At 38.6% G+C, this 226,447-nt stretch overlaps 20 protein-coding genes, 1 long non-coding RNA gene and 1 other non-coding gene across 44 annotated transcripts; 10 read left to right on the top strand and 12 right to left on the bottom strand.

Moving 5' to 3' along the window:
* The first annotated feature begins 802 nt into the window (after window positions 1-802).
* On the top strand, window positions 803-12,692 carry gpr161 (G protein-coupled receptor 161). Its single transcript, XM_014468431.2, has 6 exons — window positions 803-1,029; window positions 3,851-4,237; window positions 5,889-6,610; window positions 7,709-7,816; window positions 9,303-9,428; window positions 9,556-12,692. Exons 2-6 carry the CDS (start codon window positions 3,894-3,896, stop codon window positions 9,822-9,824), a joined length of 1,569 nt encoding a protein of 522 aa, XP_014323917.1. The 5' UTR covers window positions 803-1,029; window positions 3,851-3,893; the 3' UTR covers window positions 9,825-12,692.
* Window positions 12,523-39,136, bottom strand: dcaf6 (DDB1 and CUL4 associated factor 6). Of its 5 annotated transcripts, XM_023336740.1 has the most exons (21): window positions 38,761-39,136; window positions 34,649-34,710; window positions 31,100-31,192; window positions 30,053-30,238; window positions 29,851-29,964; window positions 28,505-28,640; window positions 27,611-27,822; window positions 25,836-25,929; window positions 24,482-24,601; window positions 23,897-24,247; window positions 22,255-22,452; window positions 19,642-19,701; window positions 18,356-18,542; window positions 17,289-17,398; window positions 16,166-16,484; window positions 15,971-16,012; window positions 15,403-15,541; window positions 14,993-15,149; window positions 14,810-14,898; window positions 13,510-13,615; window positions 12,523-13,430 (listed from the first exon to the last, which is right to left on the bottom strand). In XM_023336740.1, exons 1-21 carry the CDS (start codon window positions 38,846-38,848, stop codon window positions 13,372-13,374), a joined length of 2,922 nt encoding a protein of 973 aa, XP_023192508.1. In that variant the 5' UTR covers window positions 38,849-39,136; the 3' UTR covers window positions 12,523-13,371. The 5 variants fall into 5 exon arrangements, with proteins under 5 accessions (XP_023192508.1, XP_023192509.1, XP_023192510.1 ...); XM_023336741.1 differs by lacking the exon at window positions 15,971-16,012; XM_023336742.1 differs by lacking the exon at window positions 22,255-22,452.
* Window positions 39,137-40,565: 1,429 nt separating this feature from the next.
* On the top strand, window positions 40,566-46,709 carry mpc2 (mitochondrial pyruvate carrier 2). The gene is made up of 5 exons (XM_005798067.2): window positions 40,566-40,911; window positions 43,936-43,976; window positions 44,221-44,305; window positions 44,607-44,718; window positions 45,617-46,709. The coding sequence occupies exons 1-5, from the start codon at window positions 40,818-40,820 to the stop codon at window positions 45,654-45,656; spliced, it is 372 nt and encodes a 123-aa protein (XP_005798124.1). The 5' UTR covers window positions 40,566-40,817; the 3' UTR covers window positions 45,657-46,709.
* Window positions 46,710-47,623: 914 nt separating this feature from the next.
* Window positions 47,624-52,049, bottom strand: rpl24 (ribosomal protein L24). The gene is made up of 6 exons (XM_005798066.2): window positions 51,987-52,049; window positions 51,785-51,860; window positions 51,113-51,223; window positions 48,923-49,059; window positions 48,096-48,159; window positions 47,624-47,754 (listed from the first exon to the last, which is right to left on the bottom strand). The coding sequence occupies exons 1-6, from the start codon at window positions 51,989-51,991 to the stop codon at window positions 47,674-47,676; spliced, it is 474 nt and encodes a 157-aa protein (XP_005798123.1). The 5' UTR covers window positions 51,992-52,049; the 3' UTR covers window positions 47,624-47,673.
* LOC111609392 lies at window positions 49,880-50,060 on the bottom strand. Its single transcript, XR_002753104.1, has one exon. It is a non-coding gene; the product is annotated as a small nucleolar RNA SNORA23 (small nucleolar RNA).
* Window positions 52,050-52,336: 287 nt separating the features above from the next.
* Window positions 52,337-58,379, top strand: cep97 (centrosomal protein 97). The gene is made up of 11 exons (XM_005798118.3): window positions 52,337-52,593; window positions 53,094-53,236; window positions 53,547-53,705; window positions 53,805-53,906; window positions 54,019-54,132; window positions 54,663-54,829; window positions 54,926-55,090; window positions 55,193-55,371; window positions 55,907-56,558; window positions 56,693-56,768; window positions 57,424-58,379. Exons 1-11 carry the CDS (start codon window positions 52,557-52,559, stop codon window positions 57,895-57,897), a joined length of 2,268 nt encoding a protein of 755 aa, XP_005798175.2. The 5' UTR covers window positions 52,337-52,556; the 3' UTR covers window positions 57,898-58,379.
* Window positions 58,380-59,502: 1,123 nt separating this feature from the next.
* nxpe3 (neurexophilin and PC-esterase domain family member 3) lies at window positions 59,503-69,363 on the top strand. Of its 2 annotated transcripts, none has more exons than XM_023336613.1 (6): window positions 59,503-59,620; window positions 60,680-60,860; window positions 64,197-64,978; window positions 65,344-65,411; window positions 65,502-65,723; window positions 65,812-69,363. In XM_023336613.1, exons 2-6 carry the CDS (start codon window positions 60,768-60,770, stop codon window positions 66,372-66,374), a joined length of 1,728 nt encoding a protein of 575 aa, XP_023192381.1. In that variant the 5' UTR covers window positions 59,503-59,620; window positions 60,680-60,767; the 3' UTR covers window positions 66,375-69,363. The 2 variants fall into 2 exon arrangements, with proteins under 2 accessions (XP_023192381.1, XP_014323910.1); XM_014468424.2 differs by having other exon boundaries at window positions 59,504-59,620; window positions 65,499-65,723.
* Window positions 69,364-69,777: 414 nt separating this feature from the next.
* Window positions 69,778-79,376, bottom strand: LOC102231048 (NADP-dependent malic enzyme-like). 2 transcript variants are annotated; one of them, XM_023336612.1, is made up of 15 exons: window positions 78,954-79,376; window positions 78,628-78,860; window positions 75,956-76,089; window positions 75,247-75,396; window positions 74,877-74,952; window positions 74,035-74,196; window positions 73,804-73,907; window positions 73,618-73,727; window positions 73,252-73,349; window positions 73,046-73,159; window positions 72,859-72,964; window positions 72,263-72,405; window positions 71,975-72,148; window positions 71,687-71,785; window positions 69,778-70,775 (listed from the first exon to the last, which is right to left on the bottom strand). In XM_023336612.1, exons 2-15 carry the CDS (start codon window positions 78,853-78,855, stop codon window positions 70,614-70,616), a joined length of 1,860 nt encoding a protein of 619 aa, XP_023192380.1. In that variant the 5' UTR covers window positions 78,856-78,860; window positions 78,954-79,376; the 3' UTR covers window positions 69,778-70,613. The 2 variants fall into 2 exon arrangements, with proteins under 2 accessions (XP_023192380.1, XP_005798121.1); XM_005798064.3 differs by having other exon boundaries at window positions 79,240-79,376.
* Window positions 79,377-81,277: 1,901 nt separating this feature from the next.
* On the bottom strand, window positions 81,278-87,897 carry LOC102222765 (immunoglobulin-like domain-containing receptor 1). The gene is made up of 8 exons (XM_014468407.2): window positions 87,631-87,897; window positions 85,966-86,136; window positions 84,619-84,768; window positions 84,286-84,405; window positions 84,040-84,186; window positions 83,613-83,735; window positions 82,524-83,368; window positions 81,278-81,516 (listed from the first exon to the last, which is right to left on the bottom strand). Exons 1-8 carry the CDS (start codon window positions 87,677-87,679, stop codon window positions 81,478-81,480), a joined length of 1,644 nt encoding a protein of 547 aa, XP_014323893.2. The 5' UTR covers window positions 87,680-87,897; the 3' UTR covers window positions 81,278-81,477.
* Window positions 87,898-89,274: 1,377 nt separating this feature from the next.
* ildr2 (immunoglobulin like domain containing receptor 2) lies at window positions 89,275-105,010 on the bottom strand. Of its 3 annotated transcripts, XM_014468436.2 has the most exons (10): window positions 104,895-105,010; window positions 100,514-100,843; window positions 99,713-99,832; window positions 97,074-97,130; window positions 95,387-95,533; window positions 95,127-95,300; window positions 94,679-94,792; window positions 93,380-93,575; window positions 91,836-92,502; window positions 89,275-89,861 (listed from the first exon to the last, which is right to left on the bottom strand). In XM_014468436.2, the coding sequence occupies exons 1-10, from the start codon at window positions 104,935-104,937 to the stop codon at window positions 89,826-89,828; spliced, it is 1,884 nt and encodes a 627-aa protein (XP_014323922.1). In that variant the 5' UTR covers window positions 104,938-105,010; the 3' UTR covers window positions 89,275-89,825. The 3 variants fall into 3 exon arrangements, with proteins under 3 accessions (XP_014323922.1, XP_023193350.1, XP_023193349.1); XM_023337582.1 differs by lacking the exon at window positions 94,679-94,792; XM_023337581.1 differs by lacking the exon at window positions 97,074-97,130.
* A 1,096-nt stretch (window positions 105,011-106,106) lies between these two features.
* gpa33 (glycoprotein A33) lies at window positions 106,107-111,828 on the bottom strand. Its single transcript, XM_023336426.1, has 7 exons — window positions 111,655-111,828; window positions 111,230-111,384; window positions 110,077-110,290; window positions 108,856-109,020; window positions 108,638-108,754; window positions 107,773-107,896; window positions 106,107-107,656 (listed from the first exon to the last, which is right to left on the bottom strand). The coding sequence occupies exons 1-7, from the start codon at window positions 111,704-111,706 to the stop codon at window positions 107,035-107,037; spliced, it is 1,449 nt and encodes a 482-aa protein (XP_023192194.1). The 5' UTR covers window positions 111,707-111,828; the 3' UTR covers window positions 106,107-107,034.
* A 4,256-nt stretch (window positions 111,829-116,084) lies between these two features.
* pou2f1 (POU class 2 homeobox 1) lies at window positions 116,085-139,724 on the top strand. Of its 11 annotated transcripts, none has more exons than XM_023336446.1 (15): window positions 116,090-116,135; window positions 125,117-125,182; window positions 125,696-125,781; window positions 126,489-126,584; window positions 128,139-128,327; window positions 128,429-128,543; window positions 128,629-128,720; window positions 128,814-128,987; window positions 129,855-129,996; window positions 130,186-130,331; window positions 131,055-131,243; window positions 131,388-131,502; window positions 132,352-132,682; window positions 132,776-132,861; window positions 133,568-139,724. In XM_023336446.1, exons 1-15 carry the CDS (start codon window positions 116,090-116,092, stop codon window positions 133,834-133,836), a joined length of 2,142 nt encoding a protein of 713 aa, XP_023192214.1. In that variant the 3' UTR covers window positions 133,837-139,724. The 11 variants fall into 11 exon arrangements, with proteins under 11 accessions (XP_023192217.1, XP_023192221.1, XP_023192214.1 ...); XM_023336443.1 differs by having other exon boundaries at window positions 130,177-130,331; XM_023336447.1 differs by having other exon boundaries at window positions 128,426-128,543; window positions 131,058-131,243.
* On the bottom strand, window positions 136,914-147,943 carry cd247 (CD247 molecule). The gene is made up of 8 exons (XM_023336454.1): window positions 147,925-147,943; window positions 147,693-147,838; window positions 142,767-142,861; window positions 141,764-141,796; window positions 141,604-141,627; window positions 141,459-141,518; window positions 141,354-141,383; window positions 136,914-141,162 (listed from the first exon to the last, which is right to left on the bottom strand). The coding sequence occupies exons 2-8, from the start codon at window positions 147,796-147,798 to the stop codon at window positions 141,085-141,087; spliced, it is 426 nt and encodes a 141-aa protein (XP_023192222.1). The 5' UTR covers window positions 147,799-147,838; window positions 147,925-147,943; the 3' UTR covers window positions 136,914-141,084.
* Window positions 144,588-145,736, top strand: LOC111609229. Its single transcript, XR_002752996.1, has 3 exons — window positions 144,588-144,888; window positions 144,998-145,105; window positions 145,197-145,736. It is a non-coding gene; the product is annotated as an uncharacterized LOC111609229 (long non-coding RNA).
* A 2,565-nt stretch (window positions 147,944-150,508) lies between the features above and the next one.
* Window positions 150,509-157,173, top strand: LOC102230526 (lysosome-associated membrane glycoprotein 1-like). Its single transcript, XM_005798062.3, has 6 exons — window positions 150,509-150,874; window positions 154,600-154,793; window positions 154,873-155,001; window positions 155,120-155,186; window positions 155,927-156,097; window positions 156,186-157,173. Exons 1-6 carry the CDS (start codon window positions 150,814-150,816, stop codon window positions 156,323-156,325), a joined length of 762 nt encoding a protein of 253 aa, XP_005798119.1. The 5' UTR covers window positions 150,509-150,813; the 3' UTR covers window positions 156,326-157,173.
* A 1,497-nt stretch (window positions 157,174-158,670) lies between these two features.
* On the bottom strand, window positions 158,671-164,292 carry LOC102222252 (growth hormone-regulated TBC protein 1-A-like). The gene is made up of 8 exons (XM_005798115.2): window positions 164,137-164,292; window positions 163,607-163,752; window positions 162,105-162,263; window positions 161,301-161,425; window positions 160,130-160,226; window positions 159,584-159,756; window positions 159,306-159,491; window positions 158,671-159,191 (listed from the first exon to the last, which is right to left on the bottom strand). Exons 1-8 carry the CDS (start codon window positions 164,196-164,198, stop codon window positions 159,090-159,092), a joined length of 1,050 nt encoding a protein of 349 aa, XP_005798172.1. The 5' UTR covers window positions 164,199-164,292; the 3' UTR covers window positions 158,671-159,089.
* Window positions 164,293-168,015: 3,723 nt separating this feature from the next.
* Window positions 168,016-176,097, bottom strand: LOC102230260 (DCN1-like protein 1). Its single transcript, XM_014468417.2, has 7 exons — window positions 176,020-176,097; window positions 173,897-174,113; window positions 172,311-172,479; window positions 171,861-171,991; window positions 171,698-171,780; window positions 168,959-169,055; window positions 168,016-168,867 (listed from the first exon to the last, which is right to left on the bottom strand). Exons 1-7 carry the CDS (start codon window positions 176,020-176,022, stop codon window positions 168,788-168,790), a joined length of 780 nt encoding a protein of 259 aa, XP_014323903.2. The 5' UTR covers window positions 176,023-176,097; the 3' UTR covers window positions 168,016-168,787.
* A 4,082-nt stretch (window positions 176,098-180,179) lies between these two features.
* On the top strand, window positions 180,180-190,365 carry tfdp1 (transcription factor Dp-1). 3 transcript variants are annotated; one of them, XM_023336209.1, is made up of 12 exons: window positions 180,180-180,267; window positions 182,329-182,409; window positions 184,528-184,594; window positions 184,776-184,891; window positions 186,072-186,193; window positions 187,125-187,290; window positions 187,392-187,538; window positions 187,638-187,706; window positions 188,227-188,378; window positions 188,612-188,778; window positions 188,977-189,052; window positions 189,142-190,365. In XM_023336209.1, exons 2-12 carry the CDS (start codon window positions 182,398-182,400, stop codon window positions 189,278-189,280), a joined length of 1,233 nt encoding a protein of 410 aa, XP_023191977.1. In that variant the 5' UTR covers window positions 180,180-180,267; window positions 182,329-182,397; the 3' UTR covers window positions 189,281-190,365. The 3 variants fall into 3 exon arrangements, with proteins under 3 accessions (XP_023191977.1, XP_014323916.1, XP_023191978.1); XM_014468430.2 differs by lacking the exon at window positions 180,180-180,267 and adding an exon at window positions 181,413-181,511; XM_023336210.1 differs by lacking the exon at window positions 180,180-180,267 and adding an exon at window positions 181,583-181,944.
* Window positions 190,366-192,913: 2,548 nt separating this feature from the next.
* LOC102229735 (rhodopsin kinase-like) lies at window positions 192,914-197,910 on the top strand. Its single transcript, XM_005798059.2, has 7 exons — window positions 192,914-193,784; window positions 194,816-194,943; window positions 195,523-195,680; window positions 196,058-196,141; window positions 196,474-196,598; window positions 196,697-196,898; window positions 197,599-197,910. Exons 1-7 carry the CDS (start codon window positions 193,086-193,088, stop codon window positions 197,886-197,888), a joined length of 1,686 nt encoding a protein of 561 aa, XP_005798116.1. The 5' UTR covers window positions 192,914-193,085; the 3' UTR covers window positions 197,889-197,910.
* A 1-nt stretch (window position 197,911) lies between these two features.
* Window positions 197,912-203,824, bottom strand: LOC102221992 (protein-lysine methyltransferase METTL21C-like). Of its 2 annotated transcripts, XM_023337363.1 has the most exons (5): window positions 201,639-203,824; window positions 201,093-201,215; window positions 200,800-200,963; window positions 200,306-200,423; window positions 197,912-199,214 (listed from the first exon to the last, which is right to left on the bottom strand). In XM_023337363.1, the coding sequence occupies exons 2-5, from the start codon at window positions 201,208-201,210 to the stop codon at window positions 198,817-198,819; spliced, it is 798 nt and encodes a 265-aa protein (XP_023193131.1). In that variant the 5' UTR covers window positions 201,211-201,215; window positions 201,639-203,824; the 3' UTR covers window positions 197,912-198,816. The 2 variants fall into 2 exon arrangements, with proteins under 2 accessions (XP_023193131.1, XP_014323892.2); XM_014468406.2 differs by having other exon boundaries at window positions 201,093-203,824.
* Window positions 203,825-204,298: 474 nt separating this feature from the next.
* Window positions 204,299-209,864, bottom strand: LOC111609344 (brevican core protein-like). Its single transcript, XM_023337362.1, has 6 exons — window positions 209,732-209,864; window positions 208,427-209,452; window positions 207,799-207,881; window positions 207,553-207,687; window positions 206,525-206,627; window positions 204,299-205,024 (listed from the first exon to the last, which is right to left on the bottom strand). Exons 1-6 carry the CDS (start codon window positions 209,766-209,768, stop codon window positions 204,957-204,959), a joined length of 1,452 nt encoding a protein of 483 aa, XP_023193130.1. The 5' UTR covers window positions 209,769-209,864; the 3' UTR covers window positions 204,299-204,956.
* A 3,933-nt stretch (window positions 209,865-213,797) lies between these two features.
* Window positions 213,798-222,355, top strand: LOC102221722 (junctional adhesion molecule B-like). 2 transcript variants are annotated; one of them, XM_023336466.1, is made up of 10 exons: window positions 213,798-213,980; window positions 217,260-217,325; window positions 217,681-217,791; window positions 217,910-218,059; window positions 219,126-219,307; window positions 219,420-219,528; window positions 219,613-219,642; window positions 221,458-221,476; window positions 221,563-221,605; window positions 221,760-222,355. In XM_023336466.1, the coding sequence occupies exons 1-10, from the start codon at window positions 213,944-213,946 to the stop codon at window positions 221,796-221,798; spliced, it is 786 nt and encodes a 261-aa protein (XP_023192234.1). In that variant the 5' UTR covers window positions 213,798-213,943; the 3' UTR covers window positions 221,799-222,355. The 2 variants fall into 2 exon arrangements, with proteins under 2 accessions (XP_023192234.1, XP_014323891.1); XM_014468405.2 differs by having other exon boundaries at window positions 219,613-219,720.
* Window positions 222,356-226,447: the final 4,092 nt, after the last annotated feature.

Below are 226,447 nucleotides of genomic sequence, written 5' to 3'. Positions count from 1 at the left end.
TTTCCAGGGAAATGTTGTTAAATTTGTGTTTATTCACGGAATGTTTTAGAAAAGGTAAAAATACAAACACACTTTTGGAGGACTTGTTTTCATGTGGACAAGGCCTAAACATTAAATTGAGGTGTACCTTACTGTCAATTTAAATTTTTCCTACATAAACGAAACACATGATTAAAATAACACAAACTGTCTCCCACTTATAGAAACCCTCATTATACTTAATTAGTGAATCTGTCTCTCCTCTTCTCCAACCTCAGATCTTTTTTACTATTATATCTGTATCATACAGATATAGGATATTTGCGCTATTTTTTTATACAGACTGTATGCTGTGAGCATGTGAAAACAAAAACAAATTTGTTGATTATACACATAAACTGACGGCCCTCATTTATGTAATGAACTGGCAATTAGAGCCGGCTCAGTTGCGAGCTGCACACTTGTAGCGGGAAGCTATGATCTCCGTGTGTGGTCCAAACCAATCAAGCGACGCATAACAGTTCATTCATAAACAGTGCCTCCGTCAACATGTACCCATTCATAAACATTATTTTATAAACAAAGCATCAGAAACACACTGCCTGTGGTTCTTCTGGAAAAAAAAAAGAATCAAATCCACTTTTTATTTCTTTAATACACAAAGCATAACGATGATAAGACGTAATTTAATTAAACAAATTCGTTTTAAAAACAGGGTTTTAACAGCACCGCTTTAATGGCGAAGCGAAAGCGGAGCATTTTTCCTCGACGACCACCCACACAGAGAGAGGGTGGCAGCTCGGAGAGGGAGCCGGAGCTCCGGGTGGGAGGAGGCGGCGGAGTGGAGAGGAGGAGGACGCCATTGCAGCCACAGCTGGCCGCCCGAGATAAATCTCATACCATCCCAAACTCTTTCCATACTCACTGGCTTTGCCGTTTTCCTCTGGTTCATCCCGCTTCTGTCGGGTCTCGAGGAAACACAAAAACAAGATGGACGGTTCGTCTTCGCTGACAGTCGGAATGCGGAGCCCCAGCGCCGAACAAAAGCAGGTAAAAGAGCCGAGTTCAGGGGGGGACAATGGGGAAAGTTTTAGCCAAACTTGGCTAACTAAAGGTAGCTGTACCGCTATGGAGTCTGGAACTGGACATTATCATCAGTTCAGAAAGCTAAAAAAAATAATAAAATAAAATCAAAAAACGCTGCGCTTTGGGGTTCACTTTAACTACTATTATTACGTAAAGTTGTATACATACACAGTAATTAAGATCGGTTTCCGGTGTCAACATATTGAGATTTAAAGCCTCAAGTTTCGTTCGAGTTCAATCTTTGGGTGCTAGTGATTTACAAAATAGTTTACATGTTGCGTTGTAACAGCTTCACAGTCTGTGATTATCACGTGAAAGACACAATAAAAGACATCTGAAGTTTTGTGAAGCTTTTAAGACAAAATCAAAATTAATCCACCATCTGCAGTGGGTAAGCTGGACAAATTTTAGTTTGATGCTTTCATGATGTTTCGTTATAAATTCACCAAAATCTGAAATAACTAGTCTGTAAAGAAACACGGTCAAGCTTTATCTAAACATTTGTTTTTCATCCCATCATCCACCCATCTAAATTAGAAACTTAAATAACTGCTGTAAAATTTTCTAAGTACACAAATTTATAAGAAAAAGTGTATGAGACCTTTATATTCTTTGGCGTTGTTTTGCTCAAATATACCGTAGTGTGTGAAACTTCTCCTCAGATTGTATTGCTTCGATGAACCACATGCAGTGAGTGACTCACTACCTTCAAACTTGTTGCCTATTTTGAGTTTTGTAAGTACAAATTTACGGGTTTCACATTAGACTTTGCTTTTTTGATTTTCACAAATATAACTGTAACTAAGGCAGCACAGTTTATCATAATTATATCGTCATAGCACTATCAGTGTGTGCAATATTCATGTCGCAAAGGACAAGTTGGAGTGCAGTAATTGTTGGCTAATACACTGCCTGGCCAAAAAAAAGTCGCCACCTGGATTTAACTAAGCAAATAGGTACAAGCCTCCTATTGGATAAGCACTGCATAGGTGATTATCTTTCACCTGGCAACAAGTTATTTAACCCCAGCTGATGCAATGAGTAACTCCTCATTTCTTAAACAACCATGGCAAAAGACACATCCTGTGGTCGTGGAAAAGATGTTAGTCTGTTTAAGAAAGGTCAAATCATTGGCATGCATCAAGCAGAGAAAACATCTAAGGAGATTGCAGAAACTACTAGAATTGGGTTAAGAACTGTCCAAGGCATCATTAAAAACTGGAAGGATGGTGGGGAACCATCGTCTTCCAGGAAGAAATGTGGTCGGAAAAAAATCCTGAATGATCGTGATCGGCGATTACTTAAACGTTTGGTCAAATCAAATCGAAGAAAAACAACAGCAGAACTCAGGAGTATGTTTAATTGTGAACGCAAAAGCATTTCCACACGCACAATGCGAAGGGAACTCAAGGGGTTGGGATTGAACAGCTGTGTAGCCGTAAGAAAACCTCTAATCAGTAAGGCTAACCAGAAAAAAAGGCTTCAGTTTGCTAGGGAGCATAAAGATTGGACTCTGGAGGAATGGAAGAGGGTCATGTGGTCTGATGAGTCCAGATTTACCCTGTTCCAGAGTGATGGGCGCATCAGGGTAAGAAGAGAGGCAGGTGAAGTGATGCACCCATCATGCCTAGTGCCTACTGTACAAGCCTGTGGGGGCAGTGCTATGATCTGGGGTTGCTGCAGTTGGTCAAGTCTAGGTTCAGCAACATTGTGTGCCCAAAGAATGAGGTCAGCTGACTACCTGAATATACTGAATGACCAGGTTATTCCATCAATGGATTTTGTCTTCCCAAATGGAACGGGCATATTCCAAGATGACAATGCCAGGATTCATCGGGCTCACATTGTGAAAGAGTGGTTCAGGGAGCATGAGACATCTTTTTCACACATGGATTGGCCACCACAGAGTCCAGACCTTAACCCCATTGAGAATCTTTGGGATGTGCTGGAGAAGGCTTTGCGCAGTGGTCAGACTCTCCCATCATCAATACAAGATCTTGGTGAAAGATTGATGCAACACTGGATGAAAATAAATCTTGTGACACTGCAGAAGCTTATTGAAACAATGCCACAGCGAATGTGGGCTGTAATCAAAGCTAAAGGCGGTCCAACAAAATATTAGAGAGTGTGACCATTTTTTGGTGGCGACTTTTTTTTTGGCCAGGCAGTGTATATTCGAAGTGGTATGAAGTTGCATCTCACATGCAATTAATGAATTATTTAGCCAGTTGGGCAAAGTCTCAGGGCAGCAGATGCTCACACCGGACACAAACTACATTGCCCAAAATGCAGAATACCACAGAATGTAGGAGCCATGGTCGAGAAAGAGAGGAAAGAAGAAAATATGTGTAGCAGCTGATCACTGCAATACTTACCAATATTATCGACCTTAACCTAACAGCATTTTTGCTTTTGCCTTTTCAGTTTAGACCTCCATGTTTCTCTAGAACCCTAAAAGGTAAAATAAAACTTTGCTAACTGCAAGGGCCTACATGTTTAGATTGGTGGATTTTACCAGTTCATACTTAGTGTTAAAATATGTGTTGTTTTGTGTCAATCACATGATGACACATGCCAACACAAACCAATCATAAGTGCTTAAATAGAAGTCATCTGGACTTAGAAAACTTTCTGATTAGTTTTTATAGATTCTTTGCAGGGTTAGTCATGTTAGAAGGGTTCAGAAGGCTTTGCTTTCAACTCTTTGTCTTCTATTTCAAGCAGAAATATTCTCAAATAATACTTTTCTGGTATATTTGTGTAATTTTGAGTCCCTTCTCTTCAGACTTCCACAGTTGCCTCGCTATCCGGTGGTCCAGTCTCTCACCATGAACGCCAGTAGGAACTGTACCTCAGTGGGGAACGGCGATGGTCTGGCAGTCCTGGAGTCGGTGTCCATCTTGACCATCACGCTCCTGGCCTGCCTGGGGAACCTGCTGATCGTGGCCACCCTCTACCGCAGGCCGTACCTGCTCACGCCCAGCAACAAGTTCGTGTTCAGCCTGACCCTGTCCAACCTGCTGCTGTCCGTGCTGGTGCTGCCGTTTGTGGCAGTGAGTTCAGCGAAGCGAGAGTGGGTCTTCGGGGTGGTGTGGTGCAACTTCACCGCGCTGCTCTACCTGCTCATCAGCTCGGCCAGCATGCTGACCCTTGGAGCGATCGCCATCGACAGGTTGGTGCCAGATCAGCCTGGAGTTGCAGTTAGATGAATTCTTCTACTGTTTTTATGTTTTCTGTATTTTGCCTGAAACAATTATGACATATTTCTTATTAAAGTGTTGCAGATGGTCCTTGTGTGCATTATATTATCCTAAATCCTAAAACTGAAAAATCTAATTTGTTCATATATTTTTAACATTTTGATGGCTTTTTGTTGTGTTTTTTTTTTGACTGCACAAACACAAATTTGAATGTATTTTAATGAGATATTCTGACACAAAATGTTGCATAATTGTTAAGTGGAAGGTAAATTTTGAATAGTTTTGAAAAATATTTACTGAAATATGTGGCTTGTATTTCCAATCAGTGCCCTTTAGTCTGATACCCCTAAATAAAATCCAGTGGAACCAAGTGCTTCAACATGTTACCAGATTAGGAAGTTGAGTCGACTCCTGTGCACAGTCGAAATCCAGCTTTTCTGTGAAGCCCTCAGAGGTGGTGGCAGCATCATGCTGTGGATATGCGTTTTTTTGATAGTTGAAAGTGTGCAGATCAGAGTTGATGGGAAGATTAATTGAGCTCAATTCAAGTGAAAACCTTTTAAAACCTTCAATGAGGCAGGACAGCCACACTAAACACACAACTTTAACTCCAGTGAAATAGTTTGGATCAAAATCATAGTTGTGTGTTAGTAAGCTTTAGTGCAGACCTTAATCTAATCTGACTGAATTTAAGCTATTTGTCAGGGAAGAATAGACAAAACTTTACTCTCTAGATATTTAGTGCTATTAGAAAGTATGTTTAACACCAAGTCTCTTTGTGTTGGTCTGTCACATAAAATCAAAATAAAATAAAAATGAAGTTTGTGAACATGTTCAAGGGCAGCAAAAAGCAATATTTGATTTAAAGTTGCATGCCAGATTTCTCATCCTTACTTATTTTGTTTCTACTTTTTGTTTAGTAAATGTGCGAAGCATGTCGACTCTCTCTGGCTTCCTCCAAGTTTAGGCGCAGAACGGATTTGTGTCTTTTCTCTAATGGGAAATAATAAATGAGGAATCAAAAGCTCCTTTCTGTGGCACTCAGACACACTGAACAAACAGTCATTTTCCAATGACATTTTCCAGGATTTTTGATTTTTCTCTGTATTTAACATTTGAAATTCTTTGTGAAACTCTGGGAAGCAATCAACAGCTATTTATTTTACTTAAAAGTCTCTAAAGAGAATAAAGAGGTTTCTCATTAGGACTTATTATTTTCATGAACTGTACTTTATTTGAGCCAAATTTAGCATTTAAAGCTACTTGAGATAACCTGTGTATTATTTCCTTGGAGCTCACAAAGCTGTGACTGTAAATTTTCTCAGCAGCTCCCGGTCCACGGTGTTCTCACTGCTTTCCTAATTATCCTTTGCACCTTTGGGGATTTCTGGTTACACAGCAGCTTTTTTGTTCTCTTGCCAAACTCCCGTCTGTCTGTTGTTTTCATCTTTTACCAAAACGCATTACAGCACTGTTTGTGGGTTCGTGCAGCTTTCAGCTCCTGTGTCGCCCTCTTCCATCTCAGCAGTCTCTGAGGTTTACGGATCTGCAGTCTCCCCCGAGAACCACATTCAGCTGCTGTTTGACAGATTTCTCCATCTTGTTCCCATTTCATCCTGGCAGGTACTACGCCGTGCTCTACCCGATGATCTACCCCATGAAGATCACAGGCAACAGGGCGGTGGTCGTCATCGTCTACGTGTGGCTACACGCGCTGGTGGGCTGCCTGCCCCCGTTGTTTGGCTGGTCCTCCTTCGAGTTTGACTGTTTAAAGCGGACATGTGTCGCAGCCTGGTCCAGAGAGCCGAGTTACGCCGCCTTCTGGGTCACCTGGTGCATCCTCCCGCCCTTCTTCATCATGTTGGCCTGCTATGGAGTCATTTTCCGCGTTGCTCGCATGAAAGCCAGAAAAATTCACTGCGGGACGGTTATTGTAGCCCAAGACGACTCAACTGGAACTCAGAGAAACGGACGCAAGAACTCAAGCACTTCAACTTCCTCTAACGGGAGCAGACGGAGCCTTGTGTACGCAGGGAGTCAGTGCAAGGCCTTCGTCACCATCTTGGTGGTGATCGGCACCTTTCTCATAACTTGGGGGCCGTACGTTGGGGTGGTGTGTACAGAGGCCCTGTGGGGTCAGGGCAACGTCTCTCAGGAGCTGGAGACTCTGGTGGCGTGGCTCTCTTTCTGCAGCGCCGTGTGCCACCCGCTCATTTATGGCCTGTGGAATAAAACGGTGAGGAAGGAGCTGCTGGGGATGTGTTTCGGCGATCGTTACTACAGAGAGTCGTTTGCCACAAGGCAGCGGACGTCCCGACTCTTCAGCATCTCTAACAGGATCACAGGTGGGACAGCAGCAGGGACTATAGTCTTTAAGGTCATATATTTTCATGAGTTGGATGTTTGTAATTATTGGTGCGCTCATAATGTGTTGAAAATGTATTTACAAAGAAGTTAGAAAACAAAAGAGTGAAATAAGTGCAGCAAGTTCAAGAGGTGCCGGTTTTTCGGTTTACTTTAATTTGATAGCATAAAAACGAGCTGACCGGACTGCTTAAAATTTTAGTCACACATAAAATAAAATGTGTAAAATTTAATAAAAATAATTGCAATAAAAATATGCAGTTTAAGTAATCAAATCCACTTCTGCTCTCATCCTTTGCTCAACTCAAAAGCCAGAGAAGGTGCATGAGTGATTAGTAGATAGTAAATGATTCTCATCTAAGCTGTGTAAATATGTATCGTTTTAGAGCAGCCATGGCAAATTCACTTTAAACCACTTTCAATCTGGAAGCAGCCGAGGTGGCAGATGTAGCTCACTAATGCCGGCTGATTCAAATATGACACAAACCAAGGATTTGCTGCCATCTTGTGGTTGCCTAATTACTTTATGGCAGGGGGTCAAAGGTGCATGGATGGTTTAAGGAGTTACATTTTAGAAGTTACATTTAGGAATAAAGAAAAAAAAAATTCCTGTATTAATCTGTTTATCCAACTTTATAGAGCTGTCCAGTATTGCATTTAAATTCCTCATACCATAGTGGATCTAAGAAACCAAAAGCGTTGACTCAAACCAGCTCACCCATTTTCACCGAGGTTCAACTTTGTCCAATCTTGGTTTCATTCACACAGCCCAACTTTGGTGTCAGTGAATCTCTGCTGTTCAGTTCAGCTGGCAGGAAGAACTGAAAGTCATCTGCAAAATAATGAAAAGAAAGGTTGATTTAAAAAGAACTGTGGTGGACTGAGTATTGAACCCTGGGCAACCCCAAAACTGGTACCAACATATGTAACACCAGAATATCATATCAAAGTCCTCTTAAGCATCAACCTGTAAGCTGCTAAGGTTTTCCTATGAACTGTCTATGAGCACTTGACTAATGTGGGAACAAATTATTTTTTTGTGAGTGTGTGTTTTGTGAATGTGTTTGTTGTTTATTCAGACTTGGGTATGTCCCCGCACCTGACTGCAATGCTGGCCGGAGGAGGACACCTGTTGGCCCAAGGAAGCAGCACAGGAGACACCGGCTTCAGCTTCACTCAGGACTCAGGTAGGCAATACACACACACACACACAAGAAACACACTTTAGCGTTCATCCTAAAGAACGATATGATTTCATCACTTCATCCTTGATGTGATTATGTTCACATCAATCTCTCTTGTCCATGATGTGGTGCACACAGTCATGTTGTAACTCCAAACTGTTTCCAGTGACTCAGGAGCATAAAACTATCATAATCATACCAAAATCTCTCCCTACAAACTTTACTGTACACTTGACACAATGCAGTCACGTAATTCTCATTCTCTAAGGAAATACCTAAACCCAGAGAGGAATGATGCATCACTCCAGAGATCACGTCTCCTCTGCTCTAGAGTCCATATAGATTCACTGAGAGCAACTCATTCTTTCGCAAATGATTAGAGAGTCAGTCTGGATGCCTAATGTTGGATTTTAGACATGGTGGCCATGGAAGCAGTTGGATCACCTGAATCCAGTCATTTGGATGAATGAATCAGTACTTTAAGCAATATATAGTTCATGTAAAAACCTTTTGTTTTTGACAAGAAACGGAAAAGGTTCTGTTGTATTAGAATTTTATTAAGTCTGTCAGTATGGTAGTTTTTGTTATGAAAAACAACAACAACAAAAAACTAGTGTTCCTCTTCATATTTAACAAAGATAAAGATATAAGTGACCTAAACCAAGAAATAGGCCTGTCACTATGTCAAATCGTTCTGGATGATAAATTGTCCCAGAAGTTATTGCCATAAACAATAGCATTGTTGTTTTGGGACCAATTTAAAGTAACATAATTAGTAATGGCATAAAAATGCAAGTAAATCGTTTCAAAGAGCCATGAACTTTAATTTCCTCTTAACATTTAACATCGGAACTGGAGTACATTTTAAATATTCAAAATTAATAAGCAAAACAACCGAAACTGCAAATAAAATGCATACTAAAGTCTCTGTAAACAAAACTGTCCTTCAATAGAGGAGCTAGATGAGATCAACGCACCAGAATGAAGACGTTTGTCATCCAGGCTTTGGTAGAAAGAGAAAGACAAACACTGATGCAAATTGAAATTATTGAGCTTGGTTTAATGTATCGTGCGATTAATTGGTTTATTACTTATTGTGACAGGCTGACCAAAAAATCTATGCTAAGCCTCTTTGTTACATTATTGTTAAATATATTAAAATGCTTAGCTTATAGATTTCCCTCTACCTCAAATTCCAATTTCTTCTTTTAAATCCTTCAAATTGACAAAAAATTATTATTTTTTTTTTTTACAAATTTATCTATCTAGTTTGGAGCAAACCCAATTTCTACCATAACTGTAATAACTGTAAGATAATTGTGGCTCCAGGTTAGTCATGGTTCCTCATACATTCCTGTTTAACAGCTCATGTTTCAGCTGAAGAGCTGGCATTCAGGATGAGTAAGATCATGCGCTTCTTGTTTTGTTGTTTTCCGACTGGGAGATAAAAAAGGATCACAGGGAGCCGCCCTCTTTGCTTTACCTGCAGGCACCGACGTGATGCTGCTGGAGAACTCCTGCACAGACGGCTCCTCCTTCCCCTCACAAAACGGGAATCCATCCGGGAAGAGGCGGAGTTCGGTCACCTTCGAAGACCAGGTGGAGCATTCCAAAGGTATCCCATCATTAAGTTCCCTGGGAACACCCTAGAGAGGCAACCTTTTGTTGGAGATGAATGAAAAACATGGCTACACCAAACATGAATGCTGTTTTTTTTTTTTCTGAATTTCTTATTTTCTCAGCTGAAAACACATCTTCGGCCCAAGTCCACGCAGAGATTCACAAATCTCTCGACTCGTTCGCTTCCTGCTTGGCGAAGGCCATCGAGAGCGACGCCAAGCTCGCGCTGTTCGAGCAGAGTCTAGCGCCGCAGGGGGGAGGGCTCTTTGTGACGAGGGGGGCGCAGAAGCCCCGATACCCGGACGGTCAGAGACTGAGGCTGGAGAGCATCGATGAAGGCATCGTCAAGGACGACAGAGAAGAGGAGGAGGAGAAGGAGAAGCTCATCTAATCGCTGCAGGTTTGGCCTTCGACTGCATACTGAAACCCTGTGGTACGGCCGATGAAGTCTGGATTCTCCGAAGTTATTGGCAGACAGGAAGAGGCACTTTTTCACTCAAAGGAACACTGTCAGTGTCTGGACGAATTTATCTATCATGTTTGTACTTTTAATAGGAATTTTGTACTACTGTAACCTTACATGGTAATAATGTTTTGCTACACATTTTTTTATTATATATTTTTAGTATCTTAATGTGCTGTGGTCAGTTTTAGTAAAAAAAAAAGAGAAATTATTGAAAAAAAAATCTAGTAATCTTTCACCTCAGATTCAATCTGCTACAGTTTCTCTCATGCAGATGTTTACGGTCCAATAAGATTTTGTTGCAGCAAAGCTTCTTGACCCAGTTTTAGGTTTTCTGTGCTTGATGACTTAAAGGATTACCAGCAAAGGTAACCTGATCAGCACCTGGATAAACTATTATTTTTATGATGCTTCTAAGCCTTGGGAATATAAATGTATTTTTTTTTTTTCCAGGTTCGATCAGTATCAAAAAAAGTAACGTATTGATTCGAAATATTTTATTCATGCGTATTTTTTCTAAAGACCAAAATGAAATCCTTATTCTGACTTCAGGATAAAATAGTCATGAATAAATTTCATTTTTATCTCAACTTGGCTACTTAAAAAAACAAACTTTTCAGTCAGGCTTAAAGCATATGCATGAATGCACCAATCAGGCATAAACTCCTTATTGTCACTGCACTCCTCACCTCTATAGATTTGACTTGTTTGTCCAGTTTAACATGATTGCATTGAGATCTGGGGACATGGAGTCCAAGTAAACCTTAAAGTGATTCCTCAAACCATTCCTGAATCATTTTACCATTTTGTGTCAGGGTGCATTATTCAGGGAATATTTCCTCCACCCTTATTGATATGCAGCTTCTTATGCAACCCATCTGTTAAACTGAGCAACACAGGGCAACTTTGACATCCCATGTGCAGCTGTGATCTCTGGTAAACCACGGTTTCTTCGCCAGGCCTCTTTTGATGGACACTTGGTAATAATATGACCCAGTTTTGTAGCCATCACAATTCAGTTCTCATCAGACTATCAAAGGCTGAGTGTTTCCTGTTTTCCTGCTCTTAACACACCAGCTTTGAGGAAAAATTCACTTGTTGCCTTACTTACCCCACCATCTCTTTTTACGTTTTTCAGTTTTACGTAGAATTTCAACATAGTCACATAAAATAGACCTTATGTTAGGCTTATAAAAACCTGAACCTGAATTTGCAGATTTATCTTAAATGTTGAAAATCACCCCAAGAATCAGAAAGAGGATTTTTGAAAAGCCTGAAACTTTAAACATAATAAATATGTAAAAATGACCTTGAATTCAATACAAAACCTTTAAATATATTTGCTTCATCTTGTTCATGTTAATGACTTGGACTTTAATTACAGTAAATGCAGTTTAATATCAGGCCACTTCAGGCCAAACTAAGGCTGTAAAAGTTCCAGTTACATCATATTGTTTTTTATTTATAGACAAACAATCCAAAATTAAATCACAGCTAAAAAATAGTCAGTTTCATTAAAAAAATGTCTCTATATGGTTCAGTTTCAGGGTTTTTTAGTCCATTCAGACTCAGATTCAGCATGAGGACTTGCTGCTGTAGCAAGTCCTCATGCCTCCCTTTACATTAGAGAAGGAAACTGATGCAGTTCAGCAGCAGAGCAGACACAGAGGTACTAAAAAATAGTCTCTAGTCAGTCCTTAAACTGATTGCTGTAGCAAATATTTCAGAAATTAATTATACTGAACTGATGGTTCACAGTCAGCTTACAGAAATGTTTTCAGAGGTACATGTAGCTTATCCATTTCTACACTCTTAGTTGTATTGAAGAACCTCGGCTTATTTATGAAACTCGTATTATAATGTTATTCCCTCAGCGAAGACATGCCTGGAGTGCATTTATGAAATTCAGTTTTACTTTGTATGTTTTCTTATTTTATTAACTGGTACTTTTGTAGTAGGAAAAAAAACTACACACGAGAAGTGATATAATCTTCATTGAGGTTCATTTCATTTTCTATTGTAACTATGGATACAGATATTTGTATTAAACTTTTATACCATCAAACATGTCTGCTTTGAGTGGAACTCTATTTTTATTTGTGAAGGTTGTGTGTCTCTGCCAATTCAATTTAATTCAAAGTCAAAAATACTCTCTTTATTGACCTTAAAGGGAAATTAAATGTTGCTGTAACTCATATAATCAAAGATTGACAAAGATCTCCTGTAGCAGTCTGTATTACAAAAGTCTCTAACTGAAGACACTGTTTTTCTATGCCAGTTTCATGATGAGGATTCTCAGACTTGTCCATAATTTTCTTGATTTTATGTAAACTCATGAAGACGCAAGAAAAATGGAAAGAAGGAAGTATCAGTAATTTAGTTTAACTCCCAGTAACTTCTAGCAAACTCTACATGTTTATATTTTGGACAGTAGGACGGACGTCTTACAATCTTTTGACTGTTTATGATGCTGCAACAACAGATGGAAGTCATTGAAAGTGTTTCTTGTACATCTTTACCAGGGATGTCAGCAATAATGCAGGCGTCTATCTTTAAGCTAAATGTTTAAACGAAGCTTGAACCTGATTTTGCACCAAAACAAACAAACTCAAATCACATCTTACGGTTTGAAATACATCTGATTGATGTTACAGCTCTGTTTATTGTGCGTTTGGCCATATTAGCTCTATGGGTCACAATAACTTAACGCTCCATCTCTAGCAAAAAAATGTTGTAGAGTTTATCAGAGTAAAACTCTTCTGAAACTGTTTTTTTTTTTTTTTTTTTTTTAACCCAAGTCAAGTAAGAAAGCAAACAAACATGTTTAATGCATGAAAAATAAATTAAAAGGGCAGCTAAGTGAAAAATACTTCAGCTTTCGATATTTCCCAGACAGAGCCTGCGTTCAAACAGCTGCTAAAAAACCCAGCTGTGAGCAGCAACTCAGCAGCTGCTCTGTTACAGACTGCCGCGTTTCCGTCGCTGATCACAGTTCTTTCCGTCCAAACTCTATAAAACAACAGAATTAAAGCCTTTGTATTTTAATTAAAGTCTGTATTCACATGCTTTAAGTGCTGCAGCAGCACGTCAACATTTCATTGCTACAAATTCAAAAATGTCAAACATTAACACTGATCCAACTCTCACCTTCTCCAAACAAATAATATTGCACTTTAACATCCTTTCACACCAGCCGCTGTTATTAGCACTCTATACACACACTTTTATATACCCATACTGGCAAACTTTTGCAGTCACACAGCTGTAGTTTATCCTCCTACAGAAACATCAGTAAGAAAGTTCTTTAAAAAAGAAAGAAAGAAATAACACATGGGCCTAGAAATAACACTAATATCCAAAAGGAAGTATTCTACTAGTACAAATCTCAGGGGTTCTTTGCAAGTGCTATACAGCAACAACAAAAAGTGGGTTTTTTTTGTTTTTTTTTTTCCATGAAAATAAAATGCCAACTTGGCTACTGCTCTTCCTCGTTTTCCTGACCGGATCCTTCCGATCGATCGCCCTCCAGGCGATCTACAGGAAGAAGAAGAAAAGAAAAAGTTGATACAAGAGAAAGAGCGACGTTCTCTGGGTCGTTTGCGATGAGGTTTACCTGATCTGATGTGATTGAGGGACGCCAACATTCGGAGCATGAAGGAGGCCGGGACAGTGATTGTGTTTCTTGTTTCTTCCAGCATCAGCTCATTGCGGGTTATGACCTTTTAATGAGGAGATAAGAATGGTTTTAATATACGAGTTTTATTTTCTGAAACTAGTGGCAGGAACATTGAACCTTTTAATAATCAAAATTTTCGATTTATGTCTGTAAAGAGAGCTTTCTGGAAATTCTTATTATTATTATGTTTCATCTTCTGAAATTAACAGGGCTTCCAGCTGGACAGTGTTTAGCCCCAGGACAGAAGTATGAACTTTTCAAATGAAAATTGGATGTTAAAACAAATAACAGATTACGCGCTTCAATCTGTCAAGAATTTATTTTTTGGCTTCCACACTGCTTCACCTTTGGTGTCGTGTAAAGTTGTTTTAGGGCTGGACAACAAATCAATTTGATCAGTTTTATCAGTATTTTACCAATGATCTCCTTGGGTTTCCAAAAGTTCAAAGTGATGTCAGCACGCCCAGGGCGGCCATCTTGTTTGACGAGCATGCTTTACCACTTCTTTTTTTCTTTGAATTACGGTAAACTCAACAACAAAAAAGGTCAAGAGTTTTTTCTTATGAAAATAGAGTCATATTACAAAAATAGAGTCATAGCAGTATGAGAATAAAGTTAAAATAATACTAGAATAAAGTCTTAATTTTACTAGAACAGGGTCGTAGTGGTCCAGACGATGACCAAGAGTAGTATGTAGAAGATGTATTGTATGTGAATGGAAATGGTTATGGGGATGTACTGCTGATCTCACATTTGTGCTTTTATGTATTTTTTTTTTGTTTTTATGTATTTATTCATAAATACATCTGATGTATTTGTGTCCTTTTGGATGGGCTTTTATTGTTGTGTTGCAGTTTTGCCCCTGCTTAAAGATAAATTTCTCCTATGGGAGACTAATGAAATGATCTTATCTTATCTTTAATGTTAGGAGAATGTCGTAGTAATTTTATGAAAACAAAGAAAACCAAAATATTTTTTATCCAAACTAATCTTTAGACGTTCTTGTGGTGAAATTGCATCTTTAATCTGCTAATATTATGACTGCATTCTTGTAACTAAACAAAAAAAATCGTCGTAAAACTAACAAAAAAATTGACTGAAATAAAAGCATTTTCTAAAACTATTTTCTGTTATTTGTCATTTATTTGTTTTAGAAAATAGATCAGCAAAAGATGACTCAGCGATAATATTTTTAAGCTAAATCGCCCAGATCTAAGTCGTATACAATTTGTTATACCTCCTCAGCAAGGACTCTGTTAAAAGACGCCAACTGCTCCAGTGGTGACCAAATCTTGATGTCATAGTCTATCCCCGAAGAAGCCAAAACTGGAAAAAAAAAAAAGCATAAAAATACTAAATTACACAGCTGCATTCCTTTCGTCTCGTTCTATGATCCGACCACCACCCTGACTGGACTCACTGGGGTCGTACGGGTGCGGCTGCAGGCAGTTGACCACGTGGTTGTCGGCTTCCAGCAGCATGAGGTGTTCTGCGGTGTGTCTGTCCCAAATGAAAATGTGTCCGCAGTCCGAACCGCTCATCACAAAGTTGTTGCCCCAGAAACACGACTCCTTTATCTGGACACGAGGGCGAGAAGCACCTCAAATGTCACACAGACGACTGCTAGAGGATACCTAAACATTACAGGTGTCTCAAGTTCTTCTGCTATGTGTCATAAAAACAGGTTAGCTTTCAAAAAAGGATAAATAACCTTAATTTTCTAAATGCACGTACATGTGTTGATTATCTGCGTTGAGATAAAACTAATGGATTTACCTAACCTGTTTGTTTACCAGGTGTGTTGATCAGCTCGACCGGGCTGATGCTTACCATTGTTCTGGAGTTGCGGTGGCCCTTGTAAACCATTTTCACTGAAGGTCTCCTGATATTCTGAGTTTCACTCTCCTCCATCTCTCTTCTCTCTTTCCTCCTGCGAAACAGCTCCTGTATGCGAGCTGCTGCAGAGCGCCTAGCGAAGAAAAAGCAAGAAACCCACAAAATTTAAATAACTCAAAAATCATCCGCAAATTCATGCCGAGTCATGATTTGATTTACCCTAGATTTTTACATTTCAACCACTAGAGTATTTTATAGGATCTTTTTTTTTTTTTTTTTGCAAAATCACCTGCATGAAGCATCAAAACATGTAATTCTTTTGAAGTCATCATGCATACAGATACAATAAATGCAGCCATGGTGTTTTTATTCACGTCGTTTGTGATCACATGCAAACACTCCATACTCAGCTCTTTGTATTAATAGTTCGAGTCAAACCAAGTCAAAACAAAAAAAAAAGGTTAACTGAACACTGTGTGGTGCTTTTGGCTTTAGATGCTGTGCAGCAGATCACGCAGCTCCAGTGTTAGCTTGTTTTAGGTTTCCAGAGCGAGCGTGTTACCTGATCATCCTATCTCCTACTGCAGATCCTCTGGAATTAAATCTACATTCGTTTGAGGACAGCGAGTGTGAAAGCACAAAACTTAAATCAGAAAATCTATCCTTAAAAAGTGCAAAGATGTTTTTTATTTATATATATATATATATATATATATATATATATATATATATATATATATATATATATATATAGTACCTCTGCCCTTGCCCTCTGAATCTGGCTGGTGGGATGAGAATGGGATCATCGTCGCTGTCGTCGGAGTCCTGGTTGCTAGGCGCCGGCTGACTCTGACCCTCCACACTCTCCTCTCCAGCAGGCTCCGCCCTCCTGCAGTCGCCTGATGGGTCTTCGGAGCCCTCTGGCTGACTCCTTTCCTGCGGCGGAGACCCCGTGCATTCCCACTCGGCGGGACCCCGAGTCGTGGAGACGCCGAGGGGGCCGGCGCTGGAGGCGTCGCGAGGAGATTCTGATGTGGCTGCTGCCAAACTATGCTGCCCAGAGGACGCACAGGGACCTGAGGAGCACAGGAAGTCACACATGGTCCAATTTATTCTGCAGTAAAATGTGGAATAAATTTGAGGATATAGTGCCAGCTAAAAGTATTAATACCCCTCGAGCTTTTTAAGATGTCACATCCTGACTTTCAATGTATTTTACTGATTTCTGATGTGAGAAACCAACAAACTGCATAATTGTGAAGCTAAAGGAAAACAACCAGTGGTTTTTAGAGTGATGTTTTTTTTCTTTAGCAATTTTCTCTTTTAAAAAAAAAATAAAAGTGGCATCCATTTATTTTTAGGGCCACTTTTACTCTGATACATCCAAGATAAGATCCAGTGCAACCAATTGTTTTTTGTGTGATTTCCTTTGTTCTGTGAAGCCCTCAGATGTTTTGTTACAGAGTAAAGAGCAACAATAAAACCGAGAAACACAGCAGACAAGTCAGAGAGGAAGGTGGGAGGTTTAAAGCCGAGGAGCTGTGCACTTTATGGAAAAGCTGGAAGAAGAAATCTGTTGGTAAAAGAAAAACCCAACAACGTCTTTTGCAGTTTGTCACAAGCCATGTAGGAGACATGGCAAACATGTGAAAGAAGATGCTCTCGTTAGCAGACGCCAGAATTAAACAATCTGAGAATATACATTCCCCTAATTGGCTCTCGGCTCCCTAATTATGTACAATTCTGTTTGTTTCACGTTAAAATGCCAGTGAAGGCACTGAGGTTTACGGCTGTGACAAACAGTGACAATGCTCGAGTGGCGTCAGTACTTTTGCAAGGCACTGAACACTGCAACTATATCCATGACGGACGTGAATTACCCTGTTCTGACACCAAAGTCTCTGCTGACAGAGTCTCCTGCCTGTTTGGAGCCACGACTTCAGATGTTTTGGAGACTCCGGTGCCCATTGAGCTGGACGTGCTGCTGCTCCTGTGGAGAAAGTTAAACAATGACCAACTTAAGAAGAAAAGTTGTTTGACCATAAAGAAACAAACAAAAAGTGGTGAAGGATGGATTCTTGAGACCGAAAGATACATACTAACCTAAATCCTATGTCCGGAAACAAGTACGAACTCATTTAAGTAGGAATAAAGTCAAAGTGAAGAATCATAGATGCAACATCTTCCAGGTTAAAACAAAATAAACCTGGAATCATCTGGCTTGTTCCAGAATCAGTTTATAAATGCAAACAGAACAGGTCTAAGAGTCACATCTGCCGATTTCCAGACGCCGTCTTTATCTCTGAAGGTTTTACTGATTTTAGCAACAATCTGTCAAAATCATCCACAATATGTTCCTGCAAAACATTCTGGATTAAAACTACTGTGGCTGAATGTTGGGTAAATATGTGGTCCATTATTTATTCAACTACATATTTGGATTTCTTTATGGTTCATAGAGGAGGCGGAAAGCTCTCTATGCTCAACGTCAAAACAAAGACAGACAAGGCAGAAATATTTACAATCATTAACAAATCCAAAATCTTAGATTTAGGTGAGGAAAAAAAAGCCAAAGTACCAGCGGATATACTAACAGAACATGAACAAGTCTTTCGATTTGAATTGCAACCACAGGTCAGTGCTGTGCTGTTTTTGGCAAATTAATAAATTAAACTGAGCACATGTTTCTATAAAAACACCATTCCTTCTTTCAATCAGTTACTTGCTTTGTCTTTTTCATTTACATTTAAAATCATCAAGGCATTAATGCTAATCTGATTTTAAACACAAACTCTAAAGCTTTTTCGGCACATCGAATCTGTTCGTCACTTATTTTAATCTGCTATTATATCCAAGTCATTTATCAAGTTAAAACACAGAGTGATTTCTGATGTAGTTGACACAATTTAAGGTCTGGACAGAAACCGTTTCTCTGCTCGTCTCTCACCACTCGTCGGTGAAGTCCAGCTTGATGGTGCTGGTGGTGGTTCCCTCTGAGCTGTAGTGCAGGCTGAGGACCGGCTCTGCTGCGCTGGGTCGGGTGGTGGACGGGGTGGGAGTTGGGGTGGTGGGGGTGCTGCTGGTTGCTGCAGTAACCGATTCCTCAGGATTTGAACCTGCAGCCTCTGCTGCTCCTGACGGCAGAAACAAAATGGAAAGCAACGGCGGTTGAACCTCTCATGCTTGCAGAATGAGCAGAAGAGCGCTGGAAATGTGTAAAGAAAAACAATTCTGAAAGGTTTTGAGAACATGCAGCACAGGTTAACCCAGAGAAAACATAAAAAGGTTCATCAACTCTTGGAGAAGAAGGTTTAAACAGATGAATTTAAGAAGAATTAAGACTGAGAAACAACCTTATAGCTTACAATATATGTGCAGAGGTGAAGATTCATTACTAGATTATCTAACTCTTAAATATTCTAAATTGTTTAACACAGACTGAGTTTGTGCAAAAACAAACTGGAAATTAACTGTTTTTATTTATTTAACATTTCCAAACTGCATAACTCATCAAAACACATTATTATTTCCAAATGTATTCAGAAAGCACAGCCAAACAAATAAGAGTCATTCAGATGTATATTACATTCATATAAGGCATTTAACAGTCACTATGCTGGTTAGCTTATTACCAGAATTGATCATTTTTCATGAACTCTGCGCTTAACATCTATTTTTATTTACGATTGGGGTTTCTGGTGACACCTAGTGGTCAACAGAAGTACAGATGAGCCAGTTAAAAACATTAATTGTGTGTTAGAGGGTCAAATCCTCAAATCACAAAAGAAAGTGTAAAATAAGGCTGTCAGTTACACTGGATCAGCAGTGAACATAACTCTACTCCACCTACTAATTAATTTGTTTTTATAATAGGTCTGCATCCTTAAATAAAAATATAATAAAGGAAATACCTGTCAGTTGTTTAGGTCATGGTAAGGCGTAAGGTTGGAGCCCAACTATTAACCCTGACAAACTAATTTGTTAGGATACGTTTTCACTCATGTTGAACTGCATCTCTTGCATCTTGAACAGGTTCAAGAAAAAATCTGCAGTCTGCTTCAAAATCCACACGTCTAATTCTAGTAATTAAAATCACCATCTCATTTGCTGCACGTTAAAGGTTATGTAGGTATTGGACAAGAGGATGAATAGAGAAAGAGCTGAAACAAGACAAACAGGACAGACGCGTTCTGAGACGGAGAGAGAGGACAGAGGAAGGATGGAGAGACGCACCCTGCTGTTCATCCAGAGTCATGGATCCCAGCTGTTTGTTTACCACAGACGAAGGGGAATCTGGAACACAAACCACACAAACTAAACACTTAACAAGGAGTTCAAAGGTGAAAGCTCACACGCTCAAGATGCTTAAGCTTCAGAAACGTCATTCGAGTTACACAGTGTATACGCAGCTACATGTAGGAACTGTGGCAGATTTTTACAAAGCACAAAGAGGGAGATGAGCAAACCTGAAAAGGAACAACAAAATCAGAGTCCACATCTGCTTACTGCACGAGTCCCAAAAGTATTAATATACCCTTACATTTTTTCACATTGGAATGTCCAACTTTAATTAAGTCCTGCCAAAGAACCTCAACTATATTCAGGTCTGGACTTGGACTGGGCCATTTAAAAAAGATGCTCTGATCCAACCACTCCACTCTGGCTCAGACGCATGTTGACGGCTGAGAGGTGAACACTTTCTAAACTCTTTTGCTGCCTGTAATATTTTTTTGCCTTTCATTATATCCACCCATCTTCCCGTCAAATCTAAACCCCGCAGCTGCCAAAGTGTTTCACTGTGGGGGCAGTGAGCTCACGAAGCATTTTGCATGCATTAGGTAGGACCTCTCATAATTAGCACTGCAATTTCAAATCGACATGTAACACCGTAACCTCTAAGGATTTACTAGATGCAAGATTACTATTGTTAAATTTATTTATTTATATTCTTCTGGATAGTGGAGAGTGAAAAGTTTAGAATAACTTATGAAATAATTATTTAAACGTGTAAAATAAATTATTCAACTGGAAATAAACGCAAAAATAATTTCGTAAATATAGAATTAATTAAATATATTGATTTTCTTCTAAAAACTAGATATACATTTTTTTATGACTTAATAAATTATTCCACATCAAATATTAATTTAAACTGTTGACTTCACCCACAAACGTAGCGGGCAGATTTACAGAGACCCTGACGTAGCACCGCCTTAAAAGTTTCCACAACTTTCTTCCTGACCAGCCTGCTGAGCTCCTCTGGTTTTCATGATGCAATTTGTTTATTAATGTTCTCTTCAAAGGACAGCTACAATTAAACCGAGATTAAATTAAACAACTGTGTAGTAAGTTTTCCTCACAGTCGGTCACATTTATTTTCCCTCCAATATACTCTGAGGTTTGTGGCTGTAATGTGACAAAATGTGGAAGGGCTCAAGGGGTGTAAATACTTTTGCGAGCCGCTAAATTATTCATTATGATAAATATTAGTATTCTGTATGTACTGCAGTCTGCTGGCTACACAATTATTATTTCTTACCCCCCCCCCCAAAAATGGAAATTATATCCAGCAAATGTTGGAATAACGACTACATGACAGCTGAGCAAAAGCAAAATGCAGCACCGAGCGTCCAATAAACGTCCCAATCAGACACGAAACATTCATTTGACCTTTGACCTCAGCTGAGCTGTCAGTCCACCTCAAGACAACTCACAACACTGACACATTCAGTGATTTTATTTACAGCTGAAATAATTAATCAGATTAATTGTGATTAATCAATTATTGAAATAATCGTCAACTAATTTAGTAATCGATTAATCGCTAGATCCAAAAAAAGAGCACACTCAAGACGCGTAATTATGCCAAAACTGTACAAAAAATATAAACACTTTGGATTTAAGATAAACAAAAACCATTATCTAAAAATATATTCTGCCTAGAACTCCTCAAACGGCATCATTTTTTTTTGATTCACTCGATTAAAACTCTTTAAAACATGTAATCTGGACACCTTTTGTTGTCCCGTTATTAATCAGTTAATCCAACAAATAATCACCAGATCCTCCCTGCACTCTGTTGATTTTAAGTCCAGCCAGTAGCAAGAACTGACATCAACTTTAACATGTTGATGTCAAGTTTTTTTTTTTCAGCTACAGATGCTACAAATGACCAAGTGTACACTAAAGAAATGCTGTGTTATTGCATTTTAGGCAATACTATGCTTATTTTATTATTTAAAAAAGGAACTGAATTATTTATCTGTACTTTTGATGTATTTATAATATTGTAGAAAATAAGCTTGAGTGGCAAAATGGAAAATCTGCAAAATGTTCCCTTTTTTCAATTAATCAATTAAACGTCAGAATAATAATGAGTTGTAGTCCAAATTTCATTCAACAAATTTGGTACTTGAAGTTTCATGTTTGACAGGGACTTTAGTTTCACGTTGAAGTGATCAAACCACAGGAGGGAAGCCAGTCGCAACCAATCTTTAACACGTCTTCATCATCAACCAGGGAAATAACCACATGAACCAAACCAATCAGAGATTCACAACCGCTGGTGCCACTCCAAACAGAGAGTCTGCAGATGAAAACCCAAAGCAACGAGGAAAAGAAGGGAGTGAGAGCGTTAATGAGTGAGGGGAGCAGAGAAGCTGCTGGCAGTTATGGGTTTGTGAAACGCACGGTGCATTAGACGGGGGTTAGTGCTGAGTTCTAGCAAGACCAGGATTTTCTGGAGCCAAAGTGAGTCTGCAAACAAACATGTCTGCCACGGTTACATGAAGAAGCTCAGACACAGAACTTGACAGGCGTTGCTGCAGGTTTGGAGGGAGGGGTAACCTGTATGGGGTTGCTTTGGAGCAGCAGAGGCGGCGGCGGAGGCGGAGGCGGCAGCAGCTGAGGTAGCCCTTCGCTCAGAGGCTGCAGAGGAAGTGGAAGCGGTCGCTCGCTGACCCAGTCCCGGGGGGTCGGCCAGCCGAAGCAACCTCTGCAAACGCCTACACACTAAACTTATGGGCAGCCGATGAGGACTGTACTCTGACGGAGAGGCAGAGGGGAGACAGGGACAGTGGATGAGCCATTAGGAGGACAGAGAGGGGAGGAGGAGGAGGCGAGGAGCAGAGGGACAAAGAGAGGGACAACAGGATGCTGAAGGAGAAGAAGGTGAAGCTGCTGCTGCTTCTCGAGTGGAGTGGCTCCAAAGCAGACGCTCAAACACACTCACAGATCCATTATCGCACATACTGCATTACAGAAGCACTCACACTCCTTTAAACCATTTCAGTTTGTTACATAACCACAAACTCTGATGCATTTTACTGGGATTTAATTGGCAGGAGAACAGTTCATTAGTTAAATTACAAAAAAACAAGTCTGTGTAAGTGTGGTGGGCATCTTACTCAGATCTCCCGAATCAACGCTTTGCAGACCGTCGTCTCACTCCACAGGCAGAGACATGTCTCTACCAGCTTTTCATGTCTAAAAATAATCCCCCCCCCAGCTCTTAAATGTTAAATAGTTCAAACTTAGTCAGACTGGACAGATCTGGCTACGGATTCTCAACTACATGTAGGTCTGGACTTTGAATGGACCAGTTGGACACAGGACCAGAGGTCTCAGAACGCTGTGTTGAAGCACAGACTGCTACAGGAGACAAGCCTAAGGCCCTGATCTAAACCATTCAGGTCCCATCAGCTCTGAAGCGCGTTTCTTTATCTGCTGAAGAACAGCATCAAAGTATTTATAGTGGAGATGGTGTAATTCCATCAAACATAAGTAGATTTTCATTTGTTTCCCAAAATGTTTAGCTTTGGTCTCATGTAACTAGAGCAGTTTCTTGTTGACATTTGGTGCAGCTGTCCTATCAAGGTCTCTGCAATTTCCTCAGAGTTAAAATGAGAGTTCTCTGATTAATACAGCACACCTCAACACAACTGAATTAATGCGATGCTAGGGAAAGTATCGCATTAATGTATTTTTTACTCACATTTCACAACTATGAACTAATTAATTCATTCATGTCCACTTTATAAAATACATAAAAATTCATGACAAATGCAGGACTTTAGTTTATTTAAATAAACAAACTAATATATCAGTAATATTTTTGATCTATTTTTCTTGTTAGGTTGTGCTTTGTTTTTCCTTTTTTTGACACACATTTCCTTTACCACAAAAATATTCCCAGTAGAGCTTTATCAAAGATCAAAAATTGCTCTTTTTAAAGCGTCATGCAACATTGAGGTTCTCTTTAGCTGAAGCGAGGGCAAAAACATCTCTTTGCGTTGTAAAGGTTCCAGGCGCCTGGTCTACAAAATTGCAAATAAAACACAGTGAGATTTGTGGCTGTAACAAACTGTGAAACATTTCAGAGGGTGTGAATATTTCTGCGAGACATTGTAAACAGCGGGCCAAGTTACCCCTGAGTATGCCTTCACAATGAACTAAAGTGACGCCAGTCAAAGTATAACTAAACTCTCACCCGATAGTGCAGGTTCAGAGGTGGGCGTGGCTGTGGGCGTGGGCGTCCCGGTTGTGTCCCCCTGACTCCTTTGCTCCGAATCAAGGGAGGAGGTAAGAGGAGAAGAAGAAGGGGCCGAGCTCTCTACCAAAGACGAGCCGGAAGTAGGAGGCGCAGTGACTGTTGATGACGACCCTGAGGAGGAAGAGGAAGTGGATTTGGACATCGGGGCTTCGGACGTGGCTGCAGGACTGGAAGGGACCTCCAGGGAGTCTGTCTCCCCGGGCCTCTCAGGGGCCCCGGACTCCTGGGTGGAGTCTGCACCCGAGGCGGCAGGAGTGTTTGCTGAGCCCTCAGGCCGGACAGCAGTTCCTAGAAATGAGGCAATCAATTAATATAAATTGATTGCCTCCTCAGATTAATAATTGAGGACAACTTATTAATACTTACTGAATAAAAGACTAAGCTTCAGACTGAAATGCGTCACAATTTTACAGTTTTGTTTTAAATATGACTGCATATAATCAAGTTTTTGGCATGTTTTTAAATTTTTTTTTATTGTACAACACACTTAAACTAAGAAGGAATTAAAAAGCGAGACCTCACCTCTGGGCCGAGCCTGAGGTCGGCTTCCTCTGCTGCTCTGAGCTTCGCTGGCCTCTTCAAACCACCGGGACAACATGTCCGACATTCTCTGCATCAGGGACACATTCGGACTGTGCTCCCCTAAAGCGAGAGGAGGGGAAACGTTTCAAAATAACATTTGATTCTGCTCCGACAATATAGGCACATCCCAGAAAATGGTTTTTAGACAGGAAAAGCATTTCTCCAACGGTTGCATTGAAAACCAAAAGCATTCCAACATCTGGGGCCCTTTCTACCACTACGCCGTGCTCTGCCCCAACCCAGTTCATGCCAGTCCTGACCTTGACAACATTGTGTTTGACTGTCCACAGTGAAGCAAGTTCCATGTTCCTGTGCAATGAGAAGGTCCCACCAGGAAGGAAATGCCTTTTTCAAAACCGATATTAGCAGCTTTTTCTTTACAAATGTGCACAAAACCTTTCTGAAATTCTGCAGATGTCAAAAAAAAATTACAATGTTGCAATAGCAATGTTTCCATTTAATAAGATATGCAATTAGCGTAATTAAGTGTGTTCACATGGTGAGTCATCATGGATGGATGGAAATACTTCCATGATATATATTCATATTTCAGCCACCACTCCAGAGAAAATCAGAGATCAGAGGAGAAGTCGGTATTCAGGAACTGAGGTAATACTTGAGAGAGGCTACTTAACTATGCAGAATTTTGGGGAACTCAGTCGCTTCTGTGAAGTTTGCAATTTCACAGAAGCGCTATGGAGTAATGACAAAAACCAAACCCAATTTATACCAGAAGATTGTTAGTGACAAAAAGCAGATGATAAAGATGCAACGAGCTAAGTGACTCTTCCATGATTTAATAAATTCAAGGTACTGAGCTAAAAACAATTATATTTCTGACAAAAAAATAACATGATTTTGTTCCCCTGGTTGCTAACGCACGCTATTCATGCACAACAGCAAATCATTGTATGGGTTCATGTTATTTGTACCACATCTTGACAGAAAGCTACACTGGTTGCTCAACTTGTTTGATTATCGTGCTGAATTATTTTATCATGTAAAGTGTTATAATTGTACATTTATGATTTAAGATGCTATGTTATAAATGTCATTAAGTGTGCATAACTGTCGTTTTGCAACGTGAACCCCAGGAAGAGTAGCCATTGTTAAGGCAATAGCTAATGAGGATCCTAATAAACAATCTTCTGTGTTTATTGGGGATTGTTGCTCGAGACTTAGAAGATGAAAGTGTGAAGAAGCATGAATGAAAACATTTGGGCAGGCTTGGCGCTCTCTCCTGAAATGTGAGAGGTCTGCTTTAAACGAGGAGCAGAACATTCTGTGATCTTACCATCTCTTTCTCTTTCGCTCTCAGGACGGGCTCGGGGTCCGGTGTCGGACCAGTCCCCCCGCAGCCGGAGTCGCTTCACCGGAGGCTGCCTTAGCTGTGGAAACACACACGCAGTCAAAGATTAGCGGTTTGTCAGTCAAAGCACAGTCAAAAATAACTCTGCTGCCAAAGCAAAACACTGCCCGTCTCTGTCGGCGTCCTCTCCCACCCCTCTGGCAGCACAACTAAGGCTGCCCCCTTTTTTCCAGTCCCTCGGATGCTTTGCGGTACAACCGACCGAGAGCCAGAAATAGAAAATCAAGGTCTTAGTGGAGGGACTTTCAACTGCTTCGCACAGGAAATGTCACAGGGTCTGGACAGGTGGTGAGAAGCAGCGCAGACGGGACAAGACAGGAGGAGGAGATAAGAAAGAAAAAGACCAGGAACTAAATGAGGTCAGAGGTGGAGGAGAAAGACAGATAAGAGAGGTGCCTGCGCCCCCCCCTCCGCCCCCACACCCTGCACGCCTCGGCTCAGACTATTTCAGTGGGTTGAGGAACGCCGTCTGCGTCGGTCGCTGTATTTGGAAAGGAATGTGTGAGTGTGTGCACCTCAACACAGCTGAAACCCAGGCACCATGATCAGGCACATTTAGACGAACAACCGGAGCACAGATTTCCTCACTGGTTGTCACAGTTTCATACTAACATTACACAGTAAAGCAGGGAGGAGGGGAAATGAAGAAATTATCCTTGGTGCTCTTCCAATTCTTCACTGCAGCTCAAAAGATGCGACTCTTTTTCCAATCAATAAACCTTCCATACCTGAGCACTAACAGGAGGGAGCAACACTCTTCGGTGAGGAAGTTGCTAACAGGGGAAGATTCAAAGTTGCTAATAGCTGTTTAAATTTGAAGAGAGAGGAAGCACAGAAGCTATTTTAAAAAGTGAAACTATTTTCTGCAGGTTGAGACAAGTTTGTTCAAGCTGTGAGAGCGAGCCAGACTTTCAGGAGATAAATCTGAATAAGTTCCAGCAAGAATGATGCTTTTGTTTCATCCGTACGGAGTCTGTAAGGGAAAGTGCCACATTTTAAAATGTTGGCAGCCTTTAATCAAACTGCTGTTTTAGTTACCCTGAACTCTTCTCTCAAACAAACCATCTGACCTCTTCCCCTGAAAAATATGAACAATTATGTTTTAAATGATGAAATCTGAGGAATCTGAATGGGATAAAATCAACAGAAAAAAGGTTATACAGTAACCAAAGACTAGAAATTGATGATGAAACTTTGATGACATAACTTGAATAAAGTATGCAGACTTGCTCTTCACAGCATTTCATGACAAACATTTTCAATCCACTTGGATTATTGTTGTGTAAACCTGATGGATGGATAAACAGATGAGGGCAGACAGACGGACGGACAGAAAACAAAGTTTAAATGATTGATTAGGGAAAATTATCTGGAATTTTAAATATTTTTTCCATACTTTGTTTTCATTTTCAATACTTGTACAGAACTGGAAAATACATAAACTCCATGCTTTTCCAGACTGTGTAGGAACCATGGAGAATCGTTCTATAAAGCCACAACATAAAAAGCTTTCCTGACAGAAACAGATGCCGCATCAAAAAAAAAAAAAAAAAGTAAAATCTCCCTGTAAGAAATGAACACTACATTCAGATGCTGCTGCGTAAATGAAGACCACAAAATGTTGAATGTTCAGTGTTGAAAAGTGACAAAGGAATCAGGAAAAAAACAAAAGGCTACAAAGCATTGCAGTGTAACCTCACCTCCTCCCTCCTCTCCTCCGACGGGCCCTTGAGCTCCCGGGCCTGGTCATCTTTGGGGTTGAAAAGGTAGATGTAATCCGAGGAGTAGCTGACTAGAACCTCTTGACCATCCCCGCTGTAGCAGAGAGACGTCACCCTGCACGACTTGTTGGACAGGTGGGAAGGTACGAACCGCACACACATGCCCGTCGTTCCCCGGCCCATGTAGTTACCTGAGTAAGAAAGGAAGATGTATTGAATACGTGACTATCCGTTTAATTAGTCCAAGTAATCAGATGTGAAATGGGTGCTTAGAGTTTGATTGCTTTCATTTTCCCCCACATATATTACACAACAAGCATAATTTATAATGTAGAGACAGACTGTATTATTCTGAAAACCATAGAAGAGCTGCTTTGTCACTTAAAATCCAAATAAGATGCAGCTTGCCACACACCAATACATTCGTACATCTTTGAAAAGCAGAAGTGGAGCCTACTGCACAACCATCGAGCATGCAGTAAGTGGTTTCTGTATGGTAAGTCAACAACAAAACACTTACCTTTTCCAGCAGCCATTGTATAGCGCACACAGCAGTAAAGTCATCTGACCAAATATGCTAGTGCTCCACTTGGGTTGCCAGGTGACAAGCTCGGCTTTGCTGGGGTTGCAAGGTAATTGTAAAATCTGACTTAACAATCGGTTTTGTTTTTTTAAATGGCTCATTTTCCATAGACTATAAAACATTAACTTGCTGCCACAAAATGGCTGAGTGTTTTTTAAAGCCCTTGAGCTGTGTTCAGAAACAGTAGAAACCCAAATGGGAGCACAAAATGTGAACTTTGCATAATACGTTCCCTTTAAATCTTACTGAAATCAACATAAATACAAAGAATCGAAACAGGGGCAGTTTACCTGTGGCTCTGGTTCCCAGCATGCGTCTGTCATAGATTCGCACTGAGCTGTCTGAGCAGCCCACAGCCAGATAGTATGGCACCAGAGGTGAGATGGATATGGAGGTCGCCGCTCTTCGGCAGTTAATCAGAATGTCCTGGGATCAAACCAAACGCCACAAGGTGAAGCTCAGAACGACATAAACTGGTATTCTGTTCAATAAAGTCTAAAATTTAAAAAAAACCATGGAATTAAAAATATAAATAAACATCCAGAGTCTAACTTCCCGCAGAGACTGCTGCAGGCAGGAAGTGAGACTGGTTTGCAGGTACTGCAGAGGAATAAACCTGCACTTAAATGCATTCTGTCACAAGTTTTTGTAAGAAAAAAATGGCATAGAAGACCAACGTGTGATGATTTTTTTTTTCAGCTGATGTGTTTAAACTAGAACAAGATTTTATAAAACCGGAAGAGCAAGCTTGCAGTGCTTTAATGTAGCTACAAATACACATTTCTAAAAGTTAAAAAGTTAGACTAATTCATTTCTTATAACTAAAGCAAAGCAATATGTGGATAAGGGCAGTTTCTTTTTGGTAAAGCTGCACAACATATCAAAACAGAGCATCAGTGTTTGCAAAATGTATGTTATAAAGAACTCCTTAGAGTGCAGTAATTGTTGGTTAATATCTTAAAGAGAACAGGAGAAAAGTAAACATGCTTGTACAGACTAAATTGCGAATGCTACAATGAAATAATCAGTATTTAGCATCACGATACATACATTTTTAAAAATGTGAAATGGTTCATTTTCCAGAATTTTAATCTCCAACGTACAAGAGCAACTCTGCTTTCAGCTTATCCATACCGTCTCCAGACTGGGATAAATCTCAAAAATCTAAAGTATCTAAAAAATATTAAGGTTGGTAAATGTGATCATTTTTAAATTTCAGCCTGACATCTTTTGAAAGAATGGACTTCACTACGCTAGTCGAGCTAATCGAGCTAATGTGACGCTTGGTTGTTTTTCCTCCTTCAGATTAGTCACTGACGAATCTCCTCTCATAAGGAACGGCACCAGGGTTAAGCAAGGCAACGACGACGCCACCTGGTAAAACTATTCAAGCAGTTTTAAGGTCATGGGTTCTGATCTGAAGAACGAAACATGAGACAGCAGCCACGCAAAGGCTTCTGCAACGCAGGCAGCCTGGACTGAAGTCAAGAAAACAGTTTGCCGAAGTACTTCAGAAAGAAGCAACAGCGCCACAAGGTTGACCTTCAACACTATGAGGATTTAGTAAAGGCTCAATTATTTCTGCAACTTCCTACTGATATTACTAGAATTAAAAACAGCCCAGTTGTCAGCATACATCCTTGCAGTCTTCTTTAGTGCAGCTGGTTTTTGTGCGAAGGTCAAACCACCGCACTGTTCCGTCCTCCCCACACGACAGGAAAGTGTAGGGATCATTTGGTACAGTCATAATCTGAGAGGAATAAAATAAACACGGTCAGAGAAGAGGTCATTAAGTAAAAGTAGCATTTCATTGGCGGAGCAGCACGGCCGTTCAGCACCTCGTAAGCTGTGCCGTAGTGGCAGGTGAACTGACACTGCCGATTGTACTCGGGACTCTTTTCGGTGTGGGTGTAGAAGATGACGCCGTCTCCGGAGCAGGAGACGATTTCCTGATCGTTTGTGTGAGGCATGAACTTCGCACTGAAGATGTTCGCTCGATGGCCAGAGCGGATCGACTTCTTCACCTGAAGACGGGAAAATAAAAGTGGACATTTATGGTTAATTTGTGGTACCTAAAGCGCCTGTTCAGCTTAAACTTTAATTTTTTAGATATACACGCAGTACTTAATTGTTTCTAAATATTATTTTCGCAATGTTTTACTGTCTGCATATTGCAGCCTTTTTTCAAAGAGAGAAATAAGCAGCAGTTGATGTTTACATACGCTGTATAAAAGACTTCTTTTTCTTACTGTCTGACATTAAATCAGAGTAAATATTGTCTACGTTAGGGCATTTTGCTAAATAAGATGGAATCATCTAAACCTTTCTCAAATTCAGAAGCTTATATCCTTTTCCTTAGCACAGTCACGTTCAACAATTTTGAATATTCACTCCAATGAGGCTCGTTTGTCAGATTAAAAGTGCATTTAAAAAATAACCTATAAACAGGTATTAAACACGCTTTTCCACAGACCCATATTTTTGTATTAAAAATACTTTTTATTGGTATAATATAATATCCTGACCTTAAACGTCATGTTTTCATTTGCTGTGAGAGGAAAATCATTATGATTAGCAGAAATAATGATGCCAGGATTACAGCTCGCCTCAGCACCAAACGTAAACTACTGAAACGGTAAAATGAATTATACCAGAAAATCTAACAGGTTTGTTTGCTTCTTTGGTGCCACATCATATTTTAGAATTTAAATATGTTTTATATTCCTGCTGCAATAACCTGCTCATATAAACTGCATTTCATGAACTCCAACAGCAAAGTAAGTAAGTTGTGTGAAAAGCAGGGCGACGTAGAGCTCCCTTTTTGAGGTTCAATTTGTCTCCGACTGTTTCTGTAATAGTGGTAAACGTCACAGGTTACGACCAACCTTCTTGTTGTACGGGTTAGTGATGACCAGAAAGGTGTCGTCTGACCCCGACAGGATGTATTCGCCTGTGTCGTTCCAGGATATTGTGTTGACCTGAGAGGAGATGAAGGAATAAAGTGTTTACAGGGCTGACAGAAAACTAATTTGGAAACTTCATGACTGCATTCTGGCAATAGGAGAGAATACTAAAAACTGTAGACATCTACTAATAAGATTTCTTTATCATCTTAAAGTTCCTTTTACTTGTGTTTCTCTCTTTTATTTTGGATTCTTACTCTTCGTCTTGTTGTTTAAATCAAATAACCATCCACATACTTGTGTGGACAGCCACAAATATCAAATTTTACAAGACTGGTTTGAATTGAGTTAGTATAAATATCCACATTGATGTTTAAATAAAAACATAACACGCAAGTTAACACAGTAGCTTCTCAAATCTGACAATTAATTAAATGTTTCTGTATCACAACTGAACAAAAAAAGAAGAAAATTTTACCATTTAACATGTCTACTGGTTTTGCAGACTAAGCAAACAGATTTCAACAGGGAGCTTTTTTTGTAAAATGCGGAAGAAAACACTTGTCTTAAAATAAGTTAATTATTTCCTCTTATCTGTATGAAAATCACAAGAGCAACCGTATAAATGATGACACAGCCAAAAATGTTTACGCTCCCTTTAGTCCACTTTATTAATCCAAAAGGAGAGTTATTTTAAACTTACAAAAGATCATTTTAAACCAAAACGGGACAAAAAAAATATCTGCATTTTTAAATAAAAGAAAGATGACGTTCTAAATCAAATTCAGCTTCTAAATTTTCACTCAAATCCTAGATTTATATTTGTGTTTTTGCTCATATTTAGCTGAGCATCAGCAATAATTGAACAGCAATTGCTCCCAGGTTCTACGTTCCCAGCAGCAGAAACAGAACAAAGCCTCAGATCTGCTTGTTTTCTGTTTGTTTGCGGATCAATATTTCATTACGACCTGCAGCCTCGTTCAGCGCTCCGTCGTGACAGAGCGGCTCGCTGCAATCAGTGAGATCACTCTGGGCTCAGAGCTGCACTGCAAAACAAACCCACACCTCTGCAAGAGCCGACGCTTCAAACTCACTAATGAGTAGAGATGAGCCGATTCCAGTGAAAAATCATGGGTTTCATTTATTATGATGTTTTGTTTTTTTTTTATTTAAAAACACGGCATTGACTATTTTTTTTATTGCCTGATCGTTCACTGGGAATCTCCCGTAAATCAGTTTCTGTCGCTGATGATGAATTAAAATGACTTTCGATGTTTTCTTCCTGTTTTGTTGTGTTTAAGCATCTTACATCATCATCTGGTTTCCTGGTTTCCAGTCCACAAATAATAGCATAAAATAAAAATCCACCTCAAAGTGGAGGAGGAGCTGATTTTACCAGAAAAACATGTTTTTGATTAAAACCCTTAATGACACCTATTTTTACATATTTCCTTTCTTTCTCCGTGTAGAACTTTAATTGTCTGATATTTTAATTTCTCCATCGATTTCAAACACGGCGAGGACAAACACTGACTTCTTATTTTATCTGTAAATACAATCATGTTGCTCAACGCCAAAAGCACTAAAACATAAGGCACTGCTCTTAATAAAATGAGAAGAAAATCGGATAATGAAGCAACTCCTGGTAAAAAGGCTCACTGGAAGACAGGGCAGCTTATGGAAGTATTTTTTCTTTACCAGTAATTAAAGCAGCTACCAAATTCAGAGCAAATATTCATCTCATCCAATAGCTTCTCTTTATAGCAAAGCTGCATAAAAAGTCATTTTTAAAAAAAATAAAAATTCCTAACTAACTTTTCTGTCATATTTCTGCGCTGCATTTAAATTAATATTCCTGTGTTTCCTAGAAGAAGAAGAAAAAGAAAACTCAAATCTAAACGAGAGAAAACCCCAAAGCACAAATGCTTTATTTAGTCCTATTACTGAATGCATATCGTCTTGCTCAGCATATGTTCTGACTCAACACATTTAAAGGAACAGAAACACCACAGATTGTGACTGCCGACGCTCCTATATTTAGACAGACTGGATTTATCAAATAAAAAGGCTGTACAGGTAGTAATATCAGAAAACATGAGTGCTTCCATGACTTCAACGTTCAGTAATCCTGGGTGTTTTAGGCTGTGTGACAAATGACCAAACAAGAAGCAGATGGCGCTGTCAAAAGAGGGTTAATGACTGGTTTGGCTTCATCTCTGCAATATTAAAGACTTGTGCATTTAATCAAATGGATTAACTGGAACCTTTAATCCATTTGATTAAATGTTTCAGTTAATCAAAAATAGAAACCTCTTTAAATAGAAACATATTAATGCTATAATTATATTTTTAAATGTCTTTTCTTGAATATTTTGTATTAAACAATCTTCTAAAAATGCTGCATGTCGTACTGGAAGGTGAAACTCCCCTTCAGTCTAAACTCTGCTAGCAGTTTTCCTTCTATAATCCTCCATATTCCTATAAAATGTGACCAGCTACAGTGTCCCTGCAGAAGACGACCATCCCCACAGCATGATGCTGCTGCCACCATGTTTGTAATGTAGTGTTCATTTCCATCAGATACAGTTCTTTGCATACAAGCCAAAAGTTTCCTGTACAACCAGAGAGCCATTTCTGCCCTCAGTCCAGCTAAATAAAAAAAATTTGAGTCGTGAATATTGCATGATCTTTTCTGAAAAGACAATCTGAAATTTTTAAGTGAATATCTACAATAGGAAATTTGTGGCTGTTTTTATAAGATCACTGTTTTGTTTTCAAGTTTCAAAACAAAGAAAAACATAAATCACTTACATAAAGCAATTAGTATTGAGGAGAACAAATGTAACAAATATTACTGATATTTGTGTCATTCTGTTGTGAAAATTTAATGCAGGATATATTCCGTACAAAAAAACCTAATAAAAACTGCTGAAATCCGCGTTTGTTATATTTATATAATCTATATTTTTCTGCACTGTTTCATGCAAAGTAAGAGGAATGAATGCAAAAGCACCACAGCTTTTAGATTTCTTTACGAAAAACGAAAACAAACAAACTTGAAAATCCTTCGTCATTCAGTACTTTGTGTTAGACTATCAGCTATTAAATACAATTAAATTTGAGATGCAATGTGGAAAATTTCAAAGAATATGCTAACTTTTAAGACAACACATATAACCTGACAATGCAAAGAACAACAAAAAAACATGCTAAAGGTTTAAAAAAGAAAATTAAAAATAAAACTTAAAAAAGGTAGGCAGCTCTCTTAGGTTGTTCGAGTGTTGCTGCGGTGTTTTGGTCGGACTGAAGTCCTGCCTGAAAGCGTCACGAGACGCTGTGTGACTGATCTGTCAGCTTCATGTTTCCTGTAGGCATCAACCACCTGACCTGCAGCCAGAGCTCTGCTCGAGTTTACATACCGACCGAGGGGAAAACAACATACAATGCGGTTTTCTTCAAGACAAAATAAACTCTTAAAACGGGACAAAAAAATGTTTTAAAAAAAGGAGCTCAGAAATGCAGGACACTTACACAACCATCGTGGACGTTAAGTGTCGCTTCTAGTTTCAGCCTCTGGACAAATTCTCTTCTACCTGCAGAAATGACAAAAGCGCTTTTAAACCCGCTGACATTCATTTGGGTCGGTACTGAGAGCTGGAACACTTTGACACATTTAATATTTGTAATAAATTAGTGTAGAGTGCACTGTATTATTCTTGTTTGCAGAAATTCTGCTGCTGCAGAACGAGCGCAAGGAAGCAGAAAGAGGACGGCGTGGTGACTCGCTGATCTCGGTTTGAAAGCCGAGTTCTGTCAGGATCTGCAGAAGCCGCCACGTTCCTGAGATCAGTCTGGGGATGTCGGCTTTGTACTTTGAGTTTGAGCTGTGAAATTCTGCAGCTGCTGTTTGCTCAGACGGAAAACTGAACCTGCATTGCCTTGTTTAAAATTCAGGAGTCCGGGCGGCGTGGAGAGGCATGTCACATGTGAAGGTGCTGAAAACGTTGCCATGCTGGAGACGCCAGAATGTCCAACAGCATTTATTATAATAAATACTGAGACATTCAGAAATTCACACAAAAATATGTATTTGTTAATAATTTAGGATTGTACTCCGAGTCACAAGTCAGTTGAGAGCAAAAAGTAAAGTATTGTTCAAAATACTTATAGTTCCTCTAATTGGAAATAATTATTATGATCAATAATTTTCCTCCCTTTTCTTTCTTCTCTGTTGTTAACTATTTTCTATGAGCTTTAGCTTCTCTAAAATATACATCTGGCATTAAAAGGGAAGTTGCCCTCTAATACTACCAAAATTTGACATAATGACAAATTTTGCTGGACGACAAACAGTCCCAGAAGTTATTGAGATAAACAATAATATTGTTGTATTGAGATCATTTTCAAGTGGTATAATAGTAATGGCATAATAATGCAAGTGTACATTCTCAAAGCTCAATAAACTTTAATTTTTGATAAACATTTAACACTAAACTGGAAGACATTTTAAGTCTCTGTAAACACAACTGCCCTTCACAAAAGGGTCTATTAGAGACTAATGCATCAAACTGAAGCCATTTGTCATAAAGTATTTTACAAAAAGAGAGAGAGAGAGAAACAAAAACAAAAAAAAACTAATTAATGATTAAAAGTTAATTATGCAAATCAATCTCATTTTCATTTATCATGCGGTTAATTGATTTACTTCTTATTTTGACAGACTTACTATCAAATGATATTTGAAACGTCTAAAATCTCCAAACGCTGAAATTATTGTTGGGATTTTTACTTCTAATATTTTTTATCATCAACTGTTGATCATACGAGATTAGCCATAAATATCAATACATTTAGAAATATTGATAAATGCTATTACTGTGTGGCATTTAGCAATAGAATTGCACCATTTAATGTCATTGCTGTCCTGAAGAATTTTAATTTACTGTCTTGGTTTTATTTTGTTTTTAAGAAAATTTGGTGTGTTAACAACAGAGACGTGTAGTCACAGCCATACAAGCTATTGCCAAAAAAATAAAATAGACTGAAATTGATTTTTTTTTTAAATTCTTTTTAGCAGAATTTTTTATCATTATCACAATATAGGCTATAAAATACTGACATTTAAGTCTATATATAACCCATCCCTAGTGTCCACATATATTTTGGACATACACAGTGAGGTTGAATGGTTCTGGAAATATTATATCCCGACAGAAATTGCGTCCAAGCAAATTGAAAATGTAAGTTTTTCCCTCAGTCATTAGCGTAAAAAAACCAAAAAACAATAACAATTTGAACTTAGTGGAGGTGAAGAAATTGAGCAAATAAAGCTGCTCATAGAAGCATTTGTTCTGAATTTATTCCGTTTCTTATATTTAACAATCCATGTGGTTGAAATTGCAAAAGAACCAACTCAAATCCCACCGTGTCTTCAGCTTCGCAGTTTATCTCCCCGCTTCACCTTCTGATGCGCCGTTCTCAACACTAAATATATCTGATAAGAGGTGTGACCCACACATCCCTGCATGCATCCTCGCGTGCACAAACCCAGCGCTGACTTTATCTCGGCTGGGCTAAATACGGCACTGACTAAACCTCTGAGGCACCAGCTCCACCTCAACAGGCTCATATCTCCTCATTCAGGCCTCCGACTGAACGGTGTGACACAACAGGTCCTGGAGATCGACTGCTTCTCCCAACGGCGGCCATCTTTACTGATTGGTTTATCTGCGCTGTTCAAAACCAATAAAAGCACAAATGATGACAGGAAACCTTTGCTTTGGTGGACTGAAAGAACCTAAAGCTGGAATTTCAATCAAGATAAACCGTGTTTAGCAGCTGACTTTACATGTTTTAATCCTTAATGTGAATATGATAAAGGAATGTGAGCAAAGACAAACTTTTAACGTTAGATTACCCAAAAACTTAGCAGGTAACACTTTAATTGAGCAGCAGAAAAATTGTCTTTTCAAACCTTTTTATTTTATGTGCACAAGAAGCTCTAGAAAAGTCAAAATAGAGATGATATTAATCTGTTTCAACATGCAGCACAGAGAAAATCCCAGACTGTTGACAAACTTCCAATACAGGCAGACAGAAATGGAAATCTATTATGTTATCGTCTGTTTTTTTCCATTTTAAAATCCTTTTAAAATGCAGAAGAAACACAACAAATGGTTGCCTTTTAAATCATTTTAGACTGTAGGTTAAATCAGTTTCACATAAGCCAACTTAACCACGCTGTAAAACTGAGGATTTTCTTTTAACATAGGAGTTGGCTATTCTAAAACTTTTATCAAAATCTGATAAAGCAATCAAACATTGAGTTACAGAAGCATAAAGTTTCAGTCTTTCTGGAAGCCTTTGGGTTTTTTTCCTGTCTGCATCCTGAATCAAATTAAATAATGTTCTATAAGATTCGTTTCGCTAATGTAATCTGCCTGTTCCGGTTTCCAGCATTTTCCAATACTATTACTGTATAACTTTCCAAACAATCTTGAAGACACAATTTACTACCTTAGATTTACCATTAAATTAATTATATTATTCTCCTTTTTAACAAAACCTAAAAATGGAAATAGATAAGCTGGTTGCTTTATGCTCTGTATGTACTTTAACTGAAAAATACATATACTTCTTTTGTTAACTATTGTTTAACTAATTTTATTTTTGTTTTACTTTGAACCTTTAAATATTTCCCCGATCTGCAAAAGTTACATTGTTGAATGTCTGTGATATAATTTACATTCTTCTCTTGCTCTGCTCATTATTAAAGGATTTAAATTTGTTATTTTACTTTTTAGCTGTCAGAAGAAGTGAGTAAGGCTGCCCTGCCCCCACCTGTTGCTACACAAAGAAATTTTAGGTTTTTGTAAATTGCTATTAAAAATAACATTTAAAAAAAATTTATGAAATACTCTCATTATTTTGGTGCAGATTTGGCAAAACAACCTCAGATTTTCATACTGGTTCTGGATGTTTCAATTGTTTTGCTATTTGTAAAATATGCTTAATATTTGAAGGAGATCTGTAATGGCAATTATACATCAAAACTGCTTAACACACAAACTACATTTTTTATCTAATTTTTAATCAACAAATTAAAATGTTTCTGTTTGTTTGTTTTGGTAAGATGCCTTTGGAGGGTTTTTACAAATTGTTTTCCACATAATTGACGATACATTTCTGACACTAAACAAGTTTAAGTTCTGTTAAAACACCAGGACAACTACTTTTCACAATAAAGACCAATTTCTGAGTGCTGAAATACTCTAGGGATGTTTACTTTATGTCTCAAGCAGTTAATTGATCCGTAATTGATCCGTGATCATGAAACTAGATCATCCCAGAGTACTGCAATATCACCAATCTGTTGCCTGGCACATAGATACTGTGTTATGGATTAAATACTGTAATCTGACGTGCTAAATGATCTGGAATTCAGTAAACATCCAGCTTTAGCCTCAATAAAGTGGCTAAATTGATGGAATAAGCAGAATAAGATCTCGGTTGATACAAGGATTAGTTTGACTTGAGGAGCAATCCAACTCTGCTGCTTCCGATTCAGCTAAAAACAAACAAATCAACACACGTCCTGTCACATATGTCAGCGTTAGCATAGCGACTTGGTGTTTTGTTCCTACCTAAATAGCTGGTTCTGATGGAGTTCGGGTCCCCGTATCCAATCAGACGTTTATTAACATCCCAAACCAGGTTCCCAGTGCAGGACATTGCGACCAAGTGGGTTTGTTTTTAGCTGACAATAACATCTAAACTAAGCTAACCCTTCCTCGGACGGCGTCGTCTTTTTGTCTGATTTCCATCCACTTCGGTCCCTTTCTGTCGGGACGGCGCTAGCTGGATGTGGCGCTCAGCATCGCCGTGGAGGGAAAGCCGCCTCCGTCCGAGCCCCGCCGTCAGTCCCTCAGAGTCCACACGGTCCGTGTCTCCGCTCTACGGAATCCAAACTATCTGCCTTTCTAGCCTAGCCTGGTTTATTTCTTTCTGTGGATAGCGGTCAGCTGGATCAAAACAACGCGAGAAAGTGCGTGCTTTAGACAAAAAAAGGCAGGTGCGTTCGTTTTCATACGCCTGGAAGAAACGGCTGTCGGAGTCTTTGTAAATACAATATCAGAATCAGCTACATTGGCCAAGATTGTTTCAAATTCTGTTTAAAAAGACGCTCACAGGGTAAGGCTATTATTATTAGTGTTATTATTATTAGTTCTTCCTTCCTTGTAATAACTGGGTTATATTATTCATTTTCTGTGTTCTTACTTGAACCACTCTCACATCTGGATATTATGGATATAACATCTGGATATTATGGATATTTTGGATATTTTTCTTTATGAATGAAAATTAAAGACATGGAAATAATGTTCTATTACCACCAAATAATCCTAATACAAGTTCAGATTCATCTTAAAAAGAATTCAATACCAGAAAAATGTAAGAATCATTTTAATATTTTTAGACATTCTAAATGTACTTTACTGACATGCTTTTGGACACCGTCTTAATTCATCATTTTAAAATGTCCACGCCACTGCTAAGTTGTTTGTTTTTTATATTTTTATTTTCATATTTACAGATAAAGCCAATGTATTCATACAACTTGAGCTACTCCAGATTTCCTCATTTTATAATAAAATATTTTTTACAATAATTTTATTTCAAAGTCCAAATCCTAAGTGTAATGTGCATTTGTGTTCAGATAGTTTTTCTCTGATCATCCTAAATAAAATTCAGCTCAACAGAAAGATACTTTTCCGCACAAGTAGGAAATATAGTTCAACTGTGTGCAATAATCTCAAAATACAATATGCAGACGCAAGATAGGACATGGAACAAATGCAAACAGGATTAATCAGAAAATCAGCTTGAAGCAGAAGCAGAGATCCTCAGCTGACCCAACAAAATCTGTTCAGTGCAGAAATGTGAGTCTAATGGATGAGAAGAAATGAAAAGTTTGCATCTTCTTGAATAAGTAACATTTTATGACAACTTTTGACAGTTAGGATTCTTTTCCTGTCTTGCTGCTTTAATTGCAGTGAAAATTAGCTCTAACGTTTTGAATTTGGCGGCTGCTATTCAAAACTCTTAAAACCCTTTAAGATTTTTATTTATGAAAAAATAATGGAAAAATATGCATAATTTACCTTCCACTTGAAAAAAAATGCAGTACTTCGTGTTTTCTATCACACAAAATGAAGACAAATACACATAGGTTTAGGGTGTTATGTAGCAAAAAAATGAAAAAGTTCAAGAAATGTAAAGAAAATTGCCGGGCGCTGTAATTCTTTTGACAAGTTTATGTTTCCGCCTTTCTGGTACATTATGGAAAGGAAAACAAACAACCTCGATAGTAAACCAATCATCGCAGAGCTGTCACCGTCTGGACCAATGAGAACCGTGCAGCTGTGTAACCCCGCCCATCACGCGGAAGGTTGCGTCGAACAGAAAGTCACCTCTTCTTGTCGGTCAGGGGGAAGCTACTGACAGCTAACAGCAGCGGCTTCTACCGGGGAAAGGTCGACAGTAGGACAGTAGCATCCTCCTCTAACCTTAAACTCCCCAGTATCCTATTTAAACCGCATTAAATACCGTCTAGGGACAGTTCTGTGGCTGGTAAACGCAGATAAACAACAAGCTAACAGTTTATAGGAAGCTAGCTTCTGCAGTCGGAATAACCCGGATCATGGCTGCGCTCAGAGCGTCCTACCACAGGATTCTGGACCGGATCGAGCACATCCTGCCCGCCAAACTGAGACCTCTCTACAACCACCCAGCAGGTAAAGTACTGCTCAGCCTCTTGGTGATACTGGCGAGGTGTTGCTAGTGGTTCAGCTGTGGTGGTGTTGTTTATGAATGGGGAGCGCATCCTGAAGAGAAAATGAGAGCTGCTGCTGTCTCTATTCTGTCCGCCGCAATTTTACGAAAAGTCATTGTTTTTATGTAGTAATCTCACTCTTGGATAACTTTACTCCAACCAGAGCTAATCTTCTTAGATTTCTAAGAGTTTATAGGGAAAGTGTCTGCACTATAGGGTATGCTTTCTGGTTTGACAACAATCAGTTCGTTCAAGCACTTCTCAGCAGACACGCCTGTCAAGTTTCTGTGTGTTGTTTTCTGTCTTGGGAAGCAAACGCATGTGGTTATTGATTTGTGCAGCAAAAATAAAATTTCCATGAGCAAATATAGTTTGTTTTTTATTCTGGCAAAGAACTTGGAATGTAAATGTTCAGCTCTTTTAAATTTCTGTTTTTAATCATTTCTTGTTTTGAGAAGGTAAAATTGCAAAATTACAAAGTTTTCAAAGTAAACGCATGTCTAAGCCTTAAAACCTGTTAGGCTGCAGAATGTGAAGGTCAAAACTGATTCACTGCAAAATAGTATATTAAAAAAATTAAAAAACATGGAAAAACAAAAGAAAAAAACAATTCATTTGTTCCCAATATGCGTATCTGGTTTATAATTTATGGCCTGTTATTGTATTATAATATTCTGGGTGGCATTTTTATGTCTCATTAAGACCAAAAATGTTCAGCAAGTCACACATTTCTAAGGTAAATTTAATCAAAACTGAATATTTCTCAATATTTAGATTATTTTTCTATAAAAACAATTTAAAAATTAGTATTTTAAAAGCCTAATTTTTACTTCTGGTCTTGACTTAATGGAGTATTGCTCATTAAATGGCCTAAAAGGTAAAAATCTCACCTTTCATCATATCTTTATATGTTGCCTGCTCAGTGTCTATCAACACAGGTAGAATAATTATAGTACAAACACTGGGCAACATTTCCTAAACAAAGCAACAGCACTGATTATAAGTTGCCTAACTTAGTCTCCTATATGTGTAGCTAATGTTTAGTAATTCAAAGTTTCATTTTAAGCTCAATGAAGGAAGTCTGAGGTGAAACTGAGGTCACTTTTTTTTTGTTGTTGTTATTATTATAATTCAAGGACAACTTTCCTACGTGGTAGTGAGGGCGGCGACAAAAGCCACCTCCCTCCAACATGATTTGCAGTGACAGATGTCCCACTTTTTAGTTTGGTTCGCCACGTTTGAGAAGATTATTGACTGCAGACCAGCGGCTTTTATGATCAGGGTTGAAGCTTTACGCAGCTTTATTGTGTCATTCCTGTTTATTGGGAGTCAAACTCTCTGTGTGGTTTGATCTGTTTTGACACGTCTAGAAGGAGTGAAAGAACACTTTTAGTTATTGTCCAATTTAACATTCCTAACCTTCAATGTCTTGTGTTGCTGCAGTACCAGCTGTCGTGATGAAATACAGATTGCATCAGACACTTTTAGGGCTTTTTTTTTCCAGAGGTATTGCCATAAAACAAACAAATTAAACTCTTTAACTTGTTTAAAGCTGTTAGTATCTATCTGAGTGACTCTGAAATTTTTTTAAAAAGAAAAAAAAGGGGAAAAAAGTATTGTATTTGGATATTTACCAGTTCATCAGCAGGTCAATTAAAAAAAAAAACTTTTTTCTTTTATTGACTGTTCAATAAATTAACTAAAATTAAACATCATTCTCAAACAGCATATTCTTTGATATACTTAGTTTTGAGTTTATTCAAAGCCTGAGTTGCATAAGGATAAACTGGGATAAACCTTTATTTTCTTTTGCATTTAAAACTATTTCATCTGTCAAGAAAGATTGATCATCTCATTGCTGTGCGTCAGGTAAAAGTTTAAGAAAAAATTTCTGTAAATCTATTTTATTGCTTTTATATAAACTTTGTGAGTTCTGTGGTTTTAGCTCAGTAAGTAAAATTATATTAGGTGAGCACACTCCAAAATCACACAAAGTGCCATTAGTAATGTAGTATTGATTTTATAATGCCACATCACTAAATCAAAGTAACAAATTATAGTTAACGAAACAAAACCAATTGGGGAAAGGAGGAAATCAATATTGATATTTAATTTGATGTTGATCATTTTGGCTCCAATATCCAGAAGGAAATAGTTTACGTTATTACAATAAGCCTGTTGATCCTTTTTCTTGGAGAACTTGTCAACAATTACAAAACCTAACGAGTTTAAACCTTCATAAGTTTTGCATTTGTGCAACATTTCATGAATGGAGTCATTTTAGAAATGAGTATTTGTTCTCTCATGTTGTTCCTTCTCATTTGCCTTTAAAACAAGATAAATTAGACCTAATGTGGTCAAACATAAAAGCAACAAACATACCTACTGCTGCTAAAGTCAACTTAACATATTGTTACATTCAAAGTAATGTAATCTGGAACATTTTTATTTTGGTATATAGACTTACCAGTAATATAAAATAAGCACCTTATGAAATGTACATTAGTTTTTAGGAAAATATACTTCATTATACATAATATTATAATTTTAAATATAGCAAGCAGGTTAATTTGGGGAGATGTTTGCTCAGGCAGTCGGGTTTTAGTTTTCTCACTGTGGTTTTAAAGCAGTGATGGTTGGTGCGCCTTTCATTTCCACACATCACTGTAAAGATTTCCAAACCACCCAATTTGTCTTTCTTGCATTTTTATTGAAAGGAGTGGTGGCCCTTTCTCCTCCAGCTGATCAGTAGCATGAAGCAGCAGGTTGGGGAGGGGCAAGGCGATACTACTTTATGCCCTGATGGTGGTCTGACATGTCATTAAAGTGACTTTTAAGTCTCTGAAGGAAAGTTTTCCTGATTTTGATTAGCCAGCTTATGCGTCTTATAACAAGTTAATTGTTTGACAGGAACTGAAAGCTAAACAGAGTAGCTTCATCATGAATGGCCACATCTCACAGTTTCCCTCTCACTGTGTCTCTCCAGGTCCAAAAACAGTTTTTTTCTGGGCCCCGATGTTTAAATGGGTAAGTGCACTTTCACACACATTCATCTGTAAGCCTGCGAACTTAAACAGAGGTCGTTCCCGACCTTTGTTGGCTTTTGACAGCTTAAAACAAAGTTTAACATACGTAACCTTGCCAGTTCAGTACGTGAACATTGTGTACCTCAGATATTTTCTCAGGGGTCAAAGTCAGAGCTGAAACGTTGACTGACTGGTGTCGTAAATGTTTTGGATTAAAGAAAATCTCTTTTTTTTCTCTTTTTCAGGGCCTGGTCATGGCTGGTTTGGCTGATATGACCCGACCAGCAGACAAACTCAGCACCTCCCAGTCTGGAGTGCTGACAGCCACAGGTGGGTTTAAGTTGAATTCGTCATCACGGATCATTTTAGGGCATATAAACGTAGAAACATTGTTTGGTTGAGATAAGGTCTGGTTTGGTTTTTCTCAACAAAGACAACAAACCTTGTGGATCAAACTGCTTGATCCACAAGTAGTCTGAGATAGTTTGATTAAAATGTGCTAAAGGTTACCCATTGCATCTTCGTTTGCTTTAACTAATCTTATCTATCCGCCTTTTTTTGGCCAAAACATTGACTCTGTTCTGGTTTATCGTCACTGTGGACAAACATCCCTCCTGTTCTCCTCCCTCAGGGCTCATCTGGTCCAGATATTCGCTGGTTATTATCCCAAAGAACTGGAACCTTTTCGCTGTGAACTTCTTCGTGGGCAGCGCAGGAGCGTCCCAGCTCTACAGGATCTGGAAGTGGGTTTGCGTTTTTGTAAATTCACAACTAAACATGCAATTGAGAGGGATTCATCAAGCAAAGAGAGTCCAGTTTCCTCACCTTTTACTGATAATCTTTGGAAATATGCTCGCCATACATTTATGTGCAGTAACAGAGTAATGCTAATTAAAAAAACAGGCATAACATTACGACCGCTTGCCAGTAGCTGAGTCGGTTCCCCTTCTGTGACCGATGGACTCCTCTGGACCCCTGAGGGCGTTCTGTGTTGTCAGCAGCAGATCCTGTGAGACCCGTGGATCAGGCTCGTTAGTCCTCGTTGAACCAGTTTTGCTTTGCCCAGGAATGTTCTGAGGAACACAGTATTTAGCGTACATACTGCCTTCATGGAGAAAGTAAATGGTGTGTAACAATGCTGAGGCAGGTTGTACACGTAGATCCATATAAGAGGAGGAACCAAGGAGCACCAGCAGAATATCACCTAAACCTCTGATGCCAACATCCCCACTGTTTGTTCTTTAGGTGGCAATCAAGGCCCACATCTACTGGGACTTCCTGTTTTAACTTTAACTGTAAAATTGAGTCTTTTCAACTCAATTTTAATTAGTGTAGCTTAGCTCACTATTTATATGGGAATATTCTTTGAATTTGGCTTGAATAAAAAAATCTTTTATTGCTCAGTTTGACAGGTTAAAAGGCTGCATCCACAAAAACGTTGGACACTTTGGACTCTAGGTGGTGCTATAGTGCTTTTACTAAAGTGATTTTTATCTTTACAACATTCATGTTTTTAGCAGTAAAATCAAGTCTAGCATAATCCAGGTAGCAGACAACAGAAATGAATATATAGAAAGCTACAAGCAACAAAAGTGTTCAATGTTGATGTTTTCCAATACATTTTTCTCCTTCTGTTTGCAGCTACAAGCAGGAGCTGAAGGCTAAAGAAGCCGAGTCGTGAGGAAGTTCTCCCTGCGATGCTGCTGACACAAAGGGAGACTTTTATATCATCTCTGCACCATTCTATGCTGTTCCCATGACATCCATGCCATAACCACATTTTTGCCACATTAAGCCTGTTGTCCCTGAAGGAAATACGCTTTTCCCCAAGTTTCACGTTTCCTCAGGGTGTTTATAAAAAGATACAGATTTTTTTTTTTTTAACTCGTCAATACACGCTCAAGAACCGTGGTCATCAACGCACAAGTACCGCTTGTTCATCAAGTTTTCTGATTGTACAGTGCCTGATTTCACACGTCATGCTTTGCATCGTGTGCACTAGTCGGGGAAATTTTGCGTCATTTGTCAACTGACTTCTGTCAGATGTAGCAATCGGTACCTCAAGCAGATTTCCCAAAATTCACCTGTTGGATCAGTGCTGAATGTCACCATAAATGTAAGGATTTATCTTTTCATTCACATATTTATCATTTCATTGGTGTCTGTTCCTCAGCAGTCATTAGGCCTTTGATTACAATGGAAAGGATTCCTTCCATTTTAATAGCCCATTCAAGAACAAACCCTGATTTATATATTTATTTTGACAGAAGTGTGTGAGAAGTTATTCAACATGTGCGTGCAGCTTTGCGAGTCAACGAGCAAACACTGGGACAAACTGTAACAGTTCTCTTTAGACTTCCTCGTAAAATACTTGATCTGGGAAAATGTTGGGGTTTTTTTCAGTAATTGACACAATCAAACTGTATTCATGCAGTAACTCCCTAATTTAGCAATAATTTGTGTAATTAATCTGCTGACTGTTCAGACATTTAAGGGATGGTCATTAAATGTATAAAATATGTTGGTAATTGCTATGTATTAATAAATCAGATTAATACAGCTTGGTCACCTGAGTATTGACGATTAACTCTGGATATACACTTAGATGTGAATGGTTTCCAAAATAATATATGAAATGTGTTAATTATTTTACTCAGACTACAAATACAGATGAATCATTTGTATTTGTATTATTTTTGCTCCCTGCTGACATTAAATTAGATCAAACGTTTAATACCATGAGAATGTTTTTTGACTATTGTCAAACTCATAAGTTTGTTCACGTGCACTAAGATTGCTTCCCAAGGGAAGCAAAGATGATTATTTGTGAATCCACATTTAATTTAGGGGCACACATGTGGATGTATTTTAAGACAACCTCACACTGCGTTTTTTTGTGACATCATGAAAAATAATCAAATCAAATCAGAAATTAGCCAAAAATATTGAGACTCAGCATTTGAACATCTGGCTAATATTTGGGTTTAATTCCCAGAAGCCAGAAAGTGCCGTGCTCATCGGATTGATTACACTAGAGTTTGGGAACGTCCATTTATCCTTATTAGAAAAGATGACATCTCAAACAATGTGGACATTAAAAAAGTAGGGAGTTCAAAAGATGTGAACAAGTCAATTTACAAATCTCTCAGTTACATCAGTTCTGTGAGGAGGAATGGGAAAAATGTGACCTATACAGCTCTATAAACAATGGCTACCAGACACTGTAGAAATATGAACTTAAAAATTTGAGGGTAGAAAAACCTATTCATTCAGAAAATGTACATTGGTAATCCTAAAAAGAATTAAAGCAGGAAAAGTTTTGAGTTAATATCACTGAGGGAGAGTGCTTTTATTGTAGAGTAGGTTAATATCTGTCCAACTTGTAAATATTTCAAATCTTTCAAGTTTAATGAAAAAGTACTTTTTTTAATACTACTCGTTTTTTCCCCATTATAAAAGTTGGATTGTGTATGTGGCCTTCACAGTCACTTCTGAAGTGTTTTTCAACAGGATCCATACTTCATCTCAAGCTGCATCTTAATGAACTGAGGATGAATATTTAAGAGTATGGAAATAAAATGAACCACATCAGAGGTTTACCTTCATCTCAGTGTTGTATCTTCAAAAACAAAATTCCAAAACCAGACATGAGGTTTAACCACAAAACTTTATTCACAAGAAGTAATGTAAGTCCAGAGTTAGCGTTTTCCTCCAACACGGGGTGCGCTGATCTTCATGGGCTTGGCAATCTTGGGTTTCTGTGCAGTCTTAGCAGAAGTCTAGAAAACAAGAAAGGTGTTCAAAACACCAAATTTATCTAGAAACTGGTTAAATTCCAGGTGTCAAACTCCAGTCCTGCAGTTTTTAGATGTGCCACAGGTACAAAACGTTGGAATGAAATGGCTTAAAGCCTCCTCCTTGTGTAGATCAGTTCTCCAGAGCCTTGTTAATGACCTAATGATTCAGGTGTGGTGCAGCAGAGGCACATCTAAAAGTTGCAGGACAGTGGCCCTCCAGGACTGGAGTTTGACACCCCTGGCTAAATTTGCCCTGCAGTAAGCCTCAAACCTACATCAAGGTCATTGAGTAATGAAGTGTGGCTACATTTCACATTTCTCACCTTCGCACTTGGCGCAGCGGGCTTCTTGGCTGCCTGCTTCGCCTTCTTGGCCTCCTTGGCAGCTCTAAAATGAGAAAGAAGGTTTGAACAGCTGCTGCTGGATGATTTGGTCCATTATAATGTCATCTTTAAGTGATGACAGTGTTATTGTGACCTGGTAATGTTTAAATAATCAGTCTATCATATCAGTTCTAGTAAAGTACTGAACAAGAGCCACAGATACTTCCAGTTTGTCTGTCTCATATCGGGTTAATTTTTTGACATTTAGAAGTTTCTTAACTCCTGTCATAGATGTACATAAATTGAAATACACACTGTTTACATTCTTCAAAGCTTCATTTTAACATAAAATATATAAAGAGAATGGCAATCCTAGACTGAGGAACAGTCTTTATAAAAATTACTTATTTTAAGTGGGGTTTAGTCATGTTAAGATTTATGGACAGTAGAGTCCACACTCAGTCCATTAGAGACATAACCCAAAAGGAATTTTTTTTCTTCCATGTCCAATCTCTAAAACATCTTACTAAACATGCAAATATTTCTAAATCTTTAAGCCCCATTGCATTTTGATTAGATGGTTAATAGAAAATAAATGAATACAGTAGTTACTTTTGTTCAGGCCACTTCTACAAGCAGATAGCTAAGAATTATGTTTTCTCAAATTCAGGATAAAAAGGGAGTTTGGGCAAAGACACTGAATGATTGTGTCTTTTATCAAAACCACATTTTGATATTTAAATACCGTTTCCTCAAAACATACTGCAAACCACAGCCATACGGAGTTCAGAACATCTCAAAACTTTAATCATTACTCATCTTCTTACCTGATGGCCTGCTCCCTCTGGGCCTTACGGACCTCGGGTTTCTGGTTCCTCTTGGCCAGAATCTCGGCCAAGGAGGCCCCAGTGATGGCCCTCTGGAACTTCACTGCGCGACGGGTACGCTTCTTCGTCACCTCTTCCTGTAAAGGCAGACAAGACATTTATTAAAATCCCTGCAGATTGTAATACAAGAAGATACTTTTCAAGACACAAACAGGCACAACACCCATGTTTAAGCTAAGAGAAATAGCAATATTCTTCCTTAAATACTGTGTTATTGTTAATAAAGCTTTAATTCTCTAAAGCAGACATCCTTTTAAGGGTGCAGCACTGAAGTTACCTCGGAGCAGGAAGGCAGACAGGACTAAACATCTGCTGTAGCTGTATTTAAGTTGACTGGATATTCAGCACCACCAGGTGATTTAAATAAGCCGATATAAACTTTGACTTAAACAGAAGTAAACAGTACTCAGACGCAACAAGGTGATATTTAAGCACTGAACGAAAACTATACCGAAACATTGCTCCGAGAAGAAAACCGCCTCACTGCACTTCCAAGAGCAAAAGTACATCAAAAGGTAAAAAAATAAAATAAATAAATAACCCATTACAAGGTTCTCTAGTGACTCTTTGGCCAAAAAAGCAAACCTATTCTCAAAAAACTGAACATTAAACTGAGTCTGACTTAACTCTGGCTAAAAAGTTTTGAAGAGTTTTGTCTCATCATCAATACTAAGAAAAATATCAACATTTAACCAGACACTGAACAAGTGCTTGACGTGCTACAGACCATTTTTAACTACAAGCACAAAAGGTGGATTACTAGTCTTAAAAATAAAAAAACTGAACGATTCTCCACTTGACAAAGCAAACACTTATTTTGACATTAAACACCGTGCAGTGTACCAATAATACTAGCCGCCACTAGCTGATATATGAGCCGTAATGTGTAAATGTGTGTTTTGTTGGAGGCTTTGGAGGCTGGTCCATGATGAGATGTCTGAGAAGACCTCAAAGACCAGTACTATGATCCCCGATTGCTCTATGGCTGCAGGTGCGGAGTGAGCGTTGTGGCCAGGACCGCAAAACGCAGCCTAGCAACACCACATAACACAGACCTACACTGTGCACACCATTCACCCGCAGCCAAAAAGATGTTCGATCAACTTCACACACATTCAAAAGTCTTTTTAAAGGTCACCGTAAATGTAAGGGAGTAATTACTTTTTAAAAAATGTAGAAAGGCCTCACTAAGTGCTACAGTGCGTAACTCCAGAGGCCCATGCAACTATATATGTGAAGTTCAACCATTGTTTTTCCTGGTTGAAATGTACGACTAACATTAAACAAATTATTGTGCAAAGACATTTCTGTCTGAAAAACAGACAAAAAGTGCACATCTCCATGTGTCACCTCTACTTGTTATGCCTGCAGCTAATGTTTAGTCAGTCACCATTTTAGCCAGATCTATTCCCTCTTCACAATGTTTGGTTCATATGTTTAACTTATTAGATTCCAAGCAATCTGAAAATGTTTTGCCGAAAGTTTTAAAAGCAGAAAAACAACTTTTCTCCCTAAAGGACACTCTGTCCGAAAAAGAAGTGGTGATATGGTTGAGTAAATTTGTGTTCCCACAAAAAACTGTCAATCCCAGACATTTGTTCTTTTAAACAACAGAAACAATTAAGTTTGTTAAATTTGTTAATTACCACTTGCAAAAGAAGCACCCCACCCTAAAAAAAAAAGCTCCAGGCAGAAAGCAAACACTTATATTTAATGTTTGGCGACAGATGTTAACAAGTCTCATGTTCTGCACATCTCTGGTGGAGTTTTACAAAGAAATTACTTTGAACGTCTTTGAAATGGTTTTTTTTTCTTCTTTTTTTCCCGCATTTATTTCACATTTTCTATGCAGAGAAATGAAATCTCAACTGAATTCATCCTCAGGGACAGGGAAATGTACATATGCAATTTTGTGGTGGTAAAGGAGTTGTTGGGGCAATGCATCTTTCTAGAACACTTAAGGTCCAACTGTGCAAGTTCATACAGCTATAATTTGGACTGTGTGGACTTGCACATGACAATATACAAGTTTATATATTGCCACTGTGACAATATAGAAACATAAGCTCCAAAGTGAAGATTTTTTACATCAACCCAAATCAGGTTGTGTTTGTAAGCCCTGGTACTTACAGACTGGCCCTTCTTGTGCTTGCGTCTGTACAGCACAGTCCAGTTGATCTGTCTGGGGTTCCTCTTAGATAGAAAGGCAGACTCGCACTTGGCGTTCAAAAACTGGAACACCTAACAAAAACACAACAATTGCTATAATTTTAGTTTGTGTGCTAGAAACTTTACATTTACTAGTTCAATAAACATGTTGATACATTACACCAATCAATAATAAGGATGTAAATACTATTATAAGTCACAATTTATATAGTTACAATGAATAACTATACTAAATTGTTAAGAAGCACAATGCTAACAAGTTATTATTCAACACATTAACCTAAATATGAATGTATCAAGATGATTAATAAAAAAAGTCCTTAATAAAGCTTAGGGTATGCGTGACTGTAACATTCTCTGACTTCAAAAATACATACTATTCTCTTGGTAAGAACCTAATGTCAGTACAAACTTAAGTTTTACATTAATTTATATCTTCTTGCTAGAATGATGACGCTGGAAGCTAATGTTAGCAAAGTAAATAGCTTTCAAGAGGACCAAGAGTACCTATAACACAGACTTGAACTAAAACATAACCAACAAGCTATTCATTTTAAACCAAAAAAGCATTTACCCCGCAAAACAGCTACATTTGCAATGGTAAAAGGCCAAAATACAACGTGAAATTGTTACCTTTCCGTCTATCCTGGCGTATCGGCGGCCATGGCCGGGGTATATTTTATACCCGCTAAAACTGCACAACTCGACCCTGTAACCAACAAATATAACACATCACCGATAGAAGAGTGAACATCATATCAGTTTATGCTAGAAGCATCTTAAGAATGTTTATTAAAGAGTTCAGATTGCTTTTGATTATATTCTGTACACTCACTTCATGATGGCTACGAGAGGGCTCAAAACCGGAAAGAAAGATACCGGAAGCGGAAACTGATTTAAGGTTATTTATGTGATATTTAATATACAAAAAAAGTGAACGTATCCTAGGAGTTAACCGTATGCTTGCTTTTATATGTTTTAATATAATAAATTTAAAGTCATTTTTGGGTTTTATCAATGTCTTGGGTAAACGTTACAATTTGACGTCATAACTTAACCGTTGCCGAAAAAGCAGAGAATTTTTTTTTGATTAATCAAAATAAAAATAAAACAAATATAAAATTCTTATTAAAAATAATAAGTAGTTTCGTTCAGCATTATTAATCCTTTTTCTTTATTTTCTAATCAAAATGTAGTTGGCGGGACTTGCGTACAACCGCGGACAATCAATGAGTTGTAGTCCTATCGGGGGGTGTTTTGTAAAGCACCCGTATGAAAGAGAAAGGCACGTAGAACTACGTTTCCCATAGAGCCCTCCGTGCCGCAGTTTGGCAACCTAAAGATGCTTCTTGTCTTTCCCACTGTAGCTGTTAGCTAAAGCTTAGCCTTGTCCTGAGCCGATAGGATGGGTGTATCAGACGTAAAGTGTGATACAAATGCTGGTAAGTAGAATAAATTGTAGTTTTTAGTTGAGAAATAGATAATTTGCGGAGTTTAATAGAAGACGTCGCGTAGGGCGCATCAGATGACAGCCGTTAGCAACCTAACGTTATCAGTACATAGAAACACCCAGTCAGTTACTCTAAATTAGACAAGAAGTTTACACGTTTCATGTTTTGTTTTGCTTATCTGTGAATCAAATCAATGCATATTATATATAGGTATCTTGTACGTGTTGTAGGATTATGAGAAAATATTTGTTAGGATGGTATTTTCTTGCTGCCCTTATTTTGTCCTCTTGATGGAATTGCATCGACTATTAAGCTCAGATAAGCTTTTTAAACATTTAAGTCTCAATACATTTGTCAGTCAAACTCGTTGCTTTTGTTTTAAAATGAAAGCCTTGTGTCTGCTGTTGTCATATAAAGTAATAAAATAATATTTGTGTGTGGCTTTTCTGACTGCTCTTTCCTCATCCTTAATTTCCTCCCCCCTGCCCCAGCTCCCGTGGTTGATCTTTCAGCTCGCAGTATGCAGAAGCTGGATCACAGTTTCACATGCTCCGAGGACACCCACACCCTCATCTTGGACCGTAACAACATCATGAAGCTGGATCACCTGGAACGTTGCCCAAGCCTTCAGCAGGTAGTGTTGGGAAAGACACACAGCACTCACTAGCAGGACTCTCAAGTATAAAAATTGATTCGAGTATTTTCCAGTTTGTTCCCTATCCCGCTGTCTAAAATATTCCTCCATCCATTGAAAATATTTGCCATACTGTGTACATTCATAATGAAGCTTTGTACTTAACCTTAAAATTGGCAAAATTAAAGGAAAGTATGCAACTTTGACTAGAAAAATGTGTAGAACTCATAGGTTTTATACTCTATAAACATTTGCTTTGATCTCTGTTTAATCTCTGTCTAATTTAAACTAATTATTTTCTATTAATCAGCTATCTGTAGCCAATAACCGATTGGTGAGAATGATGGGGGTCTCCCAACTCAGAGAGCTGAGAGTCCTCAATCTTCCCAATAACAGTATTGGCTACATTGAAGGGCTGCGAGATCTGTCCCATCTGACATGGCTCAACCTGTCAGGAAACAACATTAAGGTACGGAAATATTTATTCAGACATTGGCTATGTTGTAATTAATATGGTTGTATATTGATCAGATGATAAATCTTTAACAGTCTCCTCTATCCATCACAGGTCATTGAGCAACTGAACAGCTGTGTGTCTCTCCAGCACTTGGATCTTTCTGATAATAACATATCTTCCATAGGAGATCTGACTAAACTAGAGACATTAAAGGTAAGTCTTAATATTTACTTAAACAAAAAATCCAATACAACACTTTAATGATTCTTGTGTTGGAGGGGTTTTTTCCCTTATCAATGTGATCCATTTTCTGTCCACTTTGCAGACACTGCTGCTCCATGGAAACAGCATTACAACGCTCCGCACTGTTCCTGCTCATCTACCTGCCCATTTATCCATTCTCTCCCTGGCAGAAAATGAGATAAGGGATCTTAATGAAGTAATTGTCTACCATTTCCTTCTGTCCTAATTAGGATCCTAACTGAAATAAGGCTTGCTACAATAACAAATTTAGCTGAATGATAAATTGTCTCAGACGTTATTGTGATAAATAATGATATTGTTGTTTTGAGACCATTTTCAAATAATATAATGATAGTGGCATACTAATGTGAGAAAAACATCCTCAAAGATCAATAAACTTGAAATTTTAATGAGTATTTGACACTGGAACTCGTAGACTTTTTTTTTTTTTTAAAAGCGCCAAATTAAATAAAGTATGAAGTTTCTGTAAAGCAAATTGTCTTTCAAAAAAAGAGCTAGTTGAGACCAATGAAAACTTCTGTCATCCAGTTTTTGGTAGAAATGGAGAGAGACAAGAAAAATGATAAAATGTGGAAATACAAGTTATTTTAAAGCTTATTTTAAATTATTATACGATTAATTTATTTATCATTTATTGCAACTGGCCTAACTGAAGCACACAAATATTGTTTATCAGTGACAGTATTGAGTGTTGTTGTTGTTTAGGTGTCATATCTGGCCCCTCTTCATGAACTGGAGCAGCTGTCCATCATGTGCAACCCCTGCGTCATGGCGACGCCCTCGTTGCCGGGTTTCGATTATCGACCGTACATCATGAGTTGGTGCCTAAACCTGAAGGTCCTCGATGGCTACATAGTGACGCAAAAAGAAGGGTGAGCCCGTTTGCTACACTGCTACGGTTTACTTGTGAAGCTTTGTCAAAACATTTGAATCTAATTTGTGTTTTCTTTATCTGTTGATGACAATAGTCTCAAAGCAGAGTGGCTCTACAGTCAGGGGAAAGGTCGCTCATATCGACCTGGGCAGCATGTTCAGCTGGTTCAGTACCTGGCCACTGTTTGCCCTCTGACAGCATCACCTGCCCTGGAGACGGCAGAAGATGCCAAACTGGAGAAGATCCTCAGTAAACAGAGGTATTAGTGTGAATGTTGTGTTGCCTAACACAAGCATGAAATGGTTATTTCTACTCGCTTTTACAACATATAATTACCTCGAATTTGCTCATTTTGTGTCAGATTCCACCAACGGCAGCTGTTGGAGGAGACGCGCGGAGACTGTCCCAGTCCTCCTCGTCCAACCCAGCTGGATGTTGAAAGCCATAGCCCTTCACATGCAGCTTCACAGAGCGGAGACCAAGAGATGAAAAAAATCCCCACACCTCCACTGGCTGCTGCTCCGTCTGTCCAGGAGAACGGTGAGAAGACTGCTTTATCAGTTGCACTGGTAGTCATGATTCTTTGCTTTCGTTTTCATATCCAAACTATCACAGAGTGTCTGCGCAACCTTAAAAAGTCTTTAAATTCATGAATCTAAAATTAAGGCCTTAAAATATCTTAAAGTCATTATAGAAAAAGTAAGTTTGATTTAAATATATTAATCAAAGGTCTTAAATTTTGTTGTGGTAGGACTACTTAATCTGTAGATGTTCTATGAGGCAAAAGTTGGAGTTTCACGTTCTGTTACTTAGGTTGGTTAAGGCTACCAGCAACAAGCTGCTAATAGGTGGTCGCTTGCTAGCAAGCAAACAAACAAGCCATTAGCAGTTAGCACATGGCTCATTAGCAGCTGGCTTATGTTACGTGAGAAGCACAAACCTGCTGTTAAGAGCAATCCCCAAAAATGTTTCAGTTTTGGTTCCCTGCATTTCCTTTGTACATCTTAAAAAGTCTTAAATTTGAGTTGGTGGAACCTGCAGAAACCACGTGTTTACCCCTTCTGCTTTTCTACAGAGCCAGTCATGCAGTTTAACACTTGGGTAAGTTGTGATGCATCTCAGGGGTTGCTGCCAGTCGTTCGCAGCCCGAGGATTACAGGGGAGCACATTTTTTTGGAAGACGTGCAAACCGACGAGGACAAAATCAACAGCAGCTTTCCTTCCTCTGAGTCCACTTTCCTTCCCTTCACGTCTGACCTGGACCCACAAACGACCCACACCGACAGCGAAGACGAGACGGAGACGTTTGAGCCCGATTCTCTGGCTCCAAAGCGACCGTCGCAATCCAGAAATCCCAACCCTAACAAGACCAGTGAGTCGTCTCCGGCAGAAAAGAACCAGAGGAAAACTGGTGTAGAGAATATTGCATCTGTTGCCACGACAACAGCTGCATCCACGGCAATAGTTACCATGCCCAAAGATCCTACAGAGATGCCCTTTGACTTTGGGGAAGCAGAATGTAAAGACGCTGCAAAGCCGGCACAAGTGAGCTCGTCTGTCACTAAATTAAGTCTGCTGGAGGCAAATGAGGCGGCGGTTAGAATCCAGTGCTGGTGGCGAGGACACTACGTTCGATGTTTTCATCCCGCAGCCAAAGAGGTGCGCAGCGAAATCCGTCTGCGCCGAATGCAAGAACACATCCTCTTCCTGTCTGATAAGCTGGAAACGTAAGTTTCTTATCAACAGTGCTTATATAACAGATTTTGGTATGAGGGGAAAATAAAATCAGATTTGTTTCACTTTGTTGTGTATTAGCACATGTCAGAAACAAGATGTAATGTTGAATCTGTTGTGTCAGCAGGATGGAGAAGCAGTACGAGGAGGAGAGGCTTCAAAGGCTGGTTCAGGAAGAGGCGGTGAAGTTTCTATGGAAAGAGGTAAATAATTATTGTATTTATGATTAATAAAAAAAAATTTTAGCATCGGCATGTAAACGGTCGACACAAACCAAAATATTTAGACTTTTATTTTTCGCTATTTATGCAAAATTGACAAAGTGTTCTGCTGAAATGCTAGCAGAATACAGATCGATTTGATCAAGTTCATTCTTTGCTGCTTCTGATTCATTTTCTCGCCTGGCTTGTCAGTTTAGTTTGATGCCCATGTTATTGTAAGATGGTCACTTGAACATCGTTCAGTTAACTGTTAAAAGTTTGGTACATTATTTATAACCGAGCTCTGCATAGCACATCTGCACAACTTTTATTGTGCTACGTTGGTTGTGTTCCCTGATGTTTCTGATCTGAAGCCTTCAAAAAATGTTTACTTTCTAGCATTTTCTTCACTTCGCAGTCATTCACTAGTTTGTGTTGGTAACATTAATCCCAATGAAATTCACTGAAGTTTGTAATGTGACAAACTTTGAAAAGTGTTTTTGTAGTTACTTTTTCCACAGGAACAGCTGTATCCTTTTTTGGAACCATTTTCATGGGTACCAACTTATTAATCTTTCAGTTGTATTTGCTATCACTGGTGTGATTTTTCAGAGACGCAGCCTGATATTATTCCACTTGTTCCGTGTTCTTCATGTAGCTTCAGTCCATGCAGCAGTGGAAACAGTCGGTGGAAAACAAGCTTGCAGCCGTTGCACAACCAGCTCCGATCTATTCTCCCGGGGTTTGCCACACAGTCCCTCCTGCCGCCTCAAGCACCACAAACCCTCCCACCACAGACGTCTCCTTTCCAGACTCTGGATTCCAGTCGACCTATGAGCAGCAGGCGGCGCAGGAGGACAGCTTTCTGAGCAGCGGGACAGCCGACTCTCTGAAGACGGTTCGAGCGCTGAGCTCGGTTCGGAGTGGCTTCGCCGGCGTGGGCGACGGAGTGGACAGCGCAGGCTGCAGCCTGTTGGATGAATACCTGTCCTCTGTACAGCAGAGGGAGGAGGAGGCGGAGGAGGCGAACAGCGATAAAACAGAAACTCCGCAGGCCTCCCCAAGCAGGACAGCTTCGACCAACAACACCCCCACGCAGAAGGCGGCACAAAGCACTCCAGAGTTGGTCTGAGATCCTTCAGTCACTTATCCAGAATATGTGTTAATAATTATTCTGGCTGGGACTCAGACATTTTGTTCCTTAATAAGACCTTGATTAGGTCTATAAACTGCATTCTTCTTGATTACAAATAAAGCTCAATTTTAACTCTCAGAAGAAGCTTAAAACTCCACCTTACACTGAATATAACTTAAGCTATTTTGTACCATCTGTTCTGGTTATTACTGGACATTTAGTGCTATAAAAATATATTGATTGAATGTAGCAACAGAACTTATAGCAGTCAATGTGGACAAAGTTCATCAGTAACTACTGCAAATACAATTAGAGGCTGATGGTTACACAATGTATATGTTATTGTATTTTTTTTTGTATTTTTGATCTGTTTACCAATGTAGATTTTGTCAGCTTTTGGTCTGATAAGTTTTAGCTGTTGTGCTATCTTCAAAAATGTAAATAAATACGTAGATATGCATTACTGGCACAGAAGATCAGCACATGTCTGCCCTACTTGAATGACTTTCCTCTTTCTCATTTTGAAGACAAAAGTTTTCTTGTCTCGGCCCCTGTGCTCGGAAACCAAGTCATTTGTATTCACCTCCAAACTGGACTTTGCACTACTACAGTCAGTTCACAAGGCCCACTCTGTGCTCTGGATGATTGAGCTTCATCGTAATTTCCTTTCCCTTGTTTCATCGGCAGGAAGTGTTCTTCTCATGCTGGAGTCACAATTTGAGCATAGTGTTATTGTATATCCTTCCACGAATAACCATTTTCCACCCATCCATCTATTTTCTTACGCCCTTATCCCCTCAGGGCCTATCTCCAGCTGTCCACGGGTGAGACATCTGTTGGCTAACAAAACAAATTTAAATGAGTGTGTTGAAACAGTACACACCCTTCTGCCAGATGCAACTGGAAGTCAGAAAAACACCGTCTCCACAGACAATTGTTATTAATTAATGGAATGCAAGTGTCAAGAGGGTCATCTGAAAAATCCACTATCTGATGTAGTCAATTGCTAAGTGGAAAGAATAAAGCTATGATGATATAAAGAGCTTTTAGCAGTGGGTGGGTGAGTTTAACTTGGAGAGGAGAATAAATCTGTTCTGCTTCAGATAAAAAAACAATCTGAGAACAGTTCTGCCTGCTTCATTTGTTGATTTCAGCTCAAGACATAAATTCTTGCGATTGTTTTGCAACTTTGTACCTAAAGACGGTCATTATCTCCCTATTCTTAAAACTCTGCATCTTTGGAGCTTCATTTAAAAAGCAAAAAAACTGCAGTGGTGAACAGAAGTAACTCCTAGAGGTAAGGATGGAATCCCATTTGGGGTCATGAATTTGTCATTCTTGGGTCATAAGGTCAGAAATTTACCTAAATATCCTTAGCACCAAAAATGAGAACACATATGCATTTTAAAAATTTTGTCAAAGATAAAAACATGAATTGAAAATTGAAAAAAAAGCAACATGTTGACCAATACACTTGCTGTTTATTTTGATTACGTTGACACTGCACCACTCACCACCCTGATTTGCTTTAAATGCTTGTGTGCTCAGCCAAGAATTTGGCTGAGCACGTGTGTCAAACCCTGACCGCCAGGGGGCGCAGTTAAGCTCAGCAGCCATCTTCGGCACCGTTAACAGTGATTCTGCCTTTCATGTCCGGATGTTTTTCTCTCTCCTGGCCTTAATTCTCCATTTCTCCATCGGTTCGACGTCATTCTAACATGTAAGTAAGATATCATTACATAAAATAACGATTTCTGTTCTAGGCGGCATCTTTCTTGTCTTTCCTATTATAAATCTTCATATATAGGCCATTAAATGTTATTTGCCTGTGTATTTCGTATGTGAAGGTGTCGGTGCGCCCCGACATTACACGCAGTCATCTTTCTTCCGCTAAGATCATTTAAAAACATAACTGTCGCTCAGTCTGCATTATTGAGCAGGTTGTTTTGTTTTGCTCATTGCTTTGCTGATGTCTGCAAAGATTTTTTGGGGGGGGCTGTGAGGGAAATACATAAATGCAAAATTTTTAAGAGCTGTATTCAAATCATATCGCCCTGCCATACATCAAAACAGCAACTCGATTTCTCTGGCTGTGCTGTAGCAGCCGGAGTTCAGCTTTGTCCTTTGTTATGGCTTTATCCAGGGCTGGACCTAAGATGATGCTGCATTAAAAAAAAGACAATTCTTGTATCCCTTCTCACATAACTTTCTATTCTGCATGTAAATTACACTGTTGATGGTACATCGTTAAGAACTGCAGAAAAAAAATGAACTGCCTTTCAAAAAATAATTACTTGGCTATTTGGAAAATAGAATTTCCTAACTTTCACTATAATAGGATGTTTCGATGAGTAGCTATTTTCTTAGTCACTTCCAAATTTACAAAGATAAACCGCCAGTAAGATTTCTTTAAATAGGAGAAATGTTGTTCTTTGTTAAGTTATACCTGTATGTCAGGAAGAAAAGGATTCAGACGTTGAAAGTTCATAGACAATCTGACCAACTTAAAAAATGTATTTAAATATTTTCTTCTTAATTTGAGCTTTCCCTATCTATCTCCCTATCTATGGTTAAAAGGTTGGATTTTTCCTTAATTTTATTTTTAAATGATCACTGTGAGATTGTGATTACATCATAAATAATTCACTCCTAGTAAATTCAGTAGGAGTAACATGTGTCCAGTCCAGAAAGAATAATCTTACAAATTATGGTAATGTTTCCAAAATGGCTCTGCTCAATCTAATATTTTCTGCTCTGCCTCTCCATGTACTTATCACAGAGCTGATAAGTAAAATCATGCCATCATAGCTGTGGTGACGCGTGGAAAAAGAACAGGGCCTGATCATGAGAGACAAAAAGGAGACACCATGTACCAAAATCTGTCCAAGTATGCCTTGCTTTTCCTCTTTCTGTCGCTGTCGGGATTCATCTTCCTGTTGCGCAACATCCACACTCTGGAGGTAAGAAAGGATATATATGTTTGTTTTTTTTTAACAAAATGCGAGTGATATTTTCTTTTTCCTTTTAAAGCTTCAGGATGTTTTTTGTCTCATACCATACTGAAAAGACCTAGTAATTGCATTTCCATTGACCTTATGTTTATGCAATTTGACTTTAATTGTGTTTCCTATTTAGTGGAAACACTGCAATTGCGAATTTGTGTTTTTTTCAATATTAGTGGAATATTGACAAAGTTTTGGGCGCATTTGTAATGGAAACGCAGCAACTGAAAGTTTCAACAGATATGTGAAAAAATATTTATTAAAGTTACATACTGTAACTTTAGGCAATGCTATAAGCTACTAGGACTTTATTACTAAAAAGCATTTCTGGGCAAGTGAGACGCATTACCATATCTGAAGAGGGATTTCCTTTTTATGGTTTTATGCTACACACTACAATGAAATGTTTGCCACACTTAGTAAAACCTTACGCTCTAGCAGTCCAGATTTGCAAGATCAGCTGGAAAAACAATAACACAGCTGGTAAGTTCACTTATTTTCAGCAAAAACTGGGAAAAAATGTGAGGTGCAGAACGCACAGAAAACAGTTCAACAACCAGGAACAGAGACAACTTCCACATAGTGAAAGAGGAAGTGGTTGTCTTCTTATCAAATGGGGCTGCAGAGTTACTAAAAAGCCTACTTGCATTCATGCAAGTAGGCTTGCATGAATGCAAGAACTTTACACAAGAAATGGTAAAGTTCATACCATTTCTTGTGTAAAATGCCATGTGGCATCTTTCAATTGGTAAGGTCTCAGACACAAGTTGAAGGGTGATGCTTTGTGCCTAAACCTAAACCCTTTTTGCACCATTAATGCATTTCCCTTTTAATTCAGCTTTGACTTTCATTTTCTGCTCCTCCTCTCTAAATAGCCTCTCACCTTTGATCCAGACTTGTGAAAAGTCTGACACTCTGCAGTGTTGTGAGTTAGTTTGGGGAGTCGATTTTTGAAAACTGCCTCGTCTGTGGAGATCTTGAATTCAACTACAGAATGAATATGGGAATTTGTGTAACGGTTAAGATAATTTATTTATTTATTGTAAAATATATCTTGTGCCAAAGGTTCCCAAAAGTATTGCTGCCGGTTTGGAGGGGAACTTGCGTTGACTATAGTGATACCCAGTGTCATGAGCTGTGGTGGTGGAAGCGGTGAGGGAAATGCAGTAGACCCAGATGAGATGAATAATGGAAGTTTAATGATGAAAATAGGCTCAAATAAATACCAAAAGTCCAAAAACCTGGCAGCACAGTTGAGTGGAATGCTAGGGCTCAGCACTGGTAGCAAAAGGCTACACGAATGGACAAGGACCCGACAGAGACACTGAGACACAGGTGACATTAAATACGCAGGAGGTAATCAGGGAACGAGACACACCTGGGAATGAGACACACCTGGGAAACAATCAAGGGGAAGACAGGACAACACGAGACTCAGAAACACAGAAAACTCAAAATAAATACACAGAGAACTCAAATCAACACAGAGAAAAACCCAAATCCTCACACCCAGAAGAAATGTCAACTGCAAATACGCAATAAATATCCAGCATTGCTAACTAATTGTGATTTATGGATAAATAGCAACACCCTAAAGAATATGTTTTCAACTAGATAATGATTTATTTATTTTTTTGCTGTAAATAGAAACTACGTCAAAGGAAAACCGTTAAAAGTGCTTTACATCATAAAAACACAAAAATGAATAGTTGAAACATTCCATTTTTCCAAATGCTGTCATTTACACATTAAAATGTTGGTTAGTGTTTCATTAATTACGGCACAAAAGCAACTCTAAAAAAGTGAGGTTTTAGTCTGGATTTAAAGGAACTCAGTGTTTCGGCTGATTTACAATTTTCCGGAAGTTTGTTCCGGAGTTGTGGTGCACAGAAGCTGAATGCTGATAAATATTTATGACTTTGCTCAAATAACAAATTCCTAATAATGTTTGCTCTAATAACAAATTATTCCACCACAGCTCACTTCTCCTAGCACACAGTTAGCTTTTCTGAAAGCCCCATTATCACCAATGTAATGGCTCAAAGCTGCCAGATCACTCAAACCAACTATTATGAATTCTGTGTTTTCCTCTATCTCTTTTATCCGCTTCAAACTGCTTACACGCACACGCTGCAGCTTACATAGCCATGTTTATGTGTGACTGCCGGGAGTCATATGTCTCAAACTGATTAGACCACCCTTTAGGGAGGGTACAGATTGCAGAGAAAAATAAAAAGCTAAACTCGCACTACAATCTTTGCCTTACTTGTTGTGGCCCCAACGCTGGACGGTGAATGTGACTCTGTATCTGTTCCATTTGCATGACATGTATGGCTTGTAACATTTGCAAATCTCATTATTTCTTAAGGTAATTTACACTGAGGAGTTCTGGTCAGGTCCTGAAACTGGTTAACAAACCTGGGTGGTGCACAGAGACAGAAATGAATGAACTCCAACATAACAAATAACATTGAACCACTCGGCGATGAATGGCCAACATTCCCCACATCAGCATGGACTTCCTGCACACTTCTACGTTTCTATAGCTGAGTTACTAATTTATATTTATCTATTTAATAAACAGATATGAGATCAACGATGAGCGTCTCCGCTAATATCAACAGCCGTTGCAGCGCTGAATTGCCGTTGGCTTGCTGAGCCAGCAGTACTCCTGCAACAGATCATGTCAGAATTAAAGGGGCGAAGCTCTGGTTCATAACTCAGCCTTCACCTGCTGGGGATTTTCCCTCAGTGATTTTCCCAGGTCTGAATCTCATGAGGCTCTCCAAATGTATTCAGTGCTTTAAATACAAGTCAAGTTATTCCTCATTATCTTCAGCTTGCTGTGTGTTTTGCTAATGATCATATTTCTCAGATCTGATGGACACTTTAAGGGGAGACATAGTCTCATGTACTCCGCAGAACAGCTGCTGCTGTCTTTGCTTTATACTCCATCACACGTTGTTCTTCAACCCCAGCTTACCCATACTAGCTAGGCAATTGTTAGTGGTTACGAGATTATACTTACCTTCTGAGGTGGACGATCGGTGGGTCAGTTGGAACGCCCCAGCTTTCAATTGATCATAATGAATCAGTTCAGATCAAGGAATGAACAAATAATCTGCAATTGGCTAAAGAGCCCTTGTTGCAGAAAAACTGGTCTTACCTTTTACAATATTATCATTTCTACAGAGAAATTGCAATTGACAAAAGTCCATATTGATTTCAGCAAACAATGCAAGTCTACAGGGTGGCAGGCTGTGTGTGATACTCAACTATCTTCTTCTTTTTTAGAGTTGGAACTGCCACGCAATCTCAGCCTTTTACCAGTTTCAGACCAGGATCCACTCGTCTCTCGTGTCAGTGAACCTCCCAACATACAATCAGAACCTCACCTTCTGTGCCCATCTGGGCCAGAAACCATCTCCTGAGGATAAACTTGAAGAGCACTACTTGTTGGACTCAATAGCGTGGCCTGGCCCTCCAGCTCGTTTTGCTCCACTCAGCCTACGCCAGACAAGCGACCCTGTTCACAGCCTCTTCACCATCCTTCCCAATAAGGAAAGAAGAGAGTGGCGCATTGGGGACCAGCTGGAGGCTCTGGTCCAAATGCATGACTATCAGGGTCGTCCTAAGCGTTATGGCGGGGACTTCCTCCTTGCCAGGCTGCATTCTCCAGAGCTCGGAGCCGGTGTAGCTGGGACGGTGGTAGACCACAGGAATGGAATTTATTCTGCTCTGTTCCCGCTGCTCTGGGTCGGGGCCGCCCAGGTCGAGATTACGCTTGTGCACTCCAGCGAGGCAGTCGCTGTGCTGAAACACTTGAGGGAGCATCGGCCCGATCGGGTTTTCTTCAAGAGCCTGTTCCGCTTGGGCTTCTTGTCAGAAACGACAGTGTGTAACATGTGCTTACCCTCCGACCAGCATCCTCTGTGCAACTATACAGACCTCTACACGGGCGAACCCTGGTACTGCTACAAGCCCAAGATGCTCGGCTGTGACACCAGAATCAACCACGCCAAAGGGGGATATTTAAAACACCTCCTGACCAACCAGGAGGCTCTGCTCTTCCAGAGGTCTGTTGTGTTTTGTGGGTAAACAAATCATACTGGGTTACTCCAGTTCTGGAGTAACGATTCTGGAAATCAAGTGTTTTCCATGTCAGGAATATACTGTATGTGTAAAGGATGAGAACAAACTCAATCAATCCATCAATCAATCCATACATCCACTACCAATCAACCCAATCATTTAGTATGATGTACACTCACTATCAATACTATAATCTGCATCTGTAAACAGCAAGCACATTAGTAACTTTAGCTTGAGGATTGTTTTCTACAAACTCGTTACAAACTTGTTTACTAAAATATTAACATTTGTTTTCACTTAACTTTCACTCTAATTTGCTTTAAATAATATTTCACTGTCATTTTCCCAGTGGTGTAAACATCAAAGTTCAAATACACACCTCAGGAAAAGACAGAATCAACGTGCTGCCACCTGAAGGTAAAGTTTATACTTCTTTGTTCAGCAGTGTTTGTGTACTTCAGTGTCTGTGTATTTCATGGATTCATTTTTTTTCTCCCTTTGTAGCAGATGACGTTGAGAAGGAAAGCAGCTCTGTAAAAACAGACCCGGTTAAGCCCAAGCCTTCTGGATATTATCTAAAAGACTCATGGAGGCCGTTAGGAGGGACCGTAATGCGTCACTTCAATGAATCGGCGGCAATCACTCAGTGTTTGAGGAACAGGGTGATCAACATGTACGGAGACTCAACTGTTCGACAGTGGTTCGAGTACCTCATTACTTTGGTCCCAGGTGAGTAGTTGCTTGTTTCCGTCTCATTTTATTTATTTACTTCTACACATCCCTTGTTGCTCCTAACGCAACTTTTATTTATTCCCAGAAATGAAGGAGATAAATCTACACAGTCCTAAAAATGTGGGGCCCTTCATGGCCGTGGACACAACCCATAACATTCTGCTAAAGTACCGCTGCCACGGCCCGCCCATCCGCTTTTCCACTGTCCTGTCCAGCGAGTTGCGCTACATTTTCAATGAACTGGACGGCCTTTCCGGAGGCCCCAACACCGTGGTGGTCCTCAGCATCTGGGCCCACTTCAGCACCTTCCCCGTGGAGGTGTACATCCGGCGCCTGCGGCACATTCGGCGAGCGCTGTTGAGATTGCTGGGCCGGGCGCCGGAGACACTGGTGGTAATCCGGTCGGCCAACCTCCAAGCCCTGGATGAGGAGGTGAGCCTGTACAACAGCGACTGGTACTCCCTGCAGCTGGACACGGTGCTTAAGGCCATGTTCAGAGGCATGGATGTTCTCATGGTGGACGCCTGGGAAATGAGTTTGGCTCATCACCTCCCTCACGCCCTCCATCCTCCTCGGGCCATCGTGCAGAACATGATAGACATGCTTCTGTCTTACGTCTGCCCAGTGACAAAGTCAAGGACAAAGTAGAAGCTGCGACGTTTGGTGAAATAATCTGTTGTCGGAGGGAACGGGAATCCATATGTCAACTATACGGATCTGAACAGCTTTTCTTCTGTTCTGCTTCTTAGAGCTACCGTCCCAAATTTTATCGTGTTTAGGAACACGATATATTTATCATGTTCCTTGCTGTACATCATTTATTCCAGGAATGCCAAAGACTCTGGCAGAATCATTTCTTCATGCCTCTTTAATATGACAGGCTGAGGCAGGAAAAACATGTCTTATCTTTTGTATTCATCCCTTCATCACAAACACTATTCCTCCTGAATGCTACAAAAGGAAAATTTGGACAAAATGTACCTTAGAATCAAATATGAATTAATTATTGTAAAACATTACAAATCTGTACCAATTTAAATAGTTAAATGTTTCTGGTTGCCATGTTTTGACGCAGCCACCTGAGTAAGCACAAAATTCATGTTTGAAATGATAGTTTAAGAAGACTATCCACAACAGTGTTGCCTTATGTGGAAAAGCCTTGCTAGTGTTTTTTGGAGCATTGTCCTTCTGTGCAGTCCAGGTTTGCTTAAGGTGAACGTCACAAACTGGTGGTCAGACATTTTCACTCAGACGTTTCTGTTAGAAGGCGTTAGAGTCATCGTAGAGACTTGTTGTTTTTCTTGTAAGGCTTTTTGTTTTATGCGAGGGGTAGCAAGATGAACACTTTTCACTTTTCTCTTGTCAATCCACAGAGTATTTTCCCTCAATGAAACTTCAATTCATCAAGATGTTTTTGGGGCCAGTGTAAGAGAGGCATTCGTCTTCTTTTTGGTTAGCAGGCATTTTGTTTGCCTGAGAACTTTTCAATGTTTGCCTTTTTTTTAATACAATTAGTCACAAGAGTGCCTGGTGACTAATTCTGTCCAAAGAGAGCTCCTCATATGGTGTTGTTTTTCTTTTGTTTTTGGCTACTCCTCCCAAGGGCTTAGGGACTATTGTCACCACTGATAGATAAAAGCAGCTTTGGATAGATGTTTTTCTCTAGCAGAAAACTGCTCTACTTATTCACTGAGTTTATGTCACTGGTATTATTTTAGCATTTAGGTGTGACAAACAAGGAGAATCAGAAGAAATCTGTAAGACAAGCAAATACATTCTCACAGCAATGTAGATGTTTATTCTGTAGTACCAATCAATTATATCCACCTTTAGACTCCATGTGTACCTCCTGTTTTTAACAGGGAAATTGTTTGTCTGAAGCAACCGAGCCTTATAAATCTTTGCATTTTTCATAAAGTTAGCTGAAAAATATTATAAAACAAGCTTTTTTATTATTATTTTTGAGTGTAACATGTTTACAAACGTATTAACTCTCATTATGTTTTCTTTAATAGCATTTCACTCCTCAGTATGAGAAAATGTAAAGTGAATCAAATTTATACAGATTTCTGATCAAAGATTTGCCTCAAGAGCATGTTAGAATTTGCACAACAGTTAGTTTCATCATTGACTATTGATTTAGGTGAGAAATAATCATTGCTGGCTCGTGTTGGAATACATGAAAAGTTATGGAATATTTCTGAAGTGATTTCCAGGTGAGGATAATTATCTAGGATGTTTTCCTTGTTAAAGAAATGTGAAACTCTGTGAGCTATCAGTATTTTAAAAAAATATAATGAAAGTAAATGCACTTTTAAAGAGAAACTTTTACTTATCTTGTAATTTAGTACATGGAATAACCAAGGCTACTATATTTTTTTGGGAATTTGGGGGATTTTTAATTCTGTGGCATCTCACCACCTAAAGATATCAAAAATACCATGTGTGCCACTAGATACATACAATCCAAATCTATCAGCAAAGACCCAATAATGTTACTTAATCTCATGCTACCCTATGCTGACACTTTGTCTGTACCGATGAAGATGAACTCTCCTCGGCATGTAGAATGCTTGGAGTGGCTGACACATTAGGAGAGTCGGACCTAGTTTTAAACTCGTTCTGCTAATTATTTAGCCATTTGAGGGACATTCAGACTAGAGTATTAAACCAAAATCAGCCCAAGATGGTCAGACAAAGAAATGGAAAGAAAGTTTACTCTGTTTGCTCTTATGCAGGCTTATGCTGTAAATTTTGCAATCTTCATCCCAAAATACATACAAACATTTTCACATTTTGTCAAATACAACATATTTAACAAAATGAGTTCAGTTTTTCCACTCACATTTAATACTCGCATTTAACGAGCAGACACGCTTCCACTTTAATCAAAGATTAAATGATATTATATTTAAGCTTCTTTAATGGGACAAAAGAAGCCATTAGCTAATATGGCTTCTTTTATTCCATTAAAGAAGCTAATTACTTCTTTAATGGGATAAATCCTTGACAAACGCTCGTAATGATGAGTTACAATGAGCACTGGACAGCAAATAGCTTTTTCTGAACTTACTTTTAAAACTCTTAGAAATGGAGTTCAGGCAGGACCACGTTATTTGCTGTAAGGTGAAACAAGCAGGTGTTTTAGAGTCGGAAAAAGATGTTTACTGACCAACGTTATGGTGGCGACGACGGCAGTTGGAGTTGGCCCTGCAATCAGTGGGTCACTAGTTTGATGTCTGGTTCTGTCCTTGGGCAAGTCGCTACACCCACCTTCCCTGCTGGCGTTGATCAGCAGGGCAGATGGCACAATATAGCAGCCTTGCTTCTGTCAGACTGCTGCAGGGCAGCTGTGGCTACAATCTAGTAGCTGACCATCAGTGTGTGAATGAATGGAAATGACTGATCTCATTGTAAAGCATCTTTTAGAGACCTGGAAAGCTCTATATAGGTCCGATTTTATTTCTTACTTCCTCTTAGGAAATCAAGTTATTTGAGCATCAACGCAATGTTTTATCCTCAGACCTTTAAATAATGTTTCGTGCAAATCAGAATTTCTTTGATATAAGTTTGCCAAGACTGTTAATTTCCCCTTACTGTTGCTTATAATTTTTTAAATAAAGCATTTTATATTTAACTTTTGCTACATGATTATTTTCTTTTGTTTTTGCTAAATGTACCAATATAACCTGCTGTTATTGGTATTCTTCAAAGATTTAAGCAAAATCAAATGAAAACAAATTGTCTCTGGGACAGATTGTTGGTGATAAACCTGAAAAGATTTAATGCAAGACTGGTTCTCTGGCAAGCAGCAAAAGAAATTATGGGCAACCTCAAAAAAATGTCTCTACAAAACACAATTATGCAAACAGCTTTCATAAGACCAGCTAGAAACATAAAATAAATGTGTTTTTTTGTTGTTGTTGTGTTATTACACCTGGTCTCTTGCAGCTTTGGGTGCAGGTTTGTCCAACAAACTACAGAAAGAACACTCTTCATAGACAAATATCCACTTTACTGTTCAATCATATAAAAAAACAAACTTCACCACATTTTGTTAAGACTTTTATTTAAAAACGTACATGGTACTTTTTCCAAAACTTCAAGCATATCTCTAAGTGCTAAAGCCTGCACAGCATCCTTTCTCATAATAAAACATATAGAGCTTAAATCGCTTTGGCAAAAAAAAAAAAAACAACACCACTTGTACAGAACTGAAGGCAAACACCAGAGTCGTACAAAAACACCATGATGGGGACGATTACAATTAAACAATTAAAGTGTCCTTCGCTAAAAATAAAATTCTGACAGCAATGCAAAGCCAAAAGAGAATACGCTGATTAGAATACAAAAATAAAAACCAGTACAAGAACAAACGGAGCAGAGTGTATTACAAGAAGAATAACGGGACAGAATGATCCAATGATTTTAGCCGATGGAGCAGCAACCTCCTGAGGTCACAGAGTCAGGCACACCGAGACCGAGGGGGATGTTTGACTGCAGTTCAGACACGGCATCACAATGAATCCTCTGTTTTCTTGTGACGAGACACCAAAGCACTGCAAGGTACTGTGACACAACGCTGCACAGTAACTACTGACTGCAGCATCTTAGTTGAAAGAAACAAGTGAAAAGGTTTTGTGTACAAGTGGCACGATGGATTTTTTGATATGCTGCTTTGAGAACAGAACATAATCTTCATTTAGCAACGGATTAAATAAATACTACCAAAATAATAAATTCTCAATTCTCAGATGACTCATTGTTTGGTATCTATGGGTCCAATGCTTACAGAAATGTATATAAAAATATTCAGCTAAAAAAAAAAAAGGAAAGGGAGTGAAACTGTAGGCAACACCACAGCGGTATATAGATTTCAGAGAATGATTACACGTCCTGGACATTTATGGCCTCCTGCGGCCAGCTGTAAGTATCCAGAGTGAAGGAGTCGTAGTCAGGACTGTAGATCTGCGACAGCACAAACGCCTCCTTATCCTTGGGCTCAGGGTACACCGAAGCTATGTTGTTCTTGTATGCATAGTTGACGACCTGAAACAGGAACAAAGGGCAGGACGTTGAGATCAGTCAATTTGATTTGATCAACGAGGTAGAGATGTTTTGTAGCATCTCCTGGCCTGACCTCCAGCTCCCTCTGCTGGCTCTAGTAATCACTGCAGATGTTTCCTTCACTTTGGTCATCAAAGCAAATCAAAAGATTTATTTTATTATTAAAATGATTAGGACAAAGCACTAACAAATAAAGAGAAATACGTTGTTTGGGGGTTTTTTTTAACTTTTTTTCTATGAGTCTAATTTACACAATAAATTAGATTTTAAGAATGTTTATTATGGGAATTATTTTCCCACTCATTAGATGATGCAAAATCCAGTGGTTACTACATTTCGCACAAATTACAGGTTTTCTTACATCTCATTACCCCTATAATTAGTGTTAAAATGCTGAAAAGTTTATTTATTTTAGTAATTTCATTGTAAAGTGTAGCTCAGGAATTAATCCAACATCACTTATTTCCATTTATTTTGATATTTTGTGCTTACAGCTAATAAAAACTAAAGTCAAACCAAATTTAGTTTCAGATAAAATTAGAATATTCAATGAGAGCGAATAAAAAATACTTTTTAAGTTAGAAATGTTATTTTCTGTAACATTTTTATTAAAACTAATAAGGATCAAGGGTATATTGATCCTTATTTAACATCCATTTGTGCCATGTTGCTTTAATGTTAGATATGCTTTGTCTTTTGGATAAGAAGATGCACAGGAGAGAGATAGTTGGGATTGGCTGGAGGAACATGTTGTGAAGAGAAAATGTAATTACTAACATTATTTTAGTTACTTGCTAAGCTGGATAATAATATAGTCACTAATTCGTAAAATTTTCAGGAAGTTGCATGAGAAAATAGGTAATTGAAATATTGTTTAATATTACATCTCTCACCTTTACTGCGATCTTGAAGGACACTTCTCTGATGGTGCTTAGAGGTGGATAGAGTCTTCCTTCAGCCAGGTTCTCTTCTGTTACCATGTCAGCTATCGCCTGACAGAGACAAAAACAGGCACAGCGGGTATGATGATCAGACGTGAGGTTTTTACTTGACGGTTCAATCAGAGGGTTCGAGTTGAAAATGAAAGCGCAGAGATTCTGGGTTTGATGAAGCGTAAAGAGATTCAGCAGAAGCTGCTAAGCTTCTAGTTAGTGCGTCTTTTCTTTCAGTGAGGAACGGACCTCTGCAGTGGTGAGGAAAATGTCTTCAGATATGTGGCGCACGCCACAGGCTATAACGCCCAGGGCAACTCCTGGGAACACATAGGCGTTGTTTCCCTGACCGGGGAAGAAGATGCGTCCGTCTGGCAGGGTCACTTTGTCAAATGGACTCCCGCTGGCAAAGATGCCTCTGCCCTGATCACAGACAGAGTGAGGGGAGGAAACATGACAGTCTTGAAAAACAGTAATAAATACTTTTGCATGGCCCTGAAATACATCAACTGCAATATATGTGTGAAAATATATGACCTCTGTGAGTTTGTAGCACTGCTCTGCAGTACACTCAGCCTTGCTGGTGGGATTGCTCAGAGCAAAGATGATGGGCCTCTCGTTGAAAGACGCCATGTCTTTAATGATCTTCTCGGTGAACGCTCCTCCGATGGCAGCCACACCTTCAGCACAAACACCAGTCAGTTTTCTGACAATGATAATGATGAATACAGGATCTCTCCATTTCTAGGATTCTGCATCTTGGTTGGCAAAATCTGTTAAAAATTAAAGCTAACAATTATATTTGATCATCTTGTCAGATAAATTACTTTCGTACCATGTATTTTATTGTTGAAACTTTGATGAGATGTTAGAAATATTTGACAGCTCAATTTACATGCAGTTTGAAATATCAAACCATTGATTACATCGTCCAGGTTTTCGATGGTTCAGATTAAAGAGAAAGCAGTGAGTAAGCATTTTGCCGCTACGTTGTAAAGAAACGCTACGTGAAAAAGAGTCACCTCTCACAGATTTTCACTGAGTTTCCATAACTGGTTAGGAACAAAACAAATGTGGGTTACACACTGGTGACACAATGCGCTTAATTTTACCAGCATTTCCAGTTATCTCACCAATAATGGCGGTGGGTTTGATGGTTTCCACCGCCTCCTCCAGAGTCTTCAGGTGTGGATGTTCGTGAGCAAACTCAGCCTTCTCGTGGTTCAGATTGCCTCTTCCCTGTAGGAACAACAACTTTCTTTGTTTGTTTTCAAACCACATGGCGATTTACGTACAGCAACACGTGATTAGACATGTTACCTTCACAATAAGACCTTTTGAATCAACCATCCAAATCCTCTTGGCAGCATCTTCTCTAGACACTCCCTCTTTAGCCATGGCCATCATAAGTAGGTGGGCGATACCCATAGCAGCCTGGTCAGATAACAGCCAGAACAAAGTTAATTCTGTAACAAAGTCTCCCTTTAATGCCATTTTTAAATTTATCATCGTTTAGCTCGACTCGCCTCGCCTGCTCCCTGGAAAACAAAAGTGTGGTTCAACAGTTTGTCCTTTGTGATCCTCAGAGCAGCAAATATTCCAGCGACGGCTACAGATGCCGTGCCTGCAGAGAAAATTACCTTAATTGTGAAACAATATCTGCTTGTGACTCACTACATATCAGAAGTGTCAAACAAAACCAGTCAGACAAAACATTATCCTTCCACTTCACTCTACTTTGTTTAATCGTATAAAACCAACACAAAATAAAAGTATATTGAAGTGCAGAATGGAAAAATGTACAAAACTTTAATGGGTGCCAATTCTGCTTCTTCAAATGACAACAAAACCGATTGCAATGCCGACACCGACTCCTGTGACTAACAAAATACCTTGGATATCGTCGTTGAAGGTGCAGTAGCGATTCCTGTACTTGTTAAGGATACGAAAGGCGTTGCTGTTGGCGAAATCCTCAAACTGGATCAGGCAGTTCATCCCATACCTGCAGAGGAAATGCACCATCAGCCAAGCACCAAGATTACTATTTAACTTTAGTGAATAATTTCTGATGGACTCACTTGTCCGTGACTGCCTGCATGAACTCGTCGATGAGCTCGTCATACTCCTTTCCTCTGACTCTCTTGTGCTTCAGGCCGATGTAAAGAGGGTCGTCTAGAAGCGACTGGATGAGAACACAACAGATATTTCTGACTTCCTGAATTGGTTTTAGAGTTAATCATGCCGATAAATCAGGTTGATGTGCGGTTCTGCAACAAGAAAAACCCATTCTAGCGTTCTTGCGCACTCACCTGGTTGTCGGTGCCGACGTCCAGCAGCACAGGGAGACACTGCTGAGGAGGAACGCCGCCGCATGCCGTGTAGAGAGCCAGCTTCCCAACAGGAATTCCCATCCCATAGCTGCCCAGGTCTCCCAGTCCAAGGATACGCTCTCCATCCGTCACCACGATGGCCTTGACAGACACCAAGCATTACTTCACATTTTTCATCACAAAATGACTATGTAGTTTTAAAGCACAACAGCAAATTAGCTTCTGATTCTCATTCTTGTGCAGGGCCACTGATCTGCTTCGGTAGCATCTGGACTCACGTTGACACCATTTAAAAATCTGTAACTTTGACTTGTCAAATTAAGAATGGAGAATCCAAGACAAAATGCAGAGTCTTTACAAGGCTTATTATTATTGTAAAAATTCCTAAAAATATTAGCTTAAGGGTTTGGTTTAGCATTTTAGACCCACTTTAAAGCCTGACTGTAAAAACCAGACAGACAGTGAAATCGTCTCCTTTTGGGTTTTTTCGATACAAGACCAAAATTCAGAAGGGTTAAATGTTAAAATCAAGTTGGCAAATCAAAGATGATGCATGTCCATGTAGCAAATCAGTGTAAAAACCACTGTGTGGTTCATTAGGCTTCATTAGACTTCTCAATCAAAAAATACAAGAAGGAAAGTAGTCTGGGAGATCAAAACATTTGGCACACTCAATTTCCTTTTATCCATACTTATTCAGATCTGGAAAATCAAAGCTAATTCTACACAGTGCTCAATTTTCCCAGACTGTACAGGAACATGGTTAATGTGTGTTAACAGGTCAGGAGCAAGAGTAGAGCGTGTCAGTGCACGGTGTGTACCTTGATGTTGTCTACAGGCCAGGAGTTGAGCATGGTGGCAATGTGTCCCCGGTCATGGATGGTGATGAAGAGTCCTCTGCAAACACACGGGATGGCAGCATAAAATTAAATCAGTCATACAGACTAACATAAAGCATTTAAAAAGTCACAGATAAGTTTAACATCAAGTAAACACTATAAACACTATACTATAAAGTACAGCATAAAAACATCCATTGTCTAGAACCAGTAGGAGCTAGTGTCCAGGACATCAGAATAAAGAAAGAGTAGAAAAAGAAAAAATGTTTAATCATCACTGCTATACTGTAGAATAAAATCACACATTTATTTCTTTTGAATACTATGCAGCACTAGCAGGAACCAGCCTCACCGAGGCCTCCTAAAGGCGAGGCCGTACTGCTGACAGGCCAGGCCTACGGTGGGAGTGTACACGATGGGCATGAACTCCTCGATGTCGGAGGTCAACACCCGGTAGAACAGCTTCTCGTTCCTGTCCTGCAGAGTCATCAGTAGGATGTACCTGAAATGGACAGATTAGCACAAAATTACACTTTTTTTGTGTTAAAGTATATATTTTTAGAAATATCCCTTGAACTTTCCCATATTTTAACCTCAATCTTTGTTGTATTTTACTGGGATTTATGTTAGAACACAAGGAGGGAAAAGGATAAATGGTTGTCAAATTAATATTTTCCATGCATTTGTTAGAGACAAGAATAATTCAGAGGGATTCAATACAAATGAGTTAGTTTGATACTTATAGTAGTTCCAACATGTAGAATCCCTATGAAATACCTTAAAAGTTTGTGGGTATGAATACTTTCCAATGCTCTGGAAGGGGTTTTTTCTTACAATGTTCAAAGCAAATTCTCAACCAATGATAATCTGAGCCTTTAATCCCAGAATAAATAAATCTTGAATCCCTTGATTAAAAAAACAAAAAAAAACAAGCCGTAGGTGCAACAGCTGGAACATCCTAAAGAGGATTTTACTCTGCAAGCAGGACAGCGCAACTGATTAAACATCTGCAGTGTGATAATCTTGAACAGCACTTTGCCATGCTTTGCTGGGAGACTCACTTGTCCAGAGGGTTGGTGCGGGTTTCGTAGCTCCTCATGACACGCAGCACTTGAACATCCTGGGAGAGGAAGCAGGGGGGGATCAGGCCGTGGATGCCCAGCTGCATGCGCTCCTCTAGGGTGAACGCCATTCCCTGAAGGGTGGAACATCAATTATTATAAAACACTGTAATCCCGGGAAAGAATCTGCACCAAGAAAAAGGCTTTAAAATAAATAAAGACTGCAGCAAATATAGATCGCAGTGATTCATGCGTCTGTCATCAACCTCAGAGTGGAGTTGTGACTCATCGTATTCACATAAAAACAACAGTCTCTCTTTTGTGGTCACATTTCCACTCCAGCGAAAACAACATGTGGAAACTCAAGGGAGGAAACAACATGAGGCGAAGGGATTTGAAAGCAGTGATCGTATGCTGATCAGTCAGGAAGACAGTTTAGACAAAAGAAAAAAAAAACCTTAGAAGTTCAAAAAATCTCCAGTGGTCATTGGACAAGAGGCAGGGATCACCTTGGCAGGTCGCCGGTCTATCACAGGGGAACACACACACACACACACTCATGCACTCATGAGGGCAATTTAAAGAAAACAATTAATCTATGATGCAGATTTTTGCAATGTGGGTGGAAACCTGAGTTACTTGTAGGGCATTATATTAATTTAAAGTACATTTCTATTTGCTACACGTATTAACAGAATAAGCTTTATGGGCCAAGATTGTGTGCACAAACAAGAAATTTCACACACTCAGCATACAGGCCTAAAAAACTTCAGATGAAATAAAAAAAAATAAAAATAGGTTATCATTATGTTTGTACAGCCATTTCCCAATATATAAAAGAAACAAGGAAGAAAGGTTGTGTTTTTTTATTTTAAAAAAAAGCATAAGTTAGTATAAAAATGACCTTTATTGCACATGCCTTTACTAATCACAATTGATCAATGCGTTGAGGCCTTTTTTGCAGGTTTATTACCATTTGCATTGCCTCTTGTTAGATAATGTGTCTGATATGGAAGGACAGATGTGATACCAATGTGTGAGCCGGTTGGGTAATTTACTAAAAAAACAAAACTTTACAGCTTTAATTCTGAAAAGGAACTTTGTAAACTTGTAAAAGTAGTTTCCTCTAGTCCTGCATGCAGATGACTTGAAAAGCATCTGAGCGGGGGTGTGAGCTTTAATCTATTTATTCTGTCCAATGAAGCGAGCCCCTGCACCCACTCCCCTCTAAGCTCCACTTGTCTTTCATCGTCTCTCCCATTTCTCCCGCTAAAAACACAGAATCCACTCCGACTTTGTTCTACAGTGCATTTATTATAAATGCACACTTTTCTTTGGAACCTATTCCAACATTAGACGAACTACAATGTTTCAAACTAAACAGGACTTGCTGTAGCCACATAAGTGAAGGTCTCAGAAAGAAGACAATGGCACACTGCTTCCAGAACTGCAGAGTAAGAGAAAGTCATTTGGGAGGAAGTTTCCCTGGAAAATCCTCAAAGTAACTGCTTACACAGACGGAAAACCTTCACAACTCTCACAGAGTATTTTTAAAGTGGTGACAATTCCAGTGTTGCGCATTTTTACATGCAAACATAATATTTGTCCAGCTGGACAGTCTCACAGCAGCAGACGCTCCACACCAGACACTGACATTCCCCAAAATGCTAAAATTCAGAGTGATGGAAACAGAGATAAGACAGAAGAAAGAAATACCGTGCAGCCTTACTGTTAGCTGTTCGTGGAAACTATTTAATTAATTCTGGAGGCAATTAGTTGCACTGGATGTTATTTAGAAGAATCAGACTAAAAAGACACTTTCTTTTAATGTCAATGAAACACATTAACATTTTCTTTCATGTTAATGTAAGGAAAGAGAAAATCTCTTTTTTTTTTTTGTCAAAGTGTGACTCCATTTCCTGACTGTTTGCACATAAATGAACCTGTGAGGATGTGACGGCTGAGTCAGCATGGAGAGAAGAGAGAACTGAGAGCGACCTCTGAACATCTACAATCTAAGCAATAAACTGATCTTGAGCCTCTGCAGGAATCCTGGTGTCTTCATAGGCCGGAACAAGTTAGAAAAAACAAACTAACGCCATCATGATTGGTGGGGTAAAGAAAAATCCAGGAATACCACAGACAATGTTCTTTGAGGAGATTTTGATTATTTTCATTCAAACAGAACAGAGGAGGAATAGGAGTGTGATTCTTGTTCTGTGCTGTCTGTTAAATAATTAGCAGAGACTGTAAAAGGTGCTAAATACGAACATCACTCATGAAGCCAAACGTTCTGGCCTTTTACAGTGTTTATATACATGCCAACATCACAGCACGTTCTATGCAGGACGTTATGTTGGCTGTGCAAACATTTAACTTAATGTAGTGAGAGCTGAGTTTCTGAAGCACCTTTATGCATCCATTTACATTTTTCTCACAACTACAACTTTAAAAATATCACTTGATAATTATGTGTTATTAAAAGATTGTAAGATTAATACCTGAACACCAACTATAAAGTCTTAATTAAAAAGACTTTTAAAAAATAAGCAATGCTTAGCCTAGAAGTAAAGCCTGGTGGCCCACCAGGCTTATGATACACTGGGGGAAACCCTGGGTTATATATGCCATATAAAGTAAAGATGTTCACACCGGCAGATAAATAAACTAACCTTGTTCAGGTAGGGGTTCCTGGTGATGTCGTAGCCCCGCTTCTTGGTGTACACGCTGCCCTTCTGGTTGGTCCCAGAGTGGCAGACCCGGACAGGCTGGAGAGCGGCCCTGTCGGCCTGCGCTGCTCCCCCAGTGGGGCGACCAGGAGCGGCGACCAGCACCCTCATCCCGCCCGCAGCTGCGCGTCTGCACAGAGACAAAGCGGCTTTTCCTGGGAGGGAGTTCATTCTGCCTGCGGACACCGAGAATGCAAAAAACAACTCAGTGGAACATGACACATTACAGTTCGCCTGGAGGACATACAACCCCGGAATGCCAAACATACCGTGACTTATACAAGTTCAGCTTCTCCGTAAACAACCGACTTCAAGCGTTAAACCATTAGCTTCAAGCTGAGTCATTTATAAAGACAACAGGAGTCAACAGCCTCTGTGTTTCTCTGGACAGAATCACACTATAATAAAGATTAAACTAGTAGCCGAATGGTTAAACTCTTTTATATAAGAAGCTAGCCGCGGTTAGCACACGCAGCTCTCCAACAAACACGGTTTTCTGTGCAGATGAACCAGCTAAAACCAGCAAACTCAGAGCTGTTAGTCAGCGGGCCTCACCTGAAAACTGCGGGAATATGAAACGCACCAGACCTAATTGATCAGAGGAAAAGCTCCTCTGGCTCTACGGCTACCGATAGAACAGGCTGCTGTCTATCCGGAGGAAGGAGGCTCGACAGCTGATCCAGGGTCTCCTGACATTGGGCGGCTTCACTTCCGTGTCCAGGTTAGCCCGCCTCTCCAAGCCGCGCATCAGCCAATGAGAGACCCGCTCTGCGAGGACAGAAGCCCCGCCCTCAGCACGGCTGCTCTGTGACCATGAGCTCCATCTTTTGCGCCAACTTTCACTGGTGCGCTTGTCTAATCTCACGATAACTGCGGCCTTTATGCGCCTTCCAGTCATCCATGTTCTGCAAACTTGCAGCCTGAAGTATGCTGCTGAGTGTAACTAAATACAAGTTAATTTTATCGCACTGTTTATAAGTATAGTGGACTCTACCACTGGAACTACCGAATAAATTTAAACTCTTAGTCCGCCTAATAAACCTTTTATAAATATCATAAATAAGGCTAAATAATTTTGGAAATCATAGATCTGCCTTTACCGGTGCAAAGATTGGTGCAGCTGAGGTAAACTGAAGTAAATTTACAGACGTTTTAGTAAAATAAATAAATACTGAGGGGTTTTGCCTTTGGCACAATCTACAAAAGTGAGAATTTTATTGTTTCCACTTCCTAAACTTTTGTCTAAAATTGCTTGTTTTTTTAATTCCCACATTTTGTGTAAGACTGACATTGAAAAGTATCTTTAAGTGGAACAATCCATAGCAAACTCCACTAGGCAGAAATTTAAAACACAGTTAGCTATTTTTTTTTCTAGAAAATTTCTGATATTAATTTTAATTTGAGTTTTTTGTGGAAATGTGCAACTTCTTGTAGATAAAATGAAAAAGACATTTATTTGCTTGATTTTAGGCTGTATTGTTCGGGGTTTTTTGCCCTCGATTATTTTTGACTCAACAATTTTGTCCCACGTGACAAAATGTTTGGACACCCCTGGCCTAATAGATTAAATGCAAACATTTCATTAAGCTTGCACAGAGTCATTAAAAAACTGCGTGCCAACTCAATACCACAAATCCAAACAGCAATCTTCACCAGTCAAATATATCCTACACTGTTCTGTATTCATATGTGACCAGGAAGCTGTCAGTTTTATAAAATAAAAACTTCAAAACATGTATCTATTGCATTTATTTAATGCACTGTCGTTTGTACGACCCTGTTCTACCAACAGGACAGCAATTTGTCATCTATAACATTTACTGAAGCAAATGGAGAGTCTTGAGCCCTCTCTTTTCCTCAGCTCATGTTTTTGATAGGAGATCTGAGGATGGGAAACGGCATGAGGGAAATATGATTTTGTCTATGAATCTCGTGCGTTGATTTGTAAATATGTGTAAAAAATGCAACTGCAGCTAAAGATTAAAGCTTTTTATACATCTTTACCATGGTGGTATTCACTCTTTTTTATTGATATAAGGCCTATCATTTTATTTATAAGCAGACACTAAATAATAAGCTTTGCTCCCCTTGTTGACAGTCAGTCAAATAGATTCACATATGATCCATTGAAAATCTCCAATCAACCTGAGGTGAATTTTTCTGCATCTCCAGGAGTATTCGAGCACATTAAGGACCAAAATCACTCTGGTTGTATCTAAACAATGTTTATTTTTAAAAAACAAAACATACTAACATTATTTATACACAACACTACTTTTCTATCACAAAAGAAATGGTTAAGTAAGATCACATTTATACAGTATTTAAGTGGCGACAGTGATTTCAAAACTATTCATTCATTTCAAAGTACTAATCTGTGGTTTCTGCTTCAGCTGTTCTGTTAGAGATAAAAACTAAATGTTTAAATATAAGAATTATGCAAAAATAAAATAATGTAGAAACAAATCAATACACAATACTTCATGTGTTTGTTGAAACGAAGTGAACATCAACCTAGACATTTTTTCCATCACCAGGGAAAAGCACACAAAACAGAAAATGTGGCATGAAAGATTCACATAACAAATAACAATGGAAATGAACATGATTTATTATATTGCTGTAATACACAATGGATTTGCAGTTCAAACTTATGCACATATACTACATGTATGTGCATATTTTTACAGTCCTAAATGTTTTAGGTCTGTAAAACAACATTTCAGTTTATTAATCAGCTACAGTTACAAACTTCTTCATTGGAAGCAGTGAAGGGAATACAAAAGAAATGTTTCAGATGACTACGCTGGTACTGCTATGGGAGCCTCTATCCTATGAGAAAAAAAACGTGAAAAAAAGTTAAGGTTAGAGTCTAAGCAAGAGATGCTATGATTACCACATCCAAAAACAGACAGAAACAACAAAAAAGCACCAAAGAAGAGGAAGAAACCAAAGCTATGCAAGAACAGACGATAAAGAGCTTTGCACATCTATTTGTTGTACCCACCTGCTGCCACTTGGGGGCAGTGTGAAAGGTCTGTGGAACAGTTGGAGCTAATCTTGTTAAAGTGCCAATTTTCTTTAATTCCATCAAAAAGGAATCAGAAAAGGTTTGAGATGATGCGCTTATACTATCACCTGAAGCAATGGGAAGAGCTGCAACAAAGCCACAATCTGCTACTCTACAAGCATCCGAGTTTAATATTCCCACAAATTGGCGATCAAGAACACAGACTGATTATTTTTATCACAGAGTGACACAGGATTTGTAACAGCCAGTTTCCAGCTTAAAACTGGAAACTTGTTTTAAGCTGGAAACATTTTTTCCTATATTTCCAGCTCAAAAATTCTAAGCATTTACTCCAATTATCTTTTTTTATATATATTTCAGTTTCTCAGAAGCAAATTCTCATAAGGTCTGGCAAAACATACTGTATGTTAATATTGTGTGCATGTAATATTGGTACATTTCTGTTTTATCATTCACTTATTTGCATATTGCTATATACCCAATATACTTCATGCTCACATTTATGAGACAAGATATTGCCACTGCAGGTTCTAAAGGTCATCATACTTTGAAGCAGGTTTCAAAGTACAATGAAAGAAGTATTTCCTCAAAGTGGAACTAAGCTGAGTATTAAATTGATCTTTCAGGTTGTTTGTGACTCTGCTATAAAATGGCAGACTGTTTTCAAAACCACAACACACACAGGTTAAAGAAACAAGAAAGAGGTAAAGACTGAAAACTAAAGGTATTAGAACACGATGATAAAACAGGTTAAATTTTAACACACTGCTGTTTCAGTGTGTGTGTCAGCACTAGGAGAAGCTCTTACAGAAAGATGGCTGTAGTTCCTGCGATCAGGCTGCACCTCACTGGCGTAGTAGCTGGGTGGTTTCTCGGACCAATCCTTTACTTTGCGTCCTTTTTTCTGGCTGCTGCCCTCATCTGAGCTCCAGGATCCTTTGTGGTGCGTAGGAGGGGAGTAGCTCCTCTCCCTCCTTGCCGATCTGCTATGCAGCTCCTCCATCAAGTCGTCGCGGCTTCGGGCACGCGGCCTGGACCCTCGCTCTCTCCTCCCGGACGAACTGCCCCTCTCGTTCCTTGAACTCCTGTGCGTTGCTCTTCCTCGCCGGTTGTCCCAGTCCGAATCGTCGCTGTACTCACGCAGTACCCCCTGCCTTGGTAGAAGGTCCTCTCTGGTTCTGTACCCACGGTTGTCTCCCCGTTGGCCCCTTCCTGATCGGTTAGTACTCCCACTAGAGTGACTGGACATTCTGGGATACCCTCCGGCCCCGTCTCCAGCAGGACCTCGCTGGATGATAGGAGGCAGAGTGATCACCCTTCTTTCCACCCCTTTCACCCCCATATCATCCAGCGCCGACAACATGCTCGGCGGGCCGGGGGCGTAGGGCACAGCTGGAGGAGAGGGTTGGGGCTGTAATGGGGCCATGTTTCGGACAGCATGTGGTGCCATTTGAGGGGGTCCCACATCCAGCCCTCTCATCTGGTTCTCCAGGTAATCCAGCATTGGGTTGGCACTTTGATTACTGCTACGCAGGCTGCCATTCACCATGTATTGAGCATGCAAAGGGGGCTGCTGCTGCTGTAGGGCCATGGGTCCCAGAGGGATGGGAGTCATGGAGATGTTTTGTTTGGTTGGGTAATCTGACACCGAGGCTGGGAGTAAACAAGGAAAAAAAAATCAGATAAAGACAAAATAAAAACTTCAAGTTTATAGAAAAAGATGTTAAATATACTAAGGCACAACATAAATATGTAATGGGCTTGTTAGAAGTCCTTATAAGTGCAAGAACTGGTTTTCTTGTACTTTGGTTTTCAAACCAAATAGACACACCCTGTGAAAAGAAACAAATCATTCACTAAATAAATCTTTTCATGCTTTTGTTTGACCGATACTCACCTGAGTAGAGCAGGGGAACACCCTGGGAGGAGGTGTTGCTGACGTTTGCGTAAACAGGCTGACCGTACATCCAGGGAGCCATGGCTTTCTGAGCTTGTTTCAGCATTCGATGCTGCATCACAGCTGCAATCACAGCAAAGACCAGAAACGCTTCAGTGGCGCAAAGTATCACAGAGTTGGTTTATTTAATCAGAATCTGCAAGTTAATAATAATTTCCTATATATTTTTACCTGAAAGTACATTCTAAGCAAGATAAAGATCATACTTTTATATCACAAAGTTTTAAAGACTATGAAGGAACACTGAAGTGCAGCTCTTTGCTGCATTAACTTTTCTAGAATTTCTTTTTCCAAATCAGAATCTGTAAAAGAGTTTCTGCCACAGAAACCTCCCTCTGCCTCCATGACATGAAGACATTGTCAGTACCTTTTTCAGGGCAACAGCAGGTCTGCGGACAGCAGGGGCAGCGGACATAGCAGCAGCATTTCTGCGGGCAGCACTGACAGCAGCATATGCAGAAGAGCATGATGAGCAACAGAGCGCCGATGATGATAAATAGCACAGTCAGCCAGTCTGAAACAAGAAAATCATTTTTATTACAGGGTTCCTATGTTTGTGGGCTTTGATCTTTGTGAATGTTAAAAGACAGCAGCAGAAACTGAAGAAACCTACGGTACACGATGAGTCTGACTTCTCGATCCGAGTCGCCTGTGGTGTCACCAGGAGCATCGATACTGCAGTAATACATGCCGTTATCCCACCACATCACCTCATTTATCACCAAGTCGGCCTCTGTTGAGAGAAAGTTTTGTTTAAATCCCCCTACACTGGGTATTTGCTATAACATACTATTTACAATATGCTCTCTTAAAAAAGATAGAGAATACAATCCTTCAACACTAGAGTAATAGCCAGGAAAAAAAGGAGAGTATGCATGTTAACCGTCCCAGGGCAACACATTCAAGCTAATAAGCAACAAAGAAATTATACTGGGATCAAACTTACTGTTCTGGATTGTGATTTTACGATTTCTGTACTCTGACCCCAGCGTTGGCTCATTGACGCCTCTCTTCTGGATGACGGTCCGAACTGTGCGCTGCCTGTCTGGACAGTCATTGGCAGGATCCTGACCCATCTGGAGAGCCGCCTGATAAGCTTCAAAAACAAAGTAGAGCAGAGCATCAGGCTTACAATTTCGGTTCAGGGTAAGTGCCTAATAAAGCAGCCAAGATGTTTTTTCTTTGTGTTGCAGTATTAGTTTGTACAATATCTTTTGTAGTTGTACAATTAAAAAGAAAAAAAATATATAAATTAAGCGAATTCAACAACAAAACTTAAGAAAGCAATTAACAGAGGTAATCAATCATAAACAGTACCTGGGTACATTATACTTTTTTTGATCAGCATGTAGCCTCTGTGTCACAACTAATGATGTAATGATACATGTATTCATACCAAACCCTCTCTCTTCAGTGCACACATATAACAAACAAATACAGTTCAGTCTTGTTTCACACCTGAACACATTTGCATGTGGAACTTAATATGCAGCGCAACATTTTGAAAAAGTGAACCAAAACTAAACAGAAGACTCCCAGCTGTCACTAAACTCTGCTATTTGGGAACTTCAAGGTTTCTTACACAACTATGGTTAGGGGGGGAAAAAAAGATGGACAGGACCAAAGCTTTATGTCAGAGTCCACATTTTTCAACAAGGCATATAGCTTGCCCTGAACTAAACTGAATTGCTAATATAAACAAAGTCAAGACAACGTAACTATTCCGGGTTCTGTGGAAAAATCAGGTAAAGTCCAAATGCAGCTGCTTGCAGCATTCAACCAGTCCAAATGCTGCACAGCACATGAGATGCAGCAGGGCTTTAGAGTCTGACCAGAGGGGACTCCTCAACAGCCGTACATTTGAGTAAATTTTATAAGCTCAACTAAGTATAAAAATAATTTACTTTTAAATGTCTGCAGTCTTCTTAAAAATATTCTGATGCAACACTGACCATCTTCATGTGGTTTTATTTTTTTTTTAAAATAATGCATTCATCCATCTATCCAGTCAATGGCTGTGCCTTTTATCATTTGTTAATGGAAAAAAAAAGAAAATATATTTTTTATATGAGGTAGATTTTAAATGTCATGATAGAGTCTTAGCCCTGGGTGAAGGGAAAATAAGTAAATACTAGTAAACTAAACACCGAACCTAACTGAACTTTTTTTAGGAAGGATTGACGATGCATTCAGAACTTCCTCCAAAGTCATTTCAATGAAAAAATAATCAAATATCTAATTGCAGAGCCTAAATTGATCCTACTGAGCCCTTCCCATTCACCGACAGCCTCACCTGTGGAGTAGTACTCCAGAACTGGGTCTTTACAGAACGACTTGAATTTCCACGTGACGAGGACCTCCTGTTGGTTTGCTGATGTTGTGTAGTCGCAGCGGATTGTCACCCAAGCAAACAGCGCTGTTGCTCTCTCAACCTGTGGAACGACCACCTGAATGGACAGCAGCTCTGGTACAAAGACGAAGAACAGTGACATGAGTCAGGTTATTTAAGCAGCATAACTCTGTGGTTAAATGCAGGAATCTGACCAGACTGGTTAACAGTTTACAACAAGTAGACTGTGTCATCACCTATAATCACAGTTATCAGTCATTAACTGCAAACTGTATGTCCTCATGACAGGAAGCCATCGCTAATGAATAAAATTATGATCTACGATTACTGGAAAATGTAAACACTTTGTACCTGTTGTCTGATATTTATGAGCTTTTGCTTCTCATAATTTAACAATATTTGAAATCCTTAAACTTTGACGATCAGTTACAGTCATAATGTATTATTTACTTAATATAAAAAAATACATATGAAAAAAACAGGATTGATTGAGCTTTACCTAATTTTACAAACATTTGCACACTCTATCCAAAATATTCTATTAATTATCTTTAGTCTAACACAGTGTTTAATTTTACAGTTAAAACATATTGAGCTTCGAACAGAGAGAAATCTAACTAGCAAGGCTCTCCAAAAATGACAATGACCTCTACAACAACCTTTAATACATATTACAAAAATATATCGAATCAAAATCAAAGTTTATTTGTATAACACGTTCAAGGTGCTTTAAATAATAAAAACAGAAAATTACAAAGTTATAAAGAAAACACCATACAGTCATCAATTCAACAGACATTATCTTTTGATGAGACACCTCACCAAAATAATATCAGATATGTTGGCTAATGTGTCTTTTATTGTGATTCAAAGGCAACTCTAAACCGGTGGGTTTTTAGTCTTCATTTAGAGGAACAGAGCTAATCTGTTCCAGGCAAAGAAAATTAAATCAGTAGACAATTATTATAATTATTGCTGTCATTATTGTTGTAATAATAATATGGTCAAAGGTTCAAGCAAAAGCCAAGAATAGTCAACATTATGAAGTTCTTATGTGTTTTACAGAAAAAACTGTAAATCAAACTGTCATGCTACTCTTACATATGGACAGTATTAGTGTAAACTATCAGCAGGTTAAATAAAAATTAGAGGCTACAACCCTCTGCACCACTGACTAGCTTTAATTAATTACATTTATTTGACAAAAGTGATCATGAAACAAGAGACACGATTAGAAATGTTCTTTGAAACAGAAAAATCCAATCCCTACAAGGGGTAAGAAGGCATTTAAAACGCTTTTGTTAACAGCGTCTTTGATAAATGATCTAACTCCTTTGTGTGGTTGCAGAAACTGTTCTCCTGATGTTGGGAGTTTCTTGTGTACATGGAAAACTAGGCCCCGCAGATACGTGACATCACTCGGCCTTGTCCTGTTTACACCTGTCGATTATTAACTTGCCACCATTGTTTATTACTGACGACGATTTGCCCTAGGTTTCTTCCTTGTCTGTCTCTGAATGCCTCACTACAAATTATACAACAGTAACTTAGAATCACAGGCGAACTTTCAGGCAGAAAGTGTTGGTCCTGGGAGAGCTAAAACCTCACCTGTTGGCAGGTGCAGCAGCAGAAACACCACCAGTATCACATTTCCCATCTCGGTGCTCTGTATCCTTCCGCGGAAACTTCACTTGTTGCTCTTGTTAACCGAAAATCTTGTAGAAACCCGGAGTACTGGTAGAAAAACGTCATGTACTCGCTGTTCTACATAATCACCGGGTTTCCAAAAAAGGCAACATGGTAGCGTTGCTTTTCTCCCTGAAGATGTTTCAGCAGTAGTTCAGACGAACTTCCAGTGGAAAGGCGGAGGATGATCATCCCCTCCCCCACTTAGCTACAGGTGACATCACTGGCCCCGCCCACTGTGACAGGTGCGGGGAGACACGATGGGGGATATTAAATTGACCTGAATTTACCGAAGAATTTGCCCTCTTATAGTTTTCCTCTGTTTGTGCTTTTTTTCCCCACTTAAATATATCGTCAAAGAAATTCTAATATCGCTCTGAAATGTAAATGAAATATTTCATTTATTAAGGAAAAAAACTCCCCAAATCGCCATGCCACCACCTGTGTGAAAAAGTTATTGCCCCATCCCCCACCCCGCCTAAATCTAACGGATTGTGTCATAATTTTAACATGATGTTTGTTTGTTAATGAGTCTTTAAATTTAAACCTCTTTTAGAAGTTATCGTATCCGCCTCTTTCGTTGTGGTTTTAATCAGTAAGATTGAAGTAGTCCATCAACAACAGTCTGCAGTGCTGCTGTGAGTTTCCATTAAACAAGAATGCATTCCTCACGTGAATGCTGACGTCCTCTTCATGAAGGAGAGGGATTTGTTTTCCTCACAGCTCCTGGCTGTGGAGCTTCCTCTCAGGATGCAAAGCGCCGCAGCTGTCAGGATTCTCACGTCTTGCAGGGGACATGGACCCTCTTCCAGCTTTACAGCGCAGACACAACACAGACCCGCCTGTGCTGAAGTACTCTTCACTTCTCACACAATTGTTTCTCAATACTCTAAGGAATAATGCAGAGATGAAAAGCTCTGCTCTCTGCAGTTCCTTAATCCCTTCTTTTGTCTTTGTGAAGAGAGAAGATGCAGCACCGTTCAGTCTGTGCTGGCTTCTATCCACTGTGTGGAAAAGTTCAGCATGATGGTTCATTAATCTGGGCATCAGAATCAACAGGTCTCTTATTTATTTTCTGTCAAACACGTACAGTACAGACCAAAAGTTTGGACACAAACGTTTGGTCTGTACTGTAGCATAATTTTTGCTTAAAAATGTATCAATGGAGCAAGTCCTAAAATAGGCGAACAAGATACATGATATAGATATCATGTATCTTCAGCTGATGCCTGTTGATATACTAAGTCTAGATCAAACGGCTTCAACCTCTTGCCTAAACTCTCCCAGACAGACTAAGGAATAAATAATGAGCCTATTGTCATTTCTCCAGAAATATTTGGAGAAATGACAAGCAAGGCAGGAAGAGAACTGAACAATCACTGGACGCATCTGTCTGGCAATCCAGTGAAATAATTTTAGGAACATTATATTTTTATTTGAACAATTTAAAAATAATCTAAGAGTTTAGCTACAGAACGGTTAATCACAAATGCAAAACTTTTGCATCTGCAAAGCCAAACCAAAAAAGAGTCAGCTATGTTCTGCACTTATGATGAAGTGACAGGATTTCAGAAGATATTTTTTATTACAAAGCATCCAGGATGATCATCTGCAATGATCATCTGCAAAACAAGTTCAAGGTGCAGTACTTCCAAAACAGTCACAAAAAGGAAAGATACAAGGATAAAATGCAGAGTTAACCTGAGTTACAGAGTACTGACACATAAATAAGAACAGTGAAGGATGCAGAGGTTTTTACCTGCAAAAATTGGACAGATAAAATAAAACATCTTGGCACTTGTGTAAATTTAGCCACCAGACAAAATGGACAAAAAAAGGGTCATACCTTACATAAAATATGCATGTACAAATACATATGATACAGTATCATTTATGCACAAGTATAATCCAGAAACCTTCAAGCTCTAACAGCAGAGGCTGAATGCCTCGGTCTGTCTCAGGTTTTCCTTCCTCTAATGTTGTTTCCCACTGAGGTTATTTCAAGATGAGCCAGACTTCATGCAGCTGCTGGTGGAGACAGTTAGCTTCTCCCTGCGTAGCTGCATGCAGGACGGATAAAACGAACGGACCGGCAGCTCTGTGCAGGTGGAGGTTTGTCACACTACCAGAGAATCCCTGCTCAGTGCAGCGCTCTGTTAGGGAAATACACCGAGAGGCTGCAGGTTAGAGAGACGTCATGCTGAGTGACGGTGCTTAACCAGTGTGACGGCTGGAAACCATGCAGAGGAAGGGTTTTAGTAAGATTTGTTTTAGATTAAAAACATTGGAAAGGAAGGAAAGACAAATTTTACACTGAGAGAATATATCAAGAATTAGTTGTGATTTAAAGGACATTCCTGTAAAAAGAAAAATAATAATCCCTCAAAAGGACAACATGTTAAAAAGTAATAATTCAGTGTTCCTCTATGCCTTATATTTAAAAGTCACAAGAGACAAAAAATATATACACAAACACTAACAATGAATGTTTCTTTTTGCCAAATACAACAAAAACAGACGAGAAAAACTTCAGCGGAGAACTGCTGACTTTTTGTGCTGCAGTTCATTTTGTTTCCAGTGGAGGGCTGCAGAGCAATCTATAAACACTTGATATTCTCGACATACATAAAGAATAATGCATATTTTACACCTCCTGCAGACCTGTAGAAATTATTTAGGTGTGTTTGTAAGCACCTCAATAATTTAATTGTGTATATCAAATTTACATACTCTCTTTTGGGGTGCCCATAGTCTACGAAATGAAAACTGTGGGTCTTAACCAGTCATTTTGTGTACTCTCTTCCAATTGCTGCTGAAGCAGATAACTAAAGCTGTGGGCTGAAAATTTAAAATAATGAGCTGAAATTGCACAAAAAAATTCTAAAAAAAAAGAACCAGAAGGGAATTTCAGGGAGGGCTGGAAACAAAGGGCCTAATTGGACTGAAACCGGAGGTCACCAGGACACATTATGAATGATAAAACAAACTTCTGGGAACAAAAATGCAACAATCCCCCCACTCTGAAGACAGACACGCCTGAAGTTACTGTGCAATTAGGCATCATTTAATAGTTGTTTTATGACAAGGACTGATCATTTTTGTGGACTTTCTGCACTCAAGCTTGTCTTTTTACTCATATTTACTCACTTTATATTGCTTTAAGGTAATTTTGCATCTTTTCATAGTTGAAGAGATACACGGATCAGAGACTGGAAGCAGATTTCGGATCTGTCTTACTTTAAACTTTAAAATGGCAACACAGACTTTTCAATTTGTCAACATTAAAATGCATATTTGCAATCAAGTTAGCTTAGTACCGTTAGCATTAGTAACTGTGAACTTACTAACGTTCAGCGTGTTTCATGACAGGCAGACAGAGGTTAGAACTCTAAAGAATAAAAAAGATAAATATGGATGTAATATCTTCAAGCCATTGGCAGATTTTGATATGGGATTGTCTACTTCCAATCATCAGCTAATATTTAAGGCATCGCTTATCAATTTGCATCACTTTATAATTGTGTCATATCATCTGCAACTATTTTCTGAGTCATTCTGTGCCCAAAGATGAATATTTTCTGATTTAAATTTGAATCTTTCATGGTTCCTCATATTTTTATTTCATTTAGATGGTTTTGTGCCATAAATTGGAGACTTTGGTGATGCATATAGATTTATTATTACTTGTTTATTATAATTTTTATTTGATTTTATTATTATTTCTCTCAGTTTGTTACATGTAGGACATTTGGTCAATTTTTTTGTTGATTTTTATCTCTTTTTATTGGCTTGCATTTATTCTGTAGTCATTTTTATGGTTCTGTTGCCCTTTTATGGTTACTTTTATTTGTCTCTTTGTGCTCTTTGAATAACATATTTTGTATCATATTCTGGTCATATTGCATCTCTTTGTGCTGAGTTTGTTTAATTTTGTTCATTTTACACTTCTTTTATTTACCAAAGCCTTTTCAGGTTTTACTAGTGGAGTCCACTTGCGATAACGTTGACAACAAAAAAACTATCGGCTGCCAGTGGGCTTGACTTGTAGCAATTTACAGGACATAAACGCTCTTTTCCTGCAGAGCTGTGGAGGAAGGAAGTTCTTGTTCCTGCTACAAGTAACTCACCAGGTTTCGGCTCCTGTCCCGCTCCTCTCTGCTCCCTTGTAGTGTCTGGGACATTCCCTGGTGGGGACGGGTGTAGGAGAAAGGCCTCGAGCCTGCCTCGACGGTCCTGTATCTGTCTGATCGGGGCGGTTCTGCTGTGCGGTACCTGTCTGGGGTCAGGTCAGCCCGGCGGTATCGCTCGGCCTCCAGCTCAGAGTACGGAGGCAATGGGTCGTCCTCTTCTGGACGGTAGCTGGGCGACCGGCTGTAGTAGCTGTCGCTGCCTTTTCCCCTGGAGCTGCCTTTAGACGGAGTGTCGCTGTCCTCGTCCGCTCTGCCAGCGCTCCTGTCCCCTTCCCGGCCTCTCGCCTTCCTCTCCAGCACGCTGGTAAGGAAGCCGTCATCATAGCTTTTGCTCAGGGGCGGTCGAGAAGGACGGTCACTGTCCCATGTGTCCCTTCTCTTGTGCATTAAAGGTGAGGGGCTCCGGCGGGCCCAGGTATCGTCCTCCTCTCTGTAGAAGCGCCTCGGTGGGCTGTAGTCCCGCCCATGGAGCCGGTCAGGAGGCTCAGGACGACGAGCGTGGGAGCTGTAGCATTGTGCAAACTCCTCCAGCTCATCCAGGGAGCCGGTGCGACCTCGCCTGCTCAACGTCTTCCTCTGCAGGTGCTCGGAGCGGGGATTCCACCTACAGCAACATTTATTACAGTTTATTTTGCTTGACATTGTTAGTCTGTCACCTATTTCAAAAATGTCCCATAGGTTGAAGTTTGTTGCAGCAAAATGGGGGAAAGTTTCAAGAGTCATGAGTATTTTTTTAAGGTACTATAAAAAAGCAATAACCACATTCACAGGGCAGATAAAAGTGACTCAAATCTGCTTTCCCCCCCCCCAAATGCGACCTATATCCGGCTTTCTCACCACAGTCTGGAAAAGCCCAATTCTAATATTTTCACCCAAAAGTCCAATCTGTGCCACTTTACATTTGTGGTATGAGTTTGGATACGTATCGGATTGTTTTTAAACCATCTGCAGTCTGAACGGACATGTTGCATCTTTCTAGCTTTTATGTCATTGACGTGAGACATTCTGTACATCATAACTCTGAACCAGAAAAAGCCAGAGATGGTGAATCAGGAAGTCAATAATGGCTAGAAATTATGATTATATGAACTTAACCTGCGTCACTAAAGCGCATCAGACCACTCCTGGCTCTGACTACACATCCAGACTTCCCTACAGAATGCTGTACAAAAAAACCTTGCTATTAGTTGTGCTTTCCTTTTATTAGCTTCCTTCATGTTGTTGTGACCTTGTGACAATACTGTTGACTCTTATAGCTGAATAAACAGCGCTGCCGTGTGAAGTCAATGTTATTCTTCTGTGGGTCACTTTGGGGATGTAAACCGTTCACACAGAAGTCTCATTGCGGGTGAATTTAATCGGTAGTACAAACGACCGTGCAAAAAAAAAAGGTTGGATTTAAGAAAAGAACCAGAATTGAACAAGACGTGCCGTGTGAAGGTAACCTACTCTAGAGTCTGAGGCGTTACAAACACCGTTACCTTCGCTCCAATTCATCGTCTGAGAGACTGCAGTCATTTCGTCTGGGCCTCCGACTCTGCGCGGGTGGAGCCGCTCTCACCTCCTCCTCGCGGTCCAGGATGGGCGGCAGCGCCTTCATCTGGACCGTCTGATAGTTGCGTCTGAAATCCGTGTTCCCTCCATCGTGAAGGGAGCTCAGCTCTGACATGCTGCTGGCTGTTGGAGCGGAGAGAAATGATTGTGGCGACATTCAAAACAGAAAGATTTATGGGAATCTTCAGCATGTATTGCAACATTTCACAGAGGAGGAATGAGCGGAATGAGTTCTGCTTGGATGAAATATGAAAACATTTGGCTGCACTCGGAAAATAAATGTCTGTGGTTGTAACAAACTTTCATCTGACCCACATTAAGGATGAGGTCTAATGTGCGTTCTTTTTATTATTACAACAGAAAACTCTAAACAACTGCTTAGAAACTTGGGACAATTTGAGTCAGGACTATTTACACCCATTTTGTGGCTGTAAATTTAATTTAGAAAACTCCCCTGCAATTTGCAAAGTGCTTCATGTTTGGTTCTTCTTTATGTAACAAAATGTCTTAACCGTTTCTAATAAATAAATTAAAACAGAGGAGATGGTTTGCGCTCTTTGTTTCCATTGTGCACCTGATATACAATGCAAATTGCATGAAATACAAGAAAGTCCATTCTTACTGCAGACTGACTACCTCAGCAGACAAATTAACCAGCTGATATCAACTTGGTGTACTCCCTGTGTTACTTGAAAAAAAGGCATAATAAGTGTAATGGTAAATATATTTAAACAGAAGGCAGAATAATGGTTGATTTTTGTTTCATATAATAGCAATTAAATCAGGTTAAATATCTTATACCTGTCTGATGATGGAAATGTCAATAATTTTAATGATTGTACATGTTTCTCATTTGTGTTTAGGCTGTTCATGTCTTTAGATATTTTTCAGATATTTTTTTCTTAAAATCTCATTTTAAAAAAAATAAACCCTTTCAATAAAACCAGATTTAATTTTAAAAAAGAGTGATAAGTCTGAATATTTGCAGGCTTTTAAAAATTTTCGACATTTCATAAGATTCTGGTGAAGAGAAAAAGACATTAAAATACATACCCAAAGCACTCTGAATTAGTCATATGTTTTGAGATGGTTAAGAAGATTAGATGGATTCTGCCACTATTTAACTCACACAAATCGCACACATAAGAAAGACAGAATGACACACACACACACACACACACGGCCGTAGAGACACAGAGAAAAAGGCCTATTTAGTGGCGGCTTACATTTGAGTGAAGCCAACCTGCTGGTTGGAAACTGAGCCAGCTCCTTCTCTATGTGGTACAAAACTTTCATTGAGTCCTGGTCTTGGCTGTTGGTCAGACGGTAACCACTGCGCACTGTAGATGCAGACACACAAGCACCCATACACACACAGACAAGGAGGATGTTTACAGGCAAAGACGCACACACAAATGATTCACGACGTGTTAATTCACAAGCATGCATGACACAAAGAGATGTTTCTGTTTTGAAACGGACTCAAAGGTGACAGATAAAGTCAGAGTTAGACGGTCAGTGATTAATGGTTTTCCATGAATCATATTTCCTTAGAAGCTCTGAGAAATCAAAGGAGGGAGTATGACATTTATGAGTTCATAAAGTGATAAACGAGTTATTTTCACTTCCTTCTAGGGTGGGAGGAAGTAAACCATTTAAGGAGCGATGACTCACCTCCAGCCAGGTTGTTTTCAGTCGAGGCGATCGATGAGATCTTTGGGTCCAGTTGGGATGAAGGAGCAATAGGGACCACAGTCGGCACACTGGAGATGTAGTAAGGATACACGGGAACCTGGGCGGGAACCGGAGCCGCCTGTCGGGACTTTGCCATCTTCCCTGCCTCGTACACTGAACAAATCAACAACACATCAACACCACCCAGGCAGATGGTAAGAAAAGTGGAAATACAGCGGATGACTGTCTGTGTTACTGACGGTGTCGTGGGCAGCAGCAGGTATCAGGGCAGCAGCAGCAGCTGACGTAGCAGCAGCAGGAGTGAGGACAGCACTGGCACCAGCAGATCCCCAACAACAGGAGGAACAGGACACTGCCCAGGGCCACGGAGCCCACAAACGCCCACTCTGTTTTACACAAACACACACACACACACACAGGAAGAAAATACAGCAAACAATAAATACACCTTTAGTGCTCATCTGATTTATTGACAAGCGGCCAAAAACAATAATGTTATAACTTGTTCAGAGTGCACTGCGACTGTGATCAGAACAACACAACATTAGTATATACAAGGCAGACCCAAAACAAAGGTGCTTAAAGATCCATTTAATAAATTAGAATATTACTGAAAAGTTAATTTATTTCAGTACCTCAAACACTTTGTGTTAATCATGATGATTTTCTGCTTAAAGCTAATAAAAGATGACATTTTGGGATTAAAATATTACATCAGACCAGTAAAAAAAACACACTGTCATTACAGAAACGTGGGCTTAATTGAAAAATATGCTTAGTACCTGCTTAAAGGTTGTTATTTTAAAAAGATGCTTTTAATCTGAGATGCTCTGGCCAGATAAAAAGTGTGGCAAACAGCATCATCGGTCTGAAACATGACGTTAGCGGCATAATGCAGTTTTCTTCTTAGGAACAGGTAACTGGTCAGAGTTGAGGAAAAGATGGATGGAGCTACGTAGGTGAAAGTGGGTGGAGGTTCATCTTCCAACAGAGTTATCATAAAAGCCAGAGCTACAACACCAATGTTTAGATTGACGCAAATCCATGTGATAGAATGGCCCAGTCAAAGTCCTAAAATCCTATTGAGGATCTGTAGCAAGACTTGAAGATTTATGTTCAGAGCTGTTCTCCATCCAATCTGACTGAGTTTGAGCTATTTTACAAAGCTAAATGGGTAAAATTTGAATCTTTAAATGTGTAAAGGTGTAGTGGTTCTTTAAAGTATTCGTTTAGGAGAGCTGAATACAAATGCATGTCACAGTTTTCAGATTTTTATTTGTAAGATGTTAAAAACCATGTATTTTTACAACTATGACCTATTTTGTGTTGCTCCGGTACTTAAACTCCCAATAAAATACAATGATGTTTGCAGACGTGACAAGCATGAAGCTAAATGGTTTGGAAAAAAATTTACATCCATGAAGATTTACCAAATGTAAAAAAATATATCCTTTATCTGTACACAAATGTTATCTTAGAATTATTTTGAGTGTAAATTCAGAGGTCCTGTTTTATCTTTTACCCTAACGAGCTAACTTCTTACCCCTAATAAACCAGTTTTTCTTCCAATTGTAGCTTTTATAGTGATTCTGAGTGACAGGAAGCAGAGCTTGGTGACGGGAATCTCGAGGGAACTTACAGTAACATTAATCCTTGATCACATCTCCAAATTACAGACAACACACCTCCCCAGGGGAGGCATTAAGCAAAATCTGCACAGCCCACCAGAGCTCTCCAAAGAATTTAAACTATGACTAAAGATAAAGCACCAGGTCTGCCTTTTAAACAGCAAGAAGTTGTTAGATGGAAGCCCATAACTTATTCAGAGTCAAGGAAAGCGCTGGTTATGATGAGTGTGAGCTCAATCAGTTAGGAGGCGACAGAAAAGCTCGAAAATGCAGAGAAGCGGCAGCTGATTGGCTGTACCTGGCATGATCTCCATATCAAACTCAGGCAGAAGATCGTCCTGCTCACCTGTCCTGCCTGCAGAGAGAGGGAGAGCACAGGTGAAGGCCAGACAGAAGCAGCAGGAAGCAGCGCCAAATAAGGTCAGGCAAATTAGCAAATCTGGCAGCAGAGATTATGATTGATGTTCATGCAATAATTAATTAATCAAAGAAACTAAGATTGTACAAAATCAGGCTTAGCAAACATACAGGAGAAGCATTAAAAGAGTAGGTGTGTTTCCTTGAAATGGGGTCATGTTGGGTACTTATTCATAGTAAAGTCATTACTATCAGTAAGAAACAGATAGGAAGACCACCAGCAACGAACCCAAGCATCTTAACCAGTGGAACTGATGAGTTGATAAAAACATTCAAACTAAATTGCATTTTTCCAGATGATCTACAGATCTGGTATCACTGGCATTACAACTTTTGAAAGGTCTGAAATCGGTTTTAAATACCTCAAAAAATAAAGTTTATGGTTTTGTCAAAAACATTCCTGCAACACTTTAACAATCAAGGACTGTTTACGTCTGATGATGTAATGATTAAAAGTGTGTCCTCCTCTACGTAACTGGGAATATGAACTGATGACAGGCTTAAATGTGCAGCTCTTTAACCTAGATAAGAAGACAGAAATATTTCAGTTTTATATTTCAGAAAACGGCTAAATCCATGTATTTGTCTGTAACTGATTACTGTGACATACTGTACATGCATGCAGCCTCCTCCTCTCTAAAGAGCCGTCTTCAAATTCCATCTCAAATGCAAAATCTGTCATGCGTATCTCTTAATGAACAAAGCCCGGCTGGGTGAACTCCCAGAATGCCTCAGTAGCCTATTTTCTGTCAGCTCCATAAACACCACTTAGTCCCTCCAAATGGTTGCTTTCGAATGTCTGACTTTGACAGATTTTGGGCAAAACAGCATTTTCCTACCGTGCATTACGGAGTTGGATTAAACTCAAAACACTTACATCCATTAAGCATTTTAAGGTTTATAAAAAATGCAGCGAAGAAGGAACGTCATCGTTTTTCCTCTGAGATCGCTGTGTTTAAATTGCTGTGTAATTTGTCGTATTTATTGTGCAATATTTGATCTACGTGGTTCTAATTTTTATGTTGTCTCACTTCTTAAAGCGATTTCTGATCTCAGTGGAACTTCCTGGTTACATAGAGGCATAATAATAATAACAAAACATAGTTTTAGCTTCTACATTTTGCTTAACACTGCTGTTTAAAGGCACCAGCTTCAGCAATATAACGTTATATATTTTCTGTTTGTTTCTGCCAAACATAATCCAAACATATTTTAGTCAATTATAGCAACCTTTAGCAACAATTGCTAAAGAAGGTGAAAAGTCAAATTGGAGATCAACACTTTTCCATAGGAGATCATGAAAAATGCCTTAAAGAGTTGTGTTGTATTTAAAAGACAATGTTCTTTTGGACTCTTTTTTTAAGATAAAAATGTCAGGAATAATTTCATCAGGTAGAAAACTGCTACATTCTGAGGTTGAGCCACTTGTTTTTGCCCCATGTGCTTATTATGAGATTTTAAACAACTGTGATTAGAGTGAAGGCCAGCAAATGATCTGTCTGTCTGCAAGCAGAAACCAAACTCTCCTGGAGCTTATTTCAAATGTGCTGGGTCAGCTGTTGGTAGGGAGTGTCGAGGCAAAAAAAAAAAAAAGCAAAACAATCTTGCTACCTTGGCCTTGCAACTGTACTCACATACCATCTGAAACACGGAGTAACTGGAGAAAGACGAGGAGCGTTGCGGTTGCGAGGAGCAGGCAGCGATTGGAAGGTTATGGAGTGAGTCATGGGCTAATTTATGAGGGGATTTTGGAAGACAACAGGGGGCAAACAACAAAGTGTGAAAAGCAGAAATTCAGAAAAAAAAGGAAAAATATCCAAGGATCAGTTAGTTGAGAAGAAAACTGTGAATAAGAGGGAATTTCTGAGATAGAAAATGTTTCTGTTTAGAGAAGCGAGGAATGGCAGCATTTGTACCACTTTTGTTGTAAAACCAGGTCAGCTCATGGTTCCTAAAACTGTAATAAGCTAAATTGTTATTTCCTGGGTTGTTTTGAGTGGTTTTGGAGGTTTGATTATTCTGTTCCTTAGTCTATTTCTTTGATCAGATCAGTCTAATAAGATTAGCACAGCCAAGAGGTTATGAATGAATAGGCCTCAGGTCAAAGTTGGTCTTGGGAGGACAACCATCTCTGTAAAGAGCTCCAGTTTACAGTAGATGCTCATTCTCTGACCTTTATCGGTGAAGTACAAGCTGTTTGATGAAGATTTGCAAGACCTGTACAATCATTAACCAGGAACCAGTACTCCCAGTGAACCAATAGAACACACACAATCCTTCAGGACTCTGCTGCACAGCCTCTCTGACTTTTACGTTTTTTCCAGTCCAGTCAAGTGCACACAGATCCTCTGAAATGCATGACTGGCTGAACAATAGAGTGTGTCATGACGGATCAGGACCATCTAAAGGCTGTTTCCATGGCAGCTGCCGTAAAGGCACTTGGGAATGCAGCCCAAGGAGGCACCTTTTTCAAAAACGTTTACGGCTATAAACTTTATGTTGCTTCATCCGCAGCCATACCGAGAACCAGTAACTCCATGTGGTCCTCATCGTTTCCCACCAGATCATCGGCGACGATGACTTTACAGAAATACACGCCGCTGTCGCCCCATTGCAGCTCCCCGATGCGAAGGTCGGCCTCTGCATGGAGACATAAAGCTCAAATTTAGAGGATTTCTGTGAAGATGAGTGGTTAAATTCATTCTGAAGAAAAGAGGGGTTGAGTGATGATGAGGGGTGAGTTATGTAAAACTTTAGATAAGGAGGTTGAGATCATGAGACTGATCCTCCTCCTGTATTGTGAAACTATGACACAAATTCTTATTATATGGAGAGAACAGCTATGATTCAAACAGATCCAGCAGCTGTCCCATTCAAATGTTTGTCATGAACTGCAAAAAGACAAAATCATACCAAGTATTTTTGGTCTAGTTTCTAGTGCCAATATATTAGTACACTTAAAATAAGACAAAACGAAGTGACTTTTCAGCAAGAAATAAAAGCTCGTTTTAAGTGAATAATTCCTCAATATTGATGAAAAAGAACTAGTTAACCTGGTAAATTATTTTGCTTATAACATGGGAAAAATGTCTTTTTCCACTGGCAGATTATTGCACTTATAGCCTGTATTTTTCATAAGAGCATCATCAATATTAAGAAACTATCGACTTAAAATAAGCTCCTATATCTTGCTGAAAAGTTACTTGTAAGTTAGTTTTGTCTTATTTCAAGTCCACTGAGACATTTGCAGTAGAAACTAGACCAAATATTTTGTAAGACTTTGTGTTTTTGCATCGTGGAGGGAAAAGCTGACAACATTACTGTTTATGATGGTAACGTCTCTGTCTTTGTAGTGCTCGGTCAGCGTCACAGACGACTCCTGCTTAGAGGCCACGATCCGGACCGTCCGGCTGCTGTCGGAGCACTCCACCTGGGCCGTGGCTCCCAGCTCCGAGGCCTTGTAGCCCAGAGAGTCAGGAAGGGAGAAGGAGGCTTGTGTGGAGTCTCGACAGTAGGACTTGTACCACCACTGCACCACCGGAGGTTTGCTGGAGGACGTATGATACTGGCACCGGAGGACCACGGACTGGAAGAGCATGGCGTACTGCTTCTTGTCCCGCACTGTGACGTGCATGCCATTACACACGCAGACTGACACAAGCACAGACAGAGATGGACTCCGATTAACATTTTTTCATGACACTGAAAGAACAATTGTACAAACTCAACTCTTATTCCTGGATATTTGGTATATTAACTAGGAGTGAAATGATTAATTACTCTAATAGTGATGAATCAATTATTGACGTTACCGTCAAGTAACTCAGAAATCGATTTTAAAAGTCCATGTGCTGAAAGAACAGTCAGATAATTGATTAATCCAAGATTGTGCAAAAATTATTTACATTTTGCATTTGAGATAAAAAAAAATAGTCAAAGTCTCTTCCCCAGTGTTAAGTGTTTTGTAGTTTCTCATAGGTTTTCTTAAAAATTTGAAAAGCATCTATTTTGTTTTCACTTCATAAATGTGTTCTAGTTTACATTGGCTTTTTAATGCTGATGTAACATATTGACATTTGTTTACAGTTCTTTACAAAAACATTAAATAAGTTAAACAACCATTATCTTTTTCACATGCTGTCACTTTGCAACCACATAAAACATTATTAACGATATCGTATAAAGGCCTGAATTTTTAATGGCCTATTAACAACTTACTATACTCTCGTTTCTAATAATTGATCTGACCAACCCAACTTTCAGACTTGAACGAGCTTGCTTTCAGCTTCACACCTGAACATTTTCCAGAGTGTGTTTTTCACTCTGAAATTTGGAAAGTTTCTGACCAGGTAGACATACAAACACTTTGCTTTGCAGCGGTTCCTACTACAGCCTGGACCAAATAATCTGGACTTTAATTCTGGGATTAAAATTCACGTCACGGTAGCTTTTAACAGGTAATGGTTTATAGCATTTTTTTTGTTGTTGTACCTGCAAATTAATTATTTTTTGACGCTCCTGTAGTGTCATACAAAAGAGCATAGCTCAAGCAGCTTACTGGTTTTGAAGGAACCTCTTTAAGGCTGGAAAATGCATGTAAATTACAGTTTTATTTCTGTAGAAACAGCTGTAGATCTTCTTTATCTGTGCAGAAGATTCAGGATAAGAAACTGTAATTTGCATCGCATCAAAACGGGAGAAGACAGGAACAGAGATTAGGTGTGTGGGGGGCTCCTCTGCTGTTCAGGCTTTGGGGTCAGGAGGTTAAATTCCAGTGTAACGTGGGGGGACTGGGGGAGGACTGAGGAGAGCCAGGGGGACTGTGATCACACAGGGAGGGGATGCAGCAGTCAGATGCTCGTGAGTAATGCCTGAAAGTCATTTTAGCTCTAGGTGGGGCAGGAACTGGTTTTAAACATTTCCCTCAAGACAGGAAATGAAAACAAAAGCAAGTCCACCAGTTTGCCTTTCCTTCAGAGCAGCAGGAGGAGCACTCACCCAGTGTTTACCATGTTTATTTACTCTCTTTTAATTAAAAATTGCCAGGCCCTGATTAGAACAATTAGTTCTGGTTTTTCTTCTCTGTAATAACCAGTTTCATTAATAATACAGTAGTTGTATTTCAATGGTTCTTATCAGTCAGTGGCCTAAAGCACAAAGCGTTCAGAAAAATGTGACTTTTTTTAAAAAACATTTTACAATAATTAATTAACTTGTTTAAAATAAATTACTTAAACCAGACTCTGAAATCTAATTTGCTGATTTTTATTATTTATTATTTTTCTGGCTTACAACACTAAGAGAAAGACCATTAGGCTCAGTGAACCTTTGCTGAGAGACTTGAATATGTTTTTCATAAGTAATGATATTTATTGATGTTTTATAAGTAAAATTATACTTCAAAAAGTCAGAACTTTCCTGTAATTTAAAAACTATTTAAAAATATACATCATGGGATTTAACTCTTTCCTTTTTTTATTTTTTTTTAGGAATTAATTACATACAAATGCACAGTTAGTTTTTTTTTAATGTTCTATTATTTCTTATATTTTTAAAGAGAACAATACATTTATGTTTTTCTTTTGGTCTTTCAAACAATGATAAAAAGCAAGCTAGATTTTTTAAATTTTATTAAAAAACAATAAAAATCAAAACATTAGGATATTTTAATTTTGATTTTATTAAAATATTTTAAAATGATATATTTTTTTTTATTTTAAAACTAAGTCTATGAAAAATGAATTGAACAATTATTCTTTTAAATTGTTTTTGTCTTACTGTTGTTATTTTTAAAAAAATCTCCAACACGACCTGATTATTTTTCTGCCTCATGAATACTTGTTTTATGGAAATCCAGTTTTTTCACGTTTTCGTCACATATTCCAAATCCTCCACCATAAAACTTTAACCTCACAACTTTACGTTCTGCAAAAAGTATTGTGCACAATGAGGACTGAGATCCTGAATTCCTCCAGTGGAGGAGCTGCGGTCTTCCCTTTGTTTCCTTCTTTATGGAGCTGACCATTGTTCCCCACTCTGCTGTCCCAGTTGAGGAGCTGAGAGGGGGGAAGGAGGTCACAGACTCTGAGCCAATAAGAGCATCCGGCCTCATACAGCTGGCTCCAAACAGACCAATTAGCCACTGAAGATTTAAACCAAACCGTTCCTCCATCAGCTCCATGAATGCATTCAGCTTGTTGTGAGGTGAGTTTTGGACAAGCAAAGAGGAAAACGTCTGTATGCATCATGAAGCACGTGTGTTAACCATTGTTTACTGTGATCGAGACTGTGGTTTAAGAGGCAGGTTCCTCGCCACCTGTGCACTGACTGAAGGTGTTATTTCAGTGTAAGAGGAGCCGTTAAAACAGTATGAGGTATTCCAGGTCGCAGCTCTGCTGCTGGACGCTGCTCGTTTCCTGAACACGGTCAGGCTTTTCCTCCCAAAACCGTCACATTTCCTGCCTTTTTTCTCCCTGCAGTGGATTCCTTCACATCGACTCATTATTCCAACAAATGCCACTGATAAGACTGAAAATAGACTCAATGGTTGATGGAGGATTCCTCTGCAGATTTCAAAAAGCACCCAGAAGTCAAGAAATTAAGCTTTGTTGCTTCCAAGCTTAATTTCAAACATTCTTTGAAGCTCATATCTACACAGGACGGAATCTGCCTTATAATATGTCTGCATATTATTATTATTATTATTAGTTTTTTTTATGAAAATGACTGCTGTGAGTAATCCTGACTACTGCAAAGTCTATTTCACAACAAATTTGTGTATTTACTCCTACTTAACTTGCCAGTCTTTGGAAGCTCCTCCTAAATTTTTCACAAGTAGATGCAGATTCTCCACAAGGTATATAGAGGTGCTGAACTTTTTTATATAGTGACACTTGGGAAGAAAAAACCTCTTCATAGAAAAACTGTTTGTAACTTTCCTCTGGAGGTGTTTTTACAAAGTACTTATTGTTAATGCTTGAGATATTTTCTAAACTGATTTTTAAAGGTTTATTTTAGATTCCATGTAGGTAATTTTGCACTTCATTGCTGTACTTTGTTTTTTGCCCCTACTATCTTTGTTGTTACTGACACTAGTGCAGATTATAATTGTTTTATCTAGTATTGTTCATACTTCTGCTGTCTTTTTGGATTATTTATATTTGCTTTGTACTCTTCCTAACCAGTTATACTTTGTATATTGTGTAATGCAGATACATTAAAATTACAAAACCTATCCGTTATAATGCAGTTATACTAATTGTATTAATTACCTTTACTATTAATTGTTAAAAAACACTTACTATTCCAAATGCATATAATTTTGGTACATTTGAAAAGCTTAAAAAGTCTTGCTGATACAGTGTTGCTGTATCACAAATTCCTCCAGCAGCAAATATTTAACACCCTGAGGAATTTTCACAATGATTAATGACAACCAGCAGCCAATTGCACAAGGAAGGTTTTCCCAGAAGCCAAAAATATGTGAAGATAGTTCAAAATATTTGTCCAAACCACGGCTATTCAAGGGAGCCTGTCTAGTTTGGCTCGGTGAAGGTTAAAACATAACCTAAACCTTTCAGCAGGTTCCTCGCTGAGGCCAGCGGGTTTGGGATAAGCTGAAGTTTACGGGCACAACCTGTTGCGCTGCTGCCGAGAACAGAAAGGCTGTTAAACATGTTGTAATAAAAGGAAATAAACTCACCCGATGCTCCCAGTAAAACTGCCAACCGGTAAAAGTTCATCATATATTCCGTGTTTATGGTGAAACGGCTTTAATCCGCATGTTAATGATGTCGACGTCCGCTCTGAGTGCGGCTGCTCCAGACCGGAGGCAGGCTGCGTCTAACGGGACTGTACCACTTCACTGACGAAGGGGGGCTCTGATACAAAACCACAAAATCCAACTGATTGACAAAATACTTATTAAAAAGAAGAAAGAAAAAAAAATCGTTGCACGCTAATGGTGTCACCAAAGTAATTTATTAATCTCGATATAAAAGTGCACCTTGGTTGCACAGAACACATGCAAAAAAACACTACAAATGATTAAGTCACTTAACATGGATTTTGTGGAACAAAAAAGAAAATCCTATATCTATTTTTTATATGTGTGATAGACGCATGAAAAAAAAAAATCTTAGTACTTACAAAATAAACTAAGATTACATACACTATACAAACGTATTCCCGAATTTCATTAAAAGATGCAGAACAGGACTAAAAAATACATATATTTTTAAATCGCCCAAATACATTTATCAAAGCAAAACCTTAATTAATCATTTAAAATTTCAGTATACAGTATATTTTATTTTGTAGGTTGACAGTTACTTAGTTTCCACATATACTAACCATGGCTCTTTGCACCAACATGATTAAAGATTTTAGTATAAAAACCTTTTCTAACACAAACAGGCTATACAACATGCAAACATAACAATATGCCATAATCATCCCTCATCTATTTCTTTGCAAGCAACAAACTTAAATTCACTCTGTGTTCTGACACTTTCCAATAAGAACAACAATTAATGTCTTTAACAATTTGAGCTGAAGAAGCTCCCCACTCCTCTACACTTTTGACGGATACTGACCACTGCAGACCTGGTGAAGTTTTAGAGATGCATTGAACCAGTCATGTAATGATCACAGTTTTTGGAGTCCCTAAGCTCGCCAATATTTTCAGCTTTCAACACAGCAGCTTTGAGCATTGCATTTCTCCTTACTACATCTTGCAGCTGGAACCCAAAATATACTGCTCAAAAAAATAAAGGGAACACTCAAATAACACATCCTAGATCTGAATGAAAGAAATATTCTCATTGAATACTTTGTTCTGTACAAAGTTCCATTTGCACAACAGCAGGTGAAATTGATTGTCAATCAGTGTTGCTTCCTAAGTGGACAGTTTGATTTCACAGAAGTTTGATTTACTTGGAGCTATATTGTGTTGTTTAAGTGTTCCCTTTATTTTTTTGAGCAGTGTATATACACCCTTGTTGAAATACAAGACTGACAGCATTGCAAATCACTTCAAAACCTTTTCCACATCTAATGTGACATATCCTGTATAATTGAACTGAAAAACAATCAAATTTCACATCACAAAAAGTTGTAATTTTCTCAGGATGTGGAAATTTTTACAAGCCACTCTGGCTCCCACTGAGGATTAGGTGCCACAATTAAACAAATTATTCACTCTTCCTTTCAGTGGCTGCCACAGACTGGTGGATAATGACACGAATTGTACACTTGTATGATTAGTTTCTGTATTTAGTGCACAATTTTAGTATACAAAACTATTCTAAACAGTGAATTCATCCACAGTATATTTACTTTGCCCTAATTGGCATTTAACTATAGAAAGACAGGCCACCAAGAATAACCAGCTTTAAGTTGTGATTTTCATGCAGGGGAGTTCAGTACGTCTGGATCACAAACATTAATTATTTTAAACTAAATTATTGCTGAGTCTTAAATGTAAAAAAATTCCATTTAAGACATTAGGCATTCATGGATAGTACCTTTCTTTATGTCATAAGCTCAAAGGGTCAAAGGGTAATGGCCTGTACTTGTATAGCGCTTTATCAAGTCAGAGGACTCCAAAGTGCTTTACTCTACATTCAGTCATTCATACAGAGATGGTGATGAGCTACATTGTAGCCACCGCTGCTCTGGGGTAGACTGACAGAAGCCAGTTCTGTGCCACCAGGCCCTCAGACCACCAGCAGCAGGCAAAGAAGGTGAAGCGTCTTGCCCAAGAACACAATGACTGAGACTTACTGAGTACTCTTTTGTAAAGAGTACTCAGTAAGTCAACATTAAACATATACATTTTTATATTACTCATCTCTGTGATCAATGCGATCGCGACTACCGTGGTACAAGTCTTGATCACGGTGATCGTCAAGTCGATCTCTACTGCCACGGCGATCTCGCTGATCATCTAGACGATCCCGACTTCCGTAGCGATCTCTTTGGTCGTCAAGACGATCCCGACTTCCGTAGCGATCTCTTTGGTCGTCAAGACGATCCCGACTTCCGTAGCGATCTCTTTGGTCATCAAGACGATCTCTACTGCCATGGCGATCTCGCTGGTCATCAAGTCGATCCCGACTTCCATACCGATTGCGTTGATCGTCACGATCTCGGCTTCCGCTGTAATCACGTTGATCGTCCAGGTGATCCCGGCTTCCACGATAATAATCTTTCCGATCTCCTTGGTAACGCTGGGAATCTATATCACTACCCTTTCCGTCGGGCCTCTCTAAACCACTTCTATAACTGTGCTGGTCATCATCAAATGTCTTTCCTGCTCCACCTGTGGTGTAATTGCTTTGAGGAGCAATATCTTTGTCTTCTTTCTGATTAGGCTTCATCTTTTCAGTGTTTGACTTGTCATCCATGTATGGCTCTCCCACTTCAGGACCTTCTTTGTCATAATACACCTTATCTCCATGGGGACTAAAACGCAGACAAACAACAAAGAAGTTCTAAATGGTTACATGACTTTGACACAGAAAACTCTAAAAGTTACACATTTGTTGATTTGCTAATTTGATTAACAAATGCTTGCATACCCCTCGTCATCAGCCTCGTTTTTACTCTTTCTTTTGCAGCAACAGAAAATGAGAATCCCCAGAACCAGAAGACCAGCAGCAACTGCTCCAATTATAATTCCAGTGGATGCAAAGCTCATACTGGCTAAGAGAATAAATCAGAAAAGACATTACTCCATCTTTGAACTGTTTTGACAAAAAAAGACAGATGGATACAATAAGAGAAACTGAATCAAGCAGTTTAAGTAAATGATACCAATCTTTAATGTAGTAATATAAATGTTATTGTAATTAAGTGTGGATATTCACCAATTTATGTCGGTCTACAATTTTATTGTTGTGAAAAAAACTAGACATTCTGACTGGGATTTTTGAAACAAAATTGTGTTTTGAGATTCTTTCTGAATAAACATAGTAATTTCATTTGTTTTCCTAAAAGATTATATAAAATTTTATTTAGATGTCAACAGTTTCCTTTTCAACCTAATTAAATTATTCAAAATGTGTTGCTAAAACAATGACTTTTAATGCCAGATAACTGTTTTGTGTACTTTTCTACCACACAAAGCAAAATTGAAGGAATACAATGACTTGAAAAAGCAGAGTACACCTAAAACATTTTCACCTTTTGTATGTATGTATTTTATTGGGATTTTATGCTATAGAAAAGTACAAAGTGTTGGTTACGTTATATTTTATTCAGGGCTCTCGAAGTAAAAGGGAACTAAATCAAATATACACCAGACGTTTCAGACTTTTATCTGTAAAATATCCTGAAACTGCTTTTCTTCATCTTCACTGGCTTGCTCTCATCACTCTAGCACATGATGGAAACTGATCTGGCATTCACACAAGTTGTTGGCTTGAAATGTTTGAAAATACTTACGAGGCATTACAGCTAAGGTAAAGTTGCAGCTTGCAGAACCAATGTCATTTTTTGAAAGACAGATAAAGAAGCCAGAGGTCTCCTTTGTAATATTGAAGAGAGACAGAACTCCATCCTCTGCAACAACATCATGCTTGTTAATCAGAATATGGGCAACATACACACCAGCCTGGATCATAAACATGTTTCTTTAAAACATGGTTGGTTTTAATGCATACCCTGTGTTGTCTTCAGGGGAAATTGTCTGGGAATGTTTTCAATACTGTAGCTCGTCCAGGTATAGACCGGAGCTGGGGAACCCTCCTCAGACTTGCAGGTGAGCGTGATGTCAGTGAAATACTGTGCTTGTCCCTGAAGTGTGCAGACTGGTTTAGAGGGAGGCTCTGAAATGGAAAATGTATTGGATTTAAACATAAACTGCAATATAGTGTCTGTTTTTCCATCTCTGATGTAAATACAGTCAATCTGTAAAGGACACCCCTTATTCTATTTTCCAACTATGTAAAAAAACAACTTGAGCAATTTACAAAAGAGTTTAGTTTACATGTTCTTTGCAACATTTTATGTAGCACATTAGAGTTTAACTAAGGGGAAAACCACACAATGTATTACATAATTGTGAAGTGCAACAATCAAAATAGGTGGTTTTCAACATTTATTTACAATTAGAGATTTGAAAAGTGTGGCGTCACATCTGCCAGAAGAACTATAGGCTTTTGCAGCTTATGAAAGGTTTTTCTCTAGTACTGGACAGTGTTTATCTCCATTCAACTACCCATCAGCTATCATCCTTTTCCTTTTCCTGATGAAGAAAATCATCTCCAGTGCATAACGCTGCAGATTTTTACAACAATAAATCGTTTCCTTCCACTTTACATTTACGTGCTGATCTGTGTTAGACTGCAACATGTAATCCTATTAGAATACATTAAAGTACATGGTTGTAATGTAAACATATTTGAGAAAGATAAAGCAATACAGTATGACTATTTTTGCAAAGTATGTCTCTACACAAAATAGCAAGAGTATGGCGGGTGAAGACAGAATAGGGTAAAAAGAAATCTTGAGTAGATGTCGTTTACTCTGACGACATCTAGAGTAAATGACAGATCACAGCAGAACAAACAAAACACAAACTCATAAATACTGAATACAGTGAAAAGAAAAATAGAAGATAATAATCCCCTTGTAAATGAGCTAATCTTTCATTTACTGAAGTAGAAATATCTGTTTACCGTAAAGATCTTACTGTTTGAAATAAAAAAAGGGTAATATTGTCAACGAACCTCTTTAAGTGTGTCCCTACCACTTCAATATCCCTTCTTCTCCATTTGAGTTTAGGAGTTTAACTAAATATTTATATACAATATGTATTTATCAATAAATGTAGACAGACAGACGATCAAGAACATAAAGCTCACCCTTGTGTTAAATCTCACCTAGAACTAAAACAGAAGTAGAGGCGATCGGTTTTCCCTCGTCATCATTGGGGATTCTGACGCTGCACTGATAATGGCGGCTGTCTTCCATGGTCAACTTTTTTAAGTGAAGCGTCGCTAATCCCCTGTCAATATCAACCTCCAGGGTGGCTCTTCCTTCATATGCTGGAGCGATGTCGACAGGACTGTTCAAAAAGAAGGAGGCCACTGCTTTCTGGAGGAGGAAAATGCAGATTTGATAGAAAAGGATAATCCAGAAGTCGCTACAATCCTTCATGACAATACAGATCCATCATAGTGATAGCTGTTGCATAATTTCTAATATTTATTCTAACCTTTCACATTTCCTCAGTTTAAAATACTTTATGTGCTCTTATCAAAGACAATTTACTAAGTATTAGAAAACAAAATGTGTTCAATTAATGCTTACAGGGGTATTTTCTTTTTCTGACCCGTTTAAGCAGGACTGCAGTTTTGTGCGTAAAGCAGTTCTGACTCATTCACCCATTCATCATCCACTGGACAAAGGTCACCACCTCATCACATCCAATAAAGGCATGAATCAGATTTATTTCATTGCATAGACACTATGTTTAATTGAAATTCTTAAGGCAAATGAATGTCACAAACGTGTTCATTTCCTTTAGCCTCAGAAGTATGGACTTCTTTGTGTTGGTCAGAGAAAATCACAACAAAATACATTAAAATTTGATGGTTGTAACATGATAAAATGCGAACAAATTAAGTTATTTGGAGAACTTTAAAACTTCTCCAAAGTTTTTCAATTGATAATATCAACCGAGTGATCAACTGATCCCACAGTTTCCAAAGTGAATTGATTTAGATTAGACCCTTTCACTGTATCATAAACCTGCGATTTAGCACCAACATACTAGAAACAATCCAGAAAACATCTCTGCTTTAGATCTGGTACATCTTTTTTTTCTTTTTACCCCGCCAGGGTAACTTTTTGTGGGCTCTAGTGTCCCTTAAATGAAAGTAGGCTGACAGGAAAGGGGAAGAAGGGGTAAGACATGCAGCAAATGTCGCTGGGTCCGGGAATCGAACCCGCGACGAGGACTCAAGGCCTCCAAACGTGGGTCGCACTATCCCCTACGCCACCACAGCACGCCCTAGATCTTGCACATCTTACCGATGGGATTCCCACAACGTCCCATGCCAGGACAAAGTTATTTTTTATAGGGTTAGCAGGGATGAAGGAACAGATCAGTGTAATATCATCTCCTTTTGCCACCCTGTATTCCTTTTCTTTGATAGACACTTCCACACTCCAACAGCAGGGCAAAACTGCAAAACAAAAAGATAAACATGACAACACATGAACAATAACCCCTCTATGTCAGTAACTTTTTATTTCAATATACTTAGGGGGAGTGAAATCTTGATATTCATTTGAAATATTATTTTAACCAACTGATCTCTTTCTAGTAAAACATTATCCTGCTTTAAGTAGCACAGCAATGGAATAGTTACTGATTAACAACAGTGATACTACCATAAAGGTGTGGCAGGGGCTGTTTAACAAAAAATAAAAATGAACAGAAACATAGAGCCTACCTGCTAGTAGAAGAATTTGTTTTTGCCATCCGAAATGCCTTCCCGTTGTCATTTTTTAAGTTGAAGACTAAAACATTCACCGACTGTAGAAACTTGAAACAGATGCTCTTCGACGAGGAACAGGAGCCTGCCTAACCTTCACGGTGAACTCCTGTGTCACCTAGGTGTGGAGAAGTTGACTCTTCCAGGTAATAAGTTAACAATATGTGTCACATGTCGATCGACATCCAATCACTAACTTGCTTTTGTTTGAATTTTGACTTGTAAAGATAAGAAAAGGGAATCTACCAATCATACAGAAACCACAGACAGATTTAGTCTTATAGGCCAACAAAACGTTGTTCATCATAGTGAAATAAAAGGAAAAAAAAAACATATTGTTACAAAGAGAAAGGTCTAAAAAGTGTTGCATACATGTGTAATGTTAGTTAATACTTTGCTTCAATTAATGTCACTAATTTTTTTGGCATATTGTCTTACATGAAAATAAGTGAACCTCAGTCATATTTAATTAGTTTTACTAAATCTAACACATTATCCTTTAAGAAAATCCTGTATTACCTGCATCCATCTTCCCAGCCACTTTGAACAGCAAGATGCTGCCTCTACTATGTTGTGTAGATTGCCAGATATAAAGGGATACAGAGACTTTCTCGTCCTATACATTTATATATAGGTTTAGTATTGAAGTCAGCAACTGGTGTTGTATACCATTTGACCTGCAGGTCGCACCATTGCGCTGAAAATAGAAACATCACATTTAAATTAATGAATATTATTGCTGAATTATAACGAGTGTAAAAAGCTCATACATGTAAAAGACAAATGGGAAGCTCTTTCCTTGATTTGCTGAACCTCTTCTTCAAAACTTGTTGCAATAAATTGAAACCAGAGACCCACAGTTATATCCAAGAAATTGGAACATGAGAACTAATATTGTTTCTTACTGTCTCATATAAAATCAGGATAAACTTTCGTTGTGTAGCAAAAATTTTGTCATAAGTGACTCTATTTCTGTTTTGTAAATATGAGAATAATAAGTATATTTTTGCCTCTTAAACTTTGAAGTTGTTAGGATTTTGGGTTGTTAGTTTTGGGTTTTACTCATTTCTGTATTCCTTGGTTCCTTTTCGTTCATTAGATGACCCGTTTTTCTGTTTTAATTTGGTTCAGTCCTTTGTTAGTGATTTTAATTTATTAGGTGAATTTGTTGTGTCTATCCTTTCTTAGATAGTTTTATCATGTTAGTCATTCTTTAGTGTTAAATTCATTTTCTGGTCCCCAGTGTGCTTTCCCTGGCTCCCATTTGTCACTTCCTTTTTCTTTCTCGCTCCCCTCACACCCATAACCCCCTTAGCTCATCAGCTCAGGTCTTTGTTTTTCCAGTGTTCATCATCTCAGTGTTTAAACCCTTTTCCTGCTTGCACTCTTTGCTGGTTCCTCCTTTTAAATCCCAACCATTCCTGTTTACCCGCCGTTATGCTCCTCGTGTTGCTGGTTCCAGTTTGGTTCTTGCTTTTGTAATTTCCCGGCTGCTTGTAAATTTGTTTTTTCAGAATTATTTTCATTAAACCTTCACCATCCATTTGACGTTTGTGCCTGTGGGTCCACATCAACTTCCACACAACATGACAAAAAGTTTGAATCAAGTTCCTTAACATTTGACAGAACTGGCTTTTATTCCTTATGGCTTGAGTCAAATTTGGGGTATTTTTCAACAAGTTTCTCACAATAGTTTAGAGGTTTTGACCTGATTATTGATTACTGAAATGATGTAATTTAATCAGGGTTGAAGGCCACTTACCATGTCCATGTTTGCTTTGACACACATGCAGAAACCAGTCAGAAAATAGTAAGTGGTTTATTAACACTTTGGAAATGCATAATTACAGTGGATGTTCCAGGTTATTATATAAAGTCATGCACAGTTGTTTGCATTATAAGTCCTTGTATTTCTTTCATGGCTGGTGTGTTCTTCAGATTACAACCTTTTTGATTTAATTATGTTTGCTGGTTATACCTAAAAGGGTTTTATTACTGCTCCTGTTATTTGTTGCCAAGTTCCAACTTGTTTTAGAATGAATTAAAGCGAAACATAAAAACTTACACATCAGTTCAATGGCTTGAGGGAAGAAAGTGGTGTAATTTAATGGGTTTTAGTGCAATTCACTTCTATGGGTAATTTGCAGGAAGTGGTAGAACATCAGTAAAGTTATTTTGGCTTTACATCCCTATATATTGGAGAAGTGAAAATGTCTTTCTGTGGTCAAATAGATGTCAAAAACTCTCTAAGATGTTATGTTTGAATATAAATCACTTGTCTTTTTTCCTTGCTCAGAATATTCTGTTGTTTGCCTTCACGCATTAAAATCTGTAATCTGTACCATTATTCAGATCAGAGAGCATTTTTCATCCAATGGTCAAAATAAATCACCAGTAGAGATCTGAAAACCCAAACTGTGGTTGAGCAAATCAAATATTGCTAAAGCCCAACTGAACAAGAATAATGCTCCAAAATGTCTCAAAAACTATTCAAGTAACTTTGGCTTTTCAATGCAGTTCATAATATCGAGCCAATTTACAAAAAAAAAAAAAAAAAAAAACTCATCTGAAGGCATCTGGAGTTGGTCCAAATCATATCTAATTATAGAGACAGATGGATTAGTTATATGTAGATTTGATTTTCTGCTAATTAAATCAAATAAGTCCAGTCCATACTAATACAATGCAGTCAGATAGTTAGAGACCTGAATTACTTACAGTCCAAATCAAATGATAAAGCAGTCCAATCAAGTTCAACTAATTGCATAATGGCAGTTGGTTGAAAATGTATCTAATCCTGGATGATTGCACATTCACTCTGCAACAATCCCTCTATGAGATCAAGTATAAGGCAACAGTAGAAAGGAAGCACTTCTCGCCACTTAGCGTCAGCAACCATGTGGTAGATCTTTGATGCCGTCACCTGGTAGAAAAACGCACAGCAGAGATTACACTTTCTGAGGAAACTGAAACAAACATCACTACCTACCAACGTCCTCACAATACGCAACAGAGTCTGGGCTTATCTTCATTTCAGCCTGAAACTTCAGTACCCACAATATGACAAAAAACAAGTTGTGCTTGGAGTGTCCCTCCCCTTTGATTCAGATTATTATGAGACTTTTTGTACATGCTTCATGTTTTAATCTAATTTTAACAGTGATAATAAACTGATTGCATTTAATATGTTACAACAAAGAAAATAATAAAAAAAAACCAATTAATCTTAAATTGTATTTCTGGATATTCAACTTTGTGTTTAATGACCCCTGCTGCAGTACCAATGGTAGCTGATTCAGATAAGCAATGATTATTTTGTTTTCTCTGCTACAAACTCTGAATACAAGTTATGGACAAATAAATGGTCTGTAACAAAGAGATAAGTCTGTCTCAATGTGTATATCATCAAAAAGTTAATTTATTTTACTCCAAAAAGGGAAACACATGTTATATTGACTCATTACAGAGTCTTTATCTCCGTTAATTTTGTTTTTTAATGGCTGATAGATAATAAAAATCAAATACAGTTTTTCAGAAAATGTGAATTTCACAAAAGTATGGATTATTATTAATACAGACATGTTAGTCTAATGAAAAGTGTTCCCATGTACTGCATAGTAAATGCACTTTTTGACAAGCACCATGATTGTGAAGCCTTTGAGAGTTAAGTCCTAAATATCTTGCAATCTTACTGAGAATTTGAATTTGAGGTTTTCATTTTCTGTAATAATCAAAATTAACGTTTAAAATATCTTATTGTGTGAAAACGAATTTATATGAGTTTCACATTTTGAATTTGATTACTCCAATAAATCCACCTTTCCATAATATTCTGATTTATTGAGAGGCACCTGTGTTTGTGCGATTAAAAACTGTCAGCTCAGGAAGTCAGTCTGTTTTGAATAATCACTCCAGAGACAATTTTAAACTTTCAGGTTTACTCAGTGTTCCCCTCCGAGGCTTTTTACATCCAAATTCGCAGTGAGAGGGGAAACTGTATTATTTATGTATGTAAATATGCCACAGCTCACAATAAATCGAAGAGTCGGCTCTGCCTTGCTTCTTCTGTTTCTTTATGTGAACATGAGGTCTAGACTTTGGATTTCTTACTGAACGTATATTTCTATCTATGCGGAGCACAACCACTGCATTTTACGTGCTACTTACCATAAAGTACAACAAGGTATTTGTTTAGTAGTGTGTCACTGTATGTGCGTGTGTGTGTGTGTTGTTGTTGCGGGTGTGTGTGTGTGTGTGTGTGTGTGTGTGTGTGTGTGTGTGTGTGTGTGTGTGTGTGTGTGTGTGTGTGTGTGTGCGTGTGTGTGTGTGTGTGTGTGTGTGAGGCAGGCAGGCAGGCAGGCTCAGGGTTGGGATTTCGGGTTAAATATTCAAAATGGCGGACGGAGGAGCAGCGAGTCAAGATGAGAGTTCAGCACCAGGTAATGATTACAGCATTTTACATATTCATACTCATATTCAAACTGCGTTACTCGCAATTTATGGTTGCAGAGTGCAGATGAAACACAGAACGACCGGCCGACGTGGACCACATTAGGCTTTGTTTTAGTTTACACACAGCTAGCTTAAACTGTAATTTGACAGAGGAGGAAACGAGCTGTTGCAGTGCGACGGCAAAAATACATGGAAACATGCCTCCCCCCTTTGTGTGATTAGACGGCCCGTACGCCGCTACATATTCATACCTCGGTCGACAAATACAACTTAGCATATTTTATTAGTAATCGCCGTCGTGGCTCGGGTTCATATGTAGCGTATATATATCTGTTTTCCAGTGGCAGTTGGCTTGTAGTCTGTTAGCGTTAGCTCACCGGCTAACGCTTGGCTTTGTGTTGATGCCCACAGTGAGGCTTTTGAGGGAGCTTTGCATATTCATTTTTTTTTTTTTTTTTTCCACCGGTCGGGCAGTGGCTTTGCGCTCGTTTCTTTTACAACCAGGGCGTCTCGGAGACATTAATCTAAACACAGCACACATGGCTTTCATTAGGAGCACAGTGCCATCTCGGTGTGCCTCTCTGTGCGACGTGATTTTTTCCCCCCTCTTCTCCTCTACAGCATTTTGCCTCTTGTCTTTTGTGCTCGGCGCAGCGGAGCCACAGCAGCAGCAGCAGCCTGTTGTGTTATTCATGCAGGCCTCCCTCAGCCAGAGTGCGGAGTTCAGCATATTTTACACACACCAAATGCATGTCAACACAACACTTTAAAGCTATTATCATCGTCTTTTCTCCAAGCATAGTCATCATCTAAGTGGCTAGTATCAGTCCAATTGTGCTGGAGTTAACTTTAGCTTCGTCAGATGCAGCTGTTGTGTTTTTAAGAGGTAATGTAAGCGGTGTTTTGAAAGAAGTTGGTCTGTGCACTTTTCTGCTTGGGTTGAGACTGTTTGTGTGGTGAATCTGTAACCGAATATAATTTATTCTGTTCAGCCTTCGTTGCTTCTGAAGGATTGGTTTTGAAAACTTAATGTGATTTTCTTCCTTTTGCGGCGGAAGGTTGTCTTTGGACTTTGTGAAGCTGCACTGAATTCAGAGGTTGTACCTGTGTTATCCCCCCAGGCACAGGGAGGGGTGATGAGGCCCACTTCCGGAAGGCCACAGTAATAACAGGCAGGAGTTTTGTGTGTGTGTGTGTGTGTGTGTGTGTGTGTGTGTGTGTGTGTGTGTTATTCTCCATGCTGGTTTCATGACCGGGCAGGCAAGACACAGCATGACAGCACTATTTAACTCCATGCTGTTACACTTCTCATTTAGTTTATTTTAAACTCACAAACCCATTGAGAAGGGTACATTCCTACCCACTCCTTTTTGGACATGGGAGTTAGAGTTAATTAATGAAGTTGGGCTGCACTCTTGTGACATTGGCTTTATATATATGTAACTTTATTTGCTTTGTGTATGCTTTTCTTTTTCAGCCAAAAATTCCTTTCTGTATATTAAGATTTCTTTAACTGAACAGAATCGATTTTGATTTATTGCGCCACCGTTTTTGAGCAATTGTGTCTCTGTTTACATTGAAACTTGAAAATATCTGATCCAAAATCGCACACACCCAAAACTTAAATATTTTGGGATATTATATTACCATGATATATTTACAAAATGATACTGGGCTCTGCCTTGTTAGGGGTCAGTTGTTCTGAAACACAAGTTTTATTTGACTGAAAGGCCACCTTTGTTCTTGCGAAATGTTACATTTTCAACATTAGAAAGTTTGCTATGAAATACAAATTATTGGCAAATTCTGTAACTTGCACAAGCTATTTAAATTTTTTTGATAGAAATCAGAAAAATTAAGTATTTGCTAAAAGACCAAATTGGTTGACCTATGACATAAAGGTTGATTAAAAATGTTATTTGGATTATTTTTAAAAATTACTCATCTTTATATTAATCAAACATGGTTTTGTTGGACTAAATATTCAAAGATAAGCTCCAACAATGAATAACTTTTCTGGCATTGTATTTTTACAATGGTATAACGGCATTAATATAGAGATTAAAAATCTGTGATATTTATTGTTCTTATGTAACACAGCTTGCTAAATGTAGACATTTTACAGCTTTACCTTAATAAGCGCGAGGGGTGACGACTCCTTTGGTCTCTACATTTTGATTTTGCGTTTTTGTGCCTGGCAGTATTTTCAAACAGTCAAATTTTACTTTTTTTTTTTGTAAGTTAAGGTATTGTCTTCTTTCAGCAAGCTGTCTGGCAGTGTTCAACAAAAGGGGAGCTATGTTCTTCATGCAGTCAAATAAACTTCAGTCACTCAGAAGTTCTCTTTGCCATCTAATTTCACTTCTAAAGAACCGGTGTCCTATAATTTTTAGATGTATTTTTTGGCCAACACACCTGAATCAAAATGCATAGTTAGCTCTACAGAATACAGTGAATTTCTACAGAGTACTGGTCGTAACCTGCTGGATTCAGGTGTGTCGAAGGGAAAAGTTGCAGGACATTGGCCCCCTTGTAGCTGGTGATTGGGACCCCTGTATTTAAAGAGCTTTAAACCACAGAAGCGACATATCAGAAGATTTTAATTGTTTTTTAAGCCATAACTTTTTAAAACCACAGTATACTTTGACAAATATTTAAGAAAATGTTGCTTCTGAGGGGACAGTGCAGCCATTATTATAATCACCTATAAAGCGATTGGAGCACAAACAGCAGCTACAGACTCACTGGTTCCAACGCACTTAGTGGTAGTTTTTTTTTTTTCTGGCTTTGTCTTTCAGCTCAAACTAAATGTGCTCACATTAATGTTATAGTATTTAAATGTGCAAAAATAGCACTCAAGTACCCGAATGCAAATGTTCAAGATGAACAGATAGCATGAAATAACAGCAGAAGAAATGAGTGAAACCTTCATGAAAACTATCTTTGGCTATCTTTAGATAACTGCACTCAGATGGAGTTTGTAATAATAACAAAGGTCATTTGACCAAAATGGAGATTTATTTTTCTGCTTGGTTATTTTCGTAGAGGCTTTTTTTTTAAAAAGAGCTACTTAAAAGTGCTGGGAAGTGTTTTCTAAGTCTGAATATGTACTGGGAAAATAAAATACAGAACAGAATAATATTTGAATAATACTACATCTCACGCCTTATCATTTTGTCTCATCCATCCATCCCATTTGTGGAATCCATATTTAAAGCCTGGCAACTATAAACTATGTGCCATGAATTTATATTGTATGTGTTTTTTCCCTAAAAATGGCTATGCAGTGGTAGCGCTGGAAATTTTTGTGTGGAACAGTGTGAAATTTTCATGTTTAACAATGTCTGGGAACCTTATCTGCCATTTGTTTAAGCTGTATTTTTCTCCAAACTGATTCACTTTCAAAGTACAAAACCAGTCTCGTGCAATTAAGTGTCAAATTTTATGTTCCAAGAGCTTAAACTAAATTTACTGCATTAGGGATTGCCAAAGAAAAGTTAATTTGTTAATTTCTTGCATGTAACACTCTCATACATGTTAGTATTTTCATTTTTTCCAGTAGTGTATTTGCAACTGTGAAAAATGTTAATTTATGTAGAAAAAAAGGACTTGTATTAGATTGAGGTTCTTAAATAACAGCTGAGAATTGAATGTTTCCCTCAAACTGGAGCTACTTTTTCTCATTTAATCAGTTTCACAGTTCCACCCTCATTCTAGCCTTGTACTTTCATCATGAATATTCATTGTTGTAAACACGGTTGTTATGAATAATGTAACACCCGCTGTAATAAATTCAGGACATGCAATTTCAGAGCACTGAGAGGGCCTCCATGCAGTCTCCAGTTAGACAGGCTGCCTTTTTCCTGTGGTGGAAGCAACATTTTAGATAATAAGAGTCTTGTGGTGCCCTAGGACTTCTCATGTTTCTGGGGAATAAAAAAAAATCCACTCTGAATTTACAATGACATGCAAACCTTGCTAAATATATTCCAATTAGCTGGAAAAAAAGTTTTTTTGTAATACCAATGCAAAAGATAAGCAAGCTTAGGTCATCTTTTAAGCATTTAATAGTATTAACAGTCTAGATGAAGATAAAAAGTAAAGGTGACAACATGTTTACGATGTAGCAACAAGAGATAATCTTTAATAAGGCTTTCAGGCAGAGTAGGAAAAGGCAAGTTGTTGCATGTTGCAGGCAATAACTGTCACATTGTTCCTAACGGATAACGTGCCTCAGACATAATTAAGATCTGTAGTAAACTACTGCTGGTATTTTATTGTAGCTTGTTTTAGCTGCAAACAGTGAGAAGTGGAAATGGAGGTCATACATAGGAAAATGTACAGATTAGTAAGAATGTTGCTTTGTTGGGCTTCCTTTGACTTGTTACAGAGCAGAAGGTTCAGAACGATGAGTAACCACCTGAATATCCAGGAGTTAATATAAATGTCATGTCCCTCATCAGTGACGTTCATGTAAATTTAAACTGTAGCAACCAGTCATGCGGCTAACCTCTGTTGCATGTGCTTAATGGAGGGCTTGTCCTCCCTGAGAAATGTACTTTAATTTGCTTGGATTGGATTTTCCTCCTAGTCTACTGAAAGTTGCCTAATGACCACCCAGGAGAGAAACCACGGTAGCTTACAGAGGTGTTAGACCCATTACTGTTCATCAAATTACACGGCATGCTGTATATAGTTTTGCTCATTTGTGGACTCGGTCCAGCTGCAGTTTCTGGTCTTTGTGGTGTGGTTTATTACACTACAGTCTGAATCTGCTTGGAATATTCATAAAGATGCTGCACTTAGCTGGGAAGTTGTGGTGTTTTTAGGTTAATGGCCCCAAACTCACAGATAATTTGCCTTGCGCGTGCATCCAGACCAATAAAAACAAATCAGCATGGTGCTCAGATTGACCTAAATGTACAGTGTGGCTGTATAATCTCAGCTAACCCTGAAAAACAAAGGTGGTAGTACAGAATGAGGATGCACTAATTAACTTTTTGCTCAGTCTCGTGTCGAATCTCTCAGCTCACATTAATGTCCCTGCAGAATTCAGCCAGCCTTCCCGTATTACAACGCTAATGAGATAACGGTTTAAAATTCTCTGTGCAGGATATTTGTATAATGCATTGTTCCACTTTGAGGTTTTGCAAACCATTCAACCAAGGGGCCGTGTATGTGTAGCGCTGCCGATAACCAAGTTTGCATTCACTTCTTCTCTGCTTTCTCATTTGGTTGCTTGAGGACAAGAAGAGTCGTTTCTCAGCCTCCCCAGGCTTACCTTGTTCAGGCATTATCTTCAAAATCTTTTTATTACAGTTGACATGAAACATGGACATGCTCATCTTTGAATAAACTGTTGACAAGTGTGAACATGTCAATCCATTTAAACATGCTTCAGTGGCGATGTTTTATTCAAATCGTTTAAATATTTATGTCTTGAAGGAAATAAGACTGATAAATAGTGTGAAGTGTATTTTGAGTATCAGACGTGTTATGACAATTAATAGGCAGTCATCTAGAATGTGCCAGTAAAGTTCAAGTCGTTGTTAAAAGGTGAAACAAGTTCTTTCTCAGATTCAAATTAGGGCAGGAAAACATGCATTTAAGATAGTATTGCCAAACACTACTGTGATGTTACTTATTTATAACTATTCAATGATTATTTTCCCCACTACTTTTTGTGAAATTTATCATCTCTGCCACTAAAAATATACACAAGGTGTGAATATCAAGAGCAGAAAAATGTGTATCAAAAAGGCCAAATATACTATTGGCATTCATAATTTGCAGTCATGTCACATTATGACTGAAGTATATCAGTTATAATGTTGCATCAAAATTGTTCTTTGTGATAATGCAGATATCGATATTGCTGCAGTAATAATTATGATTCCATATATTGTGCAGCTCTAGTCAATTAGAGCTGCACAATATATGGAATCATAATTGACTAATTTGACTAAAAACCTGAGGGAATTTGAAGATGTATTTCCCAAATTCCTGGTGCAAATGAAAGATAAGAGTTTTTTTTTGACAGATTTGAGCTGATTTTGATTTCTCTTTCACAACAATAAATGAAAATCAAGTAAGTTATTATTTCCCTCCTGGTTAGAGTAGAAATGTAACTGAACAATGCTTTTGTAGTAGAGGAAGATTTTTCTAAACCTCTGAGGCTGTCTCTACATCACAGACAATACAGATACAGAAAAATCCTTGGGATTATGTAGAAAAATAATTGTTAGGATCATTTACAAATTAATAAAAACATTTTCTGGGTTAATGTGTGATTGGGGAAACCTCTCATGTTTGGTGGATTGTTAAATTTTAAATTTTTCATTCATTCACTATGAAGGAGCCCTGAGAAGCATGTCTGACTGATTCATATTAGGTCCAGAAGCAATGTCACCTCATCTGTAAGTGAGAGTGCAGTTGGTGCTTCATAATTATTTAAAACTGTGATGTTTCTGTAATATATTAAATATTCCATCACAAAATTTCTAAACAGACAAAGGTATTGCAGAGGTGATGCTTTAAGCAGCTTTTAGCAACCTACAGTAGCATTCAGCATGACTGGTGTGATTACCATGGTTAGCAATAGCCATGCTAACACCTGCGTGTTCCCTGTAGGGTCGCCATAACCTTTCCAGAAAGACTGCAAACAAATATTTGAACACGTAAAAAGGTTCAAACAAAGCTACTGCTGTGTTCAGCGTTGGTTAATGGCTGAGGCCTCACCCTGTTTAAAGGTAGCAGTCAGGAAAACAGCAGACTTGTTTCATTAGAAAAACAAGTCTGCTTGTTTTCCTAACAAGCAGACTTGTTAGCAGACCTTGCTCAGAGCCCAAAGCATAGAATTAGACTGAATAGATCTGCCCTCAAGAATTGTCACTGATATGTGACCTAGACTTTTTTTTAAAATATTGGAACCAATACAGATATTAATATCGGATTAGGGCATCTCTATTTAAAATAGCCAACTTTGAGTCATGTTCCTTTAATAACAACTTCTATACTGAAGAGTGTTTCTTGAGTATCAGTGGTTAGTATTTCTGTATGGTGCGTTCAGTGATTGTTAAAAAGGTCGGGTATTTATTTTCTGACAGGGCAATAAGTGATGAGGGCCAGCTTATTTCTCAGTGCAGCTGTAATTTTATGTACTTGGTTGAAAGGAAAATATTTTTTTCAGCATACATGTAGAGAGAAATGAGGAAGAAAACATGTTTATTAGTATTTACCGTGGTGCTGGCATGGCTATCAGCATTGGTCAGCTGTGATTTGGTCAGGCAGTGGTTGGTACGTACAGAGGTTGATTAGGCCTTTAGCCAGGAGCAGTTGCTGTGGATTTAGTCGGTAAGCCCCTTCCCCAGAAGACCCAAATCCAGCCTCGCATTCCTCTCTGATTGGTTGGACACCTGTGCGGCTCCATAACCGGGCCGCTTCCCTGCCGCATTAACTCTCAGCACATGCTCCGAGTGAATTTTAAAAGGGGGGCCCCCAAAACGAAACACTAATGGAATGTAAAGCTAATCTAAATATGTTAATCCCCAAACACTTCATAAACATGGACGCCAGCGGCCCGCCACCCACTTTCTGAAGTCATTCGCTTTGGAATGTTTTCGCCGCGGGGGTTCTCACAGTAATGACAAGCTGCTGGTGGATTAATGTGGAGTTATTTATTTCCGATTGAGCGAGTCCAACACCCTCCACCCCCTCCGCCTTTTCCCTCTCCCCCACACGAAACCCAAACCTCCCCCTCTCTCCCTCTTTAGCAGTTCGGCCCAGTCTCCAGTCGCAGACGCTCCATCGAAGCAGTTCACCCAGCTAACACTGCAAACCCTCTGCTGTCAGACCTCACGTTGCATTCTGGGATGTCTTCAGCCCCTTTACCTGCTTTTAGCTAATTACTTTTTAGGCCAACGCTCAAACAATAATTGGTCTTGTGCTGCTTCCTCTCCTCCTTCTGCTGCACAGAGTGCTAGTTTGAGCACTTTTTTCCCTCTCTCTCTCTCTCCGTCGTCCTTATTCCCCTGTTTTTTATCGTCCTCCAAAAGCCATCCAATTAATATGCTAATGAGCTGATAAATATTTATAGGGGTTTTAAATTATGCAGAGAGCTTTCAGAGCCCGGTGTGAAATGCGTTGCTCGCAGGACTTCAAAGCCTTGCATCACTAACGAGGCAGGAGTAGATTTGCATACGGCTTTAATCAGCTGAATACTGATTATGCTTCATTATAGAGTTGGATGGAGGGAGGAAAAGGAGGAGGGGGGTTCGGTGTTGAAGGAGGCCGCCAGCTGCACTTGTCGTTTGTTTCATTCCAGCAAGAGAGGGAGAGAGAAAGAGAGAAAGAAGTTTTTCAGAAGTAGAGGCAATCTTGGCAGCAGAGAGAGGGAGTGCTAGAGAAAAAGGGGGCAGTGCTGTAAGAAAAGAAAAGAGGGGAGCAAGAAGAGCTGTTTGCCTAGACCCTGTTGGCTTTCCCAGTGTGCGTTTCCCAGTGTTGCTCAGCAGACCGTGTGGTAGAGACCGCCACTGTGTCCCTGTGTCTCTGTGTGCTCGCTGCTGACCAGTGGAGAGTGAAAACAAGAGAGAAGGGAGGCGGGGGGCGTGGGAGGAAGGAGTGCGTTCTGGACATCCTGTCGGTGGGGTTGCCCAGTCGGGCGGGTTGTACTCGACAGGTCCAGCAAGCATGCAGGAAAGCACAGGTGGAGCAAAAGCGGGTGAGTTTTAAGAAGACTGTGAGCGAGTTCGGCTGGGTTGTATTGTTTGGTCGGAGGCTAGTCTGGAATATAGACATGCAAATGTTACAGGTTTTGTCCTACGTGGTTGTAGCTTCTTGCTTTTTTTTAAATTAGAGTTTTCTGTAGCTTTTATCAGTGAGAATGAATGAAGACTTGAAGAGCAGTAGTAATATTTTAGCACCAGTTAATATGAGATTATCTCATTATGTGTCTGTCTGGTTCTTTCAGATGCTAAAGTGAATAATCAGTCAGAAACTTCTAAATGTGAAATGGAAAGTGGTGACGAGAACACCGGTCAGTATCGATCAGCCTGTTTCTTTTTTTCTTCCAGTTTTTTTATTTTTTTGCACGGTGGAGATATAGAATTTTTGGAGTTTTTTCTCCTCATTCAACAGGTTTCAGAATCAGACCCAAATTTATTTTAAAAATGTTGGCAATACAAAACCGTCCTGTTAATCTTTGTAAACTCATTTGATCAGCTTTCCAACGTTTCCATAATTTTTTTTTGTTTTGTTTTGTTTCAATGCTTTAGTGACGTTTTGCTGCAACTAACCTTTGCTGTAACCTTACGTTGAATACTGAAGATAAACATTTGCATTCTTGCTGATATATGCTTTGAATTCCTGCGTAAGCTCCAAATGTAAACACTTTATTTAATCAGTAACATGCAGCTGTTTTCATATGTATCTAAAGAAACATTTCCTCCCACCTGCAGATATTTTCAGTGTTCCTCTTTTTGTTTTTTAACTGCAGTGTCTTTTCTCGGTTGAACCACTGTTAAAAACATGTCTGTGTTTCTGTCCCTAGGAGTCCAAACCAATGGACTGGACTTTCAGCGGCAGACGGTGCCAACCACAATCTCTAACGCACATGCACAAGCCCTCTTCCAACAGGTACCACATCGCGCATGCCTGCATGAGCTGCTGCATTCACTTTTACCTTTCAAAAATTCTTGCTTTAATCCAAGGAGTAGCCGTGTTACAGGAGATGTTTTTATACAGCAGAACTACGGTTTTAAATATTCATAAAAGTAGTTGCATAAAAAAAAAGAGATGCAATTCTAGGAGAGATATGCTCATCAGCACGACAACATTTGCAAGCAAGGAGTTCATTTAAATGAGCCAGGCTCTCTCAGTGTCGCCTGGCAACAAGGCAGATTAATCAACCCTGTATGCTAATTAAGCTGCTCTTCGGTTGCTCGGAAACAGATGGCAGAGAACATGCAAATCTATGCAGAATTTACATGCGCTGCATAACAGTTATTTTAATTAGCCTCTCTGCTCTTCCCCTCCCTTCACTTCACTGCTTCCTGTCTCTGAAGGCTGCGACACATTTTAAATGCCCACTTTTATCGCTGCCTTTTTTTTTTTTTTAATTGAAATTCCTCTCACTGCTTAAAGACAAAAGGTGCAGTCTGACCGAGCCACTCAGGTAGCAGAGAAATTAGATTTTTATCGTCATGTTTCCTCTTGTTTAGCACGATGCTTCGTTTCTTGATCTGATTTGCTTTAATTAAAAAAACATCAGTGTCTTGTTCCTATATTTTATGATTATGACTTAAAAGGACGTAAAATTAAGTTTGGCTCTCCACTTCTGCCAGTCGAAGTCGGAAGACTCGGCCGCTCTTCCTGCCTCCGTCCAGCAGAGCGTGTTGCCTCAGACCCAGCTAATGTTGGCAGGGGGACAGATTGCTGGAGTAAGTGGCCCCCCCTCCGCTGTGCTCGGTCACAACCTCGTTGTTACGTGCATCCTCCCGTGATCACCTCTCAATACGATCAATCCTGCTGGAGAAACATAGCTGATTAAATGATAATAGCTTGATAAGTTTGAGCCTCTTCTGCCTGTCTGCCTGCTCATTTCTGTGGTTGTTAGTTTATGTTCAAATGTCTCCATAACAGAAAGTGTAAAATTAGCATTTGAGACATTTCATATCCATGTTCTTTCCTGAGAGGACCTGACGGCTGCTGCTGTGCGATGCGGGAGTGAATGTTTACTGTGCATGTGGATCTGTGTTTGAACATCGACGTCAACATGCTCATTCGCACTTTTGCCTGGCGCAGCTGCATGAGTCCTTTTCTCTGTTTTCCTGTGATGACTCATATTTGTGCTTACAAAACAGCCTAAGCTTTCGTTTATCTTTGATATCTTTGTGAAAAGTTACATTCTGCAAGGACATTTACAAAAATACTTGCAGTTAACACAATTCCATGACTTGCAAAGGTATTCACACTGCCTTGATTTTTCCATGTTATGACCAGAGTTTACATACAATTAAGATTGTATGTGATTGACTGACAGAAAGTAGTGAATAACTGAAGTGGAACAAACATGATTTTGGGTCTATTTTATATATATTTTTTTAACAAATAATCTAAAAAGTGTTGCATATATTTATGTTCAGGCCCTTTAGTTCAGTAGTTTGGAGTAGTACCTTTCTCTGCACTTATAGCTGCAAGTTTTGTGGTTTCTCCACCAAATTTGCTCAACTAGAAACTGAAATTTCTTTGTAACATAACTCAAGCTTGGTTAGATTGATTGGAAAACATCTGTAAGCATCTGCTCATGCTAAAGCCTTTTTTCTTCCTTTAAATCTACCCATTTTTATACCAAGCATCTCCACAGCATGATGCTGCCACCACTATGTGTCACTGTGGAGATGGTGTGTTAAGAGTTATGGGTTGCCTCAGTTTTCTATAATATATGGTGTTTTAGATCTAGGACAAATAGTTAAATTGGACTTCTGATGGCTCTCTCAACTCTCTTACTGCCACTGTTTAATTTTTCATGCGTAAAATCTCATCAGCCTCGAGTATCCACACAGCATGATGCTGCCACCAGCGCACCTGAGAAGTATCAGAAAGGTGTAAATACTTTTGCAAAGTACAACTACACTTGTGGTTTTGTTGCATCAACACCAACTGAAGTCAATGTATTAAATTATTTAAAAAAAACAAACAATAACTTGTTGTTATTGAGTCTATCAATAACAACAAGTGGTCAAAAGCAATTTGTTACTGATAGGAATTACTCTGAAAGATTTCCAGTAAATATACCCGGATTACAACCAAAAATACCAGGCATTAAATCAAAAACTGATGTCACATTTGACAATAAACTTTTCATTGGTATCGAAGCCAAAGCAAACTTCACGTTCCGTGTGATCTATCCTTAAACCTAAAATGCATCACCTACTTTCTCAGTGTTTCCAGCCGCTCCTGTCTCACGCCTCCTGTGTGTTTTTTCCCCTCAGTTGACCCTGAGCCCGGCGCAACAGCAGCTGCTGCTCCAGCAGGCCCAAGCTCATCTCCTGGCTGCAGCCGTGCAGCAGCAGCAGCACTCCGCCAGCCAGCAGAGCAGCACCACTGGAGCCAACATCTCGGCCACCGCAGCTGCGCCGATCACCCAGCTGCCCCTGTCACAGCCCATCCAGATCGCCCCTGTAAGTCGCCACCATCCATACACTTACAGTAAAATGTTTCAAACAGTTGGCTAATTGTGTGTGTGTTTTTTTTGTTTGTTTTTTTGTTTTTTATGCAGCAGCTGCCGCAGAATCTAACCCTGCCTCAGTTTGTCCTGGTTCAGTCTGGCCACCCGATTGCAACGCCGTTGCAGCCCACTCAGTTTATCATCTCGCAGACGTCGCCGGCCCAGCAAGGCAAGTGGATTTACTCGTACGATTTAGAGGAGAGAAATATTAACAGGATTATGTTAAAACGTTCCTGTTGTATGTAACTCTTCAGGCATATTGCCAGCCCAGAGTCTTCTAACTCAACTACCTCAAAGCCAAGCTAACCTCCATCCGACTCAACCAAGCATTACCCTTGCAACTCAGGTAAGATATATTCAAAGTTTGTTTACTTTGTTAACTTCTTATACGTGCTTTGTTTATCTTTACTCCTTAATTTACGTTTATTTTCCTCTGCAGCCTGCATCTCCAACTCGTACGACGGCAACCACCAACATTCAGAGTCTGCCCCACAGTCAGACGCCCCCCAAGCGGATGGACACCCCCACGATGGAGGAGCCCAGTGATCTTGAAGAGCTGGAGCAGTTTGCCAAAACGTTCAAGCAGCGGCGAATCAAACTTGGCTTCACACAGGTAAACGGTCAAGAGATTCATCTGAAAAAGATTTCTAGTTAGATTCACAAATGTGTGCTGGCTTTAAGCATCTCCAGTTGATTTGACGTAGTTTGTGAAAGTAGGAAATTTGCTTTTTGATTTCCCAAATCTGGATAAGTATGGGAAAATGTATGTAGATGTATTAAAGGTGCAGGATAATGTCCTTCAGATTTGATCAATCTTTTGTTTGCAGACTTTAAAATGAAGCTAAATGGAATTAGTAAATATAAAGTAACTAGATAAATGTTTTGCACTCATTTCCAGAATGTTATAAAATTAGGAGAAGAATTTAAAGTTTGAGAAAGTTTGGACTCTGACCCATAAATTACAAAGGAACCCTGTTTTTAATATATCAATTGTGTTTTTCTTAATTTTTCTTAATCTTTAAGGTATCATATACTATTGGCACTTTTAGAGAAATATATTGCAAACCAGTACAGAGACATAAAGGAAGCCCTGCACATTTAGTTAGTGTTCGACTCCAGTTTGAAGTTGTGCAGTTGAGTTACACCTAAATTACAACTTCGTGTCTTGTAGCATTATTAGTTTTCTGTGACTGAACCAAACTGAGATTCAGGAGCTGCAGCAGCAGGGATGTAGGTAGGAATCAGCTTGCATATTCATGGATCCGTGCTTATTAAATGAAGAAAAATGTGTGAAAGTCACATGTAGGCCATTTTAAGCTCTGATCAGAATATTTTTGCGAATCCAAAAAAAACTTCACTATGTAATTTAAATGAACAGAGATTAGTTTTCAGAGGCGTTAATCAGAAGTAGGAGACTAGAAGACAGTTAATAATTTATGACTCTCATATTTCTGTGTCGTTGTCTCCCTTCAAATCGCAGGGGGACGTTGGCCTGGCTATGGGGAAGCTGTATGGAAACGACTTCAGCCAAACCACCATTTCTCGCTTTGAGGCCTTGAATCTGAGCTTTAAGAACATGTGCAAACTCAAGCCTTTGCTGGAGAAGTGGCTTAATGATGCAGGTTTGTCCCTAAGCCCACCTGAATATAAAAGTGTGTTTCTTGAGTTTGATGGCAGATGGATCGGTGTTCCAACACACCTGAATTTTGAAGAACTTGAACTTAATGACCCAAGTTGAAGGATGGTGGGTTTTGCGTGATCTACTTTGCCTTTACCTCTCTCCTTTCCTTTTGTCGGTGCTGTTTGTGCAGAGAATCTGTCATCTGACCAGTCCTTGTCCAGCCCCAGCGCCCTGGGCTCCTCAGGCTTGGGCATAGAGGGCATCAACCGCAGGCGGAAGAAAAGGACCAGTATCGAGACCAACATTCGAGTGGCCTTAGAAAAGAGCTTTCTGGAGGTGAGAGCCTCATGTTCATGAAATCAAAAATCCTGATTGAATTGGTGATTGAAATCCTTAAAAATGCTTGAATTTTTAAGGATTGAATTTTCAAGGTTTGGGAAGTGCATTACATGAATCTATCTGCATTGTTTTGTAATAAAGTTGTAGTAGATTTTTAGGAGAAAAAACTCCTTACAGAAAGTCAGGGTATTATTTAGATAGTGTAAGAATTTCATTTGAGCCAAAAGGTAATTTAACACAGACAGATTTATACAATGTAATAACAATTTATTATTCCTAATGGCTCAGTGAGTTATTGATTTGAGTAATTGAAATGAAGGTGGTATGTTTTATTCACTAAAGTTATTGAAATTGCTGATTTTTATTTTATTTTTTTGTTAAATCAACGTTTTGTTCTCAGACCAGTCAGGTGTAGAGTGAATTAAAATTTTGTTATATTTCAGTTTATTTTGTCCCTACTATGCAGAATGCTATCACAAGATATTATTAATAACAGTACGGTAGTTAATTATGTCATACAATGGTGAATTGAAACTCGTTTTTTTAGTTTATTTGTATAGTTTTTATCTGACAAGTATGGTGCTGAAAAAGTTTGAAAACTTACCTTTGAAACTCAGTTTTTGCAAACTGTGATGCAGCAGTGAGGCTGTTTTTGATGATGCATTGCTGCAGTTTCCTCAGTACTGACAGGGAATCCCTGGCTTCTTTGCCCTCTTCAAGCAGAACCAAAAACCTACCTCTGACGAGATCAGCATTATCGCTGACCAGCTCAACATGGAGAAGGAGGTGATCCGGGTCTGGTTCTGCAATCGTCGACAGAAAGAGAAGCGGATTAACCCGCCCAGCAGCGTCAATAATGGAGGAGGCAGCACATCCATCAAGACCATCTTTACCCCCAGCAGCCCTTTGGTAGCCACACTCCCACATTAAACTATTCTTTAGCAGTGTTGGATCTTTTGACTGATCCTTCTCACTTCATGCTTTAAGCTAAACTTAAACAAGATGTAAACCCAGAGAAGCTCACTGAGTGGTCCTCCATATCCTCATCTCCAGGTGGCAAGCACAGCAAGCCTTGTTAGCAGTCCAACTATTAACACATCCACCACCCTGACTGTAAACCCAGTGATGCCTCTCACCAGCACCAGTGTCTCTAGTTTGGCTTTCACAGGTTTGTGTTTGTCTTAACTTCGACTGAAACCTTGAATCAGTTGATCTAAGGTGGATGTCTGTATAATGTATTTATTTATATTTTAAGAGCAACCTTTGTGTTAAAATGCCCTAGCTGTGAATCTACACCTGTGCGTCTCAGCATGCACAAACTTATGAATAGGCAAATAGCTTCCTCTGTGTTGTACGCCTGCAGCTGCTGCATTCCTGCTTATATTTAACTTTATTCGATCTTGAAATAAGCTGCAGATATCGTCGATATCCTTACTTAATATCAAAAAGCTTACATGTTTGTTGTTTTAGCTTCAGTAATGTTTTATAGAGTGTCTTTAACGTTGCAGTGGGCTATTGAGCAACTTTAAGTAGTTTTCAGTTGAAAGGAAACAGCTGGAGACGAGTGTTGGAGGTTTAGGTGGGGGCCACTTTGCATATTTATACGCATTTTAAAAGAGAACAAGCTGAAGAGTCGCAGTTAAACTATTTCGACATCACAGTCATTATTTGCAAAAGTAAAACTTTCGGTGCATGGAGTAAAACTATGGCACAGTTTAGATGAGGGGTTGGAAGAAATGCTCTACTTTAAACCAATTCAAGAGACTTTAAGTCAAAAATTATTAACTTTTACATACTTTGGAGTAAATTATATATGGTTTCCAACTTATGTTGTTAATTTAATGTATATGGGCATGAGAATGGGGCAGGTTTATACAAGATTTTGTTTTCTTCCTGTTCTTTTCACTCTTTTTTTGTTTGTGAATTAATGATTAAATTTATTAAATCTGGCGTTTAACCTGATTATTTCCATGAAGAGAAAAGAAATTACATTCCTCTTTTTTTCCCATCTACTAAGGCACAACAGTTGGAGGCACAAACACTGCATCGGTCATCTCCACCGCACCTGTTCTTACCACGTCAACCAGCGCTCCATCGATAAGTCCATCCACGACCACTGTTCAGTCCACATCCACAGACAGCAAAACCAGCATTCAGGCGCTGGTCACGCAGGCTCCGACGTCCATAGCGACGTCCTTAGCGACGGGCCAGGTGATGGTGGCCGCTCCGGGCCTAACCACAGCGCAGCTGGGGGCTGCCCAGCTGCCCACTAGTGCCAGCTTTGCAGCCATGGCTGCAGCTGCGGGGCTGACCCCGGGACTGATGGCATCATCCCAGTTCACTCCAGGGTTAGTCTCTGACTTTTCCACAATTTGCTCAGAGGTTGGTTTTTTTCCCTGTATTTGCCTGCATTTGCCTTAATAATGTTGTTTTGTTTTCAGGGGCGCCCTTCTCAGCCTGACTCCTGGGGGGCTTGGCAGTGCACTGAGTCCTCTGATGAATAACAGCACTCTGGCTGCAATTCAAGGTGTGTGCTAGGCCAGCGTCATGACCCAGTAGTAAACATTTTTGGATAATTTCCCTTTTAGCAAAATGAGTGTGGTTTTCTCTTTTTTTGTGTTTCTTTTGTGTAAGAAATTACATCCTGAAACAATGGATTAAATAAAACTCCTTGAAATACCCAGTTGGTGCTCACTGGGTTTAGAATACTATGTAAAAGATAAAACTGAGAGTTTCAAATAAGGAATAGTAATATCTAAACAACAACAGCCATCTGTATTAGTAACATTAAAACTTCTTGTTAAACTCATTGATCTTTTTAGTTTTGATTCGCTGTAGCAACCATTAATAAATCCTTCTATGGGCTTTAGAGAATTTCTATTTAGTGGAGGATAATCCAGTCCAGATTTGAGAAGCGCTAGTGTTATAGATTTTGAAATAGTGCTGATCTAATTTGGCCTAGATGCCAAAAACAGCCTTAAAGTCAACGTCATTGCTAACTGTTTTATTATTTGAGTGGACTGATTTCAAAGAAAAACAACTAAAATTGTTTCTATTCAATCTTTATTTCTCCCTGCAAATAAAGAACTGAATCTATCTGTAGAAAATGGATAGTAACGTTTGGATAAATTAAACAGTCCATAAGAAATGGTTGCATTAATTAAAGGTGCACAGAGATTATTGAAAACCTTGTGTTTTGCACACTAAAACCTATCCTCATGCCTTCTCCTCAGCACTGGCATCGGGGGGTCACATCCCCATCACGTCTCTGGACGGCAGCAACCTGCTGTTTGCCAACGCCTCGGCCGCCAACACGCCCAACCTGGTGACCACGCCGCTCTTCCTCCCCCAGAACCTGTCGCTGCTCACCAGCAACCCCGTCAGCCTGGTGTCGGCGGGGGCGGGCGGGCTCCAGGTCACCGCCGACGCCCACCACCAGGTCACCACCGCTGCCGTGCCTGTGCAAGCCTCGACCATTACCACTGCCTCCAAGGCTCAGTGAAGCCTCGCTCCCGACGCCTCGTTTCCTGCCGCGAGCACTACTTCCCGTCACTACGGGCGGGGGACACAGGCTTCACTACCCGCCCCCACACTTTTCACATTAGAAGTAGAACATTATTTAATGTATTTGCTGCCACCAAAAAGAAAACGACATCCAATATAATTGGGCTTAGGTTTTGTTTTTTCTCTGTCTTTATTTTTTGTTTTCAATAGTTCTCAATATTTTCTTTCACAAACACTCTTGTTGGCCTGAAGAAAAACAAACAAACTCTGCACCCTCACACTATTATGTACATATTTCCTCCTATTACGAGGTCAGAATCACAACTGACACGTCTAACCAAAAAAACCAAAATCTTGTCCCTTCTAACATTTAAACTTGAGTCTTTTTCACTAATTTCACAATGTTTTGTCGTGACTAACAAGGGTTTGTGCATCACTTGCTTTCTGTTTTTTATTAATATTTTTGACAGGCCTCAATTTAAATCATATCAACGTTGTACTCTTTGCATTTCCTTTCTATGTATTTTTTTTAGACTTTAAAATCTATATAATTCTAATAAGTTAATATTCACCTATCACTTTTCAATCGTGGTTATAAGGCTTTAAAATACAAGTAATAAGTGGCCGATTTAAAGGTTATCTTTGCTTTAAGGGTCGGAGGTGACTGGGTGGGTCTCTCTGCGTCTCTTCTCTGGAAACACTGAGTTTTACAAGTCGCTGTGGCGGTCAAAAGGCCTCCTAGCTTTTGTAAAATGAGGGTCTAGTTGTGGATTGTTGACACTGACAGAAAATGGCTCGAAATATTTGTGTGGAAAGCTTTTATAGAGAGCGAGCTGCAGCCACGTATCCGGACGAGGTGGTTTGGGTTGCAATGTGCTTTCTGCAGCTCTTCCAGATCAGTTTCTGGCAGTGTGTTTTTTTTTTTTTTTGAGGATGGGGCATGTACTTGCAGTACTGGGTCCATGGGATTTTATTGTGGGTTTGTGTTTTTTCTTTTTCTTTTTAATAGTAGTACTGTCATATATGAACTTGTGCACAGTATCTGTACCAAAAAAAAAAAAAACTGGATTGATGAGCTGCAGTCTGCCTGATTTTGGGAGGAATGAATACGTACTTTAAGATATACCAAAAATATTTGTTAAAATAGTTGCTGTATGTAGTCAGTGTAGCTTAGTCTAGTCGATATATTTATGAGTGCAGAATCTCTCTTCATTGTCAACAGAATATAGAAATGCAATATTTTGATGACCATTTTCCAAAGATAACATTGTTGTTTTTTTTTGTTCTTTTTTTTTTAATTGGCAGCACTACTCGCCAACATGAGAGGGATGCGATGCTTGTGAGAAATTGGTTTCTTTTTTACTTTTATGAGACATATTTGTTAATTTTTACCACCTGGGCCTTGCCCTCAATTTTTGAACTGGTTTTTCAGAGCCGTTTTCAAGGCATCCTTTTTTTTCTAATCTGTTCTAGTAGCATTTTCGACGTTTTTTCTGAACCATAGTGGAAAGTAGGCATGGGCCGGTATGATAGACTTGAGTAAAAATACCAAGTTTTACGCATTTCAGAAGATCTAATTTCTTTTTTTTAAACACCTTGTCAACCGGCTTGTAGGTTGGCCGACTGTCATGTTAGAGTAGTTCCTCAGTAAGAGTGAAGGATTTTTTTGAGGCTCGAAATATTTCCACACAGCTGATATATATATTTTTTGTTTTGTAAGTGAGAGAAAAGTGTAGTTGCCTTCTTTTGGTCTGCTGCACAGCATCGCTACTTCAAGTTGCAGAAAAAAAAACTCTGGTATTACATTAAACAGACTTTAACCATAGGAACTGTTTGTAACAGGTAACCGGCCCATGCCTAATGGACTTTATTTTTTGTTTGTTTGTTTCGTGCTAATATTCAGCCATAAAACAACAGCTCGAACCAAAGCGGTTTTACTCAGTAGTTGCTGTGCCTGCCGGAGCACGCAAGTTGCTGTTCACATGGTTTCTACGACTTTCCCCGCCCGTGCAAGCAGTTTTTTCCTCTTCTCCAAATGCCAGATTCTCCCCGATTTGGTGCTGCTGGAACCAGATCACAGAAACTTAGCTTTAACAACTTGCTGCAGAAGCTCCCGACGGGGAGCCAAGCTGTCGAGAGGCCTGCATGCTTCCTTTATAGCTTTACGACTACGCCCTGTGGGGTTTGGTAGTTTCAACCCTTCCACTGGGAGGGCTCACCTGTGTAAATGCATAAACCCAATCGTCGGAGAACATTCTTCATGTTCGTCTCAGTGTCGCCTCTTTGACCCATTGTGTCTGTGGGCTGGTTGTAAACCCACCAAGCTGTTTTACAAAGCAGCACATTCAGTCACACCCCACAGAAAAGTAGCATTGATCTATATCCAAATGATGACTTTAGTTCCTGCAGTGTTTTTTTTTTTTTTTTCTGTGACTGTAAGTCGTGAAATTTGTCCACACGATCCTCCTCCTTGTTTTCTTTTTAATAATTGTGACTAAATATACCTCAGCAGAAACTTCAACATAGGTTCACCGTTAAACATTTCTGGGTGTAGAATGTATAAGTACTGTTTGGCTTTACCATTCAGAGGTTATACTGTTCATAGGAACCACAACGTTAAAGGACAACCTACTACTACTACTACTACTACTGCTATTTTCTAGTACTACTATTTAAAGGGTGTTTCTGGGTTTTAGTGTTTTTTTTGTTGTTTTTTTTTTTTAGATCTTTCTTGCCAAAGTAAAAGCCTTTTCTCTTCAAAGCTTTGTGGATGTCTGTGCCCCCTCCACCCTGCAGGGGGCGCTCAGTTCCTGCCCCCCTCTTTAGTCATTACGTTTCACCTGCACCATGACGAACCAGCTGGCACCATAGGATGTTACTGAAATATTTATCTGAGGAAAGACTTAACGATTAGAGGAGCAACCTTTTCTTAATTCTATATAAATATATATATAAACACGTGTAAGATATTCATATTTTATATTTGAACTAGTATGTTATCAAGATTGAATGTAGTGTTTATCATGCTAACTCAAAAGAATAAATCTCCCTGCAATCTTTTAATGCTTTATTCACTTTTTTTTTTTTTTTTACCTGACCAAAAATATGAGAGGAAGTTAGTGAGGATGCCTCTGTTTTTGACCGGAGGAACTCGAGACGCTGAAGCATCTGACCTTATTGCTTTATTTTATAATTGTTATTATTGCTAATATTTTATTTTTGCGTTGTTGTGAATTTGATTTGCTGTGTTGTCTTTAACAATCATTTTTCTTTAACTTTTTGCCTTGTTTTTGTATAGCGTGAGAGGATAAGATCACTGGCTTTTGTAGTTTGACAAGAGAGGATTAACATTATCGTTTATGCCTTACTGTTACGTAGAAGACATGAGCATTGTAGCGTTGTGTTGGGGTGTGTGTGTGTGAGGGCAAATCTGGTGCATTTTGTTGAAATGGTAGCTATCTGGGGCATTTTGGAGATTAGTGATGTGTGTTTTGTTTTGGCCAGGTTGGGAAATGCTTTACTTGTAATTCCAGTGGCTTTTTTGTGTGTGAAAGTGTGTTTGGGTTGTCCGCAAACCTTTACGGTGCATTTTTTCTCATCTTCCAGCTGGTGTAAGGAGTGATTTTCTTTTTTCTTTCAAAAAGTTTATTATAGAGGAGTGCTTACTTCTTTTTTAAATTTTTTTTGACTGAGTTCGTCTACTGATTAGGCCACAGGCTTCAAGCAGGCCGTTCGCCGAGCCTGCTTTGGGAAAATCCTACCGTTTGTGGTTGATTTGTTTGTTTTTTCTTTTTTTTATTTGATATTCTTATGAGCTGTTTTCTTGGCTTTTAGTGCTTCACTGTCAGTAGGTGATCTTGAGACTTCAAGGCGATCTCGTGGTTCAACCAGGCGACTATATTGAGCCCGATTATGTCAGTTTGCTGTGGAGGAAGAACAGGTGGACCACCAGTAAGGCAAAACAAACTGTTGTATACCTCATTTCTTAACTCGAAACTGAGTGAAACCTGCTTTAATCTACTTATAAGATAATAAAAATGTTTTTAAAAGTAAAAAAAAAATGTCGGTGGAGAAGCCTGCTCATACCTGTACTGCCACAAGGTGGAGGCAGATTACACACCAGTGCTTGTGAATGTCTGCTGTTTTTTTCCTTCACGACTTGTGCACACACGTGTCTTTACATTTGTCAGAACTGAAAAATCTGCAATCTTTTGTTGCCACTTTAGTTAATTTCCTACCCTCGTCTTTGTGTTTATACACTTCCTTTTAAGTTTGACAATCCTGTTTTGTTTGTTTTTGGTTTTTTTGTCCATATTTCTGTTTGTCATTTATGACACGGTACAAGTATGTGCAGGTTCCTCCTGTCGTGGCCCGCTCTCGGTTTCCTGTGGTACCAACGCTAACCAAAGACTTCTAACTTGATTGTACGCGAGCAACGCCGTCGTCTCGCCCATCCCCGCCTCACTGCTCAGCATCTAATCCAGGCTGCACTCCCTCCACGTCCCTCATCCTCCAGAGTCCCAAAGCATTTCGACTGTAAGGGGATGGGGTTTTTTTTTGTGCTTTTCTCGTAGTGAATGTGCGTCTTGTCGGTGCAGCGGTTTCAGTGCCTGTGGGCGGGGATCAGAGGGGGCTGAGCGGGCCTCTGTGACGGGCACGAACCAATGTGGTGATAGCTGGGTGATGTTTGTTAATACACGCTGAGGGTGGATCCTGTGCACGTTGTACCTGCTCAGGACTTTGTACGTCCTCCCTTGCTTTCTTCCATTGCGTCTCTCTCTTTCTCAAGGACTTCTTCTTCCCCTCGCTCCCCCTTCATGTCTCCAGAAACACACGTCCTTCCCTTCACCGTCGTCTCTTCTCTACAGACTCTGTGACACTATGCATCACGGTCCGTCCCCGCCCGGCTCAGACCCGACGGGGCTTCGGTGACACTTTTGTCTAAGGCTTTACTCCAGGCGAGGCCGCCCGGCTCTCACAAGCGCTATCCCAAAGCAAAAATCCAAATATTTAACTTTTTTGACAAACGCAGATACCAAAGATCTCTCTCTTTCTCTCTCTTTCTGTGTCGCCCTTCCCGCCCTGCAGCATGTGTATTAAGAGACAAAACCCAGCTCTGGCTTTTAGTCCTTAGCCTCAGTAATTCCAAAGCTTAGATGTATATTTTGGTATATTTCTGAGAAGAAAAAAAAAAAAAAAAAAACTTGTGTGAAAAGCGTCTGTTTGTTGTAACCTCTTTATTTTTTTTTTTATTTTCTGTCACAGCATGGAACTAATTGCAGAGCTGTCTTACTCTTAGTAGGTTAAAGATATGGTATTTTTGTATGTTTTTTTGGGTGTGTCATGTGTGCGATTATCAGTTTTCCGGCCCAGGCAACCACAGCTTTCAATAAAAAATTGAAAAATAAGAAGAAAAAAAAAAGATGACAACCATGTACATATTATGTCAGTGTATCTCGAGAAATGCGTTCTGTAAAACAATTCATGTTGGAAGCTTGGGCTGATCTAAAGGAATGTGTTCCTGTTTTATTTTCCTCCCTTTTCTTACTCTGCAGTCTATCGATTTACTTTCCAGGACTCGAATGTAAGGAGTTTTGGTTTTCACCTGAAATACAACACTGAGAGAGGGACACTGCTCTGATATTATTACTAAAAAGAATAATAAAAAAAAAGAAAAATAAGTAAAGGCCTCCAGTCCTGGAGGTTTAGAAATGAAAGATTGTGTAGGAGTTTTAAGTATGTGAATCAGGATACATAGTAGATTTTGATGCATTTGTCTGCTGTATTTTTGTTTTTTGTTTTTATACACATACAAAGATAATCTTTTACTGTAAATGTACAGTTCCTTTTTTTGTTGTAAACATCATTAAAACTGTTTTCCAAGTGTTTTGACATGTGCTTTCTCCTGTTATGTACAGTGAATCCGTCTGTAGAGATACTATTGTATTCAATTTTACATCAGTCTGTGCTTTACTATGCTTAGAAAATACCTCTATTACTATTATTGCAGCATGACAGCAGGCTAAAAAAACAAAAACATAAAATCAGACTAAACCTTTCCAATTTTTAGTCGGAATTAATTTTCATCTATTTGCTAAATGTCAGAAGGAGACTATTTTTCCAAGTTTATTTTTTTACTTTAACGTCAAAAGTTTACTTGTGCTTCTTTAGCATGTGGTAAAATTACAATTTCAGCTATTCAGTTTTTTAGTGGGGTCGAATATTTTTGGTGACTTTTAATAATATTCTGTCAAATCATTTGTGGGAATTTTGAGTCAGCTTTGTAGGTGGCATCGCTCACACATTTTTCCAGCTCGGCTCACACATTTCCTGTTGGAGTCAGATCCAGGCTTTTTAACGGCTACTCCAAAACATTGATGTTCTTGTCCTTAAAGTTACTTTGTAGCTAACTTAGCGGGATTATTAGTGTTGTTCACCATTTAGAAAACTGAATTTAAGTCCAAGCTTTAACTTTCTGGCTGACGTCTTGAGATGCTGCTTCAGTTTTTGTATTTATTACTCTTTTCTTAAGTCATTTAATCAGTCTATCCTGGAGCAAAACACTCAGGAGAAGGTTGCCACACCCCTACTTCACACGTGAGATGTTTGCAAGTATCAAACATCCTACAAATGTAGAAGTAATCACTTCAACATGCCTGTAAAAGTCAAGCTCTTTGCCCCAGAGTGCTATTGCAAAAGAATCTCTTAAAATGTTCTTGCTGTGTGGCTTTTTCAGCCCATGTAATGACATTCACCAGCTTCAGCCAAGGTTTTTTACAAGATGTTTTGCTTTTTCACAGGCTGAATCAGTTTTATTACTGTGAAGATCAATAGCTCTCAGTTTTGAGTTGCCTTCATTTTACTCAAATGAGAATCAAACCAGTAGGTGTGTTTAAACTTCTGGGTTTGAAGAAGGTAAAAATGTCATTATTCAGCTATTTAGCAAATAGAAACAACTTAAGAAGCTGACATAAGACAGGAAATGTTTAGTCTGATTTAATGCCAGACAGTGAAGAAAATAGGTCGTCTTGTTTTACACAGCGCATAACTATCTGTTCTCATCGGTACAAAACCTCATGTCTCCCAAAAATCCAACCACGTTTTATCTAATGAACCACTAAATAAATGAAGTGCTTATCGATACAAAAAAGCGAAGAGAAAAGGAAAACCTTTACATAAAAAAACGGGCAGTAATCTTCCATTCATCTCAGCTGCAATGAACCTTTCTGTTTCTGCAACTGCGTCGCTACGGAGCTGCAGAGGGCCGAGGGCTGGTGGGAACAGATTCATACTGATCCTTATCCTTCGGCTTGCCCTGGCTCTTCTGCAGAGGAGAGAGACGAACTGCATTAAAATATGTTACAATTCTACATAATTTAAAACATTATTGAATATTACAAGCTTGATTTCACTGTTCTGATGGCCTAAAATGAATTTGCCATGTCTCTTAATCTTCCCAAAATTTTCTGAAGATTCGGAGTCTTTAGTATCACACAGGTCAGCAGGCTGGCTTACCTTAGCTCTCTTCTTCCTGTCACTTTTTCCCTAAGAGGACAAAACACCATTGTGAAAAAAGAAGATGAACAAGTGTTAATTTGTTCCTTCAAGTTCTAAGCACACCTTTGCTTTTTTGGGGTCAAGCATATCATAAGCATCAGTGTCCTTTGGCCTCTCGAGTTCCTAAAGCCAAATGAAATAATCGATAAGTAGATGAGAACACATTTACCAAAAATCTGATTATTTAAACTGAGAATGCTGACCTTACCTGGTAAATGCCCCCCTTTTCTCCCTTCATTTTAAAAGAGAAGAATAAAAGTTAAGATCAAATGAAAAGTACATAGTTTATATGAAAAGTTGAATAACCATCACCAGCTCTATTTGAATAAAAAGTCATTAGAGAGATGATTTGAAGTTTGGATACTTACAGACTCCGGTTGAACTTGAGGCATTTTGGAGAACTGAACCAGGATGAAACAAACAGAAATATTAAATCTAACATTTCAACCACCTTTACAATCAAATGAAGCCTTTCCATCAAAGTATAACAGGAATACAGCATAAACATTTTCTGTAGCCCACTATATGATCACAGGGTGAAGTTCAGCAACAAGTTCTTCCAGGATTGTGGATCTCTGCAGCTCCTCCAGAGTTATCTGTGCTGCTTCTCGCACTTCATGTTTGATCTGCCAGATTAGGTGAATGTCAATGTCTTGGTAGGTTTGCATTTGTGCCTTCATCACATTTTTTGATGATGAATTGAGTGTTGAGATGTTCAAAGCTTGGCATGTTGTTAGGCAACCTGACCTCAGACCTCTCACCAGCTTTCGTCCTGATGCGTCAGCTCTGTTCTTTGCTCTGCATGACGCTGTTTGTTTACTTATATTCTCCGAGTTTTATGTTTACACACCAACATTTTTGGAAGAACAGAAATATGTTGATTTTTAACCATAAATGTCCTTCCATCCACTTTTGCTTGGATGATGTTATATTCCTGTGTATTCTACAAATTAGATGTTAATATTTCAATACTAAATATTATATTGAAATATTAACATCTCAATATAGATATTTAAATAGATAAATATCTATTTAATTCAATATGTCTAAAACATGTGTGGAGGTGGAATTGTCAGATATAATTGATTCATAAAGCTTATTGGATTTTTGCTTTGTAGTTAATTTAACTATAGTCTGCCTCTATCAGAAGATAAAATGAAACGAAAATGTGAAATCTCATTTAAAAATATTTGATCATTTTCTTATCAGTTATTGCAAACATTCACCTCTGTTGTTTCTCCTACATTGAGAAATATTTTTTTTACATTTATGACCATCAAATAATCATAATCACAATCAAGTTTCCACCGACTGACTCTTATCTCTCATTTGAAACGCTCTGAAATGTGGTCCACCTTTGCTGAAACTCACTTTTTCTCTGAAGAACAGCGCCGTTGCAGCAATACAGTAAACCATCAGAAACGCGTCCAGAAAGTAGCAGATGACCGGATCAGTGAAAAAAGTTTCTGCAGAAGAAACAAACAGAAAACAGAGACAGGTAGTTACACGACTGTTTCGACCTGTGCGCAACTGTAGCATGTTTGCAACAGAAGAATGCATGAAGTTACAAATTAAGATATTTGTGCAGTGGACGATCCGTTTTGGGTTGGGTGTCATGTTGCAGAGTGAATTTGGAAGAGATAAGCAGTCTCACTGATGGTACAACATGATAATAAAATGCTTGCAGTTTGTTGAAGGAAGGGAACTTTTTGATCTATGACCAAGTTTCAAATTTGGCTTACAGCCCCTAGCACTCTATGATGTGTTTCACACAGGACGCAACGCTGATATCTGCAGAAAACCACTACTGAGCTCTTAAACTCTATTTTCCGTCTAATTATCTAAACTTTATGCTAAATGCTTATGCTGCTATTTTTGTCCATCACAGTTATTGTGCTCTTCACTCATTTGCTGGTGTTGCTTTAGCTGCAGGACTTTGCTTGCGGGTGTTTCTGCAGTGATCTTCTCTCTTGCAGAGGAAGTTCTGCTGATGTGTCAAACACCTTTCCGATCCCAGATTGACCTACTTGAAATTTGTTGTTGTTTCTCGTTCAGTTTAATCGGGCCGTTTCTGTTTCAGTTCACGATTTAGGTTCAGTTTTCACTTTCCTAAGCAAAAATTCGGTAGTCATGTTCTGAATTGTACATTTTGAAAGTCTGTGTTCACAGGAAGCAGCTCTTTTTTTTCTACAATAGCACCCAAGCAAGGGTTTGAGCTTTTTTTTAAATTTACTGTATTTTTTTCCTGAAGCAAAATCTATACTAACTGCATTATGTTATTTTTAGATCTCTGAGTCTTCATACAAAATCTGATTACAAATAAAAGAATCATTACATACAGCCATTTATGAGACACTGTGCTTTTTTAGAAACAGAAACACAGGAAGAAACTATAAATGGACCCGTTTGTGTGTGTGAACTGGATGGAAGCAAAGGGCATTAAAGCGAGACGGATGAGAAAACTGAGAGAGACCCCTTCAGAACAGGAAATAAGAAAACTACATATCTGCAGCTGAAAACCTTAAATGTCTTCCTGTCAGTGCGATGGGCTGCTGTGAGGTTTCTGTGAGGCTCTTTTATCTTGGTGTGCGGTTGGAACAGCAGCCTTGTAGTGAGAAAGAGGACAGCCGCGGCAGATTCAGAGGCTTTAACGTCTTTCTCTGCTGCAGAGCGCAACAGTTCTTCCATTCAAAAGTTATTTTTATGCTTCTAAAAGCAACAACGGTGTCATTTCTGCTTCAATGAACACATGGTTGGAAAGCTAAACTTAATAGCAGTGATGCTAACGTTTGGACCTTATCTTGTTCTGTCATCTGGAAATGTGCGCACTGATATTGTGTTGTAAAAATGTTTTTTTGTTGTTGTTTTTTTTTTGCAGCCTGAAATCATCAGCATTGTGTGGAGGCTCTGTTTGTTGCGACTTAATATAATTTTCTTCATAAACTTAACCTGCTTTTAATTAAGCTCCGTATGACAAAGAGTTTGATATTATGTGGCTGTTGTTATAACTCGTTCATCATTGTTTGTATCTTCGACATATTTTTGCAGTCTAAGCAAATGAAGCCAGAGATCAGGTGTTAGAAAACCTAAAGACTTTCCTGTCTCAGAAGAGGCTCTGGCTCCACCAGATCACCAACCAGTTCTGAGGATGAACCTCCACATCGTCTTCATGGTGGAAGGCTTTTTTTTTTTTTTACTGAGCAGCTAGCTATATTTTCAACAGCAAAAACTGGTGTGTTACCAACACTAAGTGCTTAATAAACATGATTTGATTTAAAAATAATTGGACATAATGTATTCCCCATGTTAAGCTACCATTTCTCTTTCATTCATTTTATTTGTTGTTGGCTTTCAGGGCCCTGCGATGGACTGGTGACCTGTCCAGGGTGAACCTCGCCGCTCATCTGATGGCTGCTGGAGATGAGCACCACCAGCCCCCCTCACCACCCTGCAAGGATCAGCGTGTTCAGATCATGGATGGAAAGATTTTGAGGTAGTTTGTCTCCCTTAAGTCCACACTTAAAACAACTTCATAGTTGATGCCAGCATCAACTGATTCCATGATATTGACGACTATTTCTTTCTACTTCTAACATAAACAGGCAAAGAAGTCACCCAGAAATGTTTTTCCATTCCAGGCATCCGGTCCCAATTATCATCAGTTCTGATGTCACATACTGTACATAGCGAGTTCGCAACGTCTTAAAACTGTAAGTCTTATTTTTTTCTTTGCCATTTTTCTGTACTCTTTAAAATGCAAGTGTGTTCTCTGTTTAATTGCTCTGTTGTTCTTTTTTGTAGGTTTCTGTAAATGCAGTGAATGGAAATGTTCTGTCGTAGATCCTCACCGTTCTTAGGAAGGAGAAATGTCAGTTTGTCTGCAGTAATACAGGAATACTGTAATTGTATTAAAACAATACTCTGCCTTTGGTGAAACATTTTTCACATTTCCTCTAAAGTGAACCTATTGTTTTATTGTGCTAATTTTCATAAGCATGTTGTCTGTAAACTTTTAATGTATTGACAATTTCTACAATTCATAAACATGACATAACACCTGTTAGGAACATACCAACAGGTGTCATGAAGTGTCATTCGGTAAATAATGACACTTTTAATGAGACGTTCCTTTAAACGTTGGATGACAGGTGTTATGTTTATGACAGTGTCATGTCAGTTTTATGCACACCCCAACAAATAAAGTGTTACCAAAATGGTAATATATTGAAAGCACAATGTAATAAGTTTCGCCTGAAAAGTGTGTTGTAATTGATCCTTCTGTGATCTGGTAACCTGATGTGTTTGCAGTACTGTAGTGTGTATGAAGCATGTAATGTATAAACTGGCAAACAGAATAATAAAATACATTAAGTAACTAAAAAGTTACTTCATTAGCAATTATAATAAACCAAAAGTGTAATTGTAGCATACTGTAATCACACTACTACTATATAAAATATGTAATGCCAATATACTTAAAATACATTCTAAGTATATTTTAAATGTAATTCAATCACAAAAATAGTACACTCAAAATATACTAATTAAGCACTATATTACATAAAAAGCAATATACTTATAGTATACTAAGTTCAACTTCAGTTGTCCAAAAAAAGTATGTTGAAGTATGCGCAGTACACTTTAAATTGTACTTTAATAGAATTTAAATACTATTAAAATACAATAAGCACAAAATTAGTTGTTCTAAAATGTCACACTTTAAGTTAACTAATCCTAAGTGAACTTGAAGTGTACTCATGATTAGTCTGACTTAAAGTATAGAACAGTCTAGAACAAGCCATAGAACAGTCCATGTTCTATGGCTTTTATTTTTTTTGTCACATTTAAATGTATGAGGTTGTCAAACAAATTTAAATATCAGACAAGGACAACTTGACTAAATACAAAATGCAGCTTTGAAATAGTTATATAAGTTACTCAAAGATAATAACGTTGGCTGATCTATCTTTGGTAGCAACTATTGCCCTCAAGTGTTTGTGATACATGGAAATGAGTCTTTTATGTCACTGATTTTTCTATTTCAGTCACATTGGAGAGGTTTTCTTTGTATAAACTGCCTGTTCAACAGTGGCTTTTCCATCTTTCTATTCAAAAACAGCGATGTGCCATTAATCATAAAAATATTGATCAGACTCCTCACATTTCCGGATCTTAGTGGTTGTCGCAAGCTAATAACTTCAATATTTAGCTGATCGCATGATCACTTTTAACTCTCTGAATATAATTTAATTTAATATAGTCTTTAAAAGTATAACTGTGATCACAGTAAAGTAGGCCAAAAATAAATACCAGGACTTAGAGCATCTCTTTGATTGTTTTTCTCTTCTTTTTTTTATCTACAACTTAAAATAGAAAGTCTGTGAGAAATCTAAATCATATCCCCTCCTAAAAGCAAATGTGAATCAACGAAACAAAACAAAAAATACCACAATATAAAATCTTAGACTTGCATCTTTTAAGAGTTTCATGCAAAACGCAGGGATAAAATTACCAGTCTGGCAATTGTATCCCTTTGCAATAGGAAATGTACTTTTATATATGTATATATATATATATATATATACTTTTCAAAAGGGAATATACTTTTGAATTTCAGTAACAAATGTAATTTTGGATTATCAGATAAGTACTCAATCATATTTCTGTATCTTCTTTCTTGTTTTGTCCCACGTTTTGGCAGCTTTTTGTAAAATACAAAACTGAACATGAAAATGAATTTTATATATATCCAATAAAAGCAAAGTAAACTTGCACTCAAGATAAAAAGCATCAGTATGACAGTAAAGAAATACAACAAGATAAATGATCTAATCAGGGGTCTCAAACTCCAGTCCTCGAGGGCCGCAGTCCTGCAACTTTTAGATGTGCCTCTGCTGCACCACCTGAATAGAATAATTAGGTCATTAAGGCTCTGGAGAACTGATCTACACAAGGAGGAGGTAATTAAGCCATTTCATTCCAGTGTTTTGTACCTGTGGCACATCTAAAAACTGCAGGACAGCGGCCCTTGAGGACTGGAGTTTGAGACCCCTAATGTTTCAGAGTGCTGAGTTTTGTTGATCCGATGTCAATCGTAAGGGTCACGCTGAAAGTTCAGGCAAGGTGTAAAAACGTATTTAAATTAACATGATTTTTGGGAAACAAAATTAATTCGGAGTTCAGTTTTTATAGTTAACGTGACATAAATCTTAATCACAAATGCCAAACTCCAAAGAACATTTTGTCAGAAGCTCAGAAAAGTTAGTTTGACAAAAACTTTCTTTTTGGTTCACTTACCGTCACAGCAAACAGGCATGAACAGTGCAAAGAGCACAAACACGCCTGTCATCCATGAATCCATGCCTCTGTCTGTCAGTAAAAATAAATGTTTTCCTCTTTTCATCAAGCAGCTGCAAGTCGCCTCACGGTATCGTCTGGTCCCTCTGCTGAGAGAAAGAGGCTGAATGACAACCTACTAGTGGACTGAGACAGTAAACTACAAAGCTGTGTTGCAACCCTGAACACCCACCGCTGGTCTCGCCTGCTCTGTTCATTTGATCTGCTCAGAATCTGCATTTACAGACTAAACGTTGCCACCTTGAGGGTCTCAACTCAGGTTATGCCTCTAAACTGTATACAGGCTTATTATTAAGTTAATTCTGGATAAAAATAATAGCTAGTGGAGTTAGAGCTAATTAACTTGGTTGCATGAGAGGAATAAAATGCTCAAGTTTTTGTCATCAAATCGTGCAAAGTAACGACCTCTTTCTATCGGAACGTCTTCACCACCTTTGAGGATATTCAACATTCACAAAACTTCAACTGAGCTCTCTTTTTGGCAACAGGAAAACCAAAGAATATAATTGTACAAAAGGAATAAATTAAAAAAACAGTCTCTTTTATTTATTTTGCAAATGAAAATAAAACGAATGAAAGAAAATAATATTTTTTTCCTTCACTGTAGGATAAAAAATGGCATTGCAATAAACAGATTGTTATTTTTCTTTTTAAAAAATGACAAGAGCACCAAATAAAACCTACATAGTCAGTGTACTGTAAGCATTTATCAAGCACAAAAAGATGGAGACAGGCTCATCTGACTGCTCTATGTTATTCAAATATCTGCAACTCTAAAGGTCAGGAGAAATGTTAAATGTTAGTTAAATGTTAGTGGGTTTGTGTTGAGGAAAGAGAAACAGTTCAGCATCCTTCCAAAGCCTTGTACATTTCTGAAGTTGCACAATCACACCGATTTGAGGAAAGCATCTAAACTGGCTGCAGGCAGATATTATAAGTATCACAAGAAATCCTGGTGTGTTTGGGATCAATATGAGGGTAACAAGCCAAAAATTGATTTGTAAATAAATGTGTACCTATGGAAAACGCTGCGTGTGGAAAAAGTTTGCAATTTAACTAAGGAAAATCTGGCTATTAACCTTAGTGCCTGATGTTAAGCTGAGTCTAATTGCTGATGAGAATGTGCAAAGGCGATCAAGATGTCTAAGATAGGCAGGAAGGTGGGAACAAGTTGTTTCCTTGAGTTACAAGAGAAAAAATAATTATAGAAGAAACCCAATTTTAGTTTTATCAAAATATTCTTGATACAAGCTTTAAAATGTACGTTTTCATCAATTACAACCCCCATATATTTGTAAGAAGACACATGCTCAACAGAGGAACCATTAAAGGATAAAATACAGGGCAGAATCTGTGTAGCCTCAGTTTCCTGTTCCTAGGTGACATGAACAGCACCAGGTGTGGTTTCTGCTGCTGTTTCAAGGTTTGACGTGTCAAGTTATCAGTGAAATTCTGCACATATCTTGGTTTGTAATAAGTATTTGCGCAACTGTTTCCTTTCCACCATGTGAATTTAGTCAAACTTTTCTCCTCTGACATCATGGAACAGTCGGATGTCTTCTTTTTTCCAGGCAATCTCTATAAGCTGGATAGGTGGTTATTGTTTGTGAAAATCCCAGTAGCAGTTTCTGAAATACACAGTTCAGACAATCAGCCTAAAACAGCCGTGCCATGTTAGAAATCAACCGAATCCCCTTTTCTCCCTGATTCTAAATCTCATTAAACTTCAAGAAGTTTCCTCGCCACGTCTTGATTCAGAAATGTAAATATTTACTGCTGGGAATACTGATTTTCTGTTTGCCTTGACAGCAAATTGAACAACTGTCTCTGGTAAACATGTCAGCATGTTTTTTGTTTTTGCTTCTATAATTGATAAAATGGCTTCCTAATAGCCAGTTTCATGTAGTTTTGTTTTTATGAGTGCTTCTGCATCAATAATTAGCTGAATAACTTTCTTTTTGACTAAAATAACATCACTGTTGGATAATGTTTCCTGTCCCAGCTCCTTCAGGGACAGACCACTGTATCCACAGCAGACACAGGATTATTATCGCAGATTCTTTCTCCATGCAGCTCTAGGATCTATAACATCACTGCTCCCAACAAACTCCGTGAATGTTTAAATCCCTCCTGTTTTTGCATTAGTTTTTCCCCTTTTTTCTTAACAGTGCCTTTTTATGCACAAATACACATAAACATTTTGTTGCTTTAATGCAGATATTCATGCACAATTTGTAATTTTAAAATCATCCCACTCACTTGCACATTTCCCTTAAATGGACTGTATTATTTTCAATATATGTGCAACTTTACTTTTCCTATTTTTGTTCATTTGCACTTCCTGAACACTTTTGTCTTCATCTTCTCTTTATATATATATATATATATATATATATATATATATATATATATTTTTTTTTTTTTTTTTTTTTTTTTTTTACCTTAGTATGAATAAGCATGCTTCTATTTACCTTTAACTTGGTGCTGGTGCTTCTGAATTTCCTCACTTTAGGACAATAAAAAATATTTCTATTATATCCTACTGTATTTGTAATGAAAGATTTGCCAGGCCTTCTAGGTATGTGTTTTCTCCATCTCGACTGTTTCATAATCAGAGCCTGGCTCGCACCTTTACCCAGTCAGATGACCTCAAACATTGTTACACTGAGTAAATACTAGTGTTTGCTTTAAATGCTCAGGAAAATTAGATTAACTCAAAGCGGGCTCTGATGTCACGTGACTTTCTCGGCGTTTCTTAACCCAGAGTCACATGACCCTGATGTCAGCGCTAGCGGCGGTGATAAAGTGTCAAATGCGGGCTTATTGACCTCTAAACCTTTTCACGCAGACAGAAGAAATCCGAGACCAGTAAACACCGACTGTATTAGGTTTTTCTTCTCAGTAACATTGCTTTATAAGTCTTCTACTTCCGTCTGTCTTTTTGTTGTTCTCTTTTTTTGCGACGCCAACGCTAGCCCAGCTAGCACGGCCCAGCTAACCGTAGCTAACTATCTGTTTGTTGTGATTTTTTTTTTTTATCCCGGAGAAGAAAAAAAGAAATATGACCTCTGCTGGCGGACAGCCTTGGGGTTGGATGGGAGTGATGTTACCGCTCATTTTAGGTGAGTAATTGTTTTATGGCTTTACTGGAAAACAACGTTTGCAGCTCGAAAGCTGGCAGACATTCAACCTAAATGATGAAATGTTAAAACCAAGCAAGCATGCAGACGGTTACTAATATGATAGTTAAGATAATAAGCAATGTTTTGACGTATGTTGTTTTTATTTACGTATTTAATGTGCTTTATGGAGTCACGTGAATTTCTGAAGCTTTCATTTTCAACCTCGCCCGCTTCTTCTCTAATCACATGTTTTCTTTCAGGTCAGCATTAAAAAGTATAGATCGTTTTCTAACAGTTTAAAGTATGGAGAAATGGCAATCTAATCATATCTTAATTTGTTTAATTAAAAAAAAACGGTATGTTACGCTTTAAGAGTCTAAAACATTACATTACTACATGTGTCTATTGTCTCAGCGAGATCTAGAAAAACTCATCCATGCGTTTTTCTTCAGTCGCATTGATTACTGCAACAGCGTCTGTCCAACAAATCAATCAAACAGCTGCAGCTGATCCAGAACGCTGCTGCTGGAGTTCTCACTAAAACCAGGAAGAGAGAGCATAACGCCAGTTTTAAAGTCCCTCCACTGGCTCCCTGTAGCTCAAAGAATAGACTTTAAAATACTGTTGTTAGTTTATAAATCACTGAACGGCTTAGCACCACAATACATTAAAGATCTGCTGTTGTTGTATCGACCTTTCAGACCTCTCAGGTCTTCTGGCTTTGTTCTGCTCTGCATCCCCAGAACCAAAGGAGGAGAAGCTTCATTCAGCTTCTATGCACCACAAATCTGGAACAAACTTCCAGAAAACTGTAAAACAGCTGAATTACTGACTTCCTTTAAAACTCAACTAAAAATCCAACTGTTTAGAGTTGCTTTTGAAACGTAATCAATTACGAATTTAATGATGGCACTTGACTTAATGTAATGTTTTGATTGTTAATTCTATGATGCATGACTTTATGTTTATGATGTAAAGCACTTTGAAATGCCTTGCTGCTGAAATGTGCTACACAAATAAAAGTTGATGGATTGATTGATGTGAAATCCTTAAATTTCATCTTTTAGATATTACCGTAAAACATGCAACAACTGATCTGTGCCTTTTTAAAGTGGTTAAAATAGTTATGACAATGCTTTTATTTAGCAATAATGAGGTCACGTTTTTTTATTGTACAATATATTTTAACAATTTTCTTTTTTTAAACACAGCTAACATTTTCGCCTAGTAGTAAGAAAGACATTGAGCTTGCATTTTTAAATCATAAAATTAGGAACCATTAATATTTTTCAAAGAATCTTGTATTCTGCATGACCTAATTTGGCATTTGCTCATGTATTAAATCAGTAAATATTTGGCATACAAGTAATTCAGATGTCAGACTATCTTCAGGCAAATCAAAAATGTTTTGTCTGATCTTAATTTCAGCAATAAGCCCTGGCTACATGAATTTAAAAAAAATATGTATTTTATCGTTTGAAATTCTCTAAACTGCAAACCACAGTAGTGATTTAATAAGCTTTTTTTGGCGATAGCGAAAGATGGGGAAGGCTGGGTATTAAACCTCACAGTTCAATTTCGATTCTTTGAGTCACAATTTGATTAGATTTTGATACCATTTTCAATCTACCCCCCGAGTCATTCTGTCATTAAAGCCCCATAAACTCAAAGAAGAACTACTTTTACTTTTTTTCTCACATCTATATGAAGTGATATTTTTAGATAATAGTTACTATCAGTCACAAACACTTCCTCTTTTTTCCAATCTATGAAAAATACTACAGAAAACAGGTTGACAAATATAAAATAGTACTTTTATTCCTAACAAGGTGATTCTGACAGGGCTAATGGCTGAGAAACAGACATGCAGTAGATGATAAACTGGAGGATTTTTCTGGTCATCTACTGCAGGAGTCTCCAACTCCAGTCCCTGCTGTAGCATTTAGATCAGGGGTGTCCAACTCCAGTCCTCAAGAGCTGCTGTCCTGCAGTTTTTAGATGTGCCACAGGTACAAAACACAGGAATGAAATGGCTTAATTACCTCCTCCTTGTGTAGATCAGTTCTCCAGATCCTTAATGACCTAATTATTCTATTCAGGTGTGGTTCTGCAGAGGCACATCTAAAAGTTGCAGGGCAGTGGCCCTCCAGGACTGGAGTTTGACAGCTGTGATTTAGATGCGTTTCTGCTCCAACACACCTGAATTAAATGACTGGCTCATTACCAGGCCTTTGCCAACCTTGATGTGATGCTAAGGAGGTAATTCAATCATTGGCTTCAGCGTGTTGGAGCAGATAAAAGCTGCAGGAACAAAGGAATGGAGTTGGGGACCTTTGACCTACTACATGTAGATTTCTAGGCCTTCTCTTGCAAATTGCTAAGAAATGTCATGTGGCTTAAAACTTTTGCACAGTGTGTTTAATATTAGAAGATAATTTAATTACTGTGGGTCTTTTTATCTAGTATATTTTTAAACAAAGACCTGAACTGTAGTTAAAGTAGCCGACTTTTTGAACCAAGTCAACAGTGGAAATGTTCAATGTGGTTAATTATTGGTTCAAAGTATTACTGCTATGCTCTTCTACCACAACCCAGATATCCTGTTAGTAGTTACTCGTTTTCAGTGTGTTGCATGAGATCTGGCCTTGCTTGTTTTTTTTTTTTCCCCATTATTTCTAACACGCTTTGCATTGCTGATTTAAATACTCAAATTAGTTGAGTTTTATCTGCTTGGCTACCATTATCCTTTCCTCCATCATGCAACTGGCGTTTTGGTTGTTGCTCTTTGGTGCTTCTGCAGAGGCTGCAGCTTGCGTTATAAATCAGGTACTCAACTAAAAGGGACTTTTGTTGTTGCCCAGATTACTTACATTTTGTTTTATTTTTAAAATCCATTTCAAACTAAGCAGAGCTTTGAATAAATTGTGCAACCCTTAAAAAGGAAGTGAAATACAGCCGTTCATCGCAGTGCAGGATAAGGATCTCCTAATCTTTCTTATAAATCGACTTTTGTCGTCGTAATTTAGTTGCTGTCGTTTTTGTGTAATAGTAATAAACACATTTCCAGTGAAGTGTATCAACACTTTGACCAAACCGTATAAATTTAATTAAAATCTCCACCTTTGGAGATACAAGGTTTCAATTTCATTTTACTCAAAAACATTAAAACAAAAATCTTTTTAACTAAGAAGATGCTTCAGAATGTTTCCAAAATCTCTGATTATGAGCAATGTTTTAACATTTTTAGCAGTATTTCAATGTGCAGAAATGAATTTGCTCAAATCGTTTTTTGCGACATTCACATACGTGATTATGTTTAATATCATATTACATATTTCAACTAATCATACTGATTAGTTGACACCATAAAGAAATCATTCCTTTACATGCATTATCTGTTTGATGCTGTTGGGGGGGAAAAAAGTATCATTTTTAGATGGTAAATCATGTTTGTTTTTATTATTTTAGCTTGGAGACCCTGTGTTGATGGTTGTTTTGTTACTTGAAGTTTTATGATAAACATGTTTCTGATGATTTGGTTAAATGAGGTCATGCATGACTAAAGCTTTTTTTTTCTTTATGGAAATGTTTTAAAAATTAACACAGTCATCTCTTTCATCATTACAAAAATAATTTTAATCGGAAAAAGTAGCATAAATTGATATCATTACGAATAATAGACGTTTAAAAAAACATAAAACAAAGTGATTCATTTTGTTTCACAGCTGCCTTCTTGCATCAGAGTTTTGCCACGGTTGCCACGCCGACACCCGCCCAAACCACCGCTGCGCCACACAAAGACCCCGGTCGGCCCGACAGAGGGAAGTACAATGTGACCAACAGCAACAACACCGTGTGTTTACTGGCTTACATGGGCCTCCAGCTCAACATCACCTACAACTCCACCTCCCAGAACAAGGTGCCCACATGAGGCGACGGCTTAAGCGAAACCTCGGCCGCAGACGGGCAGCGACCGTAACCCTCTGATTTGTTCGCAGACCGTGCAGGAGGTGGTGAACATCAAGCCCAACGGGACGCTGGCTTCAGGCTCATGTGAAGCAGACAGGGCCGTGCTGGAGCTGAAGACCGATGCAAATAAAACCGTGCTCACCTTTGTCTTCACTCAGGCAAGTCTCTGCATCATGTTGTACTTCATGCATCTCGCCACTAGATGGCAGCGGGAGCTCTATGTAAACCTGCTCATGTTGCTGTGACTTACATGGAGGTGTGGCTGTTTGTCTGCAGAATACAACGTCCAGTATGTACCACCTGAGTGAAGCATCCCTGATGACGAGTGTGTTCAATCTGAAAGGTGAGCTTCCTCCTCTGCATCTGTCCTATTGTGTGATAATTTTTTTTTACAGTGATGGATACATGTATACATTTTAATTACTGAATATGTTCTGATTGGCTCACAAGAAACACATTTTTCTTGTAAGTTTTTGAGATTAGCATTATGAAGATGAATGACAAACTAGACTATCTGTAATACTTAAGTTAAATTCATATCAATGTTTTTATATAATATTCAGTTATGGCTCAGCTTTCTGTGCTCATTAAATCCCAACAAAGTAAAGATCAAATTCCAAAGACAAACCTTATAAAGCATGCAGTCAATATCTCCCAGTAAGGGTGGGCATTAATTGTATTCTTTACTATTTATCATGATAACTCTTAGTCCAAGCATTTTGATTTATTGTCGTCACAACAAATTCCAGTTTGTATTTTCCAAAACCTCAGACTTTCTGTATTTGTAGGCTTGTTAGTTTTATTATTTTCTTCAATGAACATATCAATAAATATTAATTAAATTGAAAACATGACTAAATGTGGTTACATTGTTCAGTTTAATGATACAAATCACACGACTTTTTGTGACTGGTGTATTACAAATGGAACCGTTTTTAAAGAGCAGTATTTGTGGGGCTATGTTTGCTGTGCCATACAGAAATGGCCATATATTTGGTGTTTTATGTTTCTACTTTACTGTTCAGTGGTCATGGAAAGTAGAAACGAATTTCTGCAGTTTAATGACTCCTCTGTGTTTGGCAGAGGGGAACTTCTCTGCTAAGAACAGCAGCCTGGACTTCCTGCAGGGAACCTTTGGATACTCCTACATGTGCCGCATGGAGCAAACTTTGACTGTGACCCAGAATTTGTCCATCAACACCTTCCAGGTGCAGCTGCAGCCCTTTGGGGTGTCAAGAAGCGCTTTTGGAGCAGGTAAAAAAACACGCAGCGACATGCTTACGACAATGAAATGATGATCCAATAGTCTCTGATCCTTAGCGTTGTGTCGTTCCTTTCTCAGCTGTGGAGTGTCAGCTGGATGAAGACGACATGTTGATCCCCATCATAGTGGGAGCAGCTTTGGCGGGGCTCGTCCTCATCGTGCTCTTAGCCTACCTCATCGGCAGGAAGCGAAGCCACGCCGGCTACCAAACCATCTGAGCTCATGGAGCGGTTACTAGATGCCAGAGCGGGGCTTTCCCCATCCTAAATTTAACCACTCCACCTTTCCCCCCCTCTGTCCCTTCATCCTTTATCTATCTGTATGTTTACTCTTCTTCTTCGCCTTCATCATTAACACTAGACATGCGCTTTCTGATCTGACTTCTTTCATACTAAAGGGACGCCGCTGGGGGATTGTTATGTTCTTAAAACTCTTCACTGGTACCCAGCAAAGCAGGGGATGCATGTTGATCAGAGCGTTGCGCTGCATTCTTCTATTTATGATTTTTGTGAAGGGAAGTGGGATCCGAGCAGATTACTTTTCCTTTTCTTGGGTGTCCATTTTTTTAAAATTGGTATTACCCAAAGTTTGGTTTGTTATTTAAAAAGGGAACATTTCTGACAGTTACATTTCATTAAACGCAAACATTTCTAGGTCCTGGGAGCGGTCTTGTTTGTTTTTCGGCCCAATTTGGGGTTTTGTTTGCTAAAAGGGAAAGATGTTACACTGAAATAAATATTTCAAAGTGGCCAAACACTCCTGTTGGTGTTGATCGGTGCCTTCCCAGCCGGGACACGGGTGGGATCCAGTTAAAGCCAATATCGCACAGGAACTCCCTCACTCGTTCAGTGTGCTGCCATGGAAGAGACGCGTGTCTCGCATAGCCTCCATGTACTGTTACTACAACTAAAACAGGCATTGTTACAAGGTAGAATTAAATATTTATGCAATTTTTTTTTTTTTGTTTTCCCCTCATCTTAATATACACATAGTGATTTAATAATAATGTTTTATTTTATTTGAACTGTTTTTTAAAGGAGAAGTCAATAAAAGTGAATGAAAGAAAGATGCCTGTGTTTCATGTTTTGCCTTCATCGTCGTCGCTGGTCAGACCTGTTCCTGGTTGTTTGAACTCCCTAGAAGTGAAAGTGAAATAACATCACCGATGCCCGGCAGAGAAACACGGAACATCAGAGGATTCACAAAATGTAAATATCAGTGAAAGCAACTGTGTCGTATAACTATTGTTTAGAGCAAAACTTGACTAACATTTAATAAAATTCAATGCATTAAACCGATAGGTTGAATTCACAACTCAATTTTGCAGGATTTCTGCCAAAAGGTTTTACGCTTCTTTTTTGCAATGGATGCTTTTGTATTTGAAAAACAGCTAATGATTCTTGATCAAAATTATAGATGGTATTTTATGTGGGTCATTAAATGCTTAGCTGTGAAAGTTTAAATGGCTTATCAAAGACACAAAAATTAGAACAAGCTTTTAAAAAGGAGGAATATTAATACATGAATATAAAAGCTTTAAAATAAAAATCTGTAAAGTGTGATGCGCATTCATGGAGGTTTCTCAATCTGCTGTGAACATCTGGAGGTTGAAGCTCAGTCTGGTTGGATTAAGACAACCAGACTGAGTCTCTCTTGATTTTAAAGTCTCTCTTGATCCTCTATTGAGCTTTGGTCTAAACTTTGTAACATAATGATTCTATTTGTCTAGTTTTGTGTTTAGGGTCAATGTCTTGCAGATTGAAACCCTGGCTGAAGGTTTGCAGCCTTAACGGGTTTTCTTCCAGTATTTAGCTCCATCCAGCTCTGAGGAGCTTCCCTGTCCCTGTGACTTTTGCAACTATTTCCTGTTTTTTATGCATCAATTTCATTGTGTTCCTCTGCCAGAAGGAGACCCAACAAAATAGATTAATTGTTTGTAAAGCTTTAAGCGTAATAATACTTCCCATAAGGCGCTATGCTTAAATTGGTCAAGTTATTATATGGCTCGGTGCCTGTACTCCGAAGAACAGCATCCTTATTTTTTGCATTATTAGTTTTCAGAAATGCACAAATTTGATCAATAGTTTCTATTTTCCCATCAATTAGACATAATGACTGAAGATTTCCTAAATACCCATTGTGGAAAAGGCTGGTGTTTTCTTTCCGCTTCTTTACAATAAACTAAATCTGTCAAAAAGTGAGAAATATTTTTATATCCTCCTTGTTTTTGTCTAGTAGAATTGGCCTTTTAAGAATTAGTTTCTGAACCTCCATCTCCATAGTTAGATGTTGCAATCCTTCAGAAGTCATGTACCTGTTACTAAATCTAAAAAGCTTAACAAGACTCTATTGAGCTCAGAAATGAACAGGTAGACTTGCTGAGATTTCACCATTTTCTGAAGACTTTGGATTAAAGGCGTTTTGAACGGTAAAAACTACAGATTTGGAGCAAAATACATTTTCACTTCCAGCTAAATCAGACCCTTCATGACCTCTTTTCTGTTATTAATAACAGCTGAAACAAATAGAGTATACACATCTCACCAAAGTCAAGCTGTATAATTTTACTTTTTCAGTTCAACTCAGGAGACAGAAAAGTCTTCATGGGAACATTTGGACAAAAATGTGGCAACAATACAAGTATGAAAATAACGCTAGGGATTCTAATACTTTTTGCAAATAATAAAAATAAGCTCCACCGTATGAAAAGCAGAAAGTTTCTTCAGATAAAATCTAAAGGAAAGGCTCAGAAAGTTTACACCCAGGCTGCTGAATTACAGTGTAATAAATCTTTGTATCTCACAGTATCAGAAATCAACCAAAAGCTCTGCTAATATATTCAGTAGCAAACAAAACAGAGCTTCTTTCTTCTGTTTTATTGCCTCCAAGCAGTTCTGTTGCACACTCACTTAGGTTTGCATAGATTGCTTTATAATTTAAAACAAGTAAGGAAGATAAAATTGGTGGGGAGGCAACTAAACCTCACGGCTGTCGGGATTCCTCCTCCAAGATTTGTCTTCTGCATTTCTCTCTCAGTTTATCAACAGTTGTCATCGACAGCGTCCCAGGTTCTGTGAATATTTTCTGCAGAAAAAAAAAGGACATCAGAAAGAAACATTTTCTTTGCTAGGATAATATATAGATAGATAAACTAGCTGGACTGATGTTGTGCTTGTGCCCTTGACCTTCTCGCCTCACCTGCATGAAGGTGTGGCAGTCGAGCGTGAAAGATCCGCACGTCATCTGCTTGAAGCACTCGCACACGTCGGGCAGCGAGCGCGCTCTGAGCAGCTCCGTCTTGTGGTGGAGGATCAGGGTCAGAGCAACTCTGAAGAGAACCTTGGAGCCCTCGTAGAAAAGGCAATCCCAGATCCTCAGGACCGTCTGGAAGAGAGAGGAACATGGAGGATTCCTGTTTGATGATCAACCTGAGGTCCTAACGTCGATTCTGGGGTCAGCCCAGTACTTTTCCTTACCTCTATGGGGAGGATGTCAATATAGAGGCAGATGAACCAGCGCGACACCACCAGTGTCCATATGCCAGGATACTGAGCCATGAGCTGTCCCACCGCTGGGGCTTTGGTCTTCACCAGCTCCCCAAGAACCTCCTGGTCCATCTTCAGTCCCAGCATGGCCGGGCTGTAGTAGTCTGAAGGATTCCAGCAGCACATTTAGATTACCGTTAATCTTTTAGTTTTGCGTCTACAAACAGATTACAGAAGCCTCGCAATTCAAGTACGTTCTCACTAAAAGCCATGCTAGATGAAGTCTCCAGCAGCTTTAGCTACTGTTGACATAAACGCGCCATCAGAAACGCACTGAACACGTTTAACTAGGACGCTTGATATCGACAGCATAGCAGGGAAATAATCTCACACCAAACTGTGAAGCATGGAGGTGGAAGTGTCACGGTTTGTCCATACAATCCACCATGGACTCAAACCCATCAGCAGGATGTGCACAGCTGTTGGTGTCCATCCGGCTGAGTGGATCTTTCTTTGTCAAGACCCGAATAAATCTACCTGGGAGTATTCTGCCCAGCAACGCATCCATGAGCCAGAAGGATTTCTCTTCATCCTTGGTGATGATGATGAGGTAGCCTGCAATGAAGTTCATCCCCTGGGGAAGACAAAGCAAACTAAATGTTCAAGAGATAAATCCAGAAAAAAAATAATAGTTGGATCGTTTTCTATTTTAAATATATATTTAAAATCCTATTTAAAGGTGATCAAATAACTTAAGAACATAAATACATAAACAGCTCTGGAAAAAATGAAGAGACCACTGCACTGAACCCCATTGAAAACCTCACGGTTATTTCACCAAATATTGATTTCTGAACTCTTCTTGAGTTAAAACTTTAGTATTAAGTAAATTAATATTAACTTGTTTTCTTTGCATTATTTGAGGTCTGAAAGGACTGAATCTTTTTTTCCGTTATTTTGACCATCATTGACATATGATCATGAATGCTCTGCAAATAAATACTAAATTTTTGCTTGGAATTTCGGAGACATGCTGTCAGTAGTTCATGGGTAAAATAACAATGTTCATTTTACTCAAACTTATACCTATTAAAAGTAAAATCAGAGAAACTCTTAATTTTTTTTCCAGGGCTGTATGCCGAGAAGTTAAGAATGCCATCGAATGCTGAAAATGTCCGAGGTTAACATTTTAATCTGTTCAGGTTAAAGAGTAGATTTTCAGTTAAACTTTTTTTTTTTTTTTAAATAAAACTACTAAACAGCTCCTATTTAAAGTAACTGGACAATAAGCTGCTGATTTTTGCATCCCTGAAATATAGCAGCCAGCCAAGACATTTATCAGTCTTGGCTGGTAAATCAAGTCTTATTCAGGCTGGACAAACAATTAGGCCCATTATAGAGATAAATACGCAGCAAGAAAATATCAGGTTATAAAAACAACAGGTCACTGTCAAAATGAAGACACACCTGCATGAATGTAAATACTAAGGGTGTGCCTTAAGATGCAAACCACTGGCAGTAGTCAAGAACAAGAAGTATTTGCAAAGGAAGAAACAATATTTTTCAAAGAGTGAAGAACTTTGGAGGCAGTAGGAAGGCATAATTGAAAGAATATATTTTAGATAAAGGCCACTTCTTCAAATCCTATTAAAGTTAACAGTCCATCCTGTAGAACGGATGTGAGAGGAGAGTAGAGCGCTTTGCCCACCTGACAGTAGCCCACGGCCTGGTTGTGGTGTCCGTATGCCAGCAGCACATTGAACAGAACTTTCTGCAGACCCTCCTCCGCTCGGCTCTTGAAGAGGATGTTGTCAGGAAAGGTCCGGTGCATGTCTGCCCACAAGGCAGAACATCACCGGTGTTGGATTTGAGCTATAAAATTGGCAGATTTCTTTCTTTAAATCAGGGGTGTCAAACTTGTCTTTGTTTTGGGCCCAATCAAAATCACGAATGCTCTTAAAGGTCTGGTTGAGCCAGAATGTATTGATAAAACCCGCTCAAATACTGTTAAAATATCAATGAATTCTTCAAATTAAATTTCAGTTCCTCCAGGATTTTGTGACTCTTTTTGTGTTTGTGGTACTAATTTGAAAATATTTGCGATATTTGCACTTATTCATGACGGTATATGCGGCTTTTTCTTGCTCTCTGTACAGTACATATCACGGGCTATAATCTGACATCAATTAAGGCAGAGGCAGCTGTCTAGTACAAGCAAGACAGTTTTTGACAATTTTTGAGAAAAATCTGCCGTAAACTCCCAAATGTTAGCGCAATTTGTTGGTTTTGCGTGAATTTCCACGATAATTCTCAAGAAACTGGAGGGACTGATTGATATAATTTGGCAGTAAGGAGATAAAAACTGCATTGATTTGATTGACAACATAATACTTCAGCACACTTTGTGTTTAGTCTAGAATCTAGAGGGCCACATGAAAAGCTACGGATTTGACCCACAGGCCTTGAGTTTGACATATGATCATTTTGAGTGCATAAAGTTGGATGGTCACACCTGTGTGAATGGTCTCCTTCAGCTTGGCGTCGTGCTCCATGGCTAATAGAGACTGGTAGTAGCCTGGCTTACTCTCCAGTTGTTCCTGAGCACCGCTCGCTGCCATCCAGATCCTGGCCCGGTGCTCATTGGGAACACCTTTACGCACAAATCTTTTCACTAAAAAAATAAATACAAAAATAGGTTTTCAGAGGTCACAGTGACTGGCAATAGCATTCAATCCCTTTGAACCGTTCATCTTTATGTCATGTTACAACCACAAACTTCAATGTATTTTATCTTGATTTTATTTGACAGACCAAAACAAAAGTTGGTCTGAAAAAAGGTGTAATTTACAAGCGTTCAGTCCCCATCTATTCTGAAACCCTAAATAAAATCCAGTGCAATCTAATGCTTTGAAAAGTCCCTCTATTTAGCAAATAGAGTCCACCTGTGTTATTTAAATCTTGGTATAGTTGCAGCTTTTCTGCGAAGGCCTCACAGCGTTGTTGGAGAACATCATGAAATCGAAGAAACACAGCAGATAGATCAGAGATAAAAAGGGGGAGAAGTTATAAGCAGAATTAAGTTCTAAAAGAAAGTCCAAATTTCTTTTCTTCCAAATGATTTCAAAACTGCACATTTTACTGAAATGCCTGAATACAATGGCTGACAGTTTTCTTCAGTTAAATGAAGGAAAAACTTAAGCATATATTTTTGGACAAGCGAAAATAACTTTAAAAGTAAAGCAGATCCTCTGGCCTCTTTGTCATTTGGCTGAACCTTCTGGATGTTTCTAACATGTAGAAGGTTTTACGCTTTAAAACTATTAGTAGTGCAAATCAGAAATCCGTTTTTATGGCAGAGTGCCAAGATAAAAACCATTGTTGAAAGAAAATGATAAGAAATCTCATTGAAGCGATGCTGGTGGCATAACAAATGTGGAAGATGCTTTGGTCAAATAAATTTGATCAAATCAATAGTGTTCATTTGCATACCACACTCTACATGTGGCCAAAAGCTTATAAAACAAAACACTGGACATCATACTGAACCCACCATATCTAATGTAAAGCATGGTGGTAACAGCATCATGCTGTTGAGATGCCGTTCTTCAGGGACTGCGAATCTGGTTGGAGTTGATAGGAAGATAAATGGAGCAGAACATTGGGGCATTCTGGAAGAAAAACTGTTAGAGTTCTTCTTCCAGCTGGTCTATGACCCTGAGTATACAGCTAAAGCTACAAGGAGACAATTTAAATCAAAACGTGTTCATGCGTTAGAACGGCCCAGTCAAAGTATTGCGTTAAGGGACTAAACTCAATAGTCCCTTAACTCAAGTGTAGACTTGTGTTCTATGTCCTACTTTGTGTTGGTTGGTCTATCACCTGAAATCTCGATTAAATGCATTGAGGTCTGAGGCAGTATCATGGGGAGGCGGTGTGAGCACTTGAGTGAAGGACTGTACATGACCTCAGAGCCCCAAAAACTGGTGTTTGAATTGTGTGAATTGATGTTTGTACCCGTCAGGTTCTTCTCCACGTTGGGTTTGTCTTGCAGGAGCTTGGACCACCTCATCGACCTTCTGTTGAGGACAGTCACGTACTCACTCATCATCTCTTTGTAGGAATCGTAATCATGTTGCCTTTCGAAGCCGTAGGGGTCGATTCTGCGGGGGTGAACACAATCCCTCTCTCATCAATGCACAAAGCCAATAGAAAAAGCCAGACCCTTGACCCCTCTTCCTTCCTGCTGTCTTCCTGGCTGCCTCCACTGGGTTGGGTTGCTGCAGCCAGGTGATCGAATGCCCCGGCTGGGTGAATAGTTAAGTATTAAATTACACCCGAGTGGAATCGGGAGCAGTCTGTGTTCTTTAATAAACACCAGAGCTTCTGTTTCTAGTGGTGGCCTGATGGATTAAAAGAGAACAACAATGATCTGAAGAGGAAGAAGGTGATGCAAATAGGCCTGTTGTATAAGGTCACCCATGAGGAAGCAGCAGGCGCTTAGACTCACCCCGATCTAATAACGAGAATATATTAGATACGTCTACCTGCCAGTGTCTTTGCAGCACGCTGGAGGCTGAGCTGCATCTCCTTTCGTTTCTCTGTCCATTGTAAGACAGCTCCAGTCATCCACTGAACATACAAACAACCTCCAGTATGAAGGTTACTTCATCCCCAACGTCCAGAGAGCAGCAAGCTGCTGTGAGGGTAAATAACAAAGCAGCCGGAGTTTTCAGTGGCTCACCTTACAGCTCGCCCTGAGAGGAGGGGCCGTACCGCAGAGGTAACATCCACACAGGTGTGCACTTTATTTGCACACAAAACAAACGGAGGGAGAGAAGCTCCTCCTGTACGTGACGACTTAATGTGAACAGAGACTGTAGTTCAAAGTTTTATGTTTGGACGTTTCTTGAGGTGATAAAAATGAGAACGTCGCAGACACAGAAATCCTGGAATCCGAACTCAGATTTAGAAAACAACAATAGTCTGAAACTTATTTCCTGAAGATTTCATACCATCAATTTAACCATCGACAAAAAATACAGCAGTTTCATTCAGACCAAAAATGTATAAAAGAAAAATTGCAATTATACCTCCTACTGCTTGTAGTACAGCATACTACTACATTATTCTTATAGTATTATTTCTAATAGTACTTTATACTTATATTGATGTAGGTACACCTATTCAACCACCAATGCATTTAAGGTTTATAGTCAAATCTCTAAAGTTATTAAACTTTTAATTGATTACATAATAGGATTATATACAAATTGAACACAAAATCCTACTTCCAATTGCTTCTGGAGTCTCAAACTTAATCAGCGGTGAACAAACAGCACATATCTGCAAATCTAGAGTACTCTCAGTTGAACCTGCGGGGTTCAGTGGCATCGTCAACAGCAATGCTTTAAACTACCTGTCATAAATATGTCCAAATTAAGAAAATTGTCTAAAAACTTCAGAAATAAGACAACCTCAGGAACAAATTCATAGCAACACCCATTACAAGGAATTTTAGCTTTAGTTTTAAAAACACTGACATGATCTTAAACACAGCCATGCATTGTGCTTGAATTGGAAGAAAAAGTGTCAAATTTGTCCTGCTGCTGTATGAAGACAGGATGCATCTTTTTGTCCGTTCCCCGTACTGTATAACTTCCTTGTGACATGGAGAGTAAATTACAATGATCTGTCCATGAGCGCCCCCATGGGGCCAAATTCAAAATAACGGCATTGATCACAAAATAGGTCAGACTGCTCTGCGTTTGGAGCCTCTTCAAGCATTAGAACCTGAGTGATCTTCGTAGCTGCAGACAGAGAGTCTGCAAAGAGTAGCAAGGACAACGTTACATTCCTACTGAGTCACTGTGAAGACATTTGAACAGTGTTGATGTTAATTCCAAAAACATATATGATATTTTGTCATATTTTTTTTACTTTTCATAAAAATCAACCACAGCGTAAAACAGCTTGTTGTCTGATTACATATACAACTGTTTTAGATATGTAGAAAATTATACTAAACCAATATTTACTTAAAGCAGCACATCCTCATATGTAGGTGAAGGCAAACATACAGTAAATGGGCCTGGAGTTCTGTGCAAACATCAATTAAAATTTCTTTATAGACTCAGAATATTGTGTTTGACTCATTGGAGTAAAGCTCTGTGACGTTACACTAACTTTAAAGCATAAATAGTGATAAAATTATAAAATAGTTTGCATCCAAACAAAAAACTCATAGGCCACTGATAAAGTTCTATAATTTAAAGGTTGCTAATAACTTTACAAAGTAGTAATTTATGAACAATTTATGATCACATCTTGTATTGCACCTCAACAGTAAGAAAATATATGTAAAATAGATTTAAATATTGTCTATAATCAGTCTAAAAAACTAACACGAGTCCTTTAACAATTCCCAACAAGACAAAAAGAGTTGCTAATGCAAAACAAAATCAATATCTGTATATCTGTATATAATTAATTAACTAAAGGTAAATAAGTGTAATAAAGGTGGTTGGAGTATAAAAAAAAAAAATCTGAATCAATATTTTAACCCATTATTACACAAATTAATAGAACTGCTCCTTTAAGGTAATCATAGCTTCGCCATAAAATTTAGTGCCCAATATACATTTTATTTAAGAATAAAATAAAGCATCACCCAGCTCTTATAAGAAAAAAAAAAGACACAAAGAGGACAAGCAGCAACTTCATCAAAACATCAAGAACAAATGAGCTCTAGTTTAAGACACATGGTTGTCTTCTTCTACCGCAGATCAGTGGCACAAGGTCTCCTGCAACGTGAGTTCGGTTAATGAACAAGCTCATCTGGCTCATGGCAAATAATAATTTTTAAAAAATTAAATACTTATCACCATATTTCTGGTTTATACTTTGCTGCACAGCTGTATTCTGGGACATTTCCATGATCCGTCTCATCGAACAAATAAGCTAAATACATCTAGGATTATGGAAAAACTCATGCTTTATACTTCTCTCTCAGATGAGCAATATACTTAGGCTACAAAAACGATGCATCGACAACACAGTCTGATGTTCACTACCTGCAGTAACACTGAAACAGATTGTTTGGGACAGGTACAGAAAGATCAGACAGGCATTTACTCTTAAGGCTTACTCTGTTGTCCTGTCGTCGCTTTCTCAACTTCTGAAGAAAAAAACAAAACAAAACAACTTCTCGCTGCCAAAACACACAGGTTTATGCCATGCAATCCTACAGGTTGAGCGTTTCCTAACTGTAAAGTTTGAAAATTAGGTTTTAGAGTGACATAAAGACTGCTGAGGGGGTCATCTGTTAAAAATAATCATAAAGAAAGTTGTCTTTCCTAGACTGATTTCTGTTTTTCTTAAAGAAACAGTGGAAAAATCCAACTACATTATATTTACAACTAGGCATGGGCTGGTATGAGATTCTCACAGTATATTTCTTTTTTATTGAGTGAAGTTGTAACGGTTTAGGACAAATTTAAAACTAAAGTTTTGCGATGATCTACTTGCTTTTATTCCAAACAATCCTGCAATGTTTGCCAGTTGCAGTTTTAATACATCTTAAGCTCGCCTACAACCGAGAATATTTCAAGTAGGGAAAACAGTCAAATTGGTGTTTTAATGTCAGCATGAATAATATGTAGTTTAATGTTTTTAGCCAACTGACCAGCAGTGCTCAGCAACAGACTTGGGAGGGACAAGGCAGCTTTACTTTACACCAAATATGTTATCTGCAACTCAAACTTTTGCCATACAAATTAGTATTTTTCTGTAAGATAAAAAGAAAATAGCCTTTTTTCAGCCATCTGACCAGCAGTGTGCAGTAACATTGTGGGGAGACAAGCATGGCCAATGACTGCATTACTCTATGTTTTTCAAGACCAGAAATATTTATAGATGGTCAAATTAGCTCATGCTTTTTGTAAAGCATGAGAAGGCTTTTTATTTAGCTAGATGACACACAATTGCCCAGAAAAAGGTGGGGGAGGGGCTGCACTGCAATGTGTGTGCTGTATATATATATATATATATACTTTTGAAGTACAAATACTTCAAAACAGTAGAATTAGTCTTTATAAGCATTAGAAATAAGGAACAGACTTTTTTTCTTTTTTAACCAGCTGCTAAGTAGTGTTCAGCAACAGGTGGGAGAGGGGCCGGTCTGCATTAATCTGTGTTGGACACACCTGGAGAAAACTCCTCACTTGGGCACTTTTTCTGGCACCTCAAATGTCTTTAAATAATAATAATGATAAATAAATAAATTGCAGATATAAAGTTTTGAACCTGAAACATTTCAGAACCTCGTTACGCCTCGACAACCGGCCCATGCCTACGTACAACCACTCAGAACCGAAATTACTCAGAATAATGAACGAGTATCAGTTATCTAAATTAAAGCACTGCCATTACTTTAGTGAAACTTTATTTCTGAAACCAGCCCGAAGTGACGTAAAATGATTTTAGAACATGCTTTCAATGAGCTCACAACTCCATGACTGGACATCCACCGAACAACTAAACCAACAGCATTATTATCCAGAATATTGAGGCATCACCGTTTAGAGATCTGAGCATTTACTGTACATAAAACAATCATCTTTTTGCATTTATAAATTGAACATAATTATATTATTCTTCTTATAGCTCTCTTTGTTATCTGTCCCATTAGATACAGTATGTACAGTTAAAAACTGCAACAGTTCTGTTGGTGCTGGTGTCGCGAGCACTCTGTCCCAAAGCTGGAGTTAAGACATGGGATGTTTGCACAGTCACACAGAGCTTCATATACCAAAACAAAGATGACCTGGAAGAATCTTAAAACACACAGCTCTCTTCTGTCCTGTCCGTTTAAAGAACGCACAGCGGGTGAACCTCGTCTCGGTGCTGTGTCCTCGTTGGCCCAGTGGTGAGGCTGTAGCGCTCCTCCCGGAGCAGAGCGGCGGGCCCTCCGGGACGCTGAGACACTGGCGATGTCCGTACGGCGCCTCCGTCTCAAGGAGACCGAAAATGTGGCCAGTTGTTTCTCAACTCAGCTCCCTGAAAGACGGTTTCAAGTGCTTCTGTTTTCTCTTCTGAAGTCTACAGTTTTTCCACTTTTCTTTTTGTACAAGTCTTAAAAAAACTAGGATGTCGCTGTAAAAGAAACAATGTTCTGGCTTTCCAGGGTCGGGATCGGATTTAGAGAGTTTTACGTTTGGATCCTGTAACAATTGGTCGAGCGAATTCCACAAAATCATCTATAAGGACCGGCCATGCACCTTAAGAGAGAGGAGAGATACACCATTAATTAACTAGTGATGGAGCAGAGAAAATAGACGCTTCGTGTGCATTTTGTTACTACAGACTCACCTTCCTCATCATAGTTAGACATGTCATCTGCAATCATGTTACCAAAGTCCAACAATAAGTTCCACGTGTCCTTTGGGATGGATCGTTTATGATGTTCCTGTAACGGACAAGTGCTGATGAAAATACAGCTAAACATGTAGGTTTACACCTCGTTTTCCCCTTGTCTTTGAAACAAATATATCTTCATATCACAACAGAGCACACTTCTTTGAAGCAGTACATTACTGATGGACCAACTTGTCGAATTAAAACCAACAATTTTTTTTATTCCAATCCATCCGGTTTATCTCTCCGTTTCCAATAGTGGGACATTTTAAGGAAAATTAGATTATTTTAAACTTTTCCCAGCATCTGATGGTTTTGTGTAGCACTTTAACTTTGTATGATGTTATGCATGAATAATAATATATTTGTCTAACCTTTTGTTTCTGTTATAAGTTTCAATTTAGCAACCACCAACCGATTCTAAAGTTCAGATTAAAGATCTTCTTGTGTTAACATTTCAGATTTCTAGATTTTTAGTTAGCATTGCTTTAAGTAAACATGTCAACTTTTTTTTTAATAACCAGCGGGGCTGTCGGGACACTAACCAAGTCAGGTAATAACTTCCTATCTAATAGCACATTAGGACAGCCTCCGTCTGGCATCCTGTATTTTTCTCTGAACTCTTCCCACTATGTAAAGGCGCTCATGTCTACCAGCCTACAGTTAATTATGGGGCTTTTCAATCTTTCTCAAACACCTAAGCACGATGCTTCTCCGGGAATTTTAAGTTGCTCTTCCCCTCATCAGCCTTAGCTTAAGCTTTTGAAACATTTCTGACCAAAAAAAAAAAAAAGATGCTGAAATTATTTTAAATCTTCATAAAGTTTAAACCCTAAACCTGTTAAAAACGATGAGAGTTAAATCTTTGTGAACAAGCTCTACATTAGCCAACGGCTTCCTCATGAAAGTTTTTGAACAAAAAAAAAAACAAAACACAGATTTATAAAATATTTACCCATATTTCATCTGTTAGACTTTTTCTACATTTGCTTGTTGAGATCCAACGGTTTCCAGCCCAAATTCACCTACTGCCAAGGTGCATGGAGAACGAAAAAACAAAAGTCCTGATGAGGTGAAGACTGCAGTAGTCAGAGTTATGTATTCTGCGATGAACTGCCTGGACTACAATAAAGGTTATTTTTAAGTAAGATGTACTCTGGCTCTCTTTGTCTGCAGGACATTTGATGTTGGCAGGTAACACAGTAACAAGGAAGGCAAGTTACTGAGGAACTACAAGTTGTAAGTTAGCTACAACGCTTTCAGTAAACCTTCTTAAGATAAGAGTTTTTCCAGTAGCTGGATAGACGACCGATTATCTGCATCTGTGTTTGCTTCACCACATTGCCACTTCCTTTTCTTCTAAAACGCTTTCCCATTAAGTTGTTGCAACAAACAAACACTTAATGGGAAGAAAATTGAAGGCTCGCCTGTGCTGGACAAAAGATATTGTCATAATTCAATAACGTTGGAGAACTTTGTAAGCAGAAAGAGTTTCCCATAAGATGCTCTATACTTGAAATGTGAACACTACTAGCACTTGGTTAATGCACAATGTTTATTTTGTTTCCTTAAAATATGTAGTTCAGCTTAAGTGTGCTTATTATTTGTAGGATAAGCTTTAAAAATATTTATCATGCGTTATCTTTAACAGGGCTGAGAGTCACTGTATATTATAGCCATGCAGAGTGTGAATGTATGGTATTTTAAATAATATGTCCTATTGGATGCTACATCCAAACAATCCTTTGTATGCTTGATTTACTGATGGACAATAATTTTGGCTTAATATATCAGGCAGCTCTAATTTCTAAGTAAAAAAAAAAAAGCCAGTGAGATTCATCAGCAACTGTTGTAATGTCGGCTTTTACGCCCCTGTGTACAACACAGGTTTTCATAGAAAGGTCCAAGGGCCATGTTAAGCAGATCCTCGACTACAAAAATGAAATATATTAGGACAAAACTACAACTTTTCAATTAAAATCTACTTTAAACATGTTAGATGCAACACAAAGTGATCATGTTTACCAAACGTTCTGGTTTCCTTCTATTTTCATGGTAGACAGGACCACATCTTCTCACTAAATTACACTCTAAAGTACACCTTTGTGCATCCAAATCTGTTTTTAATTGCTTTATTAAAACCTGGATAAATACAGCAGGTGTTTTAAAATTAAGACTGACCTAGATCCTGTTTTTAATTGCTGAGATTAGACCAAATATATATTTTCGGTTTTCTTCATTTGGGCTCAAAATGACGTTTTGGACCTACAATCCAATTTACACAAACAAAATCTGATTAGTTTACTACTTTTTAAAATGGGTCAAGCTTAGTTTATTGTTGAGGAGATAAAATGAAAAAAATGAGAACATTTCTGGTGATTTTAGGTTTTAAAAATGTAATTTTTTTTTCAGCACACAAGTACTTTTGAGCTTATGATTTTGGCCCATGTGACAAAAAGTTTGGACACCCCTTGCTTAAGATGTCTGGACTGAACCACAAACCCACAGATTGAACCTCCAACAATGGATTGTGTCCAGTTTCTTATCTTTCAAATTAAAGCTGAACTCAACCCATTAAGTAATTTCAGTTCAATAATGTAATGCACAAAAGCTAGAGATTGCACAGGCTTTCAAATCGGGTTATTGTAGAATATGAATGATGGAAAATAAATTATTGGCACCATTTTCACTCACCAAAAGAAATCTATTCCAAAGATCAAGGAACTTAAATCGTCCTGACAGAACCAGGTTCCAGTAGGCTACAGCCATCTCCAAATCTGCAACAAGAGGAATAGCTCAGATTTTTATCTGCTCAAAATGAGACCTCGTCTGCTGACATTCGTGCCATTTAACCTACCAAGACCTTTCTGTCCAGGATTTTTGGCAAAGTTAAAAGTGAACTGGTAGAAGTCTTTGAACTTCCCGCTGTCTTTTAGCTCCTGCTCTAATCTCGGCAAAAGGGCTTTCAGTTTTTCTGGACTGTCGCACCTAAAACAAAAACAAAAAACAGTCCAGTTATGTCAAAAATAATTACAGGCTGGCATAACCCAGCCAGTCGTGACAGGACCGCCTGGCTGCTGAAGACAAACTGGCCGACAGACTCAGAGACACAAGCCTTAAAAGTCAAAACATCGCAACTTTCTCATTGAGTCATCACACGAAGACACAGAATACCCAGGCTGTGGGCGGATCTATATTTAGCCGGCCTTCCCTCCCTTGGAGCTACAGCAGGAGAACCACCAGGAGATGAGACTAGGAGTGCAAAGCAGGCTGCTGATAAATAAAACAAAAAAAAAAAAACACTCACCCCAGTTCTGTCATTCCATCCATGAACTCCTTCTTGGTGAATTCGCACTGAGTGGCGGCGTGAAACTTCCACGCAACGACCAGCACGGTGATGCTGGCCGGGTCCAACGAGAGGTCATCACAAAACTGCTGGATCCCGTCAATGCCAATCTTATTTTCATCCTGGGGATCTACCGAAACAAAGAGCTGGGTTACTTTCTCCGTTTTGGATAAAACAAAAGCGCAACTATGTGAAGCTTTCTACATCAACCTGAGACAGTGATGCAGAGATTTACAAAAAGCTTTGCTTGATAAGATAAGATAAGATTTATTTGTCATTGTCATCAACAGATTACAACGAGATTAAGATTTGCTCGACTCGAGTTAAAATGCAGGTTATGTGTATATACATAATATACAATATACATATACATACATACATAAAAAAGATAAGTTATGTTATGTCACAACCAAAAACTCCGACAAACACAACGTAGCAACATCGATATGCAGTGGAATGTAAAATACAGACAATGTGGAAACTTTTCAACAAATAGAAATCAGAAGTTTGGCTGGAATTTGTGTTCAGCCCCAAAACGCCTTTGACTGCAATAACAGCTGGAACTCCTTTCCTGTATTATTCTAATTTATGGAACTAGGAATAAGACATTTTTGCTAAATCACTCAAGCTTAGTCAGACTGCAGGATAAATACGTCTGAGATTCAATGCTCGATTCTTGCAGCTGATTTGGACTTTGACTGGGCCATTCTAACACCTGAATATGCTTTGACCAATGACAGAGCTGCACAACATACCAAACTGCAACTTTGCTTTCCAACAATACACTTGGACAGTAGGATGGACTTGTCTTTTATGCCTACAACGGATATAGATTTGCATATCCCAAATCTGAAAGCTCAGATAGAGGGGCAGGGACATTATGATGATGGAAAAGAAACTTCTCTTCATTTAAATATTAAACAATACAAGTGGCTTGTGGTAGAGGGGTCTTCTTGTAACTTTCTGAGGGCCACTCTTCCATAGAGGCCAGATTTGTGGAGTATGTGACTAATGTTTGTTCAGGTTCTCCCACCTGAGACGTGGATACCTGCAGCTCATCCAGAGTTATCATAGGAATCTTGGATTTTTCTGTCGTTAATAACAAGTTGCCATCCTACCAAGTGGACATGCCTGGGTAGCTTGACATTTACAACCAATCCCTACTTTAAACTTCTCCTAAATGTTATCTGCTGTGTTCCTATGTCTTCATTAAGCTTCATTAAACTAATTTTCTCGAACAAACCTCTAAACTCTTCACAGAACAGCTGGATTGATACCGAGGTTATAATAAATGACTAATTAGGTGACCGCTGAAGGTAAAAACAGTAATGAAAGCTAATTGCAAATACAAACCACAATTCACTGAACAGCTATTGCTTTTTTTTCTACTACATAATTATTCCCTACTTTGTGTTGGTCCATCACATAAAATCCCAATAACATACACAGACGTTTGTGGTTATAATAGAAATGTTTAATGGGTATAAATACTTTTAAAGAACTGCGGTAAGAGCATACAGAGCAGGATGTGAGTTATCGAGCCTTACCTTTGTAACGATTGTAGAGCTGCTCCAGCTTTTTCCGGTCCACCGAGGTTTTCATGGATTCCTTACAGTAAAGCTCTGGATTCTGAAAATAGTTGTCCGTTGCAACTTCTAGTTTCCAGTCATTTTGAGTGAGGCAATACACGGCCGTCTTCTCCCCAGCCTGTGTGAAGGACATGAACTGCCGTACCTTGTCCCTCTGTGAAGACTTCAGCTTATGCTGCGCAGACACGGGACGGGGGTGGTCAGAGACGAGCGGCATCAGACGGGGCAAAGCAGAAACCAAGGCACAAACACAGAGAGACACAAGAATGAAAACAAACAGCGAGATGCAAACATTAAAACACATTCAGGAGGCAAGAAATCACTCAAAAACCCATACGTCAAACACCATCAGTAACCCCGACAAACAGGCGTTTAACAGGATGGTATTTATACGCTGTGTGAGAGCAACACAGGCTCTTCTGAAGAGGGATGTTGTGGGTACTCAGAGCACATGCTGTACCCCTAAGGGCCCCGCAGATAACTACAGTCACAGACGTAACATGAGGATGGAAATAAGATGCCATCACGACGAGCCAGAGGTGCAACAAGTCTGGAGTGTAACGCAAGCACTGTGCCGAAAATACTGAGAAATATAAAAATAAATAATTCAATCAAAACAGGCAGGGAGCGCAGATTACAGGAGAGACTTTTAACTTTCAGCCAGCTCCAACCAATCATATATGAGTAAAGAATACTGAAACATAAAAGTGATATAATACTAGTTTACAGGAATCTATGAGGCCCAGAAGCTTTCATAATACCTTAAGCAAAGCTGCACATGACTATCTTGTTTCCAAACACTATGGTTCAAAACCAAGTGAAAACTATTAGCATACCGTTGCCAGTTTAAAGTCCTTCTAATGGGATATTAAGGTGCTGGAGAAGAGACCGGTTAGACAGCAATGTTCTTCAGCTGTATGGACTATAGTATACAGTAAAAAGCATTGCCTTTTGTCCACCTGTTGCTGTGCAATGTTTGACAGCTGGCTGAAGAAAAGACAACTACATTTTTCTCATGCAGAAAAGCCCATATCGGCTGTCACTCTTTTAAAACACACAGCTAGAAAGCTATTAACTGGAAAGCTGCTTTAGATAAAAGCAGTTAGCCCATTTTTGTTAAAAATCTTTAGGTTGTTATCGGGATACCTAGTTTTTTTTTTTTTTTTCTCCAAGAGGTTACCATATGGTGACAACAGTAACAGTTCATGGTTTCCAATGAACTGAATTATGGATTAAATCAGCTATAGTGCTACTGCTCATTTAGGTAACTTATCAAACTTAGCTTGGATGTGCAGATTATCTCTTATGTTTTCATTTCAGATGAAAGATAAGCAAATGCGTCTGGTTTTTTAACCTAAAGGCTGAACACAACGATGCATCTGTAGAAATATCCGTAGGGTGCATAAAATTGCACTATGCTTTTTGTCTTCTAATATTTCTAGCTTTACATTATAAAGCAAACTGGTCCAACTGAAGAGATGCATCTAGACACTTCTCTGCAGAGCAGCATTTCCTGAAAGCGAAGACTAAAGGTTGAGTTTAACGAGCTGCTATTGACCCGCCTGACATTTTTACTGATTTCTGTCATTAATCACGCGTGGATTAAGATGGATGTTCCGTTTGCCTTTAAAGACCTACCCGGTCATCATTGGGAAACATTTGGGTTAGCTTTGTCTACATCCCAGCTAGTAACTTGCACAGGCTAACGCTAGCCGAGTTAGCCAGAATGTATTGACAGCAATCATGAGGATATATCCTCCGCACAAAAGTGTCAGTGCTGTTATGAAGACGGCCGAGATTTTAGTGAAACGACACCGTCCGTGTTTGAGGTCCAGCGGTTGACCTGCTTACAGCCGAAGTTACCAGACTGCCAAAAAGGGACGTGTGGCTAATGCTGCTAGCTGCTCTCAAAATATCAACTGACCTTCCCTGAAACAGCAGCGAAAACAATTAACTGAGCACTGTGAGCCTCACAAAACGCGACACATCATGCGCTTCGACATTATTCCATCAGTCTTGATAGATAAGCCTTCGTGGCATAAAAGCCAGTGCCTGGGTTTGTGTTTATTTTGGTTACCTACCATTTTTACACCCGCTGTTTGACCAGTTTAGTAGCCCGTCTGTTGCTCCACGTGCGCATGCGCTTAGGAAGTAGCTGAGCAGAAAGCAGAGGTTTGCAGCATATGTTCTTGTGTGAGTTGCTTTATTTCAGTGACCAAATGAGGATCCTTTCAGATCTAAACTGAAAGGAAAAGTAAAGCAGCTTGCGTGACAATTCACAAAAGTATTCTAATATTTATAAATTATTATTTGGTGTACACCTTGCTGTAAAACATAGCTTGCATAAAGAAACAACCTAAATTCTTACCCTGGCACACTTCCACCTGCTTATCTTTGCAGGGTCATGAGGGACTAGTGCCTATCTGCAGCAGTCATTGGGGAGAGGTGCGGTACGGGGCCACAGCCCATCACAGGGCAATCGTTGTTTTTATTAAAAATTATTTAAGTATGTGTGTGTGTGTACATTTTCGCAAAGTGGGTCCTCGAGGGCCGGCATCCTGCACGTTTTAGTCTTCTCCCTGGTGGTAATAACGACCTTTCCAGCATGTAAATGTTCTTAGGCCATCTAATGAGCCATTATTGGATCCAGGTGCATTAAACCAAGGAGAGAACTAAAACATGCAGGATGCCGGCCCTCAAGGACTGACTTTGGGCACCACTGTCCTAGAAGGAAAGGGGATCAAGGAAAAGCTCTAGTCTTATTTAGATCACATTTGTCTCACAAATTCCAGTTTGTTCATGTTAATGATAAACCTTCACAAACTAAGGCTATTTGCAGGGTTCAAAGTTTGAGCCAATTATGCTACACACACACACGCCCACACACCCCTATACAATTATGATAAAACAGACACGCATATAAATGTTTTCTCTTAGGAAAATTATCAGACCACATCATGGAATGACCTTCCAGTGTACTGCTGAGAATACTAAGCTCTGCTTTTCTACAAAGCCAACTAGACTACAAACAGACACACTAAGTCCTACCATCTTAAAGCCATAGAAGACTAGAGAATTTTTAAATGCTATGCTTTTAAACTCAGATGAGACAGAAGTTGTCATTTTTCAACCAGTACATCAAGGAGAAAACCCCCAAAAGTATTAGATATGTTTCTGTTCAGGGTGTGTTGCCTCCCCCCCACCATGGACGGATGAATCATGTGATGGATCACTGTTCAATCCATCATCTGAAAATGGAAAGAGTCAACAACTTAGGTGGAACAATGTAATTTTATGACAACTAAAAATTGTTTTCTCCATAAATGGAAGAGTGGCAAGAGGGAAGCCAAAATTTGAAAGAAACCCATGAGACATCCCACATGGCTTTTCACAAGTCATGTAAGGAGACGCAGAAAATATGTAGAAGGATTTTTTTCTGATGCTAAATTATGCTCTCAAAAGATGTAAGTACTACTAATTTCAAAGAAAAAAGTCAGTCAAACATTATTTACGCATAATTTATACTCTATAATCAGTGGAAACTTATTATTGGAACAATGAACAAACCCTTCTTTAAAAGTATTTTTATGCATGTTCCCTCTGTTTTCTCTTTTTTATTGATTAACCACCACACATGGTCTTACCTTGTCAAAAATGCTTCTTTATTATTTCCAAAAGTATTAACACAAAACCTTAAAAAGAGCATACACACTAAACACAGTTTGTACCTAAATTTGATCATTTATAGTACAAGGTTGGCTGGCTGGTTGACGTATGACGAGTCCTCAAGGACAGACTCTACACTTCTGCAGAAACACTCATCTAAAAGTTATGGTATTCCTGCTCAACCACGGTTTTACTTCAATAATTTGAAAGAAACAAAACAGAAACATGTGAACCAAAAATAAATCTAAAAACCAAAACTAAGAACATGAGTTTCCTAGAGAGCTTTTATTTTAGTGCTTGGCTTACATTTTATTTCGAATCAATATGTCAAACTGATATAATCACTGTAAATAAAAAAAAACATACAAAATAGCTTTTGTCTTTTTTTGAGTTTTTTTTATTTTTTATTTTAAATGTGGGTTTGACTAATATATTTTTCCTTATAGTTAATATTTATCCTGAAAAAAGCATTGGGAGACTAAAATTTTGTCAACAATGACACATGAGTCCATGTTATTATGGATAAAAAGTTACAGAGTACAGCTAATTTTTTAAGCAGTCTCAAATTTCGCTTTGAACTGAGCTGACAGAAGGCGCAGCTCGGTTTTATCTCATGCAAAAATGAATCCACCCCGCCACAAGTGTTATGAACACACCACACAGCAGCGTCACTGATACTGTATCTGTGGACATCAGCTTCCTTTTTGCCATCACTGTCATTTTATAGTGAAAGGAGTGTAAAATAGACAAAGTCATGGACTGTAGTGATATTTTGTATGCAGTATCCATGTCCCTTACAAGCACTTTCAAAGGCTTTAGATTATACTTTATATATAAATTTCTGCTGGCTTTGTCAGAAAAAATAAGCTATATTGACTGAGTTTTGTTTAGGTGAAATTGAGGATAACAATATTTGTATTGCCAGTGTTATGAAAAGAATTGTTTTTGTTTTTAATATTGCTTATTTTGAGCTTATGAAACCTGAATTTACTGGCATGACTCACAAACAACAACCCCCAAGGGTCCAAGCACAGACCCCCGAAGAAACGCTTCATTAAACAAAAACACTACACAAAAGCCACACAGCAGTTACACTAAACAATGCAAAATTCATAATTGTTTAGGTTATTGCTAAAATGTGCAACAAAAAAATACAAAACAAAGTGAAATGAAATTAAAAAAAATATGATTTTGATACATTTTTAAAAAGGTTATTTTGGAGCAAACCTCACTAGTATTAGTTGGTGGTGACTTCTATTATTTTGGGATGTAATAGCAAAAGTTGAGTCTCATGTTCCTCTACAGCTCTTGTAAAGAATATTTATCAAAATGGCATTAGATGACAGGGGTCCACAATCGATGGCTCCAGAGCTACATGTGGCTCTTGAGATTCTTAAGTGTAGCTATTAATAAATTGACTAATAATGCAATAAAATGAGAAATGTTGTACATGGTGAAATATTCATACAGAGTAGCACATCCTCATATAGTGAGATTTCAGTTTTTAATAATCTAAATTCTCTGTTTACTTTACTACTTGTTTATGAAGATATTTACAAAAAAACTCCAAGAGAGGTCAACTGTTTAGTTCAAGTCTACCAATGTGTAATTTAGTCATGGGATAAATCCAGCTGCTCTGTGATGATTAGTACAGAGAACATTAGCAAACAAACTGACCAAGAAACACATCAGACAGACCAGGGATAAAGTTTGAGAGAATTTTAAGCAAGGTTAGGATATAAAACAATACTAAAATCTTAAGAAATGTTGCAACACACTACTCAACAGTATAGAAAAAATATTTTGTTCAGTAGGGACAGAGAAACTGGTCAGAGTAGATTAAAATTGTATGTGTTACATGTAGGGAAATCCAGATAGAAAACCTGCTACAGATCTGCTAATTATAAGTTAACTAGCTGATTAGGGTGCAACATTATATGTTTCCAACATTTCAAGTTTTCAAAATATTCTAATTTTCTTAGACACTGTATTATTTTGGGTTTAAATAACATAAATGTACAAGAAAATTATAAGAAATACTTAAGTAATAAATCTATGTAAGACAAAAGTCTCACTTTCTGCAGTAACATTATCTATCTATCTATCTATCTATCTATCTATCTATCTATCTATCTATCTATCTATCTATCTATCTATCTATCTATCTATCTATCTATCTATCTATCTATCTATCTATCTATCTATCTATCTATCTATCTATCTATCTATCTATCTATCTATCTATCTATCTATCTATCTATCTATCTATCTGAAGATAAGAAAAAAATCCTCTTCTCTTATGTTTTAACTAGAAACTTGATCTAAATGTACATTTGATTGCCTCTAAAGCGAGCAGTTCATTCACTTGAAGGTTTGTTTTGAAGCAGGAAAACACGACAAGCAAAGTGCGGGAAAGTGAACAGCACTGTCCCACTCCTGTGCAGTAGATGGCGCCACACGCACCTCTAACGCTGGCTACTCTCCACCAATCCCACGAGATGTAGCGTGTGGGCAAGGACTTCTTTACTGTTTTGCTTTCGTCTCCTCCACGCTGGCCAATCAGAGCAGGCTGAGGCGAGACACCGCCAAGATCAGATTGTGAGAGGCGCTGCTGTGAGCTGGGCTAGTAACAGAGTGCGTTTGCTAACTTGGGAAGTACACCGGTAAGATCCGTTTACTGACTTGTTGGGCGATACTGGCCCTCCGCGGCACAAAGCTCATGCAATTACGCATTCACCGATTGGATATTTTAAATTTGCATTAAAAACACAGACTCGTAGTTTACAGCGTGAACTTTGAGCTAACAGTAGCGCGGATCTGGATGACAGCTGGGAGTTAGCTTGTCCGCTAGCAGCTGGGCTAACAAAGCAGCGGAAATTACAGTTTCTCAACTAAGTTAGCACCTAGCTAAAGTAACCAGCTGGTAATTAACAGATAACTAGTTATTGATCTACTTTATGCAGTTATCTATTCTTTTTTATTATTGGAGTCTTCGGCTTCTATTGCAATAATATCAATAATTGTGTTTGTTTATGTGAAAATAAAAATGTTACATTTTAGGGCATATGTGATGTCTTTGCAAAGTTTTGAATTTCCTACTTTAAAATGAAAGTGTTTATAATGTTGACGCCTTCGCGTTGTTTTTGTAGGATAGGCAGTCATTACAAGATATTTAACCTTATTTCGTAACTTAAAACAAAGAAATTGCGCTTCGAAATGTTTGAGAAGAAACTATTTGTTTTTAAAAATGCACAGTCTGTAAGATTAATCCAGTATTATCGATTAGTTTTGTTTTTGAGGGATTGGGAGGTAACGCTCACACTCAGACGCGAATAACAGATTATATTAGCAATCTAAAAACAAATGTATACTTAGGAGTAATGTATATATTTTGTAAGTTTTGTTCGCTCTTTCAATTTTGATATTTTTCATTCGCCTTAACCTGAATAAGCTTATTTTATACTGAGGCCGCTGAATTCACCTTCAACCCTTATAAATCCTTTTTGATGAACCAGGATGGCTTTACTCAATTTTAATATAGCAGCTTTCCAGAGGGAAAAGAGTTCAGACGTCTGGGTTATTATTTTGTTACTTATGAATAAAAATAGTCTTCGGTAGTTGGCCAGCACCGATTGAAAACTACCAGCTGCCATACTTGACCAACAGGCAAATCCTGGCATCCCTTACTGAATTAGCGCCCCCCTAAAAAAGCGTGTAATGTAAAATAAACGCTCTGGGTAAATACTTTATCATCTGTGAAATATATATCCCTTCGATTTATTTGTAAAACGGATTAAGTATATCGACATTGCCTAGTTTGTTTCCTGTTTAGATGGGATTTAGACCTCCTCTTCCTCCATTCTCAAATGCCAACAACAACAGCCGTCGAAGAGACGAGAGTGCACTCGTAAGTGCACAGGTTCACCACTTTAACTCTGTTTAACGTGGTGAATGTCCATTTATTTTTCACAGTGGCAGCTCTTGTTCGGACGAGGCTGTGCTGTGCAGCAGGGGAGCAGGGTTCTCTGAATTTGTTGTGAATCGGCTCAAAGCGTGCAGGAGCTAACTAGTAGCAGGCTAGCAGCAGCGAGCTGAACCTGACGCTCGCTGTTAGCAGGGACGGCTAGCTAGCTGCAGTCAACAAAAGATTTCTACATTGCTGTCAACATGTGATGTGAAGGCTGCTGCTGTGGCGTGAAGCCCGGCTGTCTGTAGCTATATAGCCCTGTCGGTGAAGCCACGTCGGTAGTTTTGCGGTGTTGTGATAAAGTTAGCGTGCTTTCGTGACCTGTAGCAGAAGTTGGACGATGCCTCTCCTCCGGACGTGCTCGGTACCTGAAGTAGGCCTTGTGCACTCTTAGCGTTGTAAAAGTTCAGAGCATCTAGGGATGGTCTAATGTGCTTTTCTACATGCAAAATGTGTTCAGATGTGTCTCTCAAAGGCTCTCGGGGTCAAAAGTAAAACAGATTGATCATATCTTCCGTATGTTTGCCAATATGAAGGAGAAATTGGAGCTAACCAGAGAGATGTAGTTAGCTTTCTATAGTGTGCTCCCAGTCAGCAAATTGAACTGGGCCTTAGTTCACAAATAAGTTCAAATGATCCTTTGAAAACATGCGAATATACATCTGACCTGTGGTTAATTATTGAAATATATTATTTTTGAGTAAAACTAGAAATGTTCCAGTCATTGTAATAATTTATTCTTCTTTTTATTTTGCAGGAATCTGAAGATTGAGTGATATAATTTTTTAAAATCCTGACACAGAACTCCTTTTGGTCCTTTGGGATCATGGCTAAAGATGTAAGTATATGTGTACGCCTATAAAGATATATATATAGATATTTATATATATATATCTATATAGATATCTATATATATATATATAGCATCTTATTAGATTAAAATCCATAGTTTAATTTCTGCTACTTGAGAATAAAATTATGCATTTACATCAGTTTTGAGTTGGGGCTAATCTGACCCAATGTCGGCACCAGACCTGAGTCTGATTTAATTATTGGACTGAATATCAGGCTGAGGCCACCAATGTAGACGGCATGGTCCAGTGTCATGTGGGTCACATTTTGATATGGTTTTACTGATTATTAATTTTTTTATTAACTTTCTATTAGATTTTAAACTGCTTCATTTACCAAGCAACTTCCAGAAGTTTTTATTTATAGTTCCCAAGTCAGTGGGAGCTTTCTACCAGTTCCACCCTCATTTCTTTGCTAGTTCATCTCTTCCTAATTAGTTTTCATACATGCAAACAAACAATTTAATATCCATGTACTTAAACCTTTGAAGATAATTTTTTTTCTCTTTATAATGAACTGGTAAAATAACTTTGACTGATTATTTGACTTAACTTAAGTCTGGCTTGTTTTATTCTTTGAAAAGTTTGAATTACAGCTTTCTTCATTTATTTTGATTCTGATGCCTATTGAGGCTGGATCATTTCTATGAAATATTCAGATTGTGACTCCTGACCAAACCAAAATGACTTGGTAATATTATTTACTGGTGTGATGAAACCACCTTTTCTACCTGAGACAAGTTGAGTATGAAATGACCAAAACTACAAAGGTACAAAATAGTGAAATGACCTGCTACCTTTTTTCCTTTTACGGTAAACAAAATAAATAGTAATTATGTTTTACTGAAAACATAATTACTATTTATGTTTTAGTAATTAGTAATTCCTAAAGGGGAAATTCTAAGCTATGAAAACACACATAACCTTTTATCCGGAGTATCTGACATTAAATTCTTCTAAACTTTTTCTTGTTTAGGTCAGTGACGATAACCAAAAATTGTTCCATCTACCCAAAGCCAGAATGATGAGATAATATTAAACTTACTAAGTCTTTAATTCAGAAAAGATCAGATGAGGATGTGGTGAGTTGTTAAGGTTTCGACAAGTTAATTTAAAACACTTGAGGTAAATTTAGGCACAGCTTTAAACTTATTTTAAGTTCAACACTCAAAGCACATCTCCTTCCTTGTGTGATGTCATGAAAACATCAAAATAAATCATTGAGAATTGTGAGCCTCCACAAGTCTGCTTCATCCTTAGGTACAACTTCCACATGTCTGAAGTTGCAACATTCATCTGTTCAAATTATTTTATGCAAGTATATCTTTAATACCTTTCAGAAAGGGGATGCCATCTGTATCCCAGATTTAAATGTTTTTGTTTGAAATTATCTAAATCACCCGAGAGCAAAAACCGGTGGAGAAAATTTTGTCTGAAGCTGTGAACCATGTGGATGTTTTGCTGCAGGAGGGACTGGTGCGCTTTACAGAATGGATCAAAGTCAGGAAGTTGAAGTTTCGGCACAAACGGGTCTTGAAAATGGACTCGGACTCTAAGCATTGAGCGAAATTGGTTTGTGTCTTCAGGACAACAATCAGTACTTTGGTGTGGCTGTCACAAAGCCCTAATCTCAAGCTTGTAAATCTCGACCCAGTAACAAAAGTTCTGTTCAAAGAAACGGACTAAAATACCAGCAAACTACAATAAAAAGCCTAAAAGGAAACCCAAAATGTTTCATCCAAGTCTTACAGCCTAAAGGCAATTCTACTCCATCAAACACTGAGGAATGTAATTTTTTTAATTTAAAGAACATACGAGAAAAGTCTCTAATAGAAATAATTTACTTAATCTTAAGTGACCTAAAAAGGGAAAAATTTAGTTTGATTTACTCTTGAGAATGAGACAAAAGGCAAACTTTTATGCTTTATGTAAATTTCAATTGTAGACATTAAGACTTACATTCATTTTGCCTTCGATATTTGTAAATATCAAAATCAGCAAATCATTACAGAGAAATGGGTTTGTGGCTAAAATGAATAACGAGGCTAACTTAAAGGAAATATGAGTTGTTGATGGATTGAAAGTGTAATTTTCTTGTTTTACAGGCTGGTCTAATTGAAACAAATGCAGAGCTGAAAGTTTTCATCGATCAGAATCTGAGCCCTAGCAAAGGTATACCCTAATATTTGTTTCTTCTTCAGTATTTAAATAAAACTCTGCATATTTTTGAATGATTTTATCTAATCCATTCCCGTAGCATACACACAGCATTCCTTGTTGTTTGAAAGTGAACAACAGGGGGCAATGGAGATTCATTTGCTCCTCATCGCTGCTCTCCTTTGTCTCCTCTCAGGTGTTCTGTCCTTGGTTACTGTCCAGCCTACAGTTGCTCCCAAACAGCTTCTACCCAAAACCCTCGGGCCGTCTAATGTGAACGTTGCTGCACACATGCAGCATGTGCCACACATGGTGAGTGTGCATGGTTATAAATCTCTGTAAGGCCACCACAAGAAACAAATTACAGCAAAATTTCTCCAGATCTTAAAAAACAAACAAACATAGTTTTGCTTCATCTTTCGTAATGTAAGCCCCCCTATTATCATTGCGAGGTGACCGGGCAGAGGGTAGGTGCAGGCAGTTGATCCTAAGCTCATCAACTCTACAGTCAGCAGGATTACACCCATCATCTCATTATGTTGAAGCAATGTATACACAACGGAAATCAGCTTACATATCACCTTAGCGAAGGAATAGATCACCTATCCTCTGGAGGCCTACTCATGTTGATGTTGGTGGGGGTGCACATGTTCACCAGAAGTCCAGAAACGTTTTCCAGAAAAGCAGAAGTTGGATGGTCTGATGCTTTGATATGTAAAGGAGACTCAGGACCGAGTTTAACAGATTGATTCAAGCCTTCAGACTGAGCAGCTGTAGTTTCTCTATAACCTGATATGAGCTTGCCCTTGAATTAAATCACCTGCACTATCATAGTCAAAGGTAAAATTCACAATGCTGTTGAATATGAAATATTAGATAGATAGATAGATAAATCTTTATTGTCATTGTCACAAGGACAACGAAATTCAAAGGGTGCCATCAGTCAGTGCACATGCCCAAAAACAAAAAATAACTGTTATTACTGACCCTATCAGTAATATAAGGTCTTAAAAAGCTTTGTTTCTCTATGGTTATCAAGTTTTTGTCTTCCAGCGTCATCTTCCATTCTTTTTCGGCTGCTCTATTAATAAGTATTTATAAAAATGTACTAGCTGTTAAAGTAGACAGATACTTTATTAAGCCCATGTGTTTTGCAACAGCAGCAACAACAAAAACAGGCAAATGGGTAAAAATGATAAAAAAAAAAAAAAGTACGTCGCATAAAGTAACCTGAACTTGAGTTGCATTCAGTCATTTTAGCTTTTTAAATGCCATAGACATTAGCTGTTTAAGAAAGCTCCTTTCTAATTGAAACTTTTAGTTGTTGTCAGACAGAAAATATTACTTCACTGTGTTAATGTAATCTAATCCCTGTTAAATGCGTTTTTTTCTAAAGAATATCAGTTAAAGAAGATAAAATTTTCCGTTTACTGCCCCATACAGTCGCCGGTCAGTCTAATTGTTCTCGCCAATTCTGCCCTCTCCTTTGCAGGTGATTGGAACGCCGCAGAGGCCGACGGTATCGAACACAATTCTGGTAAACAGTCCACACACGCCCAGCTCCCAGTTCCTAACTCAGACCCAGCCCGCTGATGCCTCGCCCTGGTCGTCAGGGTGAGTTATTGCTGAGCTTTGTGAAGCTTAAATTCAACATAAAGTACCTTGCAAAAGCATACATACTCCCTGCATTTTTATAGCATTTTGTTACATTACATGCAAGCAAAACTTGAGAGTATTTTATTGAGATTAAACAGCATTAACAAACACATAAAATGGCATAATCATGAAGTGGGAGGAAAAGAATCAATAGTTTTAAAATACATCTCAAATAAAATGTAAAAAATCTTTTGTTTTTATTGAACCCCTACGAGTTGATTGTATGTTGAACCCAATTTATTGAGTAACAGCTGCACATGTGTACAAGCTTACGTACACTTTTGCTCTTTTTTGAAAACACCTGATGCTCTTTTGCATTGGATGCAGAACCTCTCTGCGTAGCCATTTTCAAATGTTTCCACAGATTCTTAATCAGCTTAGATCTGGAAGCATAATTTGATCTAAAAAATTTCGCTGTTGCTTTGGCTGTTTGATGCCATTCTTCTAGTTCTCGTTATTTTGAGGATACTTTTTCACTTTTTCTTTCAGTCACGTTTTGGTATGTTTGCAGTTGTGGCAAATTAGTAAAATTTTTTGATTGAACTATGTTGGATGTTTAGAGCTTGGGATATTGTTTTTTCTTCCCCCCAACTCTGCTTTCTCCTTGACCTGCCAGTCATAATTATTTTTTGTTCTTCATGAATCTCTATTTACTCTATTTACATGGACTCTATTTACTACTTATTTAAAAAAAATAAAGTATATTATTTTCTTTCTATTTCTCACTTATGTAACCATTATGGGTCTTCCCCATAATGTTTGAAACGTAAAAAACTTCAAGGTGTGCGAGTGTTTTTGCACAGTATTCTTGTCTTCCCAAGTGAAGAAGTTCTCAACGGGTCACCTTGTTCAGACGTGTAGTGACTGGGCGGGGGGGCTCTGTCCACAGAAAGCGGGGTAAAAAAGGGGAGAAGAATGGAAAGGGCCTGCGGCATTTCTCCATGAAAGTGTGCGAGAAGGTGCAGAAGAAAGGAGTCACCACCTACAACGAAGTGGCAGACGAACTGGTGGCAGAATTCAGCTCTTCAGACAACCACATGTCACCTAATGACTCGGTGAGTGTTGGAGTTTTCTCCAAAGCGAGACGGCGGCAAAATTGATTCAAAATCGGTACTTTGTGGTAATTAAGCAATTTTCTTTTCGTCTTTTTCCCCAGCACGTTTATGACCAGAAAAACATACGGCGGCGTGTTTACGACGCGCTCAATGTGCTCATGGCCATGAACATCATCTCCAAAGAGAAGAAAGAAATCAAGTGGATTGGCTTGCCCACCAACTCCGCACAGGAGTGCCAAAACCTGGAGGTACAGAGGAGGAAACCTTTCCCACCTCGAAAAACCCTGTCTCCTAACATTTTACGACAGCTCCACGTCTTAGCTGCTGCTGTTTGATTTGCTCCTCAGGTGGAGAGACAAAGGCGGCTGGAGAGGATTAAGCAGAAACAATCACAGCTGCAGGAGCTCATACTGCAGGTGAATGGAGTGCTTGTACCAATCCTGAAGTGGATCATTCAGACTGAACCTTCTTTACTGATACAGTGGTGTAGTAAAACGTATTTTCTCAATTATTTGTTGTACACACTTAAATGAGTTTATACTGATCATCTAAAACAATTCTTCAGCATCTGTGGGTCAAAATTCCACAGATTTAACGCAAGACTTGATGCCATTTTTTTTGCCAATACTCAAAGGCAGTGCAATGGTGGCAGAACTTCTTATGTCTAACTTTAAAATAAATGAAGAAGCTATTGGAGTATGATCTGCAGAACAGGGAGATCTGAGAGGAATATTTTGAAAATGAAGTATATTATCCTGACACAGAACTCCTTTTGGTCCTTTGGGATCATGGCTAAAGATGTAAATAAAGTTGGTACTAAATATTTTACGGTGGTGTAAAATGGAAATCATAAGTATTTGCCTCTCTGATAAAATCAAACCCCAGACAGTAAAGTATCTGGCGGCTACTTAACAGTTCATGTTTGTGTCTTGACAGCAAATAGCCTTCAAGAACCTCGTTAAGAGGAATAAAGAGACAGAGCAGCAAGCAAACAGACCCCCACCTCCAAACTCCATCATCCATCTTCCATTTATTATCGTCAACACCAGCAAGAAGACCGTCATCGACTGCAGCATCTCCAACGACAAGTACGTGATCGCCAGCTTTTTTTATGATTTAAATGTAACTCTGGTAGAAGAGAAACTTTCACATTAACATGATTCCGGCAACTTTTGAACTTGTGCGAAGTCCACACAAGGAAATTAAATGGCTGAATTGCCTCATTACGCACTCAAACGCGACAGAATCCTCTCTAAGGCATTAACATTGTGGTGCGAATCTGATGTTTTACCGTGTCTCCCGTTCTGCTCCTTGTCTCCAGGTTTGAGTATTTGTTCAACTTCGACAGCATGTTTGAGATCCACGACGACATTGAGGTGCTAAAGCGCATGGGCATGGCCTGTGGCTTGGAGGTGGGGAAGTGTTCTCCTGAAAACCTAAAAATTGCACGAAGCCTGGTGCCAAAAGTCCTGGATCCTTATGTTATAGGTAAAAGGTTTCAAACTTATGCCAGTGTCAGAAAGAAATGCGGTTAAGATGAAAATGAAATGGAGAAACAGTTTGACTACATTAGGAGACATTTTCATTCATGTCAGGTTATTTAAATCTATTCAGCAGTTTTTAGCGAGTAAATAGTTCAGCAGCCGTCATGTGTTCACCGTATTTGTCCAAATAATTTTCTTGAAGAGATGTCAAAAGGCCCCATCAGCAACGTCTACATCACTGGAGGTTCTTCTGCCAATGGAGGTCGTTACACTGCAAGGTGGGAAGCAGATCTTATTATCTTATGTGTGTGTTTTTTTTTTCAGGTTTATCTTAATTTTGACCTTAATTTCTGCTTTTACTTCGTAGTGACGGCTGCACTGACGGCACCATGGCGTCCAGCTCAAACGACTCTCACTACAGCGGGTCTCGTGTTGAGACCCCCGTCTCTTACATGGGGGACGACGACGAGGAGGATGAGTATGAGGAAAACGACGACGAAGACTAACCCTCCCACAGCTCGCCACTCCAACGAGCGCAGTCCTTCAAACCACAGTCACCATGGGAATCGAATCTCCCTTTTTTTTCGTGTGTGCTTCTTGAACACCCCCGGCCCCCCTGTCCCTGTGTCCCATGCCTGTATTTCTGTCTGGCTTTCTCAGGGCTGTAGATGAATATTGAACAAGCAGAGGCAGCGCTCTGCTCCCGAATCACGTGCACCTGCACCACAGCTCTGGGGGGAGGTGCGATCCAAGGGAACTGTAGGCTTTTTCGTTTTTCCTTGTTTTTTGGTATTTTTTTGTTGTTTTTTTTTTTCTTTTCCTTTTGACTCTGCCACCTGAAGTCTTTGTACGTCTAATCCTGTTTATCAATAAGCCATCCCACTATAAAAACACACTGCTGTTGGAGAATGTAAAATGTACCTGTTTAAATAGTTACTCTTTTATTATTTTGCTATTAACCTTTGGCAGACAGACATTATGATCAAAATGTTCCCTAATATGTCTGCGTTAACGTGCTGTTAGTCACCTCCGTGGGTCTTGGAACGGCGTCCCTGGTCGGGACTCCGTCCGACCCGTCGGTACATTTTCGTTTTGTGTTCTGCACAATGATTTAAAATAGTTTCCCCATTGAGATGGGTTGGCTTCCTCCTGTTTTGTAGGCAGCTGCTTTCTGATCCTGTTTGCTAGTTTTGTTTTGTATCTGTTTGTTTTTATTTTATTTTTTTGTATTTTGGAGTTGAGGAATTTTTCACCGCCGCCCTGTTGACGCCTCGGTAGTGTTTACAAAACATGGCAGCAGCGAGGTAAAGACTCATAACCCAGGCTCCTGATAGGTAAATAAGCTTTGTTTGTTAATTAAGTATATAAATCCTACAAAGATTGTAGCTTATAGTATCCTTTAGAGGCCAGTGGTTAAGATAGACCTTTCAAAAATTATTGATGTAACACAATGTGTGGTTGTATAGATCTTTGTGTATTCCCTTCAAAGATCTCCCTTTTAAAACTGAGCAACACATGTACTGACTCTTCCAAATACCTTTTCTGTAATCTAATATAAGTTTGCAAATTAAAATATAGATTGTTTTAATAAGTTTGCATCAAGTGCTTTTGTTGGAAATGGAGACTCTGAAGTTAAAGACATGCTGGATCTCACATTTTGTTTTATTTACCTTAACCCTTTCATGCATAGTGGTCACGACAGTGGACAGCTATCTAAAAGGCATTTTCTTGTGCTTCTTGTGGATTGTTATGTTATGAATGCACACAGACCACTGAAGTGGACACTAATGCATCCTAAAATACACCATCAACTACTGGCCATCAGCTGCAAATGCAAGAAATTATTTTTGTTAAATCCAATATGGCCGACAGACAAAAAAGCATGCCAACCGACGCTACTTCTACTGTAGACGACTCTTGCAGGTAAAAAAAAATATAGTGACATCAGATGACCCCTAAAGAACAATACTACTGATGTATTTTTCAAATAACTTTGTATTTGGAGAAAATTACAATTGATCACCTAAAACAAATAAAATACAATTTTTTACAAAAATTTTTTTCATGCCTTAAGAAAATGAAAAAAAAAATACTGACATAAAGGATCATAAATCATGCATGAAATGGCTAAAGGGCCAAATATTTCTGAGCAAATCATCAGCTGATGATGTAATTTTAACAATCTATTTTCAAAGCATTTACAAAAAATATATGCACAGAAAAGTCAGTCACAAATCAACCAAAACTGCAAAGCTAAAACTTAGTACTCTTCAATTGCCCTTTTGTCTTTTTCCTTAAAATTCAAGTTGAAAAGGTAGGTAGTGCAAACTTGGGTAATGTGCTCTATTTCTGCATAGCAGCTGTTTAAGAACGGAAAGTAAAATGGTAAAAAGTGAAGCTAATTTGTTTCTGCAAAGTTTAGGTCAGTGGAGAGAATCTGCCCGATTGTGCTGTGAAAAACCAGCAACTTTATTATTATGGATTTCTTCTGTTTATACTTTTTGTTAGACAATCATGTTTCAAGCCATCAAAAAAGGTAAAATTAATAAATACAAAAGTGGTTTTCTAATTACTTACTTTACTAAGGTGGAAAATCTATTAAAACCAACATGTCTTGCATGTCTTATATTAAATCTGACATCAATATGAATTTCCACACTGAGATTTGACATCAGACATAACTGTAGAATCAGTTTCACAATATAATGTAGGCTATCTAGAAATGCAACACATAATGAATTCATGGAGTTAAAAGTATGAGAAGGATTACAAAGCAGCTTCTAAGGTTTTGAGACCACAGTGAGACCTGTGATCTACAAATGGAGAAAACATGAAACCTTCACAAGAATGACCAACCTATCAAAATTAAGAGATTAATGACAACTCCTTTTGAAGGTCAGAAACGAACCCAGGACATCTGAAGCACTGGAAGTCCAGTCATCTGATGTCAAGGTCAGTAACTTATTTAAAAGTGTGAACAAAAATGTCATATTCTACGAAGCGAGGCTCATCTCACATTAATCTGAATTAATCACATTAATTAATTTAATTTGGATTGGAGAGAGAAGCAATTTTTGAAAGTTGTGTCCTGTGTCGTTGATCCTCAAGTATAATGAGACTTAAATACTCAAGCATACTACAGTTTTGCGATATAACAATAATTCATTACGCACCACAAAATCCATGTCAAAAGTTTCATTTTGGTCTCGTCTGATCAGAGCACCTGCTTCCACCTGGTCACTGTTTAACGTTAAACAGGCAAACTGTTTAAGGGATTTGTAGTTTTTTTTTTTTTAAACATTGGCTTTTTTTCCTGATACTATCATAATTTGTTCTTAGGTGTTAGTGTTTTACCTGAGCCAGGGATCTTTGCAGCTCCTCCAGAGTTACCATTTGCCTCTTGGCTGCTCAGCAATGAGAGTTCTCTTTGTGGTTTAGGTAAAACGCCAAGTCCTCATAGGTTTGGAGTTGTGTTATACTTACATTTTCAGATGCTAGATTGAACTGATGTTCCAAGTTGTGATAAAATTACACACAATTACACTCTATCTACTAAGTTGTTGATGTAAATTGTTTCCTTGGATTAGTTTAACAATATCAGAGTAAAAAAAAAAGGCTAAAACGAATGAATGGCACTTTTTTCCTACTTATTTGTAGAAAAGTGTGAAGCCCATGACATTTCCTTCCAAGTAAAATATACAACCTGCTTTGTTTTGCTTTGTCACATAAAATCTCTGTATTCTTGACCATCAGGCTGCTCTCTTTGAAATGTCTTGCAGAAGTACAAGTTATATTTATTTATTAGTTTTAAAAAAATCATTTGCAGATCATTGCATTGTTTCCTTTTACCCTTAAATTAGGATAAGCATTAGCAACAAACAACTTATAGTCAGCCTCATTCAGTTTTAGAGCGTTTTACTTTTTCAAACTACAGCAAAATGAGTCGAGCCTACTTGCACCGGTTGACTCCTGCAGACGGTTCTGGAGTTGTACTGTTCCAGCAGGTGCTCGCACACTTTGTCTGGGGCATTGGGGTGTTAATGGATTACTGAAAGGTGTTGACTCAGATGTGTGTGTTCCTGTGTGTGTGTATTTGTGCAGCACAGTCCCTCAAGGTGTGCTGCAGTCTTCTTGAGATGCATTTCCCCCCTTATGCTCCCTCTACCACTCCTCTGTCTCCTGTTTCTTCTCTCCTTTTTCCCCTTTTCCATCCTCACTTTTGGAGAGTAATTATTATCAAACATCATCTGCCTCTGCTCTCTATTTGCAATGTCTTCCCTTTCCTTTGCCTAACACTCACCTGCCCTCAACATGGATATTGGAGGACTGACCACTGTGGTAGCAAATTCCGCGTACATCAACGCACGTGGAAGCATCGATGGCTCCAACCCTGCAGCAGCCCGGGATAAGAAGTACCACGCTCGCCTCAAACTGCCCCACATCACCGTCTGTGAGGGCCTCAGGGACTCCCTAGATTTGGCCTTTGACTCGGTCTGTGTGGAACAGCCAATCGGCAAACGCCTCTTTAGGGAATTCTTGGAAGCGAATAAAGAGTATCACGGCGCTTGTCGTTTGTGGAAAGACATCGAGGACTATGACCTGGCAGAGGACTCTGACAGAGGAAAGAAAGCCTCCAAGATTGTCCAGAGGTACATGGACCCATCTGCCAAACACTTCTGCCCGTACCTTCCTGAGGACATCATAGCCAAGGTAAAGGAAAACCTGGGGGCTGTAGGGGATGATTTGTTCTCTGCATCGCTGGCCAAAACGCTGGAGTACCTCCGAGAGGCCCCTTACACTTTCTATCTGGAGAGCATGTACCTGAAGAGGTTCCTGCAGTGGAAGTGGCTGGAGATGCAGCCCATGGATGCGGACTGGTTCCTGGACTTCCGTGTGCTGGGGAAAGGTGGCTTTGGGGAGGTGTCTGCCTGTCAGATGAAAGCCACCGGGAAACTTTACGCATGTAAGAAACTCAACAAGAAGAGGCTGAAGAAGAGGAAAGGTTACGAGGTGAAAGCACTGCACTTTTTTCTATGCCTGTTACTCAGCTGGCCTTGAAAACACACAATGTCTTCAAAGTTGATTTAAAAAAAGGACTTTATCTTCTTCGTTGATGATAATAATAAAAGAAAGTATGTAAAATCTATAAACTTCTAGTACCAGAAGAAATAGTTTCATCTTATATTAAAAAAAAGATAACAAATTCTGTCAAAATCAAAGTTTTCCATCATCAGATAGTCTGCACCTCACACTGTGTGATTGATCTGTAAGAACTTGATCACGGCGTAACGGATAGTGATGGATAGTGAATGCACAGCACCTGAAACGTTGGATGATGTTGCAACCAAGACGTCCCTAGACTGAGGCATTGCAAACACTGACGCTATGACAACAGCAATTTTTATTTATTGTGCAACATTTTCAGCTGTGCATATGTTTGTGACTCTTTTATAGTTAAGCAAACACCAGACTTCCTTCTCTTCAATGAGATATGCAAAAGTGGGAACTGATGAAAGTTTATTTTTCCCACACAGCAGACTGCATAATTTACGACAATTTCAATGCATAAAGCGTTTTATGGCATGAAGTTATCACTGGTTTCTTTACTTTGTTAGGCATTACATTCAATTAGATGCCCCTTTAGCTGCTCTTTTTGTTCCAAAGAAGTTTGAATAATAAAGATGTCAATTTGGCTTTATGTATTAGTAAAAGTGTTCTGTGCTTGCCAGGCTGCAGGGGTGTTAATCATCTTTGTCCCAGCCTCTGTCTCGTTTGGCTTTAGCCTGCAGAATTAAACACTGAGACAGGGATAGAGTGATTACTGGGGGCTTTACTGAAAAGCTCCTCTGAAGGGAACTCCTTGCACAGTTAGATCTTGCCCTTGACTTGGCTAAGGTCATTTTGCAAAATGCACGTCCCACTTCCTCCCGAAAATGGCACAGACCCTCGCACTAATGCACAAGGCTCTGTTGTAGCTTTTTGTTGTTTAAAGTCACTTATCTCATTTTATTAAAATCGCCTCTCATGTTTTATCCCTGTAGGGGGCAATGGTGGAGAAGAGGATTCTGGAGAAGGTCCACAGTCGCTTTATTGTCTCATTGGCTTATGCCTTCCAGACAAAGGACGAGCTTTGTCTGGTCATGACCATCATGAATGGAGGAGACCTCAAGTAAATTCACTATGCAAACCACACAGTTTTTTTTTATCCCACTGTTTCAACATAAGAATAACTGATTTGAGAGGGATGACCTAAAAAAGGCGAGATGAAACTTCAGCAGTTATACCAAGTGTAATTTAACTCTAACTTCTGTGCATGAATTTATTTCTCATACCTTTTTGCTTGCTTATAAAATCCAAACTCATGTTACTCAGATGAAGGAATCTCAGCAACATTCATGCCAAGCAGAAGGGCACAAGTTCAGAATCAGTTCATGCAAATACGTCCCCAAAGGAATGCTTTATGAAGGCAAAACAAGGCATCCATTTTAAGCGGCGGACGCTCAATGTTTTGTGGGTTCTCCTAAAGCGCTGACCTCGTATCGTCATTTAAAGTTGAAAACAAGTTCAAATTCTGCTTTTCCAGAAAATCTGACTGCTTTTTAAAAATAGTTTTCAATTCATATTAAATACATTACAATACATAAAAAATATCATTGAGTATTATAATATCCATCTATCCACAATATTATGAATGTTAGCAGCGTTCTTTACGTGTGAAGAGTCGTCCTCTGTTGTTTGCTCTGTTCAGGTACCACATCTATCTGGTGGATGAGAACAACCCTGGGTTTGATGAGCCCAGAGCCTGTTTTTACATCGCTCAGATCATCCAGGGTCTGGAGCACCTCCACCAGAAAAGAATCATCTACCGTGACCTCAAACCAGAAAATGTGCTTCTTGACAATGATGGTAAATGCTCTTACTGAAACCTCAGTGCCTGTAGATTACACCTATCCTCCCCATGGTCTGGTCATCCATTTGGCGTCTGGCACAAGATTCTGCAGCGTCTGCTGTTCAACAGCCGGACTCAGAAATAGTTGCCATCAGATTGCTCAACAATGCCATCACTAAGACTGCGTGAAAGTGCTAAATTATATGTACTTTATAATATATTATTATTTGTATATTTATGTATTTATAGACACACTCGTGATTTTCTGTAGTTTGTTTTTTGTGTGCTTCACTGTTGTGTCTTCGTGCAACGACAATAACATAATTTGAAATAAAAAAAAAAGTAGAATTTTTTTGTGGTATTCTATTAATTTGATTCTAATTTGTTTAATCAGGTAATGTTCGTATATCTGACTTGGGTCTTGCTGTAGAGCTAAAAGAAGGCAAAACAATGACTAAAGGCTACGCTGGAACACCAGGTTAGTCTAATTTTACCTTCTTATTGTCTCCATTTATGGAAGTTTTTTCTTTGTACATTTCACAGTCGTTGTTACTGGTGTCCCTCCAACTCTTATTATATTTGTGTCTCTATAACTATAATGGCCTGTCCTCCTTGATGCAACAAGCAGGCCTTTAAATGAACAAAATCAAGTTTATCCCTTTCTTCCCCTATCGCACCACATTTGCTCCAACATCAACCTGACCCACCACTCTGTATTTCCTGAATATGTGGAAAGAACACACAGAGACATAAACTATGTAAAGTTACATTTTAAAAGATTTATTTCACTGATTATTTTTCCTCTTGCAGGTTACATGGCTCCAGAGATGCTGAAAGGAGATAAATATGACAGCTCAGTGGACTACTTCACCTTGGGGGTGACTCTGTATGAGTTTATCGCAGCCAAGAATCCGTTTAGAAACCGAGGAGAAAAGGTTCGGCTCTTTCGGTAGCTGCGGCTGTCGATTCATGTGGAAATGTTGGAGTTTATAGGATAAATGAGCTGATGAGAGGTTGTTCGTCGTCTGCTCAGGTTGAAAGAGAAGAGATGAAGGAGCGCATGCTGAACCGCGTGGTGACCTATCCAGATAACTTCAGTGAACACGCGAAATCGCTGTGTGACGGGCTGTTGGCTAAAGAGGTTGATCAGAGGATGGGGTTCAAGAACGAATGCTGCGATGAAATCAGAGCACATCCTTTTTTCAAAGACATTAACTGGAGGAAACTCAATGCAGGTACGCAGCCGTCAATCTTTTCTTGAGTTGACATACGTGAACCACAGAGTATAATAATATTTGTGTATTTATCCCATAGTCCAACATAAACTATTACCTAATTGTGAAGTGGAAAGAAAAGGATGAATGTTTTTTTTTAATCTTTTTTTTACAAGTACAAAAAAAAGGTATAGATATATGTTCAGCCCCTTTTACTCTGATGTCCCTAAACAAATTTCAATGCAACTACTGCCTTCAGAGGTCAATAACTAGTGAGTAGAGCTCACACACCATCCCCAAGAGGAAACATGATGGTGGCAGAATCACAGTATGGGAATAATCTTCTTCAGTGTGGAAAGAAAATATGTTAAAGTTTATAAAGTTGGTAAAGAAAACCTGAAAGAGGGTGCCAAAGACCTGAGACTGGTGGAGAACAAAGAAACAACACAAACAGGCAGAGATATAAGGGGTTAAATGTTAATGCATGCCACACTTTTCAGACTTTTATTCTGTAAATATACGAGTATCATTTTCCTTCTGATTCACAATTGTCCACTGATTATCACACAAAATTCCAGAGTTTATGAAGTTTATGTATTGGTAATTCAAATGTAACAAAATGTCAAAACATTCAAACGTTCACTAATGGCTTTGTAACGTTATAAAGTCTCAGTAGGTACTAGTAAAGCTTTAACACATCTATTTTTTCTGAACTCCTCAGGTATTCTTCTGCCTCCGTTTGTCCCCGACCCTAAGGTAGTCTACGCCAAGGATCTGGATGACGTTGGGGCTTTCTCCTCGGTGAGGGGTGTCGCTTTGGAGGATCCTGATAAGACATTTTTTGACGAGTTTGCTACAGGCAACATCTCAATCCCCTGGCAAGAGGAGATGATTGACATGGGCATTTATGGAGAGCTGAACCTCTGGGGGCCTGAAGGCACCATTCCAAACGATCTCCGCAGAGAGTCCATCCTGGAGCAGCCAAAGTCCTCAACTTGCTGCATATCGTAAAGTCATGGACACAAACTGAAAATAAATGCAGTTTATAGACTTGTATTTCTTTAGAAGAGGTCATTAACGCCCCCAGGAAGGACAAGTGTCCTTCCTGGGAAGGAAGGACAGAAGGAGCTTTCTGACTACAGATGGAGAAAGTTTTGAACTGTTTTCCTTTTCTGGAAAGGCAAAGGGCAAAATAAAGGTGAAGCTTGAATTTGGAGAGGACTTTATTTAGCAATTCCAAACAACGTAACTTAATGTTATGTGGTCATGTGCTGAATTCACACAAGGCGTTTTAAAAATCCCGTTAATAGAGTTTTAGTAATTATGCATCTGGTGCTGTCAGTAATTTTCTGAACATTTCAAAAGCTTTTTTTTTTGTCAACATGCTGCTGTAGAGCATATGCCATTTATGTGAAAGTGTTTTTTCTTCTTTATAAGTTATAAAACTGATTTTATTCCACTCTACAAGGCCCCAAAAAGCTCAAACTTTCACGCTTGTTTTTAAATATTTCCTAAACATTTATTTATTGATCAACTATTGTCACTTATAATGAATAACTGTGAATGAAGCACTGTGTTGGGTCGGTTTTTCTGAGGTAAATAATAGGAAACTAATTATTTCTAAAAATATATATTGTTCAGAAGTAGAAAATGTTTAAAAAGATTAAAATAAAAATAGTTTATTCATATGAAATCTTGTGTCAGGAACTTTGCATGGTGTTTAGACTCCAGTCAAGGAATGTCATACAGGCCCGTATCAAAACTGAAAGGGTACTTGGAAAGTATTACAGTGATTTCATTTCATGTGATATTACTGGAAAATACGACCCTTGTGATAAGGGAACAAGCCAAACGTTTCCCTGCATTGATTTAAATCAACAAAAGACAAACAAATTTAGGAAGTTCTTAAGGTAGTTTCCGGCTTTTACATCTCGTTTGTTCACTCCTTTGCTGTGGCCTTGTATATCCACACATTCTCCTGCGGTGCCTCAACAAGCAGTGTTGTGTTGAAACGGCTCTTAAAGCACTCTGCGAACCTCAGGTCTGACGGGAACCTAATTTTGTTCGCCCAAAGCAGGGTTGTCCCACTCCCTGGTCTGCAGAAGTGAAGCATAGTGCTCAGCAGTTCCTCAAGGAAGTCGTGGTGATACACCACATCAGCTGCAAGCACATAATCGTAGCGGTAGGACGGGAAGGGGAAGTCTCGCTCCAGCTCCTGGCCCCAGGAGAGGGCAGCCACCTGAGGGATGTAGCGTGAACGCCCCTTGGTATTCCGGCGAAGGTTGAAGGACAGATTAGACAAGATGTCAGGCAGATCAGTAGCCGTCACCCAGGCACCTGTTGGAGACATAGTACTTTTATTTTTTTGAGTGACATACAGTACAGACCAAAAGTTTGGACACACCTTTCTAATTCAATGGGTTTTCTTTATTTTCATGATTTATAAGGCAATAAAACCCACTTATTAACCTGACAGGGCAACACCTATGAAGTGAAAACCATTTCAGGTGACGACCTCTTGAAGCTCATCAAGAAAATGCAGAGTGTGTGCAAAGCAGTAATCACAGCAAAAGGTTGCTACTTTGAAGAAACTAGAATATAAGGGATATTTTCAATTGTTTTACACTTTTTTGTTTAGTGCATATTTCCACAGGTGTTATTCATAGTTTTGATGCCTTCAGTGTGAATCTACAATGTCAATAGTCATGAAAATAAAGGAAACTCATTGAATTAAAAGGTGTGTCCAAACTTTTGGTCTGTACTATACTTTTAAAATGTACTAAAATGTCAAAAGAATAAAATAAAACCTAGAAAAATTTGCATTGCTTGCGAAAATTCAGCCGTAAGCCGAATGTGTTTGGTGAAAATTGCAGAAGCGTTTTAAGTCGACCGCAGAAGACTTGCAGAAATATGAGAAAGAAGGAGAAGCAGCAGAAAAAGCAAAATAGTCTGTATAAAACATGTATTGAAAAACTGTTGAAAATGAGTGAAAACTTTAAGTCAATGTAAAAATCCCAGCTATGGAGTCTCATAAATTGGTCCAGAAGACTGATTACAAAGCCAGATTGTAAGGCCATCTGTTGAAGAGCAGTGAGTGTTATAGTTTTTAGCTAATATGTCAAAAATTGTGGATCACTAAATGTCAAGTTTCATAATTTTACTCCACCTAATGTGCAAGCAGAGGTTTGTAATAATAATAATAATAGCATGTAGGCTATCGCTACCATGTTGATCTGATGTAATTTACTTCCCACAGTACGCAACAACCTACATTAAAACTAAAATTAGCTACAAAGCTAAAGCATTCACACCAAAAAATTAAAAAAATGTAATCAGCCAATAAAAACAACTAAAATTTAACAATATCCATCCATCCCTTTTCAAGAATTTAAAAATAATTAATTCAAACCATGTAAACACAAACTTACCTAACAAACTTGCCACTATGGAGAGTAAGCCAGTTCCAGCTCCGAGCTCTAGCACTGCTTTGTCCATCAGGTTCATTTGTTGCTGGTTGTTTTCTAAGAACTGACAGAGAGCTATTGCCTATAAAGAGACATGATTTTTAATTATGGTTTTTACATTTATCAGCCGTGGCAGTTTTTGATATGGACCAGGTAGCTAGTTGCCCAGAGTGGAATCAGAAAGAGGAAGACCACACAAATATAAAATAAAAAACAAATTAGGTGTACATTTTGTACCAGTGCAGTCAATGGACATCTGCCACCCCATTGCTGTTGAGAATAGTGTGACTATTTAACTCGCTTTGTATGAATTTGCGCTGCATCTTAAAATTTAGACAATCCCCTGTATTTTGATTGGTTGGGGGGTGGCAGTAAGCATGCCTCACTCAGGGAACCATTCATGCAAAAGCCACTGCTGTTGTCCAGTGAATTTGTAGAATGGTGATGGAAGAACTTACCCCGGGCCAAATCAGAGCTCCGTATGAGTCCGTAGACTCCCGGATGTTGACTTCATGACCAACAAAATGAAAGGACTCCTTTCCCAGGGGATAGTAAACGCTCGGCTCCCAGACATTCCTCCTGTCCAGACCCTCTCTTGTCATCATATCTTGGTCTGTTAAAGCTTCAGCACAAGACATCAGATGCATTTATATATTAGTGTTGGTCAGGCTTTGTAATGAGTAACTGTATAAAAATAGTTCTCCGTTCTTTTCAGTGACAACTTGTCCTGATAGGGTGAATTGTGGTTTACCCAGATCAGTCATTTCTTCCTTGCTCTGCAGTTTCTCATCATGACTCATGATTTCTTTCCTTCTGCTTTCCGAATTCTTTGGTAGAAAAGGTTGGCTGGCTGATAACAATCCTTCCATGTCTTCTGAACAGTGTTGAGAGATGAGAACATCAGAAAGTGATAAACTTCTTCATACAAATGCTGAAAATCTCCTGCACATTTTGGGAACAAGAGATAAAAGCAAACGCATAGAGTCGACAACTAGACAGCAACACTCATTGGTGTATATATGTACATATATATATATATATATATATATATATTTTTTTTTTTTGTGTCCACCAGATTATTTCCTCTATTATCAGATGTGGCAACCAGAGCTAATGCAGAGTTTTCTAAAGAAATTGCAATGTGCTGAAGTTCAGAACAAGTATGGAAAGTAGTTTCTAACACTATCAGTTTTGTTTTTCAACGCAAAACACACATTGTGTTGTTCTTTAGCCATCTCAGTAAGTGGGATAAAAATTATTAGTTGAAATGTCAAATTTCAGAAAATGTGAAACATACCTTCAGGAAGCGGTACCCTCCTCTTCTAATTTATATTTTTGCCAGAGTGCGCACCTTTGTAGGTTGAGTTCATGTCTTTATAGAGACGGCATCATCTGTCCTCTGTGACCTGCCTCTGAGGGAAGCAGGGGTCTATGCCAGGGACCCCTCCCAACGCCTCAACAGCAGCTCGCATTGTGTGATGCTATATCCTCTGCTATGCCACACATGTGCAGAAGATTTAAGCACTAAATGATTGAAGCCTACTCCCATGCACCCCCACCTTTCATCCTCTTCCTCACATCTTCTGTTAGTCCCAACCTGTTCTCTTGATTGGTTTGACAATATGTGAGTTGTTGTGCCTTTAAATTTAATAATGTGTGTCATGCAAGAGTTATTCCCTTCTTCTAGTGCAAACCTGCTCACAAAAGATGGAGGCAACCAGATCAAAAAAATGTTTCGTCAACTAAACAACCTTATATGGGTCTCTAAACGTGAAAAATTAAAAGCACAGATTTCTTTTGGCAGATGTTGGTTTGAAGTTTTCATTTTACCATCTTTCCATAAGCTTATATCTATTTATATAACAGATATATTTTGGAGTGGCCCAGCTAGAGTCCTGAGTTGACTCTTATTGAGAATCTGAGGCGAGAAAAAAAATGTGTGTGATGGCAAAGAGGCCTTTCATCCTCCATACGTGTGCTGTGAAGCCATTAAAGAAGGATATATATATGTTTTCAAAACAAATCCCACATTCAGAAATTGCTTTTACCATGTTTCTCTAATCATTTCTCTACTGCTAATTGCAACAAAAGCATTTCTCATTTTTACATTGACCTATTTATGGCTTACCAGGAAGTTTGGGAAGGTGCTAGTCAATTCTATCAACACTGTCCTGCATGTTTTAAGTGTTTCCCTGCTGCCACATGCCTAAATGAAATAATTGGGTGATAAATGGGTTTCTGCAGGAGGAGGTTTTGCAGTTATTATAAAGAAATTTGATGGTGCAGAGACATACTGTAGATAAAACACAAGGGATGTTTCCTCTGAGATCCATTTCCCTTATCCACTCTTCAAAATGGTAAAGACAAGTTCAGGTGTCATTCAACCAAAAGAAATATATGTTGACGTTTATTAGCCAAGTATACCAGAAATAAAATACTGGTAAACTTGAGTGCTGTCAGACCAATAGTTAACACTACAATTACATAGCAGAGTTAAGTGTTGGTACATAAAAACATACTAAAAGACAATTCCCTAAATCTTGTTTTGGGTGTGATGTTTCTAGCAGCACAGTCCAGCCTGCTGACTGAGAGCGGACTCGGTGACGGCGTTGTAAGCCAAGCTGTCCAGGTTTAGGTGGGAGGATTCACAGCTTCGGTGAATTGAGCTCACAAACACACAGAGTGGAGCCGGCAAACAGGTGGCGGTGGCGGTGCTGCATGAAGCTGGAAAATGGCTTGAACTGGCAGATGGTGAGCACAAACAGTGAGTCACTTTCATCTAAACAGCAACACTAATAATCAGTGAAGGTATTATGGGGGCCTGGGGGGGATTTCCATCACTGCAGAGCGGTATGATCCCAACAAGAGGAATATACGGCTCTCTGTTCTATGCATTAATCTCTGCTATGAAATTCAATGTATTTCCCTGACTCACAACAACAAAAACAATCCTTTCTGATGATGTATAGAGTCCACAAATTAATGTGAGCTATTTAAATACTTACTGTACACTAAAGCTATAAGAGTTATTCCTATGAGTAGCAGAGCTCACATGCCCATTTAATCCTGATCTCTTAATTCCTGCAGCCATAACTTTTCCTGGTAGGAGAGCAGTGGAAAGCCTGAGAGAACCCATGTGGCATTTTGAACAATAGTTGAGAAAAGTCCCTGTCATCTGAATATTAGGAATGGTGGTGAGGACGCGGGTGTGTATGTGTGTGTGGTGATAATTCATGCATCCATAGGTGGAGCAGTCAGCAAATATAACATCAGGATAAAGACCTTAGAGTTTGTAATCCTCATCTCTGTGTGCAAAGGTCAGGAAAAGATTGTGTATGGGTCAGTGGAAAATGAGTCACACAGCAGCATGTAGGCACAGCGGGCTTATAGTAGCTCTATTTGCAGCAGGGGAGTGTAAATAAATCAGTAAATGGGTGTTAATCCGTAGTAATTTTAAAAAGAGCGCGAGTATTTCTATTCAATCCACAAAGATGCTTTATTAACAGAAGAGTGTGATCACTTGTGATCAGTTTTGCAAACACACTCACAGTTTTAAGCTGACTGTTTATAACAAACATAACCTGGTTTCTCCCCAATCTACGTTACAGGGATCTACGTTATGTAAATGAATTAAACGGACTATTAGTGTTTTGCTTTTCAGTTACATCAAATACATCATTTATTAAATACACTGCATTTGACTCACAATTAAAATTTGTCGTCTCTATTTCCTAATGAGAAATGTGTAGTTTTAACTAATCAAGGATATTAGAAACATCTGCAGGAGTTAAACCTAACCTAAGCCTTTTTTCAGGAAGGTTTTCTCAATTTGTTGTATTTAAAACAACTAATAGAAAACCCATAAGGTATACTTTATAAATGACGAGATTAACAACTGAAGACTGCAATTAAGTCACCTTCACTCCCCTAAACTGTACTCATAATAACATGGTTATATAAATATGAAATTATGCTTTAATTTATACAAGTTGAGAAAAAAACCTTGTTAATACTTTATTATTGTATCTCATGTTATTCTGACAGCAAATATTAGAGTTTTTTTGAAGCGTATTTAAAGCTTGAACATATAAACGTGTACTTATAAACATGCAATAACAGTGTAATTACATGCTACCTCATGCTGGTATTCACAACAATATAATAACTGTTAAGAAGTTTTTCTTTATCAAAAGGTTTCTTTTTTAAAATCAAATACATCGAGAAATAACTCAAGTATGAGGTTTGAATTTCACCCCAACCAGCTGATTCCATTAAATCAAATCTGATTTGAGCATGTGACATTTTCATGTCACATGCTCCATATTATGATTGGAGCATGTGACATGAAAATATTACAAGTGAGCTTCACCCATTTTCTAAAAACAAACCCGACATCGTTTATAAATGTACAAAACTAATCCTGATTGACAGAAGCCAAAAACCACACGGTTTTGACTGAAATATTGACTTATCTATTTTTCTTTTTAGCCTAATTATTTAGTCCAAAAAGTTTGTTCCTAATTAATAAATACAAACACAAAGCAATGGATAAGACTCTGAATTAAGCATACATTCAGGTAAAAAAAAGTAGCTTGTTGTTCTTCCTCTGAATTTACTAAGCAGGGAAGGAGCAGACGAAAGCCTGAGGTTCCCAACATGTGAAGTCATTAAACTTTCCATTTCCTGAAGAAACAAAAACAGACAAAAATCTAATCATGAGTTAAAAGTTATACATTTAAGCTTTCCTTTACTGCAGCTTTTAATATTTAAATAAAAAAAAACATTTGATAAACTACCATGTACTGTCTTAAAAATATTTTGCCTCCATACAGATTTCTTCTGTTTTTGCTTTTTATTGTCACATTTTAAATATTTCACTCTATCAAGCAAATTTTAATATCAGATAAAGACAACTTGAGTAAATAAGACAATTAATCACCATTTCACTTAATTGAAAAAAACAAATACACAAAACTTGACCATATATGAAAATCTAAACAATTTATTGCTCCTTAAAGCAAATAGCTAGTTTTGTAAACATTAGTGGGTGACATTAGCTGATTAAACTTCATCAAACATGGAGGCTAAAATTCAGTGTTGAATTTTGGAACTTATATCCAATAATGTAAGCTTGCAGAATTGATCAAACACAGTTCACCTTTCTATGTTTAGAGGGCAACCTGAGGGAAAAACTGTTCATCTCGCTGTTTTTAGCTCCACACACGTCTGCTCTGCCTGCTGTCACTCACATCGATATATGAGAATTCAGTAAAAATATGTGTTTGCTTAAAGAAGCAGCATCTTTTGTGACAATAAACCACGGGGGAGTAAACTCCCTTCATTTTCTTTACGCCAAACTCACTGTTTAGCTGCACCGCTTCATATCTACTTAGGTAAAGTTAGAAGTTATCTGGTTTGATTACATAAATTAAACAGTAATTTTAAGCGCCGCTAACATCTTTAAAATATCTGCTGATATGTTTTTAAACTACAGTACGGACTGCATTTCTGTATAGAAATCAAGCTGCTTTTCAGACATGAAGGGAGTCTGTTTTTTTCCACAGCTGCTGTTACGTCACAGCAGGAGATTACATCCTCCCTGTGAATTATGCTGGACACGGAGCGGGTTGTTCAGGGCCCGCTCTATCGACAGGAGGCAGAGCAGGATGCAAATGGGTTATGGAAATATGTCAGTGTGAAGTGTTTTCAATAAACTCCTCATGAGGCTTTACAAGCTGCACCAAACAAGCTGAAAGTATAAGAAACTTTATTACAACAAAGTTTTTCAGCATAATGAGGCACTAATATTAGTTGGAAACAACTTGTAATTAAGTTGTGTTTCAGTTTAACTCTCCACTGAGGCTGAACTTTTTCAAAAGTGAATCATTTGGTTTTAAGCTAAAACTTGCCGCCTTACTTCTCATCGTTTCCCCAGTTTTACAGCTACATAGACACATCGCTCCTTTATCTCAGATGTCCCTATCAAGCAACTTTTTCTTTAAGATTTTAATTTAACCATTAAGTTCAAAATGAATTTCTGTGTTCAGTTTCAATCGATATTTCAACATGTTCCTAAAAACGTTATTTATTTATACATATATTTTTAATAAAAATATTGAAATTTAAAAAGATATTTCCAACCTCAATAAAAATCTCAAATTTGACCAGCAGGTCATCTCTCACCCAGAATTTCCACGCAGTTCTCCACTCCGGATGTGTGATTTGGCTCGCCTGGGAGCCAGTCTTCATAGCTCCAGCGGGATCCGTCCAACCAGACGAAGCGTTTCTGCAATGTAGCAAAATAAACATGAGAACCCGTCATTCCGGTTCATTCACTTGAAGAATGAACCGTTCGAACGATGCAGAGCTGGTCCAAAAATTAAGGCCTCCCGTTAAAGTTAAGCTAAATTATCTGAGGACATGTTGACAATTGTGTGGACAGTTTGAATACAGAACACCTTCCAGGGGTGTCAAACTCCAGTCCTCAAGGGCTGCTGTCCTGCAACTTTTAGATGTGCCTCTGCTGCACCACACCTGAATTAGGTCATTATCAAGGCTCTGGAGAACTGATCTACACAAGGAGGTCATTAAACCATTTCATTCCAGGGTTTTGTACCTGTGGCACATCTAAAAACAGCAGGACAGTGGCCCTTGAGGACTGGAGTTTGACACCTGTGCCTTAGACTGAACAGTAACAAAGTAATAATTTAAACCTAATTGACTAATTTCTGCTGCTTGTGTCTTGTGTTTGTTTAGACCCTGGATTGAACCCAGAACCTTTTTAATGCAAGGCAATATGTAGCAACAACAGTATATCTGACAATTCATTTAATTTTAAATAAATACATTGAAAATATAAAAAGAACCTAAGTGAAATGTTGGAAAAAAATTATGTTTTTAACTTTAAATTTTACGTAATGAATATTTTTTGAAGAGTAATGTTATTGTCAGACATTTTGTCACACAATATTTTACTCAAGAGAAGTTGGAATAATACAGAATGCAATAATAACAATAGAAAAAGCACAAAAATTCAAGCATGGACAATGCAACAGGATGTTTGGTGATAATGTGGTGGCAGACAGGCTTCACTGAAAGTGAGCCTCCAAATAAAACATTGCTCAGGGCCTCATTTAATCTTGTGCAGGTTCTGTAGCTGCTATTATTGTAAGACAAGATATGAAGCTATTTCTTGACTGAGGAATACACACATCTAGTCGTCGTCCTCCAACCCAGGTACGTGTGTATCCTCCGCTCTGCTGTATAAGACTCATCAGCTCTTGGTGGACGTGTTGGGTCGCGATGGAGCCTAAGTGGCCTCCTGAAAATTGTTCTTGGCAAAAGAACTACAAGAAAATAAACAGACAGAGGAATGTTGTGTGAGATCATCTTAATTTTGTAAAGAAATCTTAAAACATAAATAATTTCAACGGGAAGAAATGATGTATTAATAATACCTCTGCGTCTTCGTAATTGAGTGGTTCTTTGAAGAACTGGTAACACTTCCCATCAACAATCATACCAGGACAATAGCGCTCCCCTGTGGCAAAAAAGAAAAATGCAAGATTTTCTTAATTGCAGGATAGTTTCAACATTTAAACGTTACCTATGGCCTGTCTTAAAATCTAAGATCGTCTACCATTCGAAAATATAAGCTTGTGCACCTTTCTTTTAAAAAATATGTGCTTCTATACAGTTTTTAATTGTTCTTGTAAAGATGGTATTCTATTCTATTCTATTCTATTCTATTCTATTCTATTCTATTCTATTCTATTCTATATGAAACTGCAAACGTAATTATCCTGGCTTGCCTGATACCCTAACTACAGTACACAGAGGAGGAAACAGTTTATTCTTAGAATAATCATCAAATATTGAATACATAATTTTTGTATGTATTTGTGAAGCTATTACATTTTATATTTAAACAAAAATGAACAAAAAATAAATTCCTTTGTGCAACTTCATCTATAAAAACAGAATTAAGCTCTTAAACAATTACAGTAGATGAAATTTTAAATAAAATTCAACAGTTCCAGTGTGCTGTTTAAGGCTTTAAATGAATAATGTTTTATCTCCACTCACCTTGCCTTTGTGTATCATCTTCCATCATCATTGGAAGACCTTCATCTTCCATTCCTTGCTCCTCTGAGAATTGCTCTGGTGCTCCATCCCTTGCATACATCTCCATTCCTGCCTCTTCCTCTGGGAAATAGTTTTCTGACAGAGGCATCGCCTGCTGCGGCGCTGGGTCCAGTGGTTCCTCAACCAGAACCGCAGCATCTGGTGTGTCTTCTGGATTTTTCTCTCCTGTTAACTCCGGCTCCAGCTCCAAGGTTTCTTGCTCATCTGGAACATTATTTTCATATTTCTGCTTCAAATCTTCCTCTCCGTCTACCTTGTCCTCCTCTTCTACCTCCTCCTCCTCTGGAAAGAGTTCAGCAGCAGCAGGATCTTGTTCTTGAAAAGCCTCTCTGTAAGCCATTTCTTCTTCTGACATCTCGCTCACTTCCTCTGCAGGCATGTCGGCACCGTCCAGCGGTTCTAACTCCATCACAGCCAGGGGTTTCCCCACCATGTCTATATGCCTCTCTTCAACTTCCATCTCTGGACCTATTCCTCTATCGAGCTCCGCTTGTGCCTGAAATGTCTCTGGAGATTCGTTTAACTCGGGTGTCTCTTCTGGTTCTAGCTCCATGTGAACTCCAGTGTCTACCCTAGGAGCTGATTTCACCTTAAAACCAGGGTCTATTTCTTCTTCTTCTTCCTCCAGTTCATATCGAGGTTGTCCTTCAACTTCAACTTCAGACTCCGCCTGAAAGTCGAGACCCTCTACAGGCCCTGCCTCTCCCTCTGGTGCTGGTTCTTGTTCTGGTTCCAACTCTTCCTCCACCTGAACCTCATCTGGTTTGGTCTCAGGTTGAGCCTCTTTCTCTTTCTGTTCTGCTGGAGCCGTTTTCTCCTGCTGCTCTTTGGGGTCAGGTAAAACCTGCGGTGCAGGATGCTCCACCACCACATGACCCTGGACGGGCACCCGGTCCCCGGCCACTGGTGGCTGGTTTCCCTCTTTTAGAACTGGATCTTTTGAAACTGTTGGCATCCCCAGAGCCACTGTAAATAAAAATTGTGAAAATATTGGAATAAAAAAAAAAGCAGAGGTTATTAACAGAATAAATGGTCAGCAGTAAAGCGTCTGTACCTTTCATTATTAAATACCTAAACTTACACTGTTAGTAAGTTTCTGGCAGAAGACTTTACTGCAAAACAGCTCAAAACTACGCTGAATGGAAAAGTGTAGTAAGAAAGACTCGTAAGCTCCCAGTAAACAGCACAGACAGACAGGAGAGGATTTAATCTGTTCCACTACTAGGAAAATTAAAACTCTCGTACCTGTAACGCTCACGAAGAGCAGCACCAGCGTCTTCATCTTGATTTCTAAAATTTGCCTCAGTATTCCAGATTGAGACTGTTTCAAATGTTGCCTCTCTGCTCTCTGACTTGAACAATAACTTTATTCTGTTCTCCTAATCTTTTTAAACAGCCCTTATCCTGCCTCCTTTTTTATTCCTTCACGTAAATCATAAACCTTATAACCCTGACCTGATTTTGTCAGAGAGCCACATATTTTTTTCATTTTTTGCTTCCTCTTGGCATTGGTTCAGGCACAATTATTAGGGAAGAAAGTTTACACTCTCTATATAAAGACAAAAACTCCTGCATGCACAAACTGATTGATAACACAAACTCAGAGTATTTGGAGTTTTTAAACTTTAGCATTAAAATGTTGTTTTTAAAGACTACAGAAAAAAAAGGCTGTTTTAAGTGAGTCTTGTACCAGAATTGGAAAGATTTGGACATAAAATTGAGAATACTCTTTAGAAATTTGTATGAAAATAGTGATTTTTGAAAAAGACAACTACGGTAATTTTGATCTTAACTTCCCAGGAAGCAAATCTATTTACTGGCACTCTGAAACTGGACTCTGATCTTCAAATGAAAAATAATAATTAACTACCTGTCTCGTGGCCTGACTATCTTTTTTCCTTGTGTCTTTGACGCCATAAATCCCATAGAGATAACCGGCCAGGAGTATGAGAACACTGCTGTGTTAAAAGTTTCAAATATTGAACTATAAGTTTTTAGTTTCTCATGGGCATAAATAGGATGCAACTTAGGTTAATGTCTACATTGAAGATGGATGAGAACCCAAATGAATCTTGTCGTGCTCAGTGAGGCACATAGCAAGGTGTTTTGAGGTCACCAAACATCAGTAATTACCATAAATAACAACAAACATTCCAGGTAGATCTGGTATAAAATAAAGGATGAGTACGCTGAATTATCAATGTTAAGTACAGTGGAGGATGTGTGATAATGTGGGCTTGTTTCACTTCTGAAGGTCCTGGAAACGTTATTAGACTGTACAGAAATTTAAATAAAAGTCTACTTGGCCCAGTAAACTTAGTCCAAAAAGTTCTGACACAACTTAATACTTTCCCTTTTAAAGGCTTACATTTGAACATCTTTACCAAAAGTAACTCTTGTGTTTAGCACCATATGCAGGTGTGTGATAAAGAATAAAAAATCCTACAAATATGTTTGCTTACAAATTCTTTGTAAGGAAACATGTTACTATTACATCCAATTTATTTTCATTTATGCAAGATTACTTTGGCAAAAACCATCAAAATTTGTAAAACTGCTAAAGTATGTAGCAAATTCACAAAAACATACATTTATCTTTAGAGATAAAGGCATGTTAAAGCTTTGAAATTGAGGCAATGCTTTGTTTTTAAGACAGAGTTTAAAGTTCTGGACTCCTGAGCGTTTAGTTTCAGCCACGTTTAATGAAGGCAGCTGTCAAACCGATGACTGAAGTTGCACTGCTGGTTTGAACTCAACTCTTAGACATTTCATAAATATGAGGAGCTTTACCTCAGACAGTTTATTTATGCCAAACATGTCAACTGAACGGTGAACAGGGAGCAGTGTGGCACACATGTGTCTGTGTCAGTGTGTCACTATGTGTTACATGACATCAGTGCGTCTTGCTCAGAGCCGAACAACTGGGACTGCTGATTGTGAACAGGTGCTACAGCTGAGATTTTAGCTGACAGCGCTTCACTGTCCCTCTCTTGTGTGCGCCTTCGCACACGTGTCGGCGTGTGGGGCTTATCCGTGTGTCTTTGAGTGTGCATATGGCCACAAGTGTAAGCATGTGTGCACATTAGCTACAGCGAGCGACAATGTGCTGTTGTGTGACTGCTGCTGGTCAGAAACCTTATAGCCAAGGACGCAGAAGCTCAACGGCAGCTGTCTCATCTCCGCACCTCATCCGACACTCGACACATGGAGACCTTCTGTGACATCCTACTCGCTTAGTTGGAGGGCTGCTTTCTGTATGCTTTAGGATAATCAAAATAAAATCTGATAACGTTTGTTATTTCTCAAAACGGGGCAGAATGTCTCGCACAAACTCCCCAGCAACATGTCCACAGGAGCGTGTCGGTATCAAGTGCAGGGCCTGGTTAACAAGTTGGACAATAAAGATGCAAGTGAAAGTAAACTGCCAGAGCATGTCCTGCTGCTGGAACATGGAGAGTGGAGTAATGTGGATTTCAGAGTGAGGATTGGAGATGGTTTCAGCTGAAGTTGTTGTCTTGAGGCGGTACATGTTGTCAAAGTTAATAAGACTAACTTTAAAAGTAACAGAAACCTAATCAACCTCAAAGAGTCACTTTGGCTCATACTTATAGTGACCTGCTTTGTGATTTTTTTTTTCAGGCTATTCTCAATATATTACAGTAGATCCATGTTATTAGACAGAAAACCCCACATACCTATATAGACTTAGATGAACTGTTAGCTTAATATTGTCAATATAAAAAACAAACAGACAAAAAAAAAACATTTTCACCATGTTTTCTTTATGTTTAATAGGTAGATACTAAACTCACAAATCTGAAGAAAGACAAAATTCCTCAAGACTTCATCTGCCATTTTTCTAAAACTTTCTACAAACACCCTCACCAAGCCAAGATTATATACCATAACAACGTACTGACATGCTGACCGGTTTTCTGCTGTCAGAGGGAACTTGCTTGGACAGTCGGGTCCAGCTGTAGGTGCAAAGATACAGATCATGCAATTACAAAAAACTGTGACATGAAGAGAAATAAATAAATCCACCGGTCTGAGCAGTCAGTGTCATGTAATGTTGGTCATTTTTTTCCTTACACAATGCTTCTGTAACATTGTGTGAATGCTACAGAAGTGTTTAACTGGATCAAACAGAATCACACCATATGATGGATGTGTTGGATGTTTTGACACGAAATTTGTGCTTTTGTAAGAAAAGTAATTGTTATTTTTTTTATATATCTTTCCAGATTTGGGATGCTACTGGAGTGATTGCCTTTTGTGTAGGGTTGAGCCATGGCAGCGGGAGGAAGGTGGGTTATAACGGCATTGTATATGTTCACATTTGTTTTTGTTGTTGTTCTCTTATATTTTTGATGTTTAAAACTCATTAGTAAAGATATCTGATAAAAATGAATATTTTTCTTAGGTGCTGTGATATTTTGTGAAGTGTTATGAAAAACCAAGGCCAGTTTTCAAAAGCAATTTGCAAAATAATAATAATAAAAAAAAAACTGTAAATTTTTTTAGACACTCATTTGCAGCCAGGAACAAATCAAGCTAAATGTTTCAGCTTTAAACAAATATTTCAAAAATGCTGAGCATTGATGTTCCAGTCATGTGCGTTTACATTGATCAGGTGTTTGATTTTAGCATGTTAAAGGGGAATAAAGGTTTTTTCTGTCAAGTCCTTTGTCAGAAACTGAATTTATAAAAATGAGATTTTGCAGAATTTTTTTTCTCCTCTTCTTTTTTTTATGCATTACATCATGTGGAGTGATGCTTAAACTAATGCATCACTGGATATAAAATATCCATTTATCCAAACATGTTTGAAAAACACATTGGCCAACAAAGGACATCCTTATTTTTGACTATATTAAATATTTTTAATATTATACATGTTCGACTTTGGCAGTATTCTATATGGTTATGTCTGCAGGTTAAAAGCCGCCCCTGTCCTTTGCATTGTTCATCATTAGATAAATGGCCTTCAAATTTACACTGTATGGTTATATTAAATATATTATAGATTTCTTCAATATAAATTTAGTTTTTCTCATATTTTTGTAAAGGCTAATGCAGAATTTTTAATAACAGAAAACTCTTGAACAAAAATCTGATACGTCATTGTATTCAGTGGCCTAATGGTTGGCACAGATCAAAACACAAACTCTTGTCCTGCTCATATTTCCTATGTGTGTGTGTATGCGTGTGTAGGCGGGGGTGTGCGGGCGTGGGGTGTGTGGGTGTGTGTGTGTGTGTACAGCGTAAACCCCTGTCTCCCTCCCTCGCACCCTGTCAGTTGTCCAGCACACATGAACGCCCACAGCCCCTGCTGCAGATGAAACTTGAAGAAGAGGCTGCAGAGGGTTAGCAGTTAACCTTTATCTCATCCAGACTCAAGCAAATCCCCTCCGAGCTAAACTCCAGAACCAGGACGGACCATAAAACACCACAAAGATGCTGCCGCTGCTGCTGCTCATCATCGCTTTACACAGTAAGTGACTCTGGTTAGAAAAACTGGCGGACAGTTCTCACATTTTGTAACTAATGAGAGTAATTTAAGGTTATCCTGTCTGCACAGGATTTGAAAAGTTTAATATTGGATATTCATATATTGTTGTTGTTTTATATTTATTGTTTTGAGATTTTGGGGTAAATGTAATTTAATCAAGTAAAACAGACGAACGATAAATTTTATAAAATGAAGCTATTGCAGCAATTTCAACTGTGCAAACACTTCCTACATTTCTATGTTTATTCTCACTTTCTTGACCACCACCTGATAAAATAAATATTTTAATTAAACTATGCCCAGACAAAGAATTTAAGCTGATAGACACTGCATTCCATTTGTTCCTGGGCTTCTTTCCACCCATTTACAGTGCATGTGATTGAGCTTTTGCAGACCCGTCATGCAGAGGGAGGAGGGCGTTTCGTGTTCAGGGGCCGAGATTGTGAAGGGAGTGGCTGAGCTTCATGTTTACACTGAGCGGGCTCTGATGGCTGTTTGAACCCGAGATCCACAGGCTGATGAAACGGATCACACAGAGCTGCAGAGGAGTTTCAGGTCCTGTTGCTTCAGTTGTAAAAGATGGCCTTCGTGTGACCCTCTAGCTAATTGGTCTGGGATGAGAATAACTTCTTACTATCTGTTAAAAACATGCATTTGATGTTGCTGTAGGAATTTTAAACAAGCCTTATGCCAGTAATTGAAGCTTTGGTGTTTTCATCTTCCTCATATTTACTTGTGCGGAGCTGATGTTTTTACAAAGATTAGAAGATTGATGCATTTTTCTCTCAGTCTGAGTTATAACACATTTGCTTTGGCTATTTTCACATTTTTAAAAACAGAGCAAAACAACAACAACAAAAAAAAAAAACAAATACCCAATCGAAAATGTTCCAAGTTTGGTTTCCTTTTCCTGAGAGCACAACATTTAAAAATTAATTTGTTAGCTAGCATGGTTGGCAAACGTCTAGTAAAAAAAACCCAGAAGTTAAGGGTGAAGGTAAAACTTACAGCAACGGAGGTCAGGCTTCAATCAGATCCTTACAAATGTACATGCCTCTGTGTGTGGTGTGTCAGCTGAGGTGGGTAAGGTTACAGTTTTACAGGCTGTCTTTGTGTGCAAGAAGAGCACATGCATGTGGTGCCAACACTCACACACACACACACACACACACACACACACACACACACACACACACACACACACACACACACACACACACACACACACACACACACACACACACACACACACACGCCAACACACTGACTAAATGCCATCTTCGAACATTTGATGACACATGCATCTGTAGCAGAAATCTAAACTACATGCAATTCTTTGAAAAACTGTCTGTCTGGTTTTGTGTCATATCGAATCTTTTTCATGTTTTTATATTGAAACCGCAAACTGGTGTATTTTATTGGGATTTTATAGAATAGACCAGCTCAAAGTAGTACATAATCGTGAAGCTGAAGGAAGAGGGAATAAAAAAAACAAAAAAACCCTGAAAAGTGTGGCATGCCTTAATTTTTACCTCCTTTAATCGGACACACCTAAAACAATCCAGTGGCAACTCTTGGTGACTCTGGTGGAGATGCAGAGATCCACAGCTCAGGTGGGATAATCTTTTGACAGCTAACAGACAATTAGCAATGCACTTCAGAAACTGAAGAGTGTTCAGAAGAAATCTGTTGTTGAAAGAAAATCATAGCAACTCATAATTTCTGTTTACTACGAGCCATGTAGTAGTGGAAGAAGGTAAATGGGTAAAGAAATGAACTTTAAGGCCTGGATGCAAACGAGTCTGTTTGATTACCCAGAACACATCATCCCCTTGGGGAAGGATGGTGGTGGAGGAATTATGATGTGGGGATGCTTTTGTTTCCCAGCGGCAGGGAAGCTGGACAGACTTAATAGGATGGTGGATGGAGGTAAATACAGGAAGAAAATATTTTAGAGGCTCCAAATGTCTTAGAACTGGGGTTCAAGTTCACCTTCCAGCAGAAAAATGACCCTAAACATTCAACCTGGGCTATAATTAAATATTTAAGCTCAAAGAATATTTAGGTTTCAGATTGGTGTCCAGACCAAAACCAAATTAAAAAGACTTTAGTTCATATCCAGTCTGACTGAAGCTGTATTATTTTAGATAGAAACTGGACACATGGCTATTTTAACACTGCATGTATTTCACACTGATTGTTGGGTCACAGCCATGTTTTCAATATTGCACATTTATTAAGGGTGTTTGGCGACAGTGGGAGTGTGTGTTTGGGTTTGAGCGCTGGTTGAAGAGACAGATCAGTGGAGAAGGTTATCAGGAGTTTGTCAGGAGATGATTCATCAGCAACATTCCTGAACAGCACCGCTCCTGGCACCACCAGAACCTAACCACATACTCTGTATGTTTCTGTTTTTGTCTGTTCATCTGTTCACAATCGTCCTATAGTCTGAATCCTACAACTTAGAAATAACATTTGGCTTAAATTTTAAGTTTCTGGTTACAGTTCAGCTCAGTTTATGTTTAGAACGTTTGGAAACAGAGAAGGCGTCACTTTAAATGTGCTTTCATGTCGCTGGTACAAAGATTTTGCTTTGAATTAATCAAAACTCTATACACGTCTTAGTATGTTTTTGCACTTTAAAGTGTTTTGTTCATGTCTTGGAATTTTCTATTTTGTTTGTTTATTTCTAGACTGTTTTTGGAGATCTGGACATTTCTATCAAGGGAACGTTTTCTTTACAAAACCGGAAATAATATATACATATTCAAGTCTATATGTAGCAAATATAGCATTGCAAGTATACTTTAGTCTTAGCCATGGATTATTTAAGGAGGAGTGAAGTCTTGAAAGTAGTCCTCCTGAAAGAATTATAAAACTTTGTAGAAAAGGTCAATTTGGTCAAGTAAAATATGTTGGATGGGTTTTGATTTTCTTTCTTTTTCTTATCTTGCTGTCTATTTTTTTTGTGTACAAAACAGTAATTTGTGCATGTAATATAATACAGTGACACTAGGCTTTGATGTTAACAACCATACAGATTCTTCACTTTATCACAAGATTAATCAACATATATCCCCAGCATTAAATTGCACAAGTTGCTAAGATCCGTCTCTTATTTCTCTTTGAATGAAAACTTAAAGAATATAGATTCACTGAAAAATTGATAAATGTCCATTTTTACTTGTGAAGGTGGTATTTTTTTTAAAAACATCTAAAAATCAGTGTTAAATGAATAAGCATGTTATTCTTCTGTTCTAGGTCACATGTGTCTGTCAGTGACAGTAAGCACCAGTAAGCCCAAAGTGGAGATCCATGAGCACACAGGTAGGACATTACACAACCTCTGCTCATGTTGTTTATGTATATTGTTGTTTTTAAGATGCTTAACAACCTTACAGCTAGAAAACTACATTTTAATTGCCACATAGTCTCTCCTTAAAGTTATTAGGTATGAATAGAAATTGTTTCCGAGGTATTAAATTTATGCATCCAAATATATTTCAAACAAAATAAAATTCTGGGAAATAACAGATACCAGAAAATAGACATAGACAACCTTACATCGGGCTCAAACCTCAAAAACTGACCAATGTGAATATTTTTGCTAAAAACACAACAGATCTGTCATTCATTTGGTGCAAAGTAAATTCTTCACTTATTTCTCTTTCTGCCCTTTAAGACGCCGTGTTGTCCTGTGAGTTCAAGACAGAAAAAGATCAGAACCCTCGAGTTGAGTGGAAAAAGAAAGGAAAAGGAGTGACTTTTGTTTATTTTGACAAGAAATTTGCAAGTGAGACACACACCTTAAAAGCTCATATTTATTTATCCAGCCAACTTTTATGCATGTTGTCACAGATTTGCCTCCTGTTTTCCACCCCAAGACTAAATTTCTCTGCTTTCCATCTCAGAGTCCTACGCAGGACGGGCTAAGATTGAGGGAGCGACGCTGACGATACACTCAGTCACCCAGAAAGACTCGGGGGAATATCGCTGTGAGGTAACCGCCAGTGAAGACCACGTTAACCTCGGAGAGGCCACTGTGACCCTCAATGTGCTCGGTATGTTCAAATTGAACACTGACAAACACGTTCTTAGTTATAATTTGCTGTTTGCCACCGTAACGCTGCAGCTTGTTTATTAAAACCTAATGAAATGAGAGCCTTCATAGGTTTATAACATAAAAGTATTACAATATTAGACTATTTTATGCTGCTTTTTGATAATGTGGTAAAGTATTTTCCATTAAATTCATAAACTAAGTGCCCAGTTGTCCACTGTTCATCAAAATGTGTCATTCCAATTTTTTTATAAAATAAAGGTTGTAAAACTTTCCTGACCGATAAATAGTAAAGCACTATGCACATATTTAGGAATCACAAATTAAGAATGACATTTTATGAAATATTTTAGCTGTATTCTAAAATTGTGCACAGATTTGAGTAACTTACTAAAATATTTTAAAAACAATTCCCTGATGTACAGAAGTATATCTTTAGAAGAATTAAACATCTCAACATTTTAAAATGAAAAACAATTAAAAATACCACACTATGCTTTACCTACCATCATTTCTACTTGTGAAAAGAGCTGAAACTTCCAAAAGTAGATTATTATAAAGCATGTATTTTCCTTTGACGTTAGATTTAAGTTTTCTGCCAAACTAACATGTTGTTTAATTCTTTCCTTCTGGATCTGTGTAAATAATTAAAAGCATCTGGGCATTTTGCCAATATAAAAAAGAGCGATACTGTGATCTAGTCACATGGATATCTTGACACATGGATACCTGGAGAAAAGAAGACCAGGAAAATGATTGATTTAGTTCCACTTTTATCAGGATACACACCGTCCTTGTGACTCATTCTTTGCCATAAAAAACTATATGCTGTATAAATCAGAGGTAGTTTGTACATTCAACCAACAACAAAAACATCCTGCATTATGAAGGTTTTCCTGTTGGCTCACATACTTAGCATTGGGATTAAACTCTAATACCCAAAGGGCCATGCACAGTGTACGGCCTTATTCATTTTCTGTTTTAAAAACATTTTTGTTGCTCAAAAAGTGCAAAAACTGATCAAGCATGTTCCCAAGTGGTGTGGACTGTTTCCTTTTCTTCCTCAGTGCCTCCTCACGTCCCATCATGCGAGGTGCCGAGCTCGGTGTTTGTCGGCACCGGCCTCGATCTGTTCTGTAAGGACAAGCTCAGCGTGCCTCCGGCCACCTACCGCTGGTACAAAGACAACAAAGCTCTGACAGCCACGGGAGACGCTCCGTACAGCATCGACACAAACAAGGGAACATTGGTGAGCGCATCCAAACATAGTGTCCCTTTGTGCAGTGTACAGAGTCACAGTTGCTGATCTTTGCTGATCTTTCCTTTTGTCTTCTGACTTTATCTCTGACGGCTTGGAGCAGAAGTTCAAGAGCGTGTCCAAAGAAGACACAGGGATGTATCGCTGTGAGTCCTCCAACAGTGTGGGGGCGCCAAAGAGTTGTGTAGCCAAGCAGCTCACAGTTGTTGAATGTAAGTGTCTTTGTAGAAAACAAAAACTAATCATCTGGCATATGTTAATAATAAACGACTAACCATGTATCATTGCCCCTGCAGATCCGTGGAATATGACAATGTTGATAGCAGGTGCGTCAGGATTTGTGACGCTGATCCTTTTCTGCTGTATCTGCATCTGTATCTGCCACCGTAGAGGCTGCTGCAAGAGTGAGTGCTGACATGTTACTGCAAGCCTGTGAGGGAGGGCAGTCCAGATTAAACAGAGTTTACATACTAAGCTCTACAGACATGAGAACATGCAGATGACTAGGCACACATCTAGATATGTGTGCTCATAGTGGACAGTGCAGATCAGAGATCAAATACCAACCATGAACTCAAAGGAATTGCCTGTAGACTTCTGAGACAAGATTGTCCTGAGTAACAAATCTGGGAAATGATCCAGAAACATTTCTGGAGCTTTGAAGCTTCCATTGAGCTGAGTGACCTCCATCCTAGAGCCGGCCGGCCGTCTAAACTGAACAATGTGGGGAGAAGAGCTTTAGTCAGGGAGCTGACCAAGAACCCAATGGCGACTGTCAAAGCTCCAGCGTTCTGTGGAGAGAGGAGAACCTTCCAGAAGGACAACCATCTCTGCAACAACCCACCATTCAGGCCTGTATGGTAGAGCAGCCAGACAAACGCCAGTCCTTAGTCAAAGGTGCATAGCAGGAAGTTTGGAGTTTAACAAAAAGCACCTGGAGGACTCTGAGAAACAAAACTCTCTGATCTGATGAGACAAAGAATAAACTCTTTGCTGTAAATATCAGGCATCATGTTTGGAAGAAACCAGATATGACTCATCACCAGACCAACCAGAACCACTCTGTGAATGTCCAAGCCAGAGTCCAGACTTGAATCTGATAGAAATGGCTGAAATATGTCTCCTTTCCTACCTGATGAAGCTTGAGAAGGACTGCAAAAAATGGGCCAATCTAATGCTCATGACATCCTGCGCAAAAGGACTAGAGGCTGTAAAAGATCTGCTAAAGCAAAATATTGAGCAAAAAGACTGAATATTTATGCAAATGTGATTTCTGTTTTTAATGTCGTGAAGGTGTATTTGTGTATAGACTTTTGAGGAAAGAGACTAAATTAATACAATTTGGAATAAGGCTGAAAAATAAGTAAGAAAAAAGTGAAGTGCTGTGAATACCTTCTGGATGCACTATACAACCGAAACATAAAATCTGACAGTTTTTCCAATCAATCAGTGAGGTTTTAAAACCATTTTCATGTTTTCTGATTGACACTTCTTAATTTCTCAACATCTTCTTGGAGCAACACAAGCTTACAACGCTACTGAGATTAAAAATGATGTTTAATTACACCTCCGGGACACGATTAGTGCTGAGCATTACACACTTGTGTAATGTGCCGGTCATTATATTAACGCAACAGATTTCTTGTCTTTTTTTCCCCCCAACCCAGAAAGCATTAGTTAATTCCTTTGACTTGACAGAAACTAGGGAAATGTTTACAATCTAAAACAGAAAGGAAAAAGAAGCAGTTCTTGTTTGCCAATACAAAGGATGAAGTAAAGGTTTCAGCTTTAGATTCTTGGATCACCTAATCATCTTCTAAATATTTGATTAATTAATTGTTTATTGAGTTTTTATGAGTCTCACCTTTGTTTTTCTTATTATTTTCAGTGTGCAGTTATTGTCAGTTGTAATTCTCTGGGTGTAATCCACAGGAAAACACAGAAGGGCGGATTTAGTATTTATTGGATATAAAATTTTGTGACATAATGTTAAATATTCATCATTTTAATGAGATACTTTTCTCAAGAAATCAGATTGGAACAAACCTTTAGACTCCACAGTAAATAAATAAAGAATATTTAAGGTGCTGATCAAAACTACATGTACTAATTTCCTGGTCATTTTTTCTTTTTTCACACAGAAAGCAGGAAGACAAAAAGGTGAGTGTCTCTGTTTGGTCTAACTCACTTTAAGCTATATTACCTTCTTCTGAGCTCGTTCTGAAATGTCCCCCTTTGTCCTTCAGCTCTAAGTCCTACAACCCTCCACCGCCTCCTCCCACCCGCAACGTAAGTGATCAAAACAGCTGTAATCATGCCAGGGCTTTTTTTGCTCGCATTGCTTCAGGTTTTCCACTAAATGCAGTCGATAAGTTGCTGATAGCAGCAGTGTTGGGCTAATTAAAGGAAATGACTCATTGTATTTTCTCTCCACTCCCTACAGCTCAAGCACTACAAACAAACTCAGTCCTTCATGATCTGAGGGGACGACAACGATTTTGTCAAATAACCAAAGTGAACAGCAGGAACACTCGGAGGCTCTGCTGCAGGCGGAGAAATCTTCAGCTTTCAGGCGAAGCAGATGTTTCCTTCCTGCGTTGTGGATTCTATCCAGTGGAAGTCCCGATGATACAAAGCCAAGTGTACAGCTTCATTACTTTTTCATATCCTGTATGATATTTGTCATGTAATGTTTTCCACTTCTTGTTTTGAGAGCAGATGTTAAGCTCTTTAAGCCACTCATAAGTCAGTGTATATCTTATTTTTGGTAAAACTTTATATATATATTTGGTTATAAATGCTTCATGTTGGTTTTGGTTGACTTAGATATGAAATATTTAATGTTTCTAGTCTTTTTTTCTAGCATTTAATTGAGCTGTTTGATGAGCTGATGCTGTTTTCCTTGTAAACATTTTTTAAAATAATTGAACAGGTGTCTGCACACACTGAACAGTGTTTTAGAAGTTTAAAAATCTTTCTTACTTATATTTTTGAGAAATCTTAGCTTATACTCAATAAAGACTGCTGGGTAAATATGCATATTGGGTTTAATGGTGCTCAGTAAGGCTGGATTAGATAAAGTGTAATGCATACGACATCATGCTCCGCATCGGCACCTTGCATCAGTTAGTGCTACAAACAAATCTGATTCAGATTTATTTGTATCCCAAATGGGCAATTGATGTTACAGCAAGTATAAAAACTAGAAGACAAAGTATCAAAGATTAAAAAGTAAAAAACAACAAAACATGCCAAAAGGACATGAAATACAAATGAATACATAGTGGGAAGAGTACAGCAATGTATTTCATTATTGACCGACAGTTGCTACAAACACTAAAGCTGGTGCAATTTGTCCTGCATTAAAAAGAAAAATTGCTGTAGGAACAAAAGAGAGCTTGTACCTGTTACTTTTTATACTGAGCCTGATGCCAAAAGGCAGAAACTGGAACTCAGCATGTAAAGGATGAGACGTATCTGCATAATGTCTTTTGTTTCCTAATGATTTGTTTTTTACATAGTTCTGCAAGTGAGAATTGTTCAACCCCTCAGATCTTATTGCTAGTATGTATTATTCTGCTAAGGGCATTTCTTGGTCTAATACTGAGATTCCCAAATTAACAGAGGAGGGAAAAAGTCAACACAGATTCAATATATGATCTATAAAATAGGATCATCAATGACTTATCAACTTGAAACTTTGCGAGCCTCCTTAGACAAAATAATCTTTGCTGGCCCTTTTTTGTAGGTTTTCTGAAGGGCAGGTACATTTTAACTTATTAACCAAAATAGACCCAAGATATTTGTAGTTCTCTACTGTTTTCACTGTCTGACCTTTAATTACTGTACAAATACTGATGTTTTTCCCCCATTTAAACCAAAGATGAAACTCACTTGGTTGGTGGAGGTGCAGAAATCGCTCACATATGTAGGGAAGCTAAACAGATGTGAGAAAGTCAGAGGAACATTCTAGATGTTATACTAAAGGCACTGAGTACTAATAACACATTACAATCACGCTTTCCTTTACACTAGTTTTTTTTTTCAAATATGCTGTGATCTGGTGACGCTCAAATAATCTTGGAAAGCCTGAATAATGCAGGGCTGTGTGAAACTGCAGCCTAACTCACACATATTTTTGCCATATTGTGCCTCTTCTCCATTTTATATGAATAAATGTGAGATAAACTCTGCTTGTGTGCAACAGCGTTCCCTATATTCAGCAGCATTTTAAGTCCTGATCACACCGTAGTTATTCTCTTTATTATGTGATAAACTGGGCCAATCAGATCATGCTTTTGGTTTAGAAGTGCTAATGATCAAACACCTACTCATTTCAGTCTGCTGCATCTATTTCTGTGGTTAATAAAGACTGAAAACTCTGAAAAGTAGACAGAGTGTCTGCCACACAGACAAGGACACGTGGGCTGGTTCCACAGTTGAGGACACTGATAAGTGAAACATATGCATCCCATTTTCTAAACAGTACGACCTAAAGGTGAAATACATTTGGTTTATCTAAACCTGGCTAAAATAAGCCATGCAGATTTGAACTGTTCTCATAGTCCATGTTTTCTTTTTGCCACTAGAGTGCAGCAAAGCCACAGCCAATGTCCACATACTCCCAGATGCCAAAAAAAGGCCTGCAAGCTGCCAGCCATTATTCATTATTTGTCTATGAACAGATCCTCTATTGTCCTCCTCCTTTTGTACTTATTGTTCGTGTCATTTTGGTGCCCATATATTTTAAGCTCTGGCGTGGCATCTTCTTTTTATATCTGCAGCCTAAAATCTCTGCCAAAGACACGTTGCCTCTGCATGTCCTTGAAGCTCTAATAAATGTTTGTGCTATTTGGTATGCATCCTAAATATCTCACCATTTGATCTCTGAAAAATCTATACCTGCAGACTGCAGATAATAACAGAGATCACCTGACCTATATAATAACCCCTCGGAGTGATTACAGGGTAAGCGGAGCCTATTGATCTGCAGAAAAGGCTGCATGGTACATTAGCTGAAACCGTTCCGATCAGCTTCTCTGGCTGCAAATGAACGGCATCGGCTGTGCTCAAAAATGCAAATGGGAATATTGTGGCAGCCTGTCAAGAACAGAGAAAATGGATCCTAGGTCAGAACTGCTTTCGCTTTCAGCATAATGACACGATGACAACACATTAGTATTTTGTTCAGTAATTCACTGCTGAACAGTCAGGGACTTCTGTGTTTGATGGCATAAAATAGCAGTTTCTTGTATTTCTCTGTCAGTCTGTGCATGATTGCTCAGCTGGAGGCCATTAAATGAAATATGCTCGGCACAATGCATTAAGGGTATTTTGAATGTGTCATGTGGAGTCTATCAATACTCACCAGAGATGTAGAGAACGAAAAAAAGAGAAAAACAAGTATATGCTGCTCCTGTGGACCACAGCAAAGCCTCTGATTCAGATTCATTTTAGGTATACAAACCTAATATTTTATTTAAACAGATTAAATGGATACAAAAATCTTCAATGCAATTGATCTGAATATAGAGAATACGATATAATAGCAAACCATGTTATCACAAATCAGTTTATTTATTTTTGTCTTTTTAAGGTACAATAGGTCCTGTTCAATAAACATATCTTTGTTTCTGTAAGCCACCTTATTACAATTTTTAATTGGATTCCAGTGCATGAAGCTATTTTGGTCCAATACTACTATGCAGGGTGATAATTATACAGTGACAATAGAGGGTTTACTTTTCCTCAACAAATAAGAAGGTAGACCGAGACAATCACAAACTTTGTAGTTTCATATCTTCATCAAACGATATTAGTAGAAAAACAGTTTTTGTCACATTACAACCCCAAATTTCAATGTATTTTACTGAGATATGTGTGTGATTAGATAATGCCTGAGGGTCTCTATTTTCCTGTATATAAATTGCAGAAATAAAAAGTGTGCATTTGTAGTCACCTCCTTTTACTAACATCAATCAAACCTATGAGGCACCTAAACCGACACACTGGGAAAAACACAATTAATCACAGGGGAAACCTTTAGTTATTTATGGCCACAACTAGAAGAAATAATTTAGGTAGCAGCATTAAATTATAATTCTTTACATAACTTCTCTATAATTTTGTCAAAGTTTCTGTAGCCATCTGCAAGTGTCAGATATTTGAGGAAGTTTGACCCAATTCTTACTGTCAGCTGTCAGATGTTTGAATTTTTTCTCGCAGGTTCAGACCGTTTTAAGTCACCTACAGAATATCAGTGACAAAGATCTGGGCTCTGACTTCACCATGGACTTCCTATTTCTTAGGGGTTTTTTAAAGGCATTTCCTGGAGGATTATTAGTATGTTTGGTTTGTATCATTGCATAGTCCAGCTCTGGTTCAGTTATATACATCTTTTACAGATGATCTCACACTTTCCTCAATCTTCTTCTGATATCCATTAGGGTTTATGGTGGATTCTATATTGGTGAGCTGGCTGGTCCAAAGAATCCACAAACCAGAACATTTTCTCTGCTTCAGAGATGATATGATGTCATTTCCTGGAATGTTATTTTGTTTTATGTCAAACATCTCTTCTGTTCTGGTGTCACCATTTCCCCTGACAAGTATTAGTCTGGCCTTCATATAACAGTAGGAACCTGCTTTAGGTCCTACATATGGCTATATCTTGATGTGTTTGACACTTGCAGACTTTTTCACGTTCGCTGAACGTGAAATGACTGACTATAATTATCTTATCTCATAATTCTCTGAGACCTCTTTAAAATCATTTACGAGACTCATGAACTACAATCTACAGAGAGGAGCAATGCAAACAACTGCAAAACAACTGTTGATACATTTCTTTGCCTGAGAACAATGCAAAACCTGAGTAAATATATCTTCAGATATCCTTCAACATGTGGTAAAATACATAATGTGTAAATACTATTTTAATGTGTCAAACCTGCTGTTTTGAGGACTTCCAGTGATGAGAACAAACACAGCATTGTGTTGTATTATGTATTGAACTTTGTTGGACACAGTTTGGAGTTTCCCTTCAACCAATGTCAATAGATCAGTGGACAGAAAATGTCACATGCAAATGATTCGATATGACTGTCCGATTGCTGCACACAGAGTTGCAGA

Source organism: Xiphophorus maculatus, chromosome 7 (assembly GCF_002775205.1).
Source record: "Xiphophorus maculatus strain JP 163 A chromosome 7, X_maculatus-5.0-male, whole genome shotgun sequence".
NCBI classification, from domain to species: Eukaryota; Metazoa; Chordata; class Actinopteri; order Cyprinodontiformes; family Poeciliidae; genus Xiphophorus; species Xiphophorus maculatus.
This window is presented reverse-complemented; position numbering and strand designations above follow the sequence as displayed.

What these genes read in the sequence shown, in the direction of transcription:
- gpr161 (XM_014468431.2), top strand. Translation starts at nt 3,894, where the DNA reads ATGAACGCCAGTAGGAACTGTACCTCAGTGGGGAACGGCGATGGTCTG. An exon ending in CAGCTTCACTCAGGACTCAG is followed by an intron (nt 7,817 to 9,302) that starts GTAGGCAATACA and finishes CTTTACCTGCAG; the next exon opens with GCACCGACGTGATGCTGCTG. An exon ending in CCAGGTGGAGCATTCCAAAG is followed by an intron (nt 9,429 to 9,555) that starts GTATCCCATCAT and finishes TTATTTTCTCAG; the next exon opens with CTGAAAACACATCTTCGGCC.
- dcaf6 (XM_023336740.1), bottom strand. Translation starts at nt 38,848, where the DNA reads ATGTCCTGCACTGGGAACCTGGTTTGGGATGTTAATAAACGTCTGATT. An exon ending in TCCAAAGCAACCCCATACAG is followed by an intron (nt 19,702 to 22,254) that starts GTTACCCCTCCC and finishes TTTGTGTTCCAG; the next exon opens with ATTCCCCTTCGTCTGTGGTA. An exon ending in GACTCTGGATGAACAGCAGG is followed by an intron (nt 18,543 to 19,641) that starts GTGCGTCTCTCC and finishes TTCTGCCGTCAG; the next exon opens with GAGCAGCAGAGGCTGCAGGT.
- mpc2 (XM_005798067.2), top strand. Translation starts at nt 40,818, where the DNA reads ATGGCTGCGCTCAGAGCGTCCTACCACAGGATTCTGGACCGGATCGAG. An exon ending in TCTCTACAACCACCCAGCAG is followed by an intron (nt 40,912 to 43,935) that starts GTAAAGTACTGC and finishes GTGTCTCTCCAG; the next exon opens with GTCCAAAAACAGTTTTTTTC. An exon ending in GGGCCCCGATGTTTAAATGG is followed by an intron (nt 43,977 to 44,220) that starts GTAAGTGCACTT and finishes TCTCTTTTTCAG; the next exon opens with GGCCTGGTCATGGCTGGTTT.
- rpl24 (XM_005798066.2), bottom strand. An exon ending in ACGCCAGGATAGACGGAAAG is followed by an intron (nt 51,224 to 51,784) that starts GTAACAATTTCA and finishes TGTTTTTGTTAG; the next exon opens with GTGTTCCAGTTTTTGAACGC. An exon ending in CCGCTGCGCCAAGTGCGAAG is followed by an intron (nt 47,755 to 48,095) that starts GTGAGAAATGTG and finishes CTTGTTTTCTAG; the next exon opens with ACTTCTGCTAAGACTGCACA.
- cep97 (XM_005798118.3), top strand. Translation starts at nt 52,557, where the DNA reads ATGGGTGTATCAGACGTAAAGTGTGATACAAATGCTG. An exon ending in TGTCAGGAAACAACATTAAG is followed by an intron (nt 53,706 to 53,804) that starts GTACGGAAATAT and finishes TATCCATCACAG; the next exon opens with GTCATTGAGCAACTGAACAG. An exon ending in TCCGTCTGTCCAGGAGAACG is followed by an intron (nt 55,372 to 55,906) that starts GTGAGAAGACTG and finishes GCTTTTCTACAG; the next exon opens with AGCCAGTCATGCAGTTTAAC.
- nxpe3 (XM_014468424.2), top strand. Translation starts at nt 60,768, where the DNA reads ATGTACCAAAATCTGTCCAAGTATGCCTTGCTTTTCCTCTTTCTGTCG. An exon ending in GAGGCTCTGCTCTTCCAGAG is followed by an intron (nt 64,979 to 65,343) that starts GTCTGTTGTGTT and finishes TCATTTTCCCAG; the next exon opens with TGGTGTAAACATCAAAGTTC. An exon ending in CCTCATTACTTTGGTCCCAG is followed by an intron (nt 65,724 to 65,811) that starts GTGAGTAGTTGC and finishes ATTTATTCCCAG; the next exon opens with AAATGAAGGAGATAAATCTA.
- LOC102231048 (XM_023336612.1), bottom strand. Translation starts at nt 78,855, where the DNA reads ATGAACTCCCTCCCAGGAAAAGCCGCTTTGTCTCTGTGCAGACGCGCA. An exon ending in CAAAAGGTCTTATTGTGAAG is followed by an intron (nt 72,965 to 73,045) that starts GTAACATGTCTA and finishes TTGTTCCTACAG; the next exon opens with GGAAGAGGCAATCTGAACCA. An exon ending in CAAACCCACCGCCATTATTG is followed by an intron (nt 72,406 to 72,858) that starts GTGAGATAACTG and finishes TTTGTGCTGAAG; the next exon opens with GTGTGGCTGCCATCGGAGGA.
- LOC102222765 (XM_014468407.2), bottom strand. Translation starts at nt 87,679, where the DNA reads ATGGGAAATGTGATACTGGTGGTGTTTCTGCTGCTGCACCTGCCAACA. An exon ending in GCTGCTGCACCTGCCAACAG is followed by an intron (nt 86,137 to 87,630) that starts GTGAGGTTTTAG and finishes TCTTTGTACCAG; the next exon opens with AGCTGCTGTCCATTCAGGTG. An exon ending in GGAACTACAGCCATCTTTCT is followed by an intron (nt 81,517 to 82,523) that starts GTAAGAGCTTCT and finishes TTTTTCTCATAG; the next exon opens with GATAGAGGCTCCCATAGCAG.
- ildr2 (XM_014468436.2), bottom strand. Translation starts at nt 104,937, where the DNA reads ATGATGAACTTTTACCGGTTGGCAGTTTTACTGGGAGCATCGG. An exon ending in GACGATGAATTGGAGCGAAG is followed by an intron (nt 92,503 to 93,379) that starts GTAACGGTGTTT and finishes ATGTTGCTGTAG; the next exon opens with GTGGAATCCCCGCTCCGAGC. An exon ending in GGGACAGGAGCCGAAACCTG is followed by an intron (nt 89,862 to 91,835) that starts GTGAGTTACTTG and finishes TTTCCCTAACAG; the next exon opens with AGCGCTGCACTGAGCAGGGA.
- gpa33 (XM_023336426.1), bottom strand. Translation starts at nt 111,706, where the DNA reads ATGACAACGGGAAGGCATTTCGGATGGCAAAAACAAATTCTTCTACTA. An exon ending in TACTTCTGTTTTAGTTCTAG is followed by an intron (nt 109,021 to 110,076) that starts GTGAGATTTAAC and finishes TTTCCATTTCAG; the next exon opens with AGCCTCCCTCTAAACCAGTC. An exon ending in TACCTTAGCTGTAATGCCTC is followed by an intron (nt 107,897 to 108,637) that starts GTAAGTATTTTC and finishes TTATTCTCTTAG; the next exon opens with CCAGTATGAGCTTTGCATCC.
- pou2f1 (XM_023336442.1), top strand. Translation starts at nt 116,090, where the DNA reads ATGGCGGACGGAGGAGCAGCGAGTCAAGATGAGAGTTCAGCACCAG. An exon ending in GACGTCGCCGGCCCAGCAAG is followed by an intron (nt 128,544 to 128,628) that starts GCAAGTGGATTT and finishes GTAACTCTTCAG; the next exon opens with GCATATTGCCAGCCCAGAGT. An exon ending in TCAAACTTGGCTTCACACAG is followed by an intron (nt 128,988 to 129,854) that starts GTAAACGGTCAA and finishes TTCAAATCGCAG; the next exon opens with GGGGACGTTGGCCTGGCTAT.
- cd247 (XM_023336454.1), bottom strand. Translation starts at nt 147,798, where the DNA reads ATGAAAAGAGGAAAACATTTATTTTTACTGACAGACAGAGGCATGGAT. An exon ending in CGCTGTTCTTCAGAGAAAAA is followed by an intron (nt 141,797 to 142,766) that starts GTGAGTTTCAGC and finishes ATCCTGGTTCAG; the next exon opens with TTCTCCAAAATGCCTCAAGT. An exon ending in ACAGGAAGAAGAGAGCTAAG is followed by an intron (nt 141,163 to 141,353) that starts GTAAGCCAGCCT and finishes TCTCCTCTGCAG; the next exon opens with AAGAGCCAGGGCAAGCCGAA.
- LOC102230526 (XM_005798062.3), top strand. Translation starts at nt 150,814, where the DNA reads ATGACCTCTGCTGGCGGACAGCCTTGGGGTTGGATGGGAGTGATGTTA. An exon ending in ACTCCACCTCCCAGAACAAG is followed by an intron (nt 154,794 to 154,872) that starts GTGCCCACATGA and finishes ATTTGTTCGCAG; the next exon opens with ACCGTGCAGGAGGTGGTGAA. An exon ending in AAGAAGCGCTTTTGGAGCAG is followed by an intron (nt 156,098 to 156,185) that starts GTAAAAAAACAC and finishes TTCCTTTCTCAG; the next exon opens with CTGTGGAGTGTCAGCTGGAT.
- LOC102222252 (XM_005798115.2), bottom strand. Translation starts at nt 164,198, where the DNA reads ATGGACAGAGAAACGAAAGGAGATGCAGCTCAGCCTCCAGCGTGCTGC. An exon ending in TGCTGCAAAGACACTGGCAG is followed by an intron (nt 163,753 to 164,136) that starts GTAGACGTATCT and finishes TCACCCCCGCAG; the next exon opens with AATCGACCCCTACGGCTTCG. An exon ending in ACTGCCACACCTTCATGCAG is followed by an intron (nt 159,192 to 159,305) that starts GTGAGGCGAGAA and finishes TTTTTTCTGCAG; the next exon opens with AAAATATTCACAGAACCTGG.
- LOC102230260 (XM_014468417.2), bottom strand. An exon ending in GATGGAATGACAGAACTGGG is followed by an intron (nt 171,992 to 172,310) that starts GTGAGTGTTTTT and finishes TTTTTGTTTTAG; the next exon opens with GTGCGACAGTCCAGAAAAAC. An exon ending in TTTGGAATAGATTTCTTTTG is followed by an intron (nt 169,056 to 171,697) that starts GTGAGTGAAAAT and finishes TGTCCGTTACAG; the next exon opens with GAACATCATAAACGATCCAT.
- tfdp1 (XM_023336209.1), top strand. An exon ending in ACATGTCACCTAATGACTCG is followed by an intron (nt 187,291 to 187,391) that starts GTGAGTGTTGGA and finishes CTTTTTCCCCAG; the next exon opens with CACGTTTATGACCAGAAAAA. An exon ending in GGAGGTCGTTACACTGCAAG is followed by an intron (nt 189,053 to 189,141) that starts GTGGGAAGCAGA and finishes TTTACTTCGTAG; the next exon opens with TGACGGCTGCACTGACGGCA.
- LOC102229735 (XM_005798059.2), top strand. Translation starts at nt 193,086, where the DNA reads ATGGATATTGGAGGACTGACCACTGTGGTAGCAAATTCCGCGTACATC. An exon ending in AGGCTACGCTGGAACACCAG is followed by an intron (nt 196,142 to 196,473) that starts GTTAGTCTAATT and finishes TTCCTCTTGCAG; the next exon opens with GTTACATGGCTCCAGAGATG. An exon ending in CTGGAGGAAACTCAATGCAG is followed by an intron (nt 196,899 to 197,598) that starts GTACGCAGCCGT and finishes TGAACTCCTCAG; the next exon opens with GTATTCTTCTGCCTCCGTTT.
- LOC102221992 (XM_014468406.2), bottom strand. Translation starts at nt 201,210, where the DNA reads ATGGAAGGATTGTTATCAGCCAGCCAACCTTTTCTACCAAAGAATTCG. An exon ending in GGAAGAAATGACTGATCTGG is followed by an intron (nt 200,964 to 201,092) that starts GTAAACCACAAT and finishes CTTGTGCTGAAG; the next exon opens with CTTTAACAGACCAAGATATG. An exon ending in GAGCTCTGATTTGGCCCGGG is followed by an intron (nt 200,424 to 200,799) that starts GTAAGTTCTTCC and finishes GTCTCTTTATAG; the next exon opens with GCAATAGCTCTCTGTCAGTT.
- LOC111609344 (XM_023337362.1), bottom strand. Translation starts at nt 209,768, where the DNA reads ATGAAGACGCTGGTGCTGCTCTTCGTGAGCGTTACAG. An exon ending in TCAATTACGAAGACGCAGAG is followed by an intron (nt 207,688 to 207,798) that starts GTATTATTAATA and finishes ATTTTCTTGTAG; the next exon opens with TTCTTTTGCCAAGAACAATT. An exon ending in TTGGAGGACGACGACTAGAT is followed by an intron (nt 206,628 to 207,552) that starts GTGTGTATTCCT and finishes GCTACATTGCAG; the next exon opens with AAACGCTTCGTCTGGTTGGA.
- LOC102221722 (XM_014468405.2), top strand. Translation starts at nt 213,944, where the DNA reads ATGCTGCCGCTGCTGCTGCTCATCATCGCTTTACACA. An exon ending in GGAGATCCATGAGCACACAG is followed by an intron (nt 217,326 to 217,680) that starts GTAGGACATTAC and finishes CTGCCCTTTAAG; the next exon opens with ACGCCGTGTTGTCCTGTGAG. An exon ending in TTTTGACAAGAAATTTGCAA is followed by an intron (nt 217,792 to 217,909) that starts GTGAGACACACA and finishes TTTCCATCTCAG; the next exon opens with AGTCCTACGCAGGACGGGCT.